Source organism: Stegostoma tigrinum, chromosome 14 (assembly GCF_030684315.1).
Source record: "Stegostoma tigrinum isolate sSteTig4 chromosome 14, sSteTig4.hap1, whole genome shotgun sequence".
Taxonomy (NCBI): Eukaryota; Metazoa; Chordata; class Chondrichthyes; order Orectolobiformes; family Stegostomatidae; genus Stegostoma; species Stegostoma tigrinum.
The window spans coordinates 21,965,790-22,254,147 of NC_081367.1; the positions used below are offsets into that span (position 1 = coordinate 21,965,790).

Sequence of the window (288,358 nt, forward strand, 5' to 3'; positions counted from 1 at the left end):
TTTGACTTGTACTCCATAGACTTGATTGGCAGATGATGTAACTTTGTGCAGTATTGTCCGTTGAAAGTAATGCAGTGACTCCCAAAAAATGAATGATTCAGCAATTTTGTCATGTCGTTATCCTCCACCATTGTCAACCTGTCATACTGTAGTACTCTCTTTTCCTTATGTCAACCATTAACGAAAGCCCATGCAATTACTCTTAATTCATACTTATACTCATTTTTTGCCTTTTTGTGATACCCTATGATTGTTTTCAATAATCATTTCAACCTCATCCTAGGTGCTATTGATCTTTATATAACTTGCATCTTTTTTAAGTTTTTTAGGATTATTTTAATGTTGGTGTCTTCAGGGTAGATAAGTGTGGGCTTGTTGTCAGGTCTTGGGTGCCTGGAATTGGGGTGGGGATGTTGCTGGGAGTAACATCTGATGGAGAGGGAAGGGGAGTCAGAGGTTAGGTCTGACAATAGGTCGGGTGTTTTCGGTCCAGTGGTGGGGAAAGAGTGTTGGGTCTTACAACAGGGCAAGGGAAAGTGGATTTGGGTTCGAAGGGATGGTGGCCATGGTTTAGGTCTGGAATGCTCGAGATGATGTGAAGGGGATGTTGGGTCTGACAACAAGGCAGGGCTGTTGTGTCCAGGAGATGCCCTGAGGCTGTCCAATATCAGTGGAGAGATGGGTATCAGATCAAAGTCTGGATGGTGTTAAATGTGTGAGGGAAGTGTAATTAAGGGTGTGCGGTAAGTTGGGGTCACTTATTCAGGAATTAGAGTAGTTTTTTAACAATCTAACTTCCGAGTAACTACTTATTTAATTGTAGCAGAGGCCTCTGAAATCTCCTATTTAAATGGATACTTTGGAAGGGAGCTCTTTTTTTAAAAAAAAGACAACATTTTAGGTACAATTTCTTCCAGCTGAACATGGGGAAGACAAAACCCATTGGCTTCGGCCCTTGTCACAAATGTAGTTTCCTTGCTATCAATTCCATTCCCCATTCCACCTATGTCCTGACATCAATCTCTCCCCTGGTCTCCCTTAGCCCCTGGACATTTCCTGGGAGACAACATCCCTGCCCTGATCCTTAAACTGCCCCGAATCCTGCTTACCATCATTCCTGTGCTCAATGATCTCTATTGGACCCATATTACCTACCATTCTGATCTCATATTCAAATATTTTAATCTAACCATTTCATATCTTTGTAAATTACTCAGTCCTACAACTCTCCAACAGCACTGCATTTACCCAATGCCTTTATTTGTACTTCCCATTCTTTCACCTCACCAGTAATGGATGTACTTTTAGACATCTAAGTCCTTAGTGCTGTAATTCAATCCTGAAAACTTCTCACAAAACTAATACTTTCTCTTCAGATAAGGCCGTCTTTAAATTTTGCCTCAGATATCATGCTTGTACTTCAGTGTGTTTCTTATTTTATTTGGTGTAATGCTAAATTTGTTTAATTAACCTCTGCAAAGCTCTTTTCAACATCAAAACGTGGTAAACAAAGGTTGTTTTCAAACATCTCTTGTGTGTTCACAAATTGCCGATGAACACCTGTGACTGAGGGTAAAATCATGTGACCGTTATGAAGAAACAGCAATTATGTGATGCAGGTTTCCACTTTTAACAAAACTATGACTAAAAGTCTCTCCTTATTGGTGCAGGTCAAGTCATTGATCTTGTTTATTCACTGCCATTGTCTAAGGGTCTAAAATGATCACATTGGTATATTCAGCTATCCTGACCAATTCTCCTCTGACCGTTGTCTCACTTTTTTTTTCCTCTAAAGCTTCCACAGCATTGTCTGAAAACCATGCTGCTCTCAGTTGACTATTTCTTTCAGTCTAGTACACAAAGCAGACTCCATTATGAACATTGTATCTGACTTCTATGAGATAAAAGCCACAAAGCAATAATATTGGTCCATAATAAATCCTTCTCCCACATGCCCATTGAAGAAATGTCTAATCACAGTATGATTTGTAGTAACAGCTCATTGATTAAATTAAAATATGGCACAAAACTGAAAATCCCAACTATTACAAGCACTTGCAAAGCACACCCGATAGTATTTTAAATGGTAGTTGCCTACCATCTTCAATTAATTGTGAGTTCTAGGTCCCTCACCTGTTCTGAGATCTTAGACAGGACCTCTCATTTATATATAAACACCTGGTGTTTTGCCAACCCAAATGCTTAAACTCTACTTCTCTACATTGAAAAATGCCTGCCAAACATGGGCCAATTTTCACAATCTGTAACCTAACTTTATCTGACTGAAATTTCAAACTCTTGTGCACAGTTTCATAGATGCTTTTTTGGATGGTTCCTTTAATCTCCACTTCCAAAGCATTGAGAAAAATGAAAAATTCTATCCTTCTCTCACATTTATGTTAGTACATTCCAGCAGTGCTCATTGATTAAACCCAATGTAAAAAGATACATTCAAATTTGGGCAACTATTTTCGGGAGCGGAAGAGTAATGGAAAAACCAATGTGTGACCTTCCTTCAAAGTGTTGCAAACATCATTGACCTGACCCCTGCTAGAGTTTATTTAATTTGTAGGTGATTTGGAAAAAAAACCATGGAACATAGCAAGGTGAAAAAGTCAACATTATATTAAATACCAATACTCTTGACTTTTTTCCCCCTAGTTTAGGAAATTGACATTTGTGTTATTTCTCGATTCCAATCTTTCACCTGAGGTGAAATTTTCACAAGTCCCAATTTTAATAGAGGTGTGAACTTAATTGTCTGAAGAGTGAATTGAGCTAGTTAACATCTGTGGGAGCTAGAGTGGAGGTGTAACTGAAAGAGACCAGGTCTAATTTAAACCCATCAGGGAAGTCATTACTGTGACAGCAATTTTAGAGGTTTATTTGCTGTATTAACAGCAAAGAAAAGGCAGAGTGGTGGAAACTGAATACAATTGCCTCTTTCTTGACTAATGCCAAAATAGAGGTAAGGTCATTGAGAAGGGATAGGTCTTAATTACACATGGTGACTAGATAAGTCCTCCTTTCCAGATTAAGTAGCCATGGACTATGATAGTAGACATCTTGAACAGGCAGTGTGATACAGGTGAATTGGATTCAGAACAGGAAGCAGTTCAAAAACATTATTCAATCTGATAGGTTGCAATGTCAGATCCTGAGCACACATGGGAGGAAGGTATTTAATGATCTTACAGCAAGGCTCATATCTATAGGGATGCTGAGGAACTGACAACACTGATTCAGTTTCTTCTGAATATGAGTCATTGAGGCATTTGAAGCTGTCTGTGCCTTTTTTTTTAACTTTTCAGGTGAAATAGGCACGTAATGTTTGGAAAAGGACTCTGTCTGAAGGAGGGTTCCAATTTTTCATGTCAGCACTATCGAAATTGGCAATGCCGTCTCAAAGACTCAGTTACATTGGGAAGCCTCAGCACTGTAGAGTCTTCTGCTGTCAGAGGTTAGTTCTCATGCTCTCTCCTGTGTGTTCCACAGGTTTGACACCTGAAAGATTGACACCTGAACAAGCAGCTTGTCAAGTGTTATCAAAGGAGAACTAGAAGCAAGCACCATCTCACCTAACAAGTGCCCCAGTCGCCATGAATAATGACATCTTGATGGATCCTCGCAAGTGACTGGATAGAGTGATGTGCATGTCACAAACCTGCCGGAGGAAGTGAGAGATGTGTAGGGAGTTGTGGGTAATCTCCATTTGAGGATAGAGGACAAATACAGCCACATTCAGCTATACAGTTGAAGGGTGTCCTAAGTCATAGGAAATTAAACTGTACTTAGACCAACAGCAATAAATGTGCTTGCACATGTCGGAGTTGCCAGAGGTGATAAAGGATACATCACATTAGTTTACATTAACAGCTCATTATTACTTAATCTCACCTCATTAATATTACAATTTTATACTGCCTGACCCATCAGATAGACGTCAGATGTAGAAAATTCATGACAAAAGCCAGAACAGTTAATTGGGAATCCCAACTTACCTCTTGTTCTTCCAGACCTCCATCTTAGATACCCAGCCCCAACATCTCTGGGCACGCTGCATTGACAGCAACTGCATGCTGTCCACATCCATAGAACTTAGCATCTGAAATATACCTGCCTCATCATGTCATCAGGACATATTCTGATCCACTTACAGTACTGTTCTGCACTTTAGAGTACACCGACGCCTTTTATCGCAAAACAGCTGCAAGGACATGTATGCTGGATCTGATGGATTGGTGGATGTTTTCCATCTCATGGAGGCTTCATCTCAGGGTTCCTCACCTGCTCTCTTAGTGCTTACTCACTTTCTGCCTACTTCAATGTTCACAACATCCCTTCCTTGTCCAACCTTGGAATTGCTACTTTTCTCTCTTAGCCAGAGATTTAAGGCTTTGACTACTTCTGTTTTGCATTGCCCTTTAGTGCAGGCACAAATCAGGCAGATTGTCATGATTATCAGTGGTCAATGGACATGGGCTGGACATATTGCTGTGCAGCACTGTACTACATCATTCTTACACCTGCACCATGTGCCACTCATGTCCATGTTGTGCACTTCAAGTAAGCAACTATGTCTCAACATCTAAGGCATGTAGTTCTCAGTCAAGTCAAGGGATACGCTCTTTAGTCAGGCAGGGGTCCTGGCACAGTGAGTCAAAGGCAGCCCCCAATATCAGTCGTGGGACTTGGGTACAATCAGTCAGTGACCCAAGGTAGCCAGGCAAGGGAGCCCATACTATTGCAGTCCAGGAATGGGCTATAATCAGTCCTGTGGGCCCAGTGCCATCTGTGCCGTCATCACTCAGGGTCTGGCCACTGATCATTTGGTGCTATCTGGCTGAGTCTCTTAAGGGGCTGGGCCACAGTCAGTCTTGGGGATCTGTTCACATTAAGGGAGTATTATCAAGAGGGAAGACACCTGAACAATCAGCCACCCAGGTGGATAAGGTTGTTAAGAAAGCATATGGTGTTTTGGCTTTCATTAACAGGGGGATCGAGTTTAAGAGCTGCGAGGTTATGCTGCAGCTCTACAAAACCCTGGTGAGACCACACTTGAAAAATTGTGTCCAGTTCTGGTCGCCATATTATAGGAAAGATGTGGAGGCTTTGGAGAGGGTACAAAGGAGGTTTACCCAGGTTGCTGCCTGGACTGGAGGGCTTGTCTTACGAGAAGAGGTTGACTGAGCTCGGTCTTTTCTCTCTGGAGAGAAGGAGGAAGAGAGGTGACCTGATCGAGGTGTACAAGGTAATGAGAGGCATGGTTAGAGTCGATAGCCAGAGACTTTTCCCCAGGGCAGGACTGACTGTCACGTGGGGTCATAGTTTTAAGGTGTTAGGAGGAAGGTATAGAGGAGAATTCAGAGGGAGGTTCTTCACCCAGAGAGTTGTGAGTGCATGGAATAGTTTACCAGTAGTAGTCATGGAAGCGGAGTCATTAGTAACATTTAAGCGACTGCTGGACATGCACATGGACAGCAGTGAATTGAGGGGAATGTAGGTTAGGTTATTTTATTTTATTTTTGGATTAGGATTATTCCACGGCACAACATCGTGGGCCGAAGGGCCTGTACTGTGCTGTACTGTACTTTTCTATGTTCTATCTTCTAAGATAAAGAATTAATTTTGAGGATCAGAGGCAGCGTGCTGTGATTCAGATGGGGCTAAACTGGAGAGGAGGACTACTCATTGAATAAGGGACGGAGGGAGTCATCGACAGTCAGCAGCATCTAACTGGTGTGAAGTTCTTCAAATTTGGGCAACATAGGGCCCTTTGAAGGGCATTATATACACAACCAAATAGTAAAGCTGAAACACACCTTGAGCACTGTAGGCTGTTTGAGAACCTAATGCATTGACTTATCGTGTAGAGTCTAAATCCTGGCTCCAAGCACTCTTGACTACATTGAGTAGCGGTAGGAATCAATTCCATGCATGGCTGCAATACACAAGCAATGCCCTGTGACCTGAAATGATTCATTCTGATTGCTAAAGGAACAAGCAACTTCCAAGTTCAGTGCATTGAATATAGGAGTTGGGATGCCATGTTGAGGCTGTACAAGACATTGGTTGGACCTCTTTTGGAATACTGCATTCAGTTCTGGTGTCCCTGCTATAGGAAGGACGTTGTGAAATTGAAAGGGTCTAGAAGAGATTTACAAGGATGTTGCCAGGATTCAAGGGTTTGAGCTATAGAGGCTGAATGGGCTGGGGCTATTTTCCCTGGAGCGTCAGAGGCTGAGAGGTGACCTTATAGAAGTTTATAAAGACAGGAGGGGCATAGTTAGTGTGAATTTCCAATGTCTTTTCCCCAGGATGTGGGAGTCCAAAACTACAGGGCATAGGTTTTAAGGTGACAGGGGAAAGATATAAAAGGGATCTATGGGGCAATTTTTCACACGGAGGGTAGTGCGTGTATGGAATGAGCTACCAGAGGAAGTGGTCGAGGCTGGTGATTACAACATAAAAAGCATCTGGATGGGTATATGAATAGAAAGGGTTTAGAGGGACATGGGCCAAATACTGGCAAATGGAACTAGATTGATTTTGGATACCTGGTCAGTATGGACGAGTTGGACTGAAGGGTTTGTTTCTGTGTTGTATGTCTCTATGACCCCTGTTACCTTGCCAGTGTTACTGAGCACCTGTAACTAGAGTGATGGAATGCTGTTCTGTGCTTACTTACAGCAATACTGTGCCAGAAAGGGCAGTGCAATTCAATATCTTTGGATTATCAATGGTACTGAGTTTGTCAAGTTAGATTCATTCACAGAAATGGCCCAACACACTCAATGTTCAACTGATCTGTGACCACAACAAAGCCATCCTTTCTGTGTGCATTCACACAGCATGACTCCTTCATCCTGCACATGTATAGGGTGCCACAATTCCAGTAAGGAGCAAGGGATATTCCATGAAGATATGTCTATTCATCCTCTAGCATTGTAGAATCTCAGACATAGCATAGGAAGGAGGATTGGTGGCCAAATACTGGCAAATGGAACTAGCTTGATTTTGGATACCTGGTCGGCATGGATGAGCTGGACTGAAGGGTTTGTTTCTATGTTGTATGTCTCTGTGATATACACAGAGGTCCTCACTGGCAAGGCCAAGATCCTTTCTTCATAAGGGGTAAGGAACCAAATGTTGCTTACTCATCATTCGTCTTATCCAGTAACAATGAGGACTTAATCGTCATGGTGTTTCACAAATGGCTCTATGCCAATGTTGATGCTCTATTTGGTTGGACTAGGTAGAACATTCAATTCCAGACAGTCAGGGCCATCTGTTCAGATAAACTGACTGTGTTTGCTCTGTGTCCTGCCCCAAAGCAAATACAGTCTCCTCAACTTAAGCTCTCGCAGTGCTGATGGTGGGAAGGTAGAGTGGATGTAGAAAGTCCAGCCACTCTGGAATCTCCTGTATGGAGACTTCTGGGACACCTGTGTGGGGTTCTTCCTTTGGCCGACACATAATCTATTCGACCATTAGCTGGTAGTCATTGCCCAAGACACGTCAACAACTTTCCCCACATGCACTGGAACCTAAATGTATGCCAGCTATTTTTATTTCACTCAGTACTTCCTTTTGTCTCATTCCAGGAGAAATGGCCGGAGGGATAAGACGAATGATGAGTAAGCAACATTTGGTTCCTTACCCCTTATGAAGAAAGGATCTTGGCCTTGCCAGTGAGGACCAGGACCAGGACTGATCCTGTGGAGATGCTAAAACATCTATGAGCCAGCAACCAAGAAAGCAGCATTGTCTGCTTCTGAGCTACTGTCCCATTACTCCAAAAGTGAATGTGTTATTAACATGCCTGAACTTCTATCTTTTGTTCACAACATGCATTCTCTCTTTTTGTCTCCTACAAGTGCAAACTGCATTTGCAGTCTCCACGGCCAAGAAGTTAACTCCACAAGACATCTCCTCCTTCACCTCTGAGGAAGAAGGCATGGGTACTGCCTTCTAGGTGGGTATTTCAGCCAGATTAGAGGTGGAAGCACAGGGGTCACAGAGACATACAACATAGAAACAAACCCTTCAGTCCAGCTCATCCATGCCGACCAGGTATCCAAAATCAAGCTAGTTCCATTTGCCAGTATTTGGCCCATATCCCTCTAAACCCTTCCTGTTCATCTACCCATCCAGATGCTTTTTATGTTGTAATCACCAGCCTCCACCACTTCCTCTGGTACCTCATTCCATACACGCACCACCCTCTGTGTGAAAAATTGCCCCATAGATCCCTTTTATATCTTTCCCTTTTCACCTTAAAACCTATGCCCTGTAGTTTTGGACTCCCACGTGATGGAGGGAAAGTCATTGAAAGTAGCTGAAGATGATTGGGTTTGTGACACTACTCTGAGGATCTGTTGTAGAGATGTCCTGGACCTAAGATGACTGACAAGCACTTAACTGCCACATCATCACAGCTGGCTGAGGAAGAAATGCACCTCGTCAATGGTATTCAGAAGACTGCCAGCAACCAGGCACCTCCTCAGCCCCAGGCATGAGAGGAGTCCATAGTGTCAGCAATTGTGACTTAATTGATATGCACAAAAACACAGGTGCAGTAAGTCAATATGAGGGGGCACTGGATAATCTGACACAAAGGTTGCATGACTGCAGCAATGCTGATGGGACCTTGCTGCCTCTGGAATGTGGGCACTGGGCTACCTCTATAGACAGATTGGTGGCTGCCATAGAGAGTTAGGTCCAGCACTCTCCGAGTCTGCTGTAAATGGGCACAGAGCTGCAAGCCATCACTCGAGGTGCTCAGCAACATTGGCAAGGTAACAGGGGTGACAAGGAACCTTGATCTCAGTCCCGGTGCCTCTTCTTCACAAGGAGATTATGTGTCGGCCAAAGGAAGAACCCCACACAGGTGTCCCAGAAGTCTCCATACAGGAGATTCCAGAGTGGCTGGACTTTCTACATCCACTCTACCTTCCCACCATCAGCACTGCGAGAGCTTAAGTTGAGGAGACTGTATTTGCTTTGGGGCAGGACACAGAGCAAACACAGTCAGTTTATCTGAACAGATGGCCCTGACTGTCTGGAATTGAATGTTCTACCTAGTCCAACCAAATAGAGCATCAACATTGGCATAGAGCCATTTGTGAAACACCATGACGATTAAGTCCTCATTGTTACTGGATTGACATCTCAGAGTCACGTCCTTACTGTCAGTTGCTGCTTTCCTAATACTTGGGTGGCTTCCCAATTATGGGTGGAAGTCTTCACACTGGTTCTAGGTCCCACAATGCTGAAAGCATGATGACACCATCCTTTGCATGCATAGTGAGCCCATAATTGCTCAGACTGATGGCACTTGTGTGTCTACAGCTGTATCTACCTCTGGGCAATGTCTCTTTTAGCTGCTTACCTGATTCCTTAGGGTGGTGATGACCAGCATACCATTCTGCTACTTCCATGCAGCTGGTCCACCTCGGCCCCATTGTGTACCTTCAGAGACCACATTGATTCCTCGACATGGCCTTCAACAAGCTCTCAATGAGTTCTTAAATGACATTAGTTGCACACATTAACAGATCAGGCCAGTTATGAGTAGGTCTCCATTGCGCTGATAAAGTCTGTCAGTGGACGCCAAATTCCAGCCATAATTGCTCGAAACCTATGTTACAATGAGTTAAAATAAGATATAAATATAATCTTTCATTTGTGAAAAAATTCTGATTATAATCAGCAATGCACATCCAATAAGAAAATTGACGTGTGACTTAGCAACATTTGCCAATTCTTACTTAGATTATCTGGTCTAAATTCAAAGTAAGTGCTTCACATTTTACATTAAGATAAAAGTCGCATTCTGTGAATTAAATATATGTCAGAGCTTTGTAATTATTTCTATTTTCAATATAATTCAATTCAGATAATCTAGTTACATCCTAATTAGTCACTGAATTGCAGCAGTTAACTAAGGTATGACTACAAGCAAGTGCTGAAATAAGTTCATGAAGAAGAATTGATGCAATTTTGTGTCAAAGTAATTCCTCATGGTGGAAGTCAATGATACGATTAGTAGCATGAAACCGGCAGAGAATGCTGGTTTACAGTTGAACTTGGTTGGTTTGGCTGGAATTGGAGATTTATCAATCACGAAGAAACAGCTTTAAATTGCATTCATATATTGTTTTTCATGACCTCATATGTTCCAAAGTGCTTTTACGGATTTCGTATTTGAAGTGCAGCTTCTGTTATGATATTTGGACAATATGCACCCACTAACAGTAACAAGACAAACTACTATGTTGAGCTCAGGAATAAATGTTGGTTGTGACACTGGAAGATCTGTACCTCAAATAGTGCCATTCATTTGAATGGATTACTGGGATTCAGTTAAGTGACAACAGGAAGATTTAGTACTTAAATGATGCCCTGGCGTAGGAATATACCCTAAGGCTCTTGTGGCACAGTGGTAATGTCCCTACCCCTGAGCGGGAGACCTGGGTTCATTCCCAACTGCTCCACCCACTCCATCTTGGTGGGTAATAACATTTCTGCGTGGTTTGGTTAGAAAATATGTAGAAATATATCCCATGGCAGTTCACAGGAGGGACAACAGGTTAAGCAAAAAACAGCCAGCAAATTAAAGAAATGTCAGATTAGAGGAAGGAAAGTGGATTCAAGGAGCATTTTGAAGAAAAGACAAATATTTCTGCGCTTGCAGTACAATTCTGCAATTTCATAAACTTGAGGAGCTGAATTCCCTCCTTTTTCCACGTTCTTACTGGCTCACATTAGCACTCTGACACAGAGTTAACGTCATAAAAAGAAACTGCAGGAATCGCACTGAAATCGAAGGTTTTTGTTTGCAGAGCAATTGGAAAACTTTTGGAAATCAGAAGTAGCTGAATATTTCATGATCTCACTTTGTCTTGTGCAGTGCCTATTGATGCTCATTCAAGTAATTGAGATTACAGGTACAAAATACCTGTTAGTTGCAGGATTACATATTGTGGCTTGTGCCAGCAGGGTTGGTGTGTAACAAGCTAATCATTAGTAGCAGCCAGCCACTGCACTGAGAAATGACCAGCTCGATCTTTAAGGGGCTGCCCTTATCCATTACCCTTGTTTCTCAGACTCTTTGGCAATGTTGCACCTCAGTTTGTCTCTGATCCAAAGATGTATCATTATGTACTTACTCCAACTTGGTTCAAGGATTGACTTGGACGTTTTGTCCAATTTTTAAGGTTGTGATCTCAATTTTCGCAGACAGTTAAAATTTCCTCAAAATGGGATTGGCAGAAACAGCCTCCAAGCGCAGCTTGATTGAATAACCAGCAGGGTGAGGGTGGGAGTAGGCCATTCAGCCTCTCCAACATGGGTGTGTCAGTGAGTGAAGTACAGCGTTTCTCCAGGGAGGTATTCTTACAGATAATCCTTGCAGTCAGCAACCTGAACAGTATTTGCGGGGTTGTGCCAGGTGCAAGCAGTTATTTAGGGGTTATATGGGGGCACTTTAAGATGTTAATAGGGTAACACTTTAAGATGGGGTTTATCTGGAATTTTGAAGTAAAGTTCTTTTCCCTAAGGTGGGGAGTTCAAAACTAGGAGGCGTATTTTTCAGGTGAGAAGAGAAAGATTTTAAAAAGGGCATGAGAACATCTTTTTACACATAGAGAGGTTCATGTGTGCAATGAACTGCCATGTTGGATGCATGTGAGGTTACAAAGTTAAAACTTTGGATAAGTACATAGTTAGGAAAGGTTTGGCGGGATATGGGCCGAACACAGTTTTGAAACATGGTCAGCATGGACTCGGTTGCACTGAAGGGTCTGTTTCCGTACTGTATGTCTCTAAGACTCTAAGTGAATTACTGCAGAGAATTCGACTTTAATACCCTGAAGGTACAACTGTCAGCGATAGACTGAGGGTAGATAGCCAAAAGAGTTTGGTGAATGCAGTGTTATTGAATGATTGCTTGACTGGATTAGATTTTAGAAAAAGGAGAGCTGAGATATGGATGAAGTTACAGAGATTGGGGAGAAGGAGGCTACTGACAAGTCTGTGGATGCAGAAGAGAATGTAAAAGATCAACATTTTGAAGAAAAAGAAGACAATATTGGCAAGCAAGCAGAGGGGTGATCATGGTGGATGACTTATAGGTTTCTAAAATGAGAACAAAGCTTTGAATGAACTTACTAGAAGAGACAATGTCAGCCAAGAAAGCATTAAAAAATCCAACTATGGAAGATTTCAGGAGCAGATGAATTGAAACATGGACACAGATGGGCAGCGTTATAAATGTAAAAAATTACTGGAATTAACAATCTAATGATGATGATGGAACCACCATTGATTGTCACAGAAAACAGCCATCTGGCTCACTACTGTCCTTTAGGGAAGGATACTGCTGTCCTTACCCAGGAATTTCTGGAAAAACTCCAGAAGCCCTGGCAGCATCTGTGGAGAGAGATCAGGGTTACTGTTTTAGGTCCAGTGAGCTTTTCTCAGAATTGATGGTAATTAAGGAAAAAATGATTTTTATACTGAAGATAGGGTAGGGGTAGGGTAAAAACAACAGGTGGAGATGGAGCCCAATGAGAGAGAAGAACAGTTGGACAGACAAAGGAGTGGAATACAGTCAGCTTGGGAGAATGCATAGCTGCCAATGGGGGTGATTAGTGGCTAACAATGGGTTGTGTGTAATAGCAAACTATGTGATAACAAGGCGAGGTATCTGATGGTTGGGGTAAGGACATGGGACAGCTCAAGCTCTAAAGCTGTTGAATTTGATATGATGTCCCCAAGCAGAAAATGAGGTGCTACTCTTCCAGCTTGCGTTGAGCTTTGCTGGAGCATTGCAGCAAGCATGAGACAGAGATATTTGCCAAGGAACACAGTGGTGTGTTGGAGTGGCAGGCAACAGGAAGCTCAAGGTTATTTCTGCGAGCAGATGTAGATGTTCTGTAAAATGGTCACCCAGTCCATGCTTCGATTCCCCAATGTAGAGAAGACCACATAGTGAGCAGCAAATGCAGTAGACTAGATTGAGTGAAATGCAAGTAAAGTGATGCTTCACCTGGAAGGTGTGCCTGGCCCCTTGGATACTGAGGAAGGAGGATGTAAATGGGCAGCTGTAACACCATCTGTGGTTGCAAAGAAAGGTGCAGTGGAGCTGTGGGGGATGGGGTATGATTGGAGTGGACCAGAGTGTCTGAGAGGGAACTGTCCATGTGGAAGGCTGACAAGGGAGGGAAGGGGCATATGTACTGAAAACAACAAGTGCTGGAGATCACAGTGAGTCAGACAGCATCCATTGGAGAGAGATCAAGCTAACAAATCGCGTCTAGATGACTCTTCATCAGAGTGGGAGGGAAATATGTGTGTGCTACTGGTCCAGCTGGATGTGGTAGAAATGGTGGTTAATGATCCTTTGGATATGGATGCTGGGGGAAAGATAGATGAGGACAACGGGAACCCTATTGCTATGGTGTTAGGGAAGAGAGGGGGTGAGAGCTGAAATGCAGGAGATATGTCTGACCTGGCTGAGGGCCCTATCAACTACTGTGCTGGGGAAACCTCGGTCGAGGGAGAAGGTGGATATTTCGAATGCACCCTTGTTGAAATTTGTGTCTTCAGAGTAGCTGCAGCAGAGGCTGGAGGAACATAGAGAATAGATTAGACTCTTCACAGGAAGCAGAGTGTGAGGTTGCGTAGGCAAGGTAACTGTGGAAGTTAGTGGGTTTGTTGTGGATACTGGCAGCCAGCCTATCCCCAAAGATGGAAACAGAAATATGAAGGAAGGGAAAGGATGAGTCAGCAATGGATCAGGTGAAGGTGAGAACGGGTTGGAAATTAGAAGTGAAATTGATAAACTTTCCCTGTTCTGGATGAGAGAATGAAGTAGTACCAATTATATCATTGATCTACCAGAGAAAGAATTGTGGGTGGGAGCTGGAATAGAATTTTCCAAGTAGCCCAACAAGAAACAGGCGTAGCTGGGGTCCATGCAGCTCCCCATGGCCACCCCTCTGATCTGAAGATGTGAGAGGAGTTAAATGAGAAATTGTTCAGGGTGAGGACGAGCTTGGCCAAGTGAAAAAGGGTGGTGGTAGATGTAAATGGGGATGGTTCAGGTATTTTCCCCAGGAAGAAGCGGAGATCCTTCAGACCATCATGGATGTGTAAAGGGATTGCTTGGTCACAAGACTGCAAATGATTGCACTTTGCAAGTGCATGATTGATGCCTTGGCCTTTTCAATGTCATTCTGTCTAGCAGAAGCAGGAAAGTGTCCATCATAAGGACATTAACCCAGTTGTCCAGGCATTATCTGTTTGCAGAATGCTTCTAGAAAATGGCAAGCTTGGACAGGGAACGCACTTTGTTGTAGTCACCCTCAGCACTGGGTTTGGCTTGGTCACAAGCTCATAGTCTCTATTTTTACCTTGCTTTTTCTGGACAACCCTTTTCCACTGACCACACCCTTCCCTCACCTTCCCTGCTCCACCTACAAATTTCCTCCTTGCTCCTGAGTGCTAAGAAATCAAAGCAGTACCCCTGAAATAGGCTCTGGTCCAATGTGTGAGCTGACTGCCATGCACAGTGTCCTTGCAGCAGTTTCTCAATGGTAATTGTCATGTGTCCCAAAGTGCAGCTTCAAAATGCAGAAGCATCAGAAAGGTGGATTGGAGATTTGCCATGAGGGTACTGAGAGGCTGACCAATGTTAGATACCAGTGTCTACTTGGGATGCATGTGGCTAGCATGTGCCCGGAGACATGATTGTTGGGTGTCCAAGATGCAGGCCTGGAGGAGCAAGCAGTGAGCTGATGTTGACAGGTATCCACTCTTGATTTTTGTATCAGGGATTGCCAATGCCTGGTTTCCTCCTAATGGCTGGTAGAATAGGGAATTTATTGTTAATGAGGCAAGATTCATTGTCAGTGAAGCTGTTAAAAAGCAAGAATCACCCTTAATAGATGTATCACTACCACCAAGTAAGAACCTTATCTTGACACCCGGCTATCTTTAAAAATGCATCAACATCCTCTTGACTTCAAGAAAGGCCTTGCTGACTTCTCACACTATTCTTCTATATTTCTGGTCATGTGTCACATTGTTTAGGCTATCTATAGGATTCCATCCAAATTTTTAATTCCAGATACATAAATTGAATTTAAATTCCAGCAGCTGTCATGATGGAAATTCCAAAAACTATCGTAGTGGGAATGTCCTCAGAACATTACGCTTGGCCTCTGAATTACCAACCCAATGTTATTATTATTACAGCTCCTCCAAACATGTGGCAATTTCCCAGGTCTCCCGAGTTGAGGCTGTTGTGTTATGTCTCAAAGCAGTATAACAGCATATGTTTAAGACACATACTCATGATATCAGCACTATACTATTGCATGTAATCTACGAGAATAAAGATCTGATGCATTCCAACTGAGGAGCACTTTGCGCATGACATACTGATGGAAGAATGCTCCTCTTTGTAACCAAAAAGCCCGTTAGCCCAGTTAAGAATGTGTCGGTGAATGTAATATTTGTATATACTGGCAAACTGTTCGAAAGGTTGGTTGCATCTTTCCACACCAAGTTTCCAAACACAGGCGAGTTGGACGATTTAGTTTGGGAAATTTGGTTGGCGTGGACATGTTGGATTGAAAGGCCTCTTACTCTGTTGTATTGCTGTATGATTCAATAACTCTAAGTTATCCACATCCTAGTTTCTTAGAGAATTCCTACAGTGTAGAAACAGGCGCTTTGGCCCAACAAGTCCACACCGACCATTGCAGCATCCCAGCCAGACCCATCCCCTTATAATACACCTAAAGTACACATCCCTAAACACTACGGGCAATTTAGCATGGCCAATTTACCCAGCCTGCACATCTTTGGATTTGGGAGGAATCTGGAGGAAACCCACGCAAACACAGGGAGAATGTGCAAACTCCACGCAGACAGAGGGTGGAATTGAACCCAGGTCCCTGGCGTTGGGAGGCAGCAGTGCTAACCACTGAGCACCGTGCCTTTCTGAGGGATAACATAAGCATTGCCACAATAGGTAAAGACACCCTGTTAGAGGCATGATCAGCAATATTGACCATCTATAAAAAAATGGTTCCAATATCTTGGTGACAGACAATTCAATACCAGATGGAAGATCAACTAGACAGCCGCCTTGACATAAATTAATTTGGATATTTCAGCAGCAACAGCTACCTCGAGTACTGATCTGTAGTTAGGCATTTTTCAGAATCATGAGTGTTTTCAGGTCCATTTTAAGAAGAAACAGCAGTCATTGGATCCTTGCAGCATAGCTATAAAGCTGTCCTGAGAGAAAATATTGGTTAAAACACTTTAAAATGTTTTTTTTCTACACTAACAAGCCTTATTTGTGCCCAAAGGTTGATTAATTCTGCCATTTCCTCTCTTCAAATTGGTGTGAAAGTAGAGTGATAGCGTCACTACTTATTTGATGTGAATATCTTCTCCAGGTAATTACCTAAAATTGCAAGCTTGCAGTTCTTAACCCAATATTCTTAAAGGGAATGAAGCTAGGACATGTGTAGCAGCTGTGAAAAGTACAGGAAACAGAGGCACATAAAGGAAAAGGAAAAGGAAGATGCAAAATCATTAAAATAAATAGATAAACAAATTCTGCATGACACTCTGTGTAATTAAGAAAAAGGCCAAACACCTTCAATAAGAATTAGAAAGCACACACATAATTATGGACTGGGCACTCAATGATACCTTTATTGAATGGCATTTTTCAACAAGGTATGCAATTTTATTTTACAGCTCAAATGATTGAAATGCATAGAAAAGAACTCTGAAAATCTGGCTTGCCATTGGCAAAGAAAGGTTTTGCAGAACTAATACATCTGGCCTTTCAATGGATGATCAGAAAAATCTGGAAAAGACTGGAAGATACTCTGAGACCAGCATAAGTTAAGAATCACCTCCAATCTAGGTCACTCAGAGAGCAATCTCAAGAGGCTATTGATCAGCTTGTTGGAAAACACTGCAGCAAAGGACATGTGTGTGACACTTTTGAAAAAGAGCTCTCAGAGGCTGATCAAATTAGTAATCACCTCTACACCAATTAAAACATTTAGGTGGAATCATCTTGACAAGAGAAAGGACATTTTAATTTATTCATTTATGGAATGTGCATATGCTGCCAGGGCCAGTACTTAGTGTTCATTTCTTGTTGCCCTTGAGAAGGTCAGTTGTCTTCTTGAATCACTCCATATAAGTGACACATTACATGAGGATGGATGCAAATGTGAAGCTACATGACAGATCAATGACAATTACATGTTTCAAGTGCTGCCAACAATATTGCTAAGGTCAGCAAAGTACACGAAACCAACACAAGATAACAAGGTGTAGAGCTGGATGAACACAGCAGGCCAAGCAGCATCAGAGAAGCAGGAAGGCTGATGTTTCGAGCCTAGACCCAATGCCTGAAACTTCAACCTTCCTGCTACTCTGATGCTGCTTAGCCTGCTGTGTTCATCCAGTTCAACACCTTGCTACCATAGATTCTCCAGCATTTGCAGTTCCTAATTTCTCTGAATCTGTAGCACGTGTGGTATGTCATACTTTTTACGTAAAAGCCATTCAAATTTTCTTATCTGTAAAGTATGCGATACAAAGGAACATTTTCATATTTTTCGAGAAGTCATGTTCCAGAGGCCAAGGGAACAAAACATAGATGACTAAACAATACATTGCCACTGTCTTGGTAACAACCAGTGTGAGGAGCATCCACAAACACAAACACCCTTTATTTACATGTGCATAGTATAAGACACTAACCCAGCTCGCACAGATCCAGCTCCAATCAGAACAGAACCTGAAAAAAAGCTGTTTATATCTGTCAGCCAGAGCTCCCTGATTGGTCCAGGTTAACAGTTCCAATCAGGGAACTTATTCTCTATGAGATCCAAAATAAAAACCAATAGGACTGTGGCTGCTGTAAATCAGGAATTAAAACAGAAGTTGCTGCAAAAGTTCAGCAGGTCTGGCAGCATCTGTGAAGAAAAAATAGAGTTAATGTTTTGGGTCCAGTGACCCTCAAATCCACATTGCTCCAATCACTACAGTGGGACCAAAGTATGTGTATGTCTCAGCATAGTCATAATTCATGAGATATAAACACGCACACACTGGTGAAACATACCACACATGACATAATCAAATCAACTGAAATTGAAGATAATCTCAATGTTGATCTGTAACATGTTTGTTAGAGCAAGTGCAACATTGGCAACCGCTGAAGACAAACAGCCACAAAAGTTGCAAAATACCATAGTCCAGGAATGGCCTGACAATATTAAAGAAGTACGAGAAGATTTGTTCATTTGACCATACAGAGGCAAACATAGTATATCACAACAATTCATTCTCAAGGATAACAATTCCTAAGACCAAGTGCATTGTGCTAGAATATCATTTTCTTGACGCACCATAGCATATAGATTTTAAACTCACAAGGCAGCTGGCATGTGAACCTGTGTACTGGCCAGGGATGAAACAGAGTATTCAATGACTCATGAATGCATGTGAGGCATGCCAAACATACTAATCCCAGCAGTAGAAGAAAACTCTACGTCCATACAATGTTTCATCCATTCTTTGGGAAAATTCATTCCTGTAATGAATTACTTTACCAAATTTTGTGTTATTTGATGACTTAGCAACATAGCAAAGGGGTGGCATGGTGGCACATGGTTAGCACTGCTGCCTCACAGTGCCAGGAACCTGGATTTGCTTCCAGACTCAGGCAATGATGTGAAATTTGTATGTTCTCTCCATTTTTGTTGGGGGCTCCAGTTTCCTACCACAGTCCAAAGATGTGCAAGTTAGGCCAATTGGCCATGCTAAATTATCCCATAATGTCTGGTGAAGTGTAGATTAGATAAATTAATCATAGTAAATGTTGGTCTGTGCATATTGGTGGTGGGGGCATGATGGAAACTGGGTGGGATGCTCTTTGGAGAGTCAGTGCAGATTTCATAGGTCAATGGCCTCTATCTTCACTGTAGGGATTCCATTCTAATCTATGAATATAAACATTGCTGACACAATATTTACTGTTTTCAGTTTATCTGTACACCAGAACAGTTTGCATCAAATGATGGACTGCAGATTAATGACGGGGTTTTACAAGATGTGTACTATGTCGGGAGTGATGTGCGTCAAATTCTAGTCAACCCGTTATCTACACTCAAATAGTTTAACAGTATATTGGTATGTACTATAAAACCTATGGTAATCAAATGTTGAGCAACAAAACAAAACTTATATGTTGCATTGCTGCATTTTTGTGCAATATCAATAGAGAAAGGACCTCCCTGGGAGAACTGTGTTTAGAGGGCAAATGCAACTGACCTTGCTCAGCAACCAATTGTCTAACTGTTCAAGGAGCAGAACATTTTTCTTCAAAGGTAGAGGAGAATGAAAGAGTTGCTTGATGAAGGAACAGGTAGAGAACTACAAAACTGAGTGCTGGACAGTCAGTGCAAATTGGAAATCAAAGTACAAATATTTGGATGCAAAGAAAGAATATGCAACCGGTTCTGATCATATGAAGTCATTGCTGATCACAGTGCTACACTGTGAAGAAGCAAACACCAACTCAGATCAATCTTGTAAACTCTCTTTCTACCTATTTCTATAGTTGTTGAATTGACAACTGTGTGTATCTGCTTGGGAACTTTCCTTAGCTTTGGAAAAAGTGAGATGTTGTACAATGTCTCACAGTCAGTATGTCAACAAATCTTTGAGACACGTTCATGACATTGTCACTGTATCATCGTGTGTGACCTGATATTGTAGAAGTCTCTGATTGAATCTTACTAGGGGTCACTTGAAAAATGACCTGCAGATGGAATCACATTCCTCTTTGCAACCAGACAGCTTATTGTAGCCCAGACAAGATGTGCCTCTGAATGTAATACTTGTATAATTTAGTGAGTGGTCATGAACATCTTTCAATACCATGCTTACCACATCCTAGTTTTCTTTTGTTATGTAATGAGGGAAATACCCCGCTGGCAGCAAAACTCACCTTAGAGGCAATGGCACTGGATGGCCCCAAATCTAGTGAATATCTAGGAAATTACTGACATGATGGTATCTTAAAAGTTCTGGTCACATCTCTACAAATTCTGGATGCCACTGTAAACCCAAGGCCAGATGAGGATAACAAAGTGTGGAGCTGGATAAACACAGCAAGCCAAGCAGCATCTTGGGAGCACAAAAGCTGACGTTTCGGGCCCAGACCCTTCATCAGAAAAGGGGGATGGGGAGAGCGTTCTGAAATAAATAGGGAGAGAGGGGGGAGGCGGACCGAAGATGGATAGAGGAGAAGATGGGTGGAGGGCAGACAGACAAGTTAAAGCGGCGGCGATGGAGCCAGTAGAGGTGAGTGTAGGTGGGGAGGTAGGGATGGGATAGGTCAGTCTGGGGAGGATGGGCGGGTCAAGGGGGACAGGATGAGGTTAGTAGGTCGAAATGGGGGTGGGGCTTGAGGTGGGAAGAGGGGATGGGTGAGAGGAAAAACAGGTTAGGGAGGCGGGGACAATCTGGGCTGGTTTTGGGATGCAGTGGGGAGAGGTGAGATTTTGAAGCTTGTGAACTCCGCATTGATACCATTGGGCTGCAGGGTTCCCGAGTGGACTATGAGTTGCTGTTCCTGCAACCTTCGGGTGGCATTGTTGTGGCACTGCAGGAGGCCCAGGATGGGCATGTTGTCTGCGGAATGGGAGGGGGAGTTGAAATGGATCGCGACTAGGAGTTGCAGTTGTTTATTGCGAACCGAGCATGGGTGTTCTGCAGAGCAGTTCCCAAGCCTCCGCTTGGTTTCCCCAATGTAGAGGAAGCCACAATGGGTACAGTGGATGCAGTATACCACATTGGCAGATGTGCCGTTGAACATCTGCTTGATGTGGAAAGTCTTCTTGGGGCCTGGGGTCAGGGTGTTGGAGGAGGTGTGGGGGCAGGTGTAGCACTTCCTGCAGTTGCAGGGGAAGGTGCTGGGTGTGGTGGGGTTGGAGGGGAGTGTGGAGCAGACAAGGGAGTCACAGAGAGAGTAGTCTCTCCGGAAAGCAGACAAGGGTGGGGGAAATATCTTTGGTGGTGGGGTCGGATTGCAGATGGCAGAAGTGTCGGAGGATGATGCGCTGGATCCGGAGGTTGGTGGGGTGGATGAGGACCAGATGAGGATGAATAGCCTTAGTAAGCCTTGCCACTGGTACGAGCTAATCTGTTATCGACCTTTCAGTAGAAGGATTAATGTTCTGCCCCTTACATTGCAATACAGTAATGCAGATATGACAGACATCCAGTCTAGTTCTTGGCTACTTATTTGAGGAGGTTTCACTATTCTGCTAAAGTCACAGTAGAAAATCTGTGGAAGACAGCCCAAAATTTTGAAAACAAAGCACGCAAAATAGGTTAAATATATATGTTAAACAGAATTCTTATGCATTTAACAATTGTATTAGTGTCTCTCTGAAACTTCCTCAAAGATCTAATAAATCCAACATTGTTTCCTTATGTTTTTATGCATCTCCCATTGCTGGTCTATCATTGGCAGTTGAACTTTTAGCTTCATAGGCTCAATGTTCTGGAATGTCCTTCCTAAACCTGTTCACATTTCCATCTCTCACTCCTCCTTTGACACTCATCTTAAAACCTACGCCCTTTATTAAACTTTTACTTACCTGCCCTTCTTTGAATAAGTTTTGACTGATTATTTTCTTGCCTTTGGACATTTTGATGTTTTTAAGGTGTAATACAAATCAGTTTTTTTTTACTGTGGATGCCTGAGTGATATACTTCTCTTGTGCATGTGTGATTTGATAGACACTCAGCCATTTTTAAAAGCTCGGAAGGATGAGCTACTCTGAGTTGCGTTGTTTTTGAGTATCCAAATTCAGGAGTAAGATTGACACAGCCTGATGGCATTACTATTTATTGAGGAAATAGTGCCATGCAGAGGAGAAAACAGGAATTGAATTTTTCAAACGTGTTAAAGCGTTGCAGTAATTTTAAGCAAGTTTGATGAAAGTAATAGTATTAAATACGCAAGGTAAGGAGAAATTAAAATTACAAGAATAAAATCATTTGACACTTTGCTGACATGAGTAAAAATATAAAGCATGTTACTGACTTGTTAGCATAATGAGGTAATGCTAAAAATTTCAGGTTTCCAAGAAGCTTGCACATGAATAAAATGTATACCCTGTTCTTGTACATGTGTATATATAAATTCAATTCATAAAGTAAGAACTTGTGTATATAAGTTGTTCCTGTGATTGAGAACTGCCGGAGGTGGCTCTCGCCTTGTGTCACCATTGCCAAGGACTAGGATTTGGCAAAAACGAAAACAAGGTTTCGGCAACAGGAGAACAGCTTGGAGCCTCAGGTGTAAATCTAAATAAGTGCACACTAGTTGTACCTTTTATAAAATACTTATTATTCAAGCAGACCATGGCACTGTGAACAGACACAATGAGTTTTCATAAAGTGTTGTTGACCTTTGCTCACCAGCACTGGAAGATCTGATATAAAATTTTAGCACTTGAAGCCCAAGAGCAATATTCAAGTCGTGTCTCCATCACCTAAGCAGAGAGTCAGTGCGTCCAGGCACTTCTTTTCTGAGGTTCAAATGAGCACAGTTTATGTATGTACGTAAGTAGGCAAAGGCTTAGCACAATGACTTCTGGTTGGCTAATAATGCATTCCTGCGTAGTATTTGCATTGCAAGGTAGCATGGTGACTCAGTGGTGCCTGACAGTGCCAGGGATGTGGGTTCAATTCCAGCCTCGGGCAACTGTCTGTGTGGAGTTTGCACTTACTCCCTGCGTCTGCGTGGGTTTCTTCTGGGTGCTCCAATTTCCTCCCAAAGTCCAAAGATGTGCAGGCTAGGTGGATTGACCATGCTAAATTTCCTGTTGTGTTCAGGGATGTGTAGATTAGGTGGGTTATAGAGGAATGGGTTTGAGTGGGATGCTTCAAGGGTTGGTGGACTCATTGGACCAAAGGGCCTGTTTTCACACTGTAGGGATTTTATGACTTGGTATTGTTCTTTTGGAAAAAGTAGAGCATGTTTGTATATCCTACATCAAGCATTTATGAGGTGAACCATAGACAGTGGTTTTTCCTCTTTCTTAATTGTGTTATTCTGTACAGTGTTTGTGTGTTCCCATTTCTTAATTAAGTCAGCTTGTATCAGTGTTTGTAATTAGCTGCTGGTCCTGATTGAACCTCTAAAATGAATCCAATTTTGAATCTTCAGCACTTTACAAGCAAAGGAGATAACCCTGCATTTTGCAACTTGGAGTGTGCTCCCAGATCCCACTGGAACAATCCTTCTCTTTCCCAATGTTCTGAATGCTGCCAATATCCACTTGCAGCTGTACAGAAGGGGTTAAAGCCATGCTACCAATCAGAAAACACCAAAATCCTAATAACTACAGCAAGGAGCTGACTTGATCTGGTTGAAAAAAATGTTTTAATTTGGAAGTTGGAAAGTCTGAGTCTGGTTCAGTGGGAATCACAGAGGGGCCAATCAATAACATGTTCCTGAGACCTGCATCAATCTTTAGTTCGGTCAGGAGAGTTAAAGTAATGCTTCGGTGTAAAGGTAACATCACTGGACTAGTAAGTTAGTACTGATAGGCTAATGTTCTAGGAATATGAGTTTGAGGTCATTAGATTCTCTCTGAGTTCAGGTGGCCATTTCCTGGTGTTTGTCTGGCATATGGTACATTTTGAACTTAATATATGTCCATTGAGGAGGGAAAAATGCCATCCTTAACTGGATTGGCCTGCATGTGATTCCAGACCCACAGAAATAGGGGCGGCATGGTGGCTCAGTGGTTAGCACTGCAGCCTCACAGCGCCAGGGACCCGGGTTCGATTCCCGCCTCGGGCGACTGTCTGTGTGGAGTTTGCACGTTCTCCCCGTGTTTGTGTGGGTTTCCTCCGGGTGCTTTGGTTTCCTCCCACAGTCCAAAGATGTGCAGGTTAGGTGGATTGCCATGCTAAATTGCCTATAGTGTTCAGGGGTGTGTGGGTTATAGGGGGATGGGTCTGGATGGGGTTTTTCAAGGGGCGATGTGGACTTGTTGGGCCGAAGGGCCTGTTTCCACACTGTAGGGAATCCAATCTAATCTAATCAATGTGGTTGACACTTAACTGCCCTGTAGGACTATTAAGGTGTGCAATGGATACTGGCCTAGCTAATGATGCCCACATTCTTTGAATGTCCCCCAGATTGTTGCATGTAGACACTTTTGTATATGATCAAAAGGATTAAATTATGAATGGGAAGTGCTTACTAGAAGTGCATCATTTCTTTATCCCGCTTTAGGAATTCGAAGGAAAATACCACCTGAGAGATAATAGTTTATATATTCTTTCATGAGAGATATGTGGGTTTGTAAGGTTGGCATTTGTTGCTCAAACCTTATTGGCCTTGAGAAGATAGAGGTGAGCTACCTTCTTGGTCTGTGGCAGTCTATATGCAGCAGAGACACCCACAGTACTATCAGGAAGTGAATCACAGAATTTTGAACCAGGAACAGTGAATGAACATTGATGTAGTTCCAAATCAGGATGGTGTATCGTTTGGAGGTGAAATTTCAGGTGGTGATGCTCACATATGTTTGCTGCTTTTATCCTTCCAGATTTGTAGAAGTCGTTTTTTTTATAGCTTTAGTGAGTTATCACAGTGCATATTGTATACAGCATGCACTGTTGCCACTGTGCATCAGTAATGGAGGGAATTAATGTTGAACTTAGTAGATATGAAGCCAATCAAGTGGGTTGTTGTATCCTTAATGGCGTTGACGAAACTGGACTCATTCTGCTGGGTAGAGAGTATTCCATTACACACCTGACTTGTGCCTTGTAGATGGTGAACAAGCTTTGCTGGGTGCAGGGAGGGTAAGGAAGTGTAGGTTGGTCAAGCAGTGTCTTCTTCACCTTAGAGTTTCCAGTCTCTGACCTGCCCTTGTCTCCAATGTATTAAATGGATAATCCACTTCAGTTTCTTGACAACATAACCCCAGCATGTTGATTGGTGCTTTGATAGGGCAGGGTACGGGTGGGTGTTCAATGATGAAATAACACTCAATTTCAAAAGGAGATCATTAGATCCTCCCTTAGTTCAGGTGGTCATTTCCTGGTGCTTGTCTGGCACAAATGTTACTTGCCACTTATCGGTCCAAGATTGAATCCTCTCCAGGTCTTTCCACATATCGACATGGTATACTTCAGTATTGGAGGAGTCTCAAATGATACTGATACTTGTGCAACTTTAAGTAAATACTCCCCTTTCTGAACTTGAAATGGAGGGAATGTCATTGATGTAGTAGCTGAAGATGGTTGATCCCTGGATACTCACTTCAGAAACTCCTGAATTAATGTCTTGGAACTGAGAGGACTGATCTCCAACACCATCAGCATCTTTCTTCATGTTGGGTATAATTTCAACTAGTGGAGAGATTCTAGTGCAAACTTCAGAAGTAAAGCAATTTTAATCTCGTCGTGCTCACACTCAATTTTACTACAACTTTTTAGTTCTTTTTTGGAGTTCAGTCTTGGAGTTTGAAGGAAATAATTGTTGTACAATTCAATTTGAAAATGAATCTGGTGTACAAATACACAAAACTCAAAAGGTGCAATATAATTCATAGAGCAGTGTTATGCAAATTTATTGTCATTGATCCAGGACAGGCAGCACCGCAAGCTGTTAAACAAGCAATGTTTAGAGATAACAAGAATGACAGATGCTGGAATCAGAATCAATACAGTGTGGAACTGGAGGAACACAACATGCCAGGCAGCATCAGAGGAGCAGGAAAGTCGACATTTTGGTTTTATACCCTTCATCAGGGATCAACCGTCTTCAGCTGCTTCAAAATTTCGACTTTCCTGCTCCTCTGATGCTGCCTGACTTGTTGTATTCCTCCAGTTCCACACTGTATTGACACATGTAGTGTTGCCATCTGATATTATTGAGGAGGAATGCATGCAGCTTGCAGACAACAGCTTAGGGTGTTCACTATCCACTTGGAACAGATCAGTTTGCTTAGCTCTGCTAAAGAAAACACAATTTCTGTTCCAAGAAGTTGCAAGGTCCATCAGAAATGAAACCAAGTAGCTGGGTTATTTTCTGAAGAGCTTGAATTGACAAGTAGAAAAGTCATGTAAACTAGTTTCAACTATTGCTTTGACTAAACTTGGATTACTGGTTGCACTCTAATCATCATATTAGAACATAGAACATAGAACAGTACAGCACAGAACAGGCCCTTCAGCCCACTATGTTGTGCCGACAAATATTGAAAGAATTTAAAGAAACTGGACAGAGTACAAAATTAAGTTGGAAAAATCGTACAACTTCTCCATGATAATACCACTGGGAAAGGCTGAAGAAGTTGGGTTCATTTTGTCTTGTAAAAAGGAAGCCTAATTTGTTATTCAATAAGATATTGTTCTAATTCGGAAAGTTTCTGTGGGAAAGAATAGAAGTACAGCCCAACAATAGAAGATATTCATCAAGAAGTGAAAAATCCAGAATTCCCTAGATTCTAGAACAATTTCAGTTGATTGCAAGTTCACCAATGTAACACTATAGTTCAAGAAAGAAGGAAGAGAGCAGGGAAGAATAGGCCATTTAGCCTGACATCAGTTTCAGGAAAATTCTCAAATTTATCACAAATATGGTTTTAACAATACACCTAGAAAATCATACAACAATCAGACAGAGGGCACGTGGCTTTGTGAAAGGAAAATTATTACAGTTTTTTGGGGATGTAACTAATAGTGTAGATAAAGGTGGCCAACAGAAATAGCATCATTGGATATCTAAAAGGCTTTTGACAAGGTGCCTTACCAAACGTTTTATACAAGGTGGAGGCTCATGGAGTTTGTGTAATAATTTTCATGGATAGAAGATATGTATAATTGGGACAAGGAGATTAGAAATAAATGAAACATTTCACGTTGGCAGGGTCTGGTAAGTGAAATACACAAGCATCAGTTCTGAGGCCTCACTATTAACAATTTATATTAATGACTTTGATAAAAAGACAGAGTAATGTATTTAAGTTTGCTGACAATACAAAACTAGATTGGTAATGAATAAAGAGGATGAATGGAGGCAGAAAAGAGAATATAGACAGGTTAAATAAATCATCATAGCAGAATACTTTTTAAAAGTCAAGAAACTTCCAAATGTTAATGTTCGGGCCAACACAGATGTACAAAAAGTACAGAAAGTTATCATCTGAGTATTGTCTTCAATTATAAGCAAATTGCATTTTGGTATTTGTTGCAAACAAGAATAAAGAGTTTTGCTACAGTTGTGTAGCTGAGTTAAGGCCACACCTTCTTTACTATGTGCAGTTTTGGTCTCCACATCTAAGGATGGACATACTTGCAATAAAGGTGGTACAGCAATGATTCGCAAGGTTGAAAGAGTCAACTGTGATCACAGACTTGGTAAATAATGAACTGTTCGCTAGAGTTTAGAAAAGTGGAAGATGATCTCGTTGAAACATGCAAATTTCTGAAGGGTCTGTTACAGTAGACACTGGAAAGCAGGTTTTTTTCTAGTTTGAAAATCTAGAACATGTGATACATTCTCAATATTAAAGATGAATGATTTTGAAATGAGTTGAGAAGAAATCTCTTTGTCTGGTGGGTTTCATATCTTTGGAATTGTCTGGCCCAGAGGGTTTTGGATCCTCTGAGATTTTCTACATTTAAGGCTGACGTTGAAGGTAGCTTCCTCTCTGATGAAGGGTCTAGGCCCGAAACGTCAGCTTTTGTGCTCCTGAGATGCTGCTTGGCCTGCTGTGTTCATCCAGCTCCACGCTTTGTTATCTTGAAGGTAGCTTTCTCTTTTTTTTAATGATCTTAAATAGAAAATTATAAGAAAACATCTTTCTCCAAAGAGTTATGAAAATGTGGAACTTACTATCAAAGAGAGCGGTCAAAGTCAATAGTATAAGTGTCTTTATGGACAAGCTGGACAAGCCTGGAAGGGAGAACTGAGTGGAGGATTATGCTGATAATGAGCTGAGGAAGAACAAGAGATGGCCCAACTGGCACAATAAACACTGACTTGGACTTGATCAGTTGAACAGCCTGTTCCTGCTTATGTAGTACATTCTGTGCAATATTCTATGAGGAACTGCTTGCCCTTCAGAAAAATACATTGAGCAAAACTGCCCTCTCGCAGAGAATTTTGCAACTGAAGTGATTATTTGTACCATCTGACCATTATCTGCATTTAATGCAGAAAGAAACTGACACCATTCCAGATATTCATATGATATTTTATGATGTTTATTTGATAGACTTAATGGTGTCTTTATCACTTTATTCCTGCATCAACTTTTTACTTTAAAATGGTTCTTGTTGAATTGAAAGAATGCAAACAATAAGTAAAAAAGCAAGTTAGCAAATGGTTGTGCTGTAGTCGTGCAGACATAGAAATATATGATTTGAGAATTGGCGCAGCCTTATCAGCCCCTCAAGCCTCTTACTCTTTTAAACTCTGATACAATCTTAGCCTATCCAAGCTTTCCTCATAACATAACTTTCCCCATTCAATAAGCCTTCTATAAGCTCTCTATCAACACATTTACATCCTTCCTTAACAAAATTGACCAATGTTATGGACATTAGGGGGCAGCACAGTTGCTCAGTGGTTGGCTCTGCTGCCTTACAGCGCCAGGGACCCATATTTGATTTCACCCTCAGGTGACTGTCTGTGTGGAGTTTGTACATTCTCCCTGTGTCTGTGTGGGTTTCCTCTGGGTACTCCTGTTTCCTCCCATTTCCTCCCACAGTCCAAAAATCTGCAGTCCAGGTGGACTGCCAGTACTAAATTTCCCGTAGTGTTCAGGGATATGTAGCTTACGTGGTTTATAAGGAGAAGGGTCTGGATGGGCTGCTCCAAGGGTTAATATGGACTTGCTGGGCCGAAGGGCCTGTTTCCACACTGTAAGGAATCCATTCCATGATCTACTACTGATGCAGTCTCACCAATGCCCTGTGTAATTGAAACCTAACCTCCCAACTTCTCTATTCAATCCCTCTAGTTCATAAATGATAACATTCTGATACCTTTCATAGTAATTTGCTGCACCAAAATACTAATTTTTTGCGATTAATGCACAAGAAGACTTGGGTCTCTCTGTATCTCAGACCTCTACAATCTCTCACCATTAAAACAAAATGCTTATTTTTTTTATTATTCTTGTCAAAATGGACATTTTCCCACATTGTACTCCGTTTGCTGTATGTTTGCCCAGTCACTTAATCTATTGAAATCTTTTCGTAACCTGCTTATTTCATCTTCACAACTTACTTTTCTACCTGTCCTTATGTCAATCTGCAAATTTGGCAACCATACATTCTAATCCTTCATCATTAATTCATATAAATTGTTCAACAGTTGACATCACAGCACTGATTCCTGTGGTACATTTACAATTGTTATATTTTACCAACCTAAGAAAGACCCGTTTACACCTACTCTCTGCTTCCTGTTAGCCAGCCAATTTTCTATTCATGCCAATATGTGACCCCTTAGACTGTGAGGTTTTATTTTCCACAATAACCTTTGATATCGCACCTTATTAAATCTCTTCTGAAAATCTAAGTACAGTTTGGTCTGATGACTTTGAATTTATCCAGATGCCCTGCACTGCATTAATAGTAGTTTCTAACATTTTCCCTCCAATGGATGATCATCAAACTGACCTGAGGTTTGCTGCTGTGTCTCTTTCTCCTTTTTCGAATAATGGAGTTACATTCATTATCTTCCAATCTAATATGGCTGTCTGCAAATCAAATCAATCATTACATCAACTATCTCACTAGGCACTTCTTTTAAGACCATGGGGTGACATGGACCCAATCACTTTTCAGCTCTCAACTCCAACAATGTTCTCAGCACCATTTCACCGCATATGAAAAGCAGGACAAATCCACCTCAGCCAACTATTGCCTTATCAGTCTACTCTCGATCATCAGTAAAATGATGAAAAGTGTCATCAACAGTGCTATCAAGAAGCACCTGCTCAGCAATAAATAACCTCCTCAGCGACACCCAGTTTGGGTTCTGCCAGGGCCACTCAGCTCCTGACCTCATTACAGCCTTAGTTCAAACATGAACAAAACAGCTGAATCCCAGAGGTGAAGTGAGAGTGACAGCCCTTGACATCAAGGCTGCATTCAACTGAGTGTGACATCAAGGAGCCCTAGAAAACCTGCAATCAATGAATTTCAGGGGCAAATGCTCCAGTGATTGGAGTCATACCTGACACATAGGCTACAAAGCTCTTCAGTTGATTAGGTTGCTGGCAAACGAGGAAACCCATATAAAATTAGTAACAGCAGTGATTTCTGTGGAGATATAATTCTCATCCTTTGTGAATTCACCAAAACTTTGAGAGTGGAGGAGGGAGAAATAAGAAAATATTCCACCACTCTCCTTTTAGTTTAGTCCCCCCCTTCTTACAGATAATGTGCTGGCAACCTGCCTTCATTCATGAGGTTTCACACAATTGAACTTTATTTGTTATTTGAAGATATGAGCACACTGACTGAGTTAACTCTTTTTTGTAGATTTGTAACACATGAGACAGAACTACATGACAAATTCTTCACTAGCCAAAAATCAAATTGCAATATGTTATTTTCAGTAGATCAATGACCTGAAGAAAAGGATTATAAGAGATAATGGGAACTGCAGATGCTGGAGATTCCAAGATAATAAAATGTGAGGCTGGATGAACACAGCAGGCCAAGCAGCATCTCAGGAGCACAAAAGCTGACGCTTCAGGCCTAGACCCTTCATCAGAGAGCCCCTTCATCAGAGAGGGGGATGGGGGGAGGGAACTGGAATAAATAGGGAGAGAGGGGGAGGCGGACCGAAGATGGAGAGTAAAGAAGATAGGTGGAGAGAGTGTAGGTAGGGAGGGGATAGGTCAGTCCAGGGAAGACGGACAGGTCAAGGAGGTGGGATGAGGTTAGTAGGTAGTGGGGGGTGCGGCTTGGGGTGGGAGGAAGGGATGGGTGAGAGGAAGAACCGGTTAGGGAGGCAGAGACAGGTTGGACTGGTTTTGGGATGCAGTGGGTGGGGGGGAAGAGCTGGGCTGGTTGTGTGGTGCAGTGGGGGGAGGGGACGAACTGGGCTGGTTGAGGGATGCAGTAGGGGAAGGGGAGATTTTGAAACTGGTGAAGTCCACATTGATACCATATGGCTGCAGGGTTCCCAGGCAGAATATGAGTTGCTGTTCCTGCAACCTTCGGGTGGCATCATTGTGGCAGTGCAGGAGGCCCATGATGGACATGTCATCAAGAGAATGGGAGGGGGAGTGGAAATGGTTTGCGACTGGGAGGTGCAGTTGTTTTTTGCGAACTGAGCGGAGGTGTTCTGCAAAGCGGTCCCCAAGCCTCCGCTTGGTTTCCCCAATGTAGAGGAAGCCGCACCGGGTACAGTGGATGCAGTATACCACATTGGCAGATATGCAGGTGAACCTCTGCTTGATGTGGAATGTCATCTTGGGGCCTGGGATGGGGGTGAGGGAGGAGGTGTGGGGACAAGTGTAGCATTTCCTGCGGTTGCAGGGGAAGGTGCCGGGTGTGGTGGGGTTGGAGGGCAGTGTGGAGCGAACAAGGGAGTCACGGAGAGAGTGGTCTCTCCGGAAAGCAGACAGGGGAGGGGATGGAAAAATGTCTTGGGTGGTGGGGTCGGATTGTAAATGGCGGAAGTGTCGGAGGATAATGCGTTGTATCCGGAGGTTGGTAGGGTGGTGTGTGAGAACGAGGGGGATCCTCTTGGGGCGGTTGTGGCGGGGGCGGGGTGTGAGGGATGTGTCGCGGGAAATGCGGGAGACGCGGTCAAGGGCGTTCTCGATCACCGTGGGGGGAAAGTTGCGGTCCTTAAAGAACTTGGGCATCTGGGATGTGCGGGAGTGGAATGTCTTATCGTGGGAGCAGATGCGGCGGAGGCGGAGGAATTGGGAATAGGGGATGTGCTGGAGATGGCCCAGGTGAACTGAAGGTTGGGGTGGAAGGTGTTGGTGAAGTGGATGAACTGTTCGAGCTCCTCTGGGGAGCAAGAGGCGGCGCCGATACAGTCATCAATGTACCGGAGGAAGAGGTGGGGTTTGGGGCCTGTGTAGGTGCGGAAGAGGGACTGTTCCACGTAACCTACAAAGAGGCAGGCATAGCTGGGGCCCATGCGGGTGCCCATGGCCACCCCCTTAGTCTGTAGGAAGTGGGAGGAGTCAAAAGAGAAGTTGTTGAGTGTGAGGACGAGTCATTATAAATTCATTTTGGCCTTAAATTGCAAAAGGGCACATTCATTTTTTCAAACTACAATTAAAATAGGATAAAATCATTTGTTTGGAGGACTATTGCACTGAATACAATGAAGAACACAGGAAGCCATGGCAGGAACAGAACCAGACAGACCTAAAAATGATGTAACCCAGTGAAGTGATAACACAGGGCTATTTGCATGCCAAACAATGGAAGCAGCATGCAACAGATTGGGCTAAGTGATCTCAACCAATAAATTGGTTCTAAAATCTGCCATCCAGACATGTCCAATCATCAATGGTAGGCAGCAATTAAACAATTAGCAGGGGGAGGCTCCTAGAAATATCCCCATCCTCAACAATGCTGGAGGCAAGCACATCAGTGCAAAAGATAAGGCTGAAGTATTTGCATCCATCTACACCTAGACGTTTTGCATGGATGATTCACTCCAATTTCTCCCTGAGGCTCCCAGTGTCAGAGATGCTGGTATTGAAACAAAACAATTCATTCCTGGTGATATAAAAAAAAAGGCTGCAGTCATTGGATACTGCAACAGCTATGTCCTCTGACAAAATTGCAGCAGTAGTACTGAAGACATGCTCCAGAATAAGCAGTGCCGTTAGCAAAGCTATTCCAGTACGGCTACAAAACTGCCATCTATGTGACAATGTGGAAAATTGCCAAGGCATGTCCTGTGCACAAAGACCAGGATAAACCCAACCTGGTCAATTACTGCCTTATCAGTCTTCTCACTATCACGAATAAAGTGATGAAAGAGCTCATTGACAGTACTATCAAGTGACACGTGCAAAGGAATAACTTGATCTCCAACACTCAGTTTGTGTTCTGCCTGGACAACTCAGCTCCTGACCTCATTTTAAACTTGGTCCCAACATGAACAAAAGAGCTGAACTGCAGTGGTGAGATGAGACTGACTTCCCTTAACATCAAGGAAACATTTAACCAAGTATAACATAGAGCAATAATGGACTCAATGGAAAACACAGGGGAAAACCTTCCCATTGTTTGAAGTTATATATGGCACAGAAAGTTGATTGTGTTCTTCATTGTATTTCGTGCAATAGTCCTCCAAATAAATGATTTTATCCGTTGGAAAAAAAATGAATGTACCCTTTTGCAATTTAAGGCCAAAATGAATTTATAATCCTTTTCTTCAGGTCATTGATCTACTGAAAATAACATATTGCAATTTGATTCTTTGCTAGTGAAGAATTTGTCATGTAGTTCTGTCTCATGTGTTACAAATCTACAAAAAAGAGTTAACTCAGTCAGTGTGTTCATATCTTCAAATAACAAATAAATTGCAATTGTGTGAAGTCTAATGAATGAAGACAGGTTGCCAGCACATTATCTGTAAGAATGGTGGGGACTAAACTAAAAGGAGAGTGGTGGAATATTTTCTTTTTTCTCTCTCCTCCACTCTCAAAGTTTTGAGTATCTCAACCCAGAAAATAACTCTTGGAGTTCCTCAGGATAGTGTCCTAGGCTCAAAGAGCTTCAGCTGCTTCATCAGTGATAGTTCGTCCATCATAAGGCCAGAAGTGAGGAAGTTTACTAATGACTGTAACTTCTTAGATATTGAACTAGTCTGTGCTCACAAGCAGCAAGACTTGGATAACATTAAGACATAGACTGATAAGTGGCAAGTAATATTTATACCACACATTTACATTTACACAACATAGTTCCAGAATATGGCCATCTCAAACAAAATAAATCTAACCATTACCTTTGACATTCAATGGCATTACCATCACGGAATTCACTGGTTTCAACATCCTGGAGCTTACCATGGACCAGAAACTGAACTGTACCAGCCATAAATATGCTGTGTTACAAGACAAGGTAAGATGCTAAGAGTTCTGCTGTAAGTAACTGACTCCCTGATGCCTGTCCATCATCTACAAGGACAAATCTGGAACGTGATGGAATGCGCTGTACTTGCTTAGATGAGTGCAGCTCTAATAACAACAAAGAAGCTTGGAGCCACCGAGGAAAAAATAGAACTCTTGATTAGTACCCCATCCAATAACTGTAACATTCACTCCCTCTGCCACTGACACACAGTAGCAACAGTGTGTACCACCTACAAGATGCATTACAGTGACTTCCCAAGGCTCCTCTGCACCATCCAAACACGCAACTTCAATCACCTAGAAAGAGAAGGGCAGAGATGCATGGAAACATCACAGTCTACAAATTTCCTCTAACCTCCACATCATTGTGACTTGGACATGTATATTTGTCACTTCACTGTCACTGGATCAAATTTGATTTTATTTTCTCTAACAGCACCGTTTATGTTCTTATACCTTATAGACTTCAGCAGTTCAAGAAGACAGCTCACTGCCACCTTAACCAGGGCAATTAGCGATGGGTTATAAATCTGGCTCAGCCAGGGACATGCACATCACGTGAATGGTAAAAAAAAGTGGTACTTGTCGTATATTTGTGACGTCATTTGGAATGTTTACAAGAATAGTTGTTGTTGAAGTCAAAACAGATCACATTAAAACAGGAAGTGATTTTCGTCTGAGTTTCGGAAGGAGCTATATTCATAAGCTCTACCACACAACATATGGACAGATGGCAAAAGGCAAGAACATACAGCTAGCGACATTTGAGACTAGTTTAAGAGGATCTCCATAAATTGCCTCTTCAATCACTGCAGGTGTTTAAACAACTTATATGGGATAATTGTTCCTTCTGCCAACCTACCTTCTTTAATTCAGGAAGTTTCCCATTTGCAGGATCCCATTTAGGTCTTTTCTGAATGCTTGCAGCCCTCATTGCATATCTTTTCAACTTGTCTCTTCAGTTGACTTTTCACAGTGAAAAGTATAACTTACAGGCAGATAATTTGACTCTGTAGATTCTCAACTATGCAGTTTACCACTTAAGCTCAAAGTACTTGATGCTGTATTTATTAATTGCATTTAACACACATGGAAGGTGGACACTGGGAAAAGAACGTTTAAGGTCTTTGCTTAATAAAAATGCCTATAGATAGAATGCTCATCATTTCATCGATCATAGGGTTAGACCATCAGTCTTGTTTTAAAGTAGCATGAATAGAAGTAAGATCAAAATATAGACAACGTCCTTTAGGTTATGTGTATGCCACAAGACTGTGACCAGAGTCTACCAACGAAAAACTTGAAGGTGTCACGTATGAATGTTTCCTTTATTTTCTTGGTTTAGCGTGTGTTACTGATATGTAGGGAGCAATTGTGATGATAACCATACCAGAAACATAATAATGCCATTTCATTAACTAATTTCTAAAACATACTCTCCAAACAATTTACTTTAGTATCCTCTCAGAGTTGCCTACTCCTGCAAGTTCATAAAGGATCAGTTACCTCGGATAATGGGAACCGCAGATGCTGGAGAATTCCAAGATAATAAAATGTGAGGCTGGATGAACACAGCAGGCCAAGCAGCATCTCAGGAGCACAAAAGCTGACGTTTCGGGCCTAGACCCTCTGAAGGGTCTAGGCCCGAAACGTCAGCTTTTGTGCTCCTGAGATACTGCTTGGCCTGCTGTGTTCATCCAGCCTCACATTTTATTATCTAGTTACCTCGGATAGCTGGTTTGTAATTCAGAATGACACCAACAGTGTGGGTTCAATTCCTGAAGTAGCTTAGCTTACCATGAAGAATGCTCCTTCTCAACCTCTCACCTGAGGCTGGGTAGCCCTCTGGTTAAACTACCACCAGTCATCTCTTTTTCACTGTAATGGGACAACATTCCTTTTGTCCAAAATGCCAATGGTATTTTCACCTTTTATAGTTTCCCTGGTATCATTGTCCTTCAGTACCTCCCTTTGCATGCATCTCTAACCAATTTAAATGGACTATTCCTTCTTGAAAAGTATTTCACCTATGTCTAATCTTGAACTTGTTCAAAGTTACCTGTGACACCTTTTTCCTGTAGATTATGTTATAATGAATATAGTTCAAGACACTGTCTAGTCTACCTACCACTATGACCCCAGGGATGCTATGAATATTTATAGCAATCCAACTCCTGCTCTAACTGAGATTAGCAAATGCAGAATAGGCCTAGAGTTAAAACTAGGGTATTCTATTATTAAAACAGATCCAAAGAGTAATGTGTTTTAACTGGATTTTCAAAGTCTTTGATAAATTTCCCCATAATAGATTAATAAATAAAGTGAAAGAATGTGGTTACAGGGACAAGTAGCAGAAAACAGAGAGGAGAAAAAGTATAGTTATTCAGAGTGACAAGGGGAGTGGTAGTGGTGTCCCATAAGAGTCAATGTTGGGATGACTGCTGTTCACAATTTACATTAATGGTTTGGATTTTGGAGCCAACAAATACAACTTCCAAATTTACAAATGACAAACCTGAGAAAGTGTGTGACAAATTATGGGAAGACATTAATAAACTCGTAGAGTATACAGATAATTGACAAAATAAAGTTCAGTATGGATAAATGTGAGACAATAAGTCTTAAGGAAAATAGGGAGGTTACTTAATACATGCAAGGTACAGGTCATCAAACAAAGGGATCTCTGAGATTAATTCATCAATTGCTAAACATTGTGCCACAGGTTAGGCCGTTAAATAAAAAAAACATAACCAAGCCATGGGTTTTACTTCTGGAGTGATAGTATTAAAATCAGTGAAGTTATATTAAACTTGTATCAAACCTTGGTTGGATCACACTTAATGCAGTTCTGATCATTATACTATAAAACTGATAGAGGGGTTCGGAAGAGATTAAACGTGAGATTTTCAGGAATAATATCAGAAATGTGATTGCATACATATAGAAAAAAGATTGCAAGGCTCTGTCTCTTTTCTTTCTTGAAAAACGGTGAGTGATGACCAAATAGAATCTTTCAACTTGCGAAAGATTTTGCTAAAGGAGATATGTAGATAATATGAGATATCAAGGTGTCGAGCTGGATGAACACAGCAGGCCAAGCAGCATCAGAAAGCTCACGTTTCGGGTCTAGACCCTTCTTCAGAAATGGTGGAGGGGAAGGGGATTCCGAAATAAATAGAGAGAGAGAGGGGGAGGCAGGTGGAAGGTGGATAAAGGAGCAGATAGGTGGAGAGGATACAGACAGGTCAAGGAGTTGGGGATGGAGCCAGTAAAGGTGAGTGTAGGTGGGAAGTTAGAGTGGGGCATTGGTCAGTCCACAGAAGACAGACAGGTCAAGGAGGCAGGGATGAGGCTGGTAGGTAGGAGTTGGGGGTAGGATTTGAGATGGGAGTAACAGATAGGTGGGAAAAAAGATGGACAAGTCAGGGAGGTGGGAGTGGTGTCAGTAAATATGAGTGTAGGTGGGGCGTTAGGATGGGGATAGGTCAGTCAAGAGAAGATTGACAAGTCAAGGAGGCAGGGATGAGGCTGGTGGGTAAGATGTGGGGGTGGGGGTTGAGGTGGGATGAGTGGATAGGGGGGAGGAAGGATGGACAGGTTAGGGGGACGGGGACGAGCTGGGCTGGATTTGGGATGCGGCTGGGGGAGGGACATTTTGAAGCTTGTAAAGTCCACATTGATAGCATTGGGCTGCAGGGCTCCCAAGTGAAATCTGAAGTGCTGTTCCAGCAACCTTCAGGTCGCATTGTTGTGGCACTGCAGGAGGCCCAGGATGGACATGTAGTCCAAGGAGTGGGAGGGGGAGTTGAAGAGGTTTGCGACTGGGAAATGCAGTTGTTTGTCACGAACCGAGCGTAGTTGTTCCACAAAGCTGTCTCCAAGCCTCTGCTTGGTTTCCTGCTGTACAGGAGGCCACATCGGGAGCAGCGGATACAGTATATCACATTAGCAGATGTGCAGGTGAACATCTGTTTGAGGTGGAATGTTTTCTTGGGGCCTGGGATCAGGGTGAGGGGGGACGTGTGGGGGCAGATGTAGCACTTCCTGTGGTTGCAGGGAAAAGTGACGGGGTGCTGGGGCTGGTGGGGAGTGTGGAGTGGACAAGAGAGTCATGGAGAGAGCGGTCCATCTGCAAAACAGATAAGGGTGGGGAGGGAAAAATGTCCTTGATGGTGGGGTCAGATTGCAGATGGCAGAAGTGGCGGAGGATGATGTGTTGGATCTGAAGGTTGGTGGGGTGGTACATGAGGATGAGGGGAATTCTGTTTTTGTTGTTATTACAGGGAGCGGGTGTGAAGGATGAGTTGCAGGAAACAAGAGAAATGCGGTCGAGGGCGTTTTCACCCACAGTGGAGGGGAAGTTGCAGTCCTTGAAAAATGAGGACATCTAGGATGTCCAGGTGTGGAATGCTTCATCTCGGAAGCAGATGTGGCAGAGGTGAAGGAATTGGGAATAGGGGATGGAATTTTTGCAGGAAGGTGGGTGAGAGGAAGTGTATTCTCAGTAGCTGTGTCCATCTTCCCTTGACAGACCTACCCCATCCTAACTCCCCACCTACACTCACCTTTACTGACACCATTCCTGCCTCCCTGACCTGTCCGTCTTTTCTCCCACCTATCCACTCCTCCCACCTCAAACCCTACCTCCACCTCCTACCTACCAGCCTCATCCCTGCCTCCTCGACCTGTCCATCTTCACTGGGCTGACCAACCCCCCACTCTAACTTCCCACCTGCACTCACGTTTACTGGGTCCACCCCCGCATCCTTGACCTGTCCATCCCCTCTCCATCTATCTGCTCCTTTATCCATCTTACATCCGCCTCCTCCTCTGTCTGTATTTATTTCAGAATTGCCTTCCCTTCCCCCATTTCTGAAGAAATGTCAGCTTTCCTGCTCCTCTGATGCTGCTTGGCCTGCTGTGTTCATCCAGCTCTACGCCTTGTTATCTCAGATTCTCCAGCATTGGCAGCTCCTATTATATATGTAGATAATGTTTCTGCTTTTGCAGAAGAACATAACTAGATCCATCAAAATAAGTTATTCATCAAGAAATCCACTAAGGAATTCAGAAGAAACTTTTTCACTGAAAGAATGGTGAGAATTTTGAACTCACTCTACAGGGAGTGTTTGAAGTGTACAGGAAAGTGTACTTAATGTAAACCAGACAAACAAATGAGGGAGAAGGAACCAGATGGCTAGGATGGTAGATTTATATTCTAACTAATGAGATGATGCTCAAGTGGAACATAAACTCTAGTATGGACTGGTTGGGCAAACTGACCCATTTCTTAGCCATATATCTTATGTCATTTGACACAAAATAACTGGCCTTGCTGCCATGTTGACATTGATTTCAAAAAATGTGAAAGATCTTTAGAAGGTGCCAGAGTGTATCTTCAGTCTCTACTGGCTGAACTGAACACAATCATCAATGTCACTATTCATGAACCTGGGGTTCCCTTAGGAAAATGCACATGTGGCTTAGAAATTAAGTGACCCTCCAGGTATGGAATTGGTAGTCAGTCAGTTGGTCGAATTAACTGAGCGAAAATGTCAGACTTTGGTAAAAGTTCCTAACCTGGCACAGATAAAGGAGTTGCCTGTCACCGAGCATGTGGTCCTAATGTTTGTTTCCTATACAAATTGGTGGTAAAGTTGATGAAATGTTTGAAAAGCAACACAAATAAGTGAATAATAAAATTACATAATTAATTAAAATTCATTAATGATGGCAGGACAGATGGTACGTTCAGATATCACAGGAAGAGTTCAATACGATTATGAATCTGGAAAACACATCTGTACTAAATGTTTGTGGCTTGAGGATCTTTGGCTTAGAGTTATTAATCTGGAGTTATTTTAAAAGTCATTCACAGCACATGGGCAATGCTGGCTGGGTCAGCATTTATTGCCCATCCTAATTATCCAGTTGGCAGTTGGAGTCAACCATATTACTGTGGGTCTGTGGGTAAGGATTCCCCTCGTCCTCACGTACCACCCCACCAACCTCCGGAACCAACGCATCATCCTTCGCCACTTCCACCATCTGCAATTTGACCCCACCACCAAGGACATTCTTCCCTCCCCACCCTTATCTGCTTTCCGGAGGGACCACTCTCTCTGTGGCTCCCTTGTCCACTCCACACTCCCCACCAACCCCACCACCCCCGTCACTTTTCCCTGCAACTACAGGAAGTGCTACATCTGGCCCCACACGTCCCTCCTCACCCCCATCCCAGGCCCCAAGAAAACATTCCACCTCAAACAGATGTTCACCTGCACATCTGCTAATATCATATACTGTATCTGCGGCTCCCAATGTGGCCTCCTCTACAGCGGGAAACCAAGCAGAGGCTTGGAGACTGCTTTGTGGAACACCTACGCTCGGTTTGTGACAAACAACTGCATTTCCCAGTTGCAAACCTCTTCAACTCCCCCTCCCACCCCTTGGACTACATGTCCCACCTGGGCCTCCTGTCATGCCACAATGATGTCACCCAAAGGTTGCAGAAACAGCACCTTATATTTCACTTGGGAACCCTGCAGACCAATGTTATCAATGTGGACTTCACAAGCTTCAAAATCTCCACTCCCCCAGCCGCATCCCAAAACCAGCCAAGCCAATCATATGGATTTTTCTGAAAATTGACAATTGTTTCATGGTCATCATTAGACTCTCAATTCCAGATTTTCATTGAATTCAAATTCCACTATCTGCCATGGCCGGATTTAAACCCAGATCCCTAGAACATGGGTCTTTGGCTTAATAATCCAACAATAATACTGCCAGAACATAGTTGCTTATTACCCCTTGTCACGACTGTTTGATCACCACATCTTTGCACATTCTATCCCTGTTTCCACTGTTTAGTTTAAAGGGCAGTTTGTTGGCTCTGTGGTTAGCACTGCTGCCTCACAGCCCCTGGGACCTGGGTTCGATTCCACGTTTCAGGAACTGTCTGTGTGGAGTTTGCACATTCTCCCTGCGTCTGTGTGGGTTTCTGCTGGGTGCTCCAGTTTTCTCCCACAGTCTAAAGATCTGCAGGTTAGGTGTATTGGCCATACTAATTTGCCCATTGTGTCCAGGGATGTGCAGATTACGTGAGTTACAGGGGTTGAGGCATATGTATGGTTGGGAAGCTCCTCGGAGGGTCAGAGTAGACTTGCTTGGTTTTCAAGAGCACCATTTAGGACAGGGTCTTCTGATTTAGTTGACTGCTCAGGACTAGAGAGAAACTTTCGGTGCAAAGGGGAAGATCAAATTGTCATGGCCCATGTCGGCACCAATGACATAAGTAAAACTAACAAAGACGTTCTGCATACAGACTATGAGGAGTTAGACACTAAATAAGAAAAGAGAACCTCGTGGTTACAATCTCTAGATTATTACTGGAGCAACGTGTGAATTGGCATGTGTTACATAAAATTAGAGAGAGAAATATATGGCTCAAAGACTGGTGTGGGAGAAGTAGTTTTCAGTTCATGGGCTAATGGCACAAGTATGAGGAGAGTGAGGGCTGTAATATTGGGGAAGCCTACACTTGAGCTGTGCTGGGGCCATGTTTTTGAACAACAGACAACGAGAAAAACAGAAAGGGTTTGAACAAAGCTGTGGTGGCAAGGCATAAAATGTGCGAAGGTAAGAGAGGACAATTGTATTTTCAGAAATGAAAATTAGAAAATGGCTAGTAGGATCAGAGAGAAAACAGACCAAGATCAAGCCCACATGTTACAAAGACAATAAAAAGATAAAACTAAAGGCTCAGTAGCTGAAAGCCAGTAGCATACATTACAAAAATAAATGAATTAATAGCATGCATTGATGTAAATAAATATGATCTGATAGCTTTACGTGGCTACAGGATAATAAAGATAGGGTTCTGAATATTAAAGGGTATATGACACTCAAGAAGAATTTTACTCCGTAAAAGTGGAAGGGTGGCAATACTGATCAAGGATGCGATTTGTGCAACAGTTAGAGTTGATCTTGGTTCAGAAAATCAGGATGTAGAATCAGCTTCGGTGGTGGTGAAGAAGGCAGAGGAAAGAAGCCATCATTGAGTGCATTCCATAGGCCTGTCTAACAGTAATCACAGTATTGGAGCTGCACACATTCAGGAAAATGGGGAGGGTTACATTATATGCCTGACTTGTGTTGTAAATAGTGGACAGTCTTTGGACAGTCAGGAGATGACTTACTTGCTGCAGGGCTCCTAGCCTCTGACTGAATGAAATTATAATCAATAGGACATTGGTATTAAATAAACTAATGGAGTGTAGGCTGACAAGTCTCTGGGTCTAGATGGTCTTTATCCTGAATTCTTAAGAGAGTTGGATAATGGGTATTGAAGTGTATAGGATCCTGAAAGGTTTTGACAAGGTGGACTGAAAAAAGTGTGCTAGTGGGCGAGTTCAAAACTATGTGCACTGTTTAAAAATTACGGGTTAGTCTTCTATGCTATTAGGTAGAGGTAGGTAGATTTGTGTTAGTAAAGGGAATCGAAGGTTGTCAGGGTGAGGTGTGAATATGGAATTCAAAACACATAAGATCATCCATAATTGTGTTGAAAGTCAGGGCAAGTTTTGGGAAGTGGATAGCCTATTTCTTGCTCTTATTTCACATGTTTCTACATTTGTATGTTACCAATGACAGACCACTCTGTGAGCAGGCCAGGTATACCCTATCAATGAGACTGTGGTCTTTGGGGGCTATCTTCAGACGGCCTTTCTTCCCCCCTCCATGCCAACCTCTTTACCCTCATCAGTGCTTACCTTTCTTCGTGGCCTTCAATACTATGTTTTGTACCAAGCCTGCTGCTGTACCAGCAGTGGCCACCTCTCCTGGTGGTACACTGGAACTGAAGTGTTTGCTTAGATAAATTCCGTTCATGCTCCAGAAAACTGTGAGAATGCCCTGGTTTTCTGACTGGATAGGGTCACTAACTTCAGCCTATGGATTCTGAGTGACGACAGGATTGTTGTTCTGTGGTGTGCAGGCATTTTATTACCTTTTGCGGCCACATCATCAGTGCCACCTCTAATTGAAGCCTAGGTGTTCGCTTCATTCTGGATTTATATGATTCTCTGGTGAGATGTTTCCGGTTCTGTTGTTTTAGCAGCAGTCTGTACATGGGGTCTATTTCTATGCATTTGTTAATGGAATCCCGTGTTGAGAACCAGGCTTCAAGAAATTCCCTTGGCATGTTTGATGGTCACTTGTCCTAGTATGGTCACTTTGTCCCAGTCTAATTGATGGCCCTCATTGTCTGTGTGTATTGAGACAAGTGGTTATTGGTCGTGTCTTTTTACTACCAGCTGGCGTTCACGTATCCTGGTCATCAGTTTCCTCTGTGTACGTCCTATGTACCACTTATTGCACTCACTGCATGGTATTTTGTATAATAAAATCGTTCTTGTTTACTGTCAGTATGAAGCCTTTAGTCTTTGATAACATTTGGCGCAGTGTTGCTGTAGGTTTGCACGTGATCATGATCTTATGCAATCTTAGGAGTCTGGTAGCCATTTCTGATATTTGTTTGATAGAGGGTGGTGTTGCTAGTGTCTTCTGTTGTACCATATCCCTCTGGCTGTCATTTGTTTTGTAGGTATCTGCAGAAAATGCTTGGGTTTCTGCTGTCAGTGAAAACTTTGTGTAGGTTTTCCAGTTACATTCTCCAGATGTCTGGGGTGTTGCAGTTTGATGCGGCTTGTTTAAATCATGTCTTGATGCAGCTTTGTTTGTGTATGGTGAGGTGGTTGCTATTGAAGTTAAGGGTTTGGTCTGTGTATGTCGCCTTCCTGTATATTGGATCTGGAGTTCATCGTTAGTCAGTCTCTCTATCATTACATCTAAGAAAGGGAGCTGTCGTTGTTTTCTTCCTCTCTTATTGAAATTTATGTTAATGAAGATGTTGTTGACATGATGTGTTTTCCCTACTTTTGTGCATTTGATTATCACAAATGTGTCATCCATGTATTTTGCCCACAATTTTGATTGGACTATAGGAAGGACTGTGTATTCCAATGTCTGCATCACTGCTTCTGAATTGAGACCTGAAATGGGTGATCCCCTTGGTGTGCTATTGATCTATTTGTGTATCTGTCTGTTGAACGTGTAATGCGTTGTGAGGTATAAATCTAGAAGTTTCAGAAAGCTGTCCTTCCAGATGTTGTTGCCGGTGTTCAGGGTCGGTGCTCCTGGTCTGTCTAGTATTGTGGCTAGCGTCTCTCTGGCTAACAGTATTTAATGGACATAAATAGTGCTGTAACATCGAAGGAGATCATGATTTCGACCCCTTCAATTTTTGTGCCCTTGAGCTGTGAGAGAAATTCTTGTGCTGAATAGGTTGAGTGTAGGGATCTGCTAATGAGGTGTTTGAGTCTCCGTTGTAATTCTCTATTGGTCCGAGTATTATTCCAGGTTAATATATCTTGGGTAGTCACATTGATAATGTTGCCTAGAAGGGTAATGAAACATCTGCACACCACAGAACAACTGGCTCAGTGAGCTAATGAACAACTGCTTTGTAAATTCATCTGATGTAAAATGTAGCAGCTTAATGATTTTTTGTTTTAAATCAAGCCTTGCATCATTAATTGTTTGCTCCCTGCAATCTTCAGAGGGATTCTGAAGTAAACAGGACATTGATATTCAGTTCAGATCATAAGTGTTATATCATGGTTGAAGCTATCAAATATGTGACCGGTTCAACTTTCATTGATGTGAAATGGTCTCACTGTTTATGTCAGTAATTGGCACCATCCAATCCAGGAAATTATTCCAGTAAAGTAAAATTTGTTACACATCCCGACACTGATCCTAGCTGCTGCAATCCTCTTCTCTTCATTGTTTAACATTTTTCCTCTCCCATAATTGCTATCCATTTGCACTCATCTGTACCCCATTCATTGCTGTCCTCTTTTTTGCTACTTCATTGGGCTGAGGGCTTTGCTGAGTGCAGATAGAGATAGATAGAAACCAAAAATCCTCGTGCTGATTTCCCCATGTCTTTTAAAACCCACTTCAAAGTCCAATTGGCTCCAATTTGCCAACCTACTTAGGTGCATGTGGTAGCAATGGTTATCTACCAGGCAGGCTCAGAGGCTTCTGATGCCTGTATGGGTTTGGGTGCAGCCATAGACCATCTTGGTGAAATGATTTCCTTGCTGTTTAGGCTTCTAAAACATGATGCAAAAGCATTTTCTTTGAAATACCCATGTCAGTTATTTACCATCCTTTTCTCCCCCCTCTATTCATTCAATGATTATGCATCCCTAATTACCCACAAGGCAGATAAGAGTCAGCCAGACCAGGTAAGGCTGGCAGATGTCCCTCCCCAAGTTTTAGTGAACCAGGTGGGTTCCCCCACCTCCCCCCCCCCCAAACAATCAGCTATGGATTCATAGTCATCATTAGATTCTTAATTCCAGATATTTATCAAATTCAAATTCCACCATCTGCCATGGTAGGATTTGAACCTGGAACATTATCTGGGTCTCTGGATTAATAGACCAGTGATAATACCACTGGGCTATTACATGCTCCTATCAAATGAGAAGGCTTCATACAGACCTCCAACTTCAAGAGCTCCTAATTGGAGAGGAAATCTACCTATGGCTCCTTGAAAATCTCAAAGCGTGGCTGTATTCACCCACACACTCCCAGGAGTGGGTTTTTGGCTCCAAACATACCCCCCAAAACACACACACACACACAATCCCTTCTATTTCCCTTCCCCCTTCGCATTACAATCCCTTCTATTTCCCTTCCCCCTTCGCGTTACTTTTCCCTAAATTAACAAATAACAGGACAGCATTAGAACAGGCTGTGCAGCCCACAAAGACTGCACCAACACATTGTGCCTTTCTGAACTAAAAAACCCTTCTACCCATGTGCGGTCTTTATCCCTCTATTCCTTGCCTATTCATGTATCTGTTAAGATGCCTCTTAAACATCACTAACATATCTGCCTCCACACATCCTTTGGCAGCACATTCCAGGCATTTTCACCCTCTGTGTAAAAACAAAATGCCTTTCACATCTCTTTTGAACTTACCCCTTTTTACCATCAACCAATGCTCCCTAATAATAGACATCTCTACCCTGGGGAAAAAAAAAGTCTTTGGCAATCCATTCTATCCATGCCTGGCATAATATTGTGAACTTATATCAGGTGTTCTGACATTCAAGTGAAAACAAGCCAAGTTTGCCACATCTCTTAGATCACAGTTCAATTACTCATGGATGTCATGCCGCCTACTGTATTCAGAAAGTCCCATTCTGGTGAGAAGACCCGTCTATCAATTGCAGAGCGCATAACAGTTTCCCGCTGCAGCAGGACTGAGATACAAGTGGTGTTGAAGGAAGAAACTGTCCATGCCATTCTGAATTTTACCGGCAATTGCCAAAACGAATGTGCTCAGCTTCGTCGTTTCTGTGCAGACTCCTAGAACAATGCAAGTCAGTGCATTGAGACGAAAATTGAAGATTGGAAATCTTCGAAAATAAAAATAATTAGAATGAACACTGCACCAGTGTCTACTAACATTGAAAACAAAATGTAAAAATGAAAATACTAATACCCTTTTGACGTATCTTCGCTTCAACTCCACAGTGCCAGACAAGCTTAAAGACAGTCTGTTGTGAGCGTGTGTTTTGGTGTCTGGCTCTATCGCCCACCCCACTTTCAACCAGTAGGTGGCGGTCAATTACACGCTTTTGTTCTTGAATACTTTATCCAGAAACTGTGAAAGGAAGAGAGGGAATACTTTATTGGTTCCAGGAGTGGGGAGCCGGCTGATAGCCGGGTGAACCGAAGGGGCAGGCGGAGTTGGCGCTAGTTTCCGAGCTTTCGTTGTTTGCCTGCCGATGCAGTTGCACACACTGCCTGCGATAGTTTCAGCTTTCCTACACTCTCCTTTGCACTCAACCCAAGTGCCAGTGGAGCGCCTGGGACGACGCGAGGTAAAGGCGACAGTGGTAGTATCGTCAAAGGCAGTATAGCTTCCGACTGCCCCCCCAAGCGCCTGACTGTGAAATACCCTCAAAGAGAAAGGGAAGAAGGCACAAAGAGTTGGTTGCAAGCAACGCTGTCAGCGCTTCTCACTTACATTCCAGGAACATACAAGGTAAGGGGCTCGGAACTGCTTCCAGGAAGTGTAGTCCCCCTGATCTGCTGTGCTGGTTCTCTATTTGTGATTTTTAGATTGAAACTGAAACAGAAACAAAATCTGATAAACCGTAAATATTAAAAGCCGCCCGCAAAGTGGTTTCGATTGGGCATAACAAGCGTTTTGTGTTATGCCTCACCACATTGCGATGGGTTTGAAGATTACATTTAACCGCTGTAAATTGACAACAAAGGATATTAATTGGCGTCAGACCGTCTTGTTGGGTTGCTTAGAAAAACAAAACATCTAATTCACTCATCTCTTAAAAATATTTTCCTTCTTTAATTGTTAAACAAAAGTCCCCACATTGATGGTTCGCTGAATGGTGTTTGTACCCATGTTTTATAGTTCATACATAGTACTCACAATGATCTTGTCCAAAATTAGACAATTTCGGATAATGTGTACTGCTACTTTAGATTCAGGATTGGCGTTGTTTGTTGAGTCTTTGATTTGAAATGTAAGTAAAACGAGGAAGTCTAATTCCATCAGATCATTTTCAGGGATTTAGCATCGCAGAAACGAATCAGGTGGTTTATTACAATGTATCTGGCCTAGATTCCTAGTGATTTATCTCAATGCCATTGATGTGAATGGTGAGCTCAGTTTCCGCTCGAGACAACAAAAGGTGTTGAAAGTGTGTCATAAGCTGTAACAATGTAGCCCAGATACAGCTCACCATTATTTATGCACTCACATGTCCTAAACAAAGAAACTGAGAAAATTCTTGGAAACACTTATGTTTGTGATTAAATTATGAAAATATAGATTCTTTTTGGCCATGGAGTTTGCGAAATGTCAGTGGAATGATTGTGAAGTGGGTGAAATTAGAGTGGGTGAATTCAGTGAAAGTAGGCATAGGATCTGCTCTTGGGTCGATTTGCCTCAGTGCATGTTTCTTTGAGTGGAATCAGTTCCAGGAATGGCACTCTGCCAAAACACCTCTGCCATGTTGGCAGCTAATACGAGTTTATGATGCAACAATTGCTTTAGTTGTTTCAGTGCAAACTTTTACATTGGTTATGTTTCCTTCAACTACTGAAAATTGCAATGTGCCTTTTATTAAGATTGATAAGAAAGTGTATTTGCATGTATTTTATGAAAGGAAGGAAAATTGCATTTTTCACAACTTCAAGATACCCCGAAACCTTAAAAGCAAACAAAGAAGTTTTGAAGGACAGTTATATTGTAGGAAATGTGGCAGTCAAATTGAACACAGCGAGGCCCCACAAACACATGATTTGTATTTCCAATTCAAATATATTTCATTGAGTTTGCGGATTCTTTATAAACCAAGATGGCTGCAGTTATACATATTGACTTTAAGCTGGTTTTGCAGGATTGATCCTGAAACAGGGTTATGTCATGTGGATTCTGAGGGAGAATATTTTTGCTCCCTTGTGTGGCATGGGCAATGGGCAGAACTGTGGAAAAATGTGGAAATATTTTAAAAATCAGAAACTTGATACTGAGAAAAATATTTTCCACCTCGTTAAGGTTAAGAAGGTGTTTAGCATGCTTGCCTTCATTGCTCAGATCTTTTGAGTACAGGAATTGGGATGTCATGTTGAGGTTGTGTCGGAAGTTGGTGAGACCTCTTCTGGGCGACTGAGTGCAGTTCTGATCACCCCATTATATGAAGGATATTATTAAGCTGGAGAGGGTTCAGAAAAATATTTATCAGGATGTTGGCTGGAATGAAGGGCTTGAGTTATAAAAATAGACTGGAGATTTTCTCAAGAACAATAACAAAGAAAATTACAGCACAGGAACAGGCCCTTTGGTCCTGCACACCTGCGCTGATCGAGATCCTCTGTCTGAACCTGTCATCTATTTTCTAAGGGTTTGTATCTCTTTGCTCCCTGCCCATCCATGTACCTGTCCAGATACGTCTTAAAAGACGCTATTGTGTCTGCGTCTACCGTCTCCGCTGGCAACACGTTCCAGGCACCCACCACCTTCTGCGTAAAGAACTTTGTACGCATACCTCCCATAAACTTTCCTCCTCTCACTTTGAACTCATGACCCCTAGTAATTGAATCTCCCACTCTGGGAGAAAGCCTCTTGCTGTTCACCTTGTCTATACCTCTCATGATTTTGTAGACCTCAATCAGGTCCCCCCTCAATCTCCATCTTTTTGATGTGTTCAGGGAGGTGTAGATTAGGTGGGTTATGGGGGATGGGTCTGTGTGGATGTTCTGAGGTTCACTGTGGACTTGTTGGGCCGAAGGGCCTGTTTCCACTCTGTAGGCATTCTAATTCTAGTTCTAAAAATAATCCTAATTGACTCAACCTTTCTTCATAGCTAGAAGTTGGAGAATAGGATGTTGAGAGCTGACCTCATGCAAGTTTATAAAATCATGTGCAGCAGAGATAAGATGAATAGCAAGGGTCTTTTCCCTAAAGATGGGAGTTCAAAAGTAAGGGGCTAAGTTTAAGGTGAGAAGCGAGAGTTTTAAAGGACCTGACATGCCACTTCTTTACAAAGAGAGTGGTTAGTGTATGGAAACATAGAAACATAGAAGATAGGAGCAGGAGGAGGCCATTCAGCCCTTCAAGCCTGCTCCACAATTCTTTACGATCATGGACGATCATCCAACTCACTAGCCTAATCCTGCTTTCTCCTCGTAACCTTTGATCCCATTCGCTGCAAGTACTATATCTAGTCACCTCTTGAATACATGCAATGTTTTGGCATTAACTACTTCCTGTGGTAATGAAGTACATAGGATCAGCACTCTTTGGGTGAAGAAATGTCTCATCTCTGTTCTCAATAGCCTACTTTGAATCCTCATACTGTGACCCCTGGTTCTGGACATATCTACTATTGGGAACATCCTCCCTGCATCTACGCTGTCCAGTCCTGTTAGAATTTTATTAGTCTCTGTGAGATAACCCCTCGTTCATTTGAACTCCAGCAAAAACAATCCCAACCTAGTCAATCTCTCCTCGCACATCAGACCCCCCATCCCCGGAATCAGACTGGTAAACCTTCGCTGCACTCCCTTGAGAGCATGAGCATCCTTCTTCAGAAAAGGAGGCCAAAACTGCATACAGTATTCCAGGTGTGATCTCACCAAAGCCCTGTACAACTGCACCAACACATCCCTGTTCTTGTATTCGAAATCTCTCGCAATGAAGGCCCACATACCATAATGAGCTGCCAGAGGAAATGATGGATACATGTACTGTTACAACATTTAAAAGACATTTGGATGAGTACATAAACAGGAAAGGTTTGGGGAGAAATGGGCCCAATGCAGGGATGTGGGACTAGTTTCGTTTGGGAACATGGTCACCATGGCCCAGTTGACCCAGTGATGGGTCTTTTTCCTTGCTGTATGCGTCTATGACTCCATGACTTTATGAATATATGACCTTGTGGCCTTGCAATTCCATATCATTAGCATCCAACTTGCCTCATTTCTGTGTAGCTTCCAATTTTTCTCTCCTCCCCTGAGAAACTAGATAGGACACTAATTCCTGATATTCCTGTCAAAGTGGTTATCTGCTGGCAGGAGCTTACTGAATGCTGCTTTGGACCTTCATCCAACAATGTCTTCCTTTCAACGTCCCTACATCTGCATGGATATCCTCCACCCCTGTTCTTCATCCATCATCATGCTGGCTTTTGGACTAACTATCACCATTTTTCAGCCCTTCAGGACTTCAATTTTGAGCTCGGGAGTGCTTATGACTTACTACTTTGCTGAATGCTTTGCATGTAGGGACACACATGCATCTGGTGCATCTACATAAAATGCATCTTATGGCTGTTAACTTCATTTCTTGGCATTCTCATCCTTTGCACTCAAATGGATGTGACTCACATTGCTTTTTAGCACATTGGGAAAGGTGTCAGCTAGTCATGACAGGGAGTACTGATAAATCAATGGGTGGACACATTGCTATATTAGATCAGTGGTGATCTCATTGAAAGTCAGAGCAGACCCGATGGGCTGAATAGCTTACTTCTGCTCCTATTGTCTTAGTCTACAGCACCATGCTATACCATTGTCTCATGTACAACATGTTCCAACAGCTTATGAGGCAGATGCACTGTGCATGTTTCAACCAAACAGCCATTTTCAAAGTCAAAGGAAACCAGTCCCCAGTGGAGTCAAGGGGAACTGTGGTTTGACAGAGATTACTGCAACAGTTAGCCAAGGGGCTTGTCCGATTCCAGTCCAGGGTTTGGAAATGCTTTGTCCTGCAAATCAGGTGCAATTGGCTGGGAGTACAAGTAGGTCCATCAGGCTGTTAATGAGACAACAGTCTAGGGATGGATGAACTTTTCCTGCAAAGAGTGAAATGGAGAGATTGAGTGTGATAATATGGATGGAAGAACAGTTAGAGGTGATGCCAGGACAGGAGAGACATTGCGTAGACATTATGTATGTAATAATTAGAGTTTTATTCTATGAGCATTGATGAGATGTTGAGCAGTGGCAGAGTAGCGTAAGTGGTGGCCCGGTCAGTGCGAGGTAGTAGAGAGAAAATCGTGGCTGCTTACCCTCTTAGAGTACAGAAGATCATTAGCCATCTCCCCACACTGTGTGCATTGCATTTCACCTGGAACACTGCTTTAATCTGGGCCGTTATCTTTGTCCAGCCTGGCTGCATTTGGTGGCATGGTCTCCTTTGCCAGTCAACAGGAAAAAACACTGATCTCTTCTCCAACATTCTGTCTATCAGCACCTCCAGATTTCTGCCAGTGAACTGACAAACTAACTTACGATTCTGAGCCATTTCCTTCAGGATGATGATGTAGGACAAAATCTGAACGGCAATTTCTGACCTGCAGCATCTGATGTGGTGTGTAGCTGAGCATTAAATATGGCACTAATGGCATGAACATTGTGAAATCCAAGCGTCAGAAAGCTCTTCTGTCTTTCCTCCTGCATGATTCTACAAGATAGATACCACAAGGCTGTTTGCATAATTAATGAGACAAAGAGCTGAAAATTATGTGAAAAAATTGCTAACTATGGCATTACCAAGCCTAATAAACCTCACTCAAGAAAACACTTTGTCAAAATCAGAAATAATTTAGTAGAGCTGCCTTGTTTGTGCTGGTTGGCAATTGAAAATACCTGTATTTTTAAAAAATAATTTCCAATTTCTGTTCACACAAGAAACTGGTTGTGACTGTTTAAATTCAAGAGATTTGGAAAGTTCAGTGGTAAAGGCATAGATTTGAAGACAATCGAACAAAAAGTGTGAGGTTATAAGTCAATGTTAGCCAAGCTGTGAAGATTAAAATTCCACAAATTTTTCTTCTTTTGAGTTATTTTAATTACAGAATTTATCTAAGTAGCAGGTATTTGTTTAGGGCTATTATCTTGAAAGTGATATCATGAAGACACAAAATGGTTTCATAAGAGCTCTTAGTCCTATCACTCCTGATACACAAACTGACACAAAGTTAGATGGCATTGTAGATGTTAGCATAAAATTACAAAAGGATGTTGATTAAGTCACAGAGTCAAAATGTCATAGAGATGTACAGCACAGAAACAGACTCCTTAGACCAACTTGTCCATGCTGACCAAATATCTTAGATAAATCCAGCCCCAATTGCCAGCATTTTGCCCATATCCCTCTAAACTCTTCCTGTTCATCTACCCATCCAGATGCCTTTTAAATGTTATAATTGTACCAGCCTCCTCCATTTGCTCTGGAAGCTTATTCCATAAATGCACTTTCCTATGTGTGAATAAGTTGCCCTGTTGGTCCCTTTCAAATCTTTGATAATAAAATGTGACGCTGGATGAACACAGCAGGCCAAGCAGCATCTCAGGAGCACAAAAGCTGACGTTTCGGGCCTAGACCCTTCATCAGAGAGGGGGATGGGGAGAGGGAACTGGAATAAATAGGGAGAGAGGGGGAGGCGGACCGAAGATGGAGAGTAAAGAAGATAGGCGGAGAGAGTGTAGGTAGGGAGGGGATAGGTCAGTCCAGGGAAGACGGACAGGTCAAGGAGGTGGGATGAGGTTAGTAGGTAGCTGGGGGTGCGGCTTGGGGTGGGAGGAAGGGATGGGTGAGAGGAAGAACTGGTTAGGGAGGCAGAGACAGGTTGGACTGGTTTTGGGATGCAGTGGGTGGAGGGGAAGAGCTGGGCTGGTTGTGTGGTGCAGTGGGGGGAGGGGATGAACTGGGCTGGTTTAGGGATGCAGTTGGGGAAGGGGAGATTTTGAAACTGGTGAAGTCCACATTGATACCATATGGCTGCAGGGTTCCCAGGCGGAATATGAGTTGCTGTTCCTGCAACCTTCGGGTGGCATCATTGTGGCACTGCAGGAGGCCCATGATGGATATGTCATCTAGAGAATGGGAGGGGGAGTGGAAATGGTTTGCGACTGGGAGGTGCAGTTGTTTGTTGCGAACTGAGCGGAGGTGTTCTGCAAAGCGGTCCCCAAGCCTCCGCTTGGTTTCCCCAATGTAGAGGAAGCCGCACCGGGTACAGTGGATGCAGTATACCACATTGGCAGATGTGCAGGTGAACCTCTGCTTAATGTGGAATGTCATCTTGGGGCCTGGGATGGGGGTGAGGGATCTGAGCTGGGGCAGGCTGGATTGCAGTGCCTGGAGGTGCCGGCGCATGGCTGCAAGTGTCTGTTTCAGGACTCGCAGGGAGAACCGCTTCTGAAGGGTCTGAATATTCTGGGTGTAGAGGTGGTCACGGTTGGGGCCAAATTGGGAAGGCTGAAATGTGGACTGTAGTCCCTTGGAGATGATCTGGTTCCGTAGGCTCTGAGCTGGGGCAGGCTGGATTGCAGTGCCTGGAGGAACCCTGCAGCCATATGGTATCAATGTGGACTTCACCAGTTTCAAAATCTCCCCTTCCCCTACTGCATCCCTAAACCAGCCCAGTTCGTCCCCTCCCCCCACTGCACCACACAACCAGCCCAGCTCTTCCCCCCCACCCACTGCATCCCAAAACCAGTCCAACCTGTCTCTGCCTCCCTAACCGGTTCTTCCTCTCACCCATCCCTTCCTCCCACCCCAAGCCGCACCCCCAGCTACCTACTAACCTCATCCCACCTCCTTGACCTGTCCGTCTTCCCTGGACTGACCTATCCCCTCCCTACCTCCCCACCTACACTCTCTCCACCTGTCTTCTTTACTCTCCATCTTCGGTCCGCCTCCCCCTCTCTCCCTATTTATTCCAGTTCCCTCTCCCCATCCCCCTCTCTGATGAAGGGTCTAGGCCCGAAACGTCAGCTTTTGTGCTCCTGAGATGCTGCTTGGCCTGCTGTGTTCATCCAGCCTCACATTTTATTATCTTGGAATTCTCCAGCATCTGCAGTTCCCATTATCTCTGATACCCTTTCAAATCTTTCCCTTGTTACCTTAAATCTATGCCCTCTAGTTTTGGACTCCCCTCACCCTGAGAAAATGACCCTATCCATGTCCCTCATGGTTTTATAAACCTCTAAAAGGTCATTCCTTAGCCTCTGATACTCCAAGGTAAAATAACCCAAATCTGTTCAGCATCTCCCTATGGCTCCAACCCATTGACTCTAGCAACATCCATGTAAAACTTTTCTGAACCCTTTCAAGTTTAACAACATCCTACCTATAGCAGGAAGACCAGAATTGCATGCAGTATTCCAATAGTAACCTAATCAAAGTCCTGTACAGCTGCAGCATGAACTCCAAATTCCTACACTCAATGCACTGACTAATAAAGGCAAGCATACCAAACACCTTCTTCACTAAAATATCTACCTGCAACTCTAATTTCAAGGAACTATGAATCTGTACTCCAAGGTCTCTTTGTTCTGCAGCACTCCCCAGGACTTTACCATAAAGTGTGTAAGTGTGTAAGTCTTGATTTGCCTTTCCAAAACGCAGCACCTCACATTTATCTAAATTCAACTCCATTTGCCACTCCTTGGCCCATTTGACCAGGAAGCACTCCCTATTGCTTCTTTTGAGGTAGGGCCATTGCATTTTTTATATCCAATTAGTAGGACATTTTTGGCCTTGGCTTACCATCTCATCTGAAAGACATCACCAGTGACAAAGCAGAAGCACCTTAGCATTGCACTGGAATGCCTAAGTCCAAAAGTTAGGTTTGAACACATGACCTTCTGACTTGCAGGCAATAGCTTCACCAGCTAAGTTACAGTTGAAACTGGCATGTAAGATGGATGGCACTAATTTTCTACCAAAGTTAGAAGTGAAAATTCCTCCAATGTCTAGAAGGACAATGGCAGCAGACACATGGGAAAAACACCACCGCATGCAAGTTCCCTTCCAAGCCACACTCAGTTCTGACTTGGAAATATATTGCCATTCCTTCAGAGTTATTGGGTCCAAATTCTGGAATCCCCTCCCTTGGGACCTTATGGATCTACCTACAGAACATGGTCTGTGGTATTCAAGTAGGCAGCTCAGCATCACCTTCTTAAGAGCGTATAACAATGGGTAATAAATGCGTACCAAGGACACCCATGTCCCGTAGATTAATTTAAAGAAATTGAATAATTTATGTCTGATGTTACTGTAGCTTATTTTCAACAATGCCTTTGTAATTTGTTACATTTTACATTGCCACGTCTATAGTTGTGTTCTGTGTGGGATATGTGCAACATTTTATTGTTGTTGCCAACGTTTTCTCCTCAAGCCACTTGATTTTTGCATGGAGTGCCAATGTGTGAACGTTCAACTTTCCAGTGTTGAGGACTTCCTAATGGGTGATTCAGTAGAAAACGGTTAAGATATTGCAGTTTGAAATTGAGCCTGATGCCTGAATTGAACAATATATTTTAGCACCATGTTTACCTGCAGCAATAGCATGGCTTTTTGCACTCCCATTTTAATGTATATTTTACATATATAAGTATTTATATATACATATTTTTAATTCATTTGCAGGAATTGCTCATTGCAGGCAAGGCTAAATTTATTGCCTATCCCTTGAGAAGCTGGTAATAAGCTACCTTGTTGAAGCGCAGCAGTCTTTGGGATGTGGATGCATCCAGATGGCTGTTACGTAGTGAGTTCCAAGATTTTGATTCAGCAAGAGTGAAAGAACAGCGATATAGTTCCAAATCAGGATGGTATGTGCCTTGGAAACGAACTTGCAAGTGGTGCTGCTTTTGCTTTTCTGGGTAGTATAAGTTTGATGTTTGGAAAGGCTGTTGAAGGAACCTTGGTGAGTTGTTCAGGGACACCTTGTGTGGATGGGTGCACTGCTGCCACTGTGCATTGATAATGAAAGGAGTAAACGTGGAAGATGTTAGGTGGGATGCCAGTCTAATGAACCACTCTGTCCTAGACGGCATTCGCTTCTCAGGCCTTTTTGAAGTTGCACTTCTCCAAGCAGATGGAGAGTTATACTACTGATTTTGTGCTTAGTGGACATGTACAGGAAGTCAGGTGATGAGTTATTCATTGCAGAATTCTGAGTTGCTTAGCTGTTCAACTCATGAGGCCTCAGTGATTATATGGTTGGTCAATGGCAACTCTAGGGTTTTGATAGTGGGGGATTCAGTATCAGTAATGTTACTGAATGCCATCAGAAAGGGAATAGGCCCGAAACGCCAGCATTCCTGCTCCTAGGATACTGCTTGGCCTGCTGTGTTCATCCAGCTCCACACCTTGTCTCATTTCCATAGTGTTATTTATTTTATTCTGACACAAGCATTCTTGATCAGTTAAGCGCAGTAAACATCAGTACTAAACAGATGCACAAACAAACCGTGACTGAACCATTGAACACCAGAGCTTTCTCATCAGATTTTGTTTCAAGCTTCGCTTCCAAAATTATTAATTATTAACTACTTGCTGTGCTAAAACATTCCTGCTACTTGTCAGTCTCTGGGAACTTAAACCAGTGCATAATTTTTGTGAGTGAGTTTATATTGTGGATTTCATTTCATTAATCAATGATAACAGAGGAACCTGGCCTGTTTTCGCCCACTGTCAACAATGTACTCTTAATGGGTTAATGGGCAGGAAACACTAAGAAGGGATAAAGGCTTGGGGACCGCTTTGCAGAACACCTCCGCTTGGTTCGCAATAAACAACTGCACCTCCCAGTCGCAAACCATTTCCATTCCCCCTCCCATTCTTTAGATGACATGTCCATCATGGGCCTCCTGGAGTGCCAAAATGATGCCACCCGAAGGTTGCAGGAACAGCAACTTATATTCCGCTTGGGAACCCTGCAGCCCAATGATATCAATGTGGACTTCACCAGCTTCAAAATCTCCCCTCCCCCCGCCACATCCCAAAACCAGCCCAGTTCGTCCCCTCCCCCCTTTGCACCACACAACCAGCCCAGCTCTTCCCCTCCCCCCACTGCATCCCAAAACCAGTCCAACCTGTCTCTGCCCCCCTAACCTGTTCTTCCTCTCACCCATCCCTTCCTCCCAGCCCAAGCCGCACCTCCATCTCCTACCTACTAACCTCATCCCACCTCCTTGACCTGTCCGTCTTCCCTGGACTAACCTATCCCCTCCCTACCTCCCCACCTATACTCTCTTCTTCACCTGTCTTCTTTTCTCTCCATCTTTGGTCCGCCTCCCCTTCTCTCCCTATTTATTCCAGGACCCTCACCCCATCCCCCTCTCTGAAGGGTCTAGGCCCGAAACGTCAGCTTTTGTGCTTCTGAGATGCTGCTTGGCCTGCTGTGTTCATCCAGCCTCACATTTCATTATCTTAGAAGGGATAAAGGGCTTTTTTTAGGTTGGTGACTTGTGACCAGTGGAGTTCCGGAGGAATCCTGGCAGGGAACACAACTGTTTATAATGTAAATGATTTGAGGGAAGGAGGTGAATGTACAGAAGTCAAATTCACACGTGACACAAAAATAGGTGGAAAGGCAGGTTGTGAGAGGGATACTAGCAGTTTACAGAGAGAAATTGATAAGTTAAGTCAGTAGGTGAAAGTTTGTAAATGAAGTATAATGTGGAAAAAAATGAAGTTATTCAATTTGGAAGGGAGAACAGAAAGAACAGAGAATTCTTTACACGGGGAAAGCTGTAACACAAAGGGACCTGGGGGGTGCTTATACATGAAACAGAAAGGTAGCATTCAGATGCAGCAGGGAATCAGAAAGCCTAATGGAAAGGTTTCCCTTATTTCAAGGGGGTTGGAATATAAGAGTAGGGAAGTCTTATTGTAACGGGAAAAGCTCAGCTTGTTTCTCTTACTCGTGGTTTTTTCTATTGATGTGAATAGGGCAGTAACGTCAAATGATACTGTTGTCATCATCTACCCTTATGTCCTTAATTGAATAGAGAAACTCTTGAAGTGAGTGGATTGAGTGGGATGGCTTGCTGACGAGGTGCTTTAGTCTCCTTTGTAGTTCCTTGGCTGATCAATGTGATGCTGTGCCATCGCATCCCCTCAGCCCAACAGTTCCTCAATTCCAACAAGGACATAAGAATAGATGATGAGCCATGGTATCATTTGACATTGCTGCCCTATTCACATCGATAGACATACCACTAGCAAGAGAAACAATGACAGCACTACTAAAACAACAGTGACACCATCTCCACAGACAACATGATGAAGCTATTGGACCTATGAATCACCACCCACTTCACCCTTAACAGCCAAGTATATGAACAGATCAACGGGACACCCATGGGATCAACTATCTCTGGACTAATAGCTGAAGTGGTGATGCAGAGACTTGAAAGCATTGCCCTTCCACTAATCCAACCAAAACTAAGGATACACTACGTGAACGACACCTTCGGCATTATTAAATGGAGCAAACTAGAGGAGACACAGGAACTAATTAACAACACCCTCACCGAAATCAGATTTACCAAAGAAGAGGAGAAGAACAAACAGTTCCCATTCCTGGACGTCATGGTGGAACACAAGACAAATGGGGAATTTCTAACAAAGGTACACAGGAAAACCATACACACTGACCAAGGGATAACAAGGTATAGAGCTGGATGAACACAGCAGGCTAAGCAGCATCAGAGGAGCAGGAAAGCTGACGTTTAGGGCCTAGCACCTTCTTCAGAAAATGTACTGAATTTCGACAGAACCAGCCTAACACGCACAAAGTTGCATGAGAACATTGTTTAAAAAGGGGCAAGAACACACTGCAGCAGCACAGAGCTAAGCCAAGAAGAGGAAGAGTACCTCTTCCAAGTATTCAAAGACAATGGATACCAAAAAAACTGGGTCAGAGATGCCTATTACACGAGCAACGTTGGGAAGATACCACATGCCCCAACACACTCATGATGCTCCCTTACATCAGGAACACGTCTGAACTGACAACATGACTCCTATGACTACTGGCATCAGAGTAGCACACAAATCCACATCAACCTTTCACCAACTGCTCATCCGTACCAAAGGCCCACTACCCACTATGGACAGGACCAATGTCATATACAAGATTCCTTGAAAAGACTGTGACAAACATAACATAGGACAAACAGGAAGGAAATTAACCAGCAGGGTAATGAAACATCTGCAGAACAATGAACCAGCTCAGTGAGCCAACCAACCACAACATCCACAACCCGAGCTACAAATCTACTCTAAAAGCCTTTGGAACTCGTTAGCACAGAGAGCTGTGGGGGCCGAGTCCTTTTGTGTATTTAAGACTGACATTGATACTTAGGAATCAAGGGCTATGGGGAAAGGACATGAGCTCTGTTGGATCAGACAAAACAAATGTTTATTTAGATACCAAGATAATAAAATGTGAGGCTGGATGAACACAGCAGGCCAAGCAGCATCTCAGGAGCACAAAAGCTGACGTTTCGGGCCTAGACCCTTCATCAGAGAGCCTCTCTGATGAAGGGTCTAGGCCCGAAACGTCAGCTTTTGTGCTCCTGAGATGCTGCTTGGCCTGCTGTGTTCATCCAGCCTCACATTTTATTATCTTGGAATCTCCAGCATCTGCAGTTCCCATTATCTCTGTTTATTTAGATACGTTCACTTTTTAAATCTTGGCTTCATGAGCTGTACCTTCTGCTGCCAAGGCCCCATGTTCAGGCATTCCCTCTTCTACCTTTCTGCGATTTATTCTTCCTTTAAGACACTCCTTCTAACCTTCCTTTTTTTTAACTAAGTTTTAACCAACTACTCTAATGATTCATAATGGGGAGTAGTATGGGAGGTGTACTATTGTTACAGATATAATTGCACCATATACAGTGCCTTTAAGATAAGAGGGATCATAATTAATCAATGCCATTCAATATTATTACTCTTTTTAGCATCTAAGTCTTAGGCTGATTGCTGATATTGATTCTGTTTCGTGCAATCATTTTAACGACTGATCCCACATGGAGAATGTTGTTTGCTTTTCAGCATTCATTGAAGAAAGTAAAATTATGTAACCTGAAGAATTTGAATTCTTTGATGCTTAAACTTGATAACCCATCATAATAAAAATAAATATTTTGTCATGAAATGCCTCCGTCACATTCAATGATGACAATATCAGATCATGTTGGCTAAGAAAAAGAAACTTCCAACAACATCACTATTTCTCTCTTTTATCTGAAAACCAATAATGTCCTCCTCAGTGTTTAACATTAGAACCCTTGTAAAGAAAATCCCAAACCGATTGTGCATGCATAGTAACAGTGAATCCATCATTTTCAATTCAATAATGTTCTCATCAGTATTTTTAAACTTGATTCTTCCAGGTATCATTAAAAGAACAGAAAAATATTTTGATGATGTTACAAATGTTGTTTGAAGCTTTATTTTTAACTCCCTCAAAAAAATGCAGTTATACATTTGTGGTTTCTTGTCTGATGTATTTGGATGTCTGTGCTGAAGTGGAGATTGTGCACTGCTAGCAGACGGGTATTGTTAAATGAATGTCTGCATGTATGAAGACGTTTTGGCGAAAAAGGTGTCCAAATCTGATAGCAACAGATGAGAAATATCAGTAATTTCAATTTACCTTGAAAATATTATGATGTTTTAATAGAAACTCCCATAATAATTGTTATCGGATCTGAGCTTCATTTTCAAAACTTTGCTAAACATGTACATTTACAGTTATTTCAGAAGAATGCAATAGAAAATGCTTACTTGATCTTACAACTAATGATATTGAGATGTTACCTTGGAGTAAATGTAACCTATTGATCAGAGTTGAGCGTCTTTTTTCAAAAGGAGAGAAAATTGCCATAGCAACCAAAGCTTTGTTCTTCATTCTTTTGAGTTCTTCCAAATCTAACAATTAGGCTGCTGTATGTTGGAATTGACATCTTCATTCTTATGTGAGCTTGACTATGTTATTGCATTGATTTTCGCAGGAGAGAGCAAGTTGGAGGTCCACTCATAATGGGAGTCTGAAAATGTGTGTGACAATGTTTATCCGAAGCCGCTTTCTATTCCTCCTGGCTGTAGCTGCCCTGCTTGCTGTCCTGAGTCTCAGCTTACAGTTCTGTAAGTACAGCTTCTAATGGTTTACTTCTGATAAACAGACAAATCATATAGCACTGCTAAGTCAAAAAGCACACTCGGAGTAGCGTTTCTCTGCGGTTGGTGTACCGTGTGTCGGAAGTTTTCAAGTTGAGTAACAAATTACTTCCAAGGGTGAGAATTATTTTAGCAATTTTACATATTAAAAATATTTATAATCATAATATTTGACATCGCTTTTTAAAATAATTCCTTCATTTTGTAATTTTAGACTCTTTTAAAGTGTAAATTGGTACTAGAAAACTCCATTCATAATTGGTACAACTTAATCTTTGCTCATGTTTTCTCCACCAATGGTTGAGCTACATTTCCAGTAAGCAGATTTTGTCTATTGCAATTCAGACATGAATCTGTAAAGAATTGGACAAACCAAGTATCAACAATTAATCCACTTATAATCCCCTTTTTGAATTAAATGTAATTCTATGTTGTTATGCTATGAAACTAATTTTGAACTGATATTAAAGTCAACTCAGGCATCATTGACTAACTTTTTAATAATTGTATCATGTATAGAGTTGTTGGCAAGGCTAGCATGTATTGCCTAATACTAATTTCCTTTAAGTAGTTGGTAATTAGCTGCAGTTCATGTTGTGAGGAAATCTGTCTCTTTAAATTGTTTCTGAGAGCGTTTGGCTTCTCTGTAGAGCGTTGCAAGGAGACAAGCCACACATGCTCCTTTGCCAGGATCTGACCAGAAACAGCAGTGCAGGTATGTGGTGTGAAAAGAGTGACCAGGTGACTGAGGTTTGACATGTCAACCTGACTGCAGGTTCTGCAGAGGGGGAGCCCAAGAGTGGTGGAGGGAAGGACTGTGTGTAAACGTGAGTTCACAAGGAAGGATTCAGGTGAATTATGACGGTAGATGGCTTTCCATAGCTGGGGAACGTGAGCTCAGAGCAGACAGGGGGCGGTGGTTGCTGAATGCACCTGGGAACTTGAGGCTGAGAGAAGTCTCAAAGCTCCATGAAGCTGAAGAAGTGTCTGCTGAGTGCAGTCAAGGAGCTAGAATCATGACAGATGTTGAGATGCGGCCACATGAACCCAATGGGACACAGTCTGGGGGAAAGAGATCGAGTAGCTGGAAGGCGAACAATCATTGGTGGATTCAGAGTTTGCGTCCTGTTGCATGACAACTTCCTGCAGGCAGAAGCAAAGCACCACTCAAACTGATTTGAAATTGCCTTTGAACAGGAAATCAGTGGCTTCATCTTTGAAAGAGAGAATCTGAAATCAAGTTTAAGGCAGAATTAGAAGTGATCATTGATATCTGGCTGCGGTACTGGGAAACTTGAAGTACATGCCTTAGTTGTGTCTGTCATTTGGTGCGTAGTTAGTGGTTTGTATTAGACCACAGTTTGCATGTTAATTCATACTTACATCCTGTTAATTCTAGACGTTAGACTATAGGATAGATAATATTGATTGTTTGCCTGTTTGATGTTTGATTGTAAACTTTCACCTGTTTGTTTAAAATGATGGAATTTGTTTTTGTTTCTTCTTGGTAAGTAACTGGGATTTCAAACTTTCTGTACACTTCAATAAAAGCTACTGATCACTAACTGGCTGGAATCAGTGTTGCACTGTTAAGAAGTAAGTTTCAGATTTGGTTCCAGTGATAGGACAGGACTAGCAGTAATACCAAGTCAAGCTGGAGTGAGATTTGGAGGAGAACTTGCAGGTGTTGGGATTTCCATGCATCTTTTCTCCTTGCACTTCTAGATGGAATTGGAGGAGTTTTGGTGGGTTACTGCAAAGCATCTTATCAGTGATAAATATTGCTGCCACTGTATGCCCCTGCTGGAATGAGTGGATGTTTATGATGGTGGAGGAGTTATCAATCAGCAGGTTGCTTTCTCCTGGATCATGTTGGGCTTTCTAAGTGTTCATTTAGTTGCCCTCATCCAGGTAAGTGGAGAGGATTTCCACCGTCATGACTTATATTTTGCAGATGGTGGATGGGCTTTTGGGAGTCTGGAGGCACGTTACATGTCATATAATACCAAGCCTCTGACCAAATCTTTATAGCTGCAATATTTATTTGTTGTCCCAATCAACTTTCTTGTCAATGGTGAATTCACCTGAAATGTCATTAAAAATGGTGTATTCAATGATAGTTCTACCATAAAAGCATCATTGGATCATGATTGAATTATCACTTGTTGGAGATGCTCATTTCCTGACACTTATGTAGTGCAAAGGTTATTTGGTACTCTTAACCAAAGCCAGGATGTTACCCAGGTCTTGTTGCAGGTTAGCATGGACTTATTATTTGAGAAGTAATGACTGAAATTGAACTCAATGAAAGCATCAGTGAAAATCCAAACCTTTAGTCGATGGAGGGAATATCATCAATGAAGCAACTGAAGATGATGATGCTTAGCATGTTGCACTGACGAACTTTTGACGAACTCCTGGAGCTAAGATGCTCGACCTCCAACTACCACAACCATCTTTCTTTCTGCCAGGCATGACTCCATGCAGTGGAGATTTTTCCTTTGCTTTCAGGTGACTTCAGTTTTATTAGGGCTTCTTGAATATACTGTCAACCAAATGTTCCCTTGATATTGGGGGAACTCACTGTCACGCAACTTCTGGAATTCAGTACTTTTGTCAAGTTTTGAATTGAGCATGTAATGAAGTCTGGAGCTGGTGGAATTTAAACTAGCCTCAGTGAGCTAGTTATTAATAAGTACTGCTTGATAACTTTGTTGAAACCAACTCCCATCACTCTGCTGCTCATCAGCATAAACTGATGTTTGGTGAATTCACTTTGACCTCTTTATTTTTTGTAGACAGGAAAGTTGTCCCATTTTTCACTTAATAAGATAAAAAGTAGTGATATATCTTTACTGGGCCAATTTGACGAGGACCATAGCTAATTTGAGCGTGTAAGCCCTCATTACTGCAGCAGGTGGTGTTGGTCCCTATAATTTTTCCATTATCCTGTGCCTTCAGAAGTTTCTTGATTTCAGGCAGAGTGAATCAAATTAGCTGATCATTGTGATACTGGAGGATCCAGGAGGGGGCTGAGGTAGAGTTGCTGGGCTCCACTGGCGTTCTGCTGGGCTACTTTTTTTAGAAGCTTGAGATTTCTATTTCTGGTTTTTATGAGGAAATATATGTAAATTGATTGATTGCAGTGTAGCACTAACGGTTCTGGTGGGGCATTTATTGATGGTTAGAAAGAACAGTTTATTTTACAGAGAAATTCTCCCACAATTACAGCTGGCAGGCTTTAAAACCTCATGAAGTATACTGAGGAGCGGTGAGGTAGCTGCCTTTTTCCCCCTTCTTCAGCAGAATCCTTTTCATCTTAAGCTAATTTTCTTCCACTCTGGAATTGTGCCTCCTAAGGTAACTAAGCTGTCTGATCATATCTGTAATTCTAACCCAGATGGCATTGTTTATGGAGAGAGGTCAGTAGGTTAATTCGCATGATCCCCCTGTTGTTTAGGCTTGGCATCCACTTGGGCCTGTTGGAGATGATTGTTATCTTCATGATGCTTCTTCTACAGTTTGGGTGTTCCAGGGAAAGTGATTCCCATGAGTCGGTGGAAATGTTTTTTTTGTGGAAGCTTTGAGGCTACACGTGAAATGTTTTCTCTGCCTTCCTGTTTGTTTTGAATAGAGAGTTTGTCATTGAAGTCTCAACTCAGACATGCAGATGACGTGCATCCAACACAGCTGATTGACCATAGAAAGAGCTTTGATGCTGGTGATCATCTGCCAATGTGGTATACTGCATCCACTGTACCCGGTGTGGCTTCCTCTACATTGGGGAAACCAAGCGGAGGCTTGGGGACCGCTTTGCAGAACACCTCCGCTCGGTTCGCAACAAACAACTGCACCTCCCAGTCGCAAACCATTTCCACTCCCCCTCCCATTCTTTAGATGACATGTCCATCATGGGCCTCCTGCAGTGCCACAATGATGCCACCCGAAGGTTGCAGGAACTGCAACTCATATTCCACTTGGGAACCCTGCAGCCCAATGGTATCAATGTGGACTTCACCAGCTTCAAAATCTCCCCTTCCCCCACTGCACCACACAACCAGCCCAGCTCTTCCCCTCCACCCACTGCATCCCAAAACCAGTCCAACCTGTCTCTGCCTCCCTAACCTGTTCTTCCTCTCACCCATCCCTTCCTCCCACCCCAAGCCGCACCCCCATCTCCTACCTACTAACCTCATCCCACCTCCTTGACCTGTCCGTCTTCCCTAGACTGACCTATCCCCTCCCTACCTCCCCACCTATACTCTCTCCACCTATCTTCTTTTCTCTCCATCTTTGGTCCCCCTCCCCCTCTCTCCCTATTTATTCCAGAACCCTCACCCCATCCCCCTCTCTGATGAAGGGCCTAGGCCCGATACGTCAGCTTTTGTGCTCCTGAGATGCTGCTTGGCCTGCTGTGCTCATCCAGCCTCACATTTTGTTGTCTTGGATTCTCCAGCATCTGCAGTTCCCATTATCTTTGATGCTGGTGATGTTGGGTTGAGAGAGGATGCAGAATACTGCCCTTAAGGCTGAAATGGAAACTCTTTCGGCAGTCTTGTTTTAGGCAAATTTGTGCAAAGGTGGAGAAGGAGAATTAGTGTTAGCTGAGAAATAGGGAGACTGCCAGACTGCAAAGTGAGAGAAGCATTCCTAGACTAAAGACTACCAAGCAATGTAGAAATGCTTCATAATTTTAGATATGGCAATTTCAGATTTCCTGATTTGTAAAGCAATAATACATGAGTTTGCTTCTCCCTACCCATGTCACGTATTGTTTCCCCAGCAAGGACTGCGATCTCATTACTTTATCCAATCGGAGCTAAAACAAATCTAATCACTGATCCACTTATTACTAATATGATAAACACATACAGTTTCCCTAACAACAACCATCAAACATTCAATAGATGATTAATACTCTCACTTTTTATTGCAAAATGCTTAGCAATTACAGCAATCAGCCTGGAACAAGTTTTAATGAAAATGGGACAGTGCCTTCTTCAAAAGGTCAAACGCCAGAAATGTCACCAAGCAACGGGCATTTTGCTTGGGAATCATGGTAACTTATATAAATCAGACCTTATGATAATTTTCTAGCCAGGTCCAAATTGCACCCAAGTATACTTTTCGTAATCTATATTACACATTTCAAATAGTCTTCAAATCTTTAAAATGTTTTGATTATTAAGGGATCAAAGTTTACAAGGAGAAGGCTGGAGAATGAAACTGATAAATATGTCAGCCATGATTGAATGCTGACCAGAACTAATGGGCCTAATTCAGTTTCTATACCATATGATTCTTTGATAAATCACAACGGCCTGGTAGTTTGATCTTCCAATAAATAAGTCTGTGTTGATGTAGAGCACTCAGCCAGTCAGTCAACAATTCCAACTTTCCGGAGAGACAGAGGGGTAAATTGTCATCGAATGTAATGATGCAGGAGCTTTCGATATTGTTTCAGGATTCAATACAGTTCGCTTTTTTCAGAGATGACTGAAATAACTTGCATTCCGTATCTCCCAATCCCAAATATTATTGTGTCCTGAGGAAGAGTTGTCGACCCAAAATTTTAACTCTGATATTTTTCACAGACGCTGCCAGATCTGCTGAGCTTTTCCAGCAGCCTCTATTTTTGTCCCTGATATTATTGCATCTCTCTGGTTTTATTCACCTTTCTCTTTCCCTTGCACCCAAAACGTTACAATTTTGCTTTGAAGAATTTATTTAATCTTCCATTTATATTTGAAAATCAAGTTAAGACATGGAGTAAAAGCTAAACAGCAGTAGTATACTCTTGCCAGTGATGTTTTCAGAAGTATATAATCTGCACATATTGACACTAACCTAAATAAATTGACATCCAAGTACTTAGTGACAAATCTGCTAGAGGTATCAAATTATGGAACCTTGCCACTTTACAGAATGACATAGTGAGATGATCAGCCTGTGGTCCTCCGCAGCCGACTGAGATGCAACACAACTTCAGGTTTTCAACAGCTCAGTTATTAGAAGCTGTGGTGCCAGTAGAGACAGGAATCTCACAGTACGCTGCTATTGAAACTACAAAGTTGAAGTTTTTCTTTAGCCCAGAGCCATGATGACAGCAGGCAGTTCCATTCCAATACTCAGATGTTCACTGGCTACCACTGGGCTGCAGTGGAAGCTGAGACATTGACCGTCTGATGTTGCATCATGATTAGTCCACAAATGTACGAGTGGAACAAAAACAAAGTTGCTGGAAAAGCTCAGCAGGTCTGGCAGCATCTGTGAAGGAAAAAACAGTTAATGTACGAGTGGAATTGACTACAACTTTAAAGGAAAGGAAGGGCTCCAAGGTATGTTCCAAATGATGTACCGAGTTGGTGCACCTTCATGTGGTTTGACATTGAACACACTTCTTCTAATAAGTTTTCTAATGCACCAAACATTTTGTAGTGCATATTCATCATTGGTCTTGTACAGGCTGACTCATTGAAGTTGGTGTTTTTCTCCCTTACAACAGAGACTCATGCATGACAATGATTTCTAATAGTAACCTTGCACCAATGTTATTCTTTCTCATTACCCTGGTGGTATATCATCTGTTCCAATCAGATACATTGTCTCTCTCTGTGACATTTATAAATTCCATATTGTGTCAGTATTCATTGGAGCCGGTGGCTGAGAGTATGACTTTGATGCTTCTTCATCTTCACTGCCTTATTGTTCTTTCACTGTCTGAATGTTTGTAAAAAGAAAGGTACAAGGTAGACATTGTAATGTGAAGAAGGAAGCACAATGCCAGAGGTGCATGTTTACATGATTGCAGAGGAATGTGTATTATGAGCAATGAGTGAGTTTTGAGATGGAGATTTAGTTACAAAGGTGTTGTCATCTTTAATGGTTTCAACCTGCCACTCACTGTAGTCTGAGCAATGGTTGTTGCAATAATGATCAACACTGTCTCCTCCATGGAGGTTAGGAAAGGGACACATTTCTCTTTACCCCTTGGTTAGTTCTTGCTTCAATTGGTGGTTCGGCATCTTGTCCTATAAGATAAAGGGAAGTGTGTCATTGAGTGTCATGCAATCTGCTCGCTGATGTCATGATACTGGACGAGTAAATATGTTATGGATGCCATTACTCACATGGGAAAGTGCGCTGATTGTTGAGTCCCACTACTCCCAGGGTCGTCACAAGCATTTAATCAAATTTACTCAAAGTCTCCAATTTTCCTGCCTGACAAACTCAGCCTGATAGAAAACACTGATCAAATCTCTGTGCTTTGCAAGAAGCTACCATTTATTTACAAATAAGTAAGTTCTAAACACAGGCAAAAAAAAGGCATGATCAATTTATAACTCTTTAACTCATTCTACCCCTTCTTAAACAGCTACACACATACCGAGATAGACAAAGGAAAAAAAAACGGATTTCATAGCTGGAGTAAAAAGACGTTAAGAGTCACAGTTCAATAGCACCAGTGCACAGGATTCAGCGACGTGCTGATCGCCAACAATCTTCTTCCAACTCCCTTCAGTTCATTACTGCAGATGCAGGGCAGTTGGCACACTAATTGTTCAGTCTTTCAATCATTGGTTAGAGCAGCTGCCTATTGGCAAATATTTCAGTGAGAATAGCTAGCTATCTTCTAATTCTTTGTTACTTCTCTGCAAAGAGAAAGAGAGAGAGAGCGCGAGAGATGTTTTGCTTTCAGAGTCTGGGAGTTTTTTGCTGCTACATAGTTCACATACAGCCTGACTACCTACACACATGAATCAATCATAGAGTTGATGACACTGACTCCTGACCCACACAACTGGTCTTCATTGTTATAGAGTCAGAGAAATGTACAGCATGGAAATAAACCCTTCAGCCCAACTCATCTATGCTGACCAAATATCCTAGATAAATCTAGCCTTCTTTGCCAGCATTTGGCCCATATCCTACTTAAGCCTTTCAATTCATATGCCCATCTGAATACCTTTTAAATGTTGTAATTGTACCAGCCTCCACCACTTCATCTGGCAGCTTGTTCCGTACATGCACCACCCTCTGCAAGAAAAGCTGCCCCTTAGATTCCTTTTAAATATTTCCTTTGTCACCTGAAACCGATGCCTTACAGTTTTGGACTTCCCCCACCCTGGAAAAAATAACTTGTCTATTTACGCTTTCCATACCCCTCATGATTTTATAAATCTCTATAAAGGTCACCCCTCAGCCTCCGACGCTCCAGGGAAAAAAGCCACAGCCTATTCAGCCTCTCCCTATAGCTCAAACCCTCCAACCCTGGTAACATCCTTCTAAATCTTTTCTGACCCCTTTCAAGTTTTGCAGCTTCCTCCCTAAACCAGGGAGACCAGAATTGCATGGATTATTCCAGTAAAGGCCTAACCAATGTCTGTACAGCTGCATCACAACCTCCCAACTCTTATACTCAATGCATTGTCCAATAAAGGCAAACATACTAAATGCTGCCTTCAGTATCCTGCCCATCCGCGACTCCAATTTGAAGTAACTATGAGACTGCACTCCAAGGTCTGTTTGTTCAGCAACACTCCCCAGGGCCTTACCATTAAGGGTATAAGCCCTGCCCTGATTTGCCTTTCCAAAATGCAGCAACTCATATTTATCTAAATTAAACGCCGTCTGCCACACCTTGGCCCATTGGCCCATCTGATCAAGGTCCCGTTGTACTCTGAGGTAACCTTCTTCGCTGCTCACTACGTCTCCTGTTTTAGTGTCATCTGCAAACTTACTAACCATATCTTCAATGTTCACATCCAAATCACTTATATAAATGATGAGAAACAGTGCACCCAGCACCAATCCTTATGGTAAACCACTCGTCATAGGCCTTCAGTCTGAAAAGCAAACCTCTGCTACCACCCTCTGTCTTCTACCATTGAGCCAGTTCTGTATCCAAATGGCTAGTTCTCCCTGTATTCCTGTGATCTAACCTTGTTAACCAGTCGACCACGAGGAACCTTGTCAGACACCTTACTGAAATCCATATAGATCATGTCCATTGCTCTGCCCTAATCGATCTTTTTCATTACTTCTTCAAGTTGGTGAAACATGATTTCCCATGCGCAAAGGCATGTTGACCATTCCTAATCAGTCCTTGCTTTTCCAAATACATGTAAATACTGTCCCTCAGAATTCTCTCCAGCAACTTGCCCCCACCACTGATGTCAGGCTTACTGGTGTATAGCTCCCTAGCTTTTCCTTACCAGTTTTCTTAAATAGTGGCATCACATTAGCCAACCTCCAGTATTCTGGCATCTCACTTGTGACAAACACTGATACAAATATCTCTGCAAGGGGCCCAGCAATCACTTCTCTAACTTCGCTCAGAATTCTATGATACACTTGATCAGCTTCTGAGGATTTACAGATAATGCAGTGTGGAGCTGAAGGAACACAGCAGACCTGGCAGCATCAGAGGAGCAAGAAAGTTGACGTTTTGGGTCGGGACCCTTCTTCAGAAATGGAGGAGGTGGAAGGGAGATCAGAAATAAATAGAGAGAGTAGGGGTGGGGCTGGGGAAGGGTAGCTGGGATGGTGATGGGTGAAGGCAGGTAGGCAGTGGTGGGAATTGGTTAATGAAGTGGGAGGGGTGGATAGGTGGGAGAGAAGATAGACGGGTTGTGTCAGGTCAAAAGGTGGGGATAAGAGGGAGGGTTGGCTGTGGAATGAAGCCTAGAGATTCTGAAACTGGTAAAGTCCACCTTTAGGCCATTGGGTTGAAGGCTCTCAACGCGGAATATGAGGTGGATGCTCCTCCAGTTTGTGGGTGGCGCCATGGTGACACTGGAGGAGGCCCATGATGGACAAGTCACCAAGGGAGTGGGAGGGGGAGTTGAAATGGTTTGCGACTGGAAGGTGGTGTTGTTTGTCGTGAACAGAGCGCAAGTGCTCTACAAAATGGTCTCTGATCCTCCACTTGGTCTCACCGATATAGAGGAGGCCACATCAGAAGCAGTGGATACAGTATACCACGTTGACAGATGTGCAGGTGAACCCCTGTCTGATGTGAAAGTTTTTTTTGGTTTCTTGGAAGAAAGTGATGGGGGAGGTGCAGGGGCAGGTTAGCACTTCGTGTGGTCGCAGGGAAAGGCACTAGGGGTAGTGGGGAGTGTGGAGCGGACAAGGGAGTTGTGAAGAGAGCGGTCCCTACAAAAGGCAGATAGGGGTGGGGAGGGAAATATATCTTTGGTTGTGGGGTCGGATTGTAGGTGGTGGAAGTGGCAGAAAATGATACATTGGTTACCGAGGTTGGTGGGGTGATTTGTGAGAACAAAGGACATTCGGTCTGTATTTTTGTTGGGGGAGGGGATGTGAGGACAGAGGTATTTTTGATGGTGGGAGGGGACGTGAGTTATTTTTGTTGTGTGGAGGGGATGTGGGTGTTCCACCTTTATGCCCTTTAAGATATCCAGCACCACCTGCTGTGTAATTTGTACATTTTTCAAGATGTCACTATTTATTTCCCCATATTCTCTATCTTCCGTATCCATCGCCACAGTAAACACAGATTGAAAATACTCATTTACTACCTTCCCCCATCTCCTGAAGCTCCACACATGCTGATCTTTAAGGTGCCCTATTCTCTCCCGAGTTACCCTTTTATCCATAATGTATTTGTGGAATACCTTTGGATTCTCCTTAACCCTATTTCTCAAAGCTGCCTCATGTCCCCTTTACCCACTTTATTTCCCTCTTAAGTATACACCTACTGCCTTTATACTTTTCTAGGGAATCACTCAATCTCTGCTTCCTTCCTTTTCTTGACCAAAATCTCCATATCTCTAGTCAGTCAGCATTCTCCACACCTACCAGCCTTGCCGTTCATCAAAACAGGAACATACTGACACTGGACTCTCGTTATCTCGTTTTTGAAGGCCCCTCATTTTCCAGGAGCCCCTTTACTTGCGAAGATCAGCGCCCAATCAACTTTTGAAAGCTCATGCCTAATACAGTCAAAATCAACGTTCATCCAGTTAAGAACTTTACCTTTAAGGTTCAACCTATCCTTTTCCATCACTGTTTTAAAACTAATAGAATTATGGTCACTGACCCCAAAGTGCTCCCCCACTGACTCCTTAGACACCTGCCCTGCCTCATTTCCCAAGAGTAGGTCAAGTTTTATACCTTCTCAAAAAGGTACATACACATGCTGATTCAGAAAGTTTTCTCATACGCACTTAACAAATTCCTGTCCATCTGAGCCCTAAAGACTATAGCAGTCCAACTCTAAGTTTGGAAAGTTAAAATCCTCGACCATAACCACTCCAGGGCTAATGGTAAGATTCTTGGTAGTGTAGATGAGCAGAGAGATTTCGGTGTCCATGTACACAGATCCTTGAAAGTTGCCACCCAGGTTGACAGGGCTGTTAAGAAGGCATACAGTGTTTTAGCTTTTATTAATAGAGGGATCGAGTTCCGGAACCAAGAGGTTATTGTGAAGCTGTACAAAATTCTGGTGCGGCCGCACTTGGAGTATTATGTACAGTTCTGGTCACCGCATTATAAGAACGAAGTGGAAGCTTTGGAAAGGGTGCAGAGGAGATTTACTAGGATGTTGCCTGGTATGGAGGGAAGGTCTTACAAGAAAAGGCTGAGGGACTTGAGGCTGTTTTCGTTAGAGAGAAGAAGGTTGAGAGGTGACTTAATTGAAACATATAAAATAATCAGAGTGTTAGATCGGGTGGATAGGGAGAGCCTTTTTCCTAGGATGGTGACGGCAAGCACGAGGGGGCATAGCTTTAAATTGAGGGGTGAAAGATATAGGACAGATGTCAGAGTTAGTTTCTTTACTCAGAGAGTAGTAAGGGAATGGAACGCTTTGCCTGCAACGGTAGTAGATTTGCCAACTTTAAGTACATTTAAGTCATCATCGGACAAGCAAATGGATGTACATGGAATAGTGTAGGTTAGATGGGCTTGAGAACGGTGTGACAGGTCGGCACAACATCGAGGGCCGAAGGGCCTGTGCTGTGCTGTAATATTCTATGTTCTATGTTCTATTATTCTTACAGATAACTGAGATCTCTTTACAAATTTATTTTTCAATTTCCCGCTGGCTATTGGGGTGTCTATATTACAATCCCAGGAAGGCCGTCGTCCCTTTCTTATTTCTCAGTTCCACCCAAATAACTTGCCTGCAAGTATTCCCAAAGGGTATAGCGAAATGTTATCCCTAATCATAAAGACCACCCCACCCTTCTTTCTCTCCTTCCTGTAGCATCTATACCCTAGAACAATAAGCTGCCAGTTCAACCCATCCCTGAACCTCATCTCTGCAATTGCTATGACATCCCAGTTGCATGTCCCCAACCATGCCCTTCATCTGCCTTACCTGTTTCTCCTCTTGCGTTGAAATAAATGCAGTTTAATTTATCAGTCCTACCTCGTTCCCTGCTTTGTTCCTGCCTGCCCCGATTGTTTGACTTGCTCCAACTGTACCAGTCTCAGACTGATCTCTTTCCTCACCATCTCCCTCAGTCCCACCCAACCACCGCACTCTTACTAGTTTAAATCTTCCTAAACAGCTCTAGCAAATCTACTTGCCAAAATATCAGACCCCTTCCAATTCAGATGCATTCGTCCTTATAAGGGTCATTTCTCCTCCAAAAGAGATTCCAATGATCGAAAAATTTGAATCCTTCTCCCCTGCTCCAACCCCTGAGCCATGTGTTCATCTGCTCTATCCTCTTATTGCTACTCTGTCTAGCTTGTGGCTCTGGGAGTAATCCAGATGTTACTACCCTTGAGAACATCCTTTTAAAATTCCTGCCCGACTTCCTATATTCTTTCCTTAGAACCTCAACACTTTCTCTTTGTAAGTTGTTAGTTCCAATGAGTTCAATGAGGTCTGCTGGTCTCTCTCCTCTTTGAGAATATTCTACTATTTCAAGTCTGCCTCTGGGTAAAACTACCCATCCTAGGCTTGAATCCTGCCATGGCAGATTGGGGAATTAGAATTCAACCTAACATTTGGAATTAAGAGTCTAACGCTAACTGTAAGCCCATTGTCAATTGACGGGGCCCATCTGTTTCATTAATGTTCTTTAGGGAAGGAAACTGCTGCCTTTACCTGACCCTTACATGTCACTCCAGACCCTCAGCAATGACTTGAACTGCCCTGTGCGCAATTAGGGTTGGGCAAGAAATACTGGCCTAGCTAGCGATGCCCACATCCCATGAATGAATGAATGAATACTTAACAAAACTGCTTGAACAAAGTAAATATAAATACAACTCACGATAAGGTCAAGTAACTTATTTTAAAACTTCTACAGTTTCCTTGATTCTTTTCCCATTTTGGTTGCCATTTATAAATAAAGGAAAATAAAATATTATTGTCCTTATATGGAGATGTGGTTAACTGGGCAGTTTCTAAGGCAGTCAGTAGGATACGGCATTTGAAGATGCACGTTTTACCTTGACCACTCAGTCAACCACTTTCAAGTCTTGGGATCGAACCCTGGTGTTGACCTCTGTTGCCTTCTGAGTGTATGTCTGAGGATCTCCTGTTCTGAGGTTGGTGGGGGAGGATAGGAAGGCGAGAATGAACTCTAGTCACAAATGGGGAAATGAAACAAAGTAGTCAAGGGGAAGAGCTTAGTGGCATTATTACTGGACTGCTAATCCATAAACTCAGTTGATGTTCTGAGGACACAGGTTCAAATCTCACTATAGCAGATGAATAAATTAAAATTTTTTATTAAGAATCCACTGATGACAATGAAACTATTGCTTACTAATGTCCTCTAGGGAAGGAAATCTACCATCCTCACCTGGTCTGGCCTACATGTGACTGCAGACCCACAGCAATGTGGTTGACTCTCAACTGCCCTCTGAAGTGGTCTAGCAAGCCACTTAGTTCAAAGGCCGCTAGAGACAGGCAATAATTGCTGACCAGATAGTGACACCCACACCACACAAGTGAATAAGAAAAAAGTCACCTGCTCCTGGAATTCCTTCATTGACAGGCAATGAGATGCAAAAAAAAAGTCAATTTTTGAGTTTCAGTTTTCGGATACTGTGTTACAGTGTTTTTTTAACGTGATGATTTGTTATGGATATCTAAAAACCCTAATTTTAATTCGTGAGGCCTGAGTATTGTGAACTCTTTTCCCCAGAGATTGGTGAGGCAGTGTCATTAGATATTTTTAAGGCAGAGTTAAATCAATCCACAACTAACAAGGGAGTCACATGTTATTGGGAGTAGGGATGAATATAGAGGACCTAATCAGATCAGTAATGAACTAATTGAATGCTGGAACAGATTTGGATTTGAGAGAGTGACCACCTCTCCTAATTTCTAATTCACATGTTTCTGTAGTCACTGTCCATTGTATCTTACTCCAAGAGGCATAGTGTTTGCAGCTTCCAGTTTGGAGTCAAACCGAATACACCTGCCTCCTTTAACTGAGCCGAACACAATTGGCATTTTGAAGCTGGCTAACTCTGCTTTGCTTTCTAGGACAGATATAATGTTTGAGTTCGATATTAAGATACTAAAAATTACCATAGCTGAAAGAAGGACGTTTCTAAAGCTCTTGCCATAATGTTAAGTTGCAGGCAGCAAAGACAGGTCAGACAATCTAACTAAAATTTCTGTTCTTCGTTCATATCCTGTTCATCTTTCTGACAGTAATTTTTTTGCCAAAATGTGGAGCCACATGAGCAGTTCATGTGAGGCTCATTATAAACATTCAAATTATTTTAAAGAGATCCACTAAAAACTTTTCAACTTAATGCAAAGTCTTTGCACAGTGCACACTTTAGCATTAGCAATGTCAATGTCAGCTCAATTCAGTGCAGCATTTCTAAGTTGGAAGTCAAGGGTTGAACCTGGTTTTTGGATCTGAACACACACTTTTGACTGATACTTTGGCCCTTTATTTAATAAGTTCTTCATTGTTAGAAGTATCAATATTCAGATGAAATTTTAAATTGAGATCTTATCTGTCTGTTCAGGTGAACATGTAAGGTCACAAAGCACTATTTATATAGAAGGGTGAGTTGTCCCAGCCCCAACTGGTGACTCCAGTTGAGTCATCAATTAGATTAACAGTTATGGAGATTTTGTAATCAGGAGTGTAGCTTTTTTTTTTCACAGTCATGAAAGTGAGGTTTGAATGTTACCTGGCATTGCTTGTGCTAGGGTCAAGGATGTCATTACATGGAAATTGAAGTAAAGAGTGATTCCAACATTAATCATAATTACTTCAAGCCAACTCAAGGCATGCATATTAGGAAAGTAGTCTTGTGGACTGCTCAATGGAGCAGTCAGGATTTGATATTGTGTGTGTGAATGAATGGAAAATTTGAAAAAAATTGTTGAGGTTGAATCACAAATTATTATTGAGGGGCAAGATATAATGGTTTTTGAACCAGACTCTGAAATCGATATTTTGGTTGTAAGCTTTCCAAAAGACAAAGAATGGGAGGTATGAGGGTGTGGTTGTCATGTTAATAAAGAATTGCGCTGCTTTCCTAGGAAGTATTAAGGGCGTGGGTTTTATATAAACAGGTTTTAAGTAGAGTTAAGAAATGCGTAATGGCACAATTTACACTGTTACTGGCCCTCTAATCAGTGAAAATGGTAAAATGCTGAAGATCAGCAAATAATTCACAAAAATATGTAAGAACAGCAGAACGATAATATTGGATAGTGGGAAGTAATCTAAAATAGAATCGAATACATGTGAAGAAAATGAAAATGTTTTGAAAACAACATCAGGTCTGCTTTCTAGATTAGTATACTTTAAGTCAGTACAATTGGAAGCAATTGAATAAAGCAAATACTTAAAATTATTCAGTTGGAAAATAACAGCCATAATGTCAGGTTAAATATCAGATTTTAAAAAAAATGAAGAGTCAAAGCTAGATGCACTGGATTGGAAAGGAGACATCTCAGTAAAACAAGGAAGATTTTGGCCCAATATTAACTGGATAGAAAAGTTAGTGAACAGGTAGCTGGATCAACAGTGGTAAAACTTCTAATTTGTAAACACTGAGAAATGTCTGGATTAATGAAAGGCTGCTAATGTGGAATCATTAAAAACAGATCCTACATAATAAATGATACTTTTTCAAGAAGTGGAAACAGTATAGGTAAAATGTAGTAGATGAAAACAACAAATGCTGGAGATCAGAGAAGTTATCTGAAATATTCACACATTTCAGTCACTTTATCTGAACTGCCAGTGTATTTTCTCCACTAGTCCCCATCCACCCTGCCTCAAACTGTAGCATAAATGTTATCCCTTCCAGAATTTACTGCAGCACTGATGGACAGTCACCTAGACTTGAAAAGTTAGCTTGCTGTCTCTTCACAAATACTGTCTGATCCACTGTGATTTCTAGCATTTGTTGTTTTCGGAACAGATTCCAGCATCTGCAGTAATTTGCTCCGACAAATACAGTAGATTTTTAGAGAATGATTGATAGGAACTTTCATAACATGCTAGTTAGAAAAATTAATGCACGTGCAGGAGTATGCAAAGTAATGTATGGCATCCCTTTTGGGAGTCACATCAAAAAATGGGAATGCATTCAACAGAAGGACACTGAAGCTCAGAGAGACAGAGAAATATAGAAGTTTTGGTACAAAGCAAAATTAAATTCTGGAGACTATTAATAGGGGCCAAAGCTAAGAGGAAAGATGTAATAAACTCATACAACACACTTTTAATTAGTTTGAAGAACCATGTGTAGTTTTATAAATCACTTTTTTTACTTCTATTGATTTAAGTCATAGGCAGATAATCTACATTGTTTGTTCTTTTTAGACTGTGGCAATTTGAAGGCTTATCCCATATAATTTAATTAGAATCATACGAGGGATTAGATGTTTTACTATTGAGACAGGCTTAATATGTTTGAAATAATTGCACTGGAGAAGAGGATTTCTTTGATAGAGACCGCCTGGGTACTTTTGAGAACCAAGCATCACTTCACCAAAATGCTGACTTCACAGAGAATGGGGATTAGGAAGTGGTCACCAGTCCCATGTGTCGCATTCAAACTAATGTAATTTCTCTTTATTTTATTAGTATAAGTTGCTATTAATGTAACTAATAACCCATGGTGACACTAGGCTATGGAAGGTCTTAAAGGTGTTGGTGGCTTTGAATACAGAAGGTTCAGGGAAGGTTTAACACACATTCTAATGTTGAATTTAGGAGTTAATGATGATGAGTCATCAATATAAGATTTTTGCTCAGAATGAGAAAATTATTACATCTTCTAAAAAAAGTCAAGCAAGTATTTGAACCAGAGCAAGATAGACATGCTGATCAGGAGAATATTAGACATGAGATTAGTTTTTGAGTGGTGAACTAAAGAGTTGGAACAGATTTGATGGATGATGACCTTTTTCTATGGTTCATTACTATTGGCAATGATGAATGAGCTGTGAAGTGGTTTGCAATAGCCTAAGACAGGGACTGCTTGTGGCTTTTTAGCATTTCATTTGCAGCTTCTGGTGTTTTCCAGTTGGGTCATATTACCATGAAAAAAAGCCTAAGAAATAACAAATCAAGAAAGTAAGAGCCATGATTTTATTGAAAAAAGAAAGCAAATCATTATGTTGCACCTTATTATTTTATCAAAAAGCATCATTGTGCACTAAGTACACCTGTTTAAGTGGTATAGCTATTCAATTGTAATAGAAAATGTCTTTCGTTTGAGTACCATATTTTGTAATTGTGGCCATTATTACTTCAAAGGTAGCTGAGATAATATATTATTCTGAATGTGCTGTTAGAAGCTATCATTTTAATCATGAAAATTGTTAGTTAAAAAGTTTAGAGTTAAATTTTGTTTAAAAAGTGAGCACTCACTAAAATGGCTGAAATTTAGCAAAAATAAGGCCAAAAATACAATAATGCAGAGCTAAGTCTGTTTTAATTTTAATTCCTTTATATCGATACAAAATTCTATGCATGGATTTAATTTATCATATATGCAAATTCTGCACTTGATTAAAGATGTTTGGCAATTTGTCAAGGAAAGGCAGCATCGTGGCTCAGTGGTTAGCATTGCTGCTTTGCGGTGCTATGGACCTGTGTGGAGTTTGCACGTTCTCCCTGTGTCTGTGTGGGTTTCCTCCACACAGCCAAAGATGTGCAGGTTAGGTGGATTGGCCAAGCTAAATTTCCCATAATGTCTGGGGATGTATAGCCATGGGGAGTTGCAAGTATAGGGTAGGGGATAGGAATTGGTATGGGCCTGTTGGGCCAAATGGCCTGTTTCCACACTCTATGGGTTCTATAATTGATTCAGAAATGTAAATTTTCTTTTGCAATTTAAAGCAGCTTTTATTTTAACAATTTTGTTCAAAAAATGCATTCAAGTTTAAAAAATCCTTGCTGTATGAACATAAAAAGTGCCATTTAGATGCAAGTTTTAAAGTCCTCAGAATTGACCTGCATGACTCAGCTTCTTAAAGGGAGCTCCTTGTAAAAACCTTTCTTTTCCACTTTTTTAAACTACATTTTGTTATATTTGTATGTGGGTGTTTCCAGCTAGTGTGGCTCAATTTTAGTTTGCTTGTGGCACTTTGCTATTGTTAGCTACTGCCATTCTACCAAGTAAAGTGCTGAGTTTATCCCCAGGAAAATTGCCATGTATGTCTTTTCTACAAAAAAGCGGGACAAATCCAACCCAATCAATTATGACTCAATCAGTCTACTCTCAATCATTGATGAAATAATGGAAGAGGTCATTGCCAGTGCTACCAAGCAGACTTGCTTAATGAATATCTGTGCAATGACACCCAGTTTATGTTCTGTCAGGTCTAGTCAGCTTCTGACCTCATTACAGCCTTGGGTCAAAAATTGATAAAAGAACTAAATTTGAGAGGGAAAGTGACAGCGACTGTCCTGAGATCAAGGAGCCAGAGTGAAATGAAAGTCAATAGGAATTGAGACAACACTGCATAGGCTGGAATCGTGCCCAAAGAGAGCTGATTGTGGTTTTGAAGGTCAATCATCTCAGTCTCTGAGCATAAATGCAGGAGCCCAAAAGTTTAAATCCGAGGCCCAATCATCATGACTGACCTGCTTTCCAGAAGGTCAGAAGTAGGGATCCTCGCTGATGATTGCATCATTTCCAATACCATTCACAACTTCTCAGATAATGAAGCTGTGTCATAATGGACAACATTCAGACTTGAGCTGACAAGTAGCAAAAATGTTCATACCACACAAATGCTTAACAATGAACATCTTCAATAGGAGAAAATTCAACCCCCATATCTGGACATTCAGCTGTATAATCATTGCTGAATCCTGCACAACTATCATCATGAGGTTTCCATTGAGCAGAAAATGAATGGACTAGCTGTATAAATAGTGTGGCTACAAGAGTATGTCAGGCTAGGCGTAGGACTGGCTTTCCCAAATGAAGCTTAAAATTGCAGTGTATCTGTAAATTTTAAGTGTCCATTTTTAAGGTACAGTGAAATGCAAATTGTAGAATGTTTTCAAAGAGAGAAAATGCCAGAAAACACTCCATTGGGATAAAGCGGTTATGCCTGTATTGTTGCCTTACCTGATTTCTTTCTATCTGTTAGACCTAGTGGATCTTATTTCTTTGCAATTTCTATTTTTGTTTCAAATTTTTAACATCTGCATTAGTTTGTGATTTAACTATTGCACAGATATTGATCTGGATTTTACCCAGAGATGCATTCTGCAAGATTCATTGGCAAGGGGTTATGTTTTTGAGGTCGTAAAGAATGAGTTTCTCAAATGTCCAATATTTTTTAACTCCAGGATTCCTTTACGTTTCTTTCTGTCAGATTCTTGCCCGGAGGCAGCTTGACTGATTGGCTAAAATAAGCACAGAGAACTGTGGATGCTTGAAATCTGAAACAAAAACAGAGCATGTTCAAGAAACAGGTCAAGTCTGGCAGCATCTGTAAATGGGAAACTTGCCGGACTCTCTTGTTCTGTAGCACTGTCTGACAATTGATTGGCTGGTGGCCTTTCAGGAAGTGAAGCTTGTTTTACAAAGCGACAGCTCATGAGAGCTGGTAGATGTTGTGGGACAACTCGGGAAGTGGGAGTGAGGAGAGGGTTTTCAAACAGAGTGTTGGGGAAAATGTGTCACGCTCATGGTGGAGGTCTGATGATAGACAAAGATGCTGAAAGAGATTGTTAGTTGGGGTTTTTAATCTTAGAATCCCTACAGTGTGGAGACAGGCCCTTTGGCCCAACAAGTCCACACCAACCCTCCGAGCATCAAATCCAGGCCCATCTCCCTATAATCCACTCACCACTGATCACTACAGCAATACAACGTGGCCAATCCACCTAGCCTGCACATCTTTGGACTGTGGGAGGAAACCAGAGCACCTGAAGGAAACCCACACAGACAGATGGAGAATGTGCAAACTCCACGCAGACAGTTGCTCGAGGGTGGAATGGAACCTGGAGCCCTGGTGCTGTGAGGTAGCAGTGCTAACCACTGAGCCACCGTGCCACCGCTTGTTAGATAGGGAAAAATTGCTGCTGCTTGTCCTGGGTCACAAGCAGTGTTGCAAAAGTGCTTATCTCATGGATTCAGCCCATCTTGCTTCTTTGCACCTGCCAGGTTTCCACAGCTGAAAAGGGTTATGCCTGAAATTATAGTTAAAGTGAAGGCAGACAGTTGTATTATAATATTTAAATAACCAGCCCATCTCCCAATGGTTAAAATCAGATATATGCAGATTCAAGGCAGTCTTGGGTTTCGTTTCAGATTTTCTGCATTTTAACCTTTGACATGACCCTAATGTACCAGTTGACGAGAATTAAATTTCTGTAAATTTGTGTTACTTGAATTTGACCCGAATTGCTAGGCATTTGTGCTCCCTCTGACTTATAGAATTTACCCATGGGGACAAGGGGAAGCCATTTATCTGAGAGAAAAAAAACTATTTACTGCTGCATGTTTGACTATAAGACCATAAGACGTAGGAGAGAGGTAAGGCCATTCGGCCCATCGAACCCACTCCACCATTTAATCATGGCTGATGGGCATTTCAACTCCACTTACCTGCACTCTCCCCGTAGCCCTTAATTCCCTGCGAGGTCAAGAATTTATCAATCTCTGCCTTGGAGACATTTAACGACCCGGCCTCCACTGTGCTCCGTGGCAATGAATTCCACAGGCCCACCACTCTCTGGCTGAAGAAATGTCTCCTCATTTCCGTTCTAAATTTACCCCCTCTAATTCTAAGGCTGTGCCCACGGGTCCTAGTCTCCCTACCTAACAGAAACAACTTCCCAGCATCCACCCTTTCTAAGTCATTCATTATTTTGTACATTTCTATTAGATCTCCCCTCAACGTTCTAAACTCTAATGAATACAAACCCAGGATCCTCAGCTGTTGATCGTATGTTAGGCCTACCACTCCTGCGATCATCCATGTTAATCTCCGCTGGACACGCTCCAGTGCCAGTATGTCCTTCCTGAGGTGTGGGGCCCAAAATTGGACACAGTATTCTAAATGGGGCCTAACTAGACCTTTATAAAGCCTCAGAAGCAAATTGCTGCTTTTATATTCCAGCCCTCTTGAGATAAGTGACAACATAACATTTGCCTTCTTAATCACAGAATCAACCTGCAAGTTAACCTTTAGAGAATCCTGGACTAGTACTCCCATATCCCTTTGTACTTTGGCTTTATGAATCTTCTCACTGTTTAGAAAATAGTCAATGCCTGTATTCTTTTTTCCAAAGTTCAAAACCTCACACTTGCTCACATTGAATTTCATCAGCCATTTCCTGGACCACTCTCCTAAACTGTCTAAATCTTTCTGCAGCCTCCCCACCTCCTCAGTGCTATCTGCCTGTCCACCTAACTTCATATCATCGGCAAATTTCACCAGAATGTCCCCAGTCCCTTCATCCGATCATTAATATATAATAAAATGTGAGGCTGGATGAACACAGCAGGCCAAGCAGCATCTCAGGAGCACAATAAAGTGAGCAGCTGCGGCCCCAACACTGAACCCTGCGGGACACTACTAGTCACCGGTTGCCATTCCGGAAAAGAGCCTTTTACTCCAGCTCTCTGCCTTCTCTCAGACAGCCAATCCTCAATCCAAGCCAGTAGCTCACCTCGATCACCACGGACCCTCACCTTACTCAGCAGCCTCCCGTGAGGTACCTTATCAAAGGCCTTTTGGAAGTCTACATAGATAACATCCACTGGGTTTCCCTGGTCTAACCTACTTGTTACCTCTTCAAAGAATTCTAACAGGTTTGTCAGGCACGACCTCCCCTTACTAAATCCATGCTGACTTGTTCTAATCCAACCCTGCACTTCCAAGAATTTAGAAATTTCATCCTTAACAATGGATTCTAGAATTTTACCAACAAACTGGTGATTGTTTTATATCACAGGTGACTTGTTTTATATCACCTCCTCATAAGACAGAAAGGGCAGCCATAGATGAGGAAATCCTTCAACTAATCTTTGTTCTGAGTGAGCTATGTTACAATGCCCATACCAGGATATCTCTTCATTTGTTAAATTCAAGGGTTTTGCCTACATGACCTTACCCATTGCAGCAAAAGGATTTTGATTAAGATAATCATAACCACTTTCTGCTGGAACAGAATTCTCTCGTAAAATAACTTTATAAGACCTTCCTAGCTGATAAATATCAGCGCATAATTTTGAATATCAAAGGAAGAATTTTAATTCTTGTGTTAAATGTAAGGCAGATGCCAATTGGGTTAAACAGTGCAAATTCCAGTTCATTGTAACAAATGGCCCTCAGTAACAATGCATTGGCCAACCATCACATAAGCACAAAAAATCAGAGTCAACTTGAGTGGAGGGAGGTCAGAACTGCAGAGGTCCAAGTTTTGTCTCGTGGGGCCATTTGCCAATCCATTGGCAACTTAGCATCAATGGGCTTTTGCTAATTTTGCTACTCCTAGCTTCAAGAGGAAGGCTTAGAATGTATCAGTTATGGCCCAATGTAGAGTACTCATCTGAGTTTATTGAGGGTGCTTCTGTAACCAGCATTGCTTTATTCACCATTAAAAATAATGTCTGATGACCATATGTTCTGAGGCTGTTGCCCCAATCCAAGAAAAATGGTTTTAAAATGACACAGGATGCACTCGGCCCCCAGTTGGAACTTAATGCTTGTTCTATATGGTCAACTCAACATTTCCTTCTGGGTTGGTTAGTCAGCTCATGTGGTGAAGCATGTATCCGAAACAAATCTTGAATGCATGTGTATACTTTCACAACAGTTGCACAATTTTGTAGATGTATCATAGAAGTTCCACTAACCAAACCAACTAAACATGATATAAACATTAAAAACAGCTAAAATATGAACAAAAGTACGTTTATGTTTTTAGCGGTATTTGTTCGTTAGCACTGGTTTGCAAAGTAAGCCTTCAGTGCAGCAGATTGCCCCATCTGGTTAATTGAAACTTTTTCGAGCCCCTATTGATGTTGCATTCAGAAAGGCTGACCTTCCTAAAAAGAACAATGAGTGAATGATGAGACTCTAAACACATTGCTCCTTTTGCTAATACCATTTACCAGACTAGATGAATCTCGGCCTGCACTATGAAAGCTGAAGTGAATGAATATATTTCTCCAGGGACTGCTGAACTAATTAAAAAATCAAATTGTATGAAATGGTAGTCACATTATTTCCACTAATGAGTTGACAGCAATACTGAGTATGCCCACCTTTGAAATGTGATATTTACTTAGTATATTTAATTCAACTTAATTAATGAATTGCGTGTTATTTTGCCTATTTATTTTCAATATTTTCAGTGAAGTTTTATAAATCTTGTAAACCTGAATCTTTGTTAAGTATGTGTGGAGAGGTTGCACATGAGAACATTTTTATTCATTGTAGCTTGTGGCATACTTTGTTGCCTTTGTAAGTACCTCAGTCATAGATTTGGAAGTTAATATGTGAATATATCAAACACATCTCAGAACTTTGCATACGTTGGTAAGAAAGTTGAAGGCACCGGAATGTGGCTCAGTCTTATAGATAAGCACTCTCTATATTTAATTCTCCAGGAATATTTAGTAAGATCATCAATAATTATACCTACAATAGTTTTCAAGAATTCTATGTGGGTGCTGCACGATAGTGTCATGAAGACAAATGTTATTTGTCTTTCAAATGGGACAACGTTATCTGAATATGGAAAATTTTCAAGGCTAAAGTGAAATATCCAGGCCATGACACTAGTCTCATTGGTGATGCATGGAATGGGCACAGATACAATGTGTTGAATGACCTTCTGTGCTGCAGTCTTTCAATGATTCTAGTCATTGATAGATCAAAGAATGCTTTTGTGCTTCCATTTTAGAGATTAGTTTTCATTCCACTCCAGATTATGATCCAGCAACATCTGCTTGAGTGGATATCAAGAGTAAAAAGAACTATGTGCATTTTTATTGTGTCCAATGACGATCTCTGGCTTAATATTTGTTGTGAAGATTTAATCTTAAATGTGTGACTATTTATAATAGTAAGAAAATAACATTATTATACAACATTTCTCAAATCTCCACATTACTTTCATGCACCATAAGAGAAATGCAGTTACTAAGGGAGCAGGGTAAGTGTGGTTGCCATTTTGCATACAGTTCCACCTGAGGTTTTTTGAACTTGGCATTAACAGTGTTTGATTTTCCCATAGTTATAAGCTTTGTGTGTTAAACCAAACTTTCAATTGCAGCACCTAAAGAAAATTGATTGCCTTAAGCTGTAATTCTATTTTTTTTTCATGATCTGACCCATTAACAAATTAAGTTGATGTTGGTTATCTTCTATTTTTGCATAATTTCTATGTCAGTCAGATAATGTATCTTTTAGATAGTTACATGATATCACAACATGTGATGTTCCGCAGTAAGAGTAGCCAATCAATTTCAATCATGCTGTGTGTGTGTGTGTGTGAGAGAGAGATGTACTGTAACATCTCTGAGCATGTAACTTAGACTGTGAGTCAGTGTTTAATGCTATATTATTGTAAATATTTAGGGTCACAAGAACTCAACGCTTTGTAATATACATCCAGTGGGTTCATGAATATAAACCACAAAGGGCACCATTGTACACGTACATGGGTACTAAAAAGCAGTGACCACAGCTGTACATTTAAAGCTGGTAACAATAAGATTACATTAAAAGCTAATAGTGACACCCTGATAGTAGCAGTAAATTAGCTCTGAAGACCGAAAATGTGATTATACCATGGCAGTTGTACAAAGTCTTTCATTTTCCTGATCAGTCATCATTTCCCATTACTTACCTAAGTTCAGAGCTGAAGTTACAGTTACAACCAAATCTAAATTCCTACACTAAAGACTGAAGGCAAAAACCTGCAATTTTTAATGGGATAGCAAGTTAAAGTAAAAATGAAAACGGAAGCCAACAAAACCATAGAAAAAGCATGACACTATAATGCAAGTTCTTACACTAGCATTTTGCAGAGGAAAAAATAGTCAGCAAACACATCACCATTCTTTGACGTTCTTTCTGAACTTCAGCTTTTGTTTATTCACTCATTGGATGTGGACGTCACTGGTTGCACTAACATTTCTTGTCTATCCTAGTTGCCCTTGAGGAGGTGGTGATAAGCTGCCTTCTTGAACTGCTGCAGTTCCTATTCTATGCTGTAGGTGGAGCCACAAAGCCCTTAGGGAGGCAGTTCCAAGATTTTCACCCAGAGACAGTGAAGGAACAATGATATATTTCCAAGTCAGAATGGTGAGTGGCTTGGAGGGGAACTTTGGAAGTGGTCATGTTCCAATATATCTGCAGTGCTTGTCCTTTTAAGTGGAAGTGGTCATTGATTGAGGATCAATCTGAGGATCTTTGGTGAATTTCTGCAATGCATCTTCTAGATAGTACATGCTGCTGCTACTGAGCATCGGTGGTAGAGAGACATTAACTGTCAATTTAATTATTAGCATTAAGTCTATAAAGACTAGATCTAGTTGTGTCATTCATCCACCAAGGCATTATCTGAACGTGAAGAGACAATTATGTAGATGTGTCCTTGGTATCAGAAAGGGATCCCCTTCTTTAAAGGGATAAATGAGAATACTATATTATAGCACAGATACCTGACTAGACATACCTGTATATGTAATAAGAGTTGCATGGCATGACAACACGTGACTTTTGTTATAAAGTATCTTCCTCTCCTTCAGTCATACTCTCCATGTAATATTGTTGGTCAGTTTAATATGTGTAGTGAATAATAACATCAGCATACATAAAAAAAACCTTGCCAATCTGTGTTATTGCAGGCTTTAAATAATTGTATTGTAAATAAACTTCAAAACAAGTTGGATATATGACGTGGGCCAACATATCTCAAACCACAAGCAGCGACAAGTATCGGATCATGAAATAATCCAATTGTTCAGGGCTTTTCCTACTGAAAATAATATTGTATTTACAGTTATTTTGTAATCGTTTCTTCTTGAATTTGTTCTATACTGTGGTAGAATTTGTAATGCTATGCTGCCTCATGAATACTGTTCCAGAGATGTGAAAGCAATCTTGACAACAAGAAACCAACTGCAGATGTAACTGTTTAAAAATGACAATTGTTTATGCTGTCTCTTGGATTCAGTCGAAGGGAAACATCTATCAAATGGCTTGTGAATTTAGATTTGTTCTCTCATTTACCACATTCTATTACTATGGACAACATTATACTATAAATATAGATTGTACAGGGTTTGTTAATAAAGGTCAAGTGTGTCATTTTCAGATGCCAATCTGCCCAAGTTTAATTTTAACATATGACATTCTTTTGGCTCTTTTGGCAAGTTATTAAAAATGTATAATTCTCGGAATCTAGTTGCAGTCCTGTGGTGATTACAGTTACTACTAAAATAGCCACAGCAGTCTCAGACAGTGGAACTCTAATAACCACTGTCTGATAATCCAAGGATTTTGTTTTAATCCTTTGTTCCATGTTTTGATTTAATCTTCTGATCGATGTTTTGATTTTAGGTTGGAATATTTCTAATATGGAAAATCCTTATTAATCATCTAAGCGTAGTTTTTTTTTCTGGCTGTTGTATGTGGAGCAGTTTTCTTCTCAAATACTCTTGCTTTGGAAATGGATTAGGAAATGCTGGGTGAATGGCTTTGGTTGGAAAGTAAACCTCGGTAGATCAGCAAATTATCGGATGTTAACAGTTTCACTGAGAATGGTTCATCCTCATGATTTTGAAAAAACTAGTTGCAGATTCCAGTCCTTGTTTGATCAGCAGAGAATGATGCATGTGTCTTTATAGATAGACTATGAGATTTAGGAGTAGAAGTAAAACATTTGGACCATCAAACCACCTCTGCCATTCAGTGAGAACATGACTAATCTGATGATCCTCGAATCCACCCTCCTGCCTTTTCGCCATGACTCTTGATTCCTTAAATGATTAAACAACTGTCTATCTAGGTGTTGAATATACTTAACAAGCCAGCCTCTGTGGTCCTTTCCGGTAATGAATTCCACAGATTCACTACCGCCTGAGAGAAGAAATTCCTCCTCATCTCTATACAAGTGAGATCACCTTTATTGTGAGATCATGTTGTCTGGTCCTAGACTCTCCTAGCACGGGAACCAGCTTCTCCTTCAAGCCCCCTAACAATCATGTATGTTTCAATAAGGTTGTCTCTCACTCTCCCAAATTCCAATGAGTATAAGCCCGACCTGCTTAACCTCAGAAGCAAATCCCTCCGGATCTGGGATCAACATTTTGAACTTCTTTGGATGGCCTCCAATGCCAACATATAATTTTCTTGGATAGGTGGATCAAAATTGTTCACCGTAATCTAGGTCTGACTGGTGCCATGTATAGGTTTAGCAAAACCTCCCGACTTCGGTGCACTTGAAATAAAGGCCAACAGTCTTTTTGTCTTCCCTATTACCGCTGAATGTGTACCTTAGCTTTTTATGATTTTTGGACGAGGAGTTCCAAATCCCTTTCTGCTGCAACATTCTGTACTGTTTCTCTATTTAAATAACAATCATCTCTTCTATTCTTCCTGCTAAAGTGCAATACGACACATTGTCAAAAACCACAATGGATTAGAGGGAAATAAGTTCTAAATTCGTGGAGAAGGGACAACACAGTGAGTTAGTGGTTTGTACTGCTGCCTTGCAGCAGCAGGGATCCATGTTCGATTCTAGTCTTGGGTTACAGTCTGTGTGGAGTTTGCATGTTCTCCCTGTGTCTGTGTGGGTTTTTATGGGGTGCTCCAGTTTCCTCCCACAGTCCAAAGATGTGCAGGTCAGATGGATTGACCATAGTAAATATGGGGTTACAGAGAAAGGGTAGGAGGCTGGATCTGGGTGGAATGCTCTTTGGAAGATCATTGCAGACTTGATAGGCCTAATGGCCTCGAATTGCACTTTAGGGGTGCTTTGACTCTAAGTATAGCCTCTGAAAAGGTATCTTTATATCTGCTAAACTGATTCCTTTTTCAACATCATTGAAGTAAAGATTGTAAAGTCTACAGAGTTAAAGAAATTGTATCTGTATACTATTTGAAGATGAAGATTGAAAAATCTTTGACCTGCTCATTTCAACAGCATTAAAATGTGTCACACGTTTAATGTATATTTTGATTCAGAAAAGGTTAAATATGTATTTCAGGTACATTTTCACGTACACAGTACTACTGACTAAATTTCAATATTTGTCTTGACAAGTATTGTAGAACATGCATGTTTAAGTAATAAAGGTTCGACACTAGTTGACATTATAGTCCACTACAACAAAGTTACAGATTTATGAACAATAATACCTGTATATGTGAATTTACTGCGTAAATTATCTTTTCTTCTGTTGATTATGTAATAAAAACCCTTGAGGAAGACTAGGCTATAGAAACATTTCAGCCTCTTTGCTATTCATTAAAATCATGGTTGATCTTTGACTTCCCTTGATCATTGAGAGTACAATCAAAACCTAATAGAGTGTCGTACTGATGTGTGCTGGGGCCCAATTACTCTCAACTTAAATTGCTTCGATAAATGGATCTAGTGTGTGTCAAATTGGCCAAACAAGTTGTGAGGAAGACACAAAGAGCTGCATTTTCACTGGGTAGGGGAGGGAATGGTCAGGGACGGGTCCATAATTTTAAACTGCCTAGCATAATGGCTTCCTTACATGGTATTGGTCATCATTGATTTCTTTGGAAAAACGTTGGAAAGAAGACCCGTTTGAAGACTTGGATAGTTAATGACTTGCAAATAAGTTAATTATCAGTATGCTTAGGGCCAGGTTGAAGCTTTTAGAATTAAATAGAATAGAAACTCCACAGTGTGGAAACAGGACCTTCAGCCCAACAAGTCCACTCCGAACATCTGACCGTCCCACCCAGAACCATTCCCCTGTAATCGACCTAATCTACACGTCCATGAACATTATAGGGAATTTAGCATGGACAATTTACCTAACCTGCACATCTTTGGTCTGTAGTGGGAAATCGGAAAACCCAGAGGAAAGCCACGCAGACACGGGGAGAATATGCAAACTCCACACAGACAGTCGCCCAAGGGTGGAATTGAATCCGGGTCCCTGGTGCTGTGAGACAACAGTGCTAACCACTGAGCTACCGTGCTGCCCCTATAACAGTTGACAGCCGTAGGAAACGAGCCCATGCTTTCTGAGAGACTGGAGCCTAAATCAAATGGTTTCAAATATTTGCCCTAGACCGCTCGGCCACCCTACCAGAACACAGCCTAAGTTGACGTGAGGCACATGATGAGAGTTCCGCACATCAACAAGGACGAGCTATGAATGCAGTGGGGAGCCAATTGTGGCCGTAAGAGTGAATAACGTAATATGAAAAGGGGCAGGCTTAGAGATGCGCACAAACATTGGCGCACAGCTACCATCAGAAGAGTTTTCTGAGCACTGTGGGTGCTTAGGCACGTGGTTGGATTAGGGAAATTTGAAAGATCATGGGGACGGAGAGTAGTGGGGATGATCGGGTTAGGAGACCTAGTCGGTTGAGTTGACGGCAGGCCATACAAGATCTGAAAACATTTTCTCAGAATATCACTGTGAGTAAAGCTAGCAATTTGTCCCTAAGTGTCCTACAGCTGGGTGGCATGTTCGGCCATTTGAGAGGACAACCACGTATAGATAAAACTATGTTACTGGATGGGGAACAGCAGCGATTTTTCTTTAAAAGTAAATAAAAATGTATAAACAACCAGAATTACAAGCTGGCAGTTAACTATATTTCAATAAATAAAGTTTTTTTGTGTTAGACAAAATCAAGCGTAAATCACTTTCGTGTTGAATGGCAGTAAGTTGGGAAGATGGTCAACTTGATAATCTAATTGTCATTTTTAGACATTAAGATTACTTGTGGAAAAGTGGGGGATGCTTACTGTCTGCAAAGCCCCATAATATGCCATGCTTGTATTTCTTTCAACATGGGACAGAGGTTTGAATTCCTAATGGTCTATGATGGTTTCAAATATACATTTAATTTCTTAAAATTTACACTAAATTTTAAAGAAGGCTAATAGTTCTCTTTAAAATCTCAGTCAATAAGTGCACACACTGCAATGTTACTGAACCAAGTGGAGCACAAAGATCCACCACTCTGTGCGGATTGAGCTAACCACAGCCTGTATGATATCAAGGATGGAAAACAATACTTAGGAAGTCAGACATAATTAAATCTCTTGGACTATTGTGACTGCAGTTAAGAAAGCTACGAAGGGCTTTAGTAGGTGGTTTTACAATTATGAAAAGGATTTGACAGGATAGGGGAAAGCAGTGATGTGTTGTCTAGTTGAAATCCCTACTAAGTTAAGGAAAAGAGAGGTTTGTAGAAATGTCATTGTACAAACAAATGTTCAAGAATATTTTGCAACAGCTTCCAGCCATTGCCATGTTTTGCTTTTGTGAAGTATGTGTGTTTACTGATTCACCTATGACTGTATTATTTACCTGAAGGTGGTATATTTTTTCCGAGCTTCATAAACGCATGTGGACATAAGAAATCTACTGAAGTGTTTGACAACTCATTAATGTTTATTGCAAATGGATAGCTACTCACAGGTTAAATATTGTGCAATGTTCTTCATGTCTTGACAATGTTTCACTGGAAACAAACACACTTCCCAGTTCAGGGCTATTTTGATTGTTGTAAGATATTGAATTTGTTTTTGTATTTTTGAGCCATCATTACTCATTGCATGGTACAAAATTCTTTTAACAAATCATGTATCACTCTGAATTGAAACTAAATGACCATTCTTTCATCAGCACTGTGTCAAATCCTGGAACTTGCTATCCAACAGCACTTTGAGAGTATTGTCTCAATGTGGAATTCAAATGAGTGGCTAATTATCACCATTAAAATAATGAAGGATGGATAACTGATGCCCATATGTTGTAAAAAAGTTATATTTGAAATTAATCACTACCATCATATAAATCGACTACTTGAGCAGAAAATGGTAGCTGATAATGCGACATTATACTGAATGGAATGGGTTATACAAGGAAAGATTTTTTTTTATTAATTCACAAGATGATGTATCATTGGCTAGACCAACATTTATTGCCAATCCCTAATTCCCTAGAGAGCAGTAAGGAGTCAACCACATTGCTGTGGATCTGGAGTCAAATGTAGGCCAGATCAGGCAAGGATGGCAGTTTCCCTCCCTAGGTGACATTAGTGAATGGGGTGGGTTTTTCCAGCAATCGACAGTGCTCATCATTAGACTCTTAATTCCAGATATTTTTTACAATTGAATTCAAATTCCACCATCTGCTTTGAAAAGGAGTCACCGGACCTGAAACGTTAACTCTGTTTTCTCTGAACGGATGTTGCTTGCTGTGGGGCACATCTACTCAATTGCCAGAGTCTCTGAATCACTGGAGATGAAACTTTGAAAAGTATTTAAGTGTTTATTGAAACAACTCATTCAATATACAGGAAATGTTTTATTAACCGGCCAGGAATGTGCCAGTTGATCAGATATTCTGGATAAGCAAGATGTCCACATAATCAATGCAAAAACACACACTTAGTAATAAAGACATAATGGAAAGGTTATACACATCACTGCTAAACTTTATTGACAGCATTGTTTACTTAAATAATAATGCAGCTTTGCCTTAAATAAAACTTAACAGCAGAGAGCCTTCTCACTTGCAACCACTGTTGGACATTGGGGCAGCATTTGGGAAGAAGTTGACTCAAAATTGATTCAACTGTTGACATTTTGTGTGGCCAATCGATTGAACAACAAGTACATTTACATAAATTTTTAAAATACTGTAATAATTGGACAGAATAATGCCATAAACCTCACGGTATTTGAGGTGCATAATTTTTGGCAGCTTATCAAGGATGCTGGTTCTTAAGGTGCCAGCTAAAACAAAGTTCGATGTATCAACTTATCTTGTTTGGTCAGTAAGCAGATAGTGGGACCCATTCCATTAAAAAAAAGTTAACATGATGCAACTGTAAAACTTAATTAATGACTATTGTTTGTGCACTCAGATATCAGTAAAATCTGGCATTGTTCTGATTGATTGTTCATTTGATTTTTATAGAAGAACAAATTTTTTTGTATTGCCAACAAGCTGCACAATACTGGCTCTTCTTGTTTTCCCATTCTGTACATAGGATAATACTGAATTAGATACTCTAGAATTTATATTTCCTGGTTTGGATTCTGTTAATTTAAGAATTCTTCAAGTAGGGAGATTAAGGAGATAAATTGTTGCTTCCTTAGTTCACACAGATGTCTGTGGTGAACTTTACACTGTTGAGATTTATAACCACCACAAATTGTAGTGGAAAAAAAAACGATTAAGTTCATAAAAACAAAATACTATGGACAAGTCTATTGAATACCTTATGCTATTCACTAAGTGCTGATTGTAAAATCCAGGCCAACTTTTCCCAACATAAAGGGCGGCTCAGCCAAGTTGGCGCTGACCTACCTTGATATACACATTTTAGTAAGGGTCACTGGAGAATAATTAGGACCAGTATCCTTGACTAATTTTCCTGCCACCTAATTACAATGCCTTGCAGCAATCCTTCCCGAGCTCAATTAACTGAACAGTAACTAACTTAATCATTAGAGTGGGTTCATTGATTTTGTTAACCATTAGACCTTCTCTTCAGCATTCAAAAAGGGAAAAACAATTTCAATTGTCATGGTGTACAGTAAATTCTCGAGACGAATAAAACACAAATTCTCATGCTTTTGTAAAAAATGCTATGTGGTGACATAATTATATTTGGCTGGTTTGTTTCTGTTTGTTTCTGGGCAGTAATGTGCTGTATTGATGCCAAGGGAATTAAGAAGGGCTTCCATCAGTACTCCTTACAGTCAGTCTCATAATGCCAATTAGTGCATATTCCACCTCAGGGCCTCTTTAGAAGTAACCTGCTGCTGTTCTGTTTGCGACATCCCCAGGCTGCTTTGAGGAGCACAACTTTCTGAGTGCCAAATAGTTTTAACAAACTTGTAGGGATATCCTTGAATGATATTTGGTTGAAAAGGGTGAAGATGCTGTCTCCTTGCTTTAACTGGATGAGTTCTGCCAAATTGTCATGCTAGTAAACTGAGAGTGCTAATGTTTTGTGCTGGCGAGTTGCAGCATTATGATTTTGGGGGGTAATAGCCTTGATATTTACAGTTTATCAATGGGCAGAACCATAGAAAGCCTGCCAAATTTAATGGTAGACCCTGGTTAGAATGTCATTTCCCATGTGTCAATTCACTGGATTGAGAGGCTGGTGGTTGGGTGAGAAATCTATTGGCCCAAGGGAGTAGCTGGAATGGCTTTGAATAATGACCAACAATTAACAGATTTGGGGAATAGGTGTGTACTTACAGCATAGTGGAGATAAGGGAGCAAGAAAAGAAAGAAGAGATTGTGAGACCGTCTTGTGGAAACATTATAGTCAGAAGCCAGAATTGAACAATCACATGGCAGGCACAAATCACAGCAGGCTTGCTGTTGGGACTAGAGGGAGTATCTGTAGTATGGAAATGCTGCCACCATTAGAAGTACAGAGTCTCTCTTAAATATTTAAAATAATGTATTAGGGAGAGATTTCACATCTTTTAGGTTTAATCCCTCCTTCTGTCCCTTGGTGGTGGTGGTGGTGGGTGTAATGGTTTTAATTTAGCTCCAGTAGTACAATTAAGGACAGAGCACAGTGGTACAACATCCTTCATGTATCAATCTCAGCCCAGTATTACAATATAACAGCTGCATTAACAAAGATTAAACTGTTTGTTTCTAACTGTTGCGAAGTATGAGGGAGAAGGGAAGAGATGGTAATGATAGTATATTCCAATGAGAAAAGATGGGCAGAGGTGCAAGTGGAACGTAAACACAGGTACCGAAAGATTGAGCTGACTATCTGTTTCAGTGTCGTGTATCCTTTACAATCCTGTGTACGATGTTATGCAGTCAGGAAAATTTATAATTTAAGAAACAAATTGCCTGAATTAGAGTCATACAGCATGGAAACTGACCATCCAGTCCAGCTAGTCCATGCCGACCAGGTTTCCCAAACTGAACTAGTCCCATTAGCCTGCATTTGGCCCATATCCCTTTAAACCTGTCCTATTCATGTACCTGTCCAAATATCTTTTAATTATTGTAATTAGAATTTTACAATGTATAAAGTTGACTTATTTGTTCATCATATTACAACCCATCAATTGACTGATGTCCCTTTAGGGAAGGAAGTCTGCACTCCTCACCCAGTCTGGTTTACATGTGATGAGGCACCAGGACAGATATCACAGGGCCTGGTGCTGCCCTTGACTCGGGCACCTGGCCTTTGAGCCCTCACCCAAGAACAGTGGGCTCCCTAGAGCTTTGGTCTCTAGTTATTGGGTCCTAATGAATTCCCTTACACCCCCTCCCAACTCAGGTCGTGGGCCTCATATGTGACTCCAGATCCACAACAATGCGGTTGATTCTTAATTTCCTTCCCAAATGGCACAGCAAGTTGGAGGACAATCAGGGATGGGCAACAAATGCTGGCCTTCCCAATGACATGACTAGAAATAAATAACTCCAAACTTTGGCATTTGAAAGTTTAAACCATGACTGGTGGACTCACAGTGAATACATTTGAGTGGTGCTGGTTTTAGAGAACTACTGAAATCTTTAATAATTTTCCTAGCCTACAATCATAACACATAGTGAGCTCAACCCATTATCTCCAAAAGTATGTTTCTCCTACGTGAAAGATGCAGGACCAAAATTACCTCCATTAGTGGGTAAAACTGTCAAAGAAAATGTATATAAAGGAAAGGATGAAGTAGCAGCAGAGACAACACTAGAAGTTCTGGGAGAAAAGGGTATATTTTGCTGAAGTAAAATGACTATAAATACTTCCTATTGGCAAAGTAATGTCAAATATGCGCAGTAGTAATGGGTGCAGTGTGACTCTCAAATTAAGTTTGACTTCAGCAGAACCCAACATAAATCCAGCAGCTAATAAAGGTATAAGAGATGATTGTCTTCTGCTGTAGTAAGTCTTAGGTATTTTCAATGTATTTCCTTAAACCCTCCTTATTTAAGCATTGCATTCATTCAAATATCAAGCTACTCCATTTAAAACTGAATTGTTTTCATGAATGGAAATGATGTAAATAACAATGGAGGAGCACAGTTGTTAATGGAGCTTTTTGAACAAACATTCAGTCAGAAGACATACAGCAATTCTTTTCTGATAGATAACTTTGTTTGAGATGGTGCTGCGAATATGCTTGCCCACCTTGCTGTGAAAGGATGCATTAACCACCGATTAATCATCATGATTTTGTACATTGTGGTCAATTTTTGGCTGTCTTCACGTGCTGTAAACTAGTCAGCTGGTCTAACCTACCCCAAAGTTCTGTTTGTGCTATATATTACATGCTGGATGTAAAAGGTTTCAAACCCACTACCTGAAATGGCCTTCTCATAGTCCAGACATTCCAGGTTTTCACTTCAACAGTCAAACAAGCTGTAATTCATTAGAATAACTGTTGGAAAATTTGACTCATAAGCGGGATACAAGCTTCTCCTTTTACTTTTCCAGTTTTGAGTGCTAGAGAATAAAATTGTTCACAGTTTGCAAGTACCAATGGCCTTTCATCACTGTTCTTTTATTTTCAACAGTCCTGTTGTACTTGTAGCTAAGCCGTCTGACAAACATCGACGATATACCAATTCAAAATAAAGTTCCCTGCAATTAAAGGTTGAATAACATTTCTTTCATAATGTTAAAATGGAATTCAGTCAAGCTTGAATTTTATGCACTCCAATTAGCTGTAAATATTTTCCCAGGGGACGTAGTGTCAGTTTTTCTTTAAATAGAACTAGTGAAAGAGTTCACTGGAATAAGATTAGTGCAGAATTGTGATGTCAGGCGCCATATGTTACGCAGCAAACTAAAACCCTGTGTTGTGAATGAGAATGATGGGGAAGAACAGTAAACTTGTGAGCTTCTGCCTTGAAATCTTCCCAATGCATGAGCACTAAAGAAATGGGAAAATTAACATTTCAGAATCTTCAGTTTTTCACTTGCTCCTTCATCTTCAAAGTTTATGCAGTTTTCTTCCTCCTTGAAGGATTACCTCCTTCACTATGGTATAGATCCAGTAATCTTCCTTTATTAACAGACCCAAATGACTATTATTTATGTATAAATCTTTGCAAAGGTTGGATTAGCATTGAAAGGTGGTGGCTTGGGCATCAGCCCTGTTTACTGTGCTCTCCCATCGAAACATCCACCGTGCTATATCTAAACCCAAGTCAATTTTGTTTCTTTCCAAATTGTTAACTCCTTGGTACTAAATGCCTGATTCAGAATGAATGAGGAAAAAGTCAGGCGATCTAACCTGTGTGGATCAGAAACAGACACTTTGGCCCATCTCGTCTATCCTGACCAGGTTTCCTAAACTGAACTGGCTCCATTTGCCTGCATTTGGCCCATATCCCTCTAAACCTTTCCTATTCATGTACCCGTCCAAATATCTTTTAAATGTTGTAATTGCGCTGCCTCCACCACTTCCTTTGACCCCTCATTTCATATACGTAACACCCTCTGTGTGAAAAAAGTTTGCCCTCAAGCCCCTTTTAAATCTTTCCCCTCTCACCTTAAATTTATGTGCTCTAGTTTTGGACTCTCCTATCCTTGGAAAAATACCTTGGCTTTTCACCTTATCTATGCCCAACATGATTTTATAAACCCCAATAAGATCACCACACAGCCTTTGAAGCTTCAGGGGAAAAGAATGCCCAGCTTTCCAGCCTCACTGTATAAATTAACCCTCTGGGAGAAAAATCCTTGTAAATATTTTTTGTACCCTTCCAATAGAAGGACGACCAGAATTGCATGCAGTATTCTAAAATTGGCCTCACCTATTTCCTGTACAGCCGCAACAGGACATCCGAACTCCGTAACGAATGCTGTGACCAATGTGTGAAAGCATGCCAAATGCCGCCTTCAATACCCTGTCACACCTGCAGCACCACTTTCAAAGAACTATGAATCTGCACTCATAAGTCCCTCTGTTCAACAACACTCCCCAGGACATTGTGGTGTAAGTTAAGAGATTAGATAAATAGACCTTATTGGATCATGAAAGGTAGTATAGCTTCAGATACAGATTGCATTGGAGTTCAGGCTACAAAATGATATTAAGTGCTGGAAGGAAGAGTTGGGAGGCAAAATTAACAGCTTAGCTATGGTGGCAGCTTAGTGAATCATAATTTTTTAGCATTACAATGTATGGGAGCTCTTTAAAAAAAAATGAATGGCAGAGGTAGAGCATTACTGGAAGAAATCCTGAATATCAGAGTTCTAGACCATTCTTTCTGTCTAAATGTAACCATCTTTAACCTCCTTGTCCTCTTCCTGCATACCTTCAGGTCAGGGATCTCCTTGATGCTATACTTAATGCTCAGAGATGCTTTGTTCTGGAGCATGAAACAGATGTTAACTAGTTTATCCTGAATTGTTGGAAAATCTGCAGGAGCGAGAAAATTTAATAGTCCTCCAGCCGTTTGGTGTCTTCCATCTGGTAAGACGCCTCCCTGGGTGATTGATTAGAAAACTTCCCAAGTTAAGAACATACCTCAAAATCTCTACAACATTCAAGGCACTACACAAATAAAAGTTTTTATATTTTATATTTTATATCACTGATCCAAGCCATGTGTGCCTGAAGTATTTGTGTATGTGCTGAAAAAAATGTGTTTAGTTTTAATCATTGTTTAAAAAAAATCCTTACCTTTCCATGCTTCAACAAATTTGAAATGAGACAGCACAGTGGCAAAGTGGTTAGCACTGCTGCCTCACAGCACCCGGGACCCAGATTTGATTCCAGCCTCGGGCGACTGTCTGTGTGGAGTTTGCATGTTTTCCCCATATCTGCGTGGGTTTCATCTGGGTGCTCCAGTTTCCTCCCACAGTCCAAAGGTATGCAGGTTAGGGGGATTAACCTTGTTAAATTGCCCGTAGCGCTCAGGAATGTGTAGATTAGGTGGGTTATAGGGGGATAGGACTGGCAGTGTTGCTGTGAGGGTCGGTATGGACTTGTTGGGTCAAAGGGCCTGTTTTCATACTGTAGGGGTTCTGTGATCTGTGTCCTGTGTAATAGTTAAGATGAATAGCACTGTGCAAGCCTTGAATATTGAGTCTTGAATATTAATGCCACATATATGGTGCAGAAAGTACTGTGGAGAACTCAGAAAGGGAATATGAAGAGCAAAGAGAGAGAATACTGGAATAGATTCTCAGCTAACTTAAAAGCAAATACAAAAAACTTTTATGAATACATAAATTAAATATGTAGTCAAGACAAGGGAGAGTGAATAGATGTTACACCTCTGATCTTTTTAAATTTATTATATTTCAATATTTTAATACAAGGCTAAAAAAGGGGGCTTGTATGACCTGTTCTCCTCCAGTGTGCCTGGCAGTAAGCCTGAGTGGCTTGATTGTTAGTGATCAACGGGAGGCTTGGATTGTTTTAGTGAGAAGTGCAAGGTTTGTATACGTAGAGACAATGGTGGAATCTTTGAGGTACAACAAGTTGAATTTGCATCTCCCAAAGTACCAGAAAGGGACCTGGGTCTAAACAACTCTGCTGTAAATTGTTCATTTACTTCTAACGTGAAAGAGGGTTGAATTCAAGAACAGCTGATTAGCATTTCTACCTGGTACAAGGCTGACATGTTTCATGTTGCCATGGGGAAGAGTGCAAGCAGCCAGCTATTTTGTAAAGTACCTAACTCTCATTTGTTGAACAAAAGGAAAATGAAAATTGAGAAGGGATGTGGATGAAGTGGTGATTTGCTACCACCAATTTTTCACTCAGCAGTATAATACCCCCAGTAAGTCTACAGATGGAACTATTCAGCATGAATTTTTGACAATTAAAATCTAAAATTTCCCTGCTTCTGATCATTACTGTTTGACAATGATAACGGCACTAATTTTGCAATTTCGTCATATCTGAGGGTAGTATGTGCTCTCCAATTCATATCTGTATGTAAACGTTTGCAGAAGGAGATGAATTACTCGATGCGTTGCCAGTGGAGGTTCTTCCTTGAGGCAGATGCTGCAGCAATTGGCCAAATTTGGTGTCACTTAGTTCTAGCAATATGTTGCTGGTTCTCCAATAGCACCTTGATTGTAGCATGTCTTGTTTTACTTGCTGCAACATGAAGAAGGCATACTAGCTTCACCATTGACCCAGAAGAATGTGTTTGGCTGCAGCTAGCAGGGTGCCTTGTCCTGGCCGTAGGCTTTGTCCCACCTGTCTAAAAACTATTTTGAGGAACTGTCAAGGCAGAATACTAGATCAGAGTTGCTGTGATGAATCAATGGAGTGAATGGCCTCCTTCTTTGTCAAAGTAACTGTATATTGACTCTTTGATTCTTGCTGTTAAGGTAACATCGAAGACAAGATTAAAATATTCTGACATATTCTTACTGAGAAAAACAGGTTTCTACCTCCAAAAAAGCACAAGTGGAGAATGCTAGAAACATATTGTAGACGCATCAGTGTCTATAAATCCAGGCTTTAATTTGTACAGACCTCCTGTATGTTTTCAGCAATTTTAAGAATTTGAGTTCTACTGTTTCAAAAATATTTGAAACATAATTGAGTTGCATGTGTAATTATTACATACTATGCAGTATCTCTAAGCAATTATGATAGCTGTGTTTTAGTTTATTCATTAGAAAACTACTATTGTTCACGTCAAAAGTCTTTTTAAAATATGTAACCATGCATTGTATTTACTCTGCAGCTGCAGTAAGGAAATCATTATTTGATACGGTTTATTCTGTGTGTTCTGATCACAAACTGTTGTGCAATTGTGTGGCCTAGTCTGTGATTTTACACTGATTAACTTTTGTAGACAGAAAATCAAGGGCATTCTTCCATTAGCTGTAATGTATAGGAGATGAGATGCTGAGATTGCACCACTTCACAAAGCGTATGGACGAAATGGAGAATTTGTACTCGTTTTCCAGAAATGAATCAGAAGCACTGAGCTATGTATTGTGAGACTGCTGTGCAGGAAGCCTGGCAATGAAAAGATCTTACTTTGGAATTAAAACCACATAGCACATGGGATAACCAAAACCTGTGGGTTTCTCCCGTGCTACCAGATGTCTGGCCACAATCATTGCTCCCAGTATATCAGCAGGTAAAGATTCCCCTGTTGATGTCATCTTTGCACTTTTGCCTTTCAGCTGCCCTTAAATATAGAATATTGTAAAGTATAGTAACATCAACATTTTGATCGTGGGACATTCTGAAACTAAATGTACCGTGCTCAAAATGTTTCATTATTTCTTAAAAACATGAACTTGCTGTTCTATTTTACCATTATCTGTAATCCCTGGAGTAAACCTTTCAGAGATAACAGGCCCAGTTAAGATGATGGATGGCAAAGTGATGGATAAACAAACTATTCAGATTTGCTTTCTGGGAGAAGTGTATATAATCTCCTCTTCAATTCTGATTTCTTACTTTAAAACACATCTTTCAACATTGGAGCTCAATCACATTATTTCCTATGAGAAAGAGCACAATCAGCTGGAGGAGCTGTACAGAAGGATGACTATACCCTTGGGGGAATTTCTGTTCAAGAAGAATTTGGCTCAAATATGAGAAACACAAAGCCATTGCACTCGTGAATATAGGCAATGAAAGAAAAGTCTAATGCAATCATGACTACAAGTGCCAAAGTGACATTGCCAATGTGAGGTTTATGCAGTTATGAAGTAACTCCACAGAGGCCAGTATCCTGTTACCTTTGTTTATACATATAGAGTCCTTGACCCTGATCCAGCTTCCTCAGAGCCAGCATTCAGAGTGAACAGAACCTGTGACACTCCCGTTCTTAGCTGTCAGTCAGGGCTCCCTGATTGGACCAGATTAACTGTCTCAATCAGGGAGCTCATTTTCTATGAATTCTACCTGGCTGACCTCATTACAACCACTACAAGTTATAGGTACTGGTTTGGTATTTGTATGACTTTTTAAAGTAACAAAATCATTATGAATGAATATAAAAACATTCTATTCTGACTGATGCTAATGGTCCTGGACTCTACTCTCAATTATTCTTATTATCAATAAGTAGTCTTGATTGCTTTGCTTTCTTTCTTATAGATGTGCAAAAGTTTCAGTAAATCTTCCTGTTTTGTATTTATGGAAATCTATTCGCTAAAGAAAATTAAAATGCAACTAATTGATGGCTATTTTTCTTTTAGTCAGTTTCTTGGAATATAGGTGTAAACTTTTAAATGACTTTCCATCCTCAGCACATCATGAAGTTTCTCATTTTCAAAAGTGTGCATGAATATTCAAATGTTACTGTAGATTCTTTGCCATGACTTACTTTGGAAATCACTTTTCAAGAACGAACGGACCGATGTAGAATGATCGATTGGTACAGGTCTCGTCATAAATACCATTGCGCCAATTTGTGGGAACTTTGTTTCCACAGTTCTTGATGTAGTTTTCATAACTGGAGCCCCAACAGGAGGAACTAATTCTGAGTGCTGCAATGAGGACTGTCCAAACAGCACTGTTATTTTTGTCTGAAAGTGTAAGTCAGCACCATTTTGGGCATGCTGACTGCATGAAATAGAAATGAATGGCTTAGTGTCATGCTAGGCTGTGTATTTACTTATTGAACCACCGGAGGAATCCTCGGCCATTCATTATTTTATTGAGCATAGTTTTCTGATCAAAACAGACATTTCATAAATCTTAGAATTCAACTGTTTAAAGATCAAAGACCGAAAAACAGAGGCAATAAACAAATGTTATTATTCCATAATTAAAGCTAATCCTTGAAATTGTCAAGCTAAGCTGCTTTGCAAAATTATAGAATCTCCTGCTCTTCTGTACCCTTGCTCATTGGGCAACATCATTTACCAAAACCAGGAATTCCATTGTGGAAAGAGGTTGTGCCAAACCTGTACTTTGGAATTGTTTTTTCGGTCAGTGCCAGATGGAAAAGGGAAAGGTTCTGTTTTCCTTTTATAAAAAGAACTCTCTGTTTGATCCCGTCCTGTGGGCCCAAATAATTTTGTAAATGCAGGACTACACCACAAACTTAATGACTAGCTAAGCTGTGTCTATTTTGAGATTGTGCATTGGGTTCAGAAGCATCCAGCGTGCATGGGGTTTGGCACAAATCAAAATACTGGCTTGTTCAGAGAGTCAACAGTATGCAGGCTTTCTTTAAAAAAAATTGCTTTAATTGCCTTCATACTGTGAAACGATAAACTTGGTCAGCTTTAGACTTTTCAGAAAATTTACCGTGCTAAAAATGTGGCTGCATAGCTCATCACTGCATGGTATTTTCTGCATTATAGGTACAGTATTATTTTGGATCAAAAATCACATACATGCTGAAGGCAAGCACTTCTGCTGTTGCCTGTGGTAGTTACAATTTTAATAGGAGCATCAGTGTGGGTGCAGGAAAATGCATTTGATGTATGCAGGGTAGGCAGATTGTGAAATGAGTCAGTGTGCAACACTAATTTGGTGTTAGCAATGCTATTTTCAACATCACCATTCAAGCAAGCACCCTTTTTTCCTCTCTCACATTCAACAGCAGGAGGGAGCTCTCAAACCAATCCTATTAAAAGGAATCATCAACTATTTGCAGAATAGTTGCTGATTGATTTGTACTTGCTGCAACTGCTAAGTAGATAGAAGTGTTTGGGAGTTTGTATTACTATTTAAAGTTGCTGAAAACTCACTTTGAGGTGAAGCTCTTCATTTTAAGTTTCTCTAAGATCACTTGCTCACAGTCATGCTTGTAATAGTTTCTATTCCCTTTGGCCTCCAGTGCAGCAATAGGAATGGACAGGAGTGACAGAGAGCATACAAACTACTGGGAGAGGGAGGAGGAAGGGGTGTGAAAGGTCATTCAGTTGCAGCCCATACCTGCTAACAGTCTTTGGGGAGCAATTCTTCTATTTCAGCACGGGTGAGGAAAATCACCGAAGGCATCTCACTTTCAGAGGAAGGTCTTCTCTGACTGTTGCAGCTTGAAGTGTAATGTTACAGTAGGACAAGCATGGCATTGTCCATGGTCACAAAAATGTTTGAAACTCTGTTCACCAGCTGCCTTTCAGGCTGGATCAGACAGTATTTGCAGTTTCTTCTGATTTGCCATCTACTGCTGCCTGAGGAAGGACACTGAGGCTCTCTACACAAAGAGAACCAAACACAGTCTTTTCTCTGTCCAGCGAGTAGTAGGTCGAATGAGCATGTGGCTTCCCCATGCTGGAAGGAGGTGTTGCATGTATGTTCTGAGATTTAGGACAATTAGAAGGGATTCTACTCCTCCATCCAGCAGTTGTGTATTCCTACTAGGTACATCATGCAGTTCAATGGGTGGTTATTAAATGATGATGAACACCCATTGATGCTTATTCCATGACGCAGGTACACAATTCATGTCCATATGGATGGCATGGACAAAATGAAAGCCATGCTGTGCCTGAAGTATCTTTGAGTGGACCATTGGGGTGTTTAAACAATACACCTATTGCCTGCACTTTGTTGGATAAGCTCTGGGTTTGTGCCCAGAACTCGTGCCACAATTCATCCTGGCCTGCTGCAAACTGCATCAACTTACCATCGGGTAAGCACAGCACTTGCTACAATATTCTGAGCAGCTGCCAATGAGGACTATGCATTCTCTTACAGGCTATTTATGATCAACAGGTCCAACTGCAATTTCAATGTATGCAATCCCCATTCTTATTCAACAGCAGTCCTGCATCTTACTTTCCCTCTGGTTCTGACCATCTTCTTGGCCATAATGTTGAAATAAAAGCTACCATTAAACAACAATTTGAAACCAACTTGAGAACTTAAACCATCCCCTATTCCACTAAAAAAAAGCTAATCACTGTAATTCATTTCTTTCGTGTCTGTCTTCCTTTGTCCTTCTGTTCCTGTACAATACTGCCATATGGCTAGTGGTAGTTTACTGATTTGGAGTAGGGAAGAGCGCAAATAAGTTTGCAGGAGGAGTTCTCACTGTAAAAGAGCCAGCTTCAAAGTGTACGTGTTAAAAATGGGTGGCAGCACTCTCACAGACCAGCAATGGCAAAGACAGTGGTGGAAAGGCAGTTGTAGGAGGAAGAATGCTATCACCCGGAGAGAGGAAATTAGTATTGTGCTTTAGGAACTGTTGTCTCTTCCTGCGGTAGCACCTTAACCATCTTTGTAACAGGATGGAAGACAAATTGCTGGATTGCTGTGAGATATTGCAAACCCCTTTGCACATTTGTAATAACCAGATGAAACCACACCTGTCTCTTTAATCTCCTTAGCTGGCCAAAATCTATATTTATTGTTCTTTTTGGGATGATCCTATGCCTTGCACCAATGGAAATGTGGTTAATTAGTTCACCAGAAATAATAGAGGAGCTGATTACTAGGCTTTCTTGATTAAAAGGAAGAACAATTTTATTAATTACTAACCCCAAAGAAATAAAAGAATTGTAATGTCAAACGTGTACACAAAGTTTTGAAGGCATGGCGTCCAGTTCGAAGAGGGAATTAAAAATATATGCAGTTTAATGCATTATGTTTTAAATAGCAGCCATTGTTTGGCAGTGCTATCCTAGAACAGTGGCAGCTATGAATATTGCAGATGTCTTTTGAGTCCTTAGTATTTGGACTTTTTTTAAGTTTACATTATCACTGGGTACTTTTTCTGCTTTCTCCCAGGCTCTGAGGACAGAGGGGAGAAAGACTGAGTGCATACATCAGTGTTTTTCCCTTTTTGAAACTACTTCATTCCATGAAAGGCGAAGGTACTCAAAGCAAGTGATGGAAGTTGAAAATTTATGACCCACATTTTTAGCATGATCAAGACTACATCAGTCTCTACAGGTTTGCTGGCAGTCTTTCAAGCATGCATGGGAGCAAGCTAAAATTGCATTGGTTCATTTTGAACTTTCATTTTCTGCCTACTGGAGTGAGTGCCTTCTGCTTCTGTTGCAATGAAAGTTGTGCATCAGCCGTCAGACATTATAAAGCTTGTGTGCTACTTTCATCAAAAGTTATTGGGTTAATTTCTTGTTGAGATGCCTGAACCTTTTTGAACTTACAGCCAAAGAAAATTAAACAAACTGAAAATGAAAGTGAATTCAAGTTGGTCATTGATTTCTATAAAACTGACAAAGTGCTGACTCTGATCAATAGGAACAAAGTTTAATTCATTTTTGTTTTTGTATGTTCATAATGTATAAGTAAATCTGGGTTTTAAAATAAATAATATATGCACTTTTCTGAATGTTCCCCATCTCAGACTGATAAACCATATTCAGAGAATCGTGAGGGGTGCAGACAATATGAATAGCAAGGGCCTTTTCCTTAGGAAGGGGAGTTCAAAGTAGGGGTATATATTTTGGGTGAGAGTAGAGATTTTTAAAAAGTACATGAGGGGCAACATCTTTTGTCAGAGAGTGGTTTGTATGTGGAATGAACTGCTAGTGGAAGTGGTGGATGCTGGTACAGTTCCAGCATTTAAAAGACATTTGAATAAGTACACGAATAGGAAAGGTTTGGAGGGATATGTGCCAAACACAGGCAAATGGGACAAGTTTAGTTTGGGAACATTGTCATCATGGACTGGTTGGACCGAAGGGCCTGTTTCCGTGCTGTACGACTCTCTGACTCTGACAAGCATCCTCACATACGCACATCTATAAAAAAGCATATACCTGCCAATTAAGGTGTCACCTCAAGAATGTAGGCCTAGACAGATTTTCCCAATTCTATTCAAACCACAGACTTCATGTATTCACCCACTGACAATCTTTGAGAATATTAGAGAACAATTAAGACATGACCTACTTCTAGTAGATTGAATTTTGGTTGACGTATTATTTCAGATGGAAGAATATACTGTGAGAACACAGTCATCTTTTAATATTAAATGTGAAAAGGTTGAGGCTCAACTTATCTGTTCAGTTTCATTTTGTTTAATTTCTGAAACTCAGTGTTCATAAATTTATTTTGGCAGGAGGCTTATTTGGCTACAGGATGTTTGCAGATCTTTAAATTTAGATTGTAGGAGAATAGGTAATGAGTAAACAACATTCCTGAAGATCCACAATCCCCAATAATTATAAACAACTCAGTTTATTATTAATGTAATTGCAAGATTTGTGTTTACAATCCGGCCTTTCATGTCTCAGTCTATTGTGTTGCCCTACCAATTAATTAGTTTTGAGGTGTAGTCACTCTTATGCCGGCAAGTTCCCAAAAACGTAAAGTGCACACAAGGGTCTCAAAAACCTTGAAGTAAATGGTAAGAGAAATTATTCTTGTAATGTTGACAAAGGTAGGAGAAGCACCCTTCTCTCCCATGAGATCTGTAGAGTTCAACTGAAAAGGAGAACAGGAAATTCATTAACATTAAATTTGTAAACAGCCCAGGTGAACCAAGAGCCTGCCACTTTTTTGCTTTGCTTTTCCTTTCTCTCCCCTCATTTTGCATCACCACCAAAATGCTTTATAAATCACTGCAGTGTTACTAATTATGGCAATGGCCTGAGCTTCCATTTTACTAGAAACCAAGACTGCATAGTAGGTTCTGCAGGTTTGCTAATCATTCCATGTCTGAAAGTGCTCTGAGCTAGTATAAAAACTGTGCAAAGTTTGTACTGGGCTCTACCATGCTCTTTGACATTGTTAACAGGTTTGCTAGTGCATCAAGCAGCTTGTTACGCCTATCCACATCCTTCTGTAGCCTGCCCCATTGAAGATCTCACCTAACCTGTCTGCAACAGAACCATATGGTGAACTGACACTTGTGCTGTCATTTTGCTATGTCCTTTCCTTCTGCTTCATGTGCCCTTTGCCTCACCACATGCTATTCCAGCCTCCAAGGTGCATTCAATGCCTGTTCTTCATTGATGTTTTATTATTTTCTTCCTCCTCTGTCTGGGAAGATTCTAGCTCTCAGAAGTCAGGAATGAAGAAGAGCTGAGCATTACATTATTGTGAGGGAAAGTGAAAATTGCACGCTAACTATCATTTGCAATTTATAAAGTTATAAAATTTCCATCGTCCTATCGGACCATAGGAGTGCTCTGTCATTAAAGAGAGACAATTGGTGGTGGTTTAACCTGAGGGTCACCATGCCTCAGGCAAGAAGAAAACCCCAGAAGGAGAGTCTGTCATGAAAACGTCAGCCAGTGCAGAAATTGAACTCGTGTTGTTGGTGAAACTCTACATTGCAACCCAGCCATTGAATCACCTGAGCTAATTGACGCTCCCCTCTTATGCAACATATATTCTTACAAAAAAGCAAGATGTGCTATTGAATATCCTGCAATATGTTTGGTTGATTGAAGTCATTATTGAATAATGAGCCCTGTGTCTATGCTGCAATTTCTGAGAGATGGAGATTCAACATTGAGGAGGCTTTTCTATCACTTGTGTCTATACTAGTTCTCTGGAAGAAATATTCAGCTTGTTCCAGTTCCCTGCCCTTTCCCTGCCACTCTGAAACTTTATTTTTTGTTTACGTGCTAGTCCTTTTGAAAGTCATGATTGAATTGCAGTGCATTCCAAATCCGAACCACTTTCTGACTTTCTGCACAAAAAGCCTTTTCTTTACGTCCATGTTGGCTGTTTTCACAATTACCTTAATTCTGTTCCCTTTGCTTCTTTGCCATTCTTCCAATTGTAACATATTCTCTCTATCTAATCTTCTAGACTCATGATTTTTAGCACAGTACCAAAACCCTGTCAATTTTCTCTTCTCGAAGAAGAACAGCCTTCTCCTATCTTTGTAGTTAACAAACACATCCTTGTAAATCCTGACTGCAACTTCTGTTATGATCCCCTAAGAGGCATATAGCTTTAAAAAAAAATTAAATGATCAGAGAGCATGATTTCAAGTTTTGGGCTCTATTGAAATAAAGAAACTAAAAACATCGTCTAAATGCTATTCAGAAGTCATCTTCCACTATAGATGACAAAAAATAATCACCCACTTATCTTTTAAAATGATCAAAAATCTTTCTCAATGGTTATACGCTGGCTTTTAAATGAAAATTTCATTTTCCAGGAACCAGTCCAAAACTATTCCTTAACTCAGGATTTTATTCCTTCCTGAGATGGCAAGATCGGTGTTTGTTGTGCGTTCCTAATTTTTGTTAGACTGCGTGGCAACTTTCACCTCTTCAGAGAGCGATTGAGCTGCGGATCTGGAGTCAAACAAACACCAGATTAGGTCAGCTTCGTTGATTTAATGGCCACCATGACTGAAGATAGCTTTCTGTTCCAGATTTATTAGTTACTTAATTTCTGTTGGTAGGATTTGAACCTCTGCCCCCAGGGTATTAAACTGGGCCTATGAACGACTAGATTAGTGATATTACCCCATGTCACCATCTGCCCAAATGGCATGACTTACTTTTATTCTAATCCTTAAACACACTTTCACAGTGAGAGTTACCTCGGAGAATCCTCCCTTTAGCAGAAGGGTGTTTAAACTCTCAGAGTGAAATTTCCATGCACAATCTGCTTTCTGCCTCTGTCAAACTTCTCTCTCTCTCTCTCAGTCCTTGCAGACTAACCCTGTGTGTGACATTCAGTAACATTTTAGGAAAACCTGCAATCTGACCCTACAATGACATCCCGTGGACTCTTCCCCACTCATCGCCCATCTGCATGATAATGTGAATCACATCAAAGGATTAGGACCAGAGGGTACAGTCTCAGAGTGAAGGGATAACCCTTTGGAATTGTGATGAAGAGGAGTTTCTTCAGCCAGAGGATGGTGAATTTGTGGAACTTACGGATGCAGTAGCTTCTTTAGTAGTATGGGGATCAAAGGTTATTGAGTAAAGGCAGGAGAAAGGGGTGAGAAACATATCAGCCATGATTGAATGATGGAATACACCTGAATGGCCTAATTCTGCTCCTATATCTTATGGTCTTCGCCTCCGTACCTTGATACAGGTATAACTACCTGTTGTCTAAACTCCTGCCAGCACCTCCGCAATGAGACTTGAAGACAAACAGTTGACCCACAGCCACCACACATGCTCTTGAAATTGTCTGCAGTGAACATCTTACATCTACCTTTTTTTTCCCAGCTGAACAACCTAGGCTGTTCTTTACCCTTTAATAACCAAGCTCCCCAAACTTATTGCAGTCTTCAAATCAGAACAGATCATGCAACCCATTTTATTTAAAGAGACACTCCCACAATATATGAATTTTAAAAATTTTGTACTTGCAACTCTTCTCTAAAGTCTTCCAACCAGGGAATAATAGTCCAGTTGAAGCCCAACAGTAACTTATAAAAAATAATTATTATAACTTGCCTATTCTAATATTCTAAATACACCAATTTTATAAAGTCTAGATTCCTGTTTGTCTTTTTAACCACTTTCTCAACAATCAGTGCCAGTTTGAGATTTATGGACATATATCACTAGCTTCCTCTGGTCATATGTTCCCTTTAAAAATATCCCCTTTGTGTTCTGTTGCTTCATTTTCTTACCAAAATATATTACTTCACATTTGACTGCATTAAAGTTTTGTTTGTCATTCTACCATCTTCGTGTGTCCTCTTGACATCTATCACTGTCCTTTTCATTTCGTGTTACACACCTGGGCTGACAATATTGTAATTTAGCAGAGGTAATGCAGGGTCTCGTAGAGGTCCTGTAGTGCAGTGGGTAGCATTGCTGTCTCTGAAATTCTCCAGGATTTGTTGCCTTTGGAAAGATAGTACATGACATGGTATAGCATGTTGGTAATTAGCCTCCTATCATTCCAACACCATACTATTCTCAAACAGGGAAAATGTGTGTAAAAATACCAAACAAATTATAATTTTTAAATTCTACAAATTAAAAGGTTGGAAAGAATTCAATTCTGGAACTCATTTTGCACAGGAAACAATTACTGAACAAGTTAATTTACACCACAACTATCGGTCAGTGACACACGTGGTACAGTACAGTGGCTGTATAAATGTACACAATGATTAAGGCAACTTTTCAAAACTTTAAGTTTCTTCTATTGTATATGTAAACAGCATCTCACAGTTTGCATGTACTAAAATTGTAATTGCATGTTTGGAATGGGGGATAGGAAGGTTGAAACTGTCCTTAAATCAGCTTTTAAGCCCTGAGGAAATCAGCTTTTAAGCCCTGAGGAAATCAGCTTACAATGTCTGGAAATTACTGAAATATTTTAAAAAAGAAACAAATTGACAGGTGAACCTGAGAGAATAAAACAACAATACGAATGGTAGAGCCAGTGGGGTAGACTAGAGAAAGTAGGGAGATTATGCAGTTATTCATTTTGAGATCAGCCAATGCAATTTCAATTGGACTGTCTTCATTTTGTTCCTAAGAGCCTTTGCATGATGGTTATTGATCTTCTGATGTGGTCGACAAGTCTGTGCTTCTCCCAGATGAGCCTCACACTAAGCATATCTGCGTTCCTCATTTTCAGCTGGGTTTTCACACTGGATTCTTTTTCTCTTCTTTCATGGATGTGTATGGTAAAAGCAGCATTTATTGCCAGTCCCTGATTGTCTATGAGAAGGTGTTAGTGAATTGCCTTTTTAAACTGCTGAAATCCAAATGATAGAGAGATACTTACAGTGCTGTTAGAAAGAATGTTCCAGGATTTTGATCCAGTGGTTTTGGAGGAAAGATGAGTATGATTCCAAATCATGGTGGTTAATGTCAAGGAAGAGTACTTGGCAAATGCTGCTCTGGTCTTCCTAGGTGGTTGAGGTTCCAGATTTAGATGGTGCTGTCATGAGACCTTGAGACCAGAAGACATAGGAGTGGAAGTAAGGCCATTCGGCCCATCGAGTCCACTCCGCCATTTAATCATGGCTGATGGACATTTCAACTCCACTTACCCGCACTCTCCCCGTAGCCCAGGAGGGACCCTGGGTAAGTTCCTGCCTTGCATCTTGTAAATGGTACACACCGCTGCTACTGTACACATGTGGTGGAGGTAGTCACTGCTTAAGGTAGTGGACAGCAATTGGACTTAAATATTCTTGAGCTCCACCTAACCAGGCAATTGGGGTCTAATTTATCTCATGCCTAACTTCTGACTGTGTTTTGTAGATGGTGGAGAGGTTTTGAAGAGTTAGGTGGTGAGCTACTTACCACGGAATTTCTAGCCTCTGACCTGCTCTTGCAGCCACAGTATTTATGTAGCTGCTATGTTGGTATTTGTATTTTTCAGATAGGTCTGTGCACTAAATTTGACACCACATGTCACTTCCTGTCTTGGTCCTCTGATGCCAAGTGGGCCAAATTTCAAGGATTCTTCCCACATATCAGCCAAACCTAGCTCTACTGCTGAAAAGTATCGCCTTGAAGGCCTCTCAAAACACCACGATAGGGAGTGCCAAGATTTTAAGAGAAAAATGGCTAAGAAAGCATTGCTTTAAAATTGTGACAATAATGAACTTAATGTGAAATAGGGAAACATATCCCATATGTAAAAGTTGGATGCAAAAGGTTAAAAATTCAATTTACATCTATCATTGTCGCAAAGTGACCTCCTCAAACTTTGAATCAATTTACTGTGCAGCAGGTTCGTGGACATTTACCCACATAGGGATGTCTTCCTTTATGAAAGCACTATAGTATTTCACTTATAGGTAGCCTAGGTGGCCAAGTGTTAACTCAGCTCTCTGGTGCATTTTGTGAACTTGAGGCCTCTTATGATATGCCACAAAATGGTTAGTAGTTACTTTCCTTCTACTAGTCCGTCTGCAGATCTGCTTGCTTTCGTTTGTTTAGGAAACGCCAAAAGAATATGTGCAGGGAGCTTCTGCTTCTCGTTTTGAAACAGTAATTTTCTTTTTCAAAGCACAAGCAACGAGGAGATGTTGCCTTTTGTTTTTGCTGCAGTATGTATTGTTGGGTGGTGGAATTGGTATAATTGAGGCACTGAAATCATTGCTGATAGCCATTGAAAGTGGTTACATATTAAGTCTGAGAAATCAGAAAAATGCTCTCCAAAGTGTTTCTTTCAAAATGGAGTATTTACAGGGTTTAGGAGGGGAAAACAAAATTTTAAAAAAGCCTGTAAGGCTCATGTGAGGATTGGCTAAAGAAATTTGCTTAATACATCTCCGGTCAGATTTTGAGAAAATCTCATTTTAATATCATGTCAGATGATCTTTAGTAAGACTATATTATGGTAGAAATTGTTTTCTACATTTATTTCGGTTATAGACGTGGTTTGCATCGTGTCCTTCGTAAGGTAACTCAGAAATTTAGAATAATTCAGTAGTGGCCTTAATACTAGAATCTCTCAATTTCTTGTTGTCATGTCCATAACAAAATATTTTTGTGTTAAATGTAACTCTCACATAGAATTACTAGATTCTGCCCACACGATGTCTAGAAATACACTAAATGCAAGTGACCATTAACAGGGCTATTGAGAATCAACGCTGCATAAACAACTAATTGAGGCTAGGTTAAACTCTGATTTCACTTTTTACTTTCTAAAATGTGTACAAATTCCAGTGGTTGAAAGGAAATAAATTAATCTAAATCGATTTCAAACTTTGATGGTCTGCTTTGTTAAACAAAAATGAAGTGTGTGCATAAAATAAGAAATTTCCGTCAATGTGTTCTGCGTAGAAACACCATTCTGATAATTTGACATAATTGTCAAATGCATCCCACCAGCTCAGGTAATGAGGTCTGTGAAACAATATTTTATGTATCTGATAGATTTATCTGGAATAAGAATAAATTGTTTATTTTTGCTAGGAAATTCATGTGCCTTTATTTTATGTGCTGCTGATGCTTATACCTTGGATGGTGCAAAGAATTGGATACAGTGTTTGCATAATGTGACAATCGCACAAATTGTATTTATTGGGTGTCAACGAATACAATTGTCAATTGTTTATTCAGAAAGTATTTCATCATTTCATGGATGTGCAATGTTTGCAATGTTAGCAATGTTGCAGCATCAATTTTGTCTTGTGGGCAGGTAGCGAAAGTAAAGTACTTTCCTTGTCTTTCTGAAGAAAATAAGTGTATCTATATCAGTGACATATTTGTTCGGGGGTGAGACAGTTGCTATGGTGCCTATGTTCCTCTGGCTAGACAGCTGTTGCTACAGTGGAGATAGGCGTTGCTTAATGGGACCCTGCGGAATCCTCACTGTAGCAGATACTGAATTAATTATCCAGGAAAATGAAGATTCCATTGAGCAATTGCTTTGCACTTGGAACCCTTCAAAAATTTCCATTTAAATTGGAGGGTTGCAATGAAATTAAATAAATAGTTTCTGGAGAAAGGTTAGACTATTAAATAAATAGTCTAACTCCTGAGTAACTATTTACGTAAGTGCATATTTAACTCACATGCTCTCAGCTACAGCTCCTGCAGTCCACTTAGACTCCCAGATCCTGCTCTTAACATCCTCCTCCTCCTCTGGGCCCCAAGACTCCCCCCTCTCCTTTCTTCTATCTGACCTGATAGGCCTCTACTGCTGGATCCCTACCCCATCCTGGAGCTAACACCCACTCTCCCATGCCTCCTACTGGTCCTACTTTTTTTCCCATGGACTCAGACCTACCCTAAATACTATATCACTTACCTGGTTTTCTTTGCCATATTGCACCCTATCTACCTGGTACTGTATACTTGATCCCTCATTCCCCAGGCGACTGGCATACGACCCACTCAGCACGCTAGTCCCTCACCACTTGGGATCCTATTGCAACTGACACCCTACTTTCCTGGCATCGTTTTCTCTAAGAACCCTAACCCAACAGGTACTTTATCTACTTGCCATTTGACAGCTGCTGTTAAAATGTTTGTGTGAGATTCTGGAGCTTTAAATGTGGCAGATAACTGCTGTGATGTGGTTTGCCTTCCTCTGACAGCTGTAAACAGTGAGAGGATGGTCAGAAGGGAAATACACCTCTGCATTTCTCAATGAGTCTTGATCGGAATAACTCTTCTCAGAAATGCAAGGCACCCTCTTTATGGAAAAGGAAAGAGCAGCAATCTACATGGGATTGTCACATTTTGGAAAATCCTTCCCCATGTTTCCAAACTATCCAATGTCTGTACTGAAGAGAGAGAATGAATGACGCTCCACAACAGCAGTGTATGAACACTGATCCCTCATCACTTCTCACTAATTTCTCGAACTCAGGGTTATTTCGATGCTTTGAACCTACACAGTTTAAATATACCATTTGCCTTCACAAGGCATGTTTGTGTTTGTGCACAGCAGCTACAGCACATGGCGGAAACAGCATACGGCCAGCTGAAAATAGAGCTAGAGAAAACAGAGGACAAGATCCACGCTGGAGAGTTGAGAAGACAAAGGGCAAGAATGGTTCAGGAGCAGGTGCGTGTGTCCTCCCTCAGGCTGAACTGCAGCCTTTTCTACCGGAATAATAAGTAGAATGCAGGGCGATGAGTTATAGTTTATCTGGATCAGAGAAATTACAAATACTACAAAAGCATGAGCAAATCTGCATGAGTGGGATCAGGATTGAGATTTGGAGACTGTTGTAAGACTTTGCCTTGATTATTTTACTTCGAGTCTCAAAATATCTTAGATAAAAGACATTTTAATTTTCTTTTCAAACAAAAATCTTTTTTTCCTCATCACAAGGAAGCACATACAGAACTTCCCAATTTTTATTCCCTTCGGATCTGAATCCTGCCTAGTTCAAATAGTGGACTTTATCTTAATGTAGCCCTGTTTACAGTACGGATTATGTGGCTAAAATAACTATGCAATGTGTTACGATATGTCATGGCACACCATTAAAGCAAATTGGACTTGGACCCAGGTCTGTCTGACCCAGAGGAAGGGATGCAATTACTATTCCACAGGGGACCCTTAAGTAATCACCTCAAGATTCAATATGTTTAATCTAACTAAATTATTAATTTTCAGTCGGATCCCCTGTTGCACATGGTGTATATGGAGCTTATTTTTTATCTTCACTGTGTGTGTGGCTATGTTGCAGTGCAGACAGTGGATCATCCCTCTGTTGTAGAATCCATATGGTTTCCACTCTATTAACCTAAATACAACAGCTAATTGTTGCTGAGTTAATCTCAAGATCATTAAAGGAACTTGATTCACGTGTGGATCACCACGTTTGGAAGTTCCTGACCATAGGTGTAACTTTGTTTCTCATGAGGTGGATATACAACTGTGTGTCCTTTGAATATTAATATTTAAGCTGGACTGCCAAACAATGTTCTTTCTTGTATACCTTTATGAAATCACAACTTAATCATATTTTGAACCCGAAAAGCCCAAGGTTTTCCAATCTTTCTTCATGATGTGACCTTTAGAAATAATGGTATGTCATGTGGCACTTCACAGTCACCTCTTTGGGCTTCAGTCTCTTTCACGGCTTGAGGATGAGAACGAAACAGAGTTGTGATTAGCTCAAAATCAATTAGCTGCTGTATTTAGGTTAATTGGAAGGAATTCAAGTGGGTACTACAATAGTTGGATCATCTGGTCTGCCTCGTGCAGTGTGGAATGTATGATTGCTTTCACTACACTATAACAAAAATAAGTAAGCAATAAAGTCTAATTCAAAATAAAAGATGAGAGGATGAAGAGAGACTTTGATTGCTAAAGTGTTTGCTTTAACACTATAGGAATATGTAGTGACAAACTCTGTGGGTAAGGTAAATGATTACAAGGGAAATACTTGAGACATGTTTGTTACGGCAGAAGTAAAAATAGGAAAACAAAGAAAGCCAACAACTTTTATCCCTGCAATGATGTTTACTTAACAAAAGGAGCTATTGCCATCTGGTGGCCAGAAATAAATAACAGTTTCTAAATTCAGTAGGAAGGATTTGTTTGACCAGGAAGTATTAGGATGAAGAGATAATGAAGAGACAATGATGCCACTCGAAGGTTGCAGGAACAGCAACTCATATTCCGCCTGGGAACCCTGCAGCCTAATGGTATCAATGTGGACTTCACCAGCTTCAAAATCTCCCCTTCCCCAACTGCATCCCAAAACCAGCCCAGTTCGTCCCCTCCCCACACTGCACCACACAACCAGCCCAGCTCTTCCCCTCCACCCACTGCATCCCAAAACCAGTCCAACCTGTCTCTGCCTCCCTAACCTGTTCTTCCTCTCACCCATCCCTTCCTCCCACTCCAAGCTGCACCTCCATCTCCTACCTACTAACCTCATCCCACCTCCTTGACCTGTCCGTCTTCCCTGGACTGATCTATCTCCTCCCTACCTCCTCACCTATACTCTCCTCTCCACCTATCTTCTTTTCTCTCCATCTTCGGTCCACCTCCCCCTCTCTCCCTATTTATTCCAGAACCCTCACCCCATCCCCCTCTCCGATGAAGGGTCTAGGCCCGAAACATCAGCTTTTGAGCTCCTGAGATGCTGCTTGGCCTGCTGTGTTCATCCAGCCTCACATTTTATTATCTAGTATTCGGATGAATGTTTATTTCCATAGTCTTTTGACTATTTTGTCTTCAAAGGGAAGTTGGTGTAGTTTACTTAAAAATAATGCGCTTAAGTTTTGTGACAAGTGACCATGGGATGGCCACATGCTGACAATGCCTCACCCACCACTGCCCAGACACTTCACACACCTAGACGCACCCTTCACACCATCTATCCCACCTCCAACCATCCCCCACCTGCCCCTACTCCAGCTTCCGCTCCTGCTCCACAGTCCTCACTCATTGTGAACCAAATTCTCCTGCAGTCACACCAACCTTGTTCCCTCCTGGATATTCATAACTCACCCTACAGACAAGCATCCACCCCATGAGTCATCACGCCACCCTCTTCCTGTACGTCTGTCATCACCCCCTCAACAAAACCCAAAACCACTCCTCACATGCATCCACCTCTTGCCCAAATCAGCGTCCTCCTGCCCTCCTCCCATTCCTGGTTTGCCATCTCTCCAGCAAAGTTCTCAGGTGTTTTTACCAAAGCATTGGGGTCATAGAGGACTCTGGCAGGCTGCCTCTGAGGGACATATCTGTGGTAAAGCTATGCTGCATTCTGTCCAAGGTTTATCTGTCCTTCCTAAGGAATGGTACCCAGTACTGACCCTGGACTGCCAGGTTTCGATAGCCAGAGACTTTTCCCCAGGGCAGGATTGACTGCCATGAGGGGCCATAGTTTTAAGGTGTTAGGAGGAAGGTATAGAGGAGACGTCAGAGGGAAGTTCTTCACCCAGAGAGTTGTGAGTGCATGGAATAGTTTACCAATGGAAGTCGTGGAAGCAGAGTCATTAGTGACATTTAAGCGACTGCTGGACATGCACATGGACAGCAGTGAATTGAGGGGAATGTAGTTTAGGTTATTTTAATTTTGGATTAGGAATATTCCACGGCACAACATCGTGGGCCGAAGGGCCTGTGCTGTACTTTTCTATGTTCTATGTTCTATGATTCAACCAGGCCTTTATAAACCTGCAACAAGACTTCTGTTGAAATTCTCTCCCGTAGTATACTAGTCTAGATATAAAGTTCACCTTTCCTGCTCCTCTGATGCTGCCTGGCCTGCTGTGTTCCACCAACTCCACACTGTGTTGTTCCTGATTCTAGCATCTGCAGTTCTTGTTATCTCTGAGCTTTGCATTAACCTGTTTAATTACTTTCTTTACTGGTTTATGCGTTTCAATAATCTGTGCAGCTGCCAAGCCATCTGGTCATGTGATGCTTGTCTAAAGTTTCCAATTGTTATTGCATTTCCTCCCTCTAAAAACAACTTGACCCAAATCTCTGCTTGCATCCAAACACAGAATCCTCCCACCCATACCCCCATACTTAGTGACGAACATCGGCTCCTGGGTGGCCAAGGCTGTAGTTTTAAAATTTCATCCTTGTTCTAAAATTTCATCTTTAATTTCAAGTCTCTTCATCCCTTTCGATCTCTGTAATCTCCTTGGGTCCTACAACTGGCCAAGAAACTCGTACTTTTCTAAATCCACCCTCTGACTCATTTCTGATTTCAGTTGTTGCATTGTGTGGCAGAGTTTTGAACTGCCCAGGGCATAAGCTCTTGAACTCTCACACACGAGCTCTCTGCCTTCCTACCTCTCTTTTCATCTTTGAAACCTTTCCTTAAAATGCAGAAGTATTTGTGATTTAAGAGGGCTTGTAAAATATCTCTAACCAAAAAGATAAAGTGGTTGTTAACATTCCAAACAAGTTGTCAGGGAAAGCAAATTTGACAACTTAACAAACATGTTGCATTCAGAGAGATAATAAAATGTGAGGCTGGATGAACACAGCAGGCCAAGCAGCATCTCAGGAGCACAAAAGCTGATGTTTCGGGCCTAGACCCTTCATCAGAGAGGGGGATGGGGAGAGGGAACTGGAATAAATAGGGAGAGAGGGGGAGGCGGACCGAAGATGGAGAGTAAAGAAGATAGGTGGAGAGAGTGTAGGTAGGGAGGGGATAGGTCAGTCCAGGGAAGACGGACAGGTCAAGGAGGTGGGATGAGGTTAGTAGGTAGCTGGGGGTGCGGCTTGGGGTGGGAGGAAGGGATGGGTGAGAGGAAGAACCGGTTAGGGAGGCAGAGACAGGTTGGACTGGTTTTGGGATGCAGTGGGTGGGGGGGAAGAGTGGGCTGGTTGTGTGGTGCAGTGGGGGGAGGGGACGAACTGGGCTGGTTTAGGGATGCAGTAGGGGAAGGGGAGATTTTGAAACTCCCCAAAATCTCCCCTTCCCCTACTGCATCCCTAAACCAGCCCAGTTCGTCCCCTCCCCCCACTGCACCACACAACCAGCCCAGCTCTTCCCCTCCACCCACTGCATCCCAAAACCAGTCCAACCTGTCTCTGCCTCCCTAACCGGTTCTTCCTCTCACCCATCCCTTCCTCCCACCCCAAGCCGCACCCCCAGCTACCTACTAACCTCATCCCACTTCCTTGACCTGTCCGTCTTCTCTGGACTGACCTATCCCCTCCCTACCTCCCCACCTACACTCTCTCCACCTATCTTCTTTACTCTCCATCTTCGGTCCGCCTCCCCCTCTCTCCCTATTTATTCCAGTTCCCTCTCCCCATCCTCCTCTCTGATGAAGGGTCTAGGCCCGAAACGTCAGCTTTTGTGCTCCTGAGATGCTGCTTGGCCTGCTGTGTTCATCCAGCCTCACATTTTATTATCTTGGAATTCTCCAGCATCTGCAGTTCCCATTATCTCTGCATTCAGAGAGAGTTGTTACAGTCGCTGTTAGGAAAATCTGCAACCTCTGTCTCAAAAGCTTTGCCATTGTGTGAAAAGCACAAGCCTAAATACTGAAAGTTTAACAATTTGAATTGTTATGCATGGTTAGTAATTGGATGACAACACACATGGGTAGGAATAATACCTTACTGTATGTGTGTATATTCGTAAGTACTATATGTATCTTTGTATAAGGGTGCAGTATTAAACACTCAATTTCCCTCTGTCCTGCAGTATGCAGTTTCAAATCAGCCCTCAGAAAAGTTTTGCAAACATTTAAACAATCACTGTATTAAGCAAATACTGCCTTCTACCCAGAGAAAAGACAAACTATGTCCTGCAACACTATGTCGATCTGTGTTCTGTCTGGAGGTTTGTGCTGCTGAACTCTTTTTAAAAGCGGGTACCGGTTATAGTTTGTTGAATCCTGAACACGGCCTATGTAGTGCATGTAGAGAGCTGCAAAAATCTCAGTCACACCAGCTGCTGATCATGAACAGCTGGAATGGAAGAACAGAGTGGGTAGATAATTGAATTGTTGAGGGACTAGGGCCTTTAACTTATCTCATTCAGTCTGGAGAAAAGTGCTTTTTCATTTTTCATTTTGGCAGAGGAGGTTAAGAATCTAGATTTACATTTAGAATAATGGAAAGACATTCTCCACTCAATTTCACAAAAGATAATAGTTTACACGTTGTACGGTATTCTAAATGAGCCAAGTGAGGAGGTAGATACAGAAACCATTGATTCTCAGAATATTTGATTTGTATTAAGAATGGTTAATATCCTGGAAGGAAAGTGGAATAATTTGCCTCTTAAATTTGTAAGACTATAAGATACAAGATCAGAAGTAGATCATTCAGTGTATTGAGTGCTCAGCTTCAATCTCCTTGAAACCATCTCACAGTAATGGCTTTCTTATCATCCTTATTAACCTCTATTTGTGCTGTTAATTTATTCGTTTTGTTCTGAATATTATGAATATTCAAGTAAAGAGCCATTAATTTTACCTTCTTACCTTTTGTTATCCCTTTGACCCTATTGGCTACTTTTTCCTTTGCTCGTATACTGTATCCTTTCCTGTCCCACTCTTGGTTTCATTGTCAAATTAGTTGCCCTGCAATGCTGACAGATCCTTTTTCTTTTTCATGATTATGTTTTACACGCTGCACGACTCCAACCGGACACATTAGTTTAAAGCCCTCTTATGCTTTGTTTTGAAAGTATCTAAGGAACTGATCTTTGAAGCAATGTTTTAAACTGTGGACACATATTTTGTGAATCGCTACAGGTTTAAGCCATTGCCTGAGCAGAAGCAATATTCTAGCCTTATTTGTGAGCAGACTATGCAGAAAGCAATCGCCTCTGCATAAAAATCTGACTTTTCTCAGTCATTGTAATCAAATTGCTGATGAATGGATATCAATACCAAAGTTCCTTCATTTTCACAAGTGCCATCAACTGTGAATGTGACAAAGATAAACTATCCCTCTTTGGTATTTTTGCACTTTAAGATTTTTGCACTTTGATGTCATAGCTTGTTTCGTAATGCCCCTGAAAAAACATCTTTGATGTCTTATTGAAGTAGCTACATAAATATATATTGTAATTCAAGTATCTTTTTTCACTCAGTTTTCTCTGGAAATGATGTCATGTTTCATTATTTACTTAGGGGAGTTCTCATTGCAGAGACTGATGGAATACAAATTTATTGTGACATCCTGAACCATTGAATAACAATGGTATTCACAGTGGCTGATCAGAATTGTCTTGGCAGTGAGCACAGAAAATATGTCGGACAAACTCAGCAAGTCAGGCGACATCAGTACAGAGAGGAACAGAGTTACATTTCAGATTACTAACTTTTTACCAGAACTGGAAGAAAAATTAGACGTGTAACAATTTATAAAGAAATACACAGCCAGGAAAGGAAGAGATAGGCTGAATAGTGTAGACGGTAAGAAAGCACATAAAGGAAAGCTTGTGAGTTTTGAGAAGATTTGTAGCTCAGGTTGAGGTTCTGGATATGAGTTTGCTCGCTGAGCTGGAAGGTTAGTTTTCAGACATTTCATCACTTTTTTTTATTTGAAAAAATATACTTTATTCATAAGAAGTACAAAAAAAAACATATTTATACACCTACCCAGTCATGCAAGCCGCTCTGAGTTACCCAGGGGGTACGTACACCAACTAAAGGGAAAAAAACTAAGAAGAAAAAAACAAAGCAAAGAAAATACCCCGGCAGTCGTCACCCCGCACAGTCCCCGTTGGCCCCCTGACCAGTTGGGGAAGGCGTCAGCTGGGCCCAGTTACCAGATAGGGCCCTTTTTTCCATTCTGGAAGAGGGGTTTCATATGGTGGTCTTTCCCCACCGCGCCTTGGCGGCGGCTGCCCCAAGCTTTAGCGCATCCCTCAGCACGTAGTCCTGGACCTTGGAGTGCGCCAGTCTGCAACACTCGGTCGGGGTCAGTTCTTTCAGCTAGCAGACCAGCAAGTTGCGGGCAGACCAAAGAGCGTCTTTCACCGCACCGATGGTCCTCCAGGCACAGTTGATGTTGGTCTCGGTGTGCGTCCCGGGAAACAGCCCATAGAGCACAGAGTCCCATGTCACGGAGCTGCTCGGGATGAACCTCGACAAATACCACTGCATCCCCCTCCAGACCTCCTGCACATAGGCACACTCCAGAAGGAGGTGATCGACAGTCTCATCCCCCCCGCAGCCGGCTCGAGGGCAGCGTGCGGTGGCGCAGAGATTCCGGGCATGCATAAAGGATCTCACTGGCAGAGCCCCTCTCACCGCCAGCCAAGCAATGTCCTTGTGCTTGTTTGAAAGTTATGGCGGTGAGGCATTCTGCCAAACGATTTTGGCAGTCTGCGTGGGGAACCACACGACAGGATCCACCCTCTCCTTTTCCTGAAGGGTCTCAAGGATACTACGTGCTGACCACTGCCTGATGGCCTTGTGGTCAAAGGTGTTTCCTTTCAAAAATTTCTCCACAAAGGACAGGTGGTACGGGACGGTCCAACTACTCGGAGCGTTCCGCGGAACGAGGCCAGGCCCATCGTTTGCAACACCGGGGACAGGTAGAACCTCAGTAAGTAGTGACACTTGGTGTTTGCGTACTGAGGATCTACGCACAGCTTGATGCAGCCGCACACAAAGGTAGCCGTCAGGGCGAGGGTGGCGTTCGGTACGCCCTTTCCCCCATTTCCCAGGTCTTTGTACATGGTGTCCCTGTGGACCCGGTCCATCCTCGACCCCCAAATGAAGTTGAAGATGACCCGGGTGACTGCAGCGGCGCAGGTCCAGGGAATAGGCCAGGCCTGCGCCACATACGACAGTACCGAAAGCCCCTTGCACCTGACAACCAGGTTCTTACCCGCGATGGAGAGGGACCGGAGCGTCCACCTGCCCAGCTTCCACTTCAGTTTGGTGATACGCTCCTCCCAAGTCTTAGTGCACGCCCCAGCTCCACCGAACCAAACACCCAGCACCTTCAGGTAGTCTGTCCTGACGGTGAAGGGGATGAATGAGTGGTCATCCCAGTTCCCGAAGAACATGACCTCGCTCTTACCCCTATTGACTTTGGCACCCGAGGCCAGTTCAAACTGGCCGCAGATGTCCAACAGCCTACTCACCAACCGACGATCAGTGCAGAAGACGGCGACGTCGTCCATGTACAGGGAGGTCTTGACCTGAAGGCCTTCGCTGCCTGGGATAGTCACGCCCTTCAGGCTTACGTCCTTCCTGATGGATGCGGCGAAGGGCTCCAGACAGCACACGAACAAGGCAGGAGAGAGCAGGCAGCCCTGCCTGACTCCAGATCTGACGGGAAAACTGTCCGATTCCCACCCGTTGAGCGAGACTGCGCTAACGATGTTGGTGTAGAGCTGCCGGATTCAATTGCGGATGCCCTCCCCGAACCCCAATTTGGAGAAGACGTCCCTCATGTAAGCATGAGAGACCCTGTCGAAGGCCTTCTCCTGGTCCAGGCTGATGAGGCAGGTGTCCACCCGCCTGTCCTGCAAGTAGGCGATCGTATCCCTGATGAGCGCGAGGCTCTCAGCAATCTTCCTGCCCGGCACAACACAGGTTTGGTCAGGGTGAACCACCGACTCCAGGACAGACCTGACCCGGTTGGCTATGACCTTGGCCAGGATTTTATAGTCCACGTTCAATAGTGAAATGGGACGCCAATTCTTAATTTCTTCCCTCTCCCCCTTCCTCTTGTAAATGAGGGTGATGATGCCCTTCCTCATGGACTTGCACATTTCCCCTGCCCGAAGCACACTATCGTACACCTCCAGCAGGTCCTGGCCGACCAAGTCCCACAGAGCGGAATACAGCTCGACCGGTAAGCCGTCGCTCCGGGGAGTCTTATTCCTCTCCAAGGACTTGAGGGCTCTGGTCAGCTCGTCCAGGGATATCGGCCGGTCCGGCCACTCCCTCGTGCCGTCGTCTAAGACCTCCGTGATAGATGACAGGAATGACTTGGAGGCCGTGCTGTCCATGGGCTTCGTGTCATACAGTCCGGCATAGAAGGATCTGCTGATCCTCAAAATGTCGGGCCGAGACGACGTCACCGAGCCGTCGTCCTCCTTCAGCCGGCTAAGCACAGAGCTCTCTTTGTGCACCTTCTGAAAGAAGAAACGTGAGCACATCTCGTCCTGCTCCACGGAGCGGGCCCTGGACCGGAAGATTATCCTGGAGGCCTCCGCGGTGAAGAGCGAGGCTTGCTGGCCCCTCACCTCGCAGAGGTCCTCCGTGACATCGACCCCCATCAACTGCAGAAGGAGCAGGTTCTGCACCCTTTTCTGGAGTCGAGACAGCTTTCTCCGCCTCTCTCTCGCCTTCCGAACACCCTAGAGGACAAAGAACCTCTTGATGTTCTCCTTCACTGTCTCCCACCAGTCGCCCGGAGACTCAGAGGGGTTTCACAGTTCTCCAACCGGCGTACTCCCTCTTAAGCTCCTTGACCATCTCTAGGGTCAACAGAGTCGTGTTGAGCTTCCACGTCCCCTTGCCGGCCGGCTGGTCGTCCTGTAAGTGACAGTCGGCCAGCAGGAGGCAGTGGTCAGAGAAGAACACCGGCTCGACGCCGGTGGACCTGACCGAGAACGCCCATGACACAAACAGGAAGTCTATCCTTGAGCGAATAGACCCGTCTGGCCGCGACCAGATGTACCTCCGCTGCGCTCCATCTGTAGGGGTGCTGAAGACGTCGAGCAGCTTGGCGTCCTTCACCATGCCCATCAGGAATCTGGACATGACGTCCAGTTGACTCATCCCACCCGCTGTCCCAACACCGGATTTTCCATCTACATCGATGATACAGTTGAAGTCTCCGCCTAGGATGACCGGCCTGGACGTAGCCAGCAGGGGTGGAAGCCGCTGCAGGACGGCCAACCTCTCACCCCGTACCGCTGGGGCGTACACATTGATCAGCCTCAGGGGAGCGTTCCTGTAGGTGACGTCAGCCACTAGGAAACACCCCCCCCCCGACCACCTCCTGAACTTGAGAGATGGTGAAGTTGCGCCCCTGCAGCAGAATAGCCAGGCCCGAGGAGCGACAGTCGTTACCCCCCAACCAGATTGAAGGCCCGCAGGTTCAGGCGCCGGACCATTTCCCGTATCTGCTGAGGTGCGGTATCCAGCACTCCTGCAGAAACAGGAGGTCCGCCTTGACGGTGGTCAGGTAGGCCAACGTGGACACACATCTTGCGGTGGACTTGACGCTGCACACAGTAATGCCCGCAACTCGTACCCTCATTGTGGGCAGCGACTGCAGTACCCTCCCCAAGTCCAAGGTCCAGCCCCCACATCTGTCCCTTCATGCCCATTGCTCGGGCTAACTGCTGGACGCTGTCCGGGCTCAGGAAACCGTCCGTGCTGCCTTCCGGGTGGCATTCCCCCCATCGGGGGTACGGAGGCAGGAGAGTCCGGCTCTGGGTCAGGCTGGGGATGCTCTGTTTCCTCCTTCCCGCCTGGAAGTTCCGGGGGGCCCTCCCAGCGGCACGTGACTGGGTGTCGGAGGGAGCCTGAGGACGCTTTACATCACCTGGAAGCAGGGTGCTGCTTTCCTTCTCCCTTGAGATCTTTAGCTTCTGCTTTGGGCGGGCCCCCTCCGAATCTCCCTCGTCAGAGGAGCTCTTATAGCCCCCCTGTAGCTGCCTCTTCCCGCCTGACGGTTGCGGTTCCTGGGCCCACCGACGCCCTTCCTCCTCGCTTTCCGGACCGTCGTCCACTCCCCTGGTCACCTGTTGCCGCCTCCATCGACTCCGGGTTGTCGGCGGGGTTGGGCGGGGAGCGGAGCCTGGAGGGGCGCTTTGCTGGCCTCAGGCCCATCCTGTGGGGCTGGCCCCTCCTGCACGGCCTGGCCCTCCTGCACATTAGTGGGGTCCTTGCAGGGCCCTGGTGCCTTCCTCTCCTCCGGGGGGGCTGGCCCCGCATTTCCCCTGCCGGCGACCTGGGCGTAGGTGGTCCCCCGCCGCGGGCATGCCCTATAGAAGTGACCCGCTTCCCCGCAAAGGTTGCAGCTTTTTTCTTGTGGGCATTCCTTTGCAAGGTGAACCTCCTCCCTGCAGTTCCTGCAGATGGTGGCTTTGCAGTCGGCCGCCACATGACCTGATCTACCACAGGCATGGCAGACTTTAGGTTGCCCTGCGTAGGTCAGGTAGCCCTTGCTCCCGCCGATCACGAAGCTCGACGGTGGGTGTACGATGTTCCCGTCCGCGTCCATCGTCAGCGTCACCTTGACCTGCCTCTTACTCGTCCAGATGCCAAAGGGGTCCACGATGTCAGTTAGGTCCCCTTCCACCTTCTCATACCTTCCGAGGAAGGTCAGGACATCAACTGCTGGCACATGCGGGTTGTACATGTGTACAGTCACCATACGGCTCCTCTGTGCTGGCATCACAAACAGCGGGACAGCGGTCAATACAGAGAGGGGGCCCTCACCTCCTTTCTCCTTGAAAACCTCCAGGAAGCGCTTGCAAAGCTTGGCACTCCTGAAGGTCACATCGTAAAAACCTCCTCCGGGGTAATCCTGCAGGCAGTAAATGTCCGCAGCAGCGAACCCACAACAGTCCAACAGGACCCTCTTCACGAAGAAGGTGCGATCCACAGGTGCACCTTCATCCACCTTCTTTACAGAAACACGGATGGTGTTCCGGACCCCCTGACCTGGGGCACGAGCACTTGCCGCAGCCATCGTTGCAGGTTGGCTGCTCCCCTGAACCAGCGTTAGGCCGACGCCAGCATTGAGATCCACCGGTCGCAAGGGTGCACAGCCAACCCGACGTCCTACTTTCACCTCCAAGACAGCACTCTCGTCCTCTCGTTCCACAAGAGAGTGGGTCTTTATGCTGTTCCAGATGTAAGCTGGTTCACTGAGCTTGCCGGTTTGTTCCCAGATGTTTTGTCACCTTTTTTTTTATTTGAAAAAAATATACTTTATTCATAAGATGTACAAAAAATAAAACATATTTATACACCTACCCAGTCATGCAAGCTGCTCCGGGTTACCCAGGGGGTACATACATCAACTAAAGGAAAAAAACAAGGAAGAAAAAAAAAAGAAAAAAAAAACAAAGCAAAGAAAATACCCCTGCAGTCGTCACCCCGCACAGTCCCAGTTGGCCCCCTGACCAGTTGGGGAAGGCACCAGCTGGGCCCAGTTACCAGATAGGGTTCTTTTTCGTATTCTGGACAAGGGGGTTCATACGGTGGTCTTTCCCCACCGCGCCTTGGCGGCGGCTGCCCCAAGCTTTAGCGCGTCCCTCAGCACGTAGCCCTGGACCTTGGAGTGCGCCAGTCTGCAACACTCGGTCGGGGTCAGTTCTTTCAGCTGGCAGACCAGCAAGTTGCGGGCAGACCAAAGAGCGTCTTTCACCGCATTGATGGTCCTCCAGGCGCAGTTGATGTTGGTCTCGGTGTGCGTCCCCGGAAACAGCCCGTAGAGCACGGAGTCCCGCGTCACGGAGCTGCTCGGGACGAACCTCGACAAATACCACTGCATCCCCCTCCAGACCTCCTGCGCATAGGCACACTCCAGTAGGAGGTGATCGACAGTCTCGTCCCCCCCGCAGCCACCTCGAGGGCAGCGTGCGGTGGTGCAGAGATTCCGGGCATGCATAAAGGATCTCACTGGCAGAGCCCCTCTCACCGCCAGCCAAGCAATGTCCTTGTGCTTGTTTGAAAGTTCTGGCGATGAGGCATTCTGCCAAACGACTTTGGCAGTCTGCGTGGGGAACCACACGACGGGATCCACCCTCTCCTTTTCCCGAAGGGTCCTGAGGATACTACGTGCTGACCACTGCCTGACGGCCTTGTGGTCAAAGGTGTTTCCTTTCAAAAATTTTTCCACGAAGGACAGGTGGTACGGAACGGTCCAACTACTTGGAGCGTTCCGCGGCAACGAGGCCAGGCCCATCGTTTGCAACACCGGGGACAGGTAGAACCTCAGTAAGTAGTGACACTTGGTGTTTGCGTACTGAGGATCTACGCACAGCTTGATGCAGCCACACACAAAGGTAGCCGTCAGGGTGAGGGTGGCGTTCGGTACGCCCTTTCCCCCATTTCCCAGGTCTTTGTCCATGGTATCTCTGCGGACCTGGTCCATCCTCGACCCCCAAATGAAGTGGAAGATGGCCCGGGTGACCGCAGCGGCGCAGGTCCAGGTAATAGACCAGGCCTGCGCCACATACAACAGTACCGAAAGCCCCTCGCACCTGACAACCAGGTTCTTACCCGCGATGGAGAGGGACCGGAGCGTCCACCTGCCCAGCTTCTGCTTAAATTTGGAGATACGCTCCTCCCAAGTCTTAGTGCATGCCCCAGCTCCACCGAACCAAACACCCAGCACCTTCAGGTAGTCTGTCCTGACGGTGAAGGGGATGAAGGAGCAGTCGTCCCAGTTCCCGAAGAACATGACCTCGCTCTTACCCCTATTGACTTTGGCACCCGAGGCCAGTTCAAACTGGCCGCAGATGTCCAACAGCCTACTCACCGACCGACGATCGGTGCAGAAGACGGCGACATCATCCATGTACAGGGAGGTCTTGACCTGAAGGCCTCCGCTGCCTGGGATAGTCACGCCCTTCAGGCTCACGTCCTTCCTGATGGAGGCGGCGAAGGGCTCCACACAGCACACGAACAAGGCAGGAGAGAGCGGGCAGCCCTGCCTGACTCCAGATCTAACAGGAAAACTGTCTGATTCCCACCCGTTGATCGAGACTGCGCTAACGATGTTGGCGTAGAGCAGCCGGATCCAATTGCAGATGCCCTCCCCGAACCCCAATTTGGAGAGGACGTCCCTCATGTAAGCATGAGAGACCCTGTCGAAGGCCTTCTCCTGGTCCAGGCTGACGAGGCAGGTGTCCACCCGCCTGTCCTGTACGTTGGCGATCGTATCCCTGATGAGCGCGAGGCTCTCAGCGATCTTCCTGCCCGGCACAGCACAGGTTTGGTCAGGGTGAATCACCGACTCCAGGACAGACCTGTCCCGGTTGGCAATGACCATGGCCAGGATTTTGTAGTCCACGTTCAAAAGTGAAATGGGACGCCAATTCTTAATTTCTTCCCTCTCCCCCTTCCTCTTGTAAATGAGGGTGATGATGCCCTTCCTCATGGACTTGCACATTTCCCCTGCCCGAAGCGCACTATCGTACACCTCCAGCAGGTCCTGGCCGACCAGGCCCCACAGAGCAGAATACAGCTCGACCGGTAAGCCATCGCTTCCGGGAGTCCTATTCCTCTGCAAGGACATGAGGGCTCTGGTCAGCTCGTCCAGGGATATCGGCCGGTCCAGCCACTCCCTCGTGCCGTCGTCTAAGACCTCCGTGATAGACGACAGGAACGACTCGGAGGCCGTGCTGTCCGTGGGCTTCGTGTCATACAGTCCGGCATAGAAGGATCTGCTGATCCTCAAAACGTCGGGCCGAGACGACGTCACCGAGCCGTCGTCCTCCTTCAGCCGGCTAAGCACAGAGCTCTCTTTGTGCACCTTCTGAAAGAAGAAACGCGAGCACGTCTCGTCCTGCTCCACAGAGCGGACCCTGGACCGGAAGATTATCCTGGAGGCCTCCGCGGCGAAGAGCGAGGCTTGCTGGCCCCTCACCTCGCGGAGGTCCTCCGTGACATCGACCCCCATCAACTGCAGAAGGAGCAGGTTCTGCACCCTTTTCTGGAGTCGCGACAGCTTTCCCCGCCTCTCTCTTGCCTTCTGAACACCCTTGAGGACAAAGAACCTCTTGATGTTCTCCTTCACCGTCTCCCACCAGTCGCCTGGAGACTCAAAGAGGGGTTTCACGGTTCTCCAACCGGTGTACTCCCTCTTAAGCTCCTTGACGTTCTCTGGGGTCAACAGAGTCGTGTTGAGCTTCCACGTCCCCTTGCCGGCCGGCTGGTCGTCCTGTAAGTGACAGTCGGCCAACAGGAGGCAGTGGTCAGAGAAGAACACCGGCTCGACACCAGTGGATCTGACCGAGAACGTCCGGGACACAAACAGGAAGTCTATCCTTGAGCGGATAGACCCGTCTGGCCGCGACCAGGTGTACCTCTGCTGCGCTCCGTCTGCAGGGGTGCTGAAGACGTCGAGCAGCTTGGCGTCCTTCACCGTGCCCATCAGGAATCTGGACGTGATGTCCAGTTGACTCCCCCCACCCGCTGTCCCCACGCCGGATCTTCCATCTGCATCAATGATGCAGTTGAAGTCTCCGCCTAGGATGACCGGCCTGGACGTAGCCAGCAGGGGTGGAAGCCGCTGCAGGACGTCCAACCGCTCACTCCGTACCACTGGGGCGTACACGTTGATCAGCCTCAGGGGAGCATTCCTGTAGGTGATGTCAGCCACTAGGAGGCGCCCCCCCCACCACCTCCTGAACTTGAGAGATGGTGAAGTTGTGCCCCCGCAGCAGAATAGCCAGGCCCGAGGAGCGACAGTCGTTACCCCCCGACCAGATCGAAGGCCCACAGGTCCAGGCGCCGGACCATTTCCCGTACCTGCCGAGGTGCGGTATCCCGCACTCCTGCAGAAACAGGAGGTCCGCCTTGATGGTGGTCAGGTAGGCCAACGTGGACACACATCTCGCGGTTGACTTGACGCTGCGCACATTAATGCTCGCAATTCGTACCCCCATTGTGGGCAGTGACCGCAGTACCCTCCCCAAGTCCAAGGTCCAGCCCCTCCATCTGTCCCTTCATGCCCATTGCCCGGGCTAACTGCTGGACGCTCTCTGGGCTCAGGAAACCGTCTGTGCTGCCTTCCGGGTGGCATCCCCCCGTCAGGGGTGCGGAGGCAGGAGGGTCCGGCTCCGGATCAGGCTGGGGACGTGCTGTTTCCTCCTTCCCGCCTGGAAGTTCCGGGGGGCCCTCCAGTGCTCCAGCGGCACTTGACTGGGTGTCGGAGTGAGCCTCAGGACGCCTCCCGTCACCTGGAAGTGGGGTGCTGCTTTCTTTCCCCCTCGAGACCTTTAACTTCTGCTTCGGGTGGGCCCTCTCCGAATCCTCCTCGTCAGAGGAGCTCTTATAGCCCCCCTGTAGCTGTCTCTTCCCTCCTGATTGTTGCGGTTCCTGGGCCCGTCGACGCACCTTCCTCCTCGCTTTCCGGACTGTAGTCCACTCCCCTGGGTCGCCTGTCGCCGCCTCCATTGGCTCCGGGTTGTCGGGGGGATTGGAGCCTGCAGGGGTGCTTTGCTGGCCTCGGGCCCATCCTGCAGGGCTGGGCCCTCCTGCACGGCCTGGCTCTCCTGCACATTAGTGGGGTCCTTGCTGGGCCCTGGTGCCTTCCTCTCCTCCGGGGGGGGCTGGCCCCGCATTTCCCCTGCCGGCGACCTGGGCGTAGGTGGTACCCCGCCGCGGGCATGCCCTATAGAAGTGGCCTGCTTCCCCGCAAAGGTTGCAGCTTCTCTCTCGTGGGCAATCCTTTGCAAGGTGTCCCTCCTCCCTGCAGTTCCTGCAGATGGTGGCTTTGCAGTCGGCCGCCATGTGACCTGACCTACCACAGGCATGGCAGACTTTAGGTTGCCCTGCATAGGTCAGGTAGCTCCTGCTCCCGCCGATCGCGAAGCTGGACGGTGGGTGTGCGACATTCCCGTCTGCGCCCATCCTCAGCGTCACCTTGACCTGCCTCTTACTCGTCCAGATGCCAAAGGGGTCCACCATGTCAGTTAGGTCCCCTTCCACCTTCACATACCTTCCGAGGAAGGTCAGGACATCAACTGCTGGCACATGCGGGTTGTACATGTGTACAGTCACCATACGGCTCCTCTGTGCTGGCATCACAAACAGTGGGACAGCGGTCAATACAGAGAGGGGGCCCTCACCTCCTTTCTCCTTGAAAACCTCCAGGAAGCGCTCGCAAAGCTTGGCACTCCGGAAGGTCACATCGTAAAAACCCCCTCCGGGGAAATCCTGCAGGCAGTAAATGTCCGCAGCAGCAAACCCACAACAGTCCAACAGGACCCTCTTCACGAAGAAGGTGCGATCCACAGGTGCACCTTCATCCACCTTCTTTACAGAAACACGGATGGTGTTCCGGACCCCCTGACCTGGGGCACGAGCACTTGCCGCAGCCATCGTTGCAGGTTGGCTGCTCCCCTGAACCAGCGTTAGGCCGAAGCCAGCATCAAGATCCACTGGTCTCAAGGGTGCACAGCCAACCCGACGTCCTCCTTTCACCTCCAAGACAGCACTCTCGTCCTCTCAGTCCACAAGAGAGTGGGTCTTTATTGTGTTCGAGATGTAAGCTGGTTCACTGAGCTTGCCGGTTTGTCCCCAGATGTTTCGTCACCATTCTAGGTAACATCAACAGTGAGCCTCCGACGAAGCACTGGTGTTATGTCCCGCTTTCTATTTATCTGGTTAGGTTTCCTTTTGTTGGTGATGTCATTTCCTGCATTGGTGATGTCATTTCTGTTCTTTTTCTCAGGGGATGGTAGATTGATTTGGAGCCAATGTGTTTGTTGATGGAGTTCCGTTTGGAATGCCATGCTTCTAGGAATTCTCGTGCATGTCTCTGTTTGGCTTGTCCTAGGATGGATGTGTTGTCCCAATCAAAGTGGTGTCCTTCCTTATCTGTATGTCAGGATACGAGTGATAGTGGGTCATGTTGTTTTGTGGCTAGTTGATGTTCATGTATCCTGGTGGCTAGCTTTCTGCCAGTTTGTCCAATGTAGTGTTTGTCACAGTTCTTGCAAGGTATTTTGTAGATGATAAGGTTGAAGGCAAGGTTGATTCACTTAATTTAGCAGTGATGGTGTAATGCAAAAGATGTTGATTATTGGGACAAATCAAAATATAAAGATCGGTCTAGACAAGATTTTTTTGAAGTTTTTTTTTGTAGTATTTTGAACTACCTGGGCCATAAGCTCTTGAATTCACACACTAAACCTCTCTGCCTCCCTACTTTCTTTCTTCCTTTAAGACACTTCTTAAAACCTATGCCTTTTGCCTGAGAAATATTTGTGACTTAAGAATTCTTGTAAAATTTTTCTAACCCAAAATAAGCGGAGGTAATATTGTTAGGGAAAGCAAATTTCTCAACTATTTGCTTAACAAACATGGCAACAGCATCAGCATCTTGTCTCTAGGAAAAACATTGGAGCACTGATTATTGAAATTATTGGAACTCAATTCAGAATCAAAAAGCTTGCAAGGTGCTTTACCCTGAGTTTCTATTCAACTTCATTGAAAAATATTGGAGCCAGGATGGGAGTGAGTTGGAGAATTAAAAATGACAAGTGTCCAGAAGCTCCAGATTATGCTTGAGGGCTAAACAGAAGGGCTCCACAAAATGATCACCACTCTGGGTTGTAAGAGATTGTGTGGGTGGCCAAGTTAGGCCAGGGTGGTGGTTGGACTTGGAGTTGTTGGGAGAGGGAGGTGGTTGGGTTGTGATCTGTTTGGGTCGAGTCGAGATGTAGTTGGTTTGTGTCACGAGTGTAGTCAGGTTGTCCTGGTGCTAGTCAGGTTGAATTGGGTCCGGCTGAGTTGGAGTGTAGTCAGGCAAGTTTTGCGGGCAAGGGTTAGTCGTCAGAGTAGGGAAGTAATTGGTTTGGAAGGGGAGTGTGCTGGTTGTTTTATTCAGTTTATTAGTGCTGTTTAGTCTGATTTATTATCAGAGATTAAAATGTGTAACGTTTCCAGGGCATTGGGGTATACCCCACAAAGCTGGATCAAGGGCAGCACAAGTTTAACCTTCAGAGGCAATTACAGTGCATCTTTCACTACTCCTGACTTCAGAAGGTCCGGGCCTGTGTTTGTGTGCCGCCACCTACAAAGTAAGGAATATGATAATGATCAAATAATTTATTTTTGTAATATTAATTGAACAGATTTAGGCCAGGTCACCAGGGATGCCTATGCTCTTCTTTGAAATATTGCCATCGGAGCATTTTAATCTACTTAACAGATTGGGCCTCATCTTAACATCTCATCTGACAGAAAGCATCTACGATAATGCAGTGTCAACGATGTAATCCGTCATACTGTATGGAGTGTCAGCCTTGGTTTTTACACTGTCATGCCCTAGACTAGGACATGAACACAGGACCTAAGAAGCAGTTAAAAAGCGAGAGTGCTACTAACTGAACTGGTCTTTTGGTTTAAAAAAATGCAACATTTGACTGTGCAAAAATACATTAAGCCTGTGAGGATGTGACTATAGCTTTAGGACACCTTCAATACCATTTTGCATGAGATTTGATAAAGGAAGGGGCCAGTTTTTGAAGCAGCACCTTCTGTGATGACTGTGTGTTTCGTGATGGCAAAAGGACACAATTCATCTTCCCAAGTCCCCATTACACTTTGAAGTGGATGACATTTTCCAGCAAGTGCAAAGTGCACCATGATTTGCTTACGTACTTGCTTGATTCTAATAAGTGTTCCACTGCTGCACATTGATGGAAAACAAACAGAGAATAGTTATTCTATTCCATTGCACAGTTGAATAATGCAGAGGAACTGTTACAGAATAGCATAGTTGTCCCTCGACTGAAGCAGCTCCGAATACTGCGCACACAAAATCTTGGCTGTTCACGCATTTTCAAAATTGTTACTCCATTCAACAGATGATGTGGACAAAGGGGTGCTACTTGGGAGTTCACTGAGTTCTTGCCATTTCTTGTACCATATTCCGCTTGCTGGTAAAATTGCATACAAGTAGAGGGAAACACTACTGTGTGGGACAAGCTCTCAAGCAGTTCCCAGCACATGATAGCACTTATGTTCTTAAGCGTCGAAGCTGGAGAGGTCTTGGGAAAGCCGCAGTTGGAAGCATGGTGTCACAGTTCAGCAAGCATCCTCTTGTGTAATGATAATTGATTGTGTAGATAGCTTTCTCGATCTCAACAACAGGGGATTTACTAACTAAACCGTAGCATGATGCAGAAAGCCCTCCGCTTCTTCCTCTCCCACAAGCCCGACCAGCCCTGCACCCTCATGCGCTTAACCAAACTCATCCTTACCCTTAACAACTTCTCCTTCAACTCCCCCCATTTCCTACAGACTGAGGGAGTGCCCATGGGAGCCCGCATATGCCCAAGCTATGCCTGCCTCTTTATAGGATACGTGGAACAGTCCCTCTTCTGCAGCTACACTGGCACTATCCACCACCTCTTTCTTTGCTACGTCAATGACTATCAGAGCTGCCTCATGCTCCACGAGGAGCTTAAACAGCTCATCAACTTTACTAACACCTTTCATCCCAACCTCAAATTCACTTGGACCATCTCTGATATCTCCTACTCCTTCTTGGACCTCTCTATCTCCATCTCTGGTGACTGCCTCGAACCCAACATCTATTTCAAGCCCACTGACTCCCACAGCTACCTAGACTGCACCTCCTCTCCTTCACCTTCCTGCAAGAATGCGATCCCCTACTCCCGCTTCCTCATCCTCTGTCACATCTGCTCCCAAGACGCGGCGTTCCACTCCCACACATACCAGGTGTCCCCCTATATTAAGGACCGTAACTTACTGCCTTCGGTGAGCGAAAATGCCCTCAACTGCATCTCTTGCGTTTCCCGCACCTCTGCCCTCACATTCCCTCTCCCCTTAACAAAACTTAAGACAGAAACCCCTTTGTCTTCACATATCACCTCTCTAACCTCCATATCCAACATATACTTCGCCACTTCCGCCACCTACAATCTGACCCCACAACCAAAGAGATATTTCCCACCCTACCCATATCTGCATTTCATAGGGACTGCTCTCTCTGAAACTTCCTAAACCACTTCACACTCCTCATTAACCCCACCACACCCAGCATCTTTCCCTGCAACTGCTACACCTGCCTCTACACTTCCACTCCATCCAAGGCACAAAACAAATTTTTCACATCAGACAGAGGTTCACCTGCACGTGTGTCAATGTGGTCTATTGTATCCGTTGCTCCCAATGTGGCCTCCTCTATATTGTGAGACCAAACAGAAACTCGGGGACTGTTTCGTAGAGTATTAACACTCCGCACATGACAAATGAGAACACCTTCTGGTCGCCTACTGTTTTAGCTCCCCTTCCTATTTCCCTGGGTGACATGTCCATCTTGGGCCTCCTACAGTGTCACAATGACACCTCCCGAAAACCGGAGGAGCAGCACCTCATATTCTGCCTCGGGAGCCTCCAGCCCAATGGCCTAAGTGTGGATTTTACCAGTTTCAAGATCACCTCACTCCCAGCCTCATCCCACGACCAACCATCCCTCTCATCTCCTCACTCCTTGGCCAACCATCCCTCTCATCTCCTCACTCCTTGACCTGATGCAACTTGTCCATCTTCTCTCCCACCTATTCACCTACCCACCTCACTGACCTATCCCCACCACTCCTGACCTGCACTCACCTATCACCACCCCATAGACCTTCCCCAGCCCCACAACCCCCTCTCTATTTCTGATCTCTCTTCCCTCTCTCCATTTCTGAAGAAGGGTCCCGACTTGAAACATCAGCTTCCCTGCCTGGCCTGCTGTGTCCCTCCAGCTCCACAATGTGTTGTCTCCAACTCCAGCATCCGCAGTTCTTGCTATCTCTGAGCATAATGCAGAAGATAGTTTGTAACTATGTCTTTGTTTAATGGCACTGTCTCAACTTAGTTGGTTTGGTTGAAGGTTTGCAGTGAAGTGTAATGCCAACAGTGTGGATTCAGTTCCCACTGGCTGACAGTCGCAAGAAGGACTCCCCTTCTCAACCTCACCCCCTACAGCCTGGGGCATGGTGACTGTCAGGTTAAACCACTATTAGTCATTTCTTTCCAACCAGAGAGCAGCCTTATGGTCTGGTAGAACTAAGGTGACTTTACCTGTTATCTTAGGTATGTAATAAAATTCCATTTCCTCTTCCTGTGTATGTCTTTCTAAAAAAATGAAATCGCTCGTGCACAACATTAACACAAATTTTACAAAAGCGTAGAACACAATGGAACAAATGGCACTTTTTACAAACAGGTAAAAACTCATTTTACAGACTTCTGCAGGGAAGCCTCGGACTTGAACTGAAGTAATGATGTGACCTCTAACATGTACCATTGAAAGCATTCTGCTTCCAGGATCTGTTCCAGATAATGAGCAGTGATGGCAGTGCTTGGGCATAGATGGGCTTATCAAGCTAGCCTTCCCAGCCAAGAATTCTTATACTTCAATTTCCTTCCAATGTCCATACAGCTCTTCTCACTCCACACTGGTCTCTGATAAGACTGTAGAAGTCTCAAAGAATAACAAGTATTTGTGCCAGTTAGTTGGTGTGATTTGCTCCAGCTGGTTAAGGAGTGTTGCATGTCTCCACACATAGAAGTTCAAAAACAGCCAAGGAAAGACTCAACTTCAAATTGCCATCACAGTTTCTTTCCCCATTTACAAAAAAAAAAGTCACAGCCTCCCTGGCACAGTGGAACCAGCAAAACGCCTACATTCATCGTATTATTTCCAAAAGAAAAGTTTGCATTGTAAACTCAAGCACTTGATACTTGTAGCCTATGGAGATCTTGTGCTATAATGGTTGCACTTGGTGAGCACATAAACAAGTGCCAAAAACTAATAAGTTGCCAGTTTTAAAAAAACATATATTTATCACTAATTAATGTTATATTAGATGTATCATAGGAACATTTATTACTAGTTGGTTAATAGATGCACTTTCTTGAATACCCATGTATTCTTTCAATTTTGCATTTCTCCACGTTTTTCCTTCCATTTATTTTTTCAGTTTTGTTTTTCTTGGCAGTGAATGTAATATACTTAAATATAAAGCTTATACATTGAAAACTTTGTCCCACACATCAGTTGCAAGTTTTGACATTACCAAACCTTGATTGCTTATTTTCTAAAGAAATTCAGAAAACATCAGTTTTCGTTTTCTTTCAAATGATTCTCCTTTTTGCCCTCTGTGGTTCCTGCTCAAAGTTCCATAGATGTTAGCCATTCTCTACAACATCATCCAAGTGACAAAATGGCAAAATTGTCCAGACCATATAGCTGCGCTTTTATTAGAGAGATATGACTGGCTGTTGGTTTAAGCTGAGGGTCACCACACCTTAGATTGAAAGGAGAATGTTGAGAAGGAGAGGGTCCCTCTTGGTAACCTCAGCCAGTGCAGAAATTGAGCCCAAGCTTTTGGTATCACACTGAATCACAAGCCAGCCAGCTGGTCAGCTGAGATGATTCATCATGTAAATCCAGACAGCATGTAGCTGGATATTCAATCATGGAATGCATCATCACCCATTCTGAACATTAATACACCTTACATCCTGACTATTATCAAAAAATGATAATCCAATTTCCTAGTTATCAGCAATTGAACCTGGGAACTTACTACTTGAACAGTTTGGCACGAATTAAGATTAGATCATTGGACAGTAGAAGCCCCACAGTTTTGTCATGTGTCAATGTTGATGGGTAATGTCAAACAGGATGCAGGTATTGAAACATTGTGCCTTTTTTATTTCAATCTATAATCTGCTCTTCAGTATGGACATTAAATTTCTCTTTAAATACCCTTGAATATGCTGCTTTATGCTGTTGTATAGTTTCATAAGTAGCAGCCACCCTATACTGCCTTGCACAAAAGGAAGTTCTGTGTGCATAAAGCCAGTCAGTGAGCATTGGCAATCTGTTTGATAGAATGCATTATAATTCAGTGAAATCCTATCTTCATCAGTCCTCAGCAAATATACCCTTTCCAGTACAGGCCATTATACTTTCTTATCCCCTTCCATCACTGAGGGAGACTTTGATTAAAGTTTCAATAGTACTACCAGCACCCTGCCTGACATCAGCTACCTCAAAATCAACTTCTCAATCGTGTGATTCCACTTATTTCTCAGTTGGGCTCTGAGGCAGAAATTTGCTAACTTTGATCTCTATGACAGTAGCACAGCAAAGATGTACAAACATGTCCTCCCTATGGCATTGTCGTAGCTGAAAGATGATTTGTAACAATATGCATATCTGCTAAATGTCAGATGGTAATGTGATGCTTCTACATGGTCAACTGAATAAAATTTATTGTTTCCTTAGAAAAGCTGCAATCAAAGCTCACAATAGCTTAATGGATTTAATTCATCAGTAGCTGAGCTGTACAGATTATCAGAGCCTAAAGTAGTTCCCAGTCCGCTACTTTATCTGACCTAATTAAGCTGATGGTGTAAGTATTACAGTTGGCCTCAGTGTCTGCCAATAGTAGGAGAAATAGGTTAGGTTAGGGTTTTGTTGCTAATCTTTGGGTGAGGCTAGGACTAACCTTCAGTTGTGATCCTTCCTCTTTAATAAATGGAACATGAAGTCCATAAGTAATGGACAAATCATTGAGGCACTGAAGGGCAGATGGATGATTGGGAGATTTCTAAATCCAGTAAAAAGAGGAAAATATGGGATTGAAAAGATCCTTTGTTACAGTGCTCCTGCCAACTGCAGCTCAGACTTTGGCAACTAAACTGTGTGGCGTGGGAAACATTGCCACAGTCTTCATAAATCTCAGACGTGCCTGAAGAAGTAGCTTTTTGCGGTTGGACTTGAAGCAATTCAATGAAAGAGGTCATTAGAGTTTCAGTGTTTTGCCTCCAGCAATCAAGAATATACTCGATCTATTAAGAACATAAGCAAAATGGTCGTGTTACCAAGTATCTTGAATACGGAGCCCTGGCTGTATGGAGAAATCAAAATGTAATGAATAGTTAGGTTGAGGAAGTGCAAATATGAATATCAAACCTTTCATCTGTTCTTGACAGAAACATTTCCACACTTCTTAAAAGGAGGGAATAGAGGAAGTTTTCATATATACAGTACATTATTTGCGTACTATAAATGGTGAAATACCATTACATATAGGACAGGGTTTCTCACAAGCCCACAACCTTTTTAAATTCTAAATATCTTGTTAAAATGTTAATTATTTTAAACTTTGAGGGCTGGGAGGGTGTCATGTGTTTCATTTTGAAACACAAGGAATACCAACATATTACTGTGCATTTAAGTTTTACAAAACCTGCTACATAGTTAATATAATTAATTTCCTGAAATTCAAAAACCTTGAGAAGATGCAGAATCCTCTTCAACTAACCAGTAGCAAGTAACCCCACTCGTATTCTGCTGGTGCTGGAGGCGATGCGCAGTGTGTCCTCTACTAATCTATCCACCTGTACCGGTAGGCCTCGTTTCCCAATACAAGTGAAAACTTCACTGGAAGCAAGTCAGAAATGTTTAAGCACATCTGAGCATGGAAAATGTAACTGAATTAATAATATGTAATAAATACAGCTGCATCAATGTCGATCAGATCAAGCGGACGCAAAGTTTCTGTTTGGAAGTTTTAAAATGTCATTCATGCGATGTGGGCATCACTGATTACACCAGCATTTGTTGCCCAAAACAAATTGCCCAGAGGGCTGTCAAGAGTCAAACATATTGCTGCATGCCTGGAGTCACACGCAGACCAGACCATGTAAGGATGGTAGTTTCCTTCCCTAAAGGACATTAATGCTCCAGTTGGGTTTTTCCTGACAATAACCAATGGTCATTGTTAGACTCTTAATTCCAAAGTTTTATTGGATTCAAGTTCAACAATCTGCCATGGTGGGATTTGAACCTGGAATGTTGCCAGAGTCTTTGGGTTAATAGTGTAGCAATAATGCCATCGCCTTACCTGAGTTAAAAAATTCTCAAGAAGTTCTGCTTAATATCTTTTCTTATCAATTATCGAAACACCACTTAATGGATGTATGCAACCACCAATAGTAATCAGGAGTTTAAACCCCAAATTATGAGGCCAATAGCTCTGTGTTCCACTGGGGAAAGGAGGGTGTGAAAACCATGCATTACAGTTTTCAAGGTAGAAACAGATTTACACTGAAATATCAGTATCACTAACACAGAGTGCCTTTTAGTGCTATATGAAAATTGGTGATTTATTCCCTTGGGACAATTTATCCCAAAAGGTAAAATATTAATAAGGATATTATGAAAATAATATAAATTGCAAAGTTTCATAATGTTGAAGTTTGTCGATTTCCTTTTTTTATTGCTCTTGAAACATGAATTGTTATTTTAATTATTTCATAGGATGTAAATATTGTTGGCAAAACAAGCATTTATTGCCTATCTCAAATTCCACTTGAAGATGGTAGTGAGTGAGCTGCCTTCTTGATATGCTGCAGGCCATCTGGTATGCCCACAATGGTACTCAGAAGGGAAGCTCCAAAAATTTGACCTAGTGAAGGAATGGCAGTATAGTTCCAAGTCAGGATTCTGTGTGTCATGTAGGAGATTTTGCAAGTCATGGTCTTTCTCTGCATCAGCTGCCTTATTCTTGCTACGTGGTAGAGGTCAGGGTATAATTGTCAAAATATTCTGAATGAACACTTGTGTATAAATAAGAGGCAATGACAACAGGATGGTTTAATTGGCAGTCTGTACTGATATTGTGTACATGAGATGGCAAGAGCCTTGTGGTACACTGGTAATGCCCCTACCTCTGGGTCAGGAGGTGTCATAACATGCCCAAACAGATTGATTAAAAAAATTAATGCCAGATGACACATGGCAGGCATGTTACAATAGCCAAAAAAAATCCTAAGAACTGCAGAGATAATGGGAACTGCAGATGCTGGAGAATCTGAGATAACAAAGTGTGGAGCTGGAGGAACACGGCAGGCCAAGCAACATCAGAGGAGCAGGAAAGTTTGCCTCCTGCACACACAATTGATGAAATGCATGCTGAATGAAGAGCCATTGCAAACTAAGCATTCTAGACTAATTCTATCAAACACATCACCCATATTCAATGCAATGTCAACTAATCACATTTCTCATTGCCTGAGTGTCTATATACATTTGCCTGTCAATATCCTCCTAATTCAGTGGCTGCAGCCTAGCTGGGAAAAGGCAGTGACTTTTGATTGGGGGGAGATTGCAGATGGCTTTGAGTGCAACCTTACACAATCCTGACCCTACAAGGCCCAGTTGGGAATATACCATCTTGCCATGGTTGACAGAAACCTAACTGAGCTGGCTGACAGGCAAGGGCCCTGGCAGAGTGGCTGTTTTTGGAGAATGAATGCTGACAACAGATTCAGGCAACATGGGCCCCATTGCCATTCCAGCAGTGAAAGCTATCAGTAAGCAAATTGACAGGAAAGTCTGCAAGCCCTTTGAGCACTGGTATCCACAATTGTGAAGGTAGCAAGCTGAGCCTATAGTACCATAGTCTAAGCTTTCACTTTAGCACCCAAATAAACTTCTGTTTATGCTGTAATGGAGGTGAGATTTTGGCCATCAAACATTGCATTGTGGTTTTGTCATCACTTGTTATCATGAAGTTCAAAGAGCAAGTTCCAGGTTCCATGTGCAGACCACGCAAGATTGGTGTCTGAACCCTCTATATTTTTTGTCAGTGACATTAAACTCTCTAGTAAACCTAATGAACCAAACATTTCTGTCTGCACATCCATCAGCCTTGTATATGCTGTTTATCGAAGTCTTCTTTTCAGTTCTCTGTAGCAGAACTCACTTAACCAACGAGTTCTCTAAGAAGCTGCTATGTGTGCAATGTTTTGCCTCTGTTCTTGCTGCAGCCCACTCATACCCGGTATCTTACCAAATGCAGATCCTCCCTCTGTGCTCCTGTCTGAACTAAGTGCAGCACCAGCTTCTGATCTGCTGCAAACGTGAGACTCAGTGATAGTGCATCTTCTTCATCAGTTCTTTTTATTTTTTTTCCCTTTCTGCTTCTTGCTTCTGCATTACTGCCTGGTCAGATTGAAGTTCTTAGTTTCTGGAGGCGGAACGAAGGAATGGTTAATTTATGGTGAGGAGACGTTAAAAGATACAGCTTCAAAATCATATTGGATTATGGCATGAGGAAGAAATAAGAGGTAACAAGGAGGATTAGGTACTTGCAAACTGTAATCTTCAACTGGTATGTGTGTTTTGGCTATCGCCTCATTGCAATGTTGGTGATCACCATGTTCTACAAGGGGGTGAGGACATTAACTATTCCTGTTTCATGTGGCTTAGTTTTTGCAGCCACCAGTTGAAGGTCCCTTATCCTGCAAGGAAGAGGGAAGTGTATCAGTTAATGTGGATTTCTTGTGGAGCAGTGGTAGAGTCCTACCCCTGAGCCATGAGGCCTGGGTCCAAGTCCCACCTACTTCAGAGGTTTGTAATAACATTTCTGAACAGAAGTATCTCGTAAGTCCATGTAGTGTAATGTACTTGGGTAATAAGTTTGAGTAGCTGGCAGTGTGTGCAAACTACAAGCTATGGGTGTGAGGTTTGCAGCAATGTTGAATGTGAAATATGAGTCATGATTTATAGAGTTTATTGCCAGGTAAGTGAAGGAATGGGCATGATTGTGGAATAAACAATATGTGAAGCTAGAGGTTCATTTTTAACAATGTGGCATAGAAAGATGCCTTTGCTGACTTTGGCCAATAGTTTGATGTCATTGAACTTTTCAGGTCCTTGGCATGCCACTGTCAATGTGTGGAAAGTTGACATGTATGACCTGCGTAGCTTTCACATCAAGGTCTCCAGTGCTGTGTTGAACCTTGGAGGCCTCTGTCTGTGATTTGAATGCTCAATTATTCAATATTTATCCCACCCCACATTCCAGCCACCTCTAGCATCTGCTGCAGCCAGCATGCTCCTCTTTTTAAAGGTCTATGAATAAATGCAGGATGACTTTTAAGTGGTGCATGAACTTGAACCTTGCTCAGCAATGCAGATACTCAACAATGCACTTAACAATACCTGCTTCCTGCAAACATATTAAAGAGGAGGTAGAGTGAAGTTTGTGTATTGCCTACATCAGTGAAAATGGCTGTGTGTTAACTCTACAACCCATGTACAGCCTTTAGGGCAATGTGCTTGTTAGTTGGAAGATCTACTCAGTATATCCAACAAGAAACACTGTCCTATAACTGTTTGTGTCAATATATTCATTCAGACATTAGTTAAAGCCAGGAAACCAAATCAGTATTTAATTTTAAACATTTTAAAACTAACAAGAAGGTCTTGTGGTGCAGTACAATTGTCTACCCTACTGGGTTGGAAGGTTTGGGTTCAATTCCCAACTGTCATGGGGTACTGTCATAACAGGTTGATTAAAAATAATTACACTGTAATGAAGAGCCTGTTTGTTAAGATGACTTATTAATATTTAAGGCAGAGACCCAAAGATCGTTCAAGGATGGTAGCGGGATAGTCTGATTTGATTTGCTATTAATAAATGTCAGTCAAGACTCTATTTGTTGGGGAAGGATGAACACAAAAAACTGTCCATAATAATAGGTAGCATTTGTGAGCCTAGATTTTGTGGTCAGTGCCAAAGCCAGTATGCTTGCACTGACCTAAAAGGATTCCTCACTCACTAAGTCTCCAAGAAAAACGTTACTCAATTGTCCCGTGAGAGAATTATAACCTGCTTTAATGGGAATTCCCAGCAGAGATCTGCAGTGTCCAAGCAGACAATTTTATTAAAGAATTCTCAGAAGCCAGTGAAGCATTGATATTGAAATCAAATTTTTTTTCAAAAAAATTGATATAGAGCAAAATAATGATGGGGGCAGACACGAGGAGTAATGCTAAAATATGAACATAATATGCAGGGTAATTAATGGCTAGGCCAGCATTTATTACCCATCCCTCGTTGCCCTTGAGAAGGTGGTGGTGAGCTGCCTTCTTAAAACTCTGCAGTCCACATGGTGTGGGTGGACGCACACCGCTGTCGGGGGTGGAATACCAGGAGTTTGAACTCTGAACACTAAAGGAACAGCAATATTCCAGGTCAGGTTAGTGAGTGACTTGGAAGAGAAGTTGAAGGTGGTGGTGTTCCCATGCATCTGCTGCCCTCATTCTTCCAGATGGAAGTGGTTGTGGGTTTGAAAGGTGGTATCTGAGGATCTTTGGTGAATCTCTACAGTTCATCTTGTAGGTAGTACACATTGCTACTGAATACTGGTGGTGGAGTGAGTGGATGTTTGTGGATGTGGTACTGATCAAGCATAGTCCTGGATGATGTCAAGCTGCACACACCTATCTGGTTGGGGAGTATTCTAACACACTCCTGACTTGTGCATTGTAGATAGTGGACAGGCTTTAGAGAGTCAGGAGGTGAGTTACTTAGTGAAGCATTCCTCGCCTCTAACCTATTCTTGTAGCCACTAATTTATATCATAGATCATAGAATCCCTACAATGTGGAAGCCCATTGGGTCCACACTGACCCACCGAAGAGCATCCCACCCATCCGACCCCCCACCACCCCATCCTATCCCTGTAACCCTGCATTCACCCTGGCTAATCCACCTAGCCTGCACATTGTGGCAATTTAGCATGGCCAATCTTTACACATCTTTGGACTGTGACAGGAAATTGGAGCACCCAGAGGAAACTAATGCAGACACAGGGAGAATGTGCAAGCTACATACAGATATTTGCTGAGGGTAGAATCGAACTCGGGTCCCTGGCGCTGTGATGCAGAAGTGCTAACCACTGAGCCACCCCTATGGCTCATTCTGTTCAGTTTCTAATCAGGGTACATGTCAAGATGTTAAGAGTGAGTGATTCAGTAATGGTACTGCCATTGAATGTTTAACATTGGCAGATTCTTTCTTGTTGGAGATGGTCATTGGCTTTGATATTGTCTTTGTATTCTGTAGATCATAGAATCCCTACAGTGTAGAAACAGGGCCTTTAACCCAACAAGCCCACACTGATCCTCAGAGCATCCCATCCAGACCCATCCCCTCTATAACTCACGTAATCCACGCATCCCTGAACACTATGTGCAATTTAGCATGGCCAATCCAGCTCGCCCGCATATCTTTGGACTTTTGGAGGAGACCCACGCGGACGCCGGGAGAACGTGCAGACTCCACAGTCACCCGAGGGTGGAATCGAACCTGGGTTGCTGGTGTTGTGAGGCGACAGTGCTAACCACTCAGCCACTGTGCCACTGTATTTGAGCTTGGACTTTTTCACTCACTGAGGAATCACAAATAGTGCTGAACATAGTGCAATCATCAGTGAACATCCCACTTCTAATGATGGAGGAATGTGCCTGACCAAGTCCCTGAAGATATTTCACTACCCCGAAGAACTTCTGTAGAGTCTCCTGGAACTTAGGTGACTGACCTCCTCAACCATCTTCTTCTGTGCCAGATATGACTTCAATCAGTGGAGAGTTTAGAAATATGGTGGCAAATGTTGCTTGAAAGTTATTTTTTTTAAAAAAATTTAATATACCTAGTAATTACTGATAATGGAGGGATATAGCAACACTTCACAAATTTAAAATTATATTTTCAAAGCCAGTTTGCTTCTTAGCTGTAGTAGCGTGTGAATTGCTCTCAATTGAGACTTGATTGAAAAAGTTTATCTTTTTATGGGGTTTCTAACAGCAATATGTGAGTAGAAGGCATATCAGTTGGTTTGACTGCCAGTTCTCAGATGGACAATGGTGGTGGACTGATGAATTAGAGTTTCTGTACTAATCACTGCATTAAGTTTGAAGTTGCTGCCGGTTTCAGAGGGGTAAGGATGGTAACTAATGACAACTTGTCATCAAAGATCCCATTCAAAATCCAAATGATTATTGATGCTAATCTGCAAATCATGATACACACTTATATATGGAGCTGTTGTGGTGCAGTGTCACTGTATCTGATGCTGAAGACTGGGGTTTAAGTCCCACTTGCTCCAGAGGTTTGTCATAGCAGATTTATTTAAGAATATGTACATACTTACCCAGGCTCAAGGTCTGATCACATCATCTAGAACCTCACTCTGAAGGCTTGTTGAGGCTAAGTCTAAAATAAACACTGTTTGCGAAAGGGTTTTGTATCTCCTTGTAGGTCAATGTTATTTTTGTATTTATTTTGCCTTGTGTAACAACTTCATGTCTGCCTGTAAGTAAAGCTATTACTTTTAGCCAGCACACATTTGACCTGGCAGCATATCTGTTTTGACTTGAAAGATGGTTAGAAGGATGTGTTTGTTATCCTTTATAATATTTGGCAATCAATACCACAATCAGGGAATAGCTGTTAATAAAAGAGCACATTATTCTATCCACACACATAAAGCAGGTAATGGGAGAATTATTTGATCATGACTGTTTGCTTTCATTGTGCATTGTAAATTGACCAATGAATCCAATAGCCAATTATAATGAAAATGCAGTTAGTTTCTTAACTCTGTAACAGATCACATGTCAGTGAAACAAGTCATCTGCAGGCTTAGTTATGGACCGTGAATCACCAATAGGTAGCTGCAATGAACTTGGTTTCTTAACACAGAGGTTGGTGTCCCTGGGCCCCAACAAGACTTTCCATTCATTCAGTTTAATTGACGGAAATCCTAGGATTCCCACTGTCCTGCTTGCCTGCGTTCTCAATATACTTAGCTGATGCACAAAGCGCTCAGTTGCAAACGTAAATTCATTAGATCAACTCTTACGTGCAAATGGAAAGGTTCTTGTGAAGATTTATAGCTCGGATTGTGGGTGAGGTTGTTGACTTGCTTGCCGAGCTGGCTAGAACTACATTGCTTCATCGGAGGGTGCACTGATGTGTGAGTTTACCACTATTAATCACTTTGCGCTGTTAGTCATTTGGCAGTACACTATATGACATGTTCTCGATTTCCAGAAAATCTAATGTGTAGCGAACAACTAGGACAAGGGTATCAAATACGTACAGCACACTTTTATATAATGAATCTGCTATCTGTGTTCTGTTTTTATTGCTTGTTTAGTATTTTCTCGATCAGCGCTACACTTGTATCAACAGTCCGGTTCTATCATTTACATTATGATGACACTGGTGTCAATGTGACTAAAATGATCCCAAACTGACTACTGATGAGCAGGTTCTTGATTAATAAATGGTACTTGACAGGGCTATTGATAACTCCTTCCATCACTTTGATTATTGAGATAAGCTGACAGAACAGTATTTGGGCAGAATTTAACATGGTTTTTGTGGACAGGACATATCTGGACAGATTTCCACTTTTCCATATGGATACTACTTCTGTACCTATGTTGGAGCTGCCTAGCCAGGTGCTTGGCCAGGTCTGGAATAGAAGCCTTCTGTACTACAGCTGGAATATTGTGAAAGGACTGTAGCATCTGCTGTGCGTAGTGCACTCTTATGTTTTGAATCTATCTGGAATATCATCCTTCAGCTGAAGACTGACATTGATGATGATAGCTACTTCAGAAGGTGGTTGAGAAGAGTCATGCACTTGGCACTACAGGCCATACATGATTGTAAACACATAAATAGTCTTGTCTTTTGCATTCAAGTGCTGGGCTTTGCATTAGTGAGAATGGATATCAACAGAATTAGTTGTCCACCATTTGGTGGTTATGACAGATTGCAGAGCTTTGATCTGAACCATTGACTTGCTGGAATTGAATGGACAATAGGTAAGGGAAAGATCAGGTGAAACTATGCAAACTTTGGCCAAGTCACTGTCATGCATAACACAAGCAACATGGCCTATTGGTTGAATGCTTTGTTCTATCTGACACTCATTGAACTGAAGCTAGTAATGAATCAACAATTCCGAGTGCTTCCGTGTTTATTGTTACCTCCAGCACTGACTGCAGAATTTAAATATATAACAATGCTCTTTTGTTGGCTTGATTACATCACTCCAACAAATTGTATTTATAGTTTGGATTTATGTTAAGCTGGAATGCCAATATTGAGTTTGTTGAATCTCAACAGTGAACAGTAACAATGATGTAAGGAAGTCGCTGTTTTGGATTGAGACCCTTCTTCAATTCTGAAGAAGGATCCTGACCTGAAACATTGACTTTCCCACTCCTCTGATGCTGCCTGACCTGCTGTGTTCCTGCAGCTCCAAACTGTGTTGACTTTGACTCCAGAATCTGCAGTTCTTGCTATCTCACAGTGACAATGTACCTTTTCTTAATTGAATGGAATTGAAATGCAAATTGGAATGAGATATTTGAGTGCATTTTAATTACATTTCATTTCAGGATAAGAAATATTGATGAACTTTTTAGTGACTTTTAGTTACAGGTTGTTATGATTTCTTCGAACTCACAGCTGGGAGTTAAAGTTATGCTCTGCAGATTTGAGCAAAATTAATAAAATTAGTTCTCTGTGCTGAAGACGCATTTCAATAGATCAAACGTTCGCTGAACTTACTTAGAAATTATAGCAATATCTGAAGAAATCTTAAACTGAAAATATTCTCCTGTCCGTCTCTCCCCACTGGAGAATAGAAGCAAAGTAACAGTAAAACTACAGTTCAACGTTTTTCTCACAATGCCATTATGACTTGCTATATTTACTATGAACTGATAATGGCTAGAGAACAACATGTTCTATTGAGCATTAAGCATTGGGCTATTAAGCGTTAGGAATAATTTCTTTCTGCATACAATTAATATTTGTATGATGAAGATTGCTGCAATGTTAATGATCCTATCTTACGCACAGACTACTGCTGAAAAGTACATATTTTTCTGCTGAATATATTTTAATTTGTTTTATTTGGCAAATGTTAGTCTGAATTTTCCCACATTCAGATTGACAATATCTGGGCTTAAATCTATGTTGCAGATTGGGACTCTGCAAAACCTCTTATGTGAACATGTGCTGCAATTGCTCAGGAAGACTAACCTTCCGATGGGTCGACTTGTGCTGTCCTAGACTCAATGTTAAAGTCCCTTATATTGATTTCAGTCTCAGAGGCTTGTGGTAGATTTTTTAAAAAATTCATTCATGGTTTGATGGCTTTGTTGGCTAGACAAGCATTTATTGCTCATCCCTAATTATCCAGAAGGCAGCTCAGAGTCAACCACATTGTCTTAGGTCTGGAGTCACATGTCAGCCGGACCAGGTAAGGGTGGCAGTTTCCTTCCCTAAAGGACATTCGTGAATTAGATGGGTTTTTCCTGACAATCAGCAATGGATTCATGGTCATCATTAGACTCTTAGTCCCAGATTTCCTTTTAATTGAATTCAAATTCCACTATCCACTGAGGTAGGATTCGAACCCAACTCCCCAGAATGTTATCTGCGCCTCTGGATTAACAATACAGAGATATTACCGCTAGGCCACTGCCTCCCTGTTCTGTTATTAGTCAGCATTACTGAACCAAGCACAACAATCCTAATCGTGATTTGATCCAATTCTCTTCACCCACTCTAATCAACCTGTTCAGTGATATTATTAAATACCACTGGAACAGATGGGACTTGAATCCAATCTCCTGGCCTCGAGGTTGGGACTCTGTCACTGTGCCACAGATCTTAGCAAATACAGCACCTAATGTCGTAAGAAGTGCTGCTGCCAGGATTAGACATCCTGGCTGAAAACGTGTAGGATGGCTGGGACACTTTGCATCAATGCATCAAGTTCACAGAGCAAAACTACCTTTGAAATCCATCCATGTGAGATGTGGATGTTTAAGCACCCCATTTTTTACACAGTTAGATCAGTTGCGAAAATTTATAGAGCGATTTTATGAAAACTATGTGTATGAAATCATGTTCCACGAAGTAAGGCATTTAATTACTGAACAATTCTTTTAAAATCAAAATAGTTTGACTGCCAACACTGATAAAGCCTTGTAGGGGCCTGAACGACATGGGCTATGGTGCACAATGTGATAGAATTCTACAGAAGTATGACAAGGCCGAACCTATTTTCAAATACAACTTGTTGCATCTGTTAACTGAGAACCAGTGTTGAGGTTGGTTGGCTTGCCGAGCTGGTTTGTTGTTTTGCAGATGTTTCATTACCATGCTGGGTAACATCCTCAGTGCAGCCTCTGATGTAGTGTTGGTGTGTTTTCCCACCTGGTTTTTAAACTCTGGAGTTTGTTGAGCTGGATTGCCTCACTTCCGGTTTTCCTTCATAGTGGAGTGTATATGGGGTCAAGTTCTATGTGTTTATTAATAGCATGCTTTGTGGAGTGCCAGGCTCCTAGGAATTCCGGTGCCTGTCTCTGCTTAGCTTGTCCCAGGATTTTGGTGTTGTCCCAGTCGAATTGGTGGTTCTCCTTGTCCATGTGGATTGAGATGAGTGAGTATTGGTCATGTCCTTTTGTAGCCAGTTGGTGTTTGTGTGCTCTTGTTATTAGTTTCTTTCCTGTTTGTCCAATGTAGTGTTTCTCACAGTGTCTGCAGGGGATCTTGTCGATGACATTGCTCCTGTCCATGGTGGGGAGTGGGTCTTTAGTTCGGGTGAGCAGTTGTCACAGGGTTGATTTGGGCTTGTGTGCCACTCTGGTGCCCAGCGGTCTTGTAGTTAGTTCCTATCTGTTCCTGATGTAAGGTAGTGTGATGAATGTGTCAGGGCATGTAGTATCTTCCTTATGTTGTTTGTGTAGGCATTTTCTGACCCAGTTTTTTGGATACCCATTATCCTTGAGAACCTGGAAGAGGTATTTCTTCCTCCTCTTGGCTTAGTTCCGTGTTGCTGCAGTGTGTTGTTGCCTGTTTAAATAGTGTTCGCCCGCAGCTTCGTTTGTGTGTGCTGGGATGGTTACTGTTGAAGTTTAGCACCAGTCTGTGTATGCGGCCTTTCTGTGTACTTTCGTTTCCAGGAATGGGAGCTGTTTGTTCTCTCCTCGTCTCTGGTGAATTTGATTCTTGTGAGGGCGTTGTTTATAAGTTTGTGTGTCTCCTCTAGTTTGGTCCATTTAATTATGACAAAGGTGTCCTCCATGTAGCGTATCCATAGTTTTGGTTGGATTAGCAGAAGGGCCGTCCTTTCTAGTCTTTGTATCACGGCCTCTGCTATGAGTCTGGAGATAGGTGATCCCATGGGTGCCCCATGGATTTGTTCATATGTTTGGCCGTTAAAAGTGAAGTGGGCGGTGAGGCATAGGTCCAGTAGTTTGAATGTGTTGTCTGTTGAGATGGTTTCACTGGGGTCTTGCTCTTGTTCCAGTAGTGAACTCCAAACACGAGAAATCTTGTTAGGTCTCACTTGAGAGAATACTCCCACACCATGAAACTTGATAAACCTGACAATTTGCCAGAAACATAAGATCCAATCCATAGTATCTGTTATCTTATCAGTATACGGACCTACCAAATCACCTGTTTGTTATTTGTGAAAATTAATTATTAATAAATGCATGAAGATTAGATCTTAATTTAAATGACATGGCACTAGGGTTTGAAAAGAATACTACTCAAAACTTTCATTCTAATAAATTTACTGCAATGAGTTAGAATAGGACTCAGCTATTATGCTTCTTCACATAGATTTATTATCACTACTATTGTGGTTTTAACTATTTGTTCAATTTATAATAACATAAGTGAGTTAGATTAAATATATAGCCTAATTTCTGAATAAGTGTTCAACTGAAACCATATACTTATCTCAAGCCTCTCAGTCGTACTGAACACCACAAACCTGTAAGACTCAACATCAACTGTCCATCCCAACCTACCCTAAATACTGCGACACTCTCCTTACCACCTTGCATCCTACCAATTGGCAACCTGCCCCAACTGACTTGGCATCCTATTCCTCTTCTATCCACTTGGAGCCTTAGTTCACTTCACCCCAGGTATCTCACTATTAGCCAGTTTGCACCCTACCCATCTGATGATTTACTCATGGCACACTACCACCTACCCATCTGGCACTCAAAAGTACCCCCTCCCCCCCAATCTACCTCCCTATTGTCCCAGCACCCTGACCTCACACTTACCTTACCTACTTACCATTTGATAGCAGCTGCCTCAAGACTAATACTATTTAGAATACAGCAGCTGACTGCTGCGTAAAAGACCTTCCCCCAGCAGTTCAGCATCAGGAGCAGACTGTTTGAGTAGAAGTATAGTTCTGTATTTCTGGAAGAGCCTTGATTGGGATCTCCTGCCAGAAATGCAGATTGCTCTCATTTTATGAAAAACAGGGCAGATTGGCAATAAACTGCATAATTTTCAAGTCTTTGGAAAATTTAGCTTGAATCTAAGATCACAGCTTAGCATATTAAAATCAGCTTATGAACTGCCTTTCGCTTACTGCTTTTAAAAAGCAAGTGCCTCTTTTAAAATAAGAAGAAAGAAACAACTTGCAATGAACATAGAGGCTGAAGTTATTCTCCCATCTTGCAGAGAGAAATATAACCACCTGAATATACATTTGTTTCCTTATAACACAAGGTGTAATTTCAAGTTCAAGTAACAAATACAGTTGTAGTATGAATACTGGAGCAGGCATCATCAAGACGACAGTGTGCTTTAGATATGTACAATAAATTCCTAATTCATAGCTGTCAATTTAAATGAAACACAGATTTAAAATCCCAGTGGCAGCTATGTAAGTGGAGGCCATGATAGATGAGAAACCTTTCTAGCCTTTACTGTCACATATCTGGTGAAGACCTGTCCACGCTGTCTTAAGTTTAAAATTGCAGTTAACTCCTAATGATGCCTTCTGGCAGGTATCTTTACTGCCCACAAATTGCTCTGAAGAAGGTAGTGAACCTGGAAAGAATGAGTGACTGTAGCTATTTTCACCATTTTTCTTTTTGTGTTGAAACCCAACCCTTCCATTTTTTATGTTTTCTGGTTGGCTGTCTTTTTCAAAAACCCATTTTCAGTGTATATATAAAGGTCTTCCCCTTTTGATTCTCAAGTATCAATGGAACAATTTCTCAGTAATTGCTCCAATTTATCAATTGATCTAACTATTTCTTCACATGCAAAAAGATATTGATTTGCTGATCTTTAGTTATTTCTACCAGCATTACAAAGCAATGTGAACATTTTCTGCAAGCATTGGTTAATCTCCTGTGAAATAAGTCTAAAGCAATTGCAATATTCAGTGTTAGAAACTGGAGTGGCCTGGAAATTCAAAAATGGAGAGAGGAGGAGGAATGAGAATCTCAGATGCCCCTATTGAAACACCTTCTTGTCTTTGTTCATCTTAAAGAGATAGGAAGAGACTAGGCAGTGGAAACGTGAGAATGGAAGAAAAGGATGTGCAAAGAGGGAGCTGCGGAATGGAGAAGTGACTAAAGTTGAGAAAAGTGTGGGAGGGAATTTTAAGGCCCCTCCCATAGGTTTATTTTCAGGCAGCGGGCCTGAAAATAAGGCAAGTAGATAGCCCACTACCTACCCCCTCCTTCCCCCCCACCGAATTGTCTCCCCACAGTACGGTGAAAGATCAGGTATCAGCAAGCCCACCCATCCTTAAGCCTACCCAAGCCCTTATCTGACCCATTATTAACCAGTTAAAGGCCTGTTTCCATTTTCAGCACAATGATACATCCTACAGGGGAAGGCTGAATGAAAGTGCTACTTACCTTTCCAGTTCAGGCCAAAAATGGGCAAGGAAATGGAGTATCAGAGATAATGGGAACTGCAGATGCTGGAGAATCCAAGATAATAGAATGTGAGGCTGGATGAACACAGCAGGCCAAGCAGCATCCCAGGAGCACAAAAGCTGACGCTTCGGGCCTAGACCCTTCATCAGAGAGGGGGATGGGGTGAGGGTTCTGGAATAAATAGCGAGAGAGGGAGAGGCAGACCGAAGATGGAGAGAAAAGAAGATAGGTGGAGAGAGTATAGGTGGGGAGGTAGGGAGGGGATTCGTCAGTCCAGGGAAGACGGACAGGTCAAGGAGGTGGGATGAGGTTAGTAGGTAGGAGATGGAGATGTGGCTTGAGGTGGGAGGAAGGGATGGGTGAGAGGAAGAGCAGGTTAGGGAGGCAGACACAGGTTGGACTGGTTTTGGGATGCAGTGGGTGGAGGGGAAGAGCTGGGCTGGTTGTGTGGTGCAGTTGGGGGAGGCGACGAACTGGGCTGGTTTAGGGATGCAGTTGGGGAAGGGGAGATTTTGAAACTGGTGAAGTCCACATTGATACCATATGGCTGCAGGGTTCCCAGGCGGAATATGAGTTGCTGTTCCTGCAACCTACGGGTGGCATCATTGTGGCACAGCAGGAGACCCATGATGGACAAGTCATCTAAAGAATGGGAGGGGGAGTGGAAATGGTTTGCGACTGGGAGGTGCAGTTGTTTGTTGCGAACTGAGCGGAGGTGTTCTGCAAAGCGGTCTCCAAGCCTCCGCTTGGTTTCCCCAATGTAGAGGTAGCCACACCGGGTACAGTGGATGCAGTATACCACATTGGCAGATGTGCAAGTGAACCTCTGCCTGATGTGGAATGTCATCTTGGGGCCTGGGATAGGGGTGAGGGAGGAGGTGTGGGGGCAAGTGTAGCATTTCCTGCAGTTGCAGGGGAAGGTGTCGGGTGTGGTGGGGTTGGAGGGCAGTGTGGAGCGAACAAGGGAGTCACGGAGAGAGTGGTCTCTCCGGAAAGCAGACAGGGGTGGGGATGGAAAAATAGCTTGGGTGGTGGGGTCGGATTGTAGATGGCGGAAGTGTCGGAGGATGATGCGTTGTATCCGGAGGTTGGTGGGGTGGTGTGTGAGAACGAGGGGGATCCTCTTTGGGCGGTTGTGGCGGGGGCGGGGTGTGAGGGATGTGTTGCGGGAAATGCGGGAGATGCGGTCAAGGGCGTTCTCGATCACTGTGGGGGGAAGGTTGCGGTCCTTGAAGAACATGGACATCTGGGATGTGCGGGAGTGGAATGTCTTATCGTGGGAGCAGATGCGGCGGAGGCGGAGGAATTGGGAATAGGGGATGGAATTTTTGCAGGAGGGTGGGTGGGAGGAGGTGTATTCTAGGTAGCTGTGGGAGTCGGTGGGCTTGAAATGGACATCAGTTACAAGCTGGTTGCCTGAGATGGAGACTGAGAGGTCCAGGAAGGTGAGGGATGTGCTGGAGATGGCCCAGGTGAACTGAAGGTTGGGGTGGAAGGTGTTGGTGAAGTGGATGAACTGTTCGAGCTCCTCTGGGGAGCAAGAGGCGGCGCTGATACAGTCATCAATGTACCGGAGGAAGAGGTGGGGTTTGGGGCCTGTGTAGGTGCAGAAGAGGGACTGTTCCACGTAACCTACAAAGAGGCAGGCATAGCTGGGGCCCATGCGGGTGCCCATGGCCACCCCCTTAGTCTGTAGGAAGTGGGAGGAATCAAAAGAGAAGTTGTTGAGGGTGAGGACGAGTTCGGCTAGGCGGATGAGGGTGTCGGTGGAGGGAGACTGGTCGGGCCTGCGGGACAGGAAGAAGCCGAGGGCCTTGAGGCCATCTGCATGCGGAATGCAGGTGTATAGGGACTGGACGTCCATGGTGAAGATGATGTGTTGGGGGCCAGGGAATTGGAAGTCCTGGAGGAGCTGGAGGGCGTGGGTGGTGTCACGGACGTAGGTGGGGAGTTCCTGGACCAAAGGGGAGAAAATGGAGTCCAGATAGGTGGAGATGAGTTTGGTGGGGCAGGCTGAGACGATGGGTCGACCAGGGCAGGCAGGTTTGTGGATTTTGGGAAGGAGATAGAAACGGGCCGTGCGGGGTTGGGGAACAATGAGGTTGGAGGCTGTGGGTGGGAGGTCCCCTGTGGTGATGAGGTCATGAATGGTGTTGGAGATGATGGTTTGGTGCTCGGGTGTGGAGTCATGATCGAGGGGGCGGTAGGAGGTGGTGTCGGAGAGTTGGCGTCTGGCCTCGGCGATGTAGAGGTCAGTGCGCCATACTACCACTGCGCCACCCTTGTCTGCGGGTTTGATGGTGAGGTTGGGGTTGGAGCGGAGGGCTGCCCATTCTGCGGGGGAGAGGTTGGAGTGGGTGAGAGGGGTGGAGAGGTTGAGGCGGTTAATGTCTCAACGGCAGTTGGAGATGAAGAATTCGAGGGAGGGTAGGAGACGCCGACGGAACCCCGCCCCCGGCCGACTGAAACCCGCCCACAGCCGACGTCCTCATCGCTCCGCCCACAACCTTCACAGCCAGCAACCCCAGAGAAGACAGCCACACTGAGCCCTGCCGCATCTTCACCATCCCCCCAGACCTCCCACTGACTGAGGACGAACGGTCAGTCCTAAGCAAGGGGCTCACCTTTGTCCCCCTACAACCACACATCAACGAATACCAGTCACGATTGGACATAGAGCAGTTTTTCCGCCGTCTTCGCCTCCATGCCTACTTCTTCAACCGGGAGCCTAACCCTCCCTCCACTGACTCCTTCAACCGCTTCCAACACAAGTCCTCCTCCTGGACACCACCCCCAGGCCTCCTACCATCCCTCGACCTCTTCATCTCCAACTGCCGTCGAGACATTAACCGCCTCAACCTCTCCACCCCTCTCACCCACTCCAACCTCTCCCCCGCAGAACGGGCAGCCCTCTGCTCCCTCCGCTCCAACCCTAACCTCACCATCAAACCCGCAGACAAGGGTGGCGCAGTGGCAGTATGGCGCACTGACCTCTACATCGCCGAGGCCAGACGCCAACTCTCCGACACCACCTCCTACCGCCCCCTCAATCATGACCCCACACCCGAGCACCAAACCATCATCTCCAACACCATTCATGACCTCATCACCTCAGGGGACCTCCCACCCACAGCCTCCAACCTCATTGTTCCCCAACCCCGCACGGCCCGTTTCTATCTCCTTCCCAAAATCCACAAACCTGCCTGCCCTGGTCGACCCATCGTCTCAGCCTGCCCCACCAAACTCATCTCCACCTATCTGGACTCCATTTTCTCCCCTTTGGTCCAGGAACTCCCCACCTGCGTCCGTGACACCACCCACGCCCTCCACCTCCTCCAGGACTTCCAATTCCCTGGCCCCCAACACATCATCTTCACCATGGACGTCCAGTCCCTATACACCTGCATTCCGCATGCAGATGGCCTCAAGGCCCTCGGCTTCGTCCTGTCCCGCAGGCCCGACCAGTCCCCCTCCACCGACACCCTCATCCGCCTAGCCGAACTCGCCCTCACCCTCAACAACTTCTCTTTTGACTCCTCCCACTTCCTACAGACTAAGGGGGTGGCCATGGGCACCCGCATGGGCCCCAGCTATGCCTGCCTCTTTGTAGGTTACGTGGAACAGTCCCTCTTCTGCACCTACTCAGGCCCCAAACCCCACCTCTTCCTCCGGTACATTGATGACTGTATCAGCGCCGCCTCTTGCTCCCCAGAGGAGCTCGAACAGTTCATCCACTTCACCAACACCTTCCACCCCAACCTTCAGTTCACCTGGGCCATCTCCAGCACATCCCTCACCTTCCTGGACCTCTCAGTCTCCATCTCAGGCAACCAGCTTGTAACTGATGTCCATTTCAAGCCCACCGACTCCCACAGCTACCTAGAATACACCTCCTCCCACCCACCCTCCTGCAAAAATTCCGTCCCCATTCCCAATTCCTCTGCCTCTGCCGCATCTGCTCCCACGATAAGACATTCCACTCCCGCACATCCCAGATGTCCAAGTTCTTCAAGGACCGCAACTTTCCCCCCACAGTGATCGAGAACGCCCTTGACCGCATCTCCCGCATTTCCCGCAACACATCCCTGACACCCCGCCCCCGCCACAACCGCCCAAAGAGGATCCCCCTCATTCTCACACATCACCCCACCAACCTCCGGATACAACGCATCATCCTCCGACACTTCCGCCATCTACAATCCGACCCCACCACCCAAGCTATTTTTCCATCCCCACCCCTGTCTGCTTTCCGGAGAGACCACTCTCTCCGTGACTCCCTTGTTCGCTCCACACTGCCCTCCAACCCCACCACACCCGACACCTTCCCCTGCAACCGCAGGAAATGCTACACTTGCCCCCATACCTCCTCCCTCACCCCTATCCCAGGCCCCAAGATGACATTCCACGTTAAGCAGAGGTTCACCTGCACATCTGCCAATGTGGTATACTGCATCCACTGTACCCGGTGTGGCTTCCTCTACATTGGGGAAACCAAACGGAGGCTTGGAGACCGCTTTGCAGAACACCTCTGCTCAGTTCGCAACAAACAACTGCACCTCCCAGTCGCAAACCATTTCCACTCCCCCTCCCATTCTTTAGATGACATGTCCATCATGGGTCTCCTGCTGTGCCACAATGATGCCACCCGTAGGTTGCAGGAACAGCAACTCATATTCCGCCTGGGAACCCTTCAGCCTAATGGTATCAATGTGGACTTGACCAGTTTCAAAACCTCCCCTTCCCCTACTACATCCCTAAACCAGCCCAGTTTGTCCCCTCCCCCCACTGCACCACACAACCAGCCCAGCTCTTCCCCTCCACCCACTGCATCCCAAAACCAGTCCAACCTGTGTCTGCCTCCCTAACCTGTTCTTCCTCTCACCCATCCCTTCCTCCCACCCCAAGCCGCACCCCCATCTACCTACTAACCTCATCCCACGTCCTTGACCTGTCCGTCTTCCCTGGACTGACCTATTCCCTCCCTACCTCCCCACCTATACTCTCTCCACCTATCTTCTTTTCTCTCCATCTTCGGTCTGCCTCCCCCTCTCTCCCTATTTATTCCCGAACCCTCACCCCATCCCCCTCTCTGATTAAAGGCCTAGGCCTGAAACGTCAGCTTTTGTGCTTCTGGGATGCTGCTTGGCCTGCTGTGTTCATCCAGCCTCACATTTTGTTATCAAGGAAATGGAGTATACTCTTTGCGAGGTGTTCTAAGTTCTTAGGAGGCTGCCCTATTGGATATCATTACCCATACCGTCCCAACCCACCACATATTTTGATGTCAGCATGGAGACAATGTTCTATTTTCCTTACCTTCCCAAAGCTAGGATTAATAATCTTTGTGTAGTGGCACTGCTGATAGGGATTCTTAAAAAAAAGTCTATGCAGGGGTCGGTGGGGTTGGGAAATGATGCATTTCAGGAATGCACTGCTTTTGCTTTAGTGAGGAGAATTACATGTAATAATAGATGCATGCCTGTTCCCTTTATTCCTGTAGTACGTCTTCAGCATCATGGATGTCAGCTGCCCCAACTAGCTCAGTGGGAAAACACTAAATGATACAGCTAGCTATATAGATCAAGAATTTTATGGGTTAGAAAAGATTAATTCTCAGTTCAGCTGGAGCACCAATTATCCTCACATGCCCTTATTAGAAGGAGGAGAATCTACTCCTTTTCTGATTTCTTATCCTTATTCTGCATTCATAAATGTCAAGAGGGAGCAGGGATTTATCTGGCTGTGATACTCGTCATATTTTAATAGTCGATCAATGCTTATAACATTTTTCACACTAGTGTGCAGCTACTTGACTGAAGTATTTAATGATTGCCACTGCCTGAGTAATTGTCTCCCATGATGAGATATGCCGTAGGGAAAGGAAACAATATAATAGTGATAAACTAAAGGGGAACAGTTCTCTGATACCTAATACCACAGTGACTCAGTAGTTAGCAGTGCTGCCTCACAGCACCAGGGACGTGCGTTCGATTCTGGCCTCAGGCGACTGTCTGAGTGGAGTTTGCACATTCTTCCTGTGGGTTTCCTCCAGGTGCTCCGGTTTCCTTCCATAGGCCAAAAGATGTGCAAGTTAGGTGAATTGGCCATGCTAAATTGCCTGTAGTGTCTAGAGTGGGATAGGGTAGGAGGTGGGATGCTTTTCAGAGTGTTGACGTAGACTCAATGGGCTGAATGGCCTGCTTCCACTCTGTAGGGATTTTCTGATTCTAAGTAGAAAATCTTCTTTTTCTATCAATACTTGGTTACTGCATGTATATTACCGTTATTAAACCAGAACAAATTATTCCTTCCACAAATGTCTGGAGGTTTGCAATTATGTCGAAAAGTGACCCTTTAATTTTTCATTCTAGTCCACTTGATTCCTGTGACACAACCAAAAGAGGATGGAATGATTGCTAAAAGCCGAAAACGAATATTGGTAAATCCGCATACTGCTCCTCCAAAGTTGGATCCAATATATGAGGCCTATCGGTACTGCAACATGCCAAACAAAACTGATCATGGCCTGGAAGGTACGATATTCATGAGAGTCTGTAATTTGGTAAATGATAGACTAAAAATAAATGTTTGATTTCTTCTACAAATCAATTTAAAATGTATTAAGCATTGGTGTCCATGAACAGTAAAATAGACTCGTTAATACTGCTCATCATCTTTTGAACTCTCAGCAAAAGAAGACAGCTAATTTAAAATCATTAGTCGTAATGACAGAATACATGTTAAAGGTCTGATTCTAATGTGGATCCACCAGAAATCTCTCTGATGCCCAATTAGAATTATGTTTATAACTCGGGATGTGCAAATAACACCTTCTAAATATGGAATGATTACAGACTTCACAAAAAAAACTCACTAAACCATGTTTTAGGAGAAACTACACGTCAACTGTTTAAGAGGTGATGCTTCTTTTAAGCAATTTTCAGAGGGCTCAATTTTGGTCCCTTTCTGCTTATAGTATGTATTAACAAATTAGACTTAAATTTGGGAGACTGGGCAATTTGCAGGCGATATAAAAGTTGGGCACATCGTTGATTGTGAAGAAAATGGCTGTCCACTGTAGGATGATAGCACTGCTTTTGTTGAGTGCTTGGAAAATGCAAATGGGAGAAATGTGAGGTTATATGGCTGGGGAGAGCCAACAAAGCAAGGAAATACATAATATATGGGCAGTGTACTGTGCACAAGTAAATAAAGGGTGACTTGGTGATTGCATACTGGCCTCTAAAATAAAACCATGAAATTAAAATCTCCTCAGTTTCAGGGGACTAACCTCTGAGCTGGCTGGTCACAGCCAGTGCATTGTGCACAAGTAGAAAAAGGGTGACTCAATAATGGGATGCTGGCCTCTGTGCAGTTATTTCAGTGGCAACAAAAGAAAACAATACGTGTCTGGAGAACCCAAGATAACAAAGTGTGGAGCTGGATGAACACAGCAGGCCAAGCAGCATCTTAGGAGCACAAAAGCTGACGTTTCGGGCCTAGACCCTTCATCAGAAAAGGGGGATGGGGAGAGGAGAACATTCACTTGCAACATTTGTCTTGGAGTTGTGGTAAGCATTTCTGGCATCACACCTTTATTTGGGAAGTTTGACTTGTTTAATCCTATTGTTGAAGATTGGGCCCCATATGAGGAGCGAATGCAATATTTTTTTCAGGGCAAATGATATTGGGGCAGATGAAAAGCAACGAGTAAACCTTCTGACTGACTGTGGACCTCCAGCCCCACACTTTGTTATCTTGGGTTCTCCAGACACGTATCGTTTTCTTTTGTTGCCACTGAAATAACTGCACAGAGGCCAGCATCCTATTTTCGGTTATAAGGGTCTTAACTTTCCCAGAGATACCAGACACTAAAACCTTACAAGAGTTGACGGAGTTGGTTGAGGAATATTATGATCCCAAACGTCCTCTAATCCTGAGATACTGTGGGTTTTATTTGGCTGTCAGAGAGCCAGGGGAATCCATATCGGAATTTCTGACAAGATTAAGACAGCTGGCAGAGGCAAGTGATTTTTGGGTCAACCCTGAACGAGATGCTGAGGGACTGTCTGGTATGTGCGATTAATGATGTAACCATGCAGAAGTGATGACGAGATGAAGTCCGACTGGATATCAAACAGGCACTACAACTGGCTTTTTCATTAGAAAAGGCAGCAAGTGGAGGATGGGAGCTACAGGGCATCCCAATTGAAATGGACTCCTTCATCTGTATGACTGAGCTTGGGGAACACCACTTGAATGTTAGTAAATTGCAGAGCCTTATGCAGGGCATATCCTGAGCAGAGGGACCCGAGGCCAGTCCACAGCAGAACCCCACAACAAAGCCAAGTGGCTAGAAAGTGCTTCAGTATTTGGGCCAGCAAGCCATTGTAGTTGCTGCTGATATGAGGACTCAACACAGCAAAGGAGTCCTCCAAGGCCTGACTTGAGTAAAAAACATGTAGGCCAGTACGCAGGACAGTGCACACCCTGTTAAACTCCATTTTCCACCTTTCGGCCCAATTCCGCAGTTTATCCAAGTCTCCCTGAAACCTGCAACATTTTTCCACACTGTCAACCACTCAACTGACTTTAGTGTCATCTGCAAACTTACTAACCCATCCGCCAATGCCTGTGTCCAAGCCATTTATAAAAATGACAAACCTGCAAATGGAGTTTAATTATGGATAAATGTGAGGTGATTCACTTTGGGAGGAGTAATAGGAAGGCAGAATACCGGGTCAGTGGAAAGATTCTTGCTGGTGTAGATGTGCAGAGGGATCTTTGTGTCAATGTACATAGATCCCTGAAAGTTGCCACCCAGGTTGATAGTGCTGTTAAGAAGGCTTATGGTGTGTTAGGTTTTATTGGTAGAGGGATTGAGTTCCGGAGCCATGATGTCATGCTGCAACTGTACAAAACAGTGGTCTCAAAACAGATCCTGGAGGCACACCACTAGTCACCGGACTCCAGGCTGAATATTTTCCATCAACCACCTCTCGTTGCCTTCTTACAGAAAGCCAGTTTCTAATCCAAACTGCTAAATCTCCCTCAATCCCGTGCCTCTGTATTTTCTCCAATAGCCTACCATGTGGAACCTTATCAAAGGCTTTACTGACATCCATGTACACCCCGTCAACTGCCCTACCCTCATCCGCATGCTTGGTCACCTTCTCAAAAAACTCAATGAGGTATGTGAGACACGACCTGCCCTTGACGAATCCATGCTGACTATCTCAAATCAAATTGTTCCTTTCTAGATGATTATAAATCCTATCTCATAATCATTTCCAAAATTTTTCCTACAACAGACATAAGGCTCACAGGTCTATAATTACCTGAGTCATCCCTACTGCCCTTTTTGAACAAGGGCACAACATTTGCAATCCTCCAGCCCTCTAGTACTAAACCTGTAGACACTGAGGACTCAAAGATTAAGGCCAAAGGCTCCGCCACATCCTCCCTAGTTTCCCAGACAATCCTGGGAAGAATCCCATCTGGCCCAGGGGATTTATCTACCTTTATACCTTCTAGAATTGATAACACCTCCTCCTTACTAACTGTAATCCTTTCAATTCTAGTAGCCCATAACTCAGTCACCTCCTCTACAATATTCTCCTGTTCCTCAGTGAAAACAGATGAGAAATAATCATTTAGCAACTCTCCAATCTCCACAGGGTCCACACACAACTTCCCACTTCTGTCTTTGACTAGCCCTATTCCTACCCTAGTCATCCTCTTATTCCTCACATACCTATAGAAAGCTTTAGGGTTCTCCTTTATTCTACCCGCCAATGTCTGCTCATGCCCCCTCCTTGCTCTTCTTAACTCTCTCTTTAAATCCTTCCTAGCTAATCTGTAACTCTCCATCGCCCCATCTGAACCATCTCGTCTCATCGTCACATACGCCTCCCTCTTCCGCTTAACGAGAGATACAATTTCTTTAGTAAACCACGGTTCCCTTCCCTTATCGCTTCCTCCTTGCCTGACAGGGACATACCTATCAAGGACACGCAATATCTGTTCATTAAACCAGCTCCACATTTCGATTGTCCCCATCCCCTGCATTTTGCTACCCCATTCTATGCCTTCTAAGCCTTGCCTAATCGCAGTATAATTGCCCTTCCCCCATCTATAACTCTTGCCCTGTGGCACACTGGGGAACCATCACAGATTAAGGGTACAACTTCAGTTCCAGCCTCATATGAGAAGCAGTTGGCGCAGCTACCACTGATGGTAGTAAGAGGCTCGGGCACAAGCCTACTGGGGTGGAACTGGTTGACAAAGATTCACCTGGATTGGCTCAACCTTTTTTGATTAGAAAATGATTACTTCAGTGAAGTCCTATGGAAATACGCAATAATTTTAAGAAAGGGCTAAAGACTATCGGACGGGGGGAGCGGCCAAAGCCACTTTACATGTTGACCAGGAAGCAATTCTGAGATTTTGCAAGGCCTGCCCAGTGCCATTTGCCTTGTGGATGAATGTAGAGATAAGAAATCAGGAGGCTGGAGGTGAAGGAATCATCAAACCTGTACAGTTTGCAGCAGTCGTACCAATTGTGAACCCTGACGGCTCAGTTCACCTTTGTGGGGATTTTATGCAAACAGTAAACCACTTCTCACAGCTGGATAAACACCCAATCCCTCACATAGAGACATGTAGACAGTGGTGGGCTGTCCTTTGTGAACCTGGGCATAAGCCACATCTACCTGCAATTGCAACTGGATGAGCAGTCCCAGAAGTACGCTATAATTAATACCCATAAGGGTTTATACCAATCTACCAGACTGTCATTTGGGGTATCATCAACCTGTGCTCTTTTGGGGTGGACCATGGAGAAATTTTACAAGGACTCCCCCAGGTTGTCATTTATCTGGATGATGTACTAATAACACGGAGACCAATAAAACGTACTTGGAGAACTTGGACGTAATACTTAAACATTTCTCCCAGGTGGACGTGCACCTTAGAAGGGAATAGTGTGCGTTCCAGGCACCCCAACTGACCTACTTGTGTTACAGAGTTGACAAAACCGGGTTACATAAGAACATAGAACGTAAGTTGCACCTGTTAGAGGATCAAAGGTGCCCTGATTCCCACGTCTGTACCGGAGCTTAGGCCTTTCCTTGCGATAGAGCAATGTTGCAGACTGTTCTGTGACACCCTTCTTGCAATCAGATTCCAGCCAGACTAGTTTGTGTTTGTTACGGGTGAGTGCCCTGCCATTTGAACAATGCCATTGTACATTGCTGTGACTTCTGGAAGAATCCAGTTGCTCCATACTGAGGTCAGAACTTGGACAGACTCTCCATCGTTTGTTCTAATCTGCATTTTTGAAATTTAGTCACGGGATGAAGGCAATGCTGATAGGTCAGCATTTAGTGCCCATCTATAATTGCCCATCAGCCACATTGCTACGGGTCTGGAGTCACATGTAGGCCAGACCAGATGAGGATGGCAGTTTCTTTCCCCAAAGGATGTAAGTGAACCAGATGGATTTTTCCAACAATCAGCAATGGATTCATTGTCATCATTAGACTTTTAATCCCAGATTTTTATTGATTCAAATTCCACCTTCTGCTGTGGCAGGATTCAAACCCGGGTCCCCAGAACATTATGTGGATCACTGGATTAACAGTCCAGCAATTAGGCCAGTCGGCCATTGCGTCTCCTGCAAATGGTCATTTGATTTGTTCAGTCAATGTGCAGATTCAAATCACTCAAGAAAATTGTAGTGCACTGCTTACACACCTCTGATTTTTAAAATTTATAATTTTATTCTACAGTGAGGTAACTCTTAAGGGTCATATATTCAACTCTAACCTGTGACTTCTTGGGGTTGCTATTTTTCTCTGCCAACTGATTGATATCATGATTTATTGCACCGATATCACTACTTGCCACTGCACTGACACCTTCCTTTATTAACAATAGTGCCTTTTTTTTCTCTTCTAACTTTTTTTTGGCTGTCAAATATCATTGAATATTGAGTTCCCTATCTTGTTCATCCAGTAACGACACCTATGTAATAGCTATCAAGTCATATTCATTAGTTTCTATTTGTGCTGTTAATTCATCTATCTTATTAAATCAGATGTGTACATTAACATAAAGAACCTTAAGTTTTGACTTTTTACCATTATTACTTTTTCTCGTTCTGATTTCTGCTGAACCCGCTTTTACATATACTGTCTTGCCCTTCCTGTTACACTTTTTTGATTATCTTTTGCGTTTTCACTATCCTGAACCTCTGATCTGTTTATTTTAGTTGTTTTAAACTTGCCTTCAGTTGAGCCCTCGCCCAAAGAATTAGCTTAAATAAGCACTTACAAGCCAAAATACATGATTCATCTGGACTTTGGTCCCAAACATGGTTCAAGTGAAACCCATCCCAATGGAACAGCTCTCTCTTTTCCCATTACTGGTGCCAGCACCCCATAAATTCAAACCCATTTCTCACATACCAATCTTTGAATCTTGTATTTATCTCTCTAATCTTAATTTGCATGTGGCTCAGGTAGTAATCTTGAGATTATTAGCTTTTGTGGTTCTGCTTTTCTCTTTAGCCCCAAGTTACTTGTAAACCTTCAGCAGAACTCCTGCCTATTCTTGCTGAATGATTCACCATGATCCTGGAATCTACACAGTTAATTGTCTGGCTGCCATGGGACTGAGCACGGCCAACTGTCCAGCAGCTGAATTGAAATTTTGTGCACTTTGCCGCTACTGCTGACTACTATGGCAACCATAAAGATTCTGCCCATCATTGTAGATTGGAATGATCTTTCATCGGAGCTCTGATTTAACATTGATGACCCAACGCGCCAACCTGAAGCATTAATTCTGGTTCATTCCACAGGCACTGAGTATTTTTGGCAGCTGTTTTTAAGTCAAACTCCAGCATTCACAATACTTTGGTATGGTTGGGTCATTTTTGTTTTGCTCACAAGGTGATCTGACAAAGTGGATAGTCTACCCATTATATAACTTGTTTGATTTCCATTTTGTCAATTTTGTCCTTTAAATCATTTAACGGGCCCCTCTTTTAACATATTATCTAAAAGAAAACCCCTTCAGTTCTGCAGCACTTCTCCGCTGCACTAACAAACATTTGAAGGCAGTTGTAACCTTCACCAACTGCACACAACTTTCTTGGTGTACAGAGATTGGCAGCATCAGCAAATATGAGCCTGATGGTTTCCAAAGGTATGTATGCAAGAAAATTTGCTAACTGGCTAATTTAATAGTGAAAAAACTGAACTTCATATTGCAGGATAATACAAAAATGCAAGCTCCTTGTGCCAAACTCTGATGTTTTCTAAATTTTGTTTCCTTCGCTCGCAAAGCAAGGAGTACAAATGTCTCTAATTAATCACCCTGCTCAAGTAACTTTATGTAAATCAAAGAAAGAGTCAAATTTTAATCATTTCATCTTTCCTAAGAAAGATTTGTGGTTGAATGCATTTGCACAAAAATTGATGAAAACAAGCTGGCATTTTTTTTATGATTGCTTAATAATTTATTATTGCTATGAAGAATGAGTCAGGTTTAGAAGTGCAACAGATTTCGATTTGATTGTATCTTTGCTTTACAAATGTATGTCTTTTCCTATATCTATGACACAGTTTTATGATTTTATTTTCATTTGGAATGTTGAGGGGTGATTTAATCAAACTCTTCAAGAGTGTAAAGGAATTTGAACTGGTGGATAAAGAGAAATTAGTACCTCTGGTGGAGAAAAACTTAGAGAACTATCATATAAGTTGTTATTTAAAAATATGTTTTCATGTAAAGGGTAGGGAAAATATAGAAACTCCTGTCCCACAAAGGGTGTGACTGCTGTCAATTAAGTTTTCAAGACAGAGATGGTATCTTGATTTGGTAAAGATATGGAGACAAGTTCAGAGCAAAGACCTTTTGTGCAAAATGTCAAAAAAAAGCATCAGAATTGAAATCAGATTGGCCTCTCCCATTCCTTGCATTATTTAAAATATGATGGCCTTGTTAAGTGGCTGACTGTCACAATAGAGGCAAAGTCTATGCAAGACTACCATTATTTAAAGCCATGCTGCATGTCTTAAGCATGAGGAGCATTTGAGTTCTCACAGGTTGTTGCAAATACCTGGGAAAGAGTGACTGATCTGCAGGAAGAGCGAATGTGGCATGACAAGACAATGAGCATGTTGTAAGGGCTTTCTGATGAAGTAGTGAAGGCCTTATTGCATGAGTTGTATTGGAGGAGAGAGACCTTCTTCCCTCAAAGGAGTAAGCGACTCTCCAGACAAATGTTACCAAGCCACTGGCACCCGAGGGCTAGTGCTGTCAGTGTAAGCTCGAGGACGTTGATGCACATTGGAAGCCTTCATGAATCATGATTCTTACACACTGTTTAATTTCACTTCTTGCCCCCCTTCTCTTCACTATGAGAAAGTCTATCAGACTAATACCTCACCTTCGGATACTCCACAATGCTGCAAGCTGCACATCCACATCTCACAGCTTGTAAACACTGTCAGCTAACAAGGACATCATAAAAACAGATTTCACCTCAGTTATTTGCACACTTCCTTCTGTCTTTCAGAACAAAGTGACTCACAGTCAGATCAGCAACACCTAGCTGATGGGCAGGACAGGCATGGCTGGCATGTCCATACCACAATGAAGGAGATGGCATTCGTCCACGCTGCAGTGGCCATGTTTGAGGCTATTACCAGTAGCAGGGCTGAGACACTCAAAGATGACAGTGTCCTCATACCTAACCATCTTTTTTATCATAGAATCCCTACAGTGTGGAAACAGGCCCCTCGGCTCAACAAATCCACACCGATCCTTGGAACATCCCACCCAGACTCTTATAACCCACCTAAGGTACGCACCCCTGAACACAACGGGCAATTTAGCATGGCCAATGCACCTAACCTGCAAATCTTTGGACTGTGGGAGGAAACCGGAACACCTGGAGGAAACCCATGCAGACGTGAGGAGAATGTGCAAACTCCACACAGACAGTTCCCCGAGGTTGGAATCAAATCCAGGTCCCTGGTGCTGTGAGGTAGCAGTGCTAGCCACTGAGCCAACGTCCTGCCCTTATACTCACATTCCTTTTCCCCCTCATCCCATAGTCTCCTCCAATCTACAATCTCCAGATCGTTTATGGACACACCTCTTGCTTTCTCCATTCCTTGACCACTACTGAACATTTATCTTTTTTTCCGTTCAGATACACAAGACCTATGAATGGTCAGGCGAGCAGGTAGCAGGAGCAGCAAGTAGGGTAAAGGCAGAAGGTTCTGATAAAGAAATATGTTGCTCACTTTTACAGCCATTAGTGCGTAATTTAGAGATTAACGTGGGTTTAAAAAAAAAGGAGCTACAAATGAAAAAACACCAGGCATGACTGAGCTTCAACCAGACAGCAGAAAAGGTCACTTATGGACAACACCTCACACTAGTTCTCCTGTAGATGACTCAGGTGGTGACTTTGAGACAGCCTACATATTAAACCTGGCACATGTACAATTAAATGCTAGATGCGTTGTTAGACTTGCCAGAAAGACTGTGATGATGGACTAAAAGCAGTTTTCTTCTGTATAGTTTGTATTCTGGTCAAAAGCACCCAAACATAGTCAAAATGGACTTTACAACGGCATCCTTCCACTAAACCTGCTGGTTGCTTTTTGTAAAAATAAGTTGTGTGCTTCCTAGAGAGTTCCTGCAAACAATTTATTGAATGTATTTCTTGCGTTATGGATATCTTGATAATGTATGGATAGTTGGCCAAGAGTTTTCTTGACAAAATTAGTTCATTGAACAATAACAGAGACTTTTTCCATTGGTGCTACTTGTCTACTTCAATGTAAAGTAAAATCTCAATTTAAACTTCTGTTATTGGTGCAAAAGCAGTTGGGGCAGCCAATTCTTTTGAGAATGACGGTCAGAAACCACTTCATGAGCATGTTAGTCGGAGCTTTAAGTGGACTGTTCTGCCATCCAATTTAATCCACAGGCCTGTATTATTTGTCATTGCAATCTTAAGTAATTATGATCCAAGACTTTAATTTTATTAATAATAAAATAGCTGAATGATTATAAACTGCAGACTGGTTACAGTTTTGGAACACTTTTTTTTGGAAATTTTGACTTGGTTAATATAAAATTTGTTTAATGTAAAGTATTCAGATTTGTCATGTGCATGGAGACACACGTAGACTTGAAGCAGCCTGATCCACAGCAGGTACTTGCTGCGTGCATACTGATGGAGTTAATCCAATACAACTATTTTCCAACAGTTGCAACACAGGAATGGCATATCTTTGGCTAAATACAAATTACTATTTTGTCATCTGCAAATAGAAAACTGACTAATAACCCTCCGGTTATTTGTTTCCAGTTATTTTTGTAAAGTTTTTTTTCAATTCCTACGTTTTGTACTGAAAGTAGAAATCTTGTTTCAATATCACGGCACTCATGTCAACAGTCCATCAGTAGTATTGTTAAGTGCCCATTCTTCCTGTGTTAATCTGAGTAAGCATTCGAGCGTTGCTCAACCAGGGAGCAAGGCATAGCTGGTCACAATGTCATATTTGCCCAGAACCAACGCGCAGACAGCCCAGCATGAGTCACTGTGATCAGGAATAGAAACCCTTGCTTTTTCCAACCCTTTCTCTCTTTTCAGTCCTGTGACACTTCCAGCACCATGCACAGTTGCCCCACTTCAGGTTAACAAACTCAGCAGAGATCAAACCTGGCCTAGCATGTTCTGTCAATCATCAACATAGTGTTAAGTCACAATTCTAGCCCCATAGCTGATAGTCACTCAGCCCAGACTTTTGCCTCCCATGATGAGGTGATGCAACCCAAAACTGGGACTTCTTTGGGCCAGAGTCCTTCTCTTTAAAACAAAATCTGTAATTTCTTGTATTGAAAGTCAGCAATTTTCCACCAGCCATGCTGCAGCCCCTGGCTAACACAGTATAGATACATTAAGATGGAAAAAGGTAAATAAGAAATGCTACTAAGGGAGTGCATATAGAAACAAAGTGTTGACTATATTGGAGATAATGGGAACTGCAGATGCTGGAGATTCCAAGATAATAAAATGTGAGGCTGGATGAACACAGCAGGCCAAGCAGCATCTCAGGAGCACAAAAGCTGACGTTTCGGGCCTAGACCCTTCATCAGAGAGTCTCTGATGAAGGGTCTAGGCCCGAAACGTCAGCTTTTGTGCTCCTGAGATGCTGCTTGGCCTGCTGTGTTCATCCAGCCTCACATTTTATTATGTTGACTATATTGGCATGGTTTGGTTTAACAATTTGATTTGGAATGTTTATTTTATGTTCAAGTTGCAGTTAACTTGATGCTGTGATGGTCAGTGACAGATTAGGCACTGCTGATGAATGGGAAATTGGGCTGACATTTGCTGGTATTGAAGTCAGATGATCTGATTAAGAAATCTCCCACCAGAAAAGGATCGTGTTGTTTGCATTCACCTATTCACTTCTACCGTGTTTCTCCTGTTCTGCCTTGGCAGGTTTTGGTATATCTGTTGGCAGGGATTGAGCTGAATGCAACAGACTGCCGTGAACTTTAGCATAGATTTTAGTAAGTGGTGTGAGGCTCCTCAAGAATGGCAATGTTTTAGCAAGCAAATAATCTGATCTATCACACATTTAACTGTCACTAGCAGAACTTTTATTGCATGCAAGCTTCCTTCATGTGAGTGGGTTAAAACCTACTTAGCGGGGTGAAATCATCTGACCTGTTGTCTCTTGTGTGGTTAAAGTAAGAGAATTGATTTTTGAGCACTCCAGAACCAATGGCTGTTGAGGAGGTCCCTTCTCCCCATCTTTGCCATGGGATTTGGTATAGTTGATATGAAAATGTGTGTGCATGCCATTGATATCATTTTGGATGCAAAGTGGCACATGTAGCAGGTAAAAATATCAACACAACAATGGAATTTCAGTGCCACAAAATTTCTGCTGCAATTTTCAAGGCAAATTCTATAAAATCTATTAAAATAAAGCACTTAGAGTATGCTAATCTGGACATTGAGTTTGTGATTAAAGATGGAGAGGTGTGACATTTTATCTGTTTGCATGTTTTATTTGGCTTACTAGGTCAATAGTATGATATACACAATCACCTACATTGGGCGAAGCCAACTTCAGTCGGAGTAGTGTGGGTACGCATTAGCCTGAGAAGCTGTGAAATCATCCCATTTGCTGATTGCCATCAAGTATGCATCACTGATGCCTTGTGGTGCAGTGAGTGGTGACCCCACCCCGAGTCAGAAAGTTTTTGGCCATGTCCTAGCCCAGGACTTGATGGTTAAGTGAGGTGCATTCCTGAACTGACCGAGCAAGCTGCAGCATTGGATGCAGTTTGGTGCCACTGTTCAAGGTAGAAATAAAAATGGTACATTTGACAAGAGTGCAATTTAAAAATTGGTAAAGAGTCTTCAGCTGCCTAGAGGCAATTGATCACACTCCATTTTGCTCTGCATTTGTTTTGTTCTAACTGCTGTCTGTTGCCACAGCAAGTCACACTGGGAATTAAGCAATATTTAAATTAGCTGAACCAAAAAAATCAACTGAGGCCAAGAGGAAAGGGCAGGGGTCATGTTCACTCTGCCAGTACTGACAAGTTTATGATGGTAGTCTCTGTGGAACAGGATTTTAGTGTATTTATTAATTCTGAGAGGAGAGGATAATTTACCCATTTCATCTCTGTTTGGATAGAAATACAAATGCTCGGTTTTGCAAGTTTTGCAAAAAGCACTGCATATACTGCATAGGAGCAGCATAATCACTTGGTTTCATAGCATGATCATGGGTGCTGTCCATTTATGGTACATTATATTTACAGTCACTAGGTTTACAGTAAAGTGGAATGGTGGGTGGATAGATATTTTCAAGCTACATTCATTTGAATTGTAAAACGTGCCCTGATTCTTTGATAAACTGATGCTAGAAGCAAAATTTAAAATCTACCCAACTGGACTATTGCGCATTATTCTTTCAGGCTCCTGGTGACACCACTTTTGACTGGAATCAAGTGATGATGGGGCCTTTTAATGTAAATGACATCCTGGCAGCAATTCAAGATGATTAATTAAGAGAAATCGTATAATCTTAATCTACTGGTTCAGAAGCAATCTTCCCTGTTGGTAATAATATGCAGGCAAAGATAAGTGTCTTCCATGAGTATGAAGATAGCCAATGATATAAGTTCATGATCTACAGACTTTATGGCACATAGGCTTTGTTACCATATGGGATTTTTACAATGGTTTGTTCTTTGTGCCACTCTTGTTTGTCCTCTTCATTTTGTCATTGTGTCGGTTAGCACAAATGGCTGGGTGTCTGGTTAGCGATGCCAACAGCATGAGTTCAATTCCTGCACTGGTTGAGTATACCACAAAGTATTCTCCTTCTCAACCTGTCCTCATGCCCAAGGCATAGTGACCGTCAGGTTAAAACACCACCAGTCATCTCTGTGATGAGGGAGCAGCCCTTTCGTCTGGTAGGATTATGGTGAATTTGACTTTTACGTTTTTATTAGGGTTCAATATAATGGGATCCTTCACACAGACTCTGCTTCCATCTTGTATGGTCCAAGTCATTAATCTCGCAGGAGGTGGGGTTAGTGTTACATGTCTTCAGGTTGGCTTTCACCACATTGAAGTGCTTCTTCTGTCCTTCTCTTGTGCATCTGCCCTGACTGAGCTTGAAGAAGAAAACCTCCTTTGGGACCCTGATATGGACATCCGAAACAATATGACCAACATAATGAAGCTGACGGTGGATGATCATAGCATCGGTGTTTGTGGCGCCTGTTTCTTAATATTGATGTTGACACTGAAGTTGATGTGTCCATCCTCCCATTTAATATATACAATCATCTGGAGGCAGCGTTGTTGGCATGACTGCAGTACATGAAGGTGCCTCCTGTATTTTTGAGTTATTCCACTGAAAAGGCATTCGAAATGTTCCCTCAACTAATTTTTGACAGATTTCTCTTCTTTCATCTCCTCCATCCTTAGGATGGGCCATACATTACCTTGGTGTCAGTGAAGAATCAGCAAATATCATGACAGCAAGGTATTGAATTGCCTTTGTATTATTTACCCACCACTTGTTTCTCATGCCATGTGTGCACCTTTATACCTCTGTAGACTCACTTCTTTTTAATTGAATTTGGGGAATTTTACCGAGATCAGAAGTGTTTGTACTGTGATCAGTTATTTCATTGATATCTTGATTATTTTCATCATCCAGCCTGATCTTTTCTGACGGAAAATCCAAGTGTTCCTTTCCCCTAAAGCATTGTTGGAATCAATGCACCTTGATTGGACCTTTCAGAGCTTCAGTGATGTTTTTCTAATGGACATCTCTTAAGACCATAAGGAATAGGAACAGGGGAAGCTATTCAGCGCTTCAAGCCTGCTCAACCATCAAACAGGATCATGGCTGATCTGACATTCCTCATATTCACTTTCCTGTGTTTTCCCAGGAATATTTGGTTCCTTAATTGATCAAGAATCTATCTGAGTTTTAAATTTACAAGGGCTCTGGTTCCCCCCCACAGGTCTCTGTGGCAAGGATTCCAAAGTGTCTCAACCTTCTGGGAGAAGCAATTCTGCCTCATCTCAGTCTTAGGTTTATGCCCCTTTTTCTGAGGCCATGCCCTGAGTTCCTAGATTGTCCACAAGGAGAAACATCCTTTTAGCACTTACCCTTGAGACCCCTTTACATTTCAAGGTTCTTCTGTTGCACCCATTATTTGGAGGCCAGCTTGATGTACATGATTGATTGAATAAGTTAGTGATTAGGCCAGCAGTCCTTGGGCTCTTACCTCTGTTTTGGTGAACCAGCTATCTTTGTGATTTGGACGTGGACACTGATGGTAATTGACTAGGTGCCAGTCTTTGGACTGTGCATGTTATCATGGGGTTTTGGAGTTATTCTTCTGCTTAAAGAATATACTTGTGCTAATGAGCTTGTCTGCCAATTGTGATGAGGAGACAAATCTATTGGAATTGACTTTTCAAATTTCTTCCTTACCAATGCCTTCATTTCAGAGATTGAAATCTGGTCCAACTCCAATGTTGAAGGCTCTGAGAAGAATAAACCCGATATTGTTTAAAATACACAGAGACCTTGGTCAAGTTTGACATTGAAAGCTTCATTGGTTTCATGGTCAGCATCTAGAGTTTGGGAATATACATTGATCGCAGTGTCCTATTGGTTCCTTGCCAGTTTGGAAAAGAGATGTAAGATACTCAGTATTTGCAAGTGGATACTCATGAAGCTGTTTAGGACATGTGCTTTCAATGGCAAATTTAACTCAATGAACTTTGTGTACTTCTAATTTTACCTCCCAGAATGAGACACAGCTGTTTTCGTGTTCCTTGAGCTGTTCTTCTGCAGCTCGCCAGGCCTCCCACACAGCATTTGATTTCATTTGGGTGACAATGACGGTGCAGTATTCCTGTGGCTCATTTGAATGTGTGTCTATGAGGATCCTTGTGTTCTCAATCCCAGACTCTACTACTTGCGTCTTTATGTATTGCCAATCCCTGTAGATGTGGCAATCAAGTCAGGAGAAGTGAGGCAGATTTTTAGGGCCCCTTTTCCTGTCATTTCCTCAATATGAGTGAGGCAATGCATTCTAAATAGTAATGCTCAGTTGCAGTTACAGCAGTTGAAAAGTACCCTGTCTCATCTGAATCTGAGACAGTCATCAAATATAAAGGAAACCAAGGCATTTGAGTGTTTGTTTCATTTTGCTCCAATCTTTGTCTGCTCTACAGCCATTGAGAAACTCCAGTCTATACATCTTCCTATGCCTGCTCTATTGTTAGGGCTCTAGCAAATATGAATGTGTCTGATGACTATTTCTAAAGGTTGTAACAGGCCTTCACAGTAACTGAAGCATCTAGGACAAATGGAATCCCACTGTACTTCAACCCTTTCTTACTTATTACCCAGCTTCCATGGTGAGGATGGGGGCGATGGACTTTGGCACCCATTGATGTTGATACTCAATGATATTGTGAGTTCAACTTGAATATGATTATCAGCTGCCCTGAGGTTTGAGTTGGTCAATCCACGGCCCATTATGAAATTGAGCTAGATAGAATAGAATGACCACAGCCTGTTGGATCCAGTCACGGTTCACATGTTGAGGGTGTGGTATTCTGAGACTGGTTGCCTGGAGTTAGAAAGAAGACCATAAATTAATATATAGGAGCAGAATTATGCCATTTGGCCCATCTGCTTCGACATTTGATCATATCTGATATGTTTCTTGACCCCATTCTCTTGCCTTTTTCCTCCAACCTTTGATACCCTCACTAATCAAGAACCTATCTATCTGTGTCTTAACATTATTCAATAGATTGGCCTCCAATGTATTTCACAGATTCGCCACCCTCTGGCTGGAGAAATTCCTTATCATCTCAGTTCTAAAGTATCGCCCCTGCACTCTGAGGCTGTCCCCTCTGGTCCTAATCTCACCTACTAGTAGAAACATCTTCTCCACACCTTCTATAACCAGGTCTCCCAGCATTCTGTAAGTGTAAATGAGATTCTTCCACGGCTTCCCTCTCATCCTTTAAATCTCTATCCAGTACAAACCCAGAGTTATCAAATGACGAGCTGTTCACACTGGGATCTTTCTTGCAAACATGTATGCATTGTCTGTAGAATCTTTGATTTTCATAAGTGAGTAGCCATGAGCATTGAGCTATTTAAATAACCCAGAATGTTCCCTTCCTTTGGTGACCTGCAAAAGAGTTTCTGGCTCATGGCTGATCTTTCCTGTTGATTACTGTGTGTCATAAAACACATGATGTTTAGACTAAATTTAATAATATGACTTAAATTAGTATTTGAACGCTAAGCGTAAAAGTGCCACTAAATTCTGAAGAAATGTAGAAAAATATTTAACTAACATTTCTGAACTATGCTTCAACTATGCAGTAAAGTACAAGATGTACATCTATCATTAATAGCTGCATCTTTTTCAGTTTTGGAGCAATGAAATATTGATTGAGAGCGCATAGATTAAATATTGAGTCTACTCTGTTGTTTTACTTTTGTATTGGAAATAATTTTTAAGCCTTAATCGAGTGGATTTTTGTGGCTAAGTTTTCCAGTTGATGTTGATTCCCAATATCCTGATAAAGAAGCAAGTTTGAAAAATATTCATGCAAATTGCCTCATAAATGCATTTCCATTGAACAGAAAAATAGCGTCTAATTTGTATAAATACAGGCATATTTCCTGGCATGTGGCCATCAAATAGAAAACAGTGATTTCCACTTTTTATTGTCGTTATTTCCATTTCTTTTCTCTCACATCTAAAGGCTGTGAAGCTGTGGTTGTTGTTCATGAAAGGGGACACTGTGGTTCTCCCATTTAAACTGAAGAACTGACTGCAGCTTGCAAAGGCCCAAAACAATGTGACTCTTATTCTGTTTCTAACATCGAATAAGACCTGTCACATAAGTGCCATCAATGCAGCAGTGTTGTGAAATACGGATTAAATAGGAAATCTCTGTCTTTTTAACAACCTTTGGTTTTTGCCCAGCTGTACAAGCCTGATGTTTTAGGATTTACAAGCATTAGTTCAAACAATGTAAAAACAGCTTTTCACATTCTGCGCTGTTTATTAGCCTATTTGCAATCCAGTTATGAATGTAAGAGTCTCTTGACACTATTTTCTCCCTGGAGCTGCAAACACAAAAGTCAAATCAGCTTTCAGTTTGGTCTTCTAATACTTACTGTGGATTGCAAAGAAGAAAAGTGCAAGGCTTGCGGCTGGTAGTGCAATCTGTTGCATCAAATAGTGATTGCTTTCGTTCTATGGGTAAACCTTGAAGCTCCTGAGTAAGCAGTCATATGGGCCTTTCTGTATTCCGACCAGCCCAGGGTAAAGTGCCGAAACAAATCTTCCCTCCATTCGTTACCATCCTGAAATATGCCCCCCCCCCCCCCCCCCCCAGCTGCAATGGTCCTGATGCTCTTTCAACTCTTCTTAAAAATAAGGTACACAGTGTAGACATGTATCTATACATCAGGGCATACTTCTCTTCATATTAGAGCACTGCCAGTGTTGCCTATACCACGGCCCTCTGCATCTTCTAAATGTATTACAGTCGGAGGAACACACTACTCTTTCTCAGTGGAATTCCCATGACTTGTCGATATACTTTCTAATCAACCTATTCAGAGATTTTATTCAACGCCTCGGGAATAAGTGGGACTTGGCAAGTGCACTTTTGCTGGAGGGTCCTAAGATGACTCTGCCTGTGCTTCCACTTGTATTGGTTGGCTGATGCTGAACCCTATTTGCTTCTTGTGTAGTCTTCTAAACAGACCAAATTGGATGAGTCATTTTTCTGTAAGTTGGAGTCTTTACCTCTACTGCTGTCCCTCTGCTATTACCCAGCTGTTGGACTGTACTCGTAAATGTACTGGTATCTAAGTTGCAATAAACCATCAGCTGGCACTAAGGAGCTTGGCTTTTTGCTACTAAGATGCTTGCAAGTTGATCTTCTAGTCACTGATAGTGAGGACAACTGCACATGTGAAAAGCCCTTATATTTTTGGGAGCTCCAATTCAGGAGTTATTTCTAACCATAAGTGTTCGAGAACCGCCTTACGTGCTGACACAGATGCATGACCAACAACTGCTGTGTGTTTTTTTTGACATTTCAGATAAGAAGCTGAGCAGATTCTCAGGAGATGAAATGGAGACTCCCGTCTGTTAAATGAGTGTAATTTAGTGCAGTTTGAGAAAAACGCAAACCATGGTGCTAGTTAGTAATGTGGTTATTTATTTCTTGGAGTGATCACTGCCTTGCAAGATTCCGTAGCCACCACATGGAGCCATTGGCTGCACCTCTCCCACTCTCACGCTCACCACTTGAGAAACTTAAAAAAAAGATTTCACTTTTCTTCAAGGGTCCCAGTCATTTTCACACCAGCGCTTTTTGTATTATTTGTATCTATTTGTAACCTTTTGGGGAGAAGATGCAGCCTATCTTAATACTGGCTGCATTGGTCTGAAACAAATTGCTGGAGAAACTGAGCAGATCTGGCAGCATCTGTAAAAGAAAGCAGAATTAATGCTTTGAGTCCATTGACCCCACCTCAGAATTGATGGTAGCTGGGAAAAGGTCCTATATGTTCCGAAAACTGGGAAGAAAATCTAAACAGATAGAGATTCAGCCCAGAGAGAGAGAGAAAGGCAGTTTGACAGAGGAAGGGATGGATAACAGTAAGTCAGGGAAGGAATAGAGACTATATTAGGTGAAAATGGACTGGTTGTGCAGAAACCACCCTGCGTCATGACGGGGCCTGGGGTATGAGGCTGGGTAAAGGACGTCAAAAGAGGGGTTCTGCACTGAAACTGCAGGAGGCTGCAGGAACCCCAAGCAGAAATTAAATTGCTGCTCTTCCAGCTTGCACCGAAACATTGCAGCAGGCCTGAACCGGATATGTTGGTGAAGGAACATGGTGGTGTTAATCATACATCATCATAGAATCCCTACAATGTGGAAATAGGCTCGTTGGCCCAACAAGTGCTCACCAACCCTCAGAGCATCCCACCCAGACCAATTCCCTTTTAACTCACCCAATCTACACATCCCTGAACACTACGGGCAATTTAGCATGGCCAATCCACCTAGCCTGCACTTCTTTGGACTGTGGGAGGAAACCGGAGCACCAGGAGGGAACCCACACAGACACGGATGGAATGTGCAGACTTCACATAGACAGTCACCCAAGGGTGGAATTGAATCCAGGTTCCTGGCACTGTGAGGCAGCAGCGCTAATCACTGAGCCACCATGTTACCCACTGTCCCATACTGAAAACGCAGGCAACTGGAAGCTTGAGATCATTTTTATAGACAGAACTTAGCCTGGGTGACCATTTTGTGGAACACCCTGCATTTTGTCTCCCCACAAGGAATCTACAATGTGAGCAGCAAATATGGTAGAGTAGATTGAGTGACATGCAGATAAACCTCACATGAGGAAGGAGGAAGTAAGCAAGCTGGCATTGCACCTTCTGCGATCACGGAGAAGGTGCTGTGGAGGAGTGGGGAGGTGTTTGGAGTGAACCAGGGCGTTCCAGAGAGAAAAGTCCCTGCAGAAGGCTGAAGGGAGGGGAGGTCTACACTGGCCTCCTGGTTTATACAGGACTGTATGAGTCTTCCACCTAAATGGCAGGCCGTGACCAGTGGTATTGATAATGTGTTAGTTTTGTGGTGGACTATATTTGACTCGATTTGCATTAATTTCTGTTTTAGAGCCTTGAAATGTTTCCCAATGAATTTATATATGCATACATTCATTCTTTATTGTGGAGAAATGTTTTATACTTAAAATAATTATTATATTAATAGATTACTTATTCCTATCTCCTTAGGCCATGCACCCTCGGACTATAAATTGCTGTCAGTACATGTTATGATTCGCCATGGTGACAGGTATCCTCTCTATGCCATTCCGAAAACAAAGCCACCACCTATTGACTGTATCCTAATTCCCACTAGGTAAGTTCATTCATAAAATTTGATTAACACTAGATTGTTCTGACTTTCTGAAAGGACAGACAGGAAGGAAAGGCTGGTGGGTATTCTTGGTCTAGGATGGACTAAATATGATAACAAGAAAAGACTTGATCAGTAGATGTAGAATCAACTTGGGTGGAGGTAAGAAATACAAAGGAGGTGAAGACACAGGGAGGAGCTATATATAGGCCTCTAATACTATCCATACGATGGAACAGAGAATATATCAGGAGATAATGTAAACATGTAACAAAGTCAGTTATGTAATCATGGATGACTTTAATCTTCATGTCAATTGGGATAAGCAGATTGGCAAAGGATGAATTTGTGGAGTGTAGCCAGGACAGTTTCCTGGCACAATATGTTATAGATTCAACTTGGGATCAGGCAGTTTTTGATCTGTAATGAGGCAGGTTTAATGAATGACCTTAGATTAAAAGATCCCTGCGGAAGCATTTAAATTTAACATTCAGTTTTAAGAGGGAATAATCTAGGTGGAAAACAACTGGGCTAAGCTTAAGTAAGGGTAATTATAATTGAATGAGGGCAGAGCTGGCTAGAATGAATAAGGAGAGGAGTTTGGCAGAAAAAAAAACAGTTGTGGAACAACAGCATACTCACAACAAAGCTATATCCCAGTGAGAAAGTAGGATCCGAGGAAGGTGTTATGCCAACCATGGTTAATACCTAGCCAAACAGTAAAAACATCCTTAAATATATAAAGTGGAAGAGGCCAAAGTTAGCATGGGTCCCTGAGAGAATGAGGATGGGGAAATAACAATGGGGAATCCAGGAAATGGGAAAGATGTTAACTAGATACTTTGCATCAGTAGCATTTCAAAATTAATAAATAACCGAAAGGCAACATGATGAGAGGAAATTAATACTGTAACTATCACTGTATAAAGGGCCAGGGTAACTATTGGTGCTAAAGTTTGACAAGTTCTATGGAGCTCATGCACTGTCGTATTAAGGGGAGTAGTCACAGAGAGTGCGGATGCTCTGGTTGAAATCTTGCAAGAATCCTTACGTTCTGGAAAAATTGAAGAGGGATTGGAAACTGCCAAATGTAGCATCTTTAGTTTAAAGGAAAGGAGTCAAAAATGCTTGATTATGCCAGTTAACTTTACATTTGTTGATGGGGAAATATTGGAGTATTATAAATGATGTAATGGCAGAGTCAGCATGAAGCGGAAATGGTGTCTGGCAAAATTATTCAAATTCTTTAAGGAGATAGCAAGAGGATAGATGTAGGAGAAGTTGTAGATATAACCTATTTGGGTTTTCATGAAGTGTTTCATTAGGCTATTTAATAAGTGCCCATGATGTTTCAAATTAATATGGATAGAGAATTGGCTAACAAATAAAAGACACAGAATTGACTGGGATGACGACCTGTTACTAGTGGAATGCCACAGAGGCCACAACTATTTAGAATATAGATTAATGGTTGGATGAAGAAAGTGAATGTGCTACAACCAAGTTTGTGAATGACACAAAATTTGTTGAAAAGGCAAGTGGTTAGAATGACAGACTCTATAGAGGGATATAGACTGATTAAAACTGTAGAAAATAGTTGGCAGATGGAATGTAATGTGGGAAAATGTGAAATCATGCATTTAACAGGCAGAATTGTGCAGCTGGATGTCCCATAAATGGAGAAAGACTGCAGAAAGCTGTAGCATAGAGGGATTTTGGGGGTCCCCGTATATAAATCACAGAAGGCTGGCATATAAATTCAGCAGGTAAATGGAAGGCAAATGTCATGTTGGTCTTTACTTCAGAGGGAATTTAGTTTAAAAATAGAAAGATCTTGCTAAGCTCAGGCTTTAGTCAGACTATGGCTGGAGTACCATGAAGAGTTTTCGTCCTTCAACAGAAAATATTGGCATTGAAGGCAGTCCAGAAAAGGTTCAACAGGTTGATTCCAGGTTTGAAGGGATTTTCATGTGAAGAGAGGCTGAATAGATTGGGCGTGTACTCATTGGAATTTAGAAGAATAAGAAGAGATCTTATTGTAATGGATAAGATTGTTGGGTGACTTGATGGGGTAGATATGAAGAAATTGTTTTGCTTGTGGAAGAGTCTAGGAGCAGAGGGCATAATCTTGAAGTAAAGAGTCATTCATTTAAAAGAGCGATGAGGATTTTTAAAAATTTCAGATGATAGTGAGTCTGTGCAATTCTTTACCACAGAGCACTTTTGAGGCTGATAATTGTGCATATTCAAGGTTGAGATAGACAGATTTTTAATCAGTAAGGTGATCAAGTATTATGAGGAAAAGGCAGGAAAGTGGAATTGAGGATTGTCAGATCATCCATGATTCCATTAAATGGTGCAGCAGACCTAATGGGTTGAATGGCCTAGTGGCCTAGTTCTGTTCCTATGCCTTGTTGCCTTATGGTGATTGTGAAATGATGTTGATGCTTGAAATAAAATATAATCAGATTAAAGTAAATTAATGTCTCAAAATACAACACAGACCAATATTTAGAAGTTTTCAAAAATACAAATAAACTGTGGCTAATGCAAACATTTCAATAGAGCTTTGTTTTGTATAGTAAATAAAAATACTTACAATGTAGCTGAAACTCTTGGTAAATTTTGTGATGGAATAACAAACACTTAATGATTACTTGGTTGCCATAGATTTATCCCTTCTGGAGGATACAGGCTGCGAAGTTAGCCATTGACCAATTTCCTGTGGATCGTGAATTCCATATGCCGTGGCACTGAGGGTGAGGCAGATTGCAGCACAGAATCAGTGCCAACTATTGGAAAAGAAAGTAGAACAGCTAGACCTCAAGATTCATGGTTGAGTGTGAAAGCAAGGAGGAATCACAGACAGTCAGAGGCACCTAAAAGAGCAAGAGAGAACAACTCCAAAACAGTCACCAGCACCTAAAGGAACAGCAGAGAATGCAGACAACATATAAAACAGTGTGAGGAAAGGCGAGAAAAAAGTCTTAATGACATCACAAGAAAATTGTGAATTGACTGCTTGTTTAGCAGCCACTGTTAGAGACTATGTCACACCTCCAGTAATTTTGAACAATGTATATTTCTAAATTAACACAGTGTAAGAAATAATTTATAGGCACAGGAGAGGAAGCTGCTTTGTAAGTAAGGGTGAAGAATTACTACTTTCTACTAATGACTAGTCAGGAGTGTGAAGTTAAAATAGATGAAGTAACTAAAGTTAAAGTAACTGAAAAGTATAAGTTAAAGTATGGCAAGCCAGCTCAGCTGAGCAGAATGCCTGACCTGTGGCAGGTGGGAGATGTAAACACTTCTCTTGACCTATACTAGCCAATGTAAATGAAAATAGCAAGGGGTGCTCAAGCTTGAGCTCAAGGGTTTCAGACCTCAAGCAATGATGCGGTGCGACTGAGAGGCAGAGAGCCATGAGAAACATCAAAACCTTCTATAAGTACATCAGCAGTTAAAGCGTGGTAAATATAGGAGTAATGCCAATTAAGGACTAAAAAGGGAATTTACACATGGCGGCAAGAGGCTTAGCTGAGATGTCACATGAATACTTTGCAGTTTTCTTTGACTTGGGCAGAATCTGCTCTGTAGGTAATGTGACAGAAAAGAAAAAGCGATCACAAGAAGGATTTTTAAAAACTGATGAGGAGATTTTGGATAATCTGTTGGTACTTGAAGTTGAAAAGGACCCAAGACTGAATGAGATCTAACTAAGTATATTGAAGGAAGTGGAATTCGTGGTCACATTGACAATAATTTTTCAAACTTCCCTAGCTTTGGGGATAGTGCAGAGGATGGAGAATTACAAAATTACAAAAATAAAACTGGACTTCAAAACAAAAGTCATTTGACCCAGAATGTTAACTCTGATTTCTCTCCACAGATGCTGCCAGACCTGCTGAGTTTTTCCAGTAATTTCTCCTTTTGTTTCTGATTTACAGCACCCACAGTTTTTTCAGTTTTAGTAAAATAGAAGGTGTTATTCTAAACAGTGCAGGAGCAGAGAAACTTAGGTGTACATATACATGTCGTTAAAGTTGGCAGGACTGGTAGAGAGAGCTGTTAGTAAAGTATACAGTATTGTAAGCTCCATTAGTGGAAGAAGAGTGTACAAGAGCAGGAAAACTATTGCTGAACCAACGCAGGACACAAGTTAGATTTTAGCTGGAGTATTTTGTATGGCTCTGGGCACCATTCTGTGTGAAGGATGTGAATGCATAGGTGAGTGTGCAGGAGAAGTTTACAAAAATGTTTCCTGGGATGAGAAACTTCAATTATTTGCTAGGTTGGAGAGGTTGGGACAGTTTTCTTTCCAGATTGGAAGGCTGAGTGGAGATTTGATACACATTTTCAAAATCATGAAGGGTCTTGACCAAAATAGATTGGAAGAAACTGTTTCTCATTTTCAAAGGTTCGTGAATCAGAAGGCAAAATTTTAAATTACTTTTCAAAAGAAGCAAATACGAGGTGAGAGAAATCTTTCTCACACAGTGAGTGGTCAGGTTTTAGAATGTGCTGCCTGGAAGTGTGATGGAGTCAAGTTCAACTGAGACATTTAACACAGCATTGAATGATTATTTAAATAGAAACAACATGCAGGGCAATGGGGAAAGCCAGGGACTTGGCATTCTCTCAAATTTCTCACAGAGCTTTTGTGGACATGGTGGACCAATTGGCGTCCTGCATCATAAAAATTCTGAGATTCCTAGTGAGGTGCCATGGTAATGTCATTGCACTCCTACAAAGGGAAATCCAGAAATTAAGATGAAGATTATTAACAGCTATGAACACTATAATTGTATTGAATACTCCTGCTCCTATTTTGATATGACTAGCTGGAAGTGCTTTGTGAAGATAGGAAGAACTATGTTTCTGCCGCTATAACCACTGACCTCCCTGTTACCAAACTAAAACTGGGCCACAGACTCGAAGGGATGTAGTAGTGTTTTGTGCATATAATGGGCTGGAAATCAATGAAACTTAGTAAAAAATTTGTGGGAATGCTTGTAAGGTATGCAGAAGCAAGCAACATATTTGGTAATTTTAAACTGTCTTAAGATAAACAAATATGGAATAAAAGGCTGTTCTTGGATCATAATATTGTTAGGTGAACAGTGAAAGAAACATTGACTTAATTCTAGCAAATGAATTAAGGCAGATAACTGGTGTTGGTTAAGAAAACATTGTGGAAATAAAGACTAATCCATCTGACTGAAACATGAAAAACAATCCTACAGGTAATAGCAATAAAGAAAATCATGAGGAATACTCTAGCAAGACAAGAAGTTCAAAGCGCTAACAGGGAGTACGAAGTTAGGACATAAAAGGAAAAAAAATAACTTTTACAAGCACAAAAAAAACAACACAATCACAGAATTATTAAATCATAGGAAGAGGCCATTTGGCCCATTACATACATATATGATCTCTATTGGAGGAACTTAACTAGTGCCACCCCCTTCCTTCTCCCTCCACCCTTACACATTATTCCTTTTAAAGAACAACCCAATTCTCTCTTGCATGGCTCAATATAACTTTTATTAACAGAAACTTCATGTTGTGCCTTCCAGATCCTGGCACTCATTGTATGAAAAAAATGTTGTTTTTACTGTCATGGCACCATTGCTTCTTTTGGCAATTACTTTAAAGCTGTGCCCTCTTGCTCTCGATCCTTCTGACAAGTTTCTCCCCCTCTAAGCTGTCCAATTCCTTCATGATTTTGAAACAACTGTATGAAATTTTCCTCTCAACGTCTTATCCAAAGAAAACAGTTTTAACATCTCCGATTTCTCCTACATAAGTGAAGTTCCTCATCTTTGGGACCAATCTTCTGAACCTTTCCTGCAGCTCTTCCAATGTCTTCTGATCTTTCTTAAAATGTGCCCAGAACAGTATGCACTATTCAAATGGAGACTGAAACAGTGCTCATTGAATCGTAGAACCCATACAGTGTGGAAGCAAGCTGTTTGGCTAATTGAGTCCATTCCAACACTCCAAAAAGCATCTTACTCAGACCAATCCCCTATCCTTGTAGCATTACATTTCCCATGGCTAATCCATCTGACCACACTTGGACACTATGGGCAATTTAGCATCACCAATCCACCTAAATTGTAAGACTTTGGAATGTGGAAAGAAACCACAGAGAAAACACATGCAGACACAGAAAGAATGTGAAAACTCCACACAGGCAGTCGCTCAAGGTTGGAATCAAACTCTGAAGTCCTTGGCGCTGTGAGGCAGCAATGCTAACCACTAAGCCACCTTGCTCTATATAAATTGATCATAACATGTTGAATCTGCTGTTTGTTTGGCCGATTACAAGCTGTATTGGGTTCTTTTGGAGGGTTCATCACTGCGAGACCTTTTGAGTTCACTCATCCTTTGCTTAAGAAACTTACCACATTAATTACATATCACACACCGATGGCGTTTCTCACATCCGTTTTCTGCCCCATCTTACTATATGCTGTCTCCATAACAACTCACCGGGTGTCTCTAAATTCACTGGCATTCCTTGCACTCACACCATCTTTAACAGGCCACTATGCACCCTGACGAGCACAGTCAGTCCACAGCTGCAATGCATGGGCCCTGACATTTGGAAATGGCAGATAGAGACAAGTTGGTGGCCTTCTTTGCTGGCAGGACCTGGAGGACCTGCTGGAGGGGATGGTGTTACACAGGGCCTCCTCTTCCCCCAGGACCAGCAGTGGAGGCCAAAACACCAGACCATGCCAGCTTGGTCTGAGATTGCCACCTGGTCAGTGCAGTCTCTGGAGGAATGCATTGTACCATAGGGGAAGGTCAGAGACCTTCTCCTTTCTGCCATTGTAAGTGACATCATTTTCTCTGCAATACCTCACCCTCATTCTACCTCTGCTACTGTACCCACTTCAGCTCAAGCTCAACCACTCTCAATGTTGCATAACATCTCCTCAACTCACTGTCACCATCCCCAGCTCCCAACAGCACAAACCTGCATGCCATCTGTCCTGCCTACTTACTTGCTTAGGACACTTCACAACCTGCACCGACAGAATTGGTTGTGCCACCCGCTTTTATTTCCTGCAATACCTACCTCTCTCTCATTCCATGAAGAAAACAGCCCTCAATAGGGCAGAAAGAGTCCAGACAGGGGTTTTCCTGCCTGTCCTTCAGCTCCTCAACCATTTTGAGAAAGAGCTCTCACTCTGAACATCCGAAAAAGGACCTGAAACGATATCGGAGGCTCCCCGTGATTTAATGTGCTGGGACCCCTGTCCAAATGCTATTCCCTTCATATGAGGCCTGATGACAAGTGTGACAAACTTCCTGTTGTTTGCGCTAATCAACAAGGCAACGTAACAGTTTTATGAGCCTGGTATCTCTCGCTAAGGAGGCAAAGTGCAAGGCAAATATGCCGTGAGCATCCAGTTAATCTCAAACTGAGCAAGTGCTGTGACAATGAGTGAAGAGTCTGGAGAAATTGTCTGGTCCAGTCTGTGAACTGGGCATGTGCCCTGAATGTGAAGTGTCCTTGTTGGAATAGTGATAATTGTCGGTGTAACCTGAATGTGCAGCATTGAATTGAGGTAGCATCCTGAAGTGGATCAGAGATGTGCCATGAATGATCTTAGAGACTGGTACGTGTTGGATGCCAAAATTGATGGAGGTGAATTGCATGTGGCTGGTGCCCATGGAGCCTGCCCTAAGGTATTGTTGTTTGGTTCCCAACATGAAGGTAGTTTGGGGTAAGTGGGTGACCTGAATCCAGTAAGTGGCCACTTGTGGCTCCTTGTCAAGTTTTCCCAATGTGTAGCTTGTTTGGCGAGTTTGGTAAGAGGGAGGCTGAAAATTAATGAGAAAAAATGTAGTGTTAACAAAGCGTTATGATGTGATATGCTTTGTTAACTGCCCTCTCAAATTGTCTTGCCACTTTCAGTAATTTTAATGGATATATATTCACATAACTCATTTGTTGCTGTTTACAAATGATTTAACCATATAACTGCCCCCTTCTTTGGAAAAATAAGTCATATCAATGTAACCATTCCAGTCATTCATTTTATTTTCTAAACCAGAAGAAAATAAATTTATAAATGAACTGAAGACTTTAATGGTCTTTTATAGCTTTCTAGAAATATTATTCATTGGCATGGCTTCGTAGAGAGTTGCGATGATTCTATCTTTTGGATTTATTATCCATCACTCTCTATGGTGAGTTAACACTGCAATGCTGTGTCTGTTACTCTTGGTTCTAGGGGTTGAGTTTGATGCAGAACGAGTCATCTGACAGATGCTGGGAGCTCCTCTTTATCAAAAGAGGCCAAAGGGTATGAGAGGAGGTGGAGTAAATAATTAAGCAAACAAATAGTAAATCAGTAGCATTTGATATGTAATGATGAGTTAAAGACCAAAAGCTTAGTTGTTGAGAATTGAGAACTCTGATGAATGACTAGGGGAGAAATTATACAACCTACGTATTAGGAGAATTCAGTCCTTGTGTACAATGCCCTAACAGAGCCCTGTTGGTACTTTAACAAATTCTTGTTAAGGGATTTGATTAGACGTTTTTGGGATTTCTTTTCCAAGAACATGTCACTCCATTACCCTACTCTAACATATAGAACAAGAATGCAGTGGGGCATGGGAGCAATATCGATCGATAAATACATATCCCAGAATAAAATAAATACTTGGCAGTTTGTGTTAAAGCCACCTACCATGCAGTGTGAAATGTGCTTTGAAATTCATATCCTGCAGTTACAGCATTTTAAAATAATCTGTCAGTGTGTTAATGATGCCTCCTTGCTTTTGATGTATGAGTGGGCTTCTGCCAAATTTCTAAATCGTGGTTATACAATTGTTTGCTGGTAATATGCAGTTTTAACTGGATGCCAAGATACTATGTCTGTCTACTGAGGTCTGCAAAATAAAAAGATTCGGCATCAGTTCCTTAACCATGATGTTGTACAAGGCTTGAGCCTCATGTTCAGGTTAGTGTGATGTAACTGCATGTGTTTGTGCAGACATGGTGGTCTTTACCGAGAATTCTTCAGTACCAGCCTTGTTCACAACTTCACCACCTGTCAATATTGATTACAATGATTTAGATGAAATATTTCTATCTGTGCCACATGATGTTTTGTTTTATACTCTGTTCCAACTGTGCAGAAGACAGAATGTTGGAGTCATTTTTCTTCTACAAATTCACTGAAATGCCCAGTAGAATAAGATAAAAGTAGAAGCTTTATAAACAGTGTATGTTTCAAATCTATGCATTCCACTGTCATATCCTGCTTACAATGGCACAAAAGTGCAAAAGTTTTCTTCAATGCCCTTTTAACAGCCATGCATAATTCCAACTCTTTAGGTCAGTGTGACCTCTAGGTAAACAACATTGATTCCAATACTATTTGGACTCTAGTTCGAAGCGAATGTAGCCATAAAATAAATTTCCATACTGTTCACTTATTTTCTTTTCTTGATTGCTTTCTTTATACTTTTATTCTTAACGTTCTCTTGAGACTTTTTTCTTGCCTTACACTTACTTTATACTTCACATTGGATATTCCTTCTCACATTGTCTTTATTCCATTCTTTTTCTGTATTCGTTCTGGTATGTTCATATACAGTTCTCTGCAAACAATTGTGAATTACCCAAGAACTGGAGGAGCTTACTGTTCCCCACTGCTTTCTCCATAGCAACATCTTGGTCAATCAGCGTTGACTTGCCAACCTATCCGTATACTTCCTTCTTGTGGCACAAGTTGTTGAGATCATTGGAAGTTTGGCATTGTTACACTTATCTTGATGTGTGTAAGACAAATAACTTTGTCAACAGCTCTCCAAATATTGCCAAAAATATATTAAGTTTAAATTTAGAAATGGCACTCTTAACGTAAAATCCAATCTCAGGAGTTTGTCCATCTTTAGCCAGCCATATTAATTGCAGGTAATTTAATTTTCCTAAATTTTTCCTTCAACAAAGTGCATTTATTAAACTCCTTTAATTTTAAGTAATATCTTACAGTGCTTTACAAGAAGATGTCATTCAACATATGAGCGTGATGAATAGCAAGATGAGAGAGGACTTTTCCTTGTTTATACTTAGGATTTTTAACCAGACCTGTGAAGGTGGTACTAAAGATGGATGGCCCTGGGAAATTGCAATAATAATGTATTAGCCTGGTTTGCTACCATGTTTCCATCTCTGACCACTTTGTCCAGGAGCAGACTGAATATAATGTCAAGAACACTCACAACAAGAAAAGGGCAGTTGAAATTCTTGAAGCTAGACTGCTGCCATGAACTGGGATGGTTTTCTGTTCCTGTTGCCTTGTCATGTCAGTCTGGGCAACATCCCAGCTGCCTGAGGGAAGAGGTCTTTTCTCCTATGGTCCACCTCCTGCACTCATGCCATTGAGAATGTTGGAGCATGCTTCAGCTTTTTTAAACTATTCTCCCTCTTCTTTCCACTTAGTGGTGGTTCTTTAACTGTACATGGTGCCTGCTACAGCCCAAGTGCATTCTGCATTTACCTACCAAATGCTAGCGTTGAAAGTGGTGAATCCCTTTCCAACTGGAACTCTCTGCTCTTCAAAGCATTGTGACAGTTGTCTGGTTACTTCCTATTATGCTTAAATGTACCTACAAGATGCTGAAGCTGCCTCAGAATGCTTCGTTTTGATTGACACAGAGAATTATCTGAAAATTGGATCAAATGCTCTGCCATGCCATGGGTTGTATTTCTAACTGGCCTGGCCACAAGGCAGGCAAACAATACATCAATCATCCCCTTTGGGAGAATCGGATATTTTGGTTTATTTGTGACTGGAGTGCCTCATATTGATGGTTTCTGACAGACGTGGTGTGGTTTACATTCCTTTGTGAGTGATTTGTTTGTCTTGTGTTTAGTGAGGTCAGAGAGGATTCCTCGTGAGGCCGTATATGTCTAAATGTGAATTTCTCTCTTTTTTAAAAATTCATTCACGGGATGTGGGTGTCACTGCCTTGGCCAGCATTTATTACCCATCCCTAATTTCCCAGTGGACTGTTAAGAGTCAACTACATTACTGTAGGTCTGGAGTCACATATAGGCCAGGCTAAGTAAGGATGGCAGTTTCCTTCCCTAAAGGACACTAGTGAACCTGATGGGTTTTACCCAACAATTGACAATGGATTCATGGTCGTCATTAAACTTCCAATTCCAGATTTATATTCTAACATTTATATTCCCCTATATTGAATATCATATTTGTCATATTGACAGATTGGTTTAAAAGATGTGCAGATTTTTCTTTTTGTTATGCCCAGTTCTCAGGAGCAAAGCAGAGAAAAAGGTAGAGCCCTGTTGATCACCATTACACTCTGTGATTCTAGGAGTTCTAGAAACTGATGGTGAGATTCGTGCTGATCCCCTCTGTAGTCTTGTATGCTTCCGGGTCAAGGAGCTAGGGATGAGAGGGAGGCTCGGACATGGGATAAGGTCAGGGGTGGGAAGACTTTAAAACTGGTGAATTCCATGTTTAGGCCATCGGGCTGTAGGCTCCTGAGGCAGAATATGAGGTGTTGTTCCTCCAGTTTGTGGGTGGTGTCATTGTGACACTGGAGGAGGCCCAGCAGGATATGCCACCCACTGACCAATCCCCACCACTCTCTACCTGCATCCACCTATCACCGTCCCGCCTACCTTCCCCAGCCACACCCCTCCCCTCTCTATTTATTTCCCAGTTCCCTTCTCCTCTCCCCGTTTCTGAAGAAGGGTCCCACCTTGAAACATCAACTACCCTACTTGTCTGATGCTGCCTGGCCTGCTGTGTTCATCCAGCTCCATACTGTGTTGCCACATTTGATCACTTTCCTGTTTCTTAGCTTTTGAAATATTAATACCAAATAGGGACTGTTTTTACAAAGCTGACATGCTGCAGAGAAAAGATAAACTACTGCCTTGTGATCTGCAAATCAGTTATGAGTTGTAATCCAGGCTGCAGTGCGAGACAAGGGAGGAGATTGCAGGGGTCTTGTCATTAATTTTCAGATTATCTCTGGACACAGAGAATATTCCAGGGGACTCAAAAACAACTCATGTGGTACTACTGTTCAAAAAGGATGGTAAACATATCTCAGGAATAGTAGACCAGTGACTTTAATATGAGTAGTGGGGAAATTATTGGAAATAGTTCTGAGGGACAAGAGTTAAACTTAACTTGGAGAAACAAGATAGCCACCGTGGTTTTGTCAGTGAGTTATCATGGTTTGACATTTTTTGTATAGATATGGCTAGGTATGTGGATGAGAGTAGTGAAGTGGATATTGTCTACTTGGACTTTGGCAAGGTATTTGACAAAGTCTGTCATGGAAGAATTGGTGGACAGTGAAAAAGTCCATGGGACCCAGGGCAGTTTGGAAAATTAGAAAAAAAATTGGCTTAGTGCAGCTGGCAGAGGATGATAATCTGAGGCTGTTTTTATGATTGGTTTGGTGCCAGGTCCCTTTCTGCTTGTACTGTGTAATAATGATCTTGACATGAGTATGGGAGATTCGATCAGTAGGTTCATGGATGATGTGAAAATGTGTGGTGTGCTAAATAGCGAAGAGGAAAGACTTACAGTAAAGGGGTGAGATGGACGAGCTGGTCAGACAGACTGAGCAATACAAAACAGAATTGAGTCTGGAAGGGTGTGAAGTGATGCATTTTGGGAAGGCTAACAAGGCAAGAGAATAGTAGGACCTTAGAAAGCACAGAGAATGAGAGGGACCTTGTTGTGCAAGTCCGTAGAACCTTGAAGGCAACAGCCTTTACTAGTCAAAGCATTGAATACAAGAACAGGGAGGTTATGTTGGAGTTGGATATGTTGTTAATTAGGAAACAGCTGGAGTAATGTGAGCAGTTCTGTTTGTCACACTACAGGAAAGATGCGACTTCTCTAGAGACATTGCAAGGGAGTATCATTAGGATGTTGCTAGGGCTGGTGTGTTTCAGCATGAAAAGTGACAAATAGACTGGGGTTGTTATCTTAATGCAGAGAAGGCGTGTCTTGACTGAGGTATATAGAATTATGAGAAGCATAGATAGGAATAAACTTTCCACTTTGTAGAGGGATCAGTAACTAGGGGCTATAAATTTAAGATGGAGAGCAGGAGGTTTACAGGGTGTTGAAGAAAGAACTATTTCATGGAGATGGTGGTGGATACCTAAAACTCACTGCCTGTAGGAGTTGTCAAGGCAGGAACCATCACAACATTTAACAAGCATTTAGATAATTAGTTGAAGAGCCATAACACACAAGGCTACAGGCCAAGAATTGGAAAACGATGCTAAAGTTGATAGATACCTAGTGGATTGACTGTCATATCCTTGGCTGGTAAACTCTGATTCTATGACAACATGTCATCTACCTGTCCACCCTAAGTCTACATATAGCACTTACCCAGTTTAAAACCTTAAGTTTTAATCCTTTATAAAGGGATTTGAAATAGAAATATGTGTTTTAACACTCAGACTGACTGAAGAGTGGGAAGAGAGAGATGAAGGACCTGATACAGAGGGGGAGAGCTTGTCATGGTTTTGAGACACAAGCAAAACCTCACTATTATGTTATATAGATTTTACTATTTTTGTATGTCGTGGCAAAGAGGACAAGCAAAACAAATGAAGTGTGGAAATTATAAAAGTGAGAAGGTTAAGGTGAAACAGACCTCACTTGGAACTGCCATTAATTTATAACTTATTCTCCATTCCTAATTCTATGTTTTTCTTTTCTGGCTGATTTTATTGGACCCTGACTCTTCAATGCACCATTTCCTGCCGAAGAGAAAAACCTGTACTGAATTTGATTCTATTTCCTTCACATTTTTGGTGGGAGGTGTTAGAAAAAGGCGGCATATTCTTATATTCATTTTACTGTATTGTTACTTCAAGCGTCTCTGTCTTCCCTTTATTAGAACTAACTGCTTCTCAAATGGCACAATGTATGTGTAAGGCTGCATCAGTTTCTGTTTCTTTATTTTAACATCAGTGACTGTTACAATTGAGACATTTATATCAATCCAGAAAGATCGCATGGTGATTCTGCTGTTGCTTTAATAGGAGCTGGTTATTTACTTCATCAGGATTATACTGGATGATGCAGGTACATGACCTGGTGGTGTCATCATTAGATCCACATCTGACTACTTCTTTCCAATTCTGTTTTCCTTTGCTCGTGTACAGCTTTGTTGGGAGTGATCACTCTCCCATATCATAATAGTTGCTTTTTATTCATGTCTGAGTCTTTAGGACATAACGCCATCAACTAGCCATTTCAATTGGGCAGCAATCGCTCCCAGAGTAGACCTTTTATTCAGAGGCACTTGTGCTTTTCCTGGTACTTCATGTTATCTGCTTGCTGTGATGAACCAGTAGCAATATATTGCACCCTGGTGGTTGAGAGAATTTGTACTGCTGAGTGTTGAATGTGAATGTCAGCAGCAGTTCTTCTGATTGTCTAATGTAACTTCAAACAAAACACTGGGACAATAACATCAACAGCTGTTTAAGATGTTTCAAGATTTCCACTGAAATTTCTGATTACGGGAGGAGATCAGAGAACTCTCATGGAAATTCTCCCATTTCATGCACTGTTTACATTAATGAATTGTAATCGCTGTGAATGTGGGTTCATCCAGGCTGCTGCTGTAACTTTAACTGAAAGCATGGAGAGATGACATCAGCAGTGCATATTAGTGGTCAAACCAAAGACCTGCCTTCAGGCAGAATACACATGATGATGATGATGATTAATGGTCTGTCCCTTCTTACAGTCTGTATTGGCAGCTCCCTCTCTTTCTTCGTCAGTCACTCTGTCTCAGGCACTGCATAAATTTCCTGTGCTGTCTTTTCACAAAACGTAAGGATTTACAGATTGAAAAATGGTAGAACCATGTGCTTACAGCATAGAAAGAGACACTTCAGCTCACCACACATGTGTCAATGCTTTGAAAACGCTATTCAATTATCTCCCATTTTGCTTCACTTTTCCTCATAACACTGCAAATTAGTCCTCTTCAAGTACATATCTAATTGTCTTTTTTAAAAGCCCTACGGTGTCTGATTTCATTGCCCTATACATGGAGTATTCCAGACCTTAATATTATTTTAATTCTGTGCCCTCTGGATCCTGGCCCATTTGTCATAGGAAATATTTTCATGCTACGTTTTCTGATGTAAACCTACCCTTGTTTTAAATACATTTATTAGATCTCCCTTAACCTTTTCGGATTTAATGTGGACAATGATTGTTTTTCTAATATTTTTCCCAAGAATTTATACTCCAGAATTTGTACTTAGGTACCTTTGTAACTAAGGTGGCACTGAAAGTGGCAACTTGTAAATTTTTCACAGTACTCACATGAGTACAATTGACAATAAAGCTAATTCAATTCAGTTTAATTTAATCTGTCCACATAACTGAATAATCTTGATTTACATAATCAATACATCTGAAATTTGTCAGGGAAAACTTCGGAATCATCTTTTCATGTGGAATTATATTTGTAACATCATGATCCAACTTGTTTACTGTAAAGCAGCTTGGCTGACACCAAAAAAAGTTAGAAGTGCAGTGTAGAACTCTTTTAGATTTTACTTAATGTCGCAGATTTTCAAAAAGGCCTAATTTTACCTATTTCCTTCTGTCCCCTTAATCTCTTTCAATCCCATCTTTCTTTTTATTTTGTTCGCCTGATTTGAAATTGAATTATATATTCTGAAACTTTCTGGTTCACACTCTCCATGCTCTTCAACAATTACTTAATTTCATTGGCCAAGGTGATTCACAATTTGTTGCCATCGCAGGGCACAGACCCAATAAAGGGCACAAACAGTTTTCATTGTATATGTTAGAGGAACTCCCAGTAGAAAATTCCCTCACATGTCTGTAAGAGAAACTTGTCGTCTACTGAGAGCCACACCTGGCCATTAATTGATAAAGAAAACTAACTGAATTTCTGAAACCTTTCCCAAATTCACAAGTTGGCGAGTTGTATTGTTGCTAAGCAACTGATGCAAGCTGTGCACTAAATTAAGGTTATCAATGTAGAACGATATTTATTAGAAATCAAATGCAAAAATGTAAAGTCGTGAAGAAAAGTACTATTTTTGGGCATTAATTTTAGGGACTTATGAGATGACCATTGACTCTCGCTTTATCTTCTTCACTGTAAACTAACTGGGATTTTAATTAAACTAATCTAAGCAGGGTGTATGTTTAAATTTACAATGCAATTTTATTTTGCTCTCTACACCTTTAACTGCTTGTATCTAAATCACATTGAAACGTACATAGAGGCATTACAAAACAAAGCATGACACCAATGTCACATAAGGTGATTTAAGTAGATGACTGAAAGCTTAATCAAAATGCTAGATTTTAAGGAGTGACTTAAAGGATAACAGGGAGTTGGAGAATTATAGGGAGGGAATTCCATATCTTTTGGCCCATGTAATTGAAGGCATAGCAATCAATTGTAGAGCAGTTTAAAAAAAACACAATCTGGGCCAGAATTAGGTGGGTGTAGATATCTCAGAGGGCGGTAGACCTGCAGGTTATTTCTGTGTTTGGGAAGGGAGAGGCCACAAAAGCCCTTTTAAAAAGGATACGTATTTTAAAATCAAGACGTTGCTGGACCGAGAGCAAAGGGCTGACGGGAATGGGCCTTTCCACAAGTTATAACAGATGCAGCTGAACTTTGGATGACCTTAGGCTCAGAGAATATAGAATGTAGGAGATGAGGCGGGAGTGTTTGAACAGTTACAACTAGTGTTAAAGAAGATATCAGTGAGGGTTTCAGCAAAGTCAGGAAATATTACAAACATGGGAGTAAGTGGCCTTAATGATGTAGAAACATGAAATCAAAAGTCCATGTCAAGGTGAGATGTGACCACCAAGGTTACAAACAGGCTGACTTAATCTAAGAGATAATGGGAACTGCAGATGCTGGGGAATTCCGAGATAAAAAAGTGTGGAGCTGGATGAGCTCAGCAGGTCAAGCAGCATCTTAGGAGCACAAAAGCTAACGTTTCGGGCCTAGACCACCTCGAGGCTTTATTTCCCATTGCTGGACATGAGAAATGACAATGAGTATGTTTGTTTTCATCAATACAACTTCTTTTTACATAACATGAAAATAGTGATGATGCTAAACTCACACATTTCAGCAAAACATTCTTTGACACAGCATCAATATGAATCATCTTATGGGACATAAGGCTGATGCTTTATTGAACAACGTGCCATCTAAGAGTTATTTTCCCCCCTCTTCTGAGAAATAGATAGCACCAATTGTTGATATGAAAATCATGGAGGTTACCGAGCAGAGTGAGCGGGAAACTCAGAATGCAGAAAGCGATAGTAGTTTGAGTGGTTGCGGTGGGTGGACATGATGTGTACAATACTAAGGGTTGTAGTCAGTGAGCTTGGTGAGATGACTGTGCACTGACAGAGTTAGAGTGAGTGTTTTTTTTAATCCTGAGATACGGGCATACCAGCTGGGTTGACATTTACTGCCTATCTCTAATTACCTTGAGAAGGTTAATTGGAGATTTGTTAGAGGTGTAGAAAATGATGAAGAGTTCTGATAAAGTTGTTAAGGAGAAACTGCTTCTGGTGGCAGAAGGATCAATAAGCCAGTGGGAACAGATTTAGGATGTTGGTAAAACAATTTGGCACCATGAAGGAAAACAGATTAAGCAATGGGTTGTGGTGATACGGCACATACTAACTAAAAGGATGATGGAAGCAGATGCCCTTCTGAAGAGAAAATGAATTTGTTTTATAACTTGAATTCTCAGCTTTATAGACAGCATGGGAGTGAGCTATTGCAAAATGTAAACAATGACTGTAGTGAGGGAAGTAATACAGGACTTTTTTTTGAAGTATGTGCCTGTGAATTGAAGTGTTGCTGTTTATTAAATGTTTTAATTTGTATCCAGGAGTATTAAACTTCACTTTTCTTTCTCTGTTGTAAGGAAACCTTCTCACCGCCTGCTGGAAACCTTCATCAAGAACAGGAACATTGTCACTGCATGTAAACTGGATGGCCCCTTGAACAATATTGCTCTCCTCCCCAGTCACACTGTGTGTGAAATGGGGGAATTGACCCAAATAGGTGAAGTACCATGCATCTTAGGTTTTCGCTTTTTTTTGATGATGCAAGCTGTAAATCTTGTGTGGAGTGTACATGTGCTACTCCAATGGTGTGAACGGCAGTAGTACAATTACACTATAAAGACAGTGTTTGTAAAGAGCGTGTGATGCTACACATGCAGAAATTCGAGTGTAGTTTTTATTTATTCATGTGACATTGGCATTGCTAGATAGGCCAGCATTTCTGCTGGATATGTATGGGCAATGGATGTTTATGAACTAAATAGGTTTTATGACCATTTGCAATGGTTATGTGATCACCATTAGACTAGCTTTTTATTCCAGACTTTTTATTGGATTCAAATTTCGCCATCTGCCAGAACATAAAATCCCAGAATATTAGATTGTGGTTCTGGATTGCTGGTCCAGTAGCATTATGATAAGTACCACTACCTTCCTTACCTGCTATCAGTGGTATAGTAAATTTAATTTATCAATACCACTTTTTAAACACCAATAATTTGTATCTGGTCTGACATGACAAAACTTTCTAGACTGATATACGTATTGCTGCAGTGTATGTATATCATTGAATTGACCTCGAAGGAAAGTAAGCTTTGAGTAAATATTATGTAATGAGAACATCTATGTATAATTGTTTACTTCTAAATTATTTTATTTCTAATTTCAACCTGTTTTTGTTACAGAGAATAATTGTGTATATTTATTAACTTCAACAAATGTTACATATTTCAATTCTTTGATTTATGAAAAATGAATGTTTGAATTATAAAGACAATCAAGTTTAAAGTGGGCATTTCTTCAGTGAAACAAGCATTTGCTAAAATCAGAGGTCAGAAAAAAAAGCATTCAAACAATGTTCTGAGATCATTTAAATTAACTTATGGTTTGACTTAATTTGCGATCAAAGTACATGGGTGTTTTTACTCACTCACTTAACTTGACAGTGTCCTTGCGCAACCTCTTTGTAGCCTCCTCACAATATACTTTTCAACTTGACTTTGTCATCAGCAATCATCAATATATTGTACTTCATTCACTTGTATAATCATGTTTAAACAGCGCAAAAGCTGTAGTCCTAGCTAAATTTCTTGTGGTGCTACAATAGTCACAAATTGATAACCTAAACTGACCTATTTGTTCTTATGCCTTGTTTTCTGCCCTACACATAATCCAGTGTCACTGGAGCAAACGTCTGCAACTCACTCCCTAATGTCGTTGCGGATGTATCTGCATCAATGGACTTCAATAGTTCACAAAGATAGCTCATCACCATTATCTCAAGATTAACTAGTGATAGGCAATAATGAATGAATAAAAAGTATCCTGCAAATCTTCAGTGCACAAACTGTTGCACATGCTTTTTGAGAATGCCGATACATTTTGTGCACTGAATTCCCCTTATCCACTCTTCTAGATATTCCTGTAAAACACATATCAGAATTGTCAATCATAATTCCGTTTTATAAAACTGTGATTCTGTGCAATTGATTTTCTAAGGGCCCTGCTATCATGTTCCTAAGAATAGATTCTAGCAACTTTTTACTATGGATATTAGGCTCATTGGCCTATAGTTTGCTTTTTTCTCTCTCTCTCTCCTTCCCTTCTTGAATAGCAGGAGAACAATTACTATCTTCTAAATCCATGGAACATTGCATACAAACAACTTTGTGCATTGATGGGCGAGTGTTTGACCATTGCCTTATTGGGGAAATGCTGATTGCAGGAACATTCAGCAGAAATTTATCTACTATACAAAGAAATAGACAGTTGGCACACTATTGCATCCTTAACTGAGAAACATTCAACCTGTAAAATTTCAAAACAATAAACATTGATTCTTTGGATTGACTGCAAGGTTCCTAACATTGCTTTTACTGTTAATCGAGAAGTTATGTGATATTCCCTTTGCCATTCATACTTCGTGTGATGATGTGCAAACTCCAGAGGTTGATTTGACAATCTATTCTGGATCTTAATGCTTTTAAAGGTCTTTTTGTGGCAGTGACCAATTCAGTTGCCAACACATTATTTGAATGTGCAAGAAAGGTTTAGACTTGAGCCCTGTGAATTGAGTTTATTTGCTGATGTGCGGTTATTGCACAGCAAAAGAAAAAAAAGTGCATGAGGCAACAAATGATTTTTTGATGCAAAACACAATGTATTGCTTTCAGACACATAACTTGTTTGAGAGTAGAGAAAAGTGCAGGATGGGAACAGTTACTGTATTTACAATGAAAGCTCTGCGTTGCCAGAATATCTTATTGTGCTCAAAAACTAGATTAGCATGATTATTAAATAAAATCATGAATTTCCACCTTGATGACCTTGCAGAAAACTGGCTTAATGAATTGGTCCTGTGGGAAATTCAAGTTGATCAATTTCTATAATGGGCGTCTGATTTGTCAAACTAGGTTTCAAGTTGAGAATCCACCCCATATGTTGTCACTGTGTGCATACATTTATGTGCATGAAGCCAGGGAATTTTTGACATAGGGTCTTTTTACATAGTCAGAAGTTGTGCCTTACTTGATCCCTATGGGGGATAGACTCCATTGCTAGTTGAGTGGGGGTGAAACTTTAGATGAGAGGAGGCCACAATCACACACTCCAAAGCACTACCTTAAATATCAGGGATGGGATTCAGCCATCTCTGCAGGCTCACAAAGAAACTCTCACTTTGCTTTTTTGATAAGCAAGTGGTTTTGATAGCATCATGATACAGGATCCTCTTAGAGGAATGTATAAATCTTGCATTGAGATAGCAGCCCATCTTTGCTGATATCACTGAAAAATATAAAGGCCTTGGAGAGTAAAGTTAAGGGATTTAGAGTAGCACCAACAATGAGGGGCTTCACGTATGTGGAGAGACTGGAAAAAGTTCTTAGGGGATTGATGGAGGTCTTCAAAATTATGAAAAGTCTAATTCAGTAAACACAAGGAAATTGTTTCCTGTGGTAGGAGTTGCTAATAGAACCAGGGACAACAAGAGCAAACATTTTTCCACAGCAAGATGCTTTGAAAGGATGGTGACTGAAGATTGAACTGTGATACTGGTTTGATAAGTATTTTAAAAGGGGATGAAAAAATACATAAAAGTGAGGAAAGCAGAGGGGAAGAAACTAACTGGCTATCCACTTTGAGGAATGGCATACATACAATAGTTTAATTAATGCTGTATCATTCTATCACTGCAATATCTACAATATTGATAGTTTTTAGAACATTTAGAGTGTATTTTTGTTACTCTGATGTATGATAGTGTGGCCCATCATTTATCATTGCTTACGTGTAATTGCCGTGCAGAGTATGCAAAGTGGGCTCAAGTAGACTCCTCCATTCAGTTCTCATATCTCACTTTGTATTACCACTGACTGCCAGCAAAGTGGGGTGAAGTGCAAAATAAAACAATTCAATTCTCAGGTAGTTTGGCTCTTCTCAATCCCTATTTTTGCTTCCAGGTGTTGTCCAGCATCTGCTGAATGGAGAACATTTGCATGACACGTACATTAAGAAACATAAACTGCTGCCTGATAACTGGTCTACAAAGCATCTGTACGTGGAATCAACAGGAAAAAGTCGGACACTGCAGAGTGGACTAGCTCTGCTGTACAGTCTCCTGCCAAAATTGGATTGGGGCAAAGTACACGTCCGGTACCAGTGGAGCACCATTTTCTGCTCTAACAGCTGTGACTGTCCAATGCGTAATCACTATCTAGAGGAGGAACAACGACGCCAGTACAATTTGCGGGTTAAAAACAGCTTGTTGGAACAGACGTACATAGACATGGCAAAAATTGTGGGGATTCCCACACGGCGGTTAAGAGCAGCTAATCCCATTGACTCCCTGCTATGCCATTTCTGTCACAATGTCTCATTTCCATGTACAGAATATGGTTGCATTAATCTGAACCACTTTAAAGTCATCAAGGCACATCAGCTGGAAGATGAGCAAGACAGGCAGAGGAAGAAATTGTACTACAAATATGCGCTACTTGCAACTCACCCTCTTTTAAACCAGACTGTCACTCGCATGCAACAGATTGCTCAAGGGAAGAAGGATGAAATATTTGCCCTCTACTCTGCTCATGATGTCACAGTGGCACCCCTGCTCAGCGCTTTGGGCATTCCTGATGCCAGTTTTCCTCGATTTGGTGCGCGAATAATCTTTGAAATATGGCGAAATGGACAGGTCAAAAGACAACATTTTATTCGTATACTTTATAATGGCGATGATATCACATTCCAAACGTCGTTCTGCTCTGGGCACAAAGCACATTCCAAACAACTCCTCTGTCCTTTTGAGAATTTCTTGAATTTTGTAAGGAAGGACATGTTTGCAGTTTTTAACAGCACAAATTATTATGATGCATGCCACAGGAGGGTATTTTGAATATCTCAGTTGCTGGAGTTTGTGTAATGCTACATGTTGTGTGTTTTAAATATAATTGATTTGAATCATTGGTGTTATATTTTGATGAGATTGTACCCCCCACCCATGGAAGAGTTGTTTTATGTCCAATGATAATAAATTATAATGTGTATTGCACAAATGTCATGCTCCAGCTATGTATTGTGACACTGTGTTCCAGGGATTTGTTATATCATGTCTTTGTATTGAAAAATCCCACTGTAGCTAGACACGGTAACTAAAGCTTTCTAAAATAAACCAGGGACGGATAGCAAAGGCATGATTAGACGTGTTTAATAATTCTTTAAGAAAAGGTGTAGTGTCAGAGAACTTTCAGCAAACTATCTATATTTAAGAAGGGAGATAAGAATATGCCCAAGGAACTATAAACTAGTCAGAGTTACAGTGACTGATTAACAAAAGAAAATTGAAGAAGAAAAAAAACTAGAAACTAAAAATGTAGTGCTGAATAATCAATATATACTGTAAAAGGCAAAATCTTGCTTGCCTCTTGTCATTGAATTCTTTGAAGAGATAAATGAGAAATCATTAAAAATTGTACACTTAAATTTGATGGCAGCCTCAGTTAAGAAAGTTAGAAATTAGGATACTCCAGTGATCATGATGTTCAGTTTTGTATTTTGATATAGCTTTCATTTTGGCCTACTTAATGCTTCATTTCACTTTGCTTCAAAGTAAACCAAATACCTAGTTTCAAAGGATTTAGGTATCTGCTGAAACTTTCATGATTTAAACCAGTTGGGACAGAATTGTTAGTTGAATTTCAAATGAAGTCAAATTTAAAATGTTACTTCGTACCACAGTAGATTGAGCTGTTATACATATAATGAAAGGCTATATGGAATACATTTCAAGACTTCCTTTTAGTCATAACAGTAAGAACCAGTTCATGCTACAATGTTGCACACCAATCAGTTGTGCATGTGGAAATGCTTTTCTCTGAAATAAAAGGGAAAGATGGAGTTGCAAGCTTCAAGTGATCTAGTAAAGCAAATTTCTTCAATCCACAGCTAAATCAGAATCTAAGGGGACATTTTAAAGTCGGTAATCTGTAGCAAATGGAGCACCAGAAGGATCTGTATAAGAGTCTGTGCTTTTAAAACTCACTGCCCTGATGTTCTGGCCCTTCAATAGTGAATGACAAATGCAAAGCCCCAAGAATATATGCCGGGACTCCTTGAAGTTGCAACACACCAACTTCACAAAGATTGTCTGGAAAGTTTGAATTCTCAATGGGAATTCCCTAGTTACCTAGGACAGTGCTTGAATATCATTCACTCTAAGTTAGGTTTGGAGTGTTGGCAGAGATGAGACTTATTTACTGGATATTAAGCAGGAAACATTAGATAGATTAAAACCATGCCTAATTCCTGGGAAGTCATTGAACTAATCCTACTGACGCCATGACTCCCCTCAGCTATTATGCCTCTTCCCAGTGTCTCAGCCCCTGCCCTGCTAAATCTTCCTGAGCCTCCATTATTCCTCAACCCTGTAACATGCTCTGATTCTCAAATTTGCCTCCTTGACCTCTTGACACTACCCAGAGTCCATAACATATTTGTCTGGACCTCACCACCCTGGCACTGTACCCACCTGCCTCCCACTGACTACCCTACCTAATGACAAATCTTCCCTATCACCTCTTTGCTCTTGCACTTGTACTAAAGAACTGAAATTTACTGAGATGTATAAACTTACCAGAATACAGCAATTTATGCTATAAAAAGAGGGCATGACTTCTGCATGCATTCTGTTTGCTGCTCCCTCTGACAAATCCAGTGGTCACTGGGTTTTGGATAGATACTGCAATGGAAGGCTGACCAAACAAATCAGAGAAAGGTAAGTAGGAAATATTTTCCTCCAGTCTGCCTTGGAACAAATATTCTGCTGACTGGAAGATTTTGATCAACATTAATGACAAAGATGAAGAGTCAAATTAATATATCTAAATTTCCAATGATACAAAACTAGCAGTGAGGAGAATGCAAGGAGTCTCAATGAGATCAAAGCACATAAGATGAGTCAGTAACAAGTTGGCAAATGAACTATAGTGTGGGGAAGTGTGAGATTATTCACTTAGTTACCAAGAATAGAAAAATTAAATATTTTATGAAATTTCTAGATGATGTTCAGAGAGATTTTGATTTACAGGTCACTCAAAGCTAGCAAATAGGTACAGCAAACAATTACAAAGGCAAATGGTTTCAGAGAATAAACAAAACTGTACCACAATTGCACAGGCCTTTGGTGAAATTATGCTTGGTGTACTGTCTGCTGTTTTAATCTCCATATTTAAGGAAGGATAAACTTGCTTTAGAAGTGGTATAGCAGATATTAACTAGATTGGTCCTTGAGATGGGAGAGTTCTCTCATGGTGAGAGATCATTGCTCTTAAAAAATCATTTTCATTTTCTTTCTGTGCCTGCTATTCTCTGAGCCGTAAGCTTTCTTTTCAATAGCATCCAGCTAATGAAAGTTCCACTGTTTCTTAAGGATCCCGCAATTGTGGATATATTAGCTTATGTGTGAACTTAGCTGTAATGTTACTTAGTGCCTCTATCTCTAAAAATAACCTGATTTCTGACAGTCACTTTGCTTCTAGTCTATATCTACTCTCACTGCTCTTAGTAGACACTTGCTTTCTCTGCATTTTCTCAGCTGAACTGCAGCAGAACTCTCAGATAATTTCCCCATTTAAAAAAAACAGTTCTCTCCAACCTATTTCCATGGCAACCTGTCATACCTATCATGTTCTAAACAGAAATCAACATTTGTTAACTATTGGCTTCATACCCAAACCTTTGAATGGAAAATACAGATGAATAATTTATATCTCCGATTAACATCGTTCCATCTCTCCAGGATCCCTGATTCCACCAATGAAATCCATTATTTATAAACTGCTTGCTTCTTTTCACTGGGAATTACATTCATAATTCACATATGCTATTGAAACAATTTTAGACCACCTAGCTCTATACAGACCCCAAAGGATTATTATTGTTTGATTTCTCCTTTCTAATTTTGATCTCATAAACTACCACCATTTGAGGTGTAATGGAAATTTGCAAAGTCTAACATTTTAATTTTCCAATCCTTGTACATTTTATCTTCTCAAAAATAAAAATTGCATCTCTAACATGATCATGCAGTTCATGGATCATATTAATGGCACTGTATATTTTTGCACATTCACTTCATTTATTAATTGCTGAAAAAAGACACACTTTGTTGAAATTTTTCATTTTGCCTTCAGCAAAGTAATTTGCAAGAAATACCAAAGAGGAGAGTGCTGATTGGCTGGTAAGTGAACTTTCATGAGTTGAGGCATTGTTCTGGTGAATATACCAGACAATTACGTCTGACTTGTAACTCTCATTCACTAAGGCATTGCACTGAGCAACAAACTGGAGAATGGCTGTCACCTATTTTTGCTGCATTGAAACAGGCACAATGTATGTACATGTTCTTTCTGTCTGCAAAGAAGACGGCCCTATGTATTGGCAAATGTAGATTCCAGAACACATAAATGCGCCATATTGTGAGCCTGAATAACAAGTGTAAATCAGTTGCCAGTAATCGCATGCTCAGAATTATATGGCCAATGTTGTCCATTTGTGGAATCACATTTAATATTAGATGCTGAGGTAACAAGGTGTAGAGCTAGATGAACACAACAGGCCAAGCAGCATCAGAAGAGCAGGAGAGCTGATGTTTCGGGTTTGGACCCTTCTTCAGAAAAAAAAATCCTGGTTGTGCACAGTCAGTGCCTCGTTTGTTATGAGCAGCCAAAGGGGTATGCAGCCGGGGTTGAGATTCATTACCTGCCCAGGCTAGGGATTGCTCCTTGGGATTATAGAAAAGATATAGACAAGTACAGCACAGTACACGCCCTTCGGCCCATGATGTTGTGCCGTGGAATAATCCTAATCCAAAAATAAGATAACCTAAACTACATTCCCCTCAATTCACTGCTGTCCATGTGCATGTCCAGCAGTCGCTTAAATGTCACTAATGACTCCGCTTCCACGACTACCATTGGTAAACTATTCCATGCGCTCACAACTCTCTGGGTGAAGAACCTCCCTCTGACATCTCCTCTATACCTTCCTCCTAACACCTTAAAACTATGACCCCTCGTGGCAGTCAATCCTGCCCTGGGGAAAAGGGAGAAGTCTCTGGATTGTAAAGCAGTTTGTTGTAGGATGGGAATGATCCAGTTGTCATGGTCTAATAGGTACCAAAGACATTTGACAAACTAAGAGACTTTGAGCAGTTAAGGGCTAAATTAGAAAGTAAAGCCACAAAGGTAATAATCTCCAGTTTACTACCTAACCCATGAACAAATTGGCATCAGATCAAATTAAATCAGAGGATATATCAAAGTTTTATCTGGGAAAGATAGGTTTCAATTGATGGAGCACTCTCTCCTATACTCTGGAAAGGGGGACAGGTAGTAATAAGCTGTCTTGTGGCCAGAGTTCTTATCAACTGGATTGCCAGTACTGTAGAGGATCTTAAACTTAATAGGCCTGGGAAAAGGACTGGAGTGTTCATGTTAGAGGAGATTTGGAAAGTTAAAGAGAAAGGACAAAGCAGGGCCAAAAGCCCAGAACATACAAACATAGGAAATAACTTAAGAATAGAAAAACACACCCAGTAACGTGACACGATGGATGAATTGATAGAACAAATAGGAATAAAGGAGGATGATGCAGCAGATTTCAACAGAAACTTGGCTGTGAGATGGCCAAGCTGAGAACTGGATATTCAAGGGTACTTAACATTTTGGTAGATAGGAACAATGGAAAGGAAGTGGGGTAGCCCTGTCAATGATAGAGTTGTCAGAAGTATATTAAAAATGATCTTCACTGCACAGATCAAGACTTGGACTATATTCCTGTAGCGCCAGAGCAATGACAGACCTAGTTAACAATTGTGGATGGGACCCAATTCTAGAATGTCTGAACCCATTCCCAGCAGCAACAATTACTGCCAACATGAGATAAATGTGCAGGTAACTGTCTGTGTACCATTTAAATAACCAATAAAGATAATATTAACAACAGCAAATGTGAATATGCTGAAAAAAAATCCATTTAGAAATGCTTTTTGATAAAAGTAGTGAATTTAATAGAATTGTCAATTAGACAGATAATTAAATACAATAAGAAGTTTCAAAGGGTTCTGAGGAAGGGTCACTGGACCCAAAATGTTAACTCAGTTTTCTCCTCCACAGACGCTGCCAGACCTGCTGAGCTTTTCCAGCTTTTGTTTTTGTTCCTGATTTACAGCATCCGCAGTTCGTTTGGTTTTTAAGAAGTTACAAATACTGCATACCTCTTAATCTAGTCTAAGTAATCACAAGAAATTGACAAAAAATTACAGAAAAAAACTGCTTATTATATACATTTACGATGTCAATTATTGCAAGACTGCTGGATTTTCAAATTCCATCATCCAACTTTATTAACTGGATCTTTCATGCACTGAAATGGTTTTAAAAAAGAAAAATAAAACATAGAACTTCAGATGCTGGAAACCTGAAACAAATAAAGAAGTTGCTAGGAAACTCAGTAGGTTTGGCTGGCATAATCTGTAAAGGAAGAAACAGGGTTAACCATTCAAGCGCAGTGAGCCTTTCTCAGAACTGAAGGAACCAAAAAGGGAAAAGACTAATTGAAGATACTCATAGCAGTCAGATGAACACATAGGTTAAATAAGCTTCATGAAATAAACAAAACTGCCTGATCTGACATTTTTATGAAAAGACAATGAAATTAATCCATCAATTCAGATTTGAAAAGCTGTCGCCTCCTATTTTTGCTTTACACCTGTTATGTAAATTTTGCATGAAGGAAATGAGAGATCACCTACTGTGACCAAGCTTGGAAGCGGTGAACTCAGCTGTAGAAATACACAGACCAGCTTCTATTTCAGGTCACTACTTCTAGTCGAGCAGAGGACATGGATTTTTATATGGCGAAAACTCTCTCTGTCTCTGCCTGTCAAATTATGTGATGATGGTGGAAGCTGGAGAGAAACATCCTGACATTGAGAGCTTACAGGATCTGAAGTGCTAACTGTTGTTGAGGACACAGGCAAAAATTAAATAAGCAGTGCTTCGTTTAAAAGCTTTAATCCTCAAGGATTTTAAACCGCAAATTACTTCCATCTTCATTTTGTACTGAACACTTTAATTTAAACATTGTACTTGTTTGAATATTACATCTTAATTATTTATCTTAGGATAAGCAGATAAAAAAAACAGCTGTTTCTTTCATGTATAAAAGCTTGTAATTAGCTCCTGATTGATACTTTAGACATTGGATAACAACATGTTTTGTTAGAGATAACCTCAGGTTACAAAGCGCAAACATTTTTGTTGTGACCAACAGAGGACTTTGAAATTTCACCCCTCCTCATCTATTCATAACACAATCCAATAAAGTTAACAAATTACTTCAGTGGTTAAAACCATTTCCCTGTTGAGCTAATGCTTTGATTGGTCTGAACTCTGAGCCAAGCATATTAATGAGGATAAATAGAAATCTGGATGGCAAGACATCACCAAGCCAGAGTTGCCAATAGTGGTTTTGTACAACATTATTTTCCATTTCAGCATCAAACACTCCCTAGTTCGCTATAGAATGGAACTCAGAGTACCTTTATTGTAATTTTAAAATGACTTGCTTCTGTTACAACTGGGTGAGGAAGAATGAATTGGCTGGCTTCTTTTTAAACCATTGATTGATCTCAACAAATATTATTCACTCATTTGGACACATAACTGTATCATAATTCACTTAAAATGCAGGTGAGTAAAAATTAAGGAGTCAATTACAAGATTTTCTTGAGTGAATGAGCAATTTTATTACTTACTAATCCCATGAGAAATAATGGAATGCAATATCAAATGCACATTCAAACACATACAGAATATTGTTTTTTAAAAAGGAAAGGGTCAAGTATAATGGGATAGAGAATGTGCAGTTTAAATAGTTCTTAATGTCCTTGAGTCATTATAGCTTAACCTGAGACAATGGCGGTTTGTTTGATGGTCTATATCCTTAGCCGTAGCTAAACCTGTAAAAATCTGGAGTCGTTAGTGAGTGGATGTTTCTTTGAATGACTTTGAATCACAAACAGTATCTTTCAGGATGATAAGAAAATGGGGAGGGAGAGAGGACCATCCTATTTTTACAAATTCATTTCGTTTTCTTTCTTTGCTGCTCTGCCAAGCAACTACTGAAATACAATTCATTTGTGTATTTCTGAGTTGTGTCTCATCATATTTTCCAGCTGAACATTTGCAAACAGCATTTCCATACACAATCAATGTAACTGCTCATATTAGAAAAAATGAAACAAGAGATGTGGTTTTCTTGACACCCAATTTAATTGATAAGTTTGCATTGTATTTAGAAAACATGGTAATTTCAATTCTAATGATTTTGTTTATTTCACATGGATTTCCTGAACCTGCCTCAGTCTGTGGTCAGGTAAACAGTGCGGCCATTTTAGGTCCGTGCTTCTTCATTTTTGATACTATTAAGGCCTTTAAGATCTCAGGTGCTAAACGCAGATGGTGGAAGATGAAAAATGATAATCTGTATTTTTCTACTGTTGTGACTCTTCTCAGATCAATACTTACATTGTTGGAAATTCATTTGCAACTTGTTCCTACAAGTTTTTTTTAAATTGCTAGCTGATATAAATAGCAATCAAAATAGCATTTCATTGCAATTTTTATTGACAGGAGATTATATTGTTAATTTATCAGCATTTATGTACCAGTGTTCTCGAGCATTATATATTGAGCTTGTGACAGATCTAAATCCAAGACATGCAGCATATATTTTTATTTCAGACATTATGGAACATTTTACCATGTAAAAGCTTGCTGCTCATTCATTCACTTCCGCAATATTCATTTAGTTTGCCATGCAAAAAAAGGCATTTCTCTTTACCGCGGCGTACAAGCTAGCATACAAGTTAGATGACCTGTGGACAAGTTTGATGATGACTTGGAAATAGACACAAAAGCAAGTTGTTAAGAGATGCGAAGCTTAGGTAAAAGAGACGTACACGGTGACTACAGAATGGTGCATTTTGAAGAGATCTTGGTGTCCTTGTACATGAATCATAAAAAAAAGCACACAATGACAGCAAAAACTATAACTGCATGGGGCATTAGTGAAATAACAACTAGACTAGTTTGTATAGTTTTAGTGTCCCAACTTAAGGAAAGATATCTTTCCTTAGTTCACAGCTAGTACCCAAGTTTGAATTCTGGGATAAAGTGATTGTTTTTTGAGAAAAGGTTCTTCCTATTTTGTACTATAGAAGGATGAGATGTGCTCATATTACACATACAAGGTTCTAGGGGACGTGTTAAGGACGATACTGTAAGATGTTTAAAAATAAGGGTCTTCTATTTAAGGAATGCCTTCTGTCAGAAGGTTACTCATCTTAGTAACTGCCTTTCCGTTACTGAAGGCTGAGGTAGAAAGATTTTTGATCTACAAGGAAATCAATTAAGCTTGTAGGAGTGGATGGTAGTGGGATGTAGGGGAGGGTGTTTGAAGAGAGGGGAAGCTGTAGGAAAGTGAAGTTGACTTCACGATCAGATCATCCCATTTACAGAGCAGGCTAATGTGCGCCAAATAGCCTACACCTGCTCCTATTTCTTATCATATTTTCATAAGTTATTTTTGTACCACTCCCTATTTGTGCCTCTACCATTCACTAGTATCTGGTTATATTTAATTTTGCATAATTTTTTTAGTGTTAATGTTTCATATCTCTTTAGTGTCCATGGCAGATATTTTTCTCGCCACGTAGAACATTTGCTCATTTGTGCTACACAGTGCTTCAATACAATGTCAGTTCATTTTTAAACATTTTCACTGACTTTCTGTTGATTTCTCCATTTAAAAAAATGTTGCTTACTACAGAATGTCTCTGCCACATCCTGTTGAACTCAGCTTTACTTAAATTTAGAATCTTAGTTGATTCCATATTTCTCCTTTTCCAAAACAACATTGAACATTCTGTTGTTGTGCTAAGCACAGGTGCATTGTTAGAGTGTTATCTACACCAGGTTAATTGGTCGTTGCTATTTCTAATATTGTTTTTCTTCTTGTTGTTTATCAGACATATTTTTGCTGAATTCTAAGGTAACTTGCTCAAGAAACTCACTATCTTTCTGATATATGCTAGACTATGCAAAAGATAAATTCCCATTTAAACCACTTTGCCTTTATTACTGGCAGCTATGACCTCAACGGATCAGTTGACATGAGAAGATTAGTTCTACCTATTGGGATATAATGGTCTACTCCAGGGAGGAACTAACCAATTCTTCAATATTTTCTAGAGAATCGTTATAATTCTGTGTCTGTTACCAATGCAGTGCGAGAATATTTGTAGCTTGAATTCTTAAGTTGAACCTGATGTCTCACAAGATACATTTATGTATCTTGGATGTAATGTAACTTGCTATTAATTGGGCTTTGCCTCCAGCAGCGTACTTATATGTGATGAGACAGTCCTTATAGATCCATTAATATAAGAACAAGGCAGGGTAACATGTCACTGAAAGATTCAACTTATGTTTATTATAGCTTTTGATATACAAATATATTAGAATCACAGGCACTTCACTGTCTGGATTAATCTTATTATTACAAACAGTTAACAAACTTCCAACAGAATAGCCCAGTTAAGTTTGAGTCTGAAGTCTTACCTCCTTGGGTCACTATGACACAGTGATAATATCATGAGCATGTATCTTTACGGTAACAAATACAAAGTGCTGAAGAAACTCAGAAGATCTGTCAGCATTCATGGAAAGAGAAACAGAGTTAACTTTTCAAGTCTGGTATGACTTTTCTCCTAAACATATATTAAATAATGACTCTGAGACATAACACAACAATATGTACTAAACTTACTTGGTGTTCATCAATACTGAACCATTTTCTGCCTTAGAGACCATGTGGGCATCCTTCTCCTCATGTTATCAATAGCCTGGACTAATACCAGTGAGAAAGATTGGCAGCAGGAAACATACATAAGACATCACAGCTGATTCGAGCAGAAACAAACATAAAAAAGCTGCTAGTCCAGTCTTTGCGTTGAGTAGCATGGTGTCTACTAGTTCAAAGTAGAATTATCAAAGTGGCCATTGAACAGTTCATGTGGAGAAAATACCCATCTTCACAGTCAGGACATCCTCCATCATGCTGTTTGGTATAACCATTGTGCTAAATGTGATAGATTCAGAACAAGCACTGAAACCTAACACTGAGTACTTATGAAGTGCTGCGGGCTGTCAGCAGCAGTAGGATTATATTCCATCATGTCCCTCATAAAATACTTCTAGCACAGCTACATTACTGACAAGATAGGAAGTTGGCAAAACATATCCTAGCTATGTGAAACAGGGCAAATTTAATTTGGCCAATTACCATCCCAGTCGATGTCATAAAGCATATATGTAGGAACAACCTGCTTACTAACCCTCATCTTGTGGTCTGCCAATGCCACTCAGCTTCACACCTCATTATAAGCTTGATCTAAACACTGACAAAAGAACTTAATTCCAGAGATGAAATGAGAATTATTGCCCTTGGCATCAAGGCAGTTTTTGAACAATTGTGTCTAGTGGGACTTGGTGGAGGTGGGGGGGGGGGGGGGGGGTGGGGGGGGTGCTGGTGGTGGTGGTGGGGGGGGGGGGGGGGGGGCTGGTGGGGGGGTACCTTCCACTGGTTGGAGTTATATCTAGCAAAAAGGAAGAAGATAGTAATAGTTGGAGGCTTATGTCTTAAATCTAGGATAGTTCAGCAGGAGTTCCAAAGGCTAATTTCTTAGTGCCTACAGCTGTTTCATCAATGACTTTTCCTCTATCCTCCCCTTATCTGTCTGTTGCTTGTAGCTGCAACTGTTCCTACTTGGTAACTTTTTATAATTGTGTTGGTGATTATTTTTATCTTTTGCTTTTGATTGATTGCTGAAGCAATGAGTGGATCTGCAAGAGAAGCCTGAGTACTAATTGGGGTTTTCCCCTTACTTGCGATGTACTTGCTATGTAGGGACACCATCAGGACGCCACAACAGCTCTGAAATGCTTTGAATCAACCTGTTCGGATGTGCCATGATACACCTCTGATGCAGGTAGGACGAGAACCTGGAGCTGCTGACCCAGAGATATAGACACTAGCACTGCACCACCTATTTCCTGATAGTGACCACTGTTAATAGTTAATTCTGTTAACTGGATACCAAATGCCTGGGAGTTAAGGTAACAAGGCAAACAGGTGTTGTGAACTAAATTATTCGACTGTACGCAAACATATATAAGGAGAGTCAGGAACTAGGTTTTACAGTTGGTTAGTGTAAGACTTTCATGAGAAAGTGTACGTGTGGACTTTGTTTATAATATGGAATTTCCCATGGCCTGGAACACTGAAGACCCAAGTGGAGACTGTCTCCTCTTGTTGCAATTCCCTGTTGATTATGACATCAGCTGCAGCTCTTTCCTGCTTGGCGGTGTATACCGTTGAGCTGACCTGCTGTTCCTATAAGACTAAGGCTGAGGAAGGAACAAAAATCCTCCCCAGTAGATAGGCCGTCCCCTTATCTGCCTGTTGCTTGTAGCTGCAACTGTTCCTACTTGGTAACTTTTTATAACTGTGTTGGTGATTTTTTTTATCTTTTGCTTTTGATTGATTGCTGAAGAAATGAGTGGATCTGCAAGAGAAGCCTGAGTACTAATTGGGGTTTTCCCCTTACTTGTGATGTACTGATTGCCTTGAACTGATTCTAGTGATTACATATTGCTGCCTGTAGCTGTAGCTACTCTTATCTGCAATGTTTTACATCAGTGCTGATGCTGCTTTGCAAATTGTTTATTTTTGACCGTTGTTGAACTGACCATATCTGCTGCAGAAAGGGTTTGAGCTGAGGAGGAGAAAGCCAGGAGAAGCCTGAACTCTGCCTGGATCCTCCCTGCTTGCTGCCTATTGGTACAATCAGCCCCAGTTGCATACAATCTACAGTGTTCACAAACTATGCTGGGATTCTTGCTGTGTAGTGGTAATGTCCCTACCTCTGAGCCAAGAGACCTGGGCTCAAGTCCCAGCTGTTCCAGATTTGAGTCATAACAGCTGGTTGGTTAGAAATTAGCAATAACTGAGCTGTTGGTATGCAGAGATGTAGATGGAGACCAGGGAGAGCAGAACGCTCGGCAAATGGAGAAGGTTTTTAAGCTCGAATAGAAAATTAACATCAAGTAAGGTGATGGCGAGTCCTTGTAGTTATGGGCCTTCAATTGTCCAAATTGCTGAGTTTTTGTTTCCTTTCTTTCCCCAATTCTTCCCTCCCACTTCTTCAACAGCTTTTGTTATAAATGAAGTGGGTTCAATTGTTTTTATGAAAAGTTAAAACGGCATCTGGATTGGTGACAAGACCTGCAGCTTTGTCAATTATTGTGCTCCCGCATGCCTATCATCCCTCTGGATGCTGAAGGTGAAGAATAGGGTGAAAATTTGCACTTAACCCAGTGTCAGCATTGAGGAACGTGTGAAGGCCCTGGCTAATGTCACAGGCCTGTTGAACATCAGCACTGCATCTGAGCTGTACAGGAAGGCTATATTCCTCATTCAGTGGGAAAAGGTGGTACACTGTCAAAATTCAGATGCTTAGAGTATTGTCCTCTCCTGTGTCCCACCCATCTCTATAGTGGAGCTCCTTTGACCTTTACAAAAACTACAAAAACTTTAGGAGGTCTGGTCAGGTGTACGCTTTATTCCTCTTGGCCCAAAGGAAGTCAATCTGAAACACAGCTACTCCTTCTGGCACAAAGCTTTTGTTAACATGGCTTGGGAGCAGACTGTGGTAGGTGCATTTTATGGCTATTTTGAGGGGACAACATACAGGATCTTTTGATATGGGGCAGCCTGCAGGGACACGACTGTAAAGAGTTGGGGTGTCTTCGGAGAAATTATTCTTCCTCTAGGGTCGAAGGACACCAAGATGGCGACAGATAGCACTGTGATCCTTTCTTCTGCCTGCCTACTGCTCCTGTGCCAATCCCTAAGGCGGGGAAAGGGGCTTTACATTAGCAGTTAATACTGCATAATCACCAGAGAGGTAAATAAGAGGTGGACAAAAACAAAACCTCCTGACACATTGAATCATGATCCCCAGCCCAACAGAGACCTCATGCTGGGAGCCAAGACCATTATAGCCCTAGATTTAAATTTTGATCCTGAGCAGCTTCTATAACCCTCCTAAGTAGCTGCTTGACTGACGACTGATCCCTCATCTGTGATTCAGAGAGTATCGGGGCACATGTCAGGGCCTATTGTACTGCTCTGTTCTCTCCCAGTCAGCCCTTGGTTGCTTATGGTTCTCCAGGAGGACATACCACATTTAGATGCTCCTTTCACCCTGCAGGAGCTTGATTGTACCCTCAACCAGCTTTCTAGGTGTAAATATTTGGAGCTGGATCAGATAATTGTGGAATTCCATAGGGCCTTCTAGGAAGTAATTATGCACAGGTCATGAAGAAATATTTAATGATCAGAAAGCTGCCTTTTCTCATGTCACGGGATTATCGTTGCTCTGCTCCCTAAGAAGGGAATCTTTTCTTTTTTTAAAAAAAGGCTGATACCTGGTCTTCTTCCTCAGGACAGAGATCTTTTCCAGGGTGCTGGCATCTTGCCTTGGCTCTGCCTGACCACATGATCCACCCAAATCAGTACAACGCAGTCTGGGGTTGGAAAATTCGTGACAACAGCCATCTGGTCTGAGAATTGATCCATCTATTGGTGAAAACTGTTCTATTGAACATCACCTTGTTCCTTGATCATGAAAAGGCTTTAAATAGGGTAACACATGGCTATGTACCCAGAACTGTGCATGTATTTCAATTTGGGATGTAATTTGTCACCCAGGTCCATTTGATTTTTTTTCTTTATGCCAGCACAATGTCTAATTTATGATTAATGAGTCATTCATGACACTCCTTTGCTTCATGGGAGGTATTTGTCAGCGCTGCCCCTTGTCTGGCCAGTTATACTCGCATTGTGGGGAGCTTTTTCTGTGTTTCTTACAGAAGTTGTTATTGGGATTGGAACTCTGTAGATTAGGGGTTGGGTGTGGTTCTTTCAGCCTGTGCTGATGGTGTGCTGCTTATGTTCACAGACCTGGTTGACCTGTGGAGGATGAGAACGCCAGCAATTTACTCCACATAACCTCCGCCATAATCCAGACTAAAATGTTCTGGATGTGTTCAGTCAGTGGCAAGTGAATTTCCTAATGGAGGGAATAATGGCGCTTCCCTGTACCACCACCCCAACCCTAACACTAAACAACCTCCTCTGATGGAGCCCTACTTTATTCCAGATGAGGAATCCTGGCCAGAGAGCTAGTGAAAGTTGGTGATCAAAATCACCACTTGTTTTCTGAGCTGTGTTCTACAGGGTTTGTATAAACCAATTGGTCATAGTCATTCTGTTGTAGCGGATGCCTCTTTAAACTATGCATCGCCTCCCTGCTCTTTCCCCTCAGCTTTGTCACAAAAGAAAATCCAGTAGATATTTGTAAATTTCTTTTGGGACAAAAGAATGCACTGGGCCATTGCAATGGTCTTTCATCACTTGATTGGCGACACTGGTCTGGCATTGGTGAGCTGCCACAACCAGATGGTGAGTTATCACCTCCAAACTCAGTAGTGATTACTTTTTACATTCACTCTTCTCAATGGTGTGCCCTGGTAATGTTTTTCTTTTGCCAGGTGCCAGGCTTGAATTGTGCCATGTAGCTTCTATTTATTTATAGACTGGGGGTAGGGAAGGGAAGAGGTTACAGGGCACTGGACACCTCCTGCTAAAAGACTGACAACATCTGCAAAACTTGCATCACAGCTTTACCCCCCTAATGGGTCAGTAATGAGTGGGTAAAATTTTAAGGTGACATTCAGGAGGTTTACAGGGGATTTGAGGGTGCGGGAAATCTGCTTGGGAGACCAGTAAAGACACGGGAAGCCTCAGCATTTTAAAGCGCAGCAATGAGCACTTGAAATGTCATAACATTTCAAAGCTATGGGCTGAGTGTTGGAAAGTAGAATTAGTGTAGATAGGACAGTGCAGACTTGATGGGCCAAAGGGTGCACTTCTGTGCTGTATGACTGCTATTCTATAAGCAGCAGCAGCAGTTGTCTCCTGGGGGCTGCTGTTCGGGAGCCTGAGGCTTCACCTGTGTGAATTCATGCGGCTACCAGAGGAGAGGGTTGTGCGTGTTGGTTTGGCCCAAGATCGGAGACCTGCTGGATGACTGAGGACCGTGTTGTGTGATACCACAGGCGCTAGCATATCTGAAGGCAGTGGATGCCTGTCTTGTGGTTGATGCCATTTGCAGCCATGGAACTGTGGTGTTCAGCCCTGAAGGCACTAGCGGTTTTCGGGAATCACCGGCGTGTGATGGAATTCCACCCTAGCAGCACCCTGCTTGGATGGAATTCTGTACTGACCCTCAGGATCAGAACCCCTTCAAGAGTCCACAGCTCACAACCTATGCAGTCTTTCAGAAATTCTTTCCATGTGGCATGAGGGTTTCCTACGTGTGATTTTACTGTATACTTTTCCTCACTTACCCCCACTGTTCAGATATGCTTTGAAGATTTCTTACCACCTGGCAACAAAGCTCCTCAATGTGGGAGCCCTCCCACACTCTGTTTACCTCCGAGATAGAGTGTGTTGCACACAGCCGTCCTGTGCAATCATTTAGATAGCTCACAAACTCCCAGGCCAGCTGTGTTTTTTTTTCTTGATGCAGCCGAGTCAGTGGACTGTATACATTGCTGTTGGGAAGTTGAAATCCCTGTTTTATTATTTCATGTGGATTTTGGTTGAATTTTTGCTTCCACTTCAGCCCTGTGCTCCTGATCTTTGGACACACAATCCAGAGGGGAACAGGCAGGTTGGAGGACTTCCATGTAGGCCTCACAAAGGCATCACAACTATTGGCATCTCCAGGCACTGCGCTGTGGGTGTAGTCATATTTTCCAACTGTCTTCTCCTGTTTCACTCTTCCTTAGAGAGAAAGCATGTATGATAACAGCCTTTAAAAGCTTACAGTGTTAGGTCCTGGGAGTGGGGATGGGGATAGTTGTGCTAGAGTGTTTGTTTGGTGAAGGAAAAAACAACAATGTTTTAGTTTGAACCACTTTCCTCTTAGTTAGTGTCCTAATGGGATTTTCAAGTTTTTGTTGTGTTTCTTTTGTCTAAAAGTCTTCAAATGTGATGCATATAAAAGTGAAAGCTAATGGGAACTGCAGATGCTGGAGAATCCAAGATAATAAAGTGTGAAGCTGGATGAACACAGCAGGCCAAGCAGCATCTCAGGAGTACAAAAGCTGACGTTTCGGGCCTAGACCCTTCATCAGAGAGGGGGATGGGGTGAGGGTTCTGGAATAAATAGGGAGAGAGGGAGAGGCAGACCGAAGATGGAGAGAAAAGAAGATAGGTGGAGAGGAGAGTATAGGTGGGGAGGTAGGGAGGGGATAGGTCAGTCCAGGGAAGACGGACAGGTCAAGGAGGTGGGATGAGGTTAGTAGGTAGGAGACGGAGGTGCGGCTTGGGGTGGGAGGAAGGGATGGGTGAGAGGAAGAACAGGTTAGGGAGGCAGAGACAGGTTGGACTGGTTTTGGGATGCAGTGGGTGGAGGGGAAGAGCTGGCATGGTTGTGTGGTGCAGTGGGGGGAGGGGACAAACTGGGCTGGTTTTGGGATGCAGTGGGGGAAGGGGAGATTTTGAAGCTGGTGAAGTCCACATTGATACTATTGGGCTGCAGGGTTCCCAAGCAGAATACGAGTTGCTGTTCCTGCAACCTTCGGGTGGCATCCTTGTGTCACTGCAGGAGGCCCATGATGAACATGTCATTTAAGAATGGGAGGGGGAGTGGAAATCGTTTGCGACTGGGAGGTGCAGTTGTTTATTGCGAACCAAGCGGAGGTGCTCTGCAAAACGGTCCCCAAGCCTTCGCTTCAAAATCACCAGCCTCAAAATCTCCCCTTCCCCCACCGCATCCCAAAACCAGCCCAGTTTGTCCCCTCCCCCCACTGCATCACACAACCAGCCCAGCTCTTCCCCTCCCCTCACTGCATCCCAAAACCAGCCCAGCCTGCCTCTGCCTCCCTAACCTGTTCTTCCTCTGACCCATCCCTTCCTCCCACCCCAAGCCACACCCCCATCTACCTACTAACCTCATCCTACCTCCTTGACCTGTCCGTCTTCCCTGGACTGACCTATCCCCTCCCTACCTCCCCACCTATACTCTCCTCTCCACCTATCTTCTTTTCTCTCCATCTTCAGTCCGCCTCCCCCTCTCTCCCTATTTATTCCAGAACCCTCACCCCATCCCCCTCTCTGATGAAGGGTCTAGGCCCGAAACGTCAGCTTTTGTGCATATAAAACTGAGTTGGCCAGCAGGTCGTTGAGTTTTATGGTGTGCGGTTTGTTAGAATAAAACACCAAATGAGAAAATATTTCTTGTTAACATGAAACTTTCACTGTCAGTTGCGAATTCTCTGAAATAAAGCCCATGTTCTCATGCAGTGAGATCTGGACAATGCTTGTTTTTTGCTGACAAGTGCCAAATACCATTTCAGGCCATGCAAGTGCCTGTTTGTATTTCCCTCTTCCCACCACCAAAAGATGATCTAGATATCATCTGTTGACATTCAAGGCCATTGCAGGAACATCACTGAATTCCCCTCTATTTCAGGCATATTACTGTTGAGCAGAAACTCAACCGGATTATCCATATAAATTCCATGGCTGCAAGAATAAGGCAGAGGCTGAATATTCCACTATGGATAATGTCCTTCCTGTCTCCTTAAAATCTGTCCCTCAGCTACGTGATACAAGTCAGGAATCTAATGGAATACTTTCCAGTTGCCTGAAATAAGTGCATCCGTGCATAAGGAAGCTTAACATGACAAGGAAAAATGACCACTTACGCACCAGCTCATTTTGCCAACTTAACCATCACTCTGTCCACCACCAGCAAACAGCAACAGGTGTATGCTCTATTTACGAGATGCACTGCAGCAACTTACCAGTGACCCTTTGACAGAACCTTCCAAACATATAACCTATACCTGCTGATGCCCTTGTTCTTTCAGAGGAATGGGAGTAGCATCACCTGCGAAATCCCTTCCAGGTCACCTGCAAACCTGACCTTGAACTGTATTGACATCCCTTGACAATTACAGATCAGAATCTTGGAACAATCTCCCAAGCGGCACAATGGGTGCAAACACCTTTTTCTTTTCAATCCTGGGATGTGGGTGTCCCTGGTCAGGCCAATATTTAATACCCATCCCTAATTGCCCCAAGGGCAGTTAAGCCTCAACAACTTTGCTGTGAGTTTGGAGTTATGGGTGGGCCAGATCAGGTAAGGGTGATAGTTTCCTTCCCCAAAGGGCATTAGAGAACCAGTTTTGTTTTGGACAACAATGATTTCACGGTCACCATTAGACTCTTAATTCTACATGTTTATTCAATTTAAATTCCACCATCTGCTATGGCTGGATTTGAACCTGGGTCCCAGAACATTAACAGGGTCTCTGGATTAATAACCTAACAATAATATAACAGGGCCATCATTTCATGGAATGCACTGGTTCAAGGCATGTTGGCACTGCCTTCTTGAGGACATTTAAGGATGGACAACAAATGCTGGCTGTGACAGCAACAATCTCATCCTATGGACAATACAAATGATGGGCTGTGACAATCTTAGAACTGCATGGAAAAAAAAGTGGAAATTCCATTTCCAGTTTCATATGCATCTAATTACATAACAAGAGGTAACTTTTTTTATAATTTACGATGTGACATTGATTACTCAGTAAAATTTTATTGGTTCAGACCCATTAATAGCATCAACAAGCATAACCCCAGATGTAATGGTACAAATCCAATTAAACCTCTTATGGAATTTTCATCCTGGAATGTTGGAAGATTTAGTGACTTTAAATGCTCCAAGGGAATTGGATTAAGTCGAGCAAAGGAAATTGTTTCAGTTGCACTTAAATAGCTCTCATTCTTTATTTATTTCGGCAAGCTATTTGTTCCAATATTTTGGCCTCAATTGGCATATAAAGGGAAGAAGGATTAGAAGAAAATAATGATCAAAGGGATCACAAAGTAAATCTGGATATCTTTTAACTGGTCCAATTCTAACTAAGGTCATAAACCCTTGATTGTCTAACAAGTAAATTTACTGTATGATGCAGTACTCGGTCATGTAAATAAGCAAGAACCATTGGTTGATTCCGAATTTGTTCTGAATCGGTTGGCCTTGATTAAAAGAGGTTTTGGAATGCTACAATTAACTTGAAGTTGCCTGAAGTGATCTGGGGAACATTTAGTAACCATGATCAGACTCTCTTTGAATAATTGAACAGAGAAGGGATGAGTGAGATTCACTGCATTGCTTCAAAAGCAGCAAGACATTATTTATGGTTTTTAAAAAATGCATTTTGACTCCTAACTATCCTCTGAAAAAGCCTGGCGCCCAAGTTGGGTCAAACCACTATGAAAACGTCAGATTCAAGTAAACAAGATTTGGCTCCAACCCAGGCATGAGACAGGGCTAATGTAAACTCAGACCAGTCAACACTGCAAGGTTCTCCTCACTAACATCTGAATCCAGTGCAAAAATTGGGACGTTTGTCCGATAGTCCAGTTAAACAGTATGAAATCATTTGCAGAATCCTACTTCTTCATACCAACATCCAGATTTCTCAAAACCTATCTCTGAATATGTTTTCTCCCATGATTTGTACTTCCAGCAGACATGTTGTTTCTGCTGCATGGTATAGGACTAAGTAATTGCACAACCAACTGGTTGGAAACAAGCCCTCGTCCTGCCATGTTTTCTTTCTTTTAAAGAAGAGGAGCCTGCAATGACAAACCTGTCTTCAATTGTATAGAAGCTCAACACAGTGCAAAGGACAAACTTAAAGCATTTCTTACTGTCTTCAGCCAGGCATACTAAGGTCCCCAGCTCGCAGATGCATGCTTTCAGCCAATTTGATTCATTACATATGAAATCAAGAGACTGGAAGGGGTACAAACATAATTTGCTCAAATACCATCCATCTGTGTCATTTCAGTCACGGAGATCTGAATGTTATTTCGTTTTTCAAACAAAAAAGGTGTGATTCTATCAATTATATTTTCAGACTTTTTAAACTGGATTGTGGGGCAAGTATCCCAATTTTTGATACTGGATCTAGTTGTTAGCCAGGATAACCTTACTGTGGACTGGTCTTTTATATGGTTCGTAAGTTGACGCTCAGTGGAATGTTTTATTTGTATTGGGCGTTTCGTTATAGTTTGATTAATTGTGTTGTTGAGAGTGAAATAGCAAAAGATAGTTGGGCCTAGGACACTACTCTAGGAAACTCAAGTTGTAATGTCAGGGAATAAGATCATCGGGGTGTCAGCTATCACAAACATCCTTTCTCTTTTGTGATGTATTACTCCAACTAATGGAGAGTTTCATCATTTTATTCTAATAACTTCTGTTTTGCAAGGTGTCTTTGGTGCCTTGGCATCAAGCACAGTCGCACTCACCTTGTTACTTAGTTACCGATACCAAGTTCACTGATTTCAGTCTGGTTTCCTGCAGGGTCACTTTACTCCACACCACATTGTACTCTTGTTCCAAGCCTACATAAAAAAGCTGAATTCTAGCAGAAAGACCACAATCAAATTCTAGTGCAACTGCTAGATAGAACTTGCCGGAAGTTTTATTTTAAAGTTATTTAAAAACTCCCAAAACCAATTACACGGGTTATGTCTTGACAGCAAAAAGGACTCCCCTTGCTGCGCACATATATGTAGACAGACAGACACAGGTGGGGAGGGAATAGAAGTGAAATGTGGGTGTTATGGGTAGAGGGGAAGACTAAGAAAGCAATTCTATGAACCCTCTTGAGCAGGTCCTTTGGCTTATTAGGATATGCTGCCACTTGATTCTCCATTTTGCCAGATACACTTTACTTTTGCAGAAGGCACAGGTTCATATTTGTAATGTCTTTAATTTACCAATTAAAAGGCACAGCTTACAGCAAGTGGAAAAGGGGGAATAGGCTGGCAACTTTTCAGGCTTGAAGATTTTGCTTCAAAGCAAAAGCAGCTCCTCCTTGTCCAGAGGTCCAATGATTTCAAAACATTCAAACACCAAAGCTGTTCAAATGCCCTGGGGCCAGTCTCAGAGTTGGCAGGCAGAAGGTCCTTGTCAATACTAGTTGGTGACTAGTCCACAGACCAATCAACATGGAGTGCTGGCTGAATTTTATTTGTACGCACCCTTTGACTCCAGCTCATCTTCAAACTACGCTTCTACAACAGCTCAAGTAAGCAACTATGGAATCAATACTTGCACTGAGTGTCAAGTTCCTTCATTTTTAAAAAAATTAAACATGTTTCACATAGTCTTAACAATTTCAAAATGGTTCTTAGCCATTTGAGTCAATGTTATTTTTTCAAAAAGTGAAAATATGACCTTTACAAAAGTGACAGTTGTGTTCAACCACAGGCCACTTCAAAGTTTTATTTCCTGAAGATGCCGCAATCTGTTCCATAGCATCTAGCATGAGTGTTCCTCTAGTGAAGAAATCGCATCTGAAATGCCAAACACAAGCAAAGGAAGCACGTGTACATCACTCATGTGCTGCACTGTCAAGAGCAGTATTTTCAATGTGGAAAGTGGAGGGTGCTACAGCGGTATGAAATCTTCCAGGTCTAAATTCTAGTAGCAGCTTAGCATGCTCTGGAATTCAACAGTCTAGGTGAAAAATTGAATATAATGGACATGCTGTTTATTTGATGCAAGGAGCTGAAAAGGGAGGCATCACTGTATTACAGTTCAACCATCAAGCTCAGAGGTCCCCACATCCCCAAAAATCAAAATGGAACAACAACAGGTACTGAAACAGCAACAGATGATACAGGAATGACACTCTCTCGGGAGAAAGAGTCATCCAAATGAACAGTGAACAAAAGATATGCACAAGTGCCATTCAGAGATCAGCACAATTTAACGATTGCATCACAAGAGTCTCTGTACCAATTGTAGTGTCCCTATCTACGAACCAAGACGCTAAGGTTCAAATCTCAAATGCTCCACACCTGTGTAATAACATTTATGAGCAAATTTAATTATAAAATATCTCAATTATGATATAGATTTCCTGCTGGCCAAATAGTCATTATTCCAGCATAGATTTGGATACAAATCAGACACTTCAGAGTTCCTATCTTAGCAGACTATGAAGGAATTGGCTGGGAAATAGAGAAATTGCCCAGTGAAATATACAATGCCTGGAACCCTCCATAACACTCCATTTTAACAAGGAAGTCCCAATGAAATTAAGTAAATAGTTACTCAGGAAATGTTTAAATACACTGTCTAACTCTGAGTTACTATTCAACAGATCCCACATGCACGACCAAGTACAGCTGCCACGGATTACTTGCCACCTCCTAGTTCCTTAGCTGACATCCCTTTCCCACATCTTTTCTCTGGATCCAATCTGCCTCACTCCTCCCATTATCCACTCCCTTTTCCCCAATAACAGACCTGATTCTGCCTGCCCCAAAGGACCTGACATCCATGCCTGTCACCCTCCCTCAACAATACCACTGATCCTAAACACTGAATCGCTTACCTAGTCCCCTTGCTGTGTTCCCCTTACCCTTCGGTTCTCTGTCCTACCTTGTGTCCAGTTTATCTGGCACTCTATCCTTCAGGCTCCCTAACGTCACATATTGTGTATTTACTGTTTGATAGCAGCTGTCAATGTGTCTGTGTGAGATTCTGGATGTTTACATTTCAGAATACAGCAGCTGACCTCTGTGTAAAGAGGGCATGGTTTCCTTTCCCCTGACAATTCTGCACTACAAGAGAACTGTCAGAATGGATGTAAAGTTCCCTGATCAGAATCTCCTTCCAGAAATACAAGGGCTCTTGCTTTGCAAAAACACAATGCAGTGGCAGTTGATATGAGATTGCTACTCGTGGGAAAAACTGAGTAAGATAAGGATCTATGGTGTTAGTAGCATGGACAGAAGATTGTTTGGCAGGAAGAAGAGAGTGGGGATAAAAAAGTCTTTCTCAGGATGGCAGCCAGTGACTAATGGTTTCCCACAAAAGACAGTGTTCTGACCACAAATTTCCACTTTATACATTAATGATCTCAATGAAGGAACGGAGCATTCTGGCTACATTTGGAGATGGTACAAAGATAAGTAGAAGGACAGGTAGCATTGAGGATGCGGGTCAGCTGCAGAAGGATTTAGACAGATTAAGAGAGTGGGCAAAGAAATGGCAGATGGAGTACAGTGTGTGAAAGTGTGAGGTCATACAGTTAGGTAGGAATAATAGAGGCATGGACTATTTTCCAAACGGGGAGAAAATTCAGCTATCTGAAGAGCAAAGGGACTGGGGAGTTCTTGTCCAAGTCTCTCTGAAGGTAAACTTGCAGGTTGAGTTGGTAACTAGGAAGGCAAATACAATGTTGGCATTTATCTCAAAAAAGCTAGAATATAAAAGCAGAGATGTACATCTGAGTCTTTATTAAGTTCTAGTCAGACCATATTTAGAGTACTGTGAGCAATTTTGGGACCCATACTTCAGTAACGATGTACTAGCTCTGGAGTGAGTCCAGGGGAGGTTCGTAAGAACGATCCCAGGAATGAAAGGCATAACATACAAGGAATGTTTTACGACTCTAGGTCTATAGTTGGTGGCGTTTAGAACGAAGTCGGGGCGTGGTTTAATTGAAGCTCATGGAAAACTGAATCGTCTGAACAGAGTGGATATTGGGAAGATGTTTCCATTGGCAGGAGAGACTAGGACCTGAGAGCACAGCCTTGGAGCAAAGGGAAGACCCTTTAGAACAGATATAAGGAGAAACTTCTTCAGCTTGAGGAAATCATTATCACAGAGGGCTGTGGAGGCCAGGTCATTGGGTATTTTTAAGACTGAGAAGGAGAGTTTATTGATTGTCAAAGGGATTAAAGATAACAGGGAGAAAGCGGGAGAAAGGTGTTGAAAAACTTATCAGCCATGATTAAATGGCAGAGCAGACTTGAAAGGCAAAATGGCCTAATTTCTCCTCCAATGTTTTGTGGGCTTTTGGTTTTGCAACTAATTTGTTGGGAAACCCACTGAAATTGGATGAGGACTTCAATTTACACAAATTCTGGACGGCTCAATTTTATTCAAACTTTCTCTAAAGTAAAATGTTACCGTTCAGAACTGTCATCATAGCTTACATAGATCTGTAAAGTATAATATGCTACTATAAATGAGTAATAGTACTTTTTTGCATTTCATTTTTTACCAAAGCTGAACTCATTTCTTGTTAGAATGATAGAAACCAGCAGTGTGTTAAACTATGAACATACAGAACTTTGACATCAATTATCACCTTTTATTAACTTAACATTTTATTAGGTCTTCAAGTTTGGATTCCTTTCCTTGTTTGGTGAACTCAAAGTCTTACCTAATCACCAGCATTTTTTATGCACCCATAAATATCAACTTTATGACTCATATACATAGTTTCATTTGATTATTAAACCAAATCTGACATTTTTTAATCACCAGCTGAAATAGCTAAAACAAATGAAATACTTTTAACATGAATTTGATTTCTACTTGGGTCATTATAAACTGGTTTATTGCAAACTATTTATTTATGCATTAACCTCCCCCCATAAACTATAGAGTTTATTATAAAGCAGAATGGCACAGCTTATTTTGCATAAAAATACCTTTTTCTAAAAAAAAATAAGGTTTGTTTTCCAAAGCTCCATCTGGTCTGATATGTATTTCAAAGAGTATTAATTGAGAGTGTATTCTCATCTCCTCTCTTGAAGTTAGTTACAGAATCTTGGTCAGGACAGTTAGTTAGTTTCCTGGACAGGTGGTTCCTCTTGTATTTTAAGATATGAGTGCTGGCTTTTAAACTATTCAAACCATTGCTATTGAATTCAATTCTATCCTTACAACACTTAAGTGCTTTCCAACATGGATCGGTGGAAAAGGATTAACGAGGAAGTGAATTGCTTTCTGCTTCATTCATCCTGCCTTAACCAAAAACATTGTCATCAGCTCTGTTTTGGCATGTTTGTATTAAAGAGATAGATGCCAAATATATTGTTCAAAAGAAGTTGAATAGGACTCTTGTAGAGCTATTATTTTAAAGTTTCAACTTATAGCATGAAAGTTAGACTCCTGGAATTGCTCAAAACAGTTCATAAGATATGTTGGCACTCAATAACCAACGTTCCTCCAATACTTTGTGAAATACCTGAAATAAAAAAAACACAGTAATTTTATAGCTTTCTAATGGAAAGCTAGTTAATGGTCTGATTGTTGGGCCAGCTTTTGATCCTTGAAGCAGGTTCCAGTAACAATAAAAACAGGCTCTCCAGCCCACAGATTCTCTCCTCTGTTCATTGCCTGTGCCTCACCCATGCCCCCTTCTCAAATTCTATGTCTGCTCACATCCCATCGCCAGTCAATGGCATTTCCATAACTATCCACTCGTTTTGCACTGTGTAGTGTGAATGAACACCATAGTGAAATTTGTGTGTTTAAAAAAAAGTGTAAAGAAAAAACTGTCTTTAAAAGAGTTGCCTGTACACTACAGACCAATATCTATCGGTGTCTGAATGACTGACATTAAAAGAAATTGCTAAAACTGCACGCACATCAAAACTCTTAATTTTGTGCAAACAAACATTGTGAAATTGATGGCAGAGATCAGACACTAACAGCTGTCAAGCAGGAACTGGTGTTTCAAGACAGTCATGGTTGTCTAGTCTATTGGCAGAAGATAGTTTACTGAGTCTTGTGGGGGCACAAAGGGATATGGGAAAGAAACATATTTTCAGGGGATTACAGACAATGAAGATGGAGTGACACATCTTGACATGAGGAGGACTTTTTCAACTTGCCTTTCAAAAGGTTCCCTGAGTGTCGGAACACCTTTGCCCATCAATTAATAACCCTCCAAAGATTTGGCCTAGCTCTATGGAAATTCTAAAAGAATAGACTGTACCAATTTCCCACAATGGAACTGATCATTTTGGGAGAGTCTGCTGTAGGCTCATGACAAGAACCAGCCCAATCATTGTAAAGGTTTTGAAATTTTAAACACCCAGGAGTTCTAGAATATGGTCCTACTTGTCTGCATATAGGGCTGTCATTGTCACTACAATTCATCCAAAAATCTGGTCCAATAGCTCTTTTTCTTTCTCCTTCTTTTTGTGTGGTGAGGTGGTAATATCTTAGGCTAGTAATCCAGAGCAATGTGCAAATGCTGTATGGTCACGGATTCAAATCCCATTATAGCAGCTGCTGAAACTTATTTTAATTCCAGATGTGTAGTGAATGAATTTAAGATTCAGTATTGACCGTGACATTATCAATGATTTGTTCTGAAGGTGCTTTGGTTCATTGCCCTTTAGAAGCTGGTGTCATCCTTGCCTGGTCTAGTCTGCAGATGACGACAGATCCATTGCAATGAGGTTGGAGTTTTTAAAAATAACATTTTGAAATGACCGAGCAAGTCAATCACTTCAAGGCCTAGGGGGCTGAGCATTACATGCTGGCCTTGGCGGTGACAAGTATATCTCATCAAATAATTAACTTCACTGTCAGACATTCTCAGTGTTGCTAGCATTTTCTGATTTATTGCCTTAAGGATCAAGCTTTTTGGATTGAAGGGGAAGCTAAATCTGTGCATGAGCGAGAAAGGATTGGAACAATATGCTGATTAGTTCGACACAGTAAGGTGGGAGGAGGTTTACGTGGAACGCAGAACTTGCCATAGACCAATGGGCTGAACTGTGTTTTTGTATCATACATTTCTACACAACCTACTAAAGCTGTAGGTAAATGATTTGCTAATTTGACCAGCTCTGGGTGCTCCAGATACTTTTTTGCATATCACAACAGTCCTGTTCTCCAGCTAAAACCTGCACTCCCTAAATGTGAGCTGAAGTCTCACCTTATGCAAGAAGTAATCCAATCATTCATTGTTCACTCTGCAGTTCTTATGTTTATAATTGAGGCACACACCTCCAAAAGTTTTTGTTTTATTATTGTGCCAACTGGTGGTCAGTCAGATAAATCACTGCCAAACAACATAGCAAAATTCAAACATTTGCGTTTATTGTGAAGTAATAAAATATATTACAGGTTGCCCAAGTTGCGGAAATTGCACTTTCTGTGCAATAACTGGTAGTTCTCTGGTGAAGCAGTTTGCTCTAAGATTCTCCCACAAACCGTATTATAAGATCCTCAATTATAACAAATTTGAAGTGTAAACTGTGCGTAAAAAGATCAAAATTTTGTAACTTCAGAAAAAAATACCATCTTCTATTACATTTTAAGCTGTAGCAACTTGAAAGGTTTTCGGTATACAAAACTGGTTGGCTGTAGAGAAAGACCACTTTAATCCATAGCATATATAGCAATTACGGAATTGCACAAATGCAGCTGATTGCATGGCCAGCATCGTCTGATGTAGTGCACCAAGTCACTGCTGAACCAATATATTTTAAAGAAAATAAGAAGTAACTTAATTATAAGTGATTACCAGTAAATCTATTCCAAACGGCTAAGAGCATTGAATTTTGAGATTTGATTACTTCAATAATGTTGCAATTCAATTTTTTATTCATTGTTTGAACCTCATTTTGCTGCCAGCTTCAATTTTTGATGTGCAGATTCACTTTTTTTTTCTTCTACAGATTCTGTTACAATTAATGGATCTCTAGCATCACTGCTTAGAGGAGACTGAAATAAACACTCTCCCACTTTTTTTATAGTTTTGTACTTGCTTTCTTTTAGTCTCGGCTTTGTCTCTTCCATGTCTCTCAACAATCTGCTTTGTGCCATTCCCTCTTAGGCTCTATCTTCCGTTCTTTTGCTTGCTTATGCCTCTTTTCTCCCCTTTATCTTTGAAGGAAGCCTGTGACTGGCTTGCAATGGTGAAGGGAACTGCCACAGATCATAGCAATATGTTTTCAGTGCCTGGTTTGGAAAGGAGATGAGTTGAAGTGGTGGGAACATACCAATCAGCACATTGAAACAACTGTAGACATAGGTCTTTTTTATGTGGCAATTGAAAGGGATTTTCTGACACAACTGGTAGGTGACATTGTGTCCTTGTGTTCTGTTCCTTAATGTAGAATTAACATTCTCATACTGGATTGGTAAGTAATGTAGGTTCAATTTGCTTGAAAACCTTCAACACGTTCTAACTTGGCAGACAAACAGAACTTGCAGACTAACTTATGTACACATCCTAGTTGTAAACATGACATCCTTATTGTTGCTGGTCATGTGGTGTCATCCTGATCATTGGTTTCTTTTTGTATAATCAACTCTTAAAACAACACAATTGTTCGAACAAGGACACTTTCTTTTTCTCAAGAAAAAGTAAGATGCACTAAAAGTTAAAATAGGTGTAAATTACAGAGCTGCAAAACTATTCGCATGAAAACAAGAATTGAGAAAGTAGCTTAAGTCTAAGATGGTGTTTGTCACTGAGATACCATCTTAAGGCTTGAAAATTGTCACAACCTCTCAGTGTGGTGAGAGAAGGTGGGAATAGAGAGAATGGAGGCCTATTAGAGGGAGAACTCAACTATTAAACTCACTCACAGCTCCATCATAGCTATGTGCTGTCCCAGAACTTGAGACCCTACTTGGGCTCCAACGTCTCCGTTTTCAAGGCCATGGTTTGAGTTTTTTCTAATGTAGGTGGATTGATAATCCATCCAAATCTCATGATGCTATGATCTTTTGGACATCTGGATTACAAGCTTTATTACTCTTAGCTCGTGTATATATGTTGTTTGCTTGCACAACAACCAGCACTTGTGCATGGAAAATTAGATTGTATATTCTTTGAATTAGATTCTGTTTTTCCTCAATGTTGCTTTATTAGGTATTAAAACTTTGTAGTATATAAATTCACTGCACACTTTGCACTAGTAGGTAACCGGATTCTTTTGGGTAGGGTGTATGTCTGTCACGTACAACTTCCTTATCTCATGTTTTCCAAGGCATTCGTTCTCTATTTCTTGGGAATTGGAATGGTTATGGATTGGTTGTTTTGTCTGCAATCTGAAGCACCCTAGCTCCAAGTTGAGGGCAGTGAATGACCATACTTGACAGGGCTACATTGTAAGCTAGGGGACGTGCATGGAAAGGTACACAGGTTGGCAGGAATCTAGGGAGGTGGGAAGCCAATAGGGTTTATAAAAAGGGCTACTGGGAAGGGAATCTGGATGTTTAGGGGCTCGCTAAACAAATGGGATAGGGAATGCAAGAAAATGGCTGCAACCACACTTGAAGCGAATAGGGTATATGCCTCCTCCTGCGAGGAGGGTGCTACATCCACCAATGTTCTCATTTTCAAAGGCAATCAATACAGCATGTGAATCCAGGTACTGTAAATGCCAAAGATGTGGTGTCTCTATTCCCTGGCCATCTAAATTTATTGCTCATGTGCAGTGAATACATTTGCCCCAAATATTCCTGAACAAATCATTGACAGCTACACTCCTGGTGACAGAGACTACAAAAAAGTTAGGAATATTGTCCATGTAGATCCAAAGTTCCTCATTCTTCCAGATGATGTACCAGGCTGTCAACACAGACCTCCATTTGTTAGTACCAATATGGGCCACAATCTATGGCTGCTCACCCTCCCTTTCAGAAATGCCTGTTCCCTTGACTATAGAGTCCCCTATGACTATTGCCACCTAAACTTTGACCCTCCCTGCTGTACAACCAAGCCAGTCACCATGCCAACGATCTGGCTGCTGCTGTTCCTTTCACCTGAGAGGAATAAGAAAGGTACTTCACTATGATGGGGTTAAACTGTAGGCCTTCCAATAGCCAGTGTGAGATATTGAACAGATACATAAGTGTACCCTGGAAAGATGTAAAAGCCACAGGGTTGTTGTCATGGGCAAGTTTTAACGTCCTCACTATTGACTGGGACTCCCTTAGTGCCACGGATAGTGGATAGAGCAGAATTTGTTAGGTGCATCTAGGGCGATTCCTTGCAACAATATGTAGGTAGCTCATCTAGGGAAGGGGCTGTACTAGATGTTGGGGAGTGAGCTTGGCCAGGTTACTGAAGCTTTGGTGGGGGAGCATTTTAGGAACAGTTACTGTAATTCCGTAAGTTTAAAGGTAGTTCTGGATAAGGATTGGACTGGTCCTCTGGTGAAAGTGATAAATTGGGCCAAGGCTACTTACCACAGTATTAGGTGAGAACTGGAGAAGTTAGATTGGGGGCAGCTGTTTGAGGATAAATCCACATCTGACGTGGGAACCTTTTAAAGGTTAATTGATCAGAGTTCAAGACAAGCATGTTCCTATGAGGCTGAGAGATAAGGATGGCAAGTCTTGAGAGTCTTGGATGACTAGAGACATTGAAAGTTTAGTCAAAAAGAAAAAGGAAGCATATGCAAGGTTTAGGAGACTGCAACCAGACAAGGCCCATGAGGAATATAAAGGGAGCATAAAAGAACTTAAAAATTACAAGGGCTAAAAGGTGCCATGAAATATTCTTAGCCAGTAGAACTAAGGAGAAATCCAAGCCTTTTTATATATATATTAGGAACAAGGGGGTAGCTAGGGAAAGAGTAGGTCTTCTCGAGGACAGAGGAGGAAATTTATGCGTGGACTAAAAGAAGTGGGTGAGGTCCTTAATGAACACTTCACCTCGTGTTCACCAAAGAGAAAGATATGGATGATAGTAAGATCAGAGAGGGATATGTTGATATTAAGAAGAGAGGGTGCTGGCTGTCTAGAAAAACATGAAGTTAGTTAAGACACCAGGGCATAATGGGATCTATCCTCGGATGCCAAAGGAAGCAAGAGAAGAGTTTGCTGGAGCCTTGATAGAGATCTTTGTATCCTCTCTAGTCACAGGCAAGGAGGTCCCACATGACTGGAGAACAACCAATGTTGTTCCCTTGTTTTTAAAAGGGCAACAGGGCTAATCCAGGAAGTTACAGGCTGGTGAGCCTTAGGTCAGTGGTAGGGAGATTACTGGGGAGGATTCCTTAGGGACATGATTTACTCAACATTTGGAAAAGCATGAACTTATTAGGGATTGTCAGTGTGGTTTTACAGCATGAGGAAGGTCTTGTCTCAAATTTAATTTGAGGTTTTTGAAGAAGTGGTAAAGATGATTGAAGATATGGCAGTGGATGTTGTCTATAGGGATTTTAGTATAGCATTTGCCAAGTTCCCCCATGGTAGGCTCGTCAATAAGATCAGCTCATGAGATACACGGTAAATTGGATAAAAATTGGCTTGGTCATTGAGGACAGAGGGTAGTAGTGGAAGTGTGTTTTTCTGATCAGAGGCCTGTGATCAGTGGTGTTCCACAAAGTTCAGAGCTGGGATCATTTTACAATGCATAAATGGTGTGGATAAAAATGTATATGGTCTGATTAGTAAGGTTGCACATGCCATGAAAATTGGACTTGTGATTAGTGAGGAAGGTTGTCAAATGATTCGGCAGGATATACTGAAGCTGGAGTCTCGGGCAGTGAAATGGCAGCTGGAGTTTAATACAGACACAGTGATGCATTTTGGGAGGCCAAATATGAGAAGAAAGGATACAGTAAACATCAGGACATTTTAAAAACATTAATATACAGAAGGATCTCGGGATGTGCCTGAGGGAAAAAAAACTCCACAGATCTTGGACTTGGTGAAAAAAATTGCAAAATCAGGATCACAGTATCTGTCATGGATGTGCTTGAAATATTTAACTCTTTGACCATTGGAAATTGTGGAAAAGAAGCCACCGACTGGAAGAAAATCATCACCATGTATGGAGAATAAATACATCTGTTGCAATTTTGGATCATGTGTGTGGATATTCTTTGTGTTACTGTGGTTGTTGACTCTGGCATAATTCACAGTTTCACTGTCATCACAACATCATTCTTGACTACTTGCCAAACTACAATCTCCTGTGCCAGGCATCGTTCTTTTTGTGCTCATTTATCCTTGATTTGCTGGGATAGTATATCTTGTGAAAAACTTTGTGCACAAACATATATTTTTCATCATTTTAAAAATATGGCTCTTGTAGTACCTGGTTCATAACAGTACAGATGCAAGCATCTAACAGGAACTGGCACCTCTTTGTTTTTGAGATAATGGGAACTGCAGATGCTGGAGATTCCAAGATGATAAAATGTGAGGCTGGATGAACACAGCAGGCCAAGCAGCATCTCAGGAGCACAAAAGCTGACGTTTCGGGCCTAGACCCTTCATCAGAGAGGGGGATGGGGGGAGGGAACTGGAATAAATAGGGAGAGAGGGGGAGGCGGACCGAAGATGGAGAGCAAAGAAGATAGGTGGAGAGGGTGTAGGTGGGGAGGTAGGGAGGGGATAGGTCAGTCCAGGGAAGACGGACAGGTCAAGGAGGTGGGATGAGGTTAGTAGGTAGCTGGGGGTGCGGCTGGGGGTGGGAGGAAGGGATGGGTGAGAGGAAGAACCGGTTAGGGAGGCAGAGACAGGTTGGACTGGTTTTGGGATGCAGTGGGTGGGGGGGAAGAGCTGGGCTGGTTGTGTGGTGCAGTGGGGGGAGGGGATGAACTGGGCTGGTTTAGGGATGCAGTGGGGGAAGGGGAGATTTTGAAACTGGTGAAGTCCACATTGATACCATATGGCTGCAGGGTTCCCAGGCGGAATATGAGTTGCTGTTCCTGCAACCTTCGGGTGGCATCATTGTGGCAGTGCAGGAGGCCCATGATGGACATGTCATCAAGAGAATGGGAGGGGGAGTGGAAATGGTTTGCGACTGGGAGGTGCAGTTGTTTGTTGCGAACTGAGCGGAGGTGTTCTGCAAAGCGGTCCCCAAGCCTCCGCTTGGTTTCCCCAATGTAGAGAAAGCCGCACCGGGTACAGTGGATGCAGTATACCACATTGGCAGATGTGCAGGTGAACCTCTGCTTAATGTGGAATGTCATCTTGGGGCCTGGGATGGGGGTGAGGGAGGAGGTGTGGGGACAAGTGTAGCATTACCTGCGGTTGCAGGGGAAGGTGTGGGAGATGATATGGAGGGGGGGATGGGAGTAAATGATAATTGGAGATAGAATCCAAGGACGGAGAAGAACAATTGGACAGGCAAGGGCGTGGATTACAGTTAGCCTAGGAGAATGAATAGCTACTAGTGGGAACTAGAGTGTGGGTTTTGGGGCAAGGACATGGGAGAAGGTGCCTCAAACCCTAAAATTTCTGGACTCAGTACTGAGTCCAGAAGGCTGTGGAGTTCCCCTTCCACACCCCCTTCCTCCCACCCCCAGCCGCACCCCCAGCTACCTACTAACCTCATCCCACCTCCTTGACCTGTCCGTCTTCCCTGGACTGACCTATCCCCTCCCTACCTCCCCACCTACACCCTCTCCACCTATCTTCTTTGCTCTCCATCTTCGGTCCGCCTCCCCCTCTCTCCCTATTTATTCCAGTTCCCTCCCCCCATCCCCCTCTCTGATGAAGGGTCTAGGCCCGAAACGTCAGCTTTTGTGCTCCTGAGATGCTGCTTGGCCTGCTGTGTTCATCCAGCCTCACATTTTATCACCTCTTTGTTTTTGGCCATTTTTTTTATGATAGCATTCCATGGTGTCTTGTGTTGACCATAATTCATCAATTGGGTCTTAAGCACATCTCGAAGTTTGTACCAAATAAAACCAACACGGTTGCTCAGTAGCTAGCACTGCTGCATCTCTGTGCCAGGGACCTGGGTTCGATTCCACCCTCAGGCAACTGTCTGTGTGGAGTTTGTGTGTTCGCCTTGTGTCTGTGAGGGTGTCCTCTGGGTGCTCCAGTTTCCTTCCACTGTCCAAAGATGTGCAAGTTAGTGGATTGGCCACACTAAATTGACCATAGTATTCAGGGATGTGTATGTTAGGTATATTAACTGTGGGAAATAGAGGGACAGGGTTAGGGGATGTATCTGGGAGGAATATGCTTCTTAAGATCTGTGTGGGCTTGTTGGACCAAATCAGAAATAAAAACAGAAATGGCTGGAAATTCTCACCAGGTGTGGAAGATTCTGTGGAGAGAAATCAGAGTTAACATTTGGGTTTAGGTCACCTTCTTCAGAATGATGGTAGTTCAGAAAAGATTTTTATTCATGCAGAAGATATGGAGGGGGGATGGGAGTAAATGATAATTGGAGATAGAATCCAAGGACGGAGAAGAACAATTGGACAGGCAAGGGCGTGGATTACAGTTAGCCTAGGAGAATGAATAGCTACTAGTGGGAACTAGAGTGTGGGTTTTGGGGCAAGGACATGGGAGAAGGTGCCTCAAACCCTAAAATTTCTGGACTCAGTACTGAGTCCAGAAGGCTGTGGAGTTCCCAAGCTTGCGCTGAGCTTTGCTGGAGCATTGCTTGTATCATAGACCTTCAGTTTTGCTTGGGTCATGATGGGTCCAATAGCATTAACAGGTAGTGGCAAAATAGTTACTCTCTGCGCCCTACCTACAGAAGCAAAGAGAACACTGAGACATAGTGGGAGGGAAAACAAGAAGAAAACTATGTGAGGGCACAATGGCACAGGTAACAATGCACTATTTGTGATTATTCACCTTTTTGTCTCTAAATGGCTCTGTTTCAACCTTGCAATGTGTTGTCTCTGTGTGGCCTGGAATGTAACTCTGCCAGCATGTTGTGTAACTTCATGGCTACACAGTTCACCGTGCATCAGTGTCTGTTTTGAAAGCCTGCTGCAGCCTATCGAAACAAGAAGAACAATGTGTGCATATGGATCAATGGATCCTGCTAGTACCATTGTAGGCGGGGAAAGCATCTCTCTTTTATTCCTAGTCTCTGGGCCTACAAGTATTTGGAATGAATGAGAGGTTTATGTAACAATGCTGTGGCTTTTAAGAGATTATTTTGTACCCATTTCTTTTAAGAGAGAGATTGAACAAGAGGTGCTGAGCTGACTATGATGGTCACTTGAGTAAACAGCTTGGGAGGCTTCTGGGTTTTGGTTTTTCAATAGAATCTGAAGCTGTTGGGGTCTCAACAGCATTGGAAGCTTCAGTGAATATCTCATAGCTGGTACCCTCTCTGAATTTACTCTTCTGCTTTGTTTTTTCCTCCTTGGTTGGAGAACTGCATGTGAAAATCTATGTCTGAAATTTCCTTTTTTGTAGCCAAGGGGTGAATTTATGGAATTCTACTATATTGGAACAGTTAATTAGTGGTGGTAACTATAGCTATTATTCCATTTTTTTTTCCAATAGAGTTGTCATTCTGTATTCATTTTTCTTTTATTTACATTTTAACTGCAGTGTTTAAATAAATTGTGTTTTGCTCGAGTATTTTGACTGGTTGCATTGCATCTGGAACATATGTAAAAGACAAAAGTTCAAGCCCCTCAGATAATCAAAACTGAAACACCCAGAGAAGCTTGTCTTCTGTTATAATCTGTTACAAGCAGGATTTTAAATGAAATGAACTCCTGACAGTCATTCTACAATAAATATGTAACAATTTTTTTATCTAACTCTAAAGGGAAAAACATGACAGAACTACTAACAAACCAAACAATTCCCCCTTAACTACTAACTATTCACTAATAAAACAAAATTCTCATGGTTTCAATAAATATATCTCCCACTTATACAACCAAAGTATTAAGAAAAAAAAAACTTAGACTCTCAAAACTGCACTCAGGATGCATCTTCCAGAATGCTCCACACCCTCTCCACTCATCCTCAGCTAAGAATGCCTTTCTAAACAAATTCTGGTGTCCAAAATGCCTCTCTCCTTCAAATTCTGATGTCAGGATTATTTGCTAAGGGGTTGTGGTAACTTTTTAGATGGTACTTAATCAGAAGGTTTTAAGATTTGAGAGCCAGGGCTTTACTCTTCTGATGGCAGTTTGTTCTCACCCTGATTTTTGAAAACTGTCTTCTTGCATACCCTTGATGACCTGTCAATTTTCTTGTAATAGGATTAGCCCTGGGTTGGCAACAACATCAGATTTAAATTCAATTGATTTTCAGTCTTTAAGTGCCTGGTTTAAATTAATTAACTGACATTCAAACCAGTTGCCTGAAGATCAAAACAAGCCTAGGTTTCCAACCACATAGCCAATTGATACGTGTTTCAATTTCAGAACTGTCTGTGCATCTGCAGCTGCTTGCAAACATTTAAGTCTAAATCTCCAAGCTTAGAAAAGCATGTCACCTCTTAAAGGGACTATACACTCTTTCACCAGCCCCTCCCCTTTATTTGTACAAACAAATTCTAATTTCCTGCCTTCCAATTCAAAAGTACCCTATACAATTTCACAACTCTTGGCACTTCACTTTTGTCTTTTCAAAAGAAAAAAAGTTAAGGTCTAGGCTACCATCGTAAAATATTTTGAGGAGATCTGGTCTAGTCCATATCAACAGTTAGCAACATCTGTGTTTGGGATGTGAAAGGCGAAAAGTTAGTCAATGCATTGGGATGGCCAGAGTTTAGAGACCCCATAATTCTGTGTCCTGCACAGTGCTTGGGAATATATGAAATGTTTCCCTTTTATGAAAAGCTCTCCCATCAGTGGCTCCTGCAATTCCCTCTTTCACTGAGTCACTCCTTCCATCCATACTGCACGTGCTTGCAGCCATGTTATTCCCTATTACAAATTTCTGGTTTCCAGAATGATGGAAGGCAAAAATGAGTGCTGATTGGGCAGTGGTTTCCAGCCTCTCTCTCACAGAGCTGGAGACAGCCATGTTGAATGGGTTTTGCATCTCTTCCAATGCAGGACATCAACCGATAGGTCCTGGCAAGCCTTCCGATGCTGCTATCCGAGATGGAGCAGGGATGGAGATACACAGGGCTCCACAGGAGGACTTCAGGGGAAGGCCGCAGGGAAAACCAAACAAAATAAAAGTTACCAAGCTGGCATGATGGTGATGAAGTTATGTGGATGCGGCAGGACCTGCTGCATGAGAGGCAGAGCCCGGCGCTTAGGAGCCAAATGCTGCTGACCCCATCACTGCCATCTTTAAGTTTCTTTACATTTACCCTTTCTATGCTTCTCATAATTTTGTATAACTCAGTCAGATTCTTGCTTGGCCTTCCCTGCTTTAGGGAAAACAACATGACCCTGGAGGAGGAAAATGCACAGCACGGGATCAAATCCTTGGGGAAACAAAATATACCACTAGTGTAGAATACAAGTATTCCAAATGCCAACTTAACCATCCATGTACATATCCTAAAACAAAATAAAGCACATTTCTAGAGAAACTCCTCATGTCTGGCGGCATCTGTGGAGAGAAAGCACTAATGTTTTGAGTTCAGTGACTCTTCATCCACCTGTTTTATTGCCTTTAAGGGTTTTTGATCCCTCAGTTTGTTTGTAATTATTATGATCATTGGTCTATAGTTACCTGGTTTATCCTAACCATCTTGCTTGAATAATTATATCACATTAACTATCCTCCAGTCCACCCGTACCTTTCCTGGGGTTGGAGAAGATTTGAAAATTAATGTCAGGGATCATGCAATATCCTTTCTTGCCTCCCATAGCACCTTAGGATACACCTCGAATGGACCTGGGGATTTATCCAATTTTGAGCCTGTGTTGAAGAAACTGAAGAATTTTTCCCTTTCAACTTTAATTTGTTAAAGAGAATATAAGACCAATGTCCTGAGAGGTTTGTCAAATCAACTTTACTCTTCCTTTGGATGGAAAGCCAGCATTTTTTTGCCCATCCCTAACTGCCCATGAATTGCATGGTATTGATTACAGTTAAGCACCAACTATCTTGTTGTGGGTCTGGTATTATATATAGACCAGACCAGGTAGTGGTAGCTAATTTCATTCTCTGAAGGGTATTAGCGAAGCAGATGTGTTTTTTTTAATTCAACAAGCCATGACATTTTATGGGTCTCATTACAGAGAACAGCATTCAATTCCAGATTTATTAACTAAATTCCAATTCCATCACCTTCCATGCCACATAGCACTACTCTAGGTCTCTGGATTCTTGGGCTGTGCTAATAGCATAATGTCACTGTCACCCACTACAATGTCAGCACAAATACATTTGACAGTAATTTGACTACAAATAGTACAAAAATAATTATAGAAAATTGATTTTTGCAGTAGATTTTCAAATTAACTTTTAAATTACAGTATTTGTAAAAGAACTGGGCATGGAGATTTTCAAATTGATTCGTATGATTTGTATTGTAGCCAATTGCTAAAATGAGTCTTTGCAATTAATTTTTGCAGGCACATTAAAGGGAAAATTTAAAAATGATTAACAGATGGACACAGTTGGTTCAGTGTGCCTGCTAAATACTAACACCAGAACAACTGGTCCTGGAACAGAAACGCAATACAGTTTTCACCAGCGATCACCTGATAATGTTAGAACATGCAGTGAAAATATTAACTGATTCCAATTTACAGTTTTATAAAGGGATTTGAGGAAAACAACAACAAAATGTTGACTTAAAACTCTTTACCCAGTCTTCAAATCCCTCCGTAGTTTTTCCTAGTGTCTGAACATCTTTGAATCTCTTCCCCTCCGGTAATAGTGACTTGCATCTAAGTATTCTCTTTGGGCCCCACACTTCAGGAAGGACATACTGGCCCTGGAGCGTGTCCAGCGGAGATTCACACTGATGATCCCTGGAATGGTAGGTTTAATGTATGATGAATGGATAAAGATCCTGGGATTATATTCATTAGAGTTTAGAAGGTTGAGGGGAGATCTAATAGAAACTTACAAGATAATGTATGGCTTAGAAAGGGTGGGTGCTGGGAAGTTGTTTCTGTTAGGCGGGGAGACTAGGCCCCGTGGGCACTGCCTTAGAATTAGAGGGGGTAAATTTATAACGGAAATGAGGAGACATTTCTTCAGCCAGAGAGTGTGGGCCTGTGGAATTCATTGCCCCGGAGTACAGTGGAGGCCAGTACGTTGGATGCCTTCAAGGCAGAGATCAATAAATTCTTGATCTCACAAGGAATCATGGGCTACAGGGAGAGTGCAGGGAAGTGGAGTTGAAATGCCCATCAGCCATGATTTAAATGGCGGAGTGGACACGATGGGCCGACTGGCCTTACTTCCACTCCTATGTCTTATGGTCTGATGGTCTTGTTGGGTGGGGCTGAAGGAGGAAAATGCACAGCACAGGATCAAATCCATAGAGAAACAAAATATAGCACAAGTGTAGAATATAAGTTTGTCACTGTGACTCCAATAAAAAACTGACACAGAATATAAGTGCACAGCGTGAAGTGCAGAGATATCTCAGGTATAGACAGCGGATATGTAGAAGTCAAAGATTATTATTGTGATTTGAATTATACATGTCTTATCACAAGGTCATGAACATGTAGTTCAAGTAAGCCGGAAACACTGGGCTTGCAATGTTTGTCAAACCAGACAGATAAGAGAACAATTGGAGAAAAAAAAACTTCAAGACTATATGCTTCAAAGCTACTAGAATAGGGAGGTGAAGAGGAAAGTGGAAATGTCGACAAATGGTAGTTGTTCTGAAGTGGGCAGAATCAAGCTTTGCTGACAGTGTGGGCTGAATTTTACTTATTTTGGCCAAGTCAGTTGAGCAGAGGGCTTCCCATTGATGGGTTTACCAGGTTTTTTAAAAAATGTTATCAAACCTGCATTAACAACCTACTCTGCCCCCATTGAACCTCTCTTGCGTAATTCTAGGCCCACCCTACCAGCCACCATCTCTGGAAGAACTTACCACTGCCAGAATATCTCAAAGTGAGCTGGCTTCGGTGACATTTTTAAAAGGCCATTGCATGCCCAGTCAAGCACTGTTCATGGAAAGTAGCACAGCATGATATTTACCCCAAACATTCAAGAGAAGAGAAAATTGGTGCCTTTCTTGCAGACAGGGTCCTGGTGGACAGAATTGTGCAAATGTGGGAGCATGCCAGCCTGGTCTGAATTTGCCATTCAGGTCAGTGCAGCCTCCTCTAAATGGAGGAATGCCCAGCCGTCAGAGGACGGGTCCCCGGAGGCGAAACATTATCTCTGATTTCTCTTCACGGGTGCTGTCATAACCTACTCAGCTTTTCTGGCAACTTCTGTTTTTGTTTCTGATTTATAGCACCACAATTCAGTAACAACATGTTCTCTGAGACTTCACAATCACTCTATCTCTGCTGCTGCATCCACCTCCCACGGAGGCTTATGTTCTACCATTCTACTGCTGTCAGCCACCCCAACCCCTGATACCACTAACCCTGCCTGCTCTCTAAACTGCCCACACACTCTCATTTAGGACAAGTCTCTGCCTGCCCCAATAGTGACAGCTGTGCCACCCACACTCACCTTCTTAATACCCAATGCCCTTTCAATTCAGGATGAAAATATCGTACAAAGGGGAAGAAAGAATCGAATCTGGTGGTGGGCTGCTCAATATTCTTTCTGAGAAGAGGATCCTGACTCTGACCTTTCTAAACAGCAGACTGATTGAGTTCAAGCCCCCGGACCAATGTAGGAGGCTGCCCTTGACTTACATTGCTGGGAGTGCTGAATGACAGCTATCTTCCTTGACTTGACTAAGGATTGCTCACAACCACAGCAAGCTCCCTGGCTTTTTGTCTGCATTAAACAGCACTTTAATAAAATAGCACTGTAAGCCAGATAGCTCTTGTTAAAGGCAATGTAACAAATATAAGGTAGAGATTCTGTGAGCATTTAGGCAGGCTCAAGGAGAGTTAGAGTAAACTAAGAGCCTGGCAATGCAATCTAGTCCACTCCTTGAGCTGGGTGCTTGTCCTTGAGTGTGCAGTGTACCTGCTGCGCCAGTACAATGATCATTGCCAATTCCCCAAAGTGAATTTGAAGGCAGAAGTGTGGTGTAGTTGGTTTGGATACGCATCATGAGGGTTCTTGGGTTAACACATGTCGGATGTTAATGCCTTTGAATGTGGGGTGCATGTGGCCAGTGCTCATAGAGTGTGCTCTAAGATGTTGTGCCTGGTGTCCAATGTGGAGTTCTTTTGCACATCTCAGATGGTATAATAGGATGCTTTATATTAATGAGGCAATATGTAGTTAATAAGCAATAATCCACCCTTTTATCATGTAACTGTCAACAGTCTAGCAAGAATCTCGCCTCTGACCAGGACTTGGTCCTGACATTAGGATGGCCTTGCTGGATTTCCTGAATGTTGCTCCAAATATCAGCATAGCTGATGTCAGTTAGGCCTCTGTAAGATTCCACCCCATACTTATCTCTGGCCTACACTAGCTTCATTAATGGGATCAAAAACATGCAATGATGCATCTCTTAAAGCTGCATCTGGCTACATGGGTAATGCATATAAATGATTATTTTGGCTTTTTGATTTCCTTTTCACTTAGTTTGGTACATGTGCTAGTTTACTGTTAAAATAACATTTCATGTCCAACCATTGAGGAGTATGGCAGTACAACTTACAAGGCCTATAATAAGAGAATGGGTACTCCTTCAGAAATTTACATTCCCAAAGTGATGCATTGCAATTGAATATTCAGCGACTTTTCTGCCTGGGGTGAGTGAGGCAGGCTCACGTCATCAATGTGGGGTTGCTCAGCAACTCATACAATCCAACTGATTTGACAAAATAAAAAATGATGCTGATTGGTTCTTCCCTTTGTACTTGGATCCATAGACTGAACAAAACTATTTGGATGTTTATGCTCTGACCGACCCTCCTCCCGGGTGCTTCCGAAAGATTATTATGCAACTTGGGGTATAAACTGAACATAAGCTGTTGGATTCCTTTTACTGAAAAATAATTTAAATCAGCAGTGTAAATAATGCCTATAATTAGTGCAGAAATTACCAAGATCATTGGCATATCAACCATCAAGGGTATTTTGATGTTAATATAAAATTGATGTTTGAAATATAGTCAATATTTTGTTACATGATGATCGTGGATTTCAATGTGCCCTATGACATTGAGTTTGATGGAAGTGATCCTTAAATATGTAGTTGCTTCCTTCAAAAGCAATCAAAAGTACATAGAATATACCTCAAAATTATATTTACACAATATTAATTCAAATTTGCAGCACAGGATGAGCCCAGTCGGCCTAACTAGTCCATTGTGGTGCTTATGCTCTGCTTCACCCTCCTCTGCCTCTCCTCATCTGAATCTACATCAACATCTTGTTTTGTCATCTTGTTCATAGGACTGTCTGTCTTCCTCTTAACTTCACTGTTATTGGATGAGGAGTGCCTGAGTGGCTTCCCCTTTGCCCATTTTTTTTAATAAAGTATTTTGCATTGTAACAGGTACTTATCAATTCAGTGAGTGTTTTAAATGTTTACATGCTGTAATTGTAAAAGGTACTTTCAAACAAGTTTCCATGAGCTTGAAGATAGGCTTTTATTGTACTCACCTCCACTTAATGTTTTGACTTTCACATTCTCACACTGGAAGTTTACATACACACAAATAGTTAGTGGAGGAAAATAGATCAGGTTATTTAGAGTCTTAAAAGGATTTACAGTTCTTCAAGGTTGATGAGTTGGCTGATTTTAAGCTGAATTAGGTGGTCCTGCTGCTTTTGGCGTCCACACAGTTTAAGGTTGTAAACGAACAATTTATCCAGTCTTCTGGCGAATGGTGCTGAGGTGCTTTTGATTTTAAAATTCTGACTGGGGCACCTTGCTAGTTAAGTTCCGAAGGCAGGGTTCAAAAACTTGCAGGTTGCATAACTGAAGAGAGAATGAAAAGGAATCCACTCTGGTTCTCATTTCTCTAGTGTCTTCATTGCCCGCCCTGTTCTGCAAAGAAAGCAGATGCTTAAAACAAAAGATTGTCATCTTTTTGGTCAAAAAGCTGTAGTCCAAATAAGATCATGGTTAGAGTGTTCCAGTTAAGATGATGGCAGCGAATTTCTCTTTTCCATGACTGTTGAAGTGGTTATGACTCATGATTTATCTGCATCCAGTTGAGAATACAGAATTGTCTGGTTGTTTGGTTGTGTCTCCATATTTTACATTCTAAAAGTATCCAGTGAGACAAAGATGTAGTCATCTTTGACTTTGAGCCCAAGTCTTCTGGATGTGACTTCACTCCTTGTCTCTAAAAATAAACAGTAATTTCCAGCCATTGGATTCAAATATCTTTTGTTTTCTACAGAGCATGGTTTTGTAGCAACAACTAGACCAAATGCATCAATTATTATATTAATTGTGGCCAGTTAAAAGCAACTTTTCAACCTTGTACACAATTTTGTGGAGATAGGAAAAACTTTAACGGCACAATATTTGATGCCATATTTGGTGAATGAGCTCTTGATGTGTGCAACAGATTTAGAAAGGCTATAGTGCACACTTGAAAGAAAACAGTTATAGATATATTTTGAGATAACAAGGTGAACACAGCAGGCCAAGCAGCATTGGAGGAGCAGGAAGGCTGACGTTTCGGGCGTAGACCCTGAAGAAGGTTCTGAAGAAGGGTCTGGGCCCGAGACATCGGCCTTCCTGCTCCTCCGATGCTGCTTGGCCTGCTGTGTTCATCCAGCTCCATACCTTGTTATCTCAGATTCTCCACCATCTGCAGTTCCTACTGTCTCTGATAGAAATATTTTGGCCTTTTAGTTCGGAAACAAATAACGTAATTTAAAATAAAATCAACTTCAGACAACTTCATAATGTTGAATCTTGCAGATATTTGTGACTTTGAGCAAGTCAACGTAAGACTCATAATAAAATTATATGTGAAATTGGAATCAGCCATGTGAAGAGATGCTGCTGAGAAATCCAAGTCTTCACCTTCACCACTCCATACACACGGCAAGTGCTGCTGGAGTAAAACAGCCCCAGATGAAGTGGCTTTCAAATGACAAATCTCTCCATACAGATAGCTAACAGAAAATGCTGAACAGATGACAGATATTTGATCTTTTTTGTAGAAAGGAGCATTCATCTGAATAAGAATTTGTATTTATCATCCAGACAGCAATGTAGTAACTGTAGTTTTAACATGGTTTTCTTTGAAATGCAAGACAATACAGTAAAAGAAGCAGTTATACCTTATAGTGGATTGATGAGGGTGATTGAAAATGCACAATTAGATGAAAGTGCTTTATGTGAAAGTAACATTAAATATTTGTAATGATCAATCACCAGTCAGATGCTGAAATTGTACTATGCTCAAGGAGCTATTAGCAGTCTATTCATTCCCAACAATGCAGTTTCTGTGAAGATTTCAGGAATCCTGCTTGTTTGAAAGATTAAAGTTAAGCTGCGATTTAATTTATGATGTATTAGATAAACAATGTGCATCAGATAAAATGATGTTATCAAACCTTGATCTACAGATTTTGGATGGACTCCATTCTGAGTGCAGAAATGCAGCTTGAGACGCTATTTGTGTGGTAGTTTATTTTATGAAATAACTTGTACCATTCACACAGGAGATTAACAATTGTCTGTTGAGCCAACTTTTGGAGAGTCCATCCCAGAGTAGATTCAGAGGTAGTACTTGAACTCGCTGAGGGTTCATCAGATATTTACATGTTGCAAGCATGGAGTATCTGGGAAGGTGTTAAACACCTAGAGACATGAAAATGTGAAAGCCAGGCAAAAACAACATAAGGAGCGCACTGCCACATTAATGCCCCATGCATACCTTCCCGTGACCATCAGTCTGTAATGACTGCTTTGGTCTGTACAGCCACCTGTGGACTCATCCTGGCAGTGGAAGAGAGTCCTTGTCTGCAAATGACTGCCACTGAACGAATGAAATATATTGCAAATCATGTCAGCACTACATCACTTGAATTTTAAAATACCCTATTTAAGGCAACTAGTTTGTTTTCTTTTTATGTATTTCAAAAGTAGCAGGGCATCAGTAATCCCTGGTCTCACCACTCTCCCAGCTTCCCAGGTGCTATTGTGTCTCCTTTCCAAAACGTGTGCTTCATTCCCAGCCTTGGATAAAGCTCCATTCCTTTTTCTAAGAGTGTTTCCCTCTTGTGGTACAGGGACACCTTCACATTCCATCTCCAAATAGGACATTGGTCAATGCAACAAAATTCTGTCTATTTCAACATCTGAATACCTGCTTCGGTGAGATTACTTTATTTTTTAACCTGATTACTTTAGTTTTCATGAATAAGAATAAATGAAAAATGAATCTTAAATAATTTTGATTACTGTTGCTCACTTAACTAACCAAAACCCATATTCTCATCCCAGTTTGAAATTGATATGGCATTGGCCCATGTTATCTCATTTCATACCCAACATTTCCCTAAAACAGCTGCAATTATGTGATAATATCACAGATAATTCACTGATTTTATTCAGATTTTATTTTTAAATAATCTGAAAGACATAGGACATATTGACATAAACTGAATAGTCAAACTGGTAGTGTACCATCTGTGCAAAATCCTTTTGCATTTTAGCAGCATTTACAGATGATCACTGATGCATTGGCTATGGCAGTAGCTCTTGTTCTTGTGAATTAGCCAATAGACTGGCCATCTGATATTTGAGGATGAACAAACTGAGAATCCATACAGATTTTAAGGAGGAGGTGTTGTGTTCCACTGGCAACATCAGAAATTTCCTCCATCTGCCAAAGACATATTCTGCCTAAATTGAACAAAAGGAAAATCAGCTCCTTTGGTTTGTATTTTATGTCTTATGGATGTAAAATTTGATTTTCTTTTAAATCACTATTTATCCACTTCTCAATCTTTCACCCACAGTGCCATATTAATTTCCTTCACGACCTCTTTGAGGCCTTAATGTTCTTCTTAGTGTGGTATCCAGAATTAGGCACAAAAGTCTCCAGGTGATCATTATTTTACAACAGGTGATCACAGCTTCCTTGTTTTTGTTTCCTTTCCTGCATTGATGGAGGTAAGGATTGAATATGTTTTTAATGGTCTTTTCAACTTCTATATTAAGTTTCACCATTTTATGCCCTCATTGTTCTTATCCTCTTCATGGTGAAATTGGCAACCTTTGGAACTACATGCTGTACACCAAATTTGGTGTCGTTGACGTTCATCAGAGAGTAGCTGCCTTGGAACCACTATCTATGTTCAGTGCTTTACCCAATTTCTTATCTGTACAGCACTGTCCATTTAATGTCAAGATCATGAATTTTGCTAAGTATTTGGATGTGGTAATTTTGTCAAATTTCATTCATATCCAAAGACATATCAACCACTCGTCCTTTATAGATCCTATCTTAGTACATCATAGAACTCAATCCACTTGATTAAACATGATTCAATTGTGATAGATATGTGAAGTTACATTACTATTGTTACTTAATACTCTCACTATAATTTGATGCATAAGCCTTAAGAAACCCAAAGTATGTAATAATTGAGAAAACCATACTTGCATTAGGTATATTCATGGTTGAAAGATGCATATTGATGGGACATGGTAATTAGTCTAATTTCAGATACATGTGAATCTGTGATCTCCTGAAGCAATGCTCCATTAAACAAAAAATAAAGTCAACTGCATGGAAGATGAATTGAGAAAAGAATTGCTTAACGTGCAAATTCTGGGATGTGAGATGAGAATGTTACTATGTGACGTGAAAAGAGAAGAAAGAGGTAAGTGTGTTTGGAATGAGAGAAAGATGTTTAGTTCATATTTGTCTTTATACAGAAGTATGTGATTGAATGAAAGGAGTTATTGAATGTTGTGGGGGACTAGAATATTTGCATCTGTTGAAGGAGTCAGAATAAGATGTATGATAGAGTACCACAGTTCTGAAGGAAGCCTCATGTATTTTAAATCACCCAAGATAATCTAATGCCAACTTATGCTTCCCATCCACTATCCTTTTTACCTTTAGACCCTCCATGTCACTCACCCATTCTCCATCACTGGTAAGCATGAGAAACTATGCTGGGGTGAAAAGAAATAAATCTAAATATCTATTACAACTTATGAACAGCAGTCCCATTTAAGTACTTAATCCATTATCAAAACAGACTTGTATTCATTGTCAATAAATCCTGACGAGTCAATCAACTGTGCATTTAGAATGCCTTAACACAATAATTATGGAAAAGCAATAGTCTGATAGTGTTAACTTTTACGGCTGATGTCAGTAAATGACTAGAGAAACAGATTTGTTCAACTTTCACTGACTCAAGTAGATACTTTTTAGTCAATTTCTTTGTTCAGGAATGGCAATTGTAAAGTACTACACAGCTGATAGAACAATTAAAATTGTGATGCTCGAGGTCAGAGTTACACGGAAACAGCTCAGAATTATGTAGAAACTATAGCAATGGGTGGAGTAAGATCATGGAGAGAGATGAAAATAAAGAAGAGAATTTTAAAATTGAAATGTTGTCTTACCAATAACCTGTGTAGGGGCTAAAATTTAATGGAACTCGATACAAATTTAGGTTTCCACCCAGTGATAATGAATATTCATTAATCTCAGTTTATAAATGCCTAATGAAGTGAGATTTATTTTTATGGAATTAATACTTGACACTTTTGAAATACATAAACAGTTAACATTTATGCTGTACTTAGACTTGACTGGCTGAGACTGTTTTTAATGTACATGAGATTTGCAGCTATTATTAAACATAAATATGCCATTATTTAGAAATTTAAATGAATTAGGTGATTTTTGGTAGAGAATAAATTTTTTTCTCTTTTCTGCTGTTGTGTGTGGTGATGGTCAGATAGCTACATGCTGTTTAATACCGGACTATGCATTTTTGAAAGCTTAACAGTTGAGTAATCTCTGGAAGTTGGAGTTTGTATACAATTTGCTCTTTACCTCAATGCTGCTCTAATTCTTCTTCGAATGACTTCCTCAAAATCTATACATTCACAAGCTTCGAGGAGAGACATTCCAAAGATTCACCACTCTCTCTAAGTGAAGAGTTTTTAGTCTTAAATAGCCTATCCTTTTATTCTGAGACTCTCTCCCCTAGTTCTACATGAAGCAGCAAGGATTTTTTTTCTATATCCATTCACCATGTCAATCTGTAAGGAACTTGAAACTTGATATAAGATTATATCTTATTCTTCAAAATCTCTGAGAGTGCAGACCAATTTTCCTTAGTCTCTCCTCCATAAGACAATTTAGCCAATCCAGATCTTAGTCTGGTATACCTGTATTGCACTCACTCTGTGGCAAGTATTTCTTCCCGAGAAAGGAACCAAAACTGTACACCAGTTGTCCAGGTGCAGTCTTACCAAGACTCCCTATAATTCCAGCAAGACATCTTTATTTCTGTACTCCAATCTCTTCATTTACTCATGAAGAAGGGTGCTCCAAAACCTTGGAAGATCAACATTTTCCAACTTCTCACTATTTAAGAAATATTCTGTCTTTCTATACTTATCTACCAAAGTGGAACATCACACTCACTGCAGGTGAGATATAATCTAAATAACCTTGCTCAACCCTATAGGTTGTCCAAGTCTCCTTGAAGCCTTTTCACAACTTAGATTGCCACTAGTTTGTGCCCTCAGCAATTTAGAAATATTTCATATAGCCCCCATATCTGACATGGAAGAGGACTGGGGTAATAGGAACTGCAGATGCTGGAGAATCCGAGATAACAAGGTCTGAGGCTGGATGAACACAGCAGGCCAAGCAGCATCAGAGGAGCATGATGTTTTGGGCTGATGAAGGGTCTAGGCCCGAAACATCAGACTTCCTGCTCCCATGATGCTGCTTGACCTGCTGTGTTCAGCCAGCTCTACACCTTGTTATCATGGAAGAGGACTGTCTGACTAGCAAAAGACAGAGAATAGGGATAAAGATGTCTTTTTCAAGATAGCAGCCGCAGTCTGGTGGAGCTCCACAGGAGTTAGTGTTGGGATCACATCTACTCAGTACATTAATGATCTGGACAAAGGAACTCAGGGCATTTGTTGCTAATTTTACAGATGGCACAAAGATAGGTGGAGGGACAGGCAGCATTGATGAAGTAGGGAGGCTGCAGAAGGACTTGCTCAGGCTAGGATAGTGGGCAAAGAAGTGGCAGACATAGTACAATATGGGAAAGTGAGTCAATGCACTTTTACTGGAAGAGTAGAGGCATAGGCTATTTCTAAATGAGAAAGAAGGCTTTATAAATCTGAAGCACAAAAGGACTTGGGATCCCTAGTTCAGGATACTCTTTAGGTTAGTATACAGGTCTAATTGACAGTTAGGAAGGCAAATGCAATGTTAGTATTTATTTCAAGAGGGCTAGAATATAAAAAACAGAGATGCACTGCTGAGGCTGTATAGGACTCTGTTCAGACTGCATTTGTGAGCAATTTTAGCCCTGATGTCTAAGGAAGAACATGCTGGCCTTGGGGTCCAGAGGAGGTTCATAAGAATAATGCTGAGGATGAAGGATTTATCATATGAGGAATGGTTGAGAACTCTGGGTTGATGGAGTTTAGAAGGATGAGAGGGGATCTGATTTTTCTGTAAATTTCAGAAGGGACTGGATAGAGTGGACTTGGAGAAGATGTTTGCACTAGTGGCAAGATTATAACCCGAGGGCAGAGCCTCAGTGAAGGGATGACCCTTTGAAACTAAGATGAAGAAGGAATTTCTTCAGCTAGAGCTTGGTGTATCCATGGAAATCATTACCACACAAGGTTGTGGAGGCCATGTCATTGAGTATATTTAAGACAAAGAGACGTCCTTGAATAGTAAGGGAATTATGGGTTACAGAGAGGAGGCAGGAGAATGGGCTTAAGAAGCGTATCAGCCATGATTAGTAGCAAAGCATACTCCACTATCTTATGATTTTATCTAGATACTACTAACCAACTTATTCATAAGTTTACTGCATACATGAGCAGATGTGACTTGAAGCTGGCTCCTCCAATGCATCATGGAAGTCCCTTTGTATTTCTACAGCTATATTTTACAGTTTTCCATTTTCTCTCCCTCACCTCTAAATCATTTGCTGTTTACTAATTTGTAGGAGTCTTTTCAGAATTTATAGAAGTTTGAAAAGTAGCCACCAATGCATCCATTATTGCTATAGCAACTTCATTTAGCTGTCTGGGATGTAGCTTATCTAGTCTAGAGGACTTATCTGCCTTCAACCCAGTGAACTTTTCTGATACAACACCTATTATTAATACTAATTATTCTCATTTTTAAAAAAATTATCATAGTCACTGTGGGATTCTCTGTATTGTTCTTACTACTACAGGTGTTCTGAGATGGGTCACTGGACCCAAAATGTTAACTCTAATTTCTCTTCACAAATGCTGCCAGACCTGCTGAGCTTTTCCAGCAATTTTGGTTTTTGTTTCTGATTTACAACATCTTACAGTCCTTTCAGTTTTATATCAAAATGTTAACTAGGTTAATTTATGTATTTTAAAACAACTTGTAAGAATTGCATCAAATTTCCAAACTGGAGTGTGTTGGCTCGTCTAAGTCCCTCTTGATATTGTTACAACAAAAATCATAGACCTAATATCATGCACCCAGCTTGTTTCTATTTCTTGTTGCTTTTTATCAATGTCTCACTGGTTTGTATACAGAACTAGGATGACGTTGAGACAAATGTGGGGAAACAGAATGCAGACAGCTGAGGTCAAAGCAAGGTCCTAGATCAGAGTTAAATTAGGTTTTTAATTAGACAATAGTTAAGGACAGTTCAGGCTGCATTATGTGTTGAAGGTATTTCAATTATGCCTCGGTGGCATTTGGCTGAGAGTGGTGAGTTCAGGAAATGAATCAGTTTTTGATGGAGCAAAATGGAATACTAAGAAGATATTAAGAGGAGCAGCAATAAAAAAGGACAGCTGGATTAATGTGATCAGTTGGTTCTTAGGACAGCAATTTGCACAGATTTTATTCTATTAGTGTAAAAATTGTCCCAAAGTGTTCTTTGTTGTATAAACAGATAATGCACACACCAATAAAAAGAAGTATTAGGATACGCCATTTGAAAATTGATTTGACAGGAGGAACTGAAGAGTGCTGGGTATTGTCAGTGTAGATGGGAAACTTGTCAGTGAAACATTGTATTCTGCATGATTACACATTTTCTTGCAAAAGTCTGGACTTACAAATCCTTGTGAGAATAAAAATAGGGAATGCAATCAATAGCTATAAGTCTAAAATTCTACATAAGCAATCAGGATTGAAATGTAACATTAACTGATACTAATACTTAGTGAATAAAATATTTCTGGAATCTAAAGTGCAAATATCTTTTTAAAAAATTTCAAATCAGTTTTATTTGCCACATTGGAGTGTTGAAGTTAATGTATTGATTTTCAGCATGAAGATCAGCTTTTTTTTAACTTAAGATACGATTCAATGTTGGCCTTAAAAATGTGGAGTCATAATAAACTCTCTTGGGAAAGTTGCTTGTTACTCCACATGCATGAAAATCATTACTATTAATATTTCAATAATATTCTCAATAAAATATGTGTACATCTTGGAAATGTTTGTACAACTTTTCATGCATAGATTCACAAATTTCATTGCAACTGAAATTAGTTAAGACATGGGCCAATAACTGGTTAAAACAGATTCCGGTTGGAAATGGAATTGAATAGAAACAGCGAACTACAGCAGCTGGTAATATCAGATGCAGAGAGATTCAGCTCTAAAATAGCAGTAAACTGTGTACATTGGAAATATGAGATAAAAATTGTGATGGGAAAAGTAAGCAGGTCTGGCAGCATCTGCAGTGAGGAATAGAATTAACATTTTGAGTCCTGGATCAATGGCAATGCCTTCCGAATGATTGATTTAATCATATTGAAGAACAATGTAGATAAAATCTCGACTGTAGAAGCAGGATGAGTGATCTATATAAAGAGAGGAAAATAAGACATGCCTGATAATTCATAAGCAATTTCTGCACTATTTCAGCTTACAGTGGAACTACTACTATAGGGTTTTAATGCTATTACATAGGATGTGGTCATTACTGGTTTGGCCAGCATAGATTGTCCTAGCCTTGCTGCCCTTGAAGGTGTCAGGTTAGCCACTTTCTGCAAATGCTGAAGCCTGGATGTGACCGTGGGGAAAGCAATATGGTTTCAAATCCAGGTAATGTGTGGTTTGAAGCTGAACTGTAGGTGGTGGTGTTCCCAATTATTTGCTGCTGTAAGTCTCTCCATATGGTGGAGCTGACAATTTTGATGTGTTTTTGAAAGAGCTTTGGTGAGTTGCTGCATTGCATCTTGTAGAATGCGCACGCTGTTGCCATTGTGGGCTGGTGGCTGAGGGACCGAATACTGAAAATGGTGAATGGGGTGTCAGTGAGGCGTTTTTTTCCCCTGGATGGTGTCAAGCTTCTTAGCTGCTTTTGAAGTTACACTTACAGGACAAATGGCTGATAATCCATTAGCATCATCGCTTGTCTGGCAGATGATGAATATGTTTTGGAGAAGCAAATATTTTACTTACATCCCATAAAATTCCTAGGATCTGACCTACCAAACTGGGTGCCATTGAACTTTGCCTATTTGCTAAGTACAAACACTCGCATCTCCAATTTAAGATTGCATTTGTCCATTTAGGCCAATACCTGGTTTTGGTTGTCAGGAATCAGAAAAGCAAGAGAAATGTCTCACTGGTGCATGAACACATTTTTGAAGAATAACATCGAAAAATGCAGATATAAAGGAAGTTCTCCGTTACCTCTCCTGACTTGATCCACAATTTACTGATTACAGGGCATAAAGTCTATACAGCAGCAATGTTCCCCTTCAGATACTAGAAACTAAGATAGTGTTTAGAACCACTATATCCATTTCATTTGTTTATAACTATTCTATCTGTTAGTGTTTCAAAATGTTCACATATTCTGCTGTAGCTCAGTTGATTTGACTACAGCAGTATTCATCAACATATGGCAAGATATTCATTGAAAATTCCCTTTTGGGCTTAACTTTTCATTGATTCATAATTGCTGTTATCCATCATTGTTTTTCTTGTCATTGGCTGTCCTGGCGAACAGTTGGGTAGCTGTTATGATAAATGATGTTCAAAAATCAACGTTTTATAATGAAGTGATAGCATATTTTGCTATCAGAGGTTAATTTGAAATGAACTGGAAAATTTCAAAGTAAGAGCTTTTTCAACAACTGAAAACTTCTTAAATCAGTTTTTTTAGAAGAAACAATTGTTAAAACGTGGTGTAGTCTAAAATTTATTAATTATTTTATTCTGGCATAGACAATAATCTTGAATGCCTTCGCAATCTTACTACAATAAAAGTGTACCTTATTTGCAAATTGCATTTTTTGATATGACATTAACCTTGATCATTTTTTGCACCTCCTATATTGCTTCAAGTGTGCTGTTTGTGAATTACTTTGCAGCTTTCATTGTGATGATGATTTGATCTGAAAGCAACCTTTCCCATAATGGTTGGAAATATCAAAACAAATGATTTCTTGTAGTCATTGAAAGATAATAGATTCTTGTTATTTTTAGAAATGAATAAATTTCCATATTGACTATAATTTTTATAATTAATCATCTTGAGTGAATAAATTAATGGCATTAGAATGCAGATTACAAGTCACGCTGTGGTAAGTGCTGCATGCTTTCTGGTGTATCTTTTTTAAAGTAATCAACTGTTGATACAAAATAAGAGTTCAAATGGAATGTGTTCATTTAAAAATTACTTACTGGCATATTGTTTGAATTTCCACAATAGTATGCTTTTAATTTGGATACTTTTATCAACCTGTTCAGATGTGTTATAACACATTGATGAAGCAGATTAGACTTGAACCCAGGCCTTCTGGCTTAATGCTTGTTTAGTCTAATATTTGCATGTACATTTATGACATATTTCCCTATAATTCTTTTGACATCAGCGGAATAAATAGAGCATTGAGAGTAGGCATGCATTGACATCCATTGTAGCATCACCTGCTGAATTGACAGATGAATCTCAGTTGTTGTAGTTGCACTAAGGAAGCTAAGGATAGTATAAAATTGAAACAAAAAAGTGTACATTCCACATAGAAAAGTGACATGTCATAAGATTTTTTTTAAAAGGGAATATTTGGAAAGTCAAATGATTCTGAGAGAAAGCTACCTAGACAATACAAAAACAAATAGTTTATTCACTCTTGCTTTTTACAATACTTATAGAAACTCTTACTAAGTATTGATCCTCTCAGGGAGAGTCTAAGAATTAATTTTGGATAAATTATAGAGATTATGCATCTGTCATAAATATGGATGAAGCAAATAACATCCCAAAAATAGTTAGAATTAATAATCAAAGAGGAGGGTGGAATTTAAAACTATTACAATCACTGAGGAAAGGAGACTATGGGGGAGGAAAAAGAGTTAAAAGGTAGTGAGCCTCCAGGTCCTGAAAGCCTCACAGTTAGGTACTTAAAATAAGTAGCTGCTGAAATAATAGATGCAATGGTTTTAATTTCTAAATTTCTAAAGATACTGGAAGAGGGATTGTAATGCTTGTATTCAAAAAAGGAGGGAAATGTGGTATCAGTAACTGTAGATCCTTTAGTTTAACGTCTTGCATAGGAAATGCTGGAACTTATTATTAAGGAGATTAAAGCAGAGCACTTTCTGATTGCCTATCAGACAGAGTTAGCATGGTATTGTGAAATAGAAATGTTTGACAAATTTATGAGTGTTACTGGAACAAGTAACAAGAATATGGTGTACTCAGAATTCTAAAAGGCATCCCATGAAGTGCCAAAGCAAAGAACCATGCAGCGTAGAAACAGGCCCTTTGGCCCACCATTATTACACAAAACACCCAGTGTAGGCCTAGTTTATTAGCATAAACAGAAGATTAGTTAGCTGACAGGGAACAGAGAATTGATGTAAATGGGTCATTGGCAGGATGCCTTGAGTGGAATGCCAAAGAGATCAGCCTGGGGCCTTAACTATTTATGATGTATGTCAATGACTTGAATGACGGCACCAAATGTATTGCTGCTGCATTTGCTGTTGTAATAACGGTAGACAGGAAAGTACATTGCGAAGAGGATGTAAAATGTCTGCAAAGCATTATAAATGATTAAGTGACTAGGCAAAGATTTAATTTCAAAAGCAAATCCAGTTTTTTATATTGTTTGCTCACTCATCACTTTTGTTAAATAAGAGGAAATGTGACTGTTTCAAGCTGCTTGAAAGATTTAGATCATGTGACACCATCTTGTGCAATAACAACAAGATATTATACCATTAACAACAACAGCAGAAGTTTCTGGAATAGCTCAGCAGGTCTGGCAGCATCAACTGAGGAACCAGATCAGAGTTAACGTTTCGGGCCCGGGGAACCTTCCTTAGAACGTTCTGAAGAAGGGTCACTGGACCCGAAACGGTAACTCTGATTCTTTTCTTCACTGATACTGCCAGACCTGCTGAGCTATTCTGGCAACTTCTGCTGTTGTTCCTGATTTACAGCATCTGCAGTTCTTTTAGTTTTTATTAAGACACTATGCTATTTTGGGTGTTGGAGAAAGTAGTCCCCTTTAGATGGGAGATAATGGGAACTGCAGATGCTGAAGAATCTGAGATAACAAAGTGTGGGACTGGATGACCACAGTAGGCCAAGCAGCATCTCAGGAGCACAAAAGCTGACATTTCAGGCCTAGACCCTTCATCAGAGAGGGGGATGGGGAGAGGGAACTGGAATAAATAGGGAGAGAGGGGGAGGCAGACCGAAGATAGAGAGAAAACAAGATAGGTAGAGAGGAGAGTATAGGTGAGGAGGTAGGGAGGGGATAGGTTAGTCCAGGGAAGATGGACAGGTCAAGGAGGCAGGATGAGGTGGTAGGTAGGAAATGGAGGTGTGGCTTGAGGTGGGAGGAAGGGATGGGTGAGAGGAAGAACAGGTTAGGGAAGCAGAGACAGGCTGGGCTGGTTTTGGGATGCAGTGGTGGGAGGGGACGAGCTGGGCTGGTTTTGTGATGCAGTGGGGGAAGGGGAGATTTTAAAGCTTGTGAAGTCCACATTGATACCATTGGGCTGCAAGGTTCCCAAGCGGAATATGAGTTGCTGTTCCTGCAACCTTCAGGTGGCAACATTGAGGCACTGCAGGAGGCCCATGATGGACATGTCGTCTGAGGAATGGGAGGGGGAGTTGAAATGGTTCACGACTGGGAGGTGCAGTTGTTTGTTGCGAACCGAGCGGAGGTGTTCTGCAAAGCGGTCCCCAAGCCTCCGCTTGGTTTCCCCAATGTAGAGGAAGCCACGCTGGGTGCAATGGATACAATATACCACATTGGCAGATGTGCTGGTGAACATCTGCTTGATGTGGAAGGTCACCATGGCTGGGGATTTTAGAATTTTCCATAAGTGATTGAACATGTTATATCCATGTCAGCATGGTAGATAATGAAAAATATTTGGAGTAATCATAGTGCCCTGCAGACACAGGCCCTTATCCTACTCAGCAGTGCAAGTTGCATGTTTTCGAGGTGTTAGTGCAGCGCATCCTATAAATAACATACACAGTGGTCACAATAAACTGGTTGCGGAGAAACGGCGGATTGTGTTAAGCGACCGTACCCCCTCATCCCTTCGAAAAGTGAAGCTGACCCAGTTAAGAAAAGGTAATAGCCTATTTGGTATTGTCACTACACTACTAATCCAGAGACCCAGGTAATGTCCTGTAACCTGGGTTTGAATCCCACTATGGCAGAGGGTGAAATTTGAATCCAATTAAAAAAAAATAGAATTAAGAGTCTAATGATGACCATTGTGGGGGAGAAGCCCATCTGGTTCACGAATGCCATTTAGGGAAGGAAACCGTTGTCCATATCTGGTTTGGTCTACATGTGACTTCAGACTCCAATTTGGCTGAGCCTTAACTGCCTTCTAGTACTAACTGGCGGCTTGACAACGAGGCCCATTTCCTTTGAGTGAATTTAAAACAAAAACTTGAGTGATAATCATTTAATTAATGGATTTTAATTCAATACCATCCAGTAGTAGAATTTGCATAATGCTTTACATAGTATGATGCTGATCGAAATAAGAAACATGACCACATATGGACTGGACCACACCTTCAGTAAACCTTTGGGTTTACTGTAAGCATCTTAGCTGCTTAGAGATTATTTGGACAATATCTCATTGTCCTTGAGTGTAACCTACAGTAATTAGAAAGTACAGACCAACGATGCATTACTTTTTTGCTTTGAGTCACTACTAATGAAGATCAAACCTGCTGATGTAAATATGCCTCTGGAATACATCAGGCTGTTCTAGAGCAAAGAGCATGCTGAAGAGAATTAGGACCAAAACACGATCTTTTTAATATTAGAAGGATTTAAGGCAAGATGAGTATCTGTACTCTGTCTGTCAGCCCCTCTCTCCCTCCTGCTGTCTCCTAAATTGGTAATGAAAAATATTAACAATTGCTCATTCTTAATGATTCTGAGCTTCTCTCCACTATCTTCACAAATAGGTTCCTTTTAATTTATTGTATTTGTTTACCTTGCTGAGGAGAAGAAACTAGTCCCTGGCTATGCTGAGTTAAAATGTCATCATTAATTACAAGCAAAGAAACAATACAATGAATTATTTGAATCTGTTGTTTTCTAATTATTTCTGACATTATGTAGCAGTACCCTTCCAAATGAATATTGTCAATAATTCATTGGTTCCTATTGCAAGAATACTTTGAAATTATTATTCGACAAATGCTAGAATTTGTTAATCCTTTTTCATATTCAAAAATTTAAAATTGTCTTGTCATGTTTCTCCTTCACAATTTTCATACCGGGACGAATGAATGTGCTGCTGATCTTAACGCAGGATGAAATCTGGCACTGTACCAGGACCTAGTCAGATTTCACGTCAGTTGAAGAGCTCAATAACCCCACTGCCTCCTTTTGGGTAGGACTGATTGATTGGCGAATGGTTCATCAGGCAGTTGAAGGCACTGGCAGGCACTTTCCCTGGAATCAAGACCCATCAGTTGAAAGCTCACTGGCTGAAAACTCTCAAGTAAAGGACTTTTGTGCTCAACAACAATGGAAGGTGGTGGCATTGTAGTAAGGCCATTGACGAAGTGATCCAGACCCTCAGGCGTTCTAGAGATACAAGTATGAATCCCACCATGGGGGCGGTGAAATTTGAATTCAGTAAAGATCTGGAATTTAAGTACTCTGATCTAACCATTAACTATCAGTATAAAGACCCATCTGGTTCATCAACGCCCTTCAGGGAAGACAACCTATCATCTTCATTTGCTATGGCCTAATACATCATTCCAGACCTACAGAAATGTGGTTAATTCTTACTGTCCTCTGAAATGTCTCAACATACCATTTAGTTTAAGAGCAACGAGGGATGGGTGATAATTTTCTCTATGGATATGAGTAGTACTGGGAAGGATAGCATTTATGAAAACAGAATACCACTGGGCTGATGCCAACAGGACAGACTCTGACACTCCAGGATCACAAAGCAACATAGGAACAGCAGCAATCCATTTAGCTGCTTGAATCTCAATGAGATCATGGCTGATCTGTGGCCTAACTCCATATACCAATCTTTGACCCATATCCCTTAACACCTTTTGCTTAACAAAAATGTGCCCATCTCAATTTAAAATTTACAACTGCAGAATTTCAAAGCTCTATCCATTTGTGTGTAGAAGTGCATTCTATCATCATTCCCGAGTGGCCTGGTCCTAATTTTTTTAGACAATGCCCCTTAGTTCTAGAATAGAAATGGTTTATCTATATTTTTGTCTTCTTTTTTGTTATTATCTTGAAAACTTTAATTAGCTCACCATTAAACTTCTAAATTCTAGAAAAAAATGGTCCTAATCTGTATAATCTCTCATCCTGACTAAATCCCTGAAGCCCAGGTATCATTCTTGTGAACCTACATTGTACTGCCTCCAAGGCCAATATATCCTTCCAACGGTGTGGTGCCCTAGATCTGCGCAGTACTCCAAGTTGAACCTAAACAGGGTTTTCCATAACTGCAGCATTACAGATGTGTCCTTGGACTCAGGCCACAAGTAAGTAAAGTATTAAGTTAGGGAATGGGGGATGTTCAGCTTTATGTGGTAGAGAGGAGGGAAGAACAAGAGTTGGCTTCAAATGGGTACTGATTGCTTTTGATCAGCACTCCCCTCCCCCTTACCCCATACCTCCAAACAAGGTGTTTGGTAGGGAATGGTCCCTGTTGAAGGCTGATGAGGGGAAGGAAGGGGAATGTGTCTGGAGACGGCAGAAATGGCAACTTATGATGGAGGTGTACAAGGTAAGGAGAGGCATGGATAAAGTTGATAGCCAGAGACTTTTCCCCAGGGCAGGATTGACTGCCACGAGGGTCATAGTTTTAAGGTGTTAGGAGGAAGGTATAGAGGAGATGTCAGAGGGAGTTTCTTCACCCAGAGAGTTGTGAGTGCATGGAAAACTTTGCCAGTGGTAGTCATGGAAGCAGAGTCATTAGTGACATTTAACCGACTGCTGGACATGCACATGGACAGCAGTGAATTGAGGGGAATGTAGGTTAGGTTATTTTATTTTTGGATTAGGATTATTCCACGGCACAACATTGTGGGCCAAAGGGTCTGTACTGTGCTGTACTTTTCTATGTTCTATGTTCTATGTTCATTGTTCTATGATCTATGTTCTATATTCTATGATCTATGATCCTTTTTTGGTTGTAGATGTTGGTGGCATGGTTGGTGAGGATGAGCAGGACGCTATTGTGGGAGGGAAGAGGGCAGTAAGAGCTGAAGTGCAGAAGCTGGATCAGACCCATCAGAGGGTCTGTCCACCATGGTGCCGGACAACCCTTGGTTGAAGAACAATGTGGACATTTTGGACACCCCCTTCTAGATGCTACCATCAATGGACAAGGAGAATGGAAACGGGTGTGAGGATGTGTAGTCAAGGTAATTGTTGCAGTTGGTGGGTTTGTAGTGAATATTGGTGGCCAGCCTATATCCCAGTAAGGGAAAACAGATGTTGAGGAAGCAAGGAGTCAGAGATGGGCCAGATGAAGGTGATGGTTGGTTGGAAATTGGAAGCAAAATTGTAAGTTTTCCAATTCCGAATGAGACGGAGACATGGACTAATGTTGTCATTGATACACTGGAGTAAAAGTTGGGGATGGTGGCCATATTAGGACTAGAACAAAGAGTGTACCTCGTACCCCACAAAAAGACAGGCATAACTGGGGTACATGTGGATACCTATGGCCACACCTTTTGACATGGAACTGGGACCTGGGCAGCAAGGGGTCTCTCTCCTGCTTACCTTTGGCAATGTTGTATATAATTTAATGAAGGCTCTTGGTTGCAGTGATCTTCTGTTGAACATGTGTACAACTTGGTGGCCCCCACAAGGATTTTAAAAGAACAGTCAAGGGGACCAGCTGCAGCTGTGCTCCCAGCACTGAAACCAGAGCAGCAGAACTCAAAGGGCAGATTCCAGCGATGGTCACAACCAACCCTATGTGCTGAGCCTCAGAAAAAAAGGCAGAGATATCCATAACAAGGTACATGGCAAATGCAAGCAACTGGGGAAGACCCACAACAAAAACAGTCACTGGACTCAGCACTGCAGGAAACCAACTGTTGCCTAAGTGAAAACAAAATGGATAGTTCACTCAGCTCCAGACACTAAACTCCAGACAAACTGACTAAGGACGAAGCTGCCACCCAGAGGACAGAACTGCATGTACACCACAGCAAAAACTAGGAGTTGTGCTAAGCCAACTCTAAACTTCTGTTTTACAAGTCACTCAAAACAATGTAACAGGCATTGCAGGCAGGAAAGATAGTTTGCCCAAACCTTTAGTCGTAGTTATGGTGCTCCTTTTCAGACAGGCTCGTGCTAGGAGCGATCAAGGCTCACAATTAGAAAGAAATGCCTGCGTAACATAGTTTACCTCTTTGGTGAATTTATGCATCAGGATAGTGAATACCAGAGTGTGTTCAATGGCCACTACACCCATTTAAAGTCTGGCACAGGGACTGAAATCATTATTTTGTCAGACAGTCTCTCTTGCCTGAAGGCCAGCTTCAGGTATCATTACAACACAGAGACAGATGAATTATGGAAAGGTGTTTTATCTATCAACTTCATATTGCCAAGCAGGAAAGCCAGTATAGCTCTGTCCCATCCTTGGGGGTGTGTAGTTAAAATCACTATTAGCTTTATTGACGCATGTACTCAAATGAGTGCGGTGAAGAGTTTACAAAGCTGCCATTCACTGAACTGTTATAGCTACAAGGTTCTGAGGTACAACATCTTGGAACAAATTAGAAAAATAAAGAAACGAAAAATTCAACATTGCAGTCCTTCAAGCACACCATTGGGCCACGCCTCCAGTCCGTGCCAAACTCAATGCCAGACTGCCTGCTCTCACTGGCCTTGGGCTGCATGTTGTCACCGCTGCCGCAGTTGCCAGGGGACCTTGCTCTCTACCATGTTGGGCTTGTTCGCTTGTGATTGCTTTATCTCACTGTGTTGGGCTCCTCCGCACTGCACAAATTCTCTCTCCACAGAAGATAAGTAGATTTAATTTTTTTTTAAATCGTGAAAGAAGAAACAATAGGAAAAGCAGACAGAGTGGTTGAGCTCCAGGCAGGAGGCCACACACTGTGATACCCATATATGAGTTTAGATCACAGTCCATCCCCACTTTCCAGGGGTAGGGATGCTCTGTACGTGTATTACATCCTCAAAGCAGATGGCAAAATTATCTATTTCTTCACCCACAGGTCAATGGCATGCACTTTACGTCAATTCTTTTCACCTTGAGTCCATGCCCAGGAATGATGTTATTTTGAAGCACACAGGAATGAGTACATGAGTGCTTGGTCATGGTGCCAATCCCTAAGCCAAATGGATCCATTAGAGTTTGTTGACTTAACACATCTGTGGGGAAAAAAAAACAGTACAACGTAAGGTACATCCAATGAGTTCTATAGAAGATAGCGTGGCACACACTCATCTACAGAAATCATTGGATGCATCTTACATTGCACTGCTATTTTTTCTCTCAGATGTGGTAAGTCAACAAACTCCAAGTTAGGTGCCATCCGTGACTTCTGATAGCTTTCTTTAGACGAGGACTCAAATGTTGACCATGATCATAATATCGTACAGACATTACACATATCCTCATTGGCATCACATCTGCACCTGAATTCTTCAGTAAACAATACCAATATTTTGGAAAGCATTGGAAGGTGTTCTATTTCACATGGACGATATTCTCATATAGAGGTCACTGAAACTCAACATGTTAGGACATGTAGAGTTTTGAATAAGTTACTGAATGCTGGGTTGATACTCAAAGAAAGAAGTGAATTCTGCAGCCAACAATCTAATTGTATGTTGTTCAGGCAATAAGAATTATTGACAACTTTTCTTTTCTGTGGGTCTATCAGTATCTTTCCATGACCAAAAAATATGATCACTCCCAATGGCTCATGGGACTGATAAGCCAGGCAGGGATATTCTTGCCAATCTGATCAGAAACAATAAACCTCTCAGGCAATTTTTGAAGCGAGCCCATGCGTGGCATTGAAAGGAATATCAGTGGCACGTATTTGACCAAACTAAAATTGTGTTAATTTCTTCTAAGAGCTTGCATGTTTTGGTCCAGTTCTTCTAACCATCATAAGAGCAGATGCATCATCCGCAATCTTATTTCAAGTCCACTGTGATAGGAGTTGATGGTCCTTGTCTTGTAGATGGTAGTGGTCATGGGTTTGGAATATTTTGTCTAAGAAGTCTTAGCAAATTTCTGTTGTGCATCCTTGTAGACGGTGCGTTTAGCTGGTACTGCGCATCAAGGATCGAGGGAGTGAATATTTAAGGTTGAGGTGGCAATCAAGTGGGCTGCTTTGACCTGGATGGCATCAAGTTCCTTCAGTGCTGCCCAAAATCAGCTGCCTTCTCATTCCCCAACAGAGTGACTTATGACAGATTTTCCTATATTACACCATATATGCCACATTTTTGCCCACTTTCCCAACCTATCTTTATCTGTTGACAATTCCATATTCCATCTTCACAATATTATGACCCGAAGATAGCAAAATCAAATCAGCCTCCCTATCCTAGTATTTGGAACATGAAAATAAAATATTCACTAACTCTCAAAATTGACCAGTTTCTACACAGACTTTTAGAATAACCAGTGCCAAACTTTATGAATTACTGATACCAAATTTATAGCATAAAAACTGATTTATTAATACAGTACCTCTAGCAGAACAATATTAACAAGGTAATCTAATTAATGTCTATGACTTAAGCTCAAGCTTCTTTGATTCTAGTCCCTGCACTCTCAAAGACAGATGAACAGACACAATTAAGCAATAAATCAAAAGAAAAGAAAATAAAGGAAATGTAACTGGCTAGTTCACTTGAACAGTTTCCGTGATCCATAATCTCACAGGCACATAGAATTGCATCCTGCCCAGTTTCTGAAGACAACTGTGCATGCAATTAGCTTTCATCAGGCTCCAAGGATTATTCATTTAATTCTTATATTTGCAATGTTATTCTCTAAACTTCCATTCATTCATTGATGGGAGGACAACTGCAGAGCAATTGCACCTCCTTCGTCTAACAATGGGAGCCACAATCCCTTTGACAAAATCACACAGTTCGAAACTACAGCAAACCTTCATTTCTTCTTCTGTTTTTTTCCAACATTTTCTTTGTTAGATTAAATGGCACATAGCTTCCTGTGAGGCTCTCAGTTCATATTCAAATATCTGTTATCTGTTTAAGCATAATGTACCTCTGGATCCAAAACCTCTACAGAGTACATTGAACAAAAATCCAACCTGTGATTAACTTCCAGGCCTGGCCTCCTAAGCAAATATCATTTTGTTTATTTTCTACTTGTTTGAAAAAAAAAGCTGCTCACAGGCCAAAACACCTTGAGCTCCAGCTCAATTTCACTGCTCTCAACTAAAAATGATTAGAAATAGAAATAAAAATTCAATAAGATCTCTGTAAGACTTTCCTACCCATCTTGGTGTCATCTCTGAATTTAGCTGCCAAACCTTTGATCCCTTCATTTCACTTATCAACACAAATTATAAAGTGTTGAGCCCAGCACAGACCCCTGCAGGACTACACTTGACACATGCTGCCAACCAGGCAAAGGCTCATTAATGCATATGGTTTTCTACCAGCTAGCCAGCCGATCTTCTTTCCAAGCTAATACCTTGCCCCCTACACCTTGAGCGTTTGTTTCCCACAATAACATTTAATGGGGCATATTATCAACAAGCTTGCATGTTTAAACTGACACAATGAAAGGAAACCTGCCAATTTTCTAGAAAGGTCTGCAACATATTTTCCACACTAGAAATTTTGTGAGAATTTTCTCTGTGATAATGAGGATGCAGTTGGGTCCTGAACTTTATAGATATTATTCTCTGACCTCTTCAGCTTTCTCCTTATGAGCAATGAACAAGTGGCCTCTTGGCTTTTTGAACTTGCTCCGCTATTCAATCAGATCATGGCTGATCTGATTTTAACCTCAACTCTATATTGTTGCATATCTCCAATTTAATCTTTAATTACCTTGGTAATCAATAATCTATCTACCTCTGCCTTAATAACATATAAAGATTCTGCATCCACTGTCTTCTGAGAAACAACATTCCCAAGACCTCAAAAAAAACCTTCCTCATCTCTGTTCTGAATGGGTGGTCCCTTATTTTTAAGTAGTGGGATCTGACATCCATTGAATGATATGGATTGGGAGAGATTAACTGTCAGTTTTTAGGGTTTTAACTAATGACCCCTCCCCTCATTGTCTTTTCTCCTAAAACAGTCACCTCCAGAATTTCTCCTCATAGCTCTTCACCCACCCATGTCCATCCTAATTTCTCTGCCTAACAGTAGCTCTTAACCACTTCCTGCACCTTTCAAATGACTGTTCAGCTCCCATGCTACCTAAAAGAATATAAGCAAGAACACACCACCCTGCCTGTTAAGATTACCCGATCATTCTTTAAGATAATGGTGATTTGTGCCTGGCCTCAACTCTTCCTCATGCCAGTTCCTCATAGTTCTCAACTTCTGAGTACTTCAAAAACCTATCTGCCCCATAAATACTTTGTTCTAGCCTCTACAACTCGCTGGGGTTGAGAATTCCAGACATTCATTATTCTGAGAGATGAAATTCTTCTGCATCTCAGTTTTTAATAAGTGTCCCTTATTTTGTAACCATCCCAAATTTAAAACAAGTCAAAAGAACTACAAAGTCTGAAAATCAGAAACAAAAATAGAAATTGCTGGAAAATCACAACAGATCTGGCAGCAGTTGTGAAAAGAAGTCAATTAATGTTTTGGGTCCAGAGACCCTTCCTCAGAATTCCAACTCAGCACTCTCTAACAATGTCCATCAGGGTCAAAAATGGCAAGACACCAAGTTATAATGCAACTAGTCTAGTTGAAAGCACAAGCTTTCGGAGTCTTGCTCCTTCTGCAGGCAATAATGAGAGAGGTGGCATTAGACACAGACCTTTCTTAGAAGACCAAAGGTCATAGAGCTGATGCAATTGTATTGAACAAACCTAGGATGTCTGTTAAATCTCTAATCTGTTAGGAGGGAAGTTAGATTTCAATTGATTGCTATGTGAATCCCAGAAATTCTTTCACGTCACTGCCCTGAGATAACTAAAAGTTTTATTAGTATACCGGCAGTGTCATCTCAGGTCAGGCAATGCAGTTTAGGTGTGTGGCCTTGTTTAGAATCTGTCGATGTTTTAACTTGGAGTCAGACTGTTTTTATTATTTTTTTTATTATGGGGAGGTGATGACCTCGTAGTGTTATTGCCGGAGTATTAATTCAGAGACCCCGATAGTGTTCTGGGAACCTGGGTTCAAATCCTGCCATGGCAAGTCGTGGAATTTGAATTCAATAAAATAGCTGGAATTAAAAATCTAGTGATGACCATGAATCCATTGTTGATTGTCGGAAAAACCCATCTGGCTCACTAATGTCCTTTAGGGAAGGAAACTGCCATCCTTACCTAGTCTGGCCTACGTGTAACTCCAGACCATAGCAATGCGGTTGATTCTTAACTGCCCTCTAGACAATTAAGAATGGGCAATAAATGCTGCCTGGCCAGCGATGCCCTCATCCCGTAAATGTCAGGAAAACCGCAATGTCTTTGAAACCCAGCCAGCATTCAAGACAACTTGGTCAGCTTTATTTTTCTGAAAGTTCAGTTCTTTTTTATGAAGCACTATATGTTTATACATCCATACTGATTATAGTTTTGGACAAACAAAGCAAATTACTTAATTCTGGAAGAGATTGTTAATTCAGTGACAATAGTGGAAGCAAAATCTTTTCTTTATCAGATCATCATCCTTTAGTGAAACACCCACTTTTAAAATGAAAAAAATACTGATAATTTAATTGGGAACATGTTCTCAGTAAACTAAAACCCCCTGTGATCATGTTCCTTGCCTACTTTCAAGTCCCATTCCAGGATTGATAGTCATGGAAGGTGCATTTATAGCATGGCTAATTATCAACTTTTAAACTGACATATGACAATGGTATGCAGTAGAATGGGAAAGTTATTCATTAGCAGAAGGCAATGGCAAGTCGATGTGGTAACACACAAGCCATTGTCTGTCAATTCTTTGAAGAGGGAGAGAATGACTGATGGGAATTACATTTACAACTGCAACTGTAAACAATTGTTCTATTCCATATTTGGGAAAGTAGTTTACGTTAAAGTCACAGTTTGTAATATGAAATTGATTGTTAACTGCATAACATGTTTAGCACTTTCGATAAATAAGTTACCAAGTTGGTTTATATTTTCCTTATTCACAGAAAGTAATGCTTAATTATTAACACATACAATAACAACCCCATCTTGGCTGAAATATAAATAAATGTGTAAATACTGAGTGCTGTTTAGTTTATTGAATCACGAAGCCAGGATGAATGTATTCTGGCAGGTAAATAGATGTGTTTTCATTTAACACTTGCAAAACAGAGCAGACATCTTGACTAAAATGTACATTGTTACACACATAAAGTTTTGTAATGTTATTAACCAGTTGTCTTAAACTTTAAACATGGAACTATATCTGGCATGTGTTATTTTAAAGACATCTGGAATGAACTGTAATTTAATACTCTGCTGGTCTTTTCTAATTTAATAAAAAATTCCACAGATCTTCGGATAAGTTTGTTTTGCTTTCTCATCGTCTGCCCTGTTTTGCTTTCTCTTTATTTTAAGAAAAACTGAAGACAGACAAACATCATATGGAATTAATTAATCATCCCATTTCCTGTGTTGTCACTTGTGCATCTAAAAAGAATTCGATGTAAGATTACACAATAAGCATTGTTAACACTACTTGTTTCATTCTTAATTCTCCCTTTGTTGTTTATTTTGGTTTCTGTGTTACCAATTTACTTCATCTCTGGTCATTTGCTTTCTCAAATATCCCCCTTCCCTTGTCGTCACATTTGTTTTATTTTACTCTATCATTCAACGACATCCTGGATACAATATAATGGATTGCATATATGTTATAACAAATACTTATCAAAGGGTATGGTTCTGAGTATCTTAGAAGGATTGAAGTGGGAAACCCTTCAATTATTATTCTATGACTGCTCCTTCTCATGCATTGACTGCAGAATTGGAAGCTCAGTGGGATTAATTTTAAATTCCACCATTCTTCCCTCCCCTGCCTTCTTCCCAGCACTATCCCCATGGCCTGCAGGAAAATTGTGGGGTTAGTTGGAATGAAGTTGGAGATTTACTTCTGGTATTTTCTCAGATGACCACTTCTGGTATCTTGTGGCATTTACCACATCTACCAACTTGTGGTATTTGGTAAGGGCTGTTTGAGGCAGAATTCTGCCACTAACGCTCTTTTAACTTTGCTTTGTGTGATATAAACTGTGGGATATGGTTTTCTGTACCTTGGAAGTGAATAATTAACTTCTAAGCACTTATATAGACATGGTTATTTCTTTTAAGAACATTTTTTTGAGGTCTGGCTTGAAAGTGAAATGGGCTTTGTGTGGTACTAATGAACTTTTTTAAAATTTATTTTTGTTTGCAATCCAGCATGACAAATAATGGGAACTTCAGGTTTGTTAGAGATTTATGGAACTTTTTAAAAAAAAGCTTGAGGGAAACAGCCATTGCTGAGAAAGAGTTTGAATGGAGGAGCCCCTTGAAGTGTTTGGAGTAGGATGACTGTATAGAGCAGTGCTCCTGAGAGGGAAGAATTTATGGAGAGAGCAAGGTTACCTTTAGAGTGGAAATTTCATGTTAGTCCCAGATCAGAAAGGCCAGGATAAAACCCTGATGAGGTACTTACAAATAAGCATGTTGAAGCTCAGGTGCGAGATAGATTCAAGAAGAATCAATTTGTCGTTCCAGTCTAAAAGTTCAAGTTACGACAGCTTTGATCCTACCAAGATGTTAGATACAGGGACTCCAGTATGTGTATTGCATATATGAGTGGTATTTTTGGTACTAAACAAATGCTGTTTTGTTTATTTTCAATTTATAAAGGAATGTTTTGAGATTAAAAGGATTATGCTGTTTCGCGGCATTTAAAAACGTCTTTGAATTTGAATTAACAGTGGATAGGTAAGTTTGATTTAATTAATGTTTATTTCTTTTGTAAATATTCTTCTGTTTCAATGTTAAACACAATGTCACAGATTTTGCTTTGTTTCACTGACAGACCCCTGCGTTAAAATCTAAACAAATAGAAATACAATCCATCAAGCCATGTTCTGTCTGGGATCTGACTGGTTTGGTAATATATCACCTAGCATCATAACATTTTTTTTCTTTATTTTTCTAGGGATTAGTGATAGAGTACAAAAACTTTAGATTATCTGCAGACGAGGCACTGTTCTTGGATAATAAGAATGTTTATTGCTTGATAACAAATAAAACTGCATTCAGGATAATGGGCAGCTGGTACAGAGATGCCTAATACCCTTGAAAGTTAGATTAAAACTTTGTGCCCAAAAGCAGATATATGTGACATCAGTAAAATGGGTAGAACCATTGGAACATGAACATAAGCCCCCTTTAGAACCATTAACTTATATGCTCCAACCTCAAGCTCCATAAGGGCAGCATGTTAGCTTTCTTGTTAGTATTGTTGCCTCATAATGCCAAGGACTTGGGTTGGAGTCCAGCCTTGGGTGACTGTGTCAAGTTTGCACATTCTCCCCAATGGATGTGGATTTCCTCCGAGTGTTCTGATTTCCTCCCACAGGCTTTTTGAGGGGTCAGTGTAGACTTAGTGGGCCAAAATGCATCTAGCTGCATTGTGTGGAGAAGCTGGGATTCTAAGCTTTCTCCTGCAAAATTAATTCTATCCCATCACGTATGTAACTATATTACATTTACCGCTACCCCATCTCCCTCATGGTCTATAATTTCTCAAATACAAGCAATCTGGAAATTTAACAATTTTCCAAGAATGTACTTTCTTTGGAATTGGATGAAATCAGAGATGCAGTTGCTCGGTGGTCAGCATTGCTATCTCACAATGCAAGGGAACTGGGTTTAATTCTAGCCTCGGTTGACTGTCTATCTGTGTAGAGTTTTAAGTGGGTTTCTTCTTGGTGCTGTAGTTTCCTCTCTCAGTCCAAAGATGAACAGGTTAGGTGGATTGGCCATGCTAAATCGTTCGTATTGTCCATGGTTGTGCAAGCTAAGTGGATGAGACATGGAAGATGCAAGGTTGCGAGGATCTGTTGGGTCTGGATGGGTCTCCCAGTCACTCGCTCTCTCTCTCTGTCTGTCTCTTCCCATAATATTTTATTTTTCCATTCTTGCTGCCAAAGTGAACAGCTTAATTTCCCCATATTATGTGGCATATTTCATCTGCATGTGGCATGTATTTCATCTGCCTACTTTTTGCTGTATCTATCTTTTTGCATCTTTCTTGCACAACTTGCTTCTATACCTATCTTTGCAAATTCCATAGCTTTGGTGACTGGCTTCCCAGACTCAATGCCATTTGTTCTTTGTTGACAAGTTGACAATTTACTCCCATTTTGCACTTCAAAATGAAAATTGTGTATGTTTAATTGTGTGTTTTAATGTTACAGAAACACCTTATATAGTATGTGCTCATGTTAAAGGGTCAACAGTTTAACTGAATATTGCAGAACTAAGCAGCAAGCTTTCATGTATTTAAATACTCTGTAATGGATAGAATTCAAAACTGTTTATATTTATCTGTCAAGCAACATGGAAAATCCTGAAATTCCCACTTTAACAATACTGTGAGCCTACTTGGAGCAACTCAAATCCAGTAATTCAAGAAGGGAGCTCATGACAGCCTTCTCAAGGGCAGCACAGTGGCTCACTGGCTAGCACTGCTGCCTCACAGCACCAGGGATCTAGGTTTGATTCCAGGATTGGGCAACTGTTTGCATTCTCTCTGTGTCAGTGTGGAGTTTGCATATTCTTCCCACATTTGCATGGATTTCTTCCAAGTGTTTTGTTTTCCAACAGTACAAAGATGTGCAGATTATGTAGATTGGTGATGCTAAAAATTGACCCGTGGTGTCCAGGGATGCGTGGGCTACTTGGGTTAGCTGTTGTAATTGCCGGGTTAAGTGGATAAGGTAGAGTGCTTTTTAGAGGATTGGTGCAGACTCAATGGGCCAGATGGCCTCTATCTGCACTGTAAGGCTTCTATGAACTAGGCCCAAACGCTAAATGCTGACCAGCCAGCAATGCCCACGTTCCACGAGAGAATGAAATAACAAGAACTGAGTGATGTCTTGCATTGCCCAGTCCCATTTTATCTCTAGTATCTATTGATGGTTCCAGTTGAGAGGATCAAAAGGGTCTCCTTTCTGCAATTATGCTGAAATAGTCTGAATCAATCATTATCATAATATGCAATGACCAAAAGCCTTGCATAAACTACCACCAAATTAACATTACAATCTCCTGATGATTTAAATTGTATGAAAATGACACTTTAATTGCAATTTGAAGTAGCCAGTAATTTGAATGAAGGATCGTATAGATGTAAGCTATAGTTGATATTCTTAAATTTGATGTGTAGCTGGTGTGAGAGGCTGAACATTTCAAAGTTGCAATAAAGACTCTGAGTTCCAAGCCATATCAAACTAAGGAATGCTTGATGTTGTCAGTAGGAAACAATATTTTATATGCTAAAACTGGCAACTCTCACCTTGGTGACACCAGGAAAAAAAACGGTAATTCTTCGAACAGCATGTCAAATTTATCCCTGTGGCACCAATCGCATCATTCAAAAGTAAGTCATTAAACAACAAAGACATCCTGTGTTATTCCAGGTGTTCCTCTTGGTCAGAGGGGTGATGTTGCCAGAAATTACTGTAATGTACAACACCACTACTGTTGTAATAGGAACTGTCAATGTGTCAGGAGAAAGTGAAAATGGCTGCAAAAAGGTGACACTTTTGAGTTGGTCCCTTTTGTCAGATCGAAGCTTCAAAGGCAAAAACTGGAGCAGGGTGACTGTGATGCAGAAAAGTGATTTGTTTTTGGGAATAAAGACGTGTCACTGAATTACTGCTGTCTATGCTAAACCAAGATTTCACAGTAACTTCCTTTTGGAATGATGACAGGGCTGTGTTGTAACCCCAAATACAAAAATGGAACTCCGAGATAGTCTCAGGAATTTGTGGGATGCAGGCAAATAGTAGTATAACAAAATTAAGAAACTTTTAGATTCATCGTTATTACATTCCTAGTGTGTCAAGTAACAGCATCATCTTCACAGGCCTATGCAAAGTGCCTCAACTTGTCGCAAAATGAAGAACTCATAAATAAAGTTGAGGTTATATGCTTATGTCATATTCATGCCAAGAGGGCAGATTATTCAACGAGGAGGGGGGATAGGGAATAATTAAGAAAGTGACAACTCCTAGTGAATTGTCCAGCAGCATGGTAGTGGTGAAACACTGTGAAAGCAGGCAGCATTGACCAAAACATTTGAAATAAAGCTTTGTAAAGATTCCACCAGCTTACATCAATCATCAAAGGAATTTTGATGCAACTTCCAAATGTAAAAATCTACCCTAGATGGATAGGTGTTTACTGACAAATGAAGCTTCACAAAAGCAACAGCTTTCTAACTAAATTCTGGATGTCATTTTGGAGATATAGTTGCACATGCAGTGTGCACTTTCATGGCTTCAGAAAAGTATGAATGCAGATAAGTTTTTGTGATTTGTGGTAGCCATAGAAGATGACCTGATAGTTTATGGACACAGAGACATAATGGAAGAAGCCATTGCTCATGATAAAAATCTAAACACAACTCGCCACATATACCTGAAACTGAACAATAAACAATACAAGCAATTACAGATGCTTGAAGTCCAGTCCAAGGCAATGTATGCAAAGCAAGAATTCTTCTGTCAGTCCCAAAAGGTAAGAGATAAAACAACTGTGTGGCAACCAACAGATCTAAAAGCACTGGAATGATCTGTGGATTCATCAACTTTTCAGCAAAATTCTTACAGTGATAATTCTTAGAGAACTTTAAAGAAAAGGACAAGAAAAGGCCATTCAGCTTGGAGCCCGCTTTGCCATTCAGCATGATCCAGCAGACTTTCTGTTCTGCTTCACCTTTTCACATGCCCCTCTGTACCTTTTAATCTTTTGTCATCAAAATTATTGATCTCTTCATCTCTGTAGCAACATGATTCAAAACTTATGAATGGAAACATTTTTGTCTCATTTACTCCCCAAACTGAAATGATCAGCTCCTTATTCTGAAGCTTTAATTCCTAGTTTTCCAGTATTTATCCTGATGAGCCATTTAAAATGGATATTCTTTAATTAGATCACCTTTTATTCTTCTGAAATCTATGGAATCTTATCAGTTGTGTTCATCACTTGCATTCCTTGCATGGGAACCCAATAGCCAACTTAACGATAGAGCTTACCCTTTGTTTCCATTGTAGCATCCTATAGACCAAAACTGTGAGGGTCCAAACAGGTTAACTTCCAGCAAGCAGTAAATCAAAAGTGCCAACTAAGTGCTGAAATTCCAACTCAGATGCTTGGACATATTTTATAACATTCTGTAGAAATTGAACCAAAGTGGTTGTTGAGTGCTGCACCCTGTCAAACTATGTCACAGGAGACTGTCTGAACCTTGTCATACTGGAGGAAGAGTCATTCAGAACCAGACTATGGATGACTGGTTCCAAAGTTAGAGTCTAGTCTACCTGCAGGAAGAAGACAGGATGGTGAGGACTTTGACACAGTCCTTTGTGTAACAAGTGCCCTCTGTCACAGGCCAGTACCAAAGGGGTCAGGCACAGCCCCTTCAACTTGAATAACTGCATGTCTTATTACAAAAAAAAGTTTTCATTTAAAGCATTGCTTGTAAAAGATAAACTTGACGTAAAGATTTCATTTGCCAAAAGTATTTTGTGGCGAATATTGTTTAGAAAAGTGAAGTATGTGAACGACTATTTCTTTCCATTTTTAGCGCACCATCTTGATCACATTGTTTGTATTCTATTGCAATTATGTTCAAATTATGCTGGACAATTAGCCTGATTTCATGCCTATTTTATGTTTAGACCTATAATGATGGGATTGGTAGGAAATACCAGTGCAAACTGACATTTGGAGGAATGGGTGTTATTTTCTCTTTAGCATCTGACCTGTACATAAGTCCAGGCCCAGAATGCAATGTACAGATTAATGATGTATTGTTCTGGATCATTTCTTAATGTTAATAGCACAAAGGAAGATGTATAACGAAAGAATGCTGGGAAACTGCAGGCTTTTACTTGATTAATGCTGCATTCAGCTAACAGAATTTACCAGTTCTGCCACTAGATGGAGGTAAACATAGATACGAAATTTGCACCTCTGGAAATAGAGCAGATTTATTGACCGTGGTGAATAGGTTGCTGGAGCAAGGGGTAACAGCTGCTTTGCCAGTAAAGATCATGTAGGAGAATCAGTTGTGCAGCTGAAATAAAACAAGTCATACTTATCCAGGTTAAGGCTGATTTAACAGTGCGGTTTAAAAAGAAGGGCATTATTTGCAATGCGCTTTTAATTTGAAACATAAAACCTTGTTATTAGACCTGTGTTGTGTTGATGGATCATAATTCTTTAATTGTACAGCAAAAGGTGTAGTATTGTCAATATCAGTAAGACCCAATTGTCACAATGGTCAGAAAAGTGTTGGAGCAACACAGACTGGACTTGCACATTGGGACCATGTGGAATCCCAGATGCTCTGTGGGAATAGCCCATGAAATTGAAAATTCAGATGGTCAATTCTCCTGTGTGAGGAACCTTTCAAAACAATCCATTTAAAGCTGGACAATTTGGAGAGTCCCACTTAAGTTAATGGCCAAAAAATTACAAACAAAACCTGGTAAAACTCCTGCATAAATATTAGGCTGATCCTCTGACTCACCACACTCATGCACCGCTTCATCACACCCCTACAACATATTCTGTGAACACCCACACACCCACAGACCCTTGACATCCATCCATGGGTCCATTAATCATGCGCAACCAGGCCTCCTCCGCAACCTAAACCAGCACCAACAGCACCATTCTCCCAATTGTGGCTTGAACACCATACCAATTATCCCGACTTGTCTGCCTAGACAAGTGTGTCCCAACACCCCCCCCCCACCCCTTGACTCTAAAATTCAGCCTGAGCTTGTCCTACATAAGCACCACTAACTTGGCACCCTAACACCCTAATTAACTGCCACCCTAGCTCCACATTTGTTTTGCGTACTCCTCCTTCCACAGCATCTATCAAAGTGGCTGGCTCTACTGCTGGGCATTTAATTCTCAGAACATGGCACATGCTGCAAAAGCATGTGTGGTTTAACTTACTCAACTAACCTGCACCTCTACATTTCTGAAGGAGCCAGGATTGAGAATTGGAGATTGGAAATCCTAACTTGAAATGTAGAGCTCAACCCTAATGGAAAATAAAGACCGGTGACATGTGATTGCCACTCCTTTGAATATGTGAGCCAACAATTTGTAAAATATTCTATTGGCATGACATAATCTGGGAGGAATCTATGCTTTTTTAGAAAACAGTTCTACGCATTGTGAAAGATGTTTTGTTTGTGTTCTGGGCATTTTCCTTGTTCTTTAAAATCAAATGAAATGAGAATGTTTGTTTAAGTGAGAAATGTCAATTTGTGCTAAAGTTTTGGAAAAAATCAACTTGTCCTTGCTTTTTGACTTCTAAAATTGCAGTGGCACGATTTCTGACAGTGGCATTTAAACATCTTTAAATCCATAATTAATAAATGTTTGTGTGGTCTGCCTGGAACATCAAGCTGCTCCCATTTTTGGTCTTGAATCACTAGGTGGCAGAAAACATCACAGAATGGACTGAGCACTCTATGCATCTTGCACCAGCAAAAGTGCATGTCGTAAAATATTCTTCAAGCTCCTATAATATTGATGTGGAATGCAATTAGAAAATGCTGTAAAATTGAACTGGCAGAAGGGAAAATTGTTATTTTATATATTTGAGTTGAATACTCTGTTCAACTTACACATGCAGAAGATTATTCCAGCATTTCATGATTTTGTTTCAATAATTGAATTGTTCTTAAATGTTGTATGTATAAACCCATGAATGAATACATTTTGAAGTGGTTTACACATTCTTTTTGGAACACTCGGAATGTATAAGATCGCAAACCACGTGGCAGCCATATATCCTGTTAAGAGTGAGAGTTCAGGGAAAGCATGATCCCTTCCTCTCAGGTCAGGAGCTGAATGACATTTGGAACAATCAAATCCTTGTAAAATGTTCCAAAGGGTGATGACATCTGTCTGAAAGTATGAACTACAGTTAAATGTGGTTGAATCTAGAAAGCGTGGCAGCTTTTGGCAGCTCTGAGTTTGAAAGAAAATTGTAGTCCAGAAATTTTGTCTTTGTTTTTATTTGAAGATCAGAGGGCAAAATGATAGTGGAATAATATTGTTTCAAAGACTACACTATTGAGAAATAACTTGCTTTGTGTAAAGTATAGACACAAATTGCAAGTGGATTTACTAATATGTTAGTATTAATGTATGGTTTTTAAATGGTAATTGTTTCCATATAATTCAATAAAGTATGTTTAAAGCTCACAAGTACTTTTCCAATCCATTCTCAAAGAATTTGAATTTGCCTTGAATGGATCATTTCCCTCCCACCAAATAAAGCAAAATAATTCTTATTGGATTTATAGGCAACCATGTAACAGAATGTAGATTATGCAGACTATTGTGATGAAACTTCACAGTTACCTTGCATCCTGCTCAAACATTCTATTGAAATGAGATTTTAAAACCAATCAATCAAAATGTGATAATGGGAACTGCAGATGCTGGAGAATCCAAGATAATAAAATGTGAGGCTGGATGAATACAGCAGGCCCAGCAGCATGATGAAGGGTCTAGGCCCGAAACGTCAGCTTTTGTGCTCCTGAGATGCTGCTGGGCCTGCTGTGTTCATCCAGCCTCACATTTTACAATCAAAATGTGTGTTACTTTGTATATGATTTTGTTAGATTCCACCAAGCAAAGAATAGGAATTGTGGACATCCTGGGAAGTATCTTAAAAGATGACTTTTCTGCTATAGTGAATTCTAGGTCGCATTACAGCTGGTAGCACTATTTCCCCTGCAATGACAGCCAAGTTGCAACTCATATATGTTCAAGATTTTAAATTAACTAATCATCACTATTTCATAGCTTTGTCACGAAAAGTGGAAAAAATTTCAAAAAACATCTCTTATCTCATCTCCAAACTAGCAAGGAATGGAAAATTCACAATCATTTTGACTCAAGAATAATTCAAAATTGCAGACTACAGTTATAAATCTTCCTTGCTGTTTTATTTTGTTCACATTAGCTGACTCTCTTACAGTTTTGAAAATTCACATGATTTCATTTACATAGTTCTAGCACCATGTTTCATGTAATTATTGTAATGACTATTTAAATTAAAGAGAAAACAACTTGCAGCAGATGTTCACATGACAAGCCACAAATGCACATTGCCCTTAGAAATACATTGCTCTAAACACTTTTTTTGGTTCTTGTTTTGATGGAAGATTACTCAAAATAATAACTCTAGTTTTAATCTTGACAGCTTGAACTGCTAGGTATTTCCAACATTTCTGTTAATGTCACAAGAATGTTCTCTCTTTTTTTGATGGAAGTTATGCTACCTGAAAAGGATTTGATGTTTTCAGGCTTTATTTTACATTATTGGCTTTCTATGTAGAACATCTGAACCAAATGGTTTTTGTCTTAAGCTATTCAACAACCCCAAGGGAACACTGGTTAATGGAAAAGAAAGTAGGCTGCATAATAGAAAGCTAATCTAAAATTGACATTTTGCTGCCCATGCTAAAGTAAAAATGATAAAGCCTTTGCAGCTCTTGTTTTTGGAACTAAAGCCACATGATTTTTAACATTCTAAGTCATATCGAGTTGCATTAATTTGCAAGTGAATAGATAAGTTTTACAATGGATCACAGATCTGACATAAGCATTATTAATATTATTTTAAATGGAACACTGTAAACCACCCAGCAACATTAATACAGGGTAAATATAATAAGCAAACCTTTCAGGGCATTATTTTTCTTAAGTAATCTAGAAAATCAGTCATTTCCCAGGTTTTCCTTATTGCTTTCTGCTGTCTAATTAATCTAGGAAAACATTTTAAATTTATCATTAATATTTTATTCAAAATTTTATTAATGAGCATACTTAGTGAAAGTAACATCTGCCCTTTGTAGTAATAATTAACATTTCCAATTCCCTCACTACTCCCTTTCCTGAGATTGGTAACTGAGTTTCCTTCCACTGATACTGACAGTTTTCACTGACAATTCCAAATTGGTCGTCACCATAATTTCCTGCACATACAGAGCTCACAAATAATATTAGACACTGTTGCTGACAACTAGTTCAGGAATGTCAGTAGGGATCACAGTGTGTGCTCTAGAAACTACATGCTAATGCACAGACCTTCTTCTTTTGCAAAAAGAATCTGTACGTACTCTGTGTTTGTGCCAAATCAGCAAAATAGGGGACAGCCATTTTAGGTTGATTTCTCAGGGCTGACCAATCAACATTAGCTTGCCAGTTCTACATCTAAACAGAACTTGGTTGTTAACTGTCAATCAGCCTTAACTAGTGCATTTTCCTTTGTGAATGCAATGCCACTATTTAGTAGAAGCTTTTTGTTAACCAATTGGCAGTCTACGTTAAACAGTTATTCCAGTGAAATGTCCTGAGGAGTACTTGATGAAAGTTTTCAACAAATATCTTTCTTCAGCAATACTCGCGTATTTAATTTAATTTAATAACGATGGAATAATTAACAGGGAACACCTTTTCTATGCGCCTAAAATTCTTCTGTAACCACGGATCTAACTTGCATATTCTTAATTTATTAAGCAATTAAATGTAGATCTTAAAATTCGGTCTCACTATCCTAAATTCCAATTAACACAAAGCTTGTAAATTGCTTTATGAACCAATGTGTGATATTAAACAGTCAATCTGTAGCACAATGTGACTCCGACTGTAAAGTTATCATCACATTTTTGCCCCATGCTGCCTGAATGTGTTTTCCCTGATGATTGATTGTGTGGAATTGTACAATTTACACTTTGGAAATTTTTCTTCAGGTAAAATTTTGCCCATCAATGCGATTAAAATACTCATCATCTAAAAGAAGTCATACATTGTTATTGTGTCAGTGGTTGAATGTTCATTCTTCTGTTTGTTTGCTTGTTTGGTTTGAGAAGAATTTTCCCTGTACCCTTGGAGCTAGGGACTGGGTTCAAAAAAAAGGGGAAATGCCTGACCTCTGGGCAAGTTTCAAACAGCAAACCATCAGTGAAATCAACAACTCAAAATAGGCTCAGAGATAAAAGGAACTGCAGATGCTGGAAAATCTAAGATAACAAGATGCAGAGCTAGATGAACACAGCAGGCCAAGCAGTGTCAGAGGAGCAGGAAAGCTGACGTTTCGGGCCTACACCCTTCTTCAGAAATGGGGGAGGGGAATGGGTTTCCGAAATAAATAGGGAGAGAGGGTTAAGTCTAATATTTACTTACCAACAGTAGATAAGTATGTCCCCATTGTTTTTGATATATGGCCCCTTCAGTATATCCTAGAAAAACTTGTCAATGTATTTGTGGCATTATGCATCCACACTATACGTCAATGAGCACTCATTTGTGGATTAGGATTAACAACAAGCCAGGTTACAGTGGAAGAAAAGTGGTGAACACCAGTTAGCAACAAAGACAGAGCAGGAAATCCAGGCTGATTTCAGAATATATTTGCTTTCAATTACGTTTCATAGGATGTTCTCTGCTTTTAATCAGTCTTTCATTGTTATTGTTCAACTCTGCGGTTTGAGGCCAGCTGAAATGCTTTGTATTAAAACCATGACCAGACTTTGTGTTTGTAATAATGGTAAAATTGTCAGTGATCTTTGTCATCACTCATGGAACTGTCAGTAAAATCCTTCATAAACACAGCAATCTAGAAATCCCAGTCAGTAATACCCCTCTCCTCCATGGTATGCACTGTCAAATCTCGTGCAGTCAGCAATCTTCAGGAATCACCAGACATACAACAATTTCTACGTTTTATAATATTACTTTCACTGTAAAAAATCCTTTTTGCTTTGTTGAATGATTTATAGCTAAATTTTTATCAGTTCACCAAGTCATTATTATGATTGAGTTATCTCTCTGGGATAGAAAAACAGATTTTTCACTTGTAGAATATCAAATTTCCACATTCCATTTCAGTTCTTATTCATTTAAAAATTAATTTTCAGTTTTTTATTAATATGTTTCTTCAGTGCATGGTATTTCAGTTTCTTTTTTAATACGCACATTGGCCCCAATCTTCATTCTGCTACCTGTAAAATTATTTTAAAATGTTAATGATAATCCCTTATTACTTCCTGGTTTTGCTATTTATGGGAATTCTTCATCCTAAGTAGCCTGTTTAGCCTGCTTGATGGTAACACATTTCCTTTGTGCCAGTGATCCTCTAGAATTGGCACGAAAATAAATTTAACATTGTGAAAGATGAAATCCACAACTCAGTGATCAGTAGATTGTTGCTAGCTACTTTCCATCTGGTCATTCCATCATTTCTATCCTACCATTACTTTGGTGCAGATTTTATGATCAGTGACAATTTACTCCAAAGTTTAAAATGATATGTTTTCATTGAGGATAATGTAGGATGTATTTGGTGTGTTATTTCTTCCTTTGTTTTTCCCTTTTATTTGTGTTAGTGAATTGTGAATTTCTGAAAATGCAACCCTCAATGCGCTCCACCATAGGGAACTGCAGTTCTCACCTTTTAAATTTCTTTACTGCACTTCACTAAGGACAGCCAGTAGTATATTTAGAGTGTAGCCTTCAGTCTGTGAATGGTGTCAGAGGGTGCACTCCAAAGGAAAATCAATTCTGCTTATTGTCTGCAAGCTCAAGCTGTGTGTTATTCACTGCAGACTTCAAAGTGGAACACTTAGGTTGCCTGACATCACTCAATGGGATGGCAATGATACTGAAGCAAGTTTGCACAAAACCCTGCTAGAAAAAACAACTGTTGGTGCAATCAATCATTCATGTTTCTGAATATTTTTGATTTGCTGACTGATTCCCTGAAGTTTGAATCATGAAGTATGTAAATGGGGACTTTGATGATGTCGATAACTATCAGCTCAGCAGCAACTATTCTCCTTGCAGCTTCTTTTGCTTCTCTGAATCCATGTAAAGTGAATCACACTGAGTTTCACCCCTTAAATCTACAAAACCATCAGTAGCCCACATTCCAGCTTGTCGGTGTCAAGTGACAGTGACGCTCAGTGGTGTAGCGTATCTGTAAAGAGAAAAACGTGCCCATGACAAGTGCATCTGCACACTGTTCCGCAACATGGTTGCATAGATAACACGTGACATGTTTCACAACACACTACATTTATTGATTCACACTAGCTGAAATGTCATGACACAGAAAAGACTCCTCATTGCAGCTTTTTAAGGCAAGAGCAGATTCTTTCAGCTTAGCCTCTCACCCATGTTGGTTATGTTTTACCACTTGATAACTTCCATCATGATCTTTTGAAGTGGGTTACAACTTCCTAAGATTGTGTGCATGTCTCCATTTATTTCTCATTACATCTTGCCTGTGTTTGCAGAAAGAGAAATATGAATTGTATAATTGCGATGATTTGAATGGTGCATTTTGGGCTTGTTAATAATGGCTGCACATCTGCCCTATACCAAGTAATTTATCTTCTCATACCATTGACTATATCTAGCTATCCTTCACTAAATCACAGGCCCTGATATTTACAGGGAATTTGTAGTTGAGACTGTAAATGGCTGAAGATCTGGCAAAGGCTGGAGAACTAGAGACCATTTTGATTTTTGTTTAAGTGTATATCTTGTCAGGTCACCTCCTGCCCATTGGACTGGGTGATTGGCAGGTGGGATGTCTTTGGGAAAGATATACCTATAATTGGGAGAATTGAGGAAGGAGAATTGCAAGTACAGCTTATCAGAAGCTGACAATTTCCTTGAGCTTGAGTGGACATGGGTGTTCGTGGGGGTAAGGGAGAGGTTTTGCCTCTTGACCTGCCTGAAGTAGTAAACATGTCACTTACTTTTGTGGGTGGCAACTCATCGTGGAATGAATGGTCAGAACTTACTAAGTAGTTAAAAAAAAGCTCTTTTTGTTGAGTTTGTGGTGCAGATGTCATCAGGCTGAGTTTGAACATTGTTGTTTGCAGGAGCCTTGGCCATGATATAAATGCTGAAATGATTGAAATTGAAAGGGCTGGGTTATATGTCAGCGAGCCTTGCTGCCTGTTGGGATGATGAGATTGGATCAGGGTGATGTCTTTAAAAGTCAAAGTTATGGTTTCCGGTGTCCTCAGTGTCTTTGTGGTTGTCTAACTGCAGCGTAATTGTTATAACCAGAAAAAGTGGATGATTATCAATTTAAACTAACTTTCATTTAAATGTCTGTGAGGTAAGAACGCTTTGTTTGTTGTTGTTATAGTCACATATACAATTGCAGCCACCAGACAATGGAAACATAAAATGAGATATACTTAGTAAGATATTTCTACAGGTCAAAAAATGCTCCATGTAACAGAACTTTAGATAATCAACATTCCTGCATTTTATTTTCTTTAATAGAAAGCTGCACAATTTTATCTATTGAAGCTTGTTTTAAAAGACTAGCATACAGGGAACAAATACTTTCCCTCTGACAAGCACATTACATTAAACAGCTCATATTTTATTATGTTTGCACATTCATAGTCTTTTTAGTTAGTTCAGAAATCGATGTGTCTCAATGACAGCGCAATGATGATCCGATTCCAGATCCAAACTCACCAAATGGAATATAGTCAGGTATTTGCAGAAACTAAAATAAAACAAAAGAAAATACAGATGTTGGAAAAACAGAAGGCTGAGTTTATGTTTTGAGTCTAGTGTGTTCTAAGCAAAGGTCATTGGATTCAAAACATTAACTATTTTCTCTTCACAGATGCTGCCAGGCCTGCTGAGTTTCTCCAGCAATTTCTGTTTTTTGAATTGAGGTATTGATGTGGT

The 288,358-nt window shown here is 41.6% G+C and overlaps 1 protein-coding gene across 3 annotated transcripts; it reads left to right on the forward strand.

Annotated features, from left to right (window-relative positions):
• The first annotated feature begins 47,085 nt into the window (after positions 1–47,085).
• Positions 47,086–208,636, forward strand: pxylp1 (2-phosphoxylose phosphatase 1). 3 transcript variants are annotated; one of them, XM_048542923.2, is made up of 7 exons: positions 47,086–47,353; positions 61,663–61,795; positions 116,659–116,778; positions 162,819–162,980; positions 182,893–183,019; positions 201,018–201,157; positions 204,618–208,636. In XM_048542923.2, exons 2-7 carry the CDS (start codon positions 61,705–61,707, stop codon positions 205,547–205,549), a joined length of 1,572 nt encoding a protein of 523 aa, XP_048398880.2. In that variant the 5' UTR covers positions 47,086–47,353; positions 61,663–61,704; the 3' UTR covers positions 205,550–208,636. The 3 variants fall into 3 exon arrangements, with proteins under 3 accessions (XP_048398880.2, XP_048398881.2, XP_048398882.2); XM_048542924.2 differs by having other exon boundaries at positions 47,246–47,353; positions 116,662–116,778; XM_048542925.2 differs by lacking the exon at positions 116,659–116,778 and having other exon boundaries at positions 47,246–47,353.
• The last annotated feature ends 79,722 nt before the right edge of the window (positions 208,637–288,358 follow it).

Bases quoted from the DNA above. Each gene is read 5' to 3' on its own strand.
- pxylp1 (XM_048542923.2), top strand. From the start codon at position 61,705: ATGTGTGTGACAATGTTTATCCGAAGCCGCTTTCTATTCCTCCTGGCT. The intron at 162,981-182,892 runs GTACGATATTCA...CTATCTCCTTAG, and splicing joins AACTGATCATGGCCTGGAAG to GCCATGCACCCTCGGACTAT. The intron at 201,158-204,617 runs GTGAAGTACCAT...TTTTGCTTCCAG, and splicing joins GGGGGAATTGACCCAAATAG to GTGTTGTCCAGCATCTGCTG.